The sequence below is a fragment of the Microcaecilia unicolor genome, chromosome 9 (assembly GCF_901765095.1).
Source record: "Microcaecilia unicolor chromosome 9, aMicUni1.1, whole genome shotgun sequence".
In the NCBI taxonomy this organism is placed as follows: domain Eukaryota; kingdom Metazoa; phylum Chordata; class Amphibia; order Gymnophiona; family Siphonopidae; genus Microcaecilia; species Microcaecilia unicolor.
In genome coordinates this window covers 57089512-57333304 of record NC_044039.1, presented here as the reverse complement: position 1 = coordinate 57333304, position 243793 = coordinate 57089512, and the positions used below count along the sequence as shown (strand labels likewise).

The 243793-nt window shown below is 46.9% G+C and overlaps 1 protein-coding gene across 4 annotated transcripts; it reads left to right on the top strand.

Annotated features, from left to right (window-relative positions):
- The first annotated feature begins 208 nt into the window (after nt 1-208).
- On the top strand, nt 209-130966 carry RESF1 (retroelement silencing factor 1). Of its 4 annotated transcripts, none has more exons than XM_030215491.1 (5): nt 209-381; nt 1171-1209; nt 63683-69263; nt 103220-103297; nt 129678-130966. In XM_030215491.1, the coding sequence occupies exons 3-5, from the start codon at nt 63719-63721 to the stop codon at nt 129842-129844; spliced, it is 5790 nt and encodes a 1929-aa protein (XP_030071351.1). In that variant the 5' UTR covers nt 209-381; nt 1171-1209; nt 63683-63718; the 3' UTR covers nt 129845-130966. The 4 variants fall into 4 exon arrangements, with proteins under 4 accessions (XP_030071351.1, XP_030071350.1, XP_030071352.1 ...); XM_030215492.1 differs by lacking the exon at nt 209-381 and adding an exon at nt 447-945; XM_030215490.1 differs by lacking the exon at nt 1171-1209.
- The last annotated feature ends 112827 nt before the right edge of the window (nt 130967-243793 follow it).

The window sequence follows — 243793 nt, the reverse complement described above, 5'->3', positions numbered from 1 at the left end:
ACAAATTCGTCTTTTATCCGATTGTGACTACCAGTACCATCCCTATAATCCAGTCATTTTAGAGATTCCAACCGTTAGAAAGACTGGTCGAACTCGAAGGCGGATTTAGACGGCACCCCGCCTACTCTGAACGATCGCCAATCTGAGAGAACTTCTGCATCCTCTTCGGCTAGCCTCGCCTTCTTGTTGAAGGGCTTCCTGCCGGCCGGAGCAGGGGAGAGGGAGTGGTCTCTGACTCTGTGTTGTTGTTGGAACTGTGTTTAGGTTCTCTTATCATAAGAATCTATGTCCTCTGGTCGTTATTTTTCAAGCTGGAGGTAATGGATGTTTGCGTTTACAGCTTCGCTCGCTGGTGGATTGGTGTTAGGTTTTCCTCAGTAGGTAAGTTCCAGTTACTTCCGGTTTATTTGAGAAAAACAACTTTTTGACGAACTTAACTTTGATGCGACAGAACTGTTGGGTTTTAAAACCTTTCCGGTGGCTGCCTCGAGTGCCGTATGTCGCTACTGCACGGAAAGGGTGGAGGAATGGTGTATCGGTTCTTCCTCGTCCCTGAGGGGTATACTTTCTTCTCTTTTACAGGGCGGAAATTTGGCGACCGCGGTTGGATTTTTTTTTGTTTTGTTTGCAAAGGACTGATAATAAAACATCCTTGCTAAAAATCGAATGGAAAGGAAAGCGAGTGCGTGCGTACTTTTTCAGCCGATAAGCCTTGTGCATTAATCTGTGCGGGTGGGGGGTTGGGATGCGGAATGCTGTGTACCTCTAGGTTCTGAAGAGCACCACTACCGGTTAGGTTCAAAGCCCCTTGCTTTCTTTTTCTCCTTTTTGCTGAGTTTATTTGCGTAATAGGTTTGTTGCTAATTCGGCCAGAGGGTTGATGCCAGATTTTTGAGGTTTCGGCACCCTTTTTTCTCGACGTTTGAGCTTCGGGCCTCTAGAGAGGTAAGTTCATAGCTTTATATTTAATGAAATAAAACTATGCAGGACCATTTCCTTCACTCTTCGACTAGGTTAATATGCGCTTTAAATTGAAACCTCGATGCCTGATAGATTTTTGTTAAACGGTCCTTAATTCTAAGAAATTTTAAAAACAATTTTTATAAACTGTTTTATCATTTTTTTCTCAGATGTTTAACGTGTTTTTTTTTTTAATCTCTGCCATTACAGGGTCACACTGTCGTTTCGGTTGAAATTCAACATTTTCAGGTGTGTTTGAGGCAGTCCTGGAAATAGGAGATAGTTTAGATTTTAAATAAATTCTTGATAATTTAGATTCTGTCTTATAAGGAATTCTGATCTCAGCTTATTTTAAAATATGTTTTATTCTGTTTAATTTTTAATACTTTCTTTTAATTAATAAGTTCTATTTCTCCCTGTAAAATATCTTTTCAATTCAGTTTACATCTTTGTCTGATTTTTCAAGTGATATTTTCTGCAGTTTAAGAGGTCATCTGGTTTCAATTATCCACATTCCTAGCTAGTTCTGTGTATGAAGCTAAAGGTGAAAGAGGTCAGGAAAAGTCAACTCTTTTTCTCCAAGGACAAGCAGGCTGCTTGTTCTCACGACTGGGTGACGTCCGCGGCAGCCCCCACCAACCAGAAAAAGCTTTGCAGGCGGTCCGCACGCAGGGCACGCCCACCGCGCATGCGCGGCCGTCTTTGCGCCCGTGCGCGACCGTTCCCGCCAGTCTTTTCTTTTCCGCGCTGGAGAGAGTCGTGCGTCGCCGCTCTCTCTTAGTCAGCCCCGGAAAACTGTCGCGTTGTCCGCGAATTCGCTAATTTTCTGTTTTTTTGTTGCCGCGCGCTTCAAACCTTTTTTTATTTTCTCAAAAAAAAAAAAAAAAGGAAGAGAACGCGCTGAATTTTCCCTCATTTTCTAGCGAGGGCGTCACGATGCGGCCTTGTGGCCGCGCGGTCGCTTTATTTTTCGAGGTGTGATTTACCGCCACCATCGACGACTTTAACTTCGCCGACGCGATTTTTCCGTCGATGTCCTCGAAGGTCCCGAGTGGATTTAAGAAGTGTGGTTGGTGCGGCCGGCCTATCTCGCAGACCGACACCCACGCTTGGTGCCTCTAGTGCCTCGGGCCGGAGCACAATATCAAGTCGTGTTCTTTGTGTCTTGGTCTCCGGAAACGGACTCAGGTTGCGAGGCAAGTTCTTTGGGACCGACTTTTTGGAACTTGCGCCGGCCCCTCGACGGCCGGTTCTTCGGTACCGGTATCTGTGCCCGCGAAATCGACACCGGTGGCATTGACCCCAGGAGTACAGGGCCCGCCGGTACTCCGGTGACGGTAGGGGTGAGAGGCCGCGTGGGCAATCGGCCCCGGTCACTCCCTCTGCTCATGGCCCTCGGGACCGAACCCTACCCGGCCTCTCGAGACCGAGGGGGATCGACCACCTCCTCCGTTCCACCTGGCGCCGATGACGGGCACCGCAAAAAACAGAAGAAGCACCGTCATCGGTCCCCATCGGTCGGTGCGCCCGGCCCTCGGTGCCGGAGAGGAGTCGACGCCGAAGCGTCCACGTCGAGAGGAAAGTTCCCCCTCGGTAGTGGAGGTACCAACACGTCAGGGTCCCAGCACTTCGGTGCAGTCTCCTGGACCCGAACAGCTTCCGGCACCGACGCCTCTACCGGCCCCCCCGTCTTTTTCGACAGCGGGCCTGGACGAGTGCCTCCGAGCCATCCTTCCGGGGATCCTTGAACGGCTGATGCGCCAGGCTGTGCCCCCCTGGCGCCGTTGACTGTGGCGCCGGCGAGCTCTAGCCCGGTGCCGAGGCCTTCGCCACCGCTTGCGGCGCCGGTCTCGACCGCCACGCAGGTGGAGTCGACGTCGATGGAGGGAGCTTCGTCCCCGCCGGCGCGGGAGTCCACCGCTCGACGACACCGAGACCTCGGTGCCTCGACGTCGAGCCGGGCCCGGTTGAGGACTCAGCTGCATGAGCTTATGTCCGATACCGAGGAAGAGACCTCGTGGGGGGAAGAGGAGGACCCCAGATATTTCTCCTCAGAGGAGTCTGTGGGCCTTCCCTCTGACCCCACGCCTTCACCAGAGAGGAAGCTCTCGCCTCCTGAGAGCCTCTCCTTTGCCTCCTTTGTTAGGGACATGTCTATATGCATTCCCTTCCCCGTGGTCTCTGTGGATGAGCCGAGGGCTGAGATGCTCGAGGTCCTCGACTATCCATCACCATCTAGAGAGTCCTCCACGGTACCGTTGCACTATGTCCTTAAGGAGACACTGCTTCGGAACTGGATGCGACCATTATCTAATCCCACCATCCCCAAGAAAGCAGAGTCCCAGTATAGAATCCACTCGGACCCAGAGTTAATGCGGCCCCAATTGCCTCATGACTTGGTGGTCGTGGATTCTGCTCTCAAGAGGGCACGGAGTTCGAGGGATACCGCCTCGGCGCCCCCGGGGCGGGAGTCTCGCACTCTGGACTCGTTTGGGAGGAAGGCCTACCAATCCTCCATGCTCGTGACCCGCATCCAATCTTACCAGCTCTACACGAGCATCCACATGCGGAACAATGTGAAGCAACTGGCGGACCTGGTTGACAAGCTCCCGCCGGAGCAGTCCAGGCCTTATCAGGAGGTGGTCAGGCAGCTGAAGGCGTGCAGAAAGTTCCTGTCCAGGGGTATCTATGACACCTGTGACGTGGCATCTTGTGCTGCGGCCCAAGGTATAGTGATGCGCAGGCTCTCATGGCTGCGTGCTTCTGACCTGGACAACCGCACCCAGCAGAGAATGGCCGACGTCCCTTGCCGGGGGGATAATATTTTTGGTGAGAAGGTCGAGCAGCTGGTGGACCAACTGCATCAGTGGGAAACCGCCTTCGACAAACTCTCCCACCGGGCGCCTTCAGCACCCACCTCAGCAGGTGGACGTTTTTCCCGGGCCTGGCAGGCTGTACCCTATTCTTTTGCCAAGCGTAGGTACACCCAGCCGGCCCGAAGGCCTCGTCAGGCACAGGGACAGCCCCAGCGCGCTCGTTCTCGTCAACAGCGTGAGCCTAAGCAGCCCCCTGCGCCTCCACAGCAAAAGCCAGGGACGGGCTTTTGACTGGATCCACGGGAACATAGCCGCCCTCAAAGTGTCCGTACCGGACGATCTGCTGGTCGGAGGGAGGTTAAAATTTTTTCACCAAAGGTGGCCTCTCATAACCTCCGACCAGTGGGTTCTCCAAATAGTGCGGTGCGGATACGCCCTGAATTTGACCTCCCTGCCACCAAATTGTCCTCCGGGAGCTCAATCCTTCAGCTCCGATCACAAGCAGGTACTTGCAGAGGAACTCTCCGCCCTCCTCAGCGCCAATGCGGTCGAGCCCGTACCACCCGGGCAGGAAGGGCAGGGATTCTATTCCAGGTACTTCCTTGTGGAAAAGAAAACAGGGGGGATGCGTCCCATCCTAGACCTGAGAGGCCTGAACAAATTCCTGGTCAAAGAAAAGTTCAGGATGCTTTCCTTGGGCACCCTTCTGCCAATGATTCAGAAAAACGATTGGCTATGTTCCCTGGATTTAAAGGATGCATACACTCACATCCCGATACTGCCAGCTCACAGACAGTATCTCAGATTCCGCCTGGGCGCACGGCACTTTCAGTATTGTGTGCTGCCCTTTGGGCTCGCCTCTGCCCCATAAGTGTTTACAAAGTGCCTCGTGGTGGTAGCGGCGTATCTACGCAAGCTGGGAGTGCACGTGTTCCCATATCTCGACGATTGGCTGGTCAAGAACACCTCGGAGGCGGAAGCCCTCCGGTCTATGCAGTGCACTATTCACCTTCTGGAGCTGCTGGGGTTTGTGATAAATTACCCAAAGTCCCATCTCCAGCCAACACAGTCTCTGGAATTCATAGGAGCTCTGCTGAATACCCAGACGGCTCGGGCCTTCCTTCCCGAAGCGAGGGCCAACAACCTCCTGTCCCTGGCTTCGCAGACCAGAGCGTCCCAGCAGGTCACAGCTCGGCAGATGTTGAGACTTCTGGGTCATATGGCCTCCACAGTTCATGTGACTCCCTTGGCTCGTCTTCACATGAGATCTGCTCAATGGACCCTAGCTTCCCAGTGGTTCCAAGCCACCGGGAATCTGGAAGATGTCATCCGCCTCTCCACCAGTTGCCGCACTTCACTGCTCTGGTGGACCATTCGGACCAATTTGACCCTGGGACGTCCATTCCAAATTCCTCAGCCCACGAAAGTGCTGACGACGGATGCATCTCACCTGGGGTGGGGAGCTCATGTCGATGGGCTTCACACCCAGGGTCTGTGGTCCCTCCAGGAAAAGGATTTGCAGATCAACCTCCTGGAGCTCCGAACGATCTGGAACGCACTGAAGGCTTTCAGAGATCGGCTGTCCTACCAAATTATTCAAATTCGGACAGACAATCAGGTTGCAATGTATTACACCAACAAGCAGGGGGGCACCGGATCTCGCCCCTTGTGTCAGGAAGCCGTCGGAATGTGGCGTTGGGCTTGCCAGTTCGGCATGCTCCTCCAAGCCACATACCTGGCAGGTGTAAACAACAGTCTAGCCGACAGACTGAGCAGAGTCATGCAACCGCACGAGTGGTCGCTCCATTCCAGAGTGGTACGCAAGATCTTCCGAGAGTGGGGCACCCCCTCGGTGGACCTTTTCGCCTCTCAGATCAACCACAAGCTGCCTCTGTTCTGTTCCAGACTTCAGGCACACGGCAGGCTAGCGTCAGATGCCTTTCTCCTTCATTGGGGGACCGGCCTCCTGTATGCTTATCCTCCCATACCTTTGGTGGGGAAGACCTTACTGAAGCTCAAGCAAGACCGCGGCACCATGATTCTGATTGCGCCCTTTTGGCCCCGTCAGATCTGGTTCCCTCTTCTTCTGGAGTTGTCCTCAGAAGAACCGTGGAGATTGGAGTGTTTTCCGACTCTCATTCCGCAGAACGACGGAGCGTTGCTGCACCCCAACCTTCAGTGTCTAGCTCTCACAGCCTGGATGTTGAGGGCGAAGACTTCGCTGCGTTGGGTCTGTCTGAGGGTGTCTCCCGTGTCTTGCTTGCCTCTAGGAAGGATTCCACTAAAAAGAGTTACTTTTTCAAGTGGAAGAGGTTTGTCGTTTGGTGTGAGAGCAGGGCCCTAGAACCTCGTTCTTGCCCTGCACAGAACCTGCTTGAATACCTTCTGCACTTATCAGAGTCTGGCCTCAAGACCAACTCAGTAAGGAATCACCTTAGTGCGATTAATGCTTACCATTATCGTGTGGAAGGTAAAGCCATCTCTGGAGAGCCTTTAGTCGTTCGATTCATGAGAGGCTTGCTTTTGTCAAAGCCCCCTATCAAGCCTCCTGCAGTGTCATGGGATCTCAACGTTGTCCTCACCCAGCTGATGAAACCTCCTTTTGAGCCACTGAATACCTGCCATCTGAAGTACTTGACCTGGAAGGTCATTTTCTTGGTGGCAGTTACTTCAGCTCGTAGGGTCAGTGAGCTTCAAGCCCTGGTAGCTCATGCTCCATATACCAAATTTCATCACAACAGAGTAGTGCTCCGCACCCACCCAAAGTTCCTGCCGAAGGTGGTGTCGGAGTTCCATCTTAACCAGTCAATTGTCTTGCCAACATTCTTCCCCAGGCCTCATACCCGCCCTGCTGAACGTCAGTTGCACACATTGGACTGCAAGAGAGCATTGGCCTTCTACTTGGAGCGGACACAGCCCCACAGACAGTCCGCCCAATTGTTTGTTTCTTTCGACCCTAACAGGCTAGGGGTCGCTGTCGGGAAACGCACCATCTCCAATTGGCTAGCAGATTGCATTTCCTTCACTTACGCCCAGGCTGGGCTGACTCTTGAAGGTCATGTCACGGCTCATAGTGTTAGAGCCATGACAGCGTCAGTGGCCCACTTGAAGTCAGCCACTATTGAAGAGATTTGCAAGGCTGCGACGTGGTCATCTGTCCACACATTCACATCACATTACTGCCTCCAGCAGGATACCCGACGCGACAGTCGGTTCGGGCAGTCGGTGCTGCAGAATCTGTTTGGGGTGTAAATCCAACTCCACCCTCCAGGACCCGAATTTATTCTGGTCAGGCTGCACTCTCAGTTCTTCGTAGGTCAATTTCTGTTATACCCTCGCCGTTGCGAGGTTCCATTGACCTGGGTTCTTGTTTTGAGTGAGCCTGAGAGCTAGGGATACCCCAGTCGTGAGAACAAGCAGCCTGCTTGTCCTCGGAGAAAGTGAATGATACATACCTGTAGCAGGTGTTCTCCGAGGACAGCAGGCTGATTGTTCTCACCTACCCTCCCTCCTCCCCTTTGGAGTTGCGTTTTCATCTTTTTTGCTTGCCATTCAACTGGCGGGAACGGTCGCGCACGGGCGGGAAGACGGCCGCGCATGCGCGGTGGGCATGCCCTGCGTGCGGACCGCCTGCAAAGCTTTTTCCAGTTGGTGGGGGCTGCCGCGGACATCACCCAGTCGTGAGAACAATCAGCCTGCTGTCCTCGGAGAACACCTGCTACAGGTATGTATCATTCACTTTCTTGATTGATTATAGCTAAGTGTAGGACTGGCCCCTTAATGAATGCCCCAAGGGGTTACAATTTCTGATGTCCATAAGTGTGAATTAGAATCAGGGATTGCTAAATAATAGAATCTGAGAATTTAATAATAATAAAATGCAGGAGATAGGTGCCGCATTGTCTAGTTTGAGAGGCCCCAGGTCGTAGGTCAGTTTAGGAAATATTTGAAACCTGTGTAACTGATATTGTAAGTAATGTGTAGAGATAATTAGTTCAAGACAGGGTAATCAATCTATTCCTTACCATCTGGTGAGAAGGTGGGGGCTAGAGGGGTTTAGAACCATATATAAATGAGAACAGAAGCAGCTTACGAAAGAGACAAGATACAGAGAGCCAAGAGAAGGAGAGGGTTAGCGCTGATGTTCTACTTTGTTTGCTGGCAAATAAAGAAGACTTTTCTCTTATTCTGGTGTGTGGTATTTGACTCCTGAAGTACCACAGATTCTGCTAACAATATTGGTAATTCCTGCATCATGTTGTGAGGCGAGGGTTGGAAATAAGTGGTTGGAAAGCAGGTTGTATCAATTTTTCCCCAAATATGCCTTTTATTTGAAACGTGAAAAATGGCTATGGCTATGTATAAGTGACGTTTTGAGGTCTAGCAATTTAGATTGGTAACAGTGCCCCTAATGGATTATTGTCCATGCTCCTGACCGGTATAGTTTTCTCAACCTGTAAAAAAGCTATTTGGCCTGCATAAGGTTGTTTTGTTGTGGTTTTGTTCATGTTAATTTTGTGAAACGGGGTACTGGAAGAAGCTGTTAAGTGTACTGTATCATACAATAAGTAGCGAATCCAGAGACAGTGAACCATGGTCATTAGGATCATATCTATATATATAAAACTCACCCTCAACGTTCTATTGGCTGCTGACGTCACTGAAGCCAAGGTTCGTATGTTCGAAGCTCCGAAGCCTCGAAAATCACAGTCTCTGGGCCCCGCCCTCGCGTCAAACGTTATGATGTTGAGGGCAGAGGCGGAGCAATTCACTCACATCGACGACGGGTGGGGGGGGGGGCCCCACAGGAAAGCCTTGCTAGCGCCCGTTTCATTGGCTCCAGAAATGGGCCTTTTTTTTTACTAGTGATTGAAAATATTAGTATAGTCTAATAAGTTATAGCCACTTGTTGATCATTAGCCCACTTGCATATGTGGAAAATAACACAGCAAGCACATTTCTCTACTCGCGTTATCAGCCCATCATGATGCCTTCAGCCTACTACTATTACTACTATTTAACATTTCTAAAGCGCTACTAGGGTTACGCAGCGCTGTACAATTTAACAAAGGACGACAGTCCGTGCTCAAAGAGCTTACAATCTAATGGACAAATGTACAGTCAGTCAAGTAGGGGCAATCAAATTGGGGCAGTCTAGATTTCCTGAGAAGGTATAAAGTTAGGTGCTGAAAGCAACATTGAAGAGGTGGGTTTTGAGTAAGGATTTGAAGATGGGTAGGGAGGGGGCTTGGCGTAGGGGCTCAGGAAGTTTATTCCACGCATAGGGAGAGGCGAGGCAGAATGGGCGGAGCCTGGAGTTGGCGGTGGTGGAGAAGGGTACTGAGAGGAGGGATTTGTCCTGTGAGCGGAGATTTCGGGCGGGAACGTAAGGGGAGATGAGAGTAGAGAGGTAATGAGGGGCTGCAGACTGAGTGCATTTGTAGGTAAGAAGGAGAAGCTTGAACTGTATGCGGTATCTGATCGGAAGCCAGTGAAGCGACCTGAGGAGAGGGGTGATATATCGGTTCAGGCGGAATATAAGACGTGCAGCAGAGTTCTGAACAGATTGAAGGGGGGATAGATGGCTAAGTGGGAGGCCAGTGAGGAGTAGGTTGCAGTAGTCAAGGCGAGAGGTAATGAGACCCTGGATGAGAGTTCGGGTGGTGTGCTCAGAGAGGAAAGGGCGAATTTTGCTGATGTTAAAGAGGAAGAAGCGACAGGTCTTGGCTGTCTGCTGGATATGCGCAGAGGAGAGGGAGGAGTCGAAGATGACTCCGAGGTTGTGGGCAGATGAGACGGGGACGATGAGGGTGTTATCAACTGAGATCGAGAGTGGAGGAAGAGGAGAAGTGGGTTTTGGTGGAAAGACGATAAGCTCGGTCTTGGCCATGTTCAGTTTCAGGTGGCGGTTGGACATCCATGCAACAATGTCGGATAAGCAGGCCGATACCTTGGCCTGGGTCTCTACGGTGATGTCTGGTGTGGAGAGATACAGCTGGGTGTCATCAGGATAAAGATGATACTGGAAACCATGAGATGAGATCAGTGAGCCCAGGGAAGAGGTGTAGATTGAAAAAAGAAGGGATCCAAGGACAGATCCCTGGGGAACTCCAACAGAGAGCGGGATGGGGGTGGAGGAAGATCCATGAGAGTGTACTCTGAAGGGTGCGATGGGAGAGAGAGGAGGAGAACCAGGAGAGGACAGAGCCCTGGAACCCAAATGAGGCCAGTGTGGCAAGAAGTAAATCATGATTGACAGTGTCAAAAGCGGCAGATAGATCCACTATTTGGATTCTGTTTTCTTACAGATGGTGTATAAAAACTCCGAACAAACAAGAAAACAGCCAACGGTTACTGGCTTCCTATTTACAGATCACACTTTTAATCAAGTGTTAGCAACAAAATAATTGTAAAGCAAATCTTTAATCCAGTCCTTTTATTTGACTCTTGTTTGTTAGTACTGTTTTATTTGAGACACACTTTTGTTTTTTTTTATTAACAAAAAAGGCAGTAGGGTTGTTTCTTTATAACTCAGTTGATTACTTGAGACATATTTTCAAAGCACTTAGATTTACAAAGTTCCATAGGTTACTGTGGAACTTTGTAAGTGCTTTGAAAATGAGGCCCAAAGGGTCTTAATTTAAAAAAGCTTTTCTAATTGACATACGTTCAATTTAAAAAGATTTCTGCAGGCAAAATCTAATTGGCCAAGGATTTTTTCCAGTGGTATGTTACTTCTTTCTAAACATTTGTTGAAATTCAGTTTTAACCACCCAAGCAACATCAATACATTATGCAAATATGGCATGGTGACCTTGAGATGGGAGTAAGTAGTGAGGTAATTAAATTCGCAGATGACACAAAGTTATCTAGGGTCGTCTCGTCGCGGGAGGAGTGTGAAAGATTACAAGAGGACCTCGTGAGACTGGGGGGATTGGGTGTCCAGATGGCAGATGAAGTTCAACATTGACAAGTGCAAAGTGATTCACATGGGAAGGAGGAACCCGAATTACGGCTATGTCATGCAAGGTTCCGCTTTAGGAGTTAAGGACCATGAAAGGGATCTGGGCGTCATCGTGGATAGGACGTTGAAATCTTCCGCTCAGTGTGCTGCGGCGGCTAAGAAGGTGAACAGAAAAGGGATGGAAATCAAAAATGAGGATGTTATAATGCTGTTGTATCGCTCCATGGTGCGACCGCACCTGGAGTATTGTGTTCAGTTCTGGTCACCTCATCTCAAAAAAGATATAAAGGAATTGGAGAAGGTGCAGAGAAGGGTGACGAAAATGATAAAAGGGATGGGACGACTACCTTATGAGGAGAGGTTAAGAAGGCTAGGACTCTTTAGCCTGGAGAAAAGGCGGCTGAGGGGTGATATGATAGAGGTCTACAAAATAATGAGAGGGGTAGAGCGGATGGATGTGAAGCGTTTGTTTACGCTTTCTAACAATAATAGAACCAGTGGACACAAAATGAAATTAGAATGTGGTAGGTTTAAAACAAATCGGAGAAAGTTTTTCTTCACTCAGCACGTGGTTAGACTCTGGAACTCATTGCTGGAGAAGGTAGTGACGGCAGCTGGCCTTGCTGAGTTTAAAGGGGGTGTGGACAGATTCCTGAAGGAAAAGTCCATTGATCGTTATTAAATTTGGGGGTTTTGCCAGGTTCTTGGGGCCTGGATTGGCCGCTGTCAGAGACGGAGTGCTGGGCTTGATGGACCTTTGGTCTTTTCCCAGCGTGGCAGTGCTTATGTACTTATGTAGAAATGTCCTATGCTATTATTAAGGTACATTTTAGTTACTAAATGCTTCTATTATAAAGTTCTGAATGACTGATGTATATTTATTCTATTGAGGGGGGGGCGTGTCAAGATGGCGCCGTGAGCGGATGTGTTTGAAGCGGTCTCCTGCCTTCCCTGCTGATTAAAATAGATATTCCTGTTAGAATGCCGCACACAAAACGTAAAGGGACGATCCGGGGAGTTCCCCTACCTTCCGGGACATCCACTCCGGCGAGGACAGGCTTGGAGCACTTCTTCCCCACAGTTTCCCGCGTTAGCGGAGCGGAGTCCTTAGCGGGGGGAACCGGTGAAGCGGCTCTCCCGCTGGACATAGAAACATCTCTTTCCCCGCTATGCTCTATAACTCCTCCTTGCCCGGCAACTCTCGCTAGTCGAACGGGGTTTTCTCCAGGACTCGGAAAGGGTGATTCTGAAGAGCCCAGAGGGGAGCTCGACCTGACGGGGAGATCAGAAGTTGCAGGAGAGACGGAGGTGAATCTAAGTCGGATCTGGCTGAAGTTACTAGAAATTGAAAAAACCCTGAAACAATCTTCTGATGAGGTAAAGACATTAAATTTATCGGTACAGGAAGTGAAGAACTCTATGGAAGTAGCTAATCAGGATTTTTCAAAGAAAATTGAGGCCTTACAGACAGACTCTAAGCAAACGGAAGAATTCAAAGTGGCTGTGATTAAAGATAGTATTGAGATTAGAAGAAAAATGGAACAAATGGAGAACTATAACAGGAGGTTAAACCTTCGACTATTAAATTTTCCTAGAATGTTGGGAGTCTCTCCAAATGATATGTTTTGCAGATTTTTGAAAGAAAATTCGAATTTTCCCCAATAAATATTTCCTCCTCTGAATAAAATTTATTACATTTCAAACACAATGAACAAAGTAGAGGGAGAAGACTCAGTGGATTTACAAAACGTCACAGCCATTTTGGAACAATCAAATACAAACGTGATGGAAAGAGGAACGTTGATAGTCTCTTTTGTTTTCCAGCAGGACTTAAATGCAGTAATGAGACTTTATTTTAAATCAACTAACCGCATGTTTATAGGCCAGAAGATCTGGCTCTATCCTGATGTGACTAAAATAACACAGGAAAAAAGGAAAAAGTTTCTGTCAATGAGGTCAAAAATTTTGGAAATGGGAGGTTCTTTCCTTCTTGCGTACCCTTGTAAATGTGTTATCAGGATAAATCAAACAAAATATATATATTATATGCCTGATCAGCTTCAGAACTTCTTAGATACCAAACAAGCTTAGAGATAAGAAGTATGGGAATAACGGTGTCACTATTTTTCTTATTTAAAGTGTGATATTGTGTAATATACTTCACTAATTCCTACCCCCCCCCTAATCTTTACATTGTGGTCTAAGGAAGCCAATGTTATATTAATAATTGAACAAAAGTTTTTCTTTTTTCCTAAGTTTGTAAAGTTATTACAATTGTGGCTGTATTACACTTTGCAGTTTGTATTTATCTGTATAAGTATATATAAAATAATAAAAAAATTATAATATATTTATTCTATTGAATCGGCATAAAACTGATCACTATAACTAGCCATATGAAGTATTTTGTATCACCAGGCAGCAGAAAATATTTTCAGAAATAAGTTTGACTTTGCCCATAGTCATAGGCTGCCAGGCATTATGATCCTTAATTATTCGATTCTTATTATTCGATTCTTTAGGTAACATAAGTTAGAGAGTGCTGTCTGCTGGTTGTATTTATTTGAGCATCAGAATTTTTATAGCCCTGATTAATTTTACTGCTGCTACCCTAATGCAGCTATAATTGCAGTTTAGAAAAACTTCTCTCTAAAATATTATACATATAAAAATGAATTGTACTTTGATTTTCATCAGAAATCTCAGATACTCATTTTCTGAAAAATACTGACAAAGGGCTCAATTACAAAAGTATCTATATGAAAAATCAGTTAACTTTTAATTATTTCAATTCAATTTTGAAGTCTCTGAATTACGTGACAAGCAAAGATCAAACCGGTTAACCATTAGTAACCTTATTTCAAAAGAATTTAAGACCAGATTGACATATTCCAAGTTCACATTCCATCCATCCTAAGTTAAAATGCGTTGCCCTGGGGTTGAGGGCTCTTCATGAGCACGTGAAACCTGGTGGTTCCAGGTCCCTCCTTTTCTCTCCCCCCCCACCCCGGCTCCGTTAAAAAAAAAAAAGCGATTTTGAAGCAAACAGCTTTCTTTGAGCTGCTCACTGGGCACCAATTTGTTGCAGCTCGGAGCAAGAAACAAGTAATTTTTACCTTTTTCTAGCGGGCAGCGGGGTCCCCGAACATTCTCCATGTGGCTATGGCGTCGGACGGCAAGGGCGCGAAAAAGCGCTCCCCGGACCGCGTTCGCGTGTCTAGTGGGGAAGCGCGGGGATCGGAGGCAGAGAAAAAGCCCTTTTTGGGCGCCTTTCTGGAGTTTGGCGAGTTAGCCGGTTTTTCCTCTGCTGGGGCGTCGGTGGTTTTTCCTGCCTTAGGCGCCCATCCCCCGATGTCCGCTCTTCCAGTTTTGGCCGGCCACGCTGCTCGGACGGCTTCTTCTTTGGCCGCCCTTAAGGTGGGAGACAGTAAAAAGATGGCCGCCCTTGACTTGGGCAGCGGTAAGAAGTTGGCGAAATTCAAGCGCCATTCTTCCCGCACGGCTCCTTCGCAGAGTGATGCGACAGACGCCATTTTGGATGCGCAGCGCGCCTCTCCCCCACTCTTTGGAGCGGAGGTTGAGAGTTCCTCTAGGGCCCTGGCCCAGGCTGCAGAGGTGCACAAATGGGGGTTTCTCTCCTGAGTTTATTTTACTGCTGTATCTGGCCTTTCTTCTGCAAAACGATGCTCCAGCTCCGGTCAGACTTGGGTGAAGAGGCCTCCCTGATCAAACGCCCTCGGGTGGATCACCGGGCCTTAGGGGACTCTGTCTCCTCTGATGTAGATGAGGGCAGCGTTTCTGGGTTCTCCCAAAGGTCCGGGGATTCTTTGGAGGAGGCTGATTGTCGCCCTGATGGGGCAGCTGACTCCTCTGCAGCACGGCTTTTTCGCTCAGAGGATTTGCCCAACCTGGTCAGGCCATGAGCATTTTAAACATTTCCTCTCCGGAGGGAGGCTCTCTCTCAGCCTCGGCAGGTTCCGCTATTATGCTGGGAACAAAGCGCCTGCCCAGAACCTTCCACGTTCATGAAGCCATGCAGGCTTTAATTTTGGCTCAATGGGATTCTCCTGAAGCGAGCCTTAAAGTAGCCAGGGCCATGTCTCGTCTGTACCCTCTGCCTGAGGGTGAACAGGAGGCCTTTCACTGGCCCACAGTAGACTAATCACTGCGTTGACGAAGAAGACGGCTCTGCCGGTGGAAGGTGGCACTGCCCTGAAGGACGCTCGGGACAGGAGATTGGAGGTGGCCTTAAAGTTGGCCTTTGAGACGGCCGCCCTGAGTTTGCAGGCCTCGGTTTGCGGCTCTTATGTAGCCAGAGCATGCCTGATCGTTTTGCAGCGGGCCTCCCCCTCGGATCCTTTCTTAAGGGTGGATTGGCCGGTCCTGAAGTCGGGCTTGGCCTACTTGGCAGACTTGCTGTATGATGTCTTGAGAGCCTCGGCTAAAGGTATGGCTCAGACAGTCTCTACCCGTCCGTAGCTATGGCTTAAGCTTTGGTCTGCTGACCATGCCTCAAAATCTCGCCTAGCGAAGTTGCCTTTTAAGGGCAAGCTGCTCTTTGGGGACGAGCTGGACAAGATCATGACGGATCTCGGCAGTTCTAAAGGCAAGAGGTTGCCGGAGGTCAGGGCACGGGCTGGCAGTGCTCGCCCTGGTTCCTCTAAGGGCCGGTTTCAGGAAGCCCGTCGGTATCGCCCGGGCAAGTCGGGCTCCTTTTCCTCCTCCTCCTCCTCCTTCAAGCGGAAATTCTCCCCCAAGCAGCATTCCTTTCGCAGAGACCGCCGTCTCGGAGGTTCGTCCTCTGGCCCTCCCCCAGGGTCTCGTACCCAATGACGGAGCCCTGGTCCATGGCCCAGAGCAGATAGGAGGAAAGTTGTCCTCATTTCTGGGTGAGTGGACCAGGATAACTTCAGACGCTTGGGTTCTGAAAGTCATCAGAGACGGCTACAAGTTGGAGTTCTGCCGGTCCCTGAGAGACGGGTTCGTGAACTCTCCCTGCAAGTCTCCCCTCAAAGCGGTGGCAGTTCAGCAGACTCTGGACAACTTGATCCGCCTTGGGGCGGTGGTCCCAGTGCCAGTAGATCAACTGGGCATGGGACGCTACTCCATTTATTTTGTGGTGCCAAAGAAAGGAGGTTCTTCTTGGCCTATTCGCGACCTCAAGGGAGTCAATCAGGCCTTGAGAAAACGGCATTTCAGAATGGAGACTCTCCGCTCTGTGATAGCTGTGGTACATTTTCGACTCTTCCCTCTCCTTCTCTGCCCATATCCAGCAGACAGCTAAGACCTGTCACTTCTTCCTCTATAATATTAGCAAAATCCGCCCATTCCTCTCTGAACAGACCACCCGAACCCTCGTCCACTCACTCGTTACCTCTCGTCTTGACTATTGCAACCTTCTCCTTGCTGGTCTCCTGCTTAGCCACCTATCCCCCCTTCAATCTGTCCAAAATTCCGCTGCACGTCTTATCTACCGCATGAACCGATACTCTCATATCACCCCTCTCCTCAAGTCGCTTCACTGGCTCCCAATTCGCTACCGTATTCAGTTCAAGTTTCTCCTAATGACCTTCAAATGCACTCAATCTGCAGCCCCCCATTACCTCTCTACCCTCCTCTCCCCCTATGTCCCCACCCGTAACCTCCGCTCTCAGGACAAATCACTCCTATCTGTACCCTTCTCCGCCAGACTCCGTCCCTTCTGCCTCGCATCACCTTATGCCTGGAACAGACTCCCCGAGCCCATATGCCATACGCCCTCCCTGCCCATCTTTAAGTCCTTACTTAAAACCCATCTCTTCTCCCTTGCTTTTGGCGCCTAACCACCTTCCCCATTCATGATACACTGACTACATAGTTTGTTACCTTTAGATTGTAAGCTCTCTTGAGCAGGGACTGTCCTTCCCCATGTTTTAACTTGTACAGCGCTGCGTAACCCTAGTAGCGCTATAGAAATGCTAAGTAGTAGTAGTACAAGCAGGAGAATTCCTGGCATCCTTGGACATCAAGGAAGCTTATTTGCACATTCCCATCTGGCCTCCTCCTCAGCGCTTCCTGCGCTTTGCGGTGCTGGGCCGGCACTTCCAGTTCAGAACCCTCCCGTTCGGGTTGGCTACGGCTCCGCGGACCTTCTCCAAAATGATGGTGGTCATTGTGGCTTATCTCCGCAAGGAAGGAGTGCAAGTCCATCCCTATCTGGACGACTGGGTGATTCGAGCTCCCTCATTTGCAGAGTGTGGGAGAGGAACGGACAGGGTCATTGCTCTTCTGAGCTCCCTGGGATGGATCATCAACCGGGAGTAGAGTCAGCTATGCCCGACTCAGTCCCTGGAGTATCTGGGTGTTCGGTTCAACACCCAAGTGGGTAGAGTGTTCCTGCCGGACAGCCATAGCCTCAAGTTTCAGGCCCAGGTGGGCTGGTTTCTAGCCTCCACTACTCCTTGGGCTTGGATTATGTGCAACTGTTGCGCTCCATGACGGCCACGATGGAGGTAGTGCTCTGGGCCAGGGCCCCTATGAGACCATTACAGCACTCTCTCCTGCGGTGTTGGTCTCCGGTTTCGGAGGATTACGCTATACGCCTTCCCTTGGATCCAGTGGTGCGCAAGGCACTGAATTGGTGGCTGATGCCAGACAAAGTTGGCCACCGGAATGTCTCTTACGACCCCGGACTGGATTGCCGTCATGACGGACGCCTGCTTGACGGGCTGGGGAGCCCACTGGGAAGGACAGCGCAAGTGATATGGTCACCTGCGGAGGCGAAGTGGTCTATCAACCTCTTGGAACGTCAAGCCATTCGGTTGGCGCCGCAAGCGTTCCTCCAGGTTCTGGTACTGAGGCCAGTTCGGGTCTTGTCAGACAGTGCCACGGCTGTGGCCTATGTCAACCGCCAGGGAGTACCAGGAGCGCCCCTCTAGTCGGGGAGGCCATGAAGTTATGCCTGTGGGCAGAAGCGAACCTGGAACAGCTGTTGGTGGCTCACATTGCAGGAGTCCTGAATGTCAAGGTGGACTTTCTCAGTCGCCATACCTTGGATCCCGGAGAGTGGCAGCTGTCGGCTCAGGCGTTCTTGGAGATCACTAAGCGCTGGGGAATGCCGACCTTGGATCTGATGGCAACCTCAGTCAATTGCCAAGTACCGCGGTTCTTCAGCAGAGGTCGGGACTCTCGTTCTCTGGGGGGGGGTCGATGCTCTTCTCCAGCAGTGGCTAGTATAAGAGCTTCTCTATGTGTTCCCGTCCTGGCCAATGATGGGCCAGGGCGGGAATCCTCGGCCGGGTGGTCCTGGTGGGTCCAGATTGGCCCAGGCGTCCTTGGTATGCGGACCTAATCCGGCTCTCCGTGGACGGTCCTCTGCGGCTTCCAGCGGAGCGGGGCCTCTTGCATCAGGGTCCCGTGGTGATGGAGGATCCCTCCCCCTTTGGTCTTACGGCCTGGCTCTTGAGCGGAAGCGGCTGAGGAAGAATGGCTTCTTGGACAAGGTCATCGCCACTATGCTGAGAGCACGAAAGCGCTCTACTTCTACTACTTACGCCAGGGTTTGGCGTACCTTTGCATCGTGGTGCGAGGCAGGCTCCCTTTCGCCCTTCACTGCTCCAGTTACTTCAGTGTTGGCGTTCCTGCAGGAAGGTCTGGAAAAAGGCCTGTCGCTCAGTTCGCTTAAAGTCCAGGTAGCGGCTCTAGCTTACTTCAGGAGTCGACTGAAGGGTGCTTCCCTGGCTTCGTAGCCAGATGTGGTGCGCTTTCTTAAAGGAGTTAATTACCTGCGCCCTTCTCTGATCTCGATAGTGCCTATGTGGAATCTCAATCTGGTGCTACGGGCCTTGCAGAAGCCGCCCTTTGAGCCTTTGTCAAGGGTGTCGCTGAAGGACCTGACGTTGAAAGCGGTCTTTTTGGTGGCTATCACTTCAGCCAGAAGAGTTTCCGAGCTCCAGGCGCTCTCGTGTAGAGAGCCGTTCTTGCGGTTCACTGAGGCAGGAGTGTCGATTCGCCCAGTGCCTGCCTTCTTGCCCAAGATTGTTTCTTGCTTCCATGTGAATCAGCAGCTTTGTCTACCCTCCTTTCATAGGGAGGATTACCCAGAGGAGTACCCTGCTCTCAAATGTCTGGATGTTAGACGAGTCATCATCAGATACTTGGAAGTGACCAACGATTTCCGGAAATCGGATCACCTGTTCGTGCTGTTCGCAGGCCCTCGTAGGGGTCTGCAGGCATCTAAGCCTACTGTGGCACGTTGGGTCAAGGAGACGATTGCGGCGGCTTGTGTGGCTGCAGGGCAGGTGCCGCCTATCCAGCTGAAGGCTCACTCTACTAGAGCACAGGCGGCCTCGATGGCAGAGTCCAGATCTGTCGTCTTGGAAGAGATTTGTAGACCGGCAACTTGGGCGTCGGCTCATACCTTCTCATGACATTACTGCTTGGATGTGGCGGCTCGGGCCGAGGCCAGTTTGGGGCTTCGGTGTTGCGTTCTGGGATTTCCATGTCCCGCCCTGGGTGAGTACTGCTTCGGTACATCCCACCAGTCTATGGATTGATCTGCTTGATGATATGGAAGGTAAAATTATGTATCATACCTGATAATTTTCTTTCCATTAATCATAGCCAATCAATCCATAGCCCCTCCCAGATATCTGTACTGTTTGTGTTCTGGTTATATTTCAGATTCAAGTTTAGTCTTCAGTTCCTGTTCAGGAGGACTTCATGTTCAAGTTCTTCCAATTGAGTTGAGACGATTTTGTGTTACAGTGAGCTGCTGCTTCCTCTCACCCTGTTTCGACGGTGGCTGGATTGATAACTAAATTATGCCGGCGCTCCCTCCCTCTTCGTGTGGTAGTAGGGTAGCTTTGTATCCCTCCCGCTTTGGCGGTGTTAGGGTAAGCCAGCTCCTCCCGCGGTTGCGGTAGTAGGGTAAGCCAGTTCCCCCGCTTCGGCTGGTGTGGTCCCTCTACCCCCCCCCCCCCCCCCCCCCCCCCCCCCCGGCTTCGGCGGTGGTGGGCTGGAAAGTGTCACTTTGTGAGTATAATTCTCTGTGCTGAGTCCTGCGGATGGAGCTTTGATATCGACTATACTGAGGATTTCCTGGTAGCACATAACCACATATAGAGAGGCAAAAGATTGCTCTCTATCTCCACCTGCTGGTAGATGGACACAACCCACCAGTGTATGGATTGATCTGCTATGATTAATGGAAAGAAAATTATCAGGTATGATACATAATTTTACCATACTGCCTTCTGTGTGTGACAGACTGTGCACTGTTATGTATATTAAAATTTGATAAATATTTTTTTTATATCACTTGTTTTAGTAACACAATTAACAAAAAACATTAAATGAAAAGAGAAGAAATAACAAGGAAAAAAACATAAGGCTTCCATAGACCACAAACATGGGGAAGTGGATCCTAAAACAGGATAAGGAATAACAAATAACCCCACAAAATTCCCGAGTGGAGGGGTAGCCTAGTGGTTAGTGCAGTGGACTTTGATCCTGGGTAACTGAGTTCGATTCCCACTGCAGCTCCTTGTGACTCTGGGCAAGTCACTTAACTCTCCATTGCCCCTGGTACAATATAAGTGCCTGAATATATGTAAACAGCTTTGAATGTAGTTGCAAAAACCTCAGAAAGGCGGTATATCAAGTCCCATTTCCCTTTCCCTTAAAACCCAATCATAAAGGATCATCTTCATCTCATTGAAAGCCTTAAGTTGTTCAGGACTAAAGAAAACATATTTAGTTCCACCAAGTCTAACCAGACACTTGAAAGGATAAGCCAGAAGAAAAGTAGCTCCAAGATTTTTAGTTTCTTGTTGCAGCGTTAAGAAGGCCTTCCTCCTTCCCTGTGTTGCTTTAGTAACATCGGTATATATCCACAACTTCTGACCAAAAAATAAATCTTGTACATTATGAAAATGTCTCATTACCACATTGAGATCTTATGCAGATACAACGCTCACTAAAAAGTGGTCCTTTGAGATATATAAGTACATAAGTAGTGCCATACTGGGAAAGACCAAAGGTCCATCTAGCCCAGCATCCTGTCACCGACAGTGGCCAATCCAGGTCAAGGGCACCTGGCACACTCCCCAAACGTAAAAACATTCCAGACAAGTTATACCTAAAAATGCGGAATTTTTCCAAGTCCATTTAATAGCGGTCTATGGACTTGTCCTTTAGGAATCTATCTAACCCCTTTTTAAACTCCGTCAAGCTAACCGCCCGTACCACGTTCTCCGGAAACGAATTCCAGAGTCTAATTACACGTTGGGTGAAGAAAAATTTTCTCCGATTCGTTTTAAATTTACCACACTGTAGCTTCAACTCATGCCCTCTAGTCCTAGTATTTTTGGATAGCGTGAACAGTCGCTTCACATCCACCCGATCCATTCCACTCATTATTTTATACACTTCTATCATATCTCCCCTCAGCCGTCTCTTCTCCAAGCTAAAAAGCCCTAGCCTTCTCAGCCTCTCTTCATAGGAAAGTCGTCCCATCCCCACTATCATTTTCGTCGCCCTTCGCTGTACCTTTTCCAATTCTACTATATCTTTTTTGAGATACGGAGACCAGTACTGAACACAATACTCCAGGTGCGGTCGCACCATGGAGCGATACAACGGCATTATAACATCCGCACACCTGGACTCCATACCCTTCCTAATAACACCCAACATTCTATTCGCTTTCCTAGCCGCAGCAGCACACTGAGCAGAAGGTTTCAGCGTATCATCGACGACGACACCCAGATCCCTTTCTTGATCCGTAACTCCTAACGCGGAACCTTGCAAGACGTAGCTATAATTCGGGTTCCTCTTACCCACATGCATCACTTTGCACTTGTCAACATTGAACTTCATCTGCCACTTGCACGCCCAATCTCCCAGTCTCGCAAGGTCCTCCTGTAATCGTTCACATTCCTCCTGCGTTGATTCTTCTAGAATTGCAGAAATGTTATTTAAACCCACCTGTGTATTCCAAACTCCTTGCTCTACCCCCTCCCCTTGGGAACTTTTTGAAGAAACAGGTAAATACAACTTACTTGCGGAACAGAATGTTGAGGAAACTTCAATACTTCCAAAAACCAATCGGAAGGAGTCTTAGTAGGCTACACCAGAAAATTCAACAAACTAAGATGGTCTATTAAAATTCTCAAGCTGCTCAATCTTCCTTTGTGTTTGTATTTTATCCTTAATCACAGCTGTTTGAAAATCCTGGAGTCCTTTAACATTATCATGTATCTGCTGGATTCTACACAAGAACAAACGAGTAGGCATACTGGTCACACCAATGGTCCATCTAGCGTAGCTGTTTTCCAAACAATGGCCAAGCCAGGTCACAAGTACTTGGCAGAAACCCAAATCGTGGCAACGCTCCATACGACAAATCCCAGGGCAAGCAATTGCTTCCCATGTCTGTCTCAATAGCAGACTATGGACTTTTCCTCCAGGAATTTGTCCAAACCTTTTCTAAACCCACATACACCAACTACTGCTACCACATCCTCTGGCAAAGAGTTCCAGAGCTTAACTATTGTTGAGTGAAAAAAATATTTCCTCTTATTTGTTTTAAAAGTATTTCCATGTAACTTCCTCGAGTGTTCCCTTGTCTTTGTACTTTTGGAACGAGTGAAAAATCGATCTACTTCTACTCGTTCTACACCACTCAGGATCTTGTAGACCTCAATCATTTCTCTCCCATCCGTCTCTTTTCCAAGCAGAAGAGCCCTAACCTCTTTAGCCTTTCCTTATACGAGAGGAGTTTCATTCCCTTTATCATTTTGGTCACTCTTCTTTGAACCTTTTCTAATTTCGCTGTAATCTTTTTTGAGATATGGTGACCAGAACTGAACGCAATACTCAAGGTGCGGACGCACCATGGAGCATTATATTATATTCAGTCTTATTCACCATCCCTTTTCTAATAATTCCTAGCATCCTATTTGCTTTTTTGGCTGCTGTCACACACTGAGCAGAAGATTTCACAATGACAGCCAGATCTTTTTCTTGAGTGCTGACCCCCAAGGTGGACCCTGCATCAGGTAACTATGATTCGGTTTATTTTTTCTAATGTGCATCACCTTGCTTTGTCCATATTAAATTTCATCTGCCATTTGGATGCCCAGCCTTCCAATTTTCTAAGGTCTTCCTGCAATATTTCAGTCTGCACGTGTTTTAACCCTGAATAGTTTTGTATCTGCAAAGTTGATCACCTCACTCATCGTTCTGATTTCCACATCATTTATAAATATGTTAAATAGCACCGGTCCCAATACAGATCCCTGCTGCACTCCATTGTTCACACTCCTCTGTTGAGAGAAATGACCATTTAACCCTACCTCTGTTTCCTAATCCACACAGAACCTTTCCCATGACTCTCATAAGGAACTTTATCTAAAGCTTTCTGAAAATCTGGGTACACTACATCAACTGGCTTACCTTTATCCACATGTTTATTCAAGCCTTCTAAGAAATGAAGCAAATTGGTGAGGCAAGACTTCCCTCAGCTGAACCTATGTGGACTCTGACCCTTTAAACCATTTATAAATATATTAAAAAGCAGCGGTCCTAGCACAGACCCCTGAGGAACCCCACTAACTACCCTTCTCCATTGTGAATACTGCCCATTTAACCCCACTCTGTTTCCTATCCTTCAACCAGTTTTTAATCCACAATAGGACATTTCCTCCTATCCCATGGCCCTCCAATTTCCTCGGTAGCCTTTCATGAGGTACCTTGTCAAACGCCTTTTGAAAATCCAGATACACAATATCAACTGGCTCCCCTTTGTTTACTCCTTCAAAGAATTGAAGCAAATTGGTCAGGCAAGATTTCCCCACACTAAAGCCGTACTGACTTGGTCTCAGTAATCCATGTCCTTGGATGTGCTCTAATTTTGTTTTCAATAATACTCTCTACCATTTTCCCCGGCACCGGCGGCCTTGGCGCGTTTTAGGGGTCGTTTACGAGGGTCTTCCTTAGCCTCTCACCCGGATATTTGGATTTTGAGGGGTGTCAATCATTTGCGCCTGCCGCGGACCTCGGTTTCCCCTACCTGGAATTTGAGTTTGGTTCTGAAGGCATTGCAGCAGCCTCCATTTGAACCACTGTCTAGGTTGTCGGTTAAGGATTTGACATTGAAGACAGTATTTTTGGTTGCTATTTCTTCAGCAAGGAGGGTTTCTGAGATACAGGCCTTATCCTGTAGAGATCCGTTTCTTCGTTTTACGAAGGCAGGGCTGTCTCTGCAGACAGTTCCGTCCTTTTTGCCCAAGATTGTTTCGCGTTTCCATATGAATCAGAAGATTTGTCTTCCCTCTTTTCATACAGAATCATCCGACGGAGTTTTGCGCTCTCTGGTGCCTGGATGTTAAGCGGGCTATTATCAAGTATTTGGAAGTGACGAATGACTTTCGATGTTCGGATCATCTGTTTGTCCTTTTTGCAGGTCAGAGGAAGGAGCAGCAAAGCTTCTAAGGTGATGGTGGCTCGCTGGTTGAAGGAAGCTATTGCCTTGGCGTATATCGCGTTCGGTAAGCAGCTGCCGGCTCAGATCCGAGCTCATTCCACTAGGGCGCAGGCGACTTCTGTGGCAGAGTCTAGGTCGATTTTCATTGGAGGAGATTTGTAGATCGGCCACCTGGTCCTCGGTGCATACTTTTTTGAAGCACTATCGATTGGATGTAGCAGCAAGGGCTAAGGCTGCGTTGGCAACTTCAGTGCTGCAAACTGGGGTTTCTGGGTCCCACCGTATTTAAGAACTGCTTGGGTACATCCTACCAGTCGCTGTATTGATCTGTGTTACGCTATGGAAGGGAAAATTTAGTTATTACCTGTTCATTTTCTTTCCATTAGTGCCGACAGATCAATCCAGAGGCCCTCCTTGGAAGTTTCTGCTTATGTTTTGTTGATTTTCCAATTTCAGGTTTATAGTTCCAGTTTTTGGATTGTTTATTGTTGTTACAGGTGCATTGGAGAAAGTTCTTTACTTGTGAGCTGCACGAGTTCCTACCGTGTTTGCGGTTGCAGGGTGTCATTGAGTTCTCGAAAAACAGGAGAATAGTTCTCTATTGGGAGTTGGAAGCTTATATGGCTTTGATATGGATAATACTGAGGTTTGGCTGGCTACACATGACCACATATAGAGCCTCAGAAGTTCTCTCTGTCTCCACCTGCTGGCAGAGGGACATTACCCACCAGTCTCTGGATTGATCTGTATGGACTAATGGAAAGAAAATTAACAGGTAATAACTAATTTTCCCTTGCTTCACCTCTGTACACCGAATACCATAGAGATTTTCTTCAGACCATCCCTTTGTCTTGTTTGCTATTAACCATTTATCTATCCAGCACATGGTTGCCCACAGCTGACCAGACACACCAGGGGAACTTACAAGCCATCTATTTTTATTCAATACTTCAGATTCTTAGACCTGCTCATGCTGGACCTTACCGGGCATAAATTACAGTACCTTTCTACACCTTGAAGGTTCAGGTGATGGTCCTGGCATGCTTCCGGGGTCACTTAAGACATTCGTCCCTGGGAGGAAGTGACTTCACCCAGTAGCATGGTTGCTTGAATCCAGAGCTCCTGCTTTCCCCTGGACAAAAATCAGCGAAAACATTAAATCTAAAGCTCCAAAGAGCATTAATAGTGAGCGGATGTCAGCGGGATCCCGGGGGACCGCTACAGATCGAAGTGCGAGGCTGATGGCGGTAGATTTGTCCCACTTTGCTTTCCCCAAAGATCAAGCGGCGGGAGACCGCAAAATGGCGGTGACCCGCGGAGCCTGCGGACATCGAGCGATCCCAACAGGGAGCGAGCGAAAGTGCATCTCAGGCCTCGGGGAGTGTGGGGGAGATGACCCCTAAGAACCTGCAATCCTGACTGAAGGAAATAAGTGCAGACTTAAAGGCTCTTCACTCCAAGGTGGCTACGCTTGGCTCAGACTTGCGGGGAGAGATTAGGGAACTAGGAGGCCGCATAGAGGACGTCGAGCTACACGTTGAGGAACACGGAGCGGAATTGGGGGCCCTGCACAAAAAATTACAAAAATGCATGATGAACAATTGGTGTTAACGGATAAACTCGAGGATTTGGAAAATCGGGGCTGTCGAAACAATTTGCGATTTCGGGGTCTCCCCGAAACTCCAAATTACCAGGACTGTGAACAAGTTTTCAAACAGCTGACCAGCGAGCTGCTATCGGCGGATGGTGCTGCAATCTCCGGTGAGAATATCCACTTAGAGAGAGCACATAGGGCGCTGGGCCCCGCACACAATAACAAGCCCAAAGATATAATAGCCTTGAAAATGGCACGCCAAAAACCTGATTTCAAATGGGACTCTTACTCTGTAGAAATTTATCAAGATTTGGCTGCAGCGACCTTAAAGCGAAGAGGAGAACTAAGACCATTCACGAGGCATTTGATAGAACTTAAAATCCAATATAGGTGGAGGCATCCTTTCGCACTGGCATTTTACAGAGACGGGAAGCTACCGCAGGTGAAATCCATGGCGGAGGCATGTGAGATTTGCCCGGAGGCCCAGGCGGCGCAAGATCAGGTGGAGAATGAGCCCAAGAAGAAGAATACCACGTGTGCCCTGCTGCCAAAGTGGCAAAGAGTGAGCAAGGGTGCGCGGCAGCTCTGACGACAGCAATCAGGAGCTCTCATCCCCTGAAAATCACTGAGAATGGATGAAGAAAGGGCAGAGACCTCTCTAACAGAGTTGAGGTTTGACTGTTGAATAGAGACTGGGTCTTTATTATAAAGTTGTGGGTATGTTTGCAGTATTACTTATAAGTTCCGAGGGGTGAGCACTAAGTGGGTGGCTTTATCTTGCCTCAAACATAGGCACTCAATGTTAAAACACGGGGTGTCAAATGTTTTGGGGGGGAGGGGACGGGGGCAAGGGGGACAAAGCAATTATGAAATGGTGTTCTGGGTAAGGGTGACAGCTAATGTGCGGGAAAAGGGAGCTCAGAAGCAGGGACAACAAACACATTGGTTAAGTGATGTCTGAAAAAAAAGTGTTAATTTTGAATGTTAGAGGGCTGAATATCCCAGAAAGAGAGAGCTACTATTTAGAGAGCTGCTGCGCCTTCAAATAGATATCGCTCTAATACAGGAAACACACCTGCAACGGCGACATGAACAATTATGCCACCATAAGCACTACCCCACTATTCCTTTTGCTTCTAATGCTAATAATATTAAAAGCAGGGGAGTCCTGATTGCCCTTAGCGGCTCTAAGACATGGGACATTAAGAAAGTTATAAGGGACAAAGGTAGGAGATACATACTACTAGTTGTGGCACTGTCAGACAAGATTTACACTATAGTGAATATATATGGGCCAAACACCAACCATGGGGACTTTTTGCAGGACCTGGATCACCTGTTGTCCAGACATCTTGAAGGCTCTCTCTTACTAGGGGGAGATTTTAACCTTACTATCAACCCACATTTAGACAACTCGTCATCTCGCACTAGCTACTCGAAGCAAGATCGACGTATGTTACAGGAGTTCATAATACGTTAAAATTTGGTGGATTTCTGGCGCAAAGATAACCCCCATATGCGAGGATATACTTACTTTTCCTCGGTTCATAACTCTTTGTCAAGAATAGATATGTGGTTGGGAGATAACTCATTGCTGGGCATGATCAAAGACCACCAGATACTTCCCTGCACGTGGTCTGATCACTCACCGGTGGTGTTTAGTTTACGGGGTTCTAAGCTGAATAAGACAACTCAGGCGTGGAGATTAGATGATGCGTTATTAGCAGAACCTGCCCGTGTATCCGCTCTAGAACAGCATATTAAAGAGTATATCAACTTTAATGATACTGATGAGACATCCCCGGTCATAGTGTGGGAGGGGTTTAAAGCAGTGTTGAGGGGTCACTTAATAGCCCTTAGATCATATGTCAGGAAAACGCGCTCCGCACAGGAACGTAAGCTGAGGGGACAGCTAGCAGAAATAGAACAGAGGCTTCATCAGGGAACTGGATTGGAGATATCTGGCCTACAAGCCAGGGCGCAGAGGTTGCGGGCAGAATTGCAGGATCTGGAATTAACAGACCTTTCGGAAAAACTGGAGAGGGTGCATCAAGCCCACTTTGAGTTTGGCAATAAGCCCAGCAGACTGCTAGCACATAAATTAAAACAGCAGACATTCAAAAATGAGATTCGGGGACGTAGGAGGGGACTTACAGTCTGACCCGACTTACTTGGAATCAGCCTTTAGGGACTATTATGAAAAGCTTTACACACCAAAAGCTGATTGCAGTCCTGAGACTATAGCAGAATATTTAGCTGAGATAGAGCTCCCTGAGCTGACCAAGGAGGCTGAGCAGGAGTTATCAGATCCTATCAAACTAGAAGAAGTAGAGCAGGCTATAAAGGAGCTCCCTCCTCATAAAGCTCCGAAACCAGACGGTTTCACCAATAGGTTTTACAAAACCTTTGGAAAATCTTTGGCTCCGCTCCTGCTAAAAGTTTTTAATGCGTTGGAAGTGGAGACGGGATTTCCGCCAACCTGGAATTTAGCAACTATTACTGTCATCCCTAAGCCTGGTAAAGATCCGCAGGTTTGTGGTTCCTATAGGCCCATTTCTCTTCTGGGAGTTGACTACAAAATCTTTACTAAAATCTTAGCCAGACTGCACCAGACTGCAGAGTTATTTGCCCCAACTGGTAGAGGAAGATCAAGCAGGGATTGTTAAAGATCGCCAGATGTTTGACAATATTAGAAGAACCCTACAAATGATCCAGGGGGCACAGATTACAGACACCCCGCTGTGTGTGCTGTCCCTGGACGCCGAAAAAGCATTTGATCTGGTCAGCTGGCAGTTCCTTTCTGCTGTCCTGGAGAGGATAGGCGTTCGGGGACGGTATGCAGAGTGGATACAATTAATTTACCAGAGTCCCGAGGCCTCGATAAGGATCAACTGCACCCTGACTCAACCATTTAAACTCCATAGAGGCACAAGACAGGGCTGTGTGCTGTCTCCGCTGCTATTCGCATTAGTTATGGAACCATTGGCAATTAAAATCAGATCATTGCATGAGATCAGAGGGCCGAGAGGGGGGGGGGGGGTATGGAGACAAAAATTATTTTCTTCGCGGATGACATCTTACTTACATTTAAAGACCCGGTGCGGGCCTTCCCAGTAGCAGAAGAGGTGCTGCGGGCATACGGGGTGGTATCTGGGTTCAAAATTAACTTTGACAAATCAGAGGCTCTGGACGTAAATATACCTAAAGATCAGGTAGATCAGCTGAAATCTCAATTCTCGTACAGATGGGCAAATAAAAGCCTTCAATATCTAGGGGTTAATATACCCCGGAGGCTGGAGGATGTCTTCTCCAGCAATTTTCCTCATAAGGTGCGAGAACTATTTGGGGAGTTAAGTAGATGGGAGGGTTTGACACTTTCTTGGATGGGAAGGATTAGTGCTGTAAAAATGATAATTCTTCCAAAAATGCTGTATCTTTTTATGGCACTACCAATATCCTTACCAGACAAATTCCTGCGGGGATTGCAGCGGAAAGTATTTTCTTTTATCTGGAAAAAGAGACCGCCCCGAGTGTGCAGAGAGGTGCTGTATCAAGCAAGAGACAAGGGAGGAATGGGGGTTCCGTGCTTTCGAACCTATCACACAGCTCACTTGTAGATCTTAGCGACCTGGTTGCAGGACTCGAGGAAAGTGTGGGTTCGATTCGAGCAGAAGTGGTTAGACCCCCTCCCCCTCAGAGCAATACCATGGCTATCAAACCAACAACTAGCAGACGTTATCATGCACAGTCCACCTTTAACTAAGTGGCCCTTAAATATCTGGAGCCAGCTTAGGGAGCGATTTTTCCCAGGACGCACATATTTTAAACACATGTATCTCTGGTTTGCCCCACGATTTAGGCCTGGGTCCTTGGACTCAGGTTATCAGGATTAGGAAAATAAGGGTCTCTATCAGCTGGGCCAGATGTGTGAGGAGGGACGAGTGCCTACATTTCAGGAATTAGGTCGGGAACACGGGCTCACCCCTGTCCAGGCCTTTCAGTATTATCAAGTTAGAGATTTTATTACACGCTGAACAGGGGGGGAGCTTAGACTGAGGGAGACACAGCTAGAGAAGGGGATGCATGGGGGAAGAGGAAGGGGAGGTATCTCTAGGATTTACCTAGCTTTACAGTCATATCACAACCCAGTGGAATATTATCTGCAAAAGTGGGAAACAGTAATGGAAGTTCAGCCTAACCAGGCACAGTGGACACAAGCTATTAGATCTCTGCTAAGACTGTCCGTTTCCAGTGCCTTGGTGGAAAACGGGCACAAACTTTTATACAGTTGGTATTATACCCCCAAACGCTTAGTGAAAATGTACAAGAGGGGTTCAGATCTTTGCTGGAGACAATGTGGAGGGGTGGGAGACATGACACATATATGGTGGACATGTCTACATGCGCAAACTTATTGGACGACAGTCCTGAATTTTTTGCAAAGAGTAGTATCAATCGACTATCCTCTGCAGCTGGACTATTGTCTCTTACATTTTCGACCACCTGGAGTTAATCAAATAATCCACCAATTTGCCACTCAGGTGTTTGTGGCAAGTAAATTGATACTTGCTGCAGCCTGGAAAAGACCAGTGCTCCCGGGTCTGCAGCCTGTGTCTTGCAGCCCAGCGGCCTGCAAAGCAGCAATTTCAGCTCACCTCATTTACCCGCTAGGATTATCCTTTCTCTGTCGGCTGTGCATGGTCACTATCCACCCCTGCATGAACGGGAAAAGAAGATAGGGAGCATGGAAGCAGTTTGCACAAGTGCCCTGAAGAGCATTGGAAGGACTCAGCCACTGCTATCCTGCCCATGAAAGAGGTAGCTGTAGCAGCGAAGAAGGAAAACCTGGGATAAATTTTCCACTGTCTGAGGGTCCAATGATGATGTCCTGCCTGGTAACACGGTGGGTTCTAAATGCAGTCACTCTCCCTCTGCTACTGGAAACAACCCTCTCTTTAAATCCAGACAATCCCAACGTTTGCAGTCACTGGGAAAGCTATGCTGTCACCATACAAGAATCATATGCACATCCTTTTGATCAGATTTACTATACACGATGTACTGACATTTTGAACTGGTTCAAGTGCACAAGACGCAGCTTATTCCAGTCCGCCTGAACAAGCGTGTTCCAGCCCGCCTGATCCAGCTTCTCCCTGCTTGCTCCAGTCCTTCTAGTCCAGCTTGTTGAAGTCTGTCTGATCCGGCTTCTCCCAGCTTGCTCCAGCCCTGCCTGCTCCAGCTTGCTCCAGCCCCGCCTGCTCCAGCTTGCTCCAGCCCGCCTGAGCCAGCTCTGCTCTCTTCTGCTCCAAACCACTCCAGATTGTTCCAGTCCTGCTACGGTACCGAACTGCTAGCCAATCGACCTGCCTGCCCGCTACCCAATCACCTGTTCCTGCCTGCCCCAGTCCATCTCCCTACCAGCTCATCACTCTCCTGCCCAACTGCTCACCTGCCTGCCTATCTCCATCTTCCTGCCAGTTTATCACTCTCCTCCCTGACTGCTCACCTCAACCTGCCTGTCTCCCAGTCCAGCTACCTGCCCGTAAACACCTGTTATCACTTATGGCCCCCACTCACATTCTATTCCTTGCCCTATCCCTCCCTAATCTTTTCCCCACACGAACTCACTGCCCAGCCCTGTCCTCTCCCGTCCCACTCACCACTGCAATACCCTACCTACCCCTGTCCCCCACCACCTCACCATCCCTACTGACCTCCTCCTCCTTCCTAGCTCTCAACCTTCAACACTTCCTTCCCGCCATGAACCCTTCCCCATTCCTCTTATGCACATCCTGTCTTCGTCGCCTTTGTCGCCCTACCTCCCCCATCCTTCTCCGCTCTCTCTCACTCCTCCTGCTATCCGCGGGAGACATCAATCCCAACCCAGGTCCCCCACACCTGTCCTCGCCTCATCTATGCAAACGTTCCCGCAATATCTCCAATCTCATCTCCATTCCCCTCCTCCCCCCTTCCTCCCTCCCCTTTTCGTGTGCCCAGTGGAACGCCCACTCAGTCTGCAACAAACTTCCCTTCACCCTTGATCTCTTCATCTCCCATTCCCTTCATCTGCTCGCCCTAACTGAAACCTGGCTCACCCCTGACGACTCTGCCTCAATCGCTGCCCTATGCCACGGAGGCTATCTCTTCTCCCATTCGCCCCGCCCAGCTGGCCGCGGTGGCGGTGTCGGGCTACTACTTTCGCCCTCCTGCAGTTTTCAACCTCTCCACCTACCTCCGTCTCACTGCTTCTCATCCTTTGAAGTTCACTCCATCCGTCTATTCCACCCGCTGCCACTAAGAGTTGCAGTCATTTACCGCCCCCCTGATAAGTCCCTCCCTTCTTTCCTTACCGACTTTGATGCCTGGCTCTCCGTTTTTCTTGAGCCCTCATACCCATCCCTCATTCTTGGTGACTTCAACATACACACTGATAACCCATCCAACTCATACGCTTCTCAATTCCTCACTCTGACCACCTCCTTCAACCTCCAGGTGAGCTCCACCACCCCTACTCACTAATCTGGTCACTGTCTTGATCTCTTTCTCTCTTCTACCTGCTCACCCTCAAATTTCTGTACATCAGTTCTTCCTATCTCTGACCATCACCTGATCACATTCACACTTCATCACCCTCCCCCTCAGTCCCGCCCAACTCTAACCACCACTTCCAGGAATCTCCTGGCTGTTGATCCCCCCCCCCCCCCCACCTTATCCTCTATTATCTCTGATCGCCTCCCTTCCATCATGTCCTCAGAGTCTGTCGACAAGGCTGTCTCCACTTACAATGCCACTCTCTCCTCTGCTCTTGACACCCTTGCACCATCTGTCTCCCGCCCCACAAGGCGTACTAATCCCCAGCCCTGGCTGACCCCTGGCACCCGATACCTTCGCTCCTGCACCCTATCGGCTGAACGCCTATGGAGGAAATCTCGCACCCATACTGATTTCATTCACTACAAATTCATGTTATCCTCCTTCCAGGCCTCCCTATTGCTCGCCAAACAGGACTATTACACCCAATTGACCAATTCCCTCAGCTCTAACCCTCGTCGTCTCTTCGCCACCCTCAATTCCCTCCTCAAAGTGCCCTCCGCTCCCACCCCCCCCCCCCCCCCCACTCTCTCCTCAATCACTGGCTGACTACTTCCGTGACAAGGTCCAGAAGATCAACCTTGAATTCACCACCAAACCCTCCCCTCCTCTTCATCCCATTACCCACTCCCTCAACCAACCAACCCAGGCCGCCGCCTCCTCTTTTCCTGATATCACCGAAGAGGAAACCGCCCATCTCCTCTCCTCCTCGAAATGCACCACCTGTTCCTCAGACCCCATCCCCACCAGCTTACTCAACACCATCTCTCCTACTATCACCCCCCCCCTATCTGTCATATCCTTAACCTCTCTCTTTCCACTGCAACTGTCCCGGACACCTTCAAGCATGCTGTAGTCACACCCCTCCTCAGAAAGCCATCACTTTGACCCTACCTGTCCCTCCAACTACCGCCCCATTTCCCTCCTACCTTTCCTCTCCAAGATACTTGAACGCGCCGTCCACAGCCGTTGCCTCGATTTTCTCTCCTCTCATGCCATTCTCGATCTGCTTCAATCCGGCTTTCGCCCCCTGCACTCGACAGAAATGGCACTATCTAAAGTCTGCAATGACATACTCCTCGCCAAATCCAAAGGTCACTACTCCATCCTCATCCTCCTCGACCTATCCGCCGCCTTTGACACTGTCAATCATAACTTACTTCTTGACACTCTGTCCTCCTTTGGATTCCAGGGCTCTGTCCTCTCCTGGTTCTCCTCTTATCTCTCCCATCGTACCTTCAGAGTACACTCTCATGGTTAGTCCTCCTCCCCTATCCCACTCTCTCTGTCGGAGTCCCCCAGGGATCTGTCCTTGGACCCCTCCTTTTTTCAATCTACACCTCTTCCCTGGGCTCCCTGATTTCATCTCATGGCTTCCACTACCATCTCTATGCCGACGACACCCAGCTTTATCTCTCCACACCAGACATCACTGCGGAAACCCAGGCCAAAGTATCGGCCTGCTTATCCGACATTGCTGCATGGATGTCCAATTGCCACCTGAAACTGAACATGGCCAAGACCGAACTTCTTGTCTTCCCACCCAAACCCACTTCTCCTCTCCCTCCACTCTCTATTTCAGTTGATAACACCCTCATCGTCCTCGTCTCATCTGCCCGCAACCTCGGTGTCATCTTTGACGCCTCCCTCTCCTCTGCACATATCCAGCAGATAGTCAAGACCTGTCGCTTCTTCCTCTATAACATTAGCAAAATTTGCCCTTTCCTCTCTGAGCACACCACCCGTACTCTCATCCATTCTCTCATTACCTCTCGCCTTGACTACTGCAACTTACTCCTCACTGGCCTCCCACTTAGCCATCTATCCCCCCTTTAGTCCATTCAGAACTCAGCTGCACGTCTTATCTTCCGCCTGGACCGATATACTCGTATCACCCCTCTTCTCAAGTCACTTTACTGGCTTCCGATCAGGTACCGCATACAGTTCAAGCTTCTCCTACTAACCTACAAATGCACTCGATCTGCAGCCCCTCCTTATCTCTCTACCCTCATCTCCCCTTACGTTCCTACCCGTAACCTCCGCTCTCAAGACAAATCCCTCCTGTCAGTACCCTTCTCCACCACCGCCAACTCCAGGCTCCGCCCTTTCTGCCTCACCTCACCTCAAGCGTGGAACAAATTCCCTGAGCCCATACGCCAAGCCCCCTCTCCCTGCCCATCTTCAAATCACTGCTCAAAGCCCACCTCTTCAATGTCGCCTTCGGCACCTAAGCACCACACCTATACTCAGAAATCTAGACTACACCAACTTGACATTTTGTCCTTTAGATTGTATGCTCATCTGAGCAGGGACCGTCCTTCTTTGTTAAATTGTACAGCGCTGCGTAACCCTAGTAGCGCTCTAGAAATGTTAAGTAGTAGTAGTAGTAAACTCAACACTATACAGTTGATGTCCAAACTTACAGCTATAAGGAAAAGGCGATTAGCTCAGCACCATAAAATATGGGATTTGTATAACACATGGTCTGCCACTCAGAGTCCCTGGTGAATCACAAACAGAAGCAGATGGGAAAGGGGGGACAGGGGAAGGGGGATTTTGATGTCTTGGAAGTATGATAAAATCTGTTGTACAGCTTTATCTTTATGTGGGGATTTTGTCTTTGAAAATTAATAGGTTACAGTCAGTTGTATAACACAGAAATGTAACGCAGACAAGTTATTGTAATTTACTGAAAAAAATTTATAAATACTTAAAAAAAAAAAAAAGAAATTCGTCCCTTGCTACGCACCCCAACGTGGTTCACTTTCTGAAAGGGTTAAATCGACTGTGATCGCCCTTTCAGGCACCCTTTCCTGGGACCTTAATTTGGTTCTGCAGGCCTTTCAGCGCTCCCTTTGAGCCTCTCCAGAGGGCGACGGTGAAAGTCCATACACTGAAGACGGTTTTTCTGTTGGCCTTTGCTTTGGTGCGTCATGTTTCGGAGCTGCAGGTGCCTTCTTGTAGGGTTCCCTGTCTTCGATTTTCGGAGGCCGGGGTCTTTCTCAGGATGGTTCCTTCCTTTTTGCCTTAGGTGGTTTTGACCTTTTGTGTTAATCAGTCTGTGGATCTCCCTTCCTTTCAATGGGAGGAGGTTGGGGTCCAGTATGTCATCTGGAAGTTGCTGGATGTCAGTAGAGCACTCCTGTGCTACTGGAGGTCATCAATGACTTTCTTCGATCAGACAGGCTTTTTGTCCTGCTTGGTGATTTGAAGCAGGGTTTTGTGGCTAACGCTTCTATCGCCTGTTGGTTTGAAGGACTGTGGCCACAGCCTTATAGCCTGGATGGGAAGTCTCCCCCCACGGATTTTGAAGCTGCAGTCTACCAGGCTCACGGGCACATTCTAGTCGGAGGCCTCGTCCTCTCTGGGGAATATTTGCAGGGCAGCGATTTGGGCTTCACTGCATACTGTCCGCGAGCATTCTTAGGGTGGATATTGCTTCACACTCAGAGGTGGCGTTTGTCCTGCAGTCGGCAGGTTTGACTTCCCACCCTCATAGGGATAGCTTTTGAACATCCCAGTTGTCCTGGAATAGTGGGAATGAACGTAATGGAAGGAGAAATTAGGTGTTGGGCTTCCTGGGCCTGAGTCTTCTGGGGCTTTTCCTATGGGGATTATCCTTTTGGGCCTTTTGGTGGGGCTCTGCTGAACTTGTGCTTGTCTTTATTTCTGTTTGCTGTTTTCTTTCCTTCGGAACGGTATTGAGGAGCTGAGCAGATAGCACTATGTACTGGTGCTTAGTTCTATATGCTCTTATCTCCACCTGCTGGTTGATGGGCATAACTACGTACTCATCCTGGAATAGTGTGAAGAACTAAATTATCAGGTAAGTCCTAATTTCTCCTTAATGCATCCCAGGAATGTGCTGTGGCTTTTTCCAAGTCTATCTTTAGTAATGGCTTATGGAGTTTTCTTTTAAGAACTTGTCCAAACCTCTTTTTTTTTTTTTTTAAGCCCTGCTAAATAGTCCAGCCTGGTATTGATAAGAGTAGAATGGCTGTGTGGCATACTTACCACAGTCGGCTCTGCCATAGAGACAGTGAGTACAGCATAGATTCTGCTGACAGCTTTGTGGTATAGATTCAGTACATAGCTGTATAGAACTCGTACAACAGCCCAGTTGTATGGCGTATCTCCTAGCTGGCAGCTGTACAGGGCATCTCCAGCAGCCAAATATCTTGCACAACTGCAGCAGATGTCTTTATGGCCTGGCTGCAGCAGCTGGCTGTTTTCTTCAGTTTCAGCATCTGGCTGTGTGACTCTCCTGCAACAGTGGGATGTACATTCTCCGAGGACAAGCAGGCCATTAATTCTCACAATTGGGTAATGTGATCCCATGTTGCCCATTCTGGAGCTTGTAACTAGCTAAAAACAGAGCATTGTGGAGTGCGAAAACCGCTCCACCGCACATGCGAGTGCGCCTTCCTGCCCGCCACAAGAGCACGGTTACTGCAGTTATTTTTCTATCACAGTGAGGATGTTGTTTTTCTGTTATCTCCTCACATTGCTTGCTTCTTTAGTGCCTTTTGGCATTTTTTTGCTTTATTTTTCGGTGTTCCCATTCCTCTCCCTCTCTTCCCCCCCCCCCCCCCCCCCCCCCCCCCCCCAATATTCTTAGTTTCTTTTTTCTAAGTTTTTTTAAGTTGTTTTTTTTTTTGTTTTTTTTCCTGTCCTGCCGCATTTAGGCCTTGACTTCAGTCGGGTTTATCCCTTTCTTTTTCTGGTGCCTTGCCCTTTTTTCAGGCACCATCAATTCGTTTGATTTGGCTGCGGAAGTTTTCCATCCATGTCCATGAAAGTTCCCAGTGACTTCAAGCGCTGTCAGACCATCTCTGGCAAGGACACCCATTCTTGGTGCCTTCAGTGTTTAGGGCCTGACCATAGTCATGCTAACTGTGTTCTTTGTCTTCAGCTGAAGAAATAAATCCAGATATCCAGAGAGGCTCAACGCAAGACGGGTTTTGGAGCCAGGTCCAGTGCATCGGCATCAACGTTGAGGGCTGCACCGGCATTGGGAGTATCGATCCGCATGACTGCTTCGAGACCTATGGACACTGGGGGCAGTGGAGCATCGAATAGGTCTCACACTGAATGCTAGACAGCACCCCTGGGACCGGCCAGAGTTGAACCCAACTCTGAGGCGACCTGAAGATCTGAGAGCACCAAGGAACCTTGATGCCGAGGTTCAAGCAAAGGTCAAGAAACATGGGTTGTCCTCGATGCACGGTGCCGAGAGCTCCGTGATGTTGAGGGATTCGGCACCCAATAAGGGTCGGCACCGGGAGGACCACTCCCCTCTATCCAGGAGGTGCCGATCACTCCCCTAACAGTCAAGATCGACCTCCCGTCTTGACCCCATCAGTTCTGCAGTCTTTCTTGGAGCTGGCACCCAGCCTTTCCCAGTGTCGGCCCTCGAGCATATCCGGGCCTTTCTTCCTGAGCTGCTGGATGGACTCTTGCAACAGTGTGCATCGGGGTTGCTTGTAACTATCTTGCCACCCGTTGCAGCCCCGCTTGGCCCTCAGCCTGAACTGCAGGCTTTGACACTGGTGTCACGTGTGACTCTGGCATCTATTGCCACCCAAGCCAGTATCCCCTGGTGAAGAGCACATCAGAGGATGGTGCTCGGGGGGGGGGCGTGTAGAGGACTTCGGGTGCTAGAACTACTAGGGATCATTTTTAAACTACCCCAAGTCCCATCTTCATCCTGAAATTCATTGGAGCCCTGCTCGATACGCAGTAGGTTCGAGCCTTTCTCCTGGAGCAAATCGCAGGCACTCTAGTCGCACTGACTTCTCAGGTGTGAGACTCTCAGCAGGTCACGTCTCGGCAGCTGTTAAGATTGTTGGGTCACATGGCGTCTACAGTATACGTAACACCCCTGACATGCCTTTCACGTAAGATCAGCCCAATTGACCCTGGCTTCTCAATGGTGGCACCTGGAAGATGTCATCAGTGTCCCCAGAGCTTGTTTGCTCTTTTCTGTGGTGGACCATTTGAACTAATTTAACTCTGGGACTTCCATTCCAAATTCTTCAGCCGCAAAAGATGCTGACGACAGATGCATATCTCTTAGGTTGGAGAGCTCATGTGGATGGTCCGCTTAGGAAACAGATCTCCAGATCAATCTCCTGGAGCTCCGGGCGATCTGCAACACTCTAAAGGCTTTAATTGATCAGCTGTCTCACCAAATTGTACTCATTCAAGCAGACAATCTGATTGCTATGTATTACATCAACAAGCATGGGGGCACCAGATCACGCTCTATGTGTCAAGATGCCGTCCGGATGTGGTGCTGGGCTCACTGGCATGGCATGTTTCTTTAGAGCCATTTATCTGGTGGGCAATACCAGTCTGGCCGACAGTCTGAGTAGGGTTATGCAATTGCATGAGTGATCTCTCAACATGGGCGTCGCCCGTGAGATATTCCAAGCATGGAGCTCCCCCTCAGTGGAAACGTTTGCCACTGATATGAATCGCAGAGTCCCCCAGTTCTGTTCCCGGCTTCAGTCCCACGTCAGACTAGCATCAGATGCCTTCCTCCTTCATTGGCTGACAGGTTTTCTGTATCCGTATCCTACTACTACTACTACTACTATTTATCATTTATCCTCCCATTCCTCTTTTGGGGAAGACTTGGCTGAAACTCAAGCAAGACCATGGGTCCATGATTTTGATTGTGCCTTACTGGGCTCAGCACGTCTGGTTCTCGCTTCTTGAGTTATCCTCTGAAGAACCATGGAGATTGGAGTGTGTTCTGACCCTCATCACGAGGGATCGCTTCTACATCCCAACCTTCAGTTTCTGACCCTTACATCCTGGATGTTGAGAGCCTAGAATTTGCTTCCTTGGGTCTGTTGGAAGCTGTCTCCTGGGTCATGATGGCTTTCAGGAAAGATTCCGTTAAGAGCTGTTACTCTTTCAAATGGAGGCGGTCTATTATCTGGTGTGAGGGCAAGGCCCTAGACCCCCTTTCTTGCCCTACACAGAGCCTGCTTGAATACCTTCTACACCTTTCTGAGTCTGGCCTTAAGACCAACTCTGTAAGAGTTCGACTCTGTACAATTAGTGCTCATCAACATGTAGAAGGTAAGCCCATTTCTGGACAGCCTCTAGTTCACTTCATGAGAGTTTTGCTTTTGTCAAAGCCCCCTTTCAAATCTCTGCCTGTGTAATGGGACCTCAGCATTGTTCTCACCCAGCTGATGAAAGCTCCTTTTGAGCCACTGAAGTACTTAACCTGGAAGGTCACTTTCTTGGTGGCTGTTAGTTCAGCTCGTAGGGTCAGTGAGCTTCAGGTCTTAGTAGTAGATTACAGCTTCATCACAACAGAATAGTCATCCACACGCAGCTTAAGTTCTTGCCAAAGGTTGTGTCGGAGTTCCATCTGATCCAGTCAGTTGTCATGTCAACATTCTTTCCCCGACCTCACTCCCATCCTGGTGAGAGTACCTTACACACCTTGGACTGCAAGCGAGCATTGGTCTACTACATGGAGTGGACTAGGCCCCACTGCCCAACTTTTTGTTTCTTTTGATCCCAATAGGATGGGGGTTGCCATCTGAGAAAACAGCATCTCTAATTGGTTGGCAGATTGCATTTCCTTCACTTATGCCCAGGCTGAGCTTACCCTGGAGGGTCATGTCAAGACTCATGATGTCGGAGCCACGGCAGCTTCAGTAGCCCACTTGCGGTCAGCTTCCATTGAAGAAATTTGCAAGGCTGCGATCTGGTTTTCAGTTTACACGTTCACATCTCATTACTAAAGATTCCTAAAGATGGCGGCTGACTAAAAGGGTCACGAAGCTACTGCCACTCTGGAGACCCTGCTGAAATCGGACAGATCGGGACCATTTGACGTCAGATTTGAATCTGAAATTCCACCGCTGGGATCAGGGCACTGCTAGTGCACAAATGGGTTCCCACTTTAAGCCAATTCGGCACCAGAGGCGCTTGAGGCTTCTTCCTGCCTTGTGGCTCTAACGCTGCCCGACCGGCCCTGCCTCGTGGCTGCAACATTGTCTGACCGGCCCGGACTTCCACCATATCCATATGCTGCCCAACCAGACAGGTGGACGATCTCACCTGAATACGGGACTGCGAGTTGATCATTTAACCGTCTGATCCGATTTTGAATATTGACGCTGAAATCAGGGCTTTACTAGCTACCAGCGGGCCCCCCCGGAGCAAATCAGTAATTCACCATCAAAATAACCGAGGTTCCCTTTTACCTCGTAGTTACGCGGCTAAACCGACCCAACTTCCTGAATATAGCCGCTGGGATCAGGATACCACCAGCGAACTCCCTTGGAGCAAATCGGCATCAGAAACCGGCCGAGGACTCGTGGATCCAGTGCTGCACAGCAACCCTGACTCTTGTCACACCTGACGCCACCAGACCGGACCAGGCTCCCACCGTGTTCGGGTGGTCGACCTCATCTGTGGACGAGAGTTGAGCGACCAGGGCCCAGGAGTGACCTGATCTCCCAAACGAACCGACGTAAAGTTGTCCAGTGAATCAGCTGTTAGCGAAGGTCGGGGAGACCCGAGAGGCCGAGAGCTGGTGGAGGGCAGACTCCCAGTTTGCAGGGAGGAAACTCTTGTCCAGCATATCTGAACTGCTGTGTCGGCGAGGTGTAGGACTGACACAGACTCAGGTGAACGACACTTCACCATCTCCATATGACTGATCGTTTGTGGTGTGCTTCCACCATCCTGCCTTTGATGGCATATCAGGAAGGAGCACATAAGGAAGGAAGATCTACACAGGTTCCCTCACCTGATCTATTCAACTATTATTGTGCTCAACCTTGCCTTTGCTTCTGTTTATTTTGTTCTTCCCTGCTTTTCTCAAAACAAATCTATAATATCTTGATTGTATATATTGCAATATACTGCAGTACTGTGAACGTGTGCTATTCACCGCCGTTGCCTTGACTTTCTTTCATCTCAAGCTATTCTTGATCCACTTCAATCTGGCTTTTGCCCCCTTCATTCAACTGAAACAGCGCTTGCTAAAGTATCCAATGATCAGTTCCTGGACAGATCCAAAGGTCTCTATTCTATCCTCATCCTTCTTGATCTATCTGCTGCTTTTGACACTTGATCACAGCCTACTCCTTGATACGCTGTCCTCACTTGGATTTCATGGCTCTGTTCTTTCCTGGTTTTCTTCGTATCTATCCCAGTGTACCTTTAGCGTATACTGTAGTGGATCCTCCTCTACTTCTATCCCACTGTCAGTTGGTGTACCTCAGGGATCTGTCCTGGGACCTCTTCTTTTCTCCATTTATACTTCTTCCCTTGGTACTCTCTCATCCCATGGTTTTCAATATCATCTTTACGCTGATGACTCCCAGATCTACCTCTCCACACCAGAAATCTCAGCAGGAATCCAGGCCAAAGTATCAGCATGCCTGTCTGACATTGCTACCTGGATGTCTCAGCACCATCTGAAACTAAACATGACCAAGACTGAGCTTCTTATCTTTCCCCCTAAACCAGCCTCTCCTCCCCCATTCTCTATTTCTGTGGATAACACTCCCATCCTTCCTGGCTCATCAGCTCGTAACCTTGGAGTCAACTTCGACTCCTCCCTCTCCTTCTCTGCACATGTTCAGCAGACTGCTAAAACCTGTCATTTTTCTCTATAATATCAGCAAAATTTGCCCTTTCCTTTCTGAGCACACTACCAGAACCCTCATCCACACTCTTATCACCTCTCGCTTAGACTATTGCAACTTGCTTCTTACAGGTCTCCCACTTAGCCATCTCTCTCCTCTTCAATCTGTTCAAAATTCTGCTGCACGACTAATATTCCGCCAGTGTCGTCATGCTCATATTAGCCCTCTCCTCAAGTCACTTCACTGGCTTCCTATCCATTTCCGCATACAGTTCAAACTCCTGTTATTGACCTATAAGTGCATTCACTCTGCAGCTCCTCAGTACCTCTCCACTCTCATCTCTCCCTACGTTCCTCCCCGGGAACTCCTTTCACTGGGTAAATCTCTCTTATCTGCACCCTTCTCCTTCACTGCTAACTCCAGACTCCGTTCCTTTTATCTTACTGCACCATACAGTGGGGGAAATAAGTATTTGATCCCTTGCTGATTTTGTAAGTGTGCCCACTGACAAAGACATGAGCAGCCCATAATTGAAGGGTAGGTTATTGGTAACAGTGAGAGATAGCACATCACAAATTAAATCCGGAAAATCACATTGTGGAAAGTATATGAATTTATTTGCATTCTGCAGAGGGAAATAAGTATTTGATCCCTCTGGCAAACAAGACCTAATACTTGGTGGCAAAACCCTTGTTGGCAAGCACAGCGGTCAGACGTCTTCTGTAGTTGATGATGAGGTTTGCACACATGTCAGGAGGAATTTTGGTCCACTCCTCTTTGCAGATCATCTCTAAATCATTAAGAGTTCTGGGCTGTCGCTTGGCAACTCGCAGCTTCAGCTCCCTCCATAAGTTTTCAATGGGATTAAGGTCTGGTGACTGGCTAGGCCACTCCATGACCCTAATGTGCTTCTTCCTGAGCCACTCCTTTGTTGCCTTGGCTGTATGTTTTGGGTCATTGTCGTGCTGGAAGACCCAGCCACGACCCATTTTTAAGGCCCTGGCGGAGGGAAGGAGGTTGTCACTCAGAATTGTACGGTACATGGCCCCATCCATTCTCCCATTGATGCGGTGAAGTAGTCCTGTGCCCTTAGCAGAGAAACACCCCCAAAACATAACATTTCCACCTCCATGCTTGACAGTGGGGACGGTGTTCTTTGGGTCATAGGCAGCATTTCTCTTCCTCCAAACACGGCGAGTTGAGTTCATGCCAAAGAGCTCAATTTTTGTCTCATCTGACCACAGCACCTTCTCCCAATCACTCTCGGCATCATCCAGGTGTTCACTGGCAAACTTCAGACGGGCCGTCACATGTGCCTTCCGGAGCAGGGGGACCTTGCGGGCACTGCAGGATTGCAATCCGTTATGTCGTAATGTGTTACCAATGGTTTTCGTGGTGACAGTGGTCCCAGCTGCCTTGAGATCATTGACAAGTTCCCCCCTTGTAGTTGTAGGCTGATTTCTAACCTTCCTCATGATCAAGGATACCCCACGAGGTGAGATTTTGCGTGGAGCCCCAGATCTTTGTCGATTGACAGTCATTTTGTACTTCTTCCATTTTCTTACTATGGCACCAACAGTTGTCTCCTTCTCGCCCAGCGTCTTACTGATGGTTTTGTAGCCCATTCCAGCCTTGTGCAGGTGTATGATCTTGTCCCTGACATCCTTAGACAGCTCCTTGCTCTTGGCCATTTTGTAGAGGTTAGAGTCTGACTGATTCACTGAGTCTGTGGACAGGTGTCTTTCATACAGGTGACCATTGCCGACAGCTGTCTGTCATGCAGGTAACGAGTTGATTTGGAGCATCTACCTGGTCTGTAGGGGCCAGATCTCTTACTGGTTGGTGGGGGATCAAATACTTATTTCCCTCTGCAGAATGCAAATAAATTCATATACTTTCCACAATGTGATTTTCCGGATTTAATTTGTGATGTGCTATCTCTCACTGTTACCAATAACCTACCCTTCAATTATGGGCTGCTCATGTCTTTGTCAGTGGGCACACTTACAAAATCAGCAAGGGATCAAATACTTATTTCCCCCACTGTATGCCTGGAATAGACTTCCTGAGCCGGTACGTCAAGCTCCATCTCTGGTTGTCTTCAAATCTAAGCTAAAAGCCCACCTTTTTGATGCTGCTTTTAACTCCTAGCCCTTATTCACTTTGTTCAGAACCCTTATTTTATCATCCTCACTTTAATATTCTCTTATCTCTTGTTTGTTCTGTCTGTCCTAATTAGATTGTAAGCTCTGTCGAGCAGGGACTGTCTCTTCATGTTCAAGTATACAGCGCTGCGTTCGTCTAGTAGCGCTTTAGAAATAAGTAGTAGTAGTATAAACATATATGTATATTTTGATGCATTATTATACTGCTAAATGTTTCTATATTCTATACATGCTTTAATGTGTATGTTCTGATGCTATATTGCTACACATATCTGATATGTATGCTGTTGAATGTTTATATCTGGACATGGTTTCCAACTCAGATGATTATACTGAATTGATGCTATATATTGTACTATTTTGTGACACGGTCCCTAGTTCCGTGTTCCTCCAACTCTGAATATATACATTTCTCCGAGGACAAGCAGGCTGCTTGTTCTCACTGATGGGTTGACGTCCTCGGCAGCCCCCTCCATCGGAAAGTTTACTAGCAAAGGCCTTTGCTAGTCCTCGCGCGCCCATGCGCACTGCGCATGCGCAGCCGTCTTCCCGCCCGAAACCGGCTCGAGCCGGCCAGTCTTCTTTCGTCCGCGCTCGGTACGGTCGTGTTACGCCGTTCGTGCCCCAGAGAGTCGACCTCGCGCGTCCTTTTCGACGTGTTTTCTCTTGTTTTTCTTCTAAAAAGTTCGGGGAAGTGCTCCGGAAGACCCTTTCGGGTTTTCTGCCCTTCCCGTATTTTTCTCAGCTTTTGCCCCGTAAGTTTTCTTTCGTTGTCGGGGTAGGCCTAGTTTGGCCTCGGTCGAGATTTTTCTCCCTCTAAATTTTGGTGCTTCAATTTTCGCCATTTCGGCTTTTGATTTCGCCGGCGTGATTTTTCCGCCCATGACATCGAAGCCTTCCAGCGGCTTCAAGAAGTGCACCCAGTGCGCCCGGGTAATCTCGCTCACTGATAGGCACTCTGCGTGTCTTCAGTGTCTAGGGGCCCAGCACCGCCCTCAGAACTGCAGTCTGTGTTCCCTGTTACAAAGGCGGACTCAGGTAGCGAGATTAGCCCAGTGGAACGTTTTGTTCTCGGGCTCTTCGTCGACATCGGCACCGGAGGCATCGAGTGCATCGACGACGTCAGCGTCCGGACCGTCTTCCTTGGCTGCCGCTCCATCGACTGCATCGAGGCATCGGACCTCTGCATCGGCGCCGAGGCATCGGGCGACTGCATCGACGTCGGTGGTACCGAGACTTCGTCTGCTGATGTCGTCGGACGGAGGTGCATCGTCAGGAGTGCAGGTGAGGGCTGTCCATTCCCCTGCTGGTGGCGGTGAGCCTTCGGGTGGGTCTCCTCCTACCCTGAGGGCTCCTGCGGTACAGCCCCCCCGGGATCGACCCTCTTCGGTCTCGGCCCCGAGGAAGCGACGGATGGATTCTACGTCCTCCTCGTCGGTGCCGGGGAGCTCTGGTGACATGCTTCGGAAGAAGTCGAAGAAGCATCGACACCGGTCTCCTCCCCGTGTCGGCACCGAGAGCTCTGGGTCGCCGAGGGATTCGGCACCCAGCAGGCATCGGCACCGAGAGGACCGCTCACCCTCTGTTCAGGAGGTGTCGATGCGCTCCACTCTGGACAGCCCGGAACAGCCTCCTCGCCCGGAACAGGTTCTGACGTCGACGCCTGCATCGACCTCTCAGCCTTTCTCTGCAGCCACTCTAAACGAGAGCCTCCGGGCCGTTCTCCCAGAGATTCTGGGAGAGCTGTTGCGCCCTACCCCTCCGGTACCGGCGGTGCTTGCGCCTCCGGTACCGTCGAGCGTGTCGCCGGCTGGCCCATCGCCCAGGTTGAGGTCCCCGACGTCGGTACCGCGTGCGGTGCCGACCGCGGCCACCTCCCAGGAAGGCTCCCCGACTACGTCGGCGGAGGGAGCTTCGCCGATGCGGGCGAGGGAGTCTACCTCTCGACGCCCCCACCGTGGACGGGGTTCCACCGAGTCGAGCAGGGCGAGGTTGCAGACACAGGTTCGTGAACTTGTGTCTGACACCGAGGGTGAGGCCTCGTGGGAGGAAGAGGAAGATCCCAGATATTTCTCTGACGAGGAGTCTGAGGGTCTTCCTTCTGATCCCACTCCCTCTCCTGAGAGACAGCTTTCTCCTCCCGAGAGTCTGTCTTTTGCTTCCTTTGTCCGGGAGATGTCTACGGCCATCCCCTTCCCGGTGGTTGTGGAGGACGAGCCCAGGGCTGAAATGTTTGAGCTCCTGGACTATCCTTCTCCACCTAAGGAAGCGTCCACTGTTCCCTTGCACCATGTCCTAAAGAAGACATTGCTTGCGAACTGGACAAAACCTCTAACTAATCCCCACATCCCCAAGAAGATCGAGTCCCAGTACCGGATCCATGGGGACCCAGAGCTGATGCGCACCCAGTTGCCTCACGACTCTGGAGTTGTGGATCTGGCCCTAAAGAAGGCTAAGAGTTCTAGGGAACATGCTTCGGCGCCCCCGGGCAAGGACGCTAGAACCTTAGACTCCTTTGGGAGGAAGGCCTACCATTCCTCTATGCTCGTGTCCAAGATCCAGTCTTACCAGCTCTACACGAGCATACACATGCGGAACAATGTGCGGCAGTTGGCGGGCTTGGTTGATGCTCTTCCCCCTGAGCAAGCCAAGCCTTTTCAGGAGGTGGTCAGGCAGCTGAAGGCGTGCAGAAAATTCCTGGCCAGAGGAGTTTATGACACTTTTGATGTTGCGTCCAGGGCCGCTGCTCAAGGTGTGGTGATGCGCAGGCTCTCATGGCTGCGTGCCGCCGACCTGGAGAATAGAATCCAGCAGCGGATTGCGGACTCGCCTTGCCGTGCGGACAACATTTTTGGTGAAAAAGTCGAACAGGTGGTAGAGTCTCTCCACCAGCGGGACACCGCATTCGACAAATTCGCCCGCCGGCAGCCTTCAGCCTCTACCTCTACAGGTAGAAGATTTTTCGGGGGAAGGAAGACTGCTCCCTATGCTTCTGGTAAGCGTAGGTACAATCCTCCTTCCCGACAGCCTGCGGCCCAGGCTAAGCCCCAGCGCGCTCGCTCTCGTCAGCAGCGCGCGCCTCAGCAAGGCCCCGCGGCTCCCCAGCAAAAGCAAGGGGCGAGCTTTTGACTGGCTCCAGCAGAGCATAGCCGACATCCAAGTGTCAGTGCCGGGCGACCTACCGGTCGGAGGGAGGTTGAAAGCTTTTCACCAAAGGTGGCCTCTCATAACCTCCGATCAGTGGGTTCTGCAAATAGTCCGGCAAGGATACACCCTCAATTTGGCCTCAAAACCTCCAAATTGTCCACCGGGAGCTCAGTCTTACAGCTTCCAGCACAAGCAGGTACTTGCAGAGGAACTCTCCGCCCTTCTCAGCGCCAATGCGGTCGAGCCCGTGCCATCCGGGCAAGAAGGGCTGGGATTCTATTCCAGGTACTTCCTTGTGGAAAAGAAAACAGGGGGGATGCGTCCCATCCTAGACCTAAGGGCCCTGAACAAATATCTCGTAAAAGAAAAGTTCAGGATGCTTTCCCTGGGCACCCTTCTCCCCATGATTCAGCAAAACGATTGGCTATGCTCTCTGGACTTGAAGGATGCCTACACTCACATCCCGATACTGCCAGCTCACAGACAGTATCTGCGATTTCAGTTGGGCACACGCCACTTCCAGTACTGTGTGCTACCCTTTGGGCTCGCCTCTGCGCCCAGGGTGTTCACAAAGTGCCTAGCTGTGGTAGCAGCGGCACTTCGCAGGCTGGGGGTGCACGTGTTCCCATACCTCGACGACTGGCTGGTGAAGAACACATCCGAGGCAGGAGCCCTGCAGTCCATGCAGATGACTATTCGCCTACTGGAGCTACTGGGGTTTGTGATAAATTATCCAAAGTCCCATCTTCTCCCAGTGCAGAAACTCGAATTCATAGGAGCTCTGCTGGATTCTCGGACGGCTCGCGCCTATCTCCCAGAGACGAGGGCCAACAACTTGTTGTCCCTCGTCTCGCGGGTGCGAGCGTCCCAGCAGATCACAGCTCGGCAGATGTTGAGATTGCTGGGCCACATGGCCTCCACAGTCCATGTGACTCCCATGGCCCGCCTTCACATGAGATCTGCTCAATGGACCCTAGCCTCCCAGTGGTATCAGGCCGCGGGGGGTCTAGAGGACGTGATCCACCTGTCCACGAGTTTTCTCAAATCCCTGTATTGGTGGACGATTTGCTCCAATTTGACTCTGGGACGTGCCTTCCAAATTCCTCAGCCACAAAAAGTGCTGACCACGGATGCGTCCCTCCTGGGATGGGGAGCTCATGTCGATGGGCTTCACACCCAAGGAAGCTGGTCCCTCCAGGAACGCGATCTGCAGATCAATCTTCTGGAGTTACGAGCGATCTGGAACGCTCTGAAGGCTTTCAGAGATCGGCTGTCCCACCAAATTATCCAAATTCAGACAGACAACCAGGTTGCCATGTACTATGTCAACAAGCAGGGGGGCACCGGATCTCGCCCCCTGTGTCAGGAAGCCGTCAGCATGTGGCTCTGGGCTCGCCGTCACGGCATGGTGCTCCAAGCCACATATCTGGCAGGCGTAAACAACAGTCTGGCCGACAGGTTGAGCAGGATTATGCAACCTCACGAGTGGTCGCTCAATTCCCGTGTGGTACGACAGATCTTCCAGGTGTGGGGCACCCCCTTGGTAGATCTCTTCGCATCTCGAGTGAACCACAAAGTCCCTCAGTTCTGTTCCAGGCTTCAGGCCCACGGCAGACTGGCATCGGATGCCTTCCTCCTGGATTGGGGGGAGGGCCTGCTGTATGCTTATCCTCCCATACCCCTGGTGGGGAAGACTTTGTTGAAACTCAAGCAAGACCGAGGCACCATGATTCTGATTGCTCCTTTTTGGCCGCGTCAGATCTGGTTCCCTCTTCTTCTGGAGTTATCCTCCGAAGAACCGTGGAGATTGGAGTGTTTTCCGACCCTCATCACGCAGGACGAAGGGGCTCTTCTGCATCCCAACCTCCAGTCTCTGGCTCTCACGGCCTGGATGTTGAGGGCGTAGACTTTGCCTCTTTGGGTCTGCCAGAGGGTGTCTCCCGCATCTTGCTTGCTTCCAGGAAAGACTCCACTAAGAGAAGTTACTTCTTTCATTGGAGGAAGTTTGCCGTCTGGTGTGACAGCAAGGCCCTAGATCCTCGCTCTTGTCCTACACAGACCCTGCTTGAATACCTTCTGCACTTGTCTGAGTCTGGTCTTAAGACCAACTCCGTAAGGGTTCACCTTAGTGCAATCAGTGCATACCATTACCAAGTGGAAGGTAAGCCGATCTCAGGACAGCCTTTAGTTGTTCGCTTCATGAGAGGTTTGCTTTTGTCAAAGCCCCCTGTCAAGCCTCCTACAGTGTCATGGGATCTCAATGTCGTTCTCACCCAGCTGATGAAACCTCCTTTTGAGCCACTGAATTCCTGCCATCCGAAGTACTTGACCTGGAAGGTCATTTTCTTGGTGGCAGTTACTTCGGCTCGTAGAGTCAGTGAGCTTCAGGCCCTGGTAGCCCAGGCCCCTGACACCAAATTTCATCACAACAGAGTAGTCCTCCGCACTCACCCTAAGTTTCTGCCAAAGGTCGTGTCGGAGTTCCATCTGAACCAGTCAATTGTCTTGCCAACATTCTTTCCCCGTCCTCATTCCTGCCCTGCTGAACGTCAGCTGCACACATTGGACTGCAAGAGAGCATTGGCCTTCTACCTGGAGCGGACGCAGCCCCACAGACAGTCCGCCCAATTGTTTGTTTCTTTTGATCCCAATAGGAGGGGAGTGGCTGTAGGGAAACGCACCATATCCAATTGGCTAGCAGATTGCATTTCCTTCACTTACGCCCAGGCGGGGCTGGCTCTTGAGGGTCATGTCACGGCTCATAATGTTAGAGCCATGGCTGCGTCAGTAGCCCACCTGAAGTCAGCCTCCATTGAAGAAATTTGCAAAGCTGCGACGTGGTCATCTGTCCACACATTCACATCTCATTACTGCCTGCAGCAGGATACCCGACGCGACAGTCGGTTCGGGCAGTCAGTTCTTCAGAACCTGTTTGGGCTTTAGGATCCAACTCCACCCCCCGAGGGCCCTGTTTGTTCTGTTCCAGGCTACACTCTCAGTTAGTTGGTAAATTTTTTAGGTCAATCTCAGTTATGTCCTCGCCGTTGCGAGGCCCAATTGACCATGGTTGTTGTTTTGAGTGAGCCTGGGGGCTAGGGATACCCCATCAGTGAGAACAAGCAGCCTGCTTGTCCTCGGAGAAAGCGAATGCTACATACCTGTAGAAGGTATTCTCCGAGGACAGCAGGCTGATTGTTCTCACAAACCCGCCCGTCTCCCCTTTGGAGTTGAGTCTTCCCTTGAAGTGTATTGTTTTGCTACATACTGGACTGGCCGGCTCGAGCCGGTTTCGGGCGGGAAGACGGCTGCGCATGGGCGCGCGAGGACTAGCAAAGGCCTTTGCTAGTAAACTTTCCGATGGAGGGGGCTGCCGAGGACGTCAACCCATCAGTGAGAACAATCAGCCTGCTGTCCTCGGAGAATACCTTCTACAGGTATGTAGCATTCGCTTTAGTGCGATTCTTGGCAGTTCTACCGCTTATCTATTGCTTCTATTACCCTCCTGTCTTCCTATCTCACACATCCCCAAACAACCATAACATCTTACCAACATGATAACTCCTAAAAATACTCATCATCCATTCATTCACGATCATCCACGCAACATACACCGCTTCCCCCTCAGAATTCAATGTTATACCAGTTCTCCATCACCACAAAAAAACAACCAAACCAACCACATCCCCCCATGCACTATCAACAACCAAAGAAACCAATCTCCACGCAGACAGACATCGCTTAAAACAGAAACCATCCCAACTAAACCCAAATCATCTATAACAAGGACAACTCATCAATACCCACCCATCAACCCCAACTGATCAGCCATACCTAACCATCCACGTAGGATACATCAGTGCAAGGTCAGCAGTTAATAAAACTGAAATCCTCACTAACTGGATTAAATCAGACAATCTTGATCTGGATCTGTGATCCAAAAGACCCCATCGTACTCGATCTATGCCCCCCTGGCTATAAAATCTTACACTGGGCCAGAAAGGAGAAGAGAGGCGGTGGCATAGCGCTCATCTACAAATCAAGTTTTTCTGTTGAACCCACTTCTGAAACCATTGCAACACATCTTGAGATCGCCTCAATCAAACTTCAAAGTCCCGCATTATGTGACCATCTAACCTGCATCCTATTTTACAGACCTCCCTCCAACTGGAACAACAACCAATCCACCTTCATGGATTTTATATCAAACGCCTGCATCAATAATTCCAATGGGACTACTAATTGGAGACTTAAACCTACATTTAGAGGATTCCAACTCTACCTTCACTCTCGAATGTAAGGATCTCCTTCATCTTTGTAACTTTGACCTCCCTCCTCTACAGCCTACCCACAACAAAGGTCACTTCCTTGACATCATCTCTTACAAATTCTCTATGGACCAAAACATCTACATTTCTGATATCAACTGGTCTGCCACCCCCTGGTCAGATCATCATAAAGTGACACTATCCCTGCACTGGTGAAAAAAGGGTCAGCTTAAAACGCAAGACCCTGCAACAATCATCACTTAGAGGACGGATTGACAAAGAGGTTTTGGCAACAAATGTACAACTGGCCTATACAACCAAATTCATATTACTTCCTCACTGAATGGGGCAACAGATATAAACTTATACTGGACGAAATAGCCCTTTTACGTAATAAAATTATACGCAGGCGCAACACATCACCATGGTTTAATGACCTACTAAAAACCCTAAAATCTCAAACCAGGAAACTAGAAAAAGCATGGAGTAAATCAAGAGAGAGCCTCACCTATGACGCATGGAAGCAGTCACATAGGAAATACAAAAATGCCATCAAACGAGCCAAAAGATCCTACTACACACAAACAGTTATGACCAGCGGCACAGACATGAAAAAACAAAATCATTTCATAAAGAATCTTCTTAACACCAACCCAGTTACATCATCTTCCTCAGACTGCCCATCTGCTAACCAGTTTGTCAAACACTTTAACGACAAAATTACCAACCTTTGCAGTACGATTCCCCAGGACTGTACAAATATTGATTCCTTTCTTGACGAATTGGACCCCCACAGTAATGAAATTCCAGTCGACCGTTCATAGACAAACTTCACCCTCCTCACCACTAAAGAAGTTTCTATGGCAATCACCAAACTCTCCAAATCTCACTGCCATCTTGACCCATGTCCCAACTACCTAATGAAAGATGCCCCAGAACGCTTTATTATAGATCTCACCTCCCACCTAAACTTCCTGCTACAGCAAGGTTCACTCCCTACAGAACATGGTAACATACTACTTACACCTATACCTAAAAACCCCAAGAAACCAGCAAGTGATGTCACCAACTACCGCCCTGTAGCCTCCATTCCCCTACTAATTAAACTGACGGAAAACAGGGTGACCTCTCAATTCAACGATTATATACAAAAATTCTCCATTCTACATGAATCGCAATCAGGCTACCGTCCTGCTTACTCTAATATCCAAATTCAAACAGGAAATCTCATTTGGAAATAACATCCTCCTTCTACAATTCGGTTTGTCCAGAACCATAATATTCTATCCAAACTACTGAATAAACTTGGAATCGGCGGAAATATCATGAACTGGATAAAAGGCTTCATCACCTCAAGATCTTACCAAGTTAAATCAACCTCGACCTTCTCATCTCCCTGGTCACCAAACTGCGGTGTACCTCAAGGATCACCTCTATCCCCGATACTCTTCAATCTCATGATAAACCCCCTAGCCAAAGCTCTATTCAAACGGTTTGTACGGACCAAAATGCCATGGATTTAGTTGTTTCCGAGCTGGGCGTTTTTTTTTTTTTTTAGCGATAATGGAAACTAAAAATGCCCAGCTCAAAAAATCCTTTCATTTACGCCGATGACGTCACCATATTCATTCCCTTCAAGTCTGGTTTAACAGAAATCTCCGACAAAATATCCAAGGGCATGAACATCTTATCCTCTTGGCCAACGCCTTTATGATGAAATTGAATAAAGAGAAAACAATGCCTAATCCTCTCATCTCAATACGCCATGCTCCTCCCAACTAATCTTAACACCTCCGACATCACAATCCCTATTTCCGACAGGCTGAAAATCCTTGGAGTGACATTAGACCTCTCGTTCGAAAATCACGCTAAATCCACTGCAAAGAAAACGTTCAACATGATATGGATACTCAAACAAGCAAAACCTTATCTCCCCATGATTACATTCCGGAACTTGGTGCAATCCACGGTACTTACCCATGTCGACTACTGTAATAGTATTTTCTTAGGCTGCAAGACCCATATCCTAAAGAAACTTCAGACTGCCCAAAATACGGCAGCAAGACTCCTCTTCGTAAAAAAACTTCATTGGCTTCCTATCAAAGAACGAATCAACTTTAAAGTCCACACATTAATACACAAGAATATCCATGGTGAATCTCTGGACTATATGCTTAATCTGATTGACCTTCCAGCCAGGAACATGTCTGAAGTTTCGCAAACTTCCCTCAATCTGCATTACCCCAATTGCAAAGGACTCAAGTACAAAACCTATTATGGATCCAATTTCTCCATCCTAGGCAGTCAACTCTGGAATGCCTTCCCCAGATCTATCCGATCAATCTGCAAATATCTACCCGTCCGGAAAGCACTGAAACCCATCTGTTTAAGCAAACCTATCCAAATGACCCAGACTAATTCTTACAAACCCATCTACTCAACACATACCTAGACGACAACGACATTGACCCAGACTATATCTCCCATCTTTCTCACTTCTCCTTTACCTCTCTCTACTTACTTGTCCCTTTTATTATTCTACTATTCTTAATTTATACTTTCTCTAACAATATGCTGTATTCCCTATTAATATGTAAGCCGCATTGAACCTGCTTTAAGTGGGAAAGCGCTGGATACAAATGTAATAAATAAATTACTGCCTTGAGCAGGATACCCGATGCAGCAGTTGTTGCAAAATCTGTTTAGGGTCTAGAATCCAACTCCACCCTCCCTAGACCCATTTTATTCTGTTCCAGGCTACACTCTTGCTCAAGTTTGTATATAATTTCAAGTTAACCTTGAGATATGCCCTCGCATTGCAAGGCCCAATTGACCATTGTTGTTGTCGGTGAGCTTGGATGCTAGGGATAACCCCAATTTTGAGAATTAATGGTCTGCTTGTCCTTGGAGAAAGTGAAGATACTTGCCTGGGACCCTGCCCAGAACAGGATCCTACTTGGCCCTTTATTTTCAACTCTAGGAGACCAAGGGGAAGAAATCCACACACACACCAGTAATAATAAATATAGATCAAAGGCCTTTGGGAGAGAGAAGAAGGTCCCACCTACAATCAGGCTGTGCACTAGAGAGTTGCACGGGGACAGAAATCTTACCCATCCCCGCCCGTCCCCGCTGGAATCTTACCCGTCCCCACCCATCCCCACTGGAATCTCACCCATCCCCACCCATCCCCGCAAAAATTTAAACCATCCCAACCCGTCCCCACTGGAATCTTACCCATCCCCACCTATCCCCGCAAAAATTTAAACCATCCCAACCCGTCCCCACCCGTCCCCGCAAGAATTTAACCCATCCCCACCCATCCCCGTAAGAATTTAATAGTACATAAAAGAAAGTTCCAGTCAGCTCCCTCAGTCTCTCTCTGGATTTGAGCCACAGCACTGTAGGCAAGGAAGGAACGGAAGTTGGAACTTGGAACACGCTGGTGCGCACATGTAAGATTTGTCTCTGATTTACTGGCAGTGTGTGCTGAGAGGTCGCCACATGCACGCGCCAGTAGGTCAGGTGACATCTGATTCTCGTGCCTGTGTCAGAGCTGAGGTCTGTGCACCAGCCTGGGAGCAAAGAGGATTAATAGTAACATAGTAAGTGACAGCAAATAGACCATCCACTCTGCCCAATAGTCACACTCATGATCAATTCATCATTAAATCAACGAGTGTGATATTATATACTTGATTATGGTCTTTCTTTCGTGTTTCTGGAACAAAGACCACAGAAGTCTATCTGGCCCCATCCTTATGTTCCAACTGCTGGAGTTGCCATCGAAGCCCACTCCAGCCTATTCATGTTCTCATTTGTGGGACACAGACCATAAAAGTCTGTCCAGCACTGTCCTCATGTTCCAGCCACTGAAGTTGCTGTCTAAGCCCTTTCCAGCCCATCCTACACCAGATTGCCATGTATGAGACACAGACCATACAAGTCTGCCAGGTATCAGCTCTAGTTCATCACAGCCAGAGTCCCCATCTAAGCGTCACTTGACACATCCACACACATGCAGCCATTTAAGGTTAGGTTTTTTATAACTTCCATTTTCTAATTAGAGATCCTCTGTGTTCATCCCATGCCTTTTTGAATTCCGTCATCATTTGTGACTCTACCACCTCCTTAATGGAAGACTTTCCACATTTATGCTGTTAAAGCAAGGAGGAAGAGGAGGAGGAGACAGCACTCAAAGAAATTGGTATTCGGTAGATGAGAGGCTGGTGCAGGTGGAGCTTACAATTCCACGGGAAGCCCACAGAACTGGTTCCATCCCCGCGGGAACCCCGCAGAAACTGACTCCGTCCCCGCAGAACAGCTTCCATCCCCGCGGGAACCCCGCAGGAACTGCCTCCGTCCCTGCGGGAATCCCGCGGGTTCCGCGGGATTCCCGCGGGGACGGAAGCCGTGCAGCTCTCTACTGTGCACCCACAACTGTCTCAAAATTCCTCAGGTCCTCTGCTCCTTTATTAAGAATGTGCATCCACAACTGTCTCAAAATCCCTCAGGTCCTCTGCTCTTTTATTAAGAATGCACTAAGTCATAAATTAACTGATTATATTACAAATCATAGGACACAAACTTTGTCATCTCTGATACCTTGTCTCTTGCATTGTATAAATTCTGTGATACTTTGTACCACACCCTATGTAACTATGTCATCTCTGATACTTTGTTCCATACTTTGTATTAACTCTGTACTACTTTGTGCCATACCATGTAAGCCGCACTGAACCTGCTATCGAGCGGGAAAGAGCGGGGTATAAATGCTACAAATAAAAATCATTGGTAGATTATATTCTGCTTACATATGCAAGTTCAGGAGATTCAGGGTACTTTCCTAAACTGCTAGTGGTTCCAGTAAAAATCTAACATTTATAGGAATGCTGTAGTATCATGTATTATTCCATACATCATCTGTATGCTCAGACGTCTGCATGCATCACATTCACTTCCCTGTTCTCTTCCAAACATGTATATGTCTAATAAGTTTCCTTCATCTGGTAAAGACAGCATTTAGTCATTTTCCATCTTATTTACTATGCTAACATTTAACCTCTGTTATTCCTCTCTATGAATGGGGGACCATTATTTTTCAAACTAGTAAAAAAGACCCGTTTCTGATACAAATGAAACAGGTGCTAGCAAGGTTTTCCTCGAAGTGTGTGTGTTTGAGTGAGAGAGAGTGTGTGTGGGGCTCCGAGTTCCATGACCCCCTCCTCCCCTCCCTCCCTCCCTCTCTTCTCCTTCGTGGCCCCCCTCCGCCCCTCTCCTCCCCTCCCCTGCGAGTTCCATGCCTACCTCCCCTGTGAGTTCCACACCCCACGTCTCTCTCATGCGCTCTCTCTCTCTAAGTGGCAACCCGACCTGCGTTGACCACTCCCCGTCCCTCCCTCCCTCTGTGGCAGCCCGACCTGCATTGGCCCTTCCCCTGCGACTTCCATGCCCCCCTGTCTTCGAAGTTCCACACCTCCGTGCCTCCCTCTGTGGCAGCCAGACCTGCGTTGGTCCCTCCCCTGTGAGTTCCATGCCCCCCCTGTCTTTGGAGTTCCGCGCCTCTCTCTCTCAGTGGCAGCCTGACGTGTTGGCCGCTCCCTTCCCCTCCCCTGCGACTTAAATGCCCCCCTGTCTTTGGAGTTCCACACCCCCGCGCTTCCTTCCCGCCCTCTTTCTCAGTGGCAGCCCGACCTGTATTGGCCGCCCTCTTCTCGCAGTCATGCGCCTGCTCCTCGCCTTCCTGCGTGCCGGCTGTAATTTAAAAGTTGTTACCTTGTGGTCCGGCGGCAGCAGTGTAATTGGAGCAGGCACGGCGCTTCAGCCTGCCTTCCCTTCTGTCTCAACTGTGCCTGGTCCCGCCCTCATTTCCTGTTTCCGGAAGGGTGGGACCAGAGGCAGAGCTGAGACAGAAGGGAAGGCAGGCTGAAGCTTGTGTACATCTCTGCAACCTGTATTTAAAACTTTGCATGCTTTATATATATACTAGTAAAAGAGGCCCGTTTCAGAGCAAATGAAACGGGTGCTAAAGGTGTTCGTCGCCAACACCCCTCCCTCCCTGGCCAACTCCTTCGTTATTCTTCCATTGCTCCGCCCCCAACGTCATGATGTTTGACGCGAGGGCGGGGCCCGGAGCGATTTTGGTGGCTTCACCACCACGAACCTTCGAACCTTTTTGAAGGAAGTCAGGGCTTGGCTTCACTGACGTCAGTGTCCTCAGAACGTTGAGGGTGAGTTTTATTATAGTAGATATATGTGTGTGTATGTATGTGTGTATATATATATATATATATATATATGGATAGGGAGAGGCTGCTGTAGTTTCTAAACTAGTTGGCCTTTCAGGTCGATTTTTGGTAGGTGTACTAAATGCACGGCTGTAATGAGGCATTCCAATTTGCAGCACTTTCCTTCAAGTTGAAAAAGTATAAGCGTTCAAAGTTGGTATAAAAAGCATTTTTGCCCATTTTGGGCTATCTTTGATGCCCTTGATCTCCAGTGGGACAGCTTCAATATTCTTTCTTTTAGCACCATTAGAAAGAGCAGATTTCCTTCTATCAGAATATGTAGTTTTCAATTTGGAGTCTCTCCATATAAGGATTGTAAAAAAAGTGTTTTTTGGCCAGTATTGTTGAATGATAGATGAAACGGATATAGGGCCCATCGATGTTTCTAAGTCACTCAGTTGCTTTAAGCATGCGTTGGTCCATGGTGGCTACGCCACTACCAATTCAATAGGAAGTGGCAACCTCATCGCCAAGAGGTCACACCCGATAGCCAGGCAAGTCCAGCCACTTGGCACAGGTTCCCAAGCCTGAAGGTGGGCATCTTACTTGAGGTTCCCAAGCCTCATTTGGTTGTCTCTGCCTAGTTTCTCAAGCCTAATGGGGGTGTCTTAATGGTTCCCAAGTAAAACCTCAGTGCTGAAGTGAAAAGAATTTTTCACTGATAAGTTTCACTGCTGTTTCTGGAAATGTATACTGTCGTCCAACTGCTGTAGTTGCTGGTACTGGAAGAACTGCTAGAATATGCTGTTCAGAAATCCAACAAGAATCTCTTCTGCTAGGCCAATGAAATGATCGTGCAGGCCCGCATGGATGCATTAAGTTGACCAAGGCATCATGTTCTTCAAATGATATGTCACAGACATTGCCAATCCACCATTTGTTGTCATAAACACAGGCAACATACTGCCCAGGCTGAAGTTGAGAGACATTTATGCCAGGTACACTCACAGGGTCATCTGACTGACAAAGTTTGACAACAAATGAGGAGGAATCATTTGACACTCTACTGACTGAAATTTGGTTCAAGTCAATGGGAATAAACTGGTGATTTTTACGAGTTCCAGCAACTGTGGAAGCTTTACTGAATCTTTCCTCTTGTGCAGATCTTGAAGATTCAATTTCATCCTTGGAAACAAAAATGAACTTGATTTTATTTATTTTTTGATCACAAAATTCAAACAAGCCTTGTGCTGTGAGAATTTGGCTATTTTTAGGTCGTTGCAAACTAGCCTGAGCAGCTAGTCGCTTTGTTGTACCACCTATGGCATCACATGGTGACTTGCCATGGCTTGTGCCAAAGAAATTCCACTGTGCACTTATTCCAAATTCTGTTTGATGATAGCACAAGTTGGCAAAGTTTTTGAAGTTCTTGTATTGTGCAGCTGAGCCATCACTAAATTATGTTACATATTTTATTTCTCCAATTTTGCTTTTCAAGAACGCGATTAATTTTTCCAAGAATGCATGTACAGCAACTGCATCATGCCGCAAGCTGTCACTTATTATGCAAACACTTATGCACTGAATTTCACTTGAAGCATCACGGAAGTACACAACAAATGGATGCAGTGTAGCTTGACTGTTTTCCCAGTGGAAACCTTGAACAGCATCTTGGACAATAAAGGAGTAGTTTTCAGCAAAGTCCAAGAGAACAACAATTTCACAAGGATTTAGGTTTTCTTTAATAGTTTTTAAGTATTGTGTCTGATGTTTGGAAATGTAATGGTGAATTGACAGGTTTGAAACTTTCAATGCAAGCTCAGATACAAAATCATCAACATACATCTGTTTGGTCTCCAGTGTGGTGCGATCTGTATGAACCCACTGCTTTAAACTCGATTGTTTCACCTGGGTCAGCATCACTGAACACTTCTGTCAGGTAATTTTCAAGCACATCTTTACCTGGACATATTTCACACCTGTGAAGCATGCATTCTTTGCATTCCAAATTGCACACAGTTTTAGCCATCAGTGCTTTGTAATCTTCGTTCAGCAGATGGCTTCCAGCAAGCATAAGCTTCACATTTTGATGAATGAAACAAACACACACTGAATGCATACCAGATGAGCCAACAGTGACATACCATTTTGGCCTTAGCTCACAAAATTTGGAAAAACCCACTTCTGGCCCATTTCGAGTACGATATGCAACATACATTTCTTTTAGATTGCTAAGCAGCAAGCGCTTTTGCATTTGAATTTTTTCAGTGCCAGTTCTGACAGAGACAAAATCTTTTTTCCCTGGGCACAGTCTACTGAATTCATCATCTTCAAAAAAAGCCAAGAATTTTTTTTTCTGTTTCTTCTGGTAAAACTTTACCTTTCTTCTTGTCTGGTTTTGCCAGAATTCCACAAACTGATTTCAGATTTCTTGCTTTTTTAACCATTCTAGTTGAAACCATGAATTCTGAGGCAGTTCTTTCAATAGACCAGCTGTTTGGTGCTAAAGTTAGTATTTGCAGTTTTTCTGCATGATTTGCTGAAACTTGGACTTTGTTTTTTCACTCGTTTAGCAGGTCATCATAATCAGAACATTTGTCACATTTCTGACTGGTAGAAGGTTGAGTTTCAAACTCATGTCTAAGCCACCAGCAACTGCAAGATGATGACTCAAAGCATTTTGCACTCGCCTGATTTTGCGCTTGGTGTAGCCTCGTACATCATGCTTGCTGACTTTTTTGAACTTTAATGGAGAAATACCAAGAGATGTCAAACTTGTGTTCAACTTGTCAGAAATGTCACTGTGTTCATCATCTGCTGTTGATGATGATGATAATCAGCAGCTCTGTTACTGACGTCTTTTCGACAAGATGGACATAGTTTCTGACCCGGCACAAATATTTTGCTTGTTAAGGCCTTTAGCTGGGCTGCTAGTGTGTCATCCAGCACTCTTAAGCCCCTTTTTACATTATGACCACCTTTGGAAAATGGGTTACAGCAGGTTCTTTGCAAAAATTCAAACTTTTTCAACAGTAAGGATTCATGATAAAGGCAAATAGTTGATCCAGCATCGAAAAGTTGACCAGAACACTCTTGTAACAACTTCTGTTGATCAGGCAGAAGCTCTTCAATTAATTTCAAACCTTTATTTTTATTGTATGTCAGTAAATGACACTCTGATGTACTTGAACAGCCAACTGGTAGTGGTATTTATGTGGGTTGCCAGGCCTCCTTATTGAAAACTTTCCAAACGGCTCAGAACACTGCGGCGAGGCTCATCCTAAATGAAAGGCGTTTTGCACACGCCGACCCCCTGCGTTTTAAACTTCATTGGCTGCCAGTACAGGAGCGAATTGCTTTTAAGATCTGCTCCCTAACACATAAAATCATCTATGGGGCTGCCCCGGAATACATGCTCCCCTTGATCGACCTTCCGCCTAGAAATGCCAACCCTGCTGCTCGGTCCTATCTCCACCTTCATTTTCCGAATTGTAAGGGAGTCAAGTATAAGAAAATCTTCGCCTCGTCTTTCCGTTATTGGAGTCCCAAACACTGGAACACGTTACCTCGTCACCTTAAAACTCAAGTGGACCATGCCCTTTTTAAGAAGTTGTTAAAGACATTCCTCTTTGCTAAGACTTATCCCTCAAGTTACCATGTCGATTAAAGCATCCCTTGTCCCTTACCCTACCTAGTTCACTTTGTTAGTTTCTTACCTCCTACTTACTTCTTAATGCTTGCCTAAGCTGTTAAGTTTGTACACTTATTTAATACTCTGTAAGCCACATTGCGCCTGCATGAGTGGGAAAATGTGGGATATAAGTATCAAATAAATAAATAAATAAATAAACTGAGCAAAGTGGAAATTCATCTGATCTTTCTGGATCCATTGATGACCATTAGCATCAGTTCAACAAATGCATTTATTCTTGCAATCAGGTTTTCAATGGGTAAAATTTTACTTCAGTCTAAAGTGATTAATATCTTCATTTGTGGCATTTAATTCAATATAAATGAGCCTGTCGGTACAGGTGCGAGTTTCTTCAACAAGAAGTATGTATACAATGGTTTCCACCCTGTTTTTTAGTTTACTTGAACACAGTTTTATAACATAATGTTTAAAGAAAACTTCTTTAGCCAGTTAGACTTGGCCAATTATGATTGGTGAACCCTGTTGCAAGGCAGAATTGTTTGTTTCATTGCCCAATTGTATGCTTCTGGTACCTCCTGGCTCCTGAGTGTCTGTTGCTAGGCTTACTTTGATGCCTATAGTTCACTAAGAGGTCAAACTGTAGCAAGGGTGAAGAAACACCAGCAACAGACACTCAGACGCCTTGCAACAGGGTCCACCAATCATAATTGGCCAAGTCGGTCATCCTAACTGACTGCAGTTTTCTTTAAACCTGTTATGAAACCTGGCCTCATCCTTCCACATCCTAAAAAACATTCCTGTTTTTTAGTTTTCTTGAATACAGTTTTATAACATAATGTGTTCTTTATTTTAAAAAATTGGTGCTTTTTGAAAGAAGAATCACTTTTACTACACTTGTATCAAGGGTGTAGTGAAGAAATCACAGGCTGCTGCCCGCAAACATTTGAGGGCATTTTTGCAATCCTTATATGAAGAGACTCCAAAATGAAAACTACATATTCTGATAGAAGGAAATCTGCTCTTTCTAATGGTGCTCAAAGAAGGAATATTGAAGCTGTCCCACTGGAGATCAAGGGCATCAAAGATAGCTCAAAATGGGCAAAAATGCTTTTTATACCAACTTTGAACGCTTATAATTTTTCAACTTGAAGTAAAGTGCTGCAAATTGGAATGCCTCATTACAGCCGTGCATTTAGTACACCTACCAAAAATCAACCTGAAAGGCCAACTAGTTTAGAAACTACAGCAGCCTCAACATCGCTGTAAATTGATTTTTGCCGTTTTTTTGGGAAAGTTTGAGCCTAAACCATTCAAAAAGTAAGAGGACTAGGAACATGGGGTTTTGCCAGTTCATTAAGCCCTAAAAGTAGTGCAGGTTCTCCAAATATCCCCCTTGTACTACTAAAACTTCCAGTTTTACAGCTTCTGGAAGTTGGCCCAAAATGTCATTTTTGCTCAGGCGACATTTTGCAGCCCTTTACTTGAGGTCCCCTAGAACTTTCAGTTTTTAGTCTTTTGAACTAAAATTTTGCACAGCTTAGTTTTTTATCATAAAGAAACTATGTACCAAATTTCATCAAAATCTGAGATGGTGAGGTGGGGATGACTTTTAAAATTGGTCCACTTGACACGGAATGACTCTCTCTCTCTCTCTCTCTCTCTCTCTCTCTCTCTCTCTATACTTTCCATTGTGAATGCTTCAGACTTTATGAAACCATGCTGTTTTAGTTTCATGTCTAGTATACATAAATTTGGTGCCCGGGCAGAGGCTCTAAGGATGAAAGAAGGCACTAGTCAGAAATAGCATCAGACAGGAGCATGAACTTGACAGCCTCAGTGCAACATCTGTCAGGCTACAGAAGAGAAGGATGCTGAGAGAGAAAGGGGAGAATAATAATTGTCACAGGAGAAAACAATCTATGGAAAATTTTGACTAGTCTGTGTTCTTTAAAAGTTTTCACTCTTTAGTTGATTTTGATTCCTTACTGTCTTTAAGTAGGCATGCAATCAGTTTATGTATCAATTTATCAAATCTTATCCCTATTTTAGATTTATGTAGGTAATGACTGTTCTTAGTATATAACTGATATTTTTTAGGTATGACCAGGTGCACAATTTTTCTGTCCTTTTGTAAGACATCCTTAAAATATGTATATTTTATGGAAAAGTGCATGCATTAATTTTAATTGTGCTTTCTGCATTTAATATTTCAGAATTTCAAGTAGAGCTATAAAACAGAAGCTTACAATATGGATTGGAATAGAAGACCAGAACAGAATGGCAGCAGTATGAACTTTTCTGGGGCACAGCAACGCTATTTGTCACAAAACGTTTCCAGTTCATTTGCTTTTTCTCAAAACAAACCATTGCCACATTTGTCTCAGGATCCTCCTCCTTACTGTCCAAGAAACTGTGAGGAGTTTTCATACCCTAACAATAGCAATGAAGTTGCCAAGTCATCACATCTTATTAATATTCTAATTAATAGCCATTCAGAACCAATACCATCTGCTGTGTCATCAAGTGACATTAACTTTCAGTATTCAGAAAGAAATAAATGTTTGCAAGGGAATATTCCAACACATTCAGTGGAACAGATTAAGAATTTGAAAGGAGCTGCACAAAGGTATGTGCCAGTCTTACCATCTAGTGCAAAAAGCACAGGAAATACTGTAAAACCCAACTTTCAGCTTGCACCATCACATCAGTATAGAATACCATATAGTTATGTGCTACAACATAGTTCTTCCACAGGAAGCTTTACACCTAATCAGAGTGATCAGGAATACATGTCTCCTAAGACAGCTCAGTTAATTTGGGGACAGCAACAAAACTGCCATAGACCTGTACCTGCTGAAGAATGTTCTAAAGTTCCTCTCTATCAATCAATAAATCAACTTGAAAATTTTCAGCAGCAAAATGTTTCCATGCCATCTGCTGTAAAGAATGTCCAGAAACAAGTACATCCTGCATCCTTGGTAAGTTCAAATTCAGTTATGTCATCTCAGTCGCAGCAATTTGTGCCACCTCAGAATGTAGATATACAAAAAACACTACCTCCACCACATGCAATACCTTCTGTATATGACAGATGTGCAATGCAACCAGTACAAAATGTTCAAGAACAATTTACGTATGCTTCCAATGAAAATGCCCAGAATCAGCAACAGTTTTTTGTATTTGATGCAAATAATGATTACTTTAGAAAAGTCTGTCCACAAAATAATAATCCTAATGGCAATCAGAGCAGTATGAATGGATCTTCAAAACTATGTTTTTATAATAAATCAAATGAATCTTCAAACACAGCCTCATCTGTAAATCACAAAAATGCAGAATCAAATGTGAGCCACAATGGAGTAGAACTGCAAAACGTGGCCAACAGTAAGCAAGAATTTGAACACAGCTACACTGGTGGTGGGCCATTTGGAATTGCAAGCTGTAGTGATTTGTCAAATCAGCCACCTTTTGCAGATGCCCAGAGTTCAAGTATAATGAAAAAAGACTTGGCTAAAGACATTAGAAAACTGATCAAAATGAGAGAAAACTATATAAGCTTTCTGGAAAACGTCAGATTTAAAAGGGAGATTTTCTTGAAGTCTACAAATTATGAAACTAATATTTCTCATGTACAACCTGAATTGACAGCCAACCAAATTACTCCAGACAAAAGCAGCCAGCAGTCAAACAAACCGAGAACACATCATACAGCTGCAAAACAGAAAATTTCTGCAATAGTAAATAAAGCTAGACAAAAACAACTGCCAGTGCTTCAAAGTAAATCTGAAGAAAGAAGTGGCAATACTCGGACAAAGAATTCTAGCCCTCAAGGAATAAATGGTACTGAGAGTGACCAACAGATTGATCAAGGAGCTCCTACATTATTTCAGACTAATTGGACCGGATTGAAATTCCAAACAGAGTTGAATACATCTGGCAGCCAACAGAATGATTCCGAGAAGAGTTATGGTAAAAGCAACTTTGAACAGAGGGTGGCCTCTTCAATTTTGAATCAAGCTGATACAAAACACTTAATTAGAAAAGAAGTTTCATATATCTCTGGGAGTGAGTTGCAGTCTAACCACCATCAGAATGAAGGAAACAATTTAATTTCTAAAGTAAATCTTTCCAATACATGTTCAGCAGTGACAGAAAGTAAAAGAGAGAGTAATCAGAATGTCAGTTTAGCGAATTTTGATGTATTTCTGCAGACTGAAAATCTTGAATCTTGGTCATCTGACAAAAACACTAAAAATCTAAGCAATGGTTCTGATACAAACTATTTAGTAGTAAACCAAGATATGTTGAGAACTGTTAAAGATGTATCTTCAGAAACCAAAAATTCATTCAGCAAAATAGAGAACAATAGTTGTACTATGGAAGTGTTAACATCATGCCTTGCATTGTGGGAAAATCCTTCCAGAGAATGTGAACCCCAAAACAGGCTCGATACAAATGGAGCATCAAATCAAACTTCAGCTGAGAAACATACAGTTTCTTTGTTCGAAAGTACAACAAATCCAGTATATGTGGATGACCAAAAAACTACTGTGAATAATATAAACACATCTGTGGGTGATACTGTTGTACAAAAACGTGAAACTTCAGGTACTAATTTGACAAAAGGTTTTGAACCTCAAGTTGCCATAGTTTCTCCTTTAATACTTTCAAAGGCAAAAAGTCCTATTAAAGAACAAGAAAACCTAGTATCTTTAAATTTAGAAAAGTATCCAGGCCTTCAAGAAAGCAATATATGTACCTTGCCTGCAGACACTAAGCAAAAAATAATGGTAGATGTTTCAACTATGGCTGACATTGATGTGTTGGAAACACCAGCTACTTCTCCATCTAAAATTAATGTGCAGCTTTCAAAAACTGCAGGTGTACAGCCAACATCTGAGAAAAAGACTGAAGTGACAGAAATTTCAGATTGTTTTAGTAATGTGAATCAAAGTGAGAATGGACAATCAGTTTTGAACATGACTACAACGAACCTAAATTTAGAAGGCTTTAAGTCTCCTGTATCTCAAACCCATATGAAAACTTCAAATCTGGAGTGTCAAGAAGAGTGTTGGCTTGGCAAGCAGGACTTGAACTCTGGTAGAGCTGTAATTTCCACAGATGACGAACCATTCCAAATTTCTGATATTTGTTCATTAGTTGAAGGAAATTCATTTTATAATTCACAAATTTCTAAAATTTTTAATACTATTTGTTTAGAACAGCCAGAAAGAATTTCTAAGGTTGTATCAGAAGAAATGATTTCATATAAAAAACATGAGCAAGACTCAAATATAATTAGAAAGGTATGTGAACCAGAAGTCTCTCTTTCTGAAGGAAAAAGGTCTAAACTGTTGTCTAGTGTTCCAGTAGGAAAAGATACCACTACCGAAAAATCAAACTCGTCACTGGATATTGCTTCTGGATGTCCTGTGAACAAACATGGAAATGGTACTGATTTGGAAAATACAAGTATTCTGTCTTCCTCAGAACACAATAGTGAACCAGACTTAAGCCAATCAGACATGTGTAGAGAAAAGGTGACCTTTGATCAGGAATTGATTGATTCAGAAAGCCAGTCTGAAATTACTAGTGAAGGAGAGAATAGCAGTTCTGACAGTAAAGGTGTGAACCCCAAAGGATTGGCAGTTGATGTTCTTACTCAAACAAAAAAAGAAAATACTTGTTCTGATGGAACAATCTCAGCACAATGTTCGGATGATCAACTTTCTGATCTTGTAAGAGAGTTTCCTTTTGGTATCCAAATTTTACCAGCTGTAATTAAAAAGTGTATGACCAAAAAACAGAACTCTGTAAAAAGCTGTTCTCTTGATGAGAGTATGAAAGAACCAGATGAAGGAGCTGTCATCGGTACTCCCAGTCTTGACGATCTTGAGAGAGAGGATTCTGAAACTCAAATACAAATTACACTATTGAATTCCGAACAAATGAGTAAATTTTTTCCTGATTTGGCAGCTCAGCCTTCCAGCACAGCAGAGAATTATAGTCAAAAGGAATCTTTAACTGCCGACCCAAAAGTCATAGTAAGCCCTCACAAGAACAGTATGTTGGTAACAGAGAGCGAAGGTAAAAATACCAGTTCTAATAAAAAATTTTGTTGTTTGTTTAGTTGGATTTCCTCTATTTATAGAGGAGGGCCAAAATGTGAATGTTCTGAAGCAAGAAGTGTACGTATCCTCAAGGAATCGCATCCTAAAGTGGCAAACATTGATGCTGGTAGAACATCTGTTCTAACAAAGGCTGATAGTTTGTTGGAAAATAAGGTTATGAAACCTGAAAGCATTTCCTCACTTGATAAAGAAATGAACATGTGTAGCATAACTCTTAAAGAAAAGGAGCCTGATAAAGTTAAACATAACCAGGATTTAAATTCAAGCAAAAGTAACACTATGAAAGAAGAAAAATGTATAGAGCAGGATAGTTTCAAACATCATGTAAAAGATTTAGAAGATTCACAGAAATTCATATGTAATAAAAATACTCATGAAAATAGAACCCTAACCAAAAAACTGCCTATAGAAGCTGATTTTCCAGTAAAAGAGCAGAAATCTGCATTGGATAAATTATCAGTAAAGAGAAAACGTCATGCCACCACCATATCTTCAGAAAAGAAAAGAGAAAAACTGATTGTTCAAACATCTTTCTTAAAGTCCAGAAGTGTGAAACCTGAAGTTAAATCATCAAAAACGTCTCATTCTCACAAAGAAAGAACGACGAAAGCTAAGGAACTGGATTTCAATATAAGTAGTACAAATGGAGTTAACTTGGCCACCAAACTAGCACAGGATTCCTTTCAAGAATGTTCTACATCTGTGACAGGAAAAGGTACTGCAAATAAAGAAAAGGATTCCCCAAAAACGGAACAGATGCTTGCAGCAGGTGAAATATGTGCAAATAAAGAAAAGCAATGTCTAGTGGAAAAAAATGCTGTTACCAAAGAAAACAGTCATGTAAGTAAAGAAAAGGACCCTTGCTGTAATGCAATCATAACTCAAGTAAACAATGTTAATTTAAATTTCCCAAATCAGAATGAAAATTTGCAGCCGAAACCAAAGAGAGTCTTGAGTATAGGTGAATACCTGGAAAGACGAAAGCAGAGAGAAAATGCTAAGCAAAACATAACACAGGTGACTGAAGAAACTATACTGAATAAAATCAATCAACCTCAACATTCAGGGCAAAATGAGAAGACACAAGTTAATTCAGAAAAATGTCACCAATGCAACGGCAATAATACCCCAGGAGAAAATTTGTTGACATGCCAAAATGTGTTGGACAATAACACCTATAACCCAACAAAACAGCCTCCCTGTTCTGATCAGTTTACAACTTATAATTTAAATAAAATTGAGACAAGCATTCCACGAAACAATGAAAATTGGTCAAAGCATAAGAGTTTGGATAAACATAGGCATGTGTCTCATCCGAATAAAAGAGAGACATTCAAGAAGATTTCAATTAAAGAAAGAGCTCAAAGAGAAACGGATAAGAGTTACCTGAATAGAGTATCATTCAAGTGTACAGCACAGGAAAGCATAAGCCTTACAAAACTTGACTTGAAATTTTCATCTGGGTATTCTGAATGTAGGAAGAAGGCAGACCATGCTTTTAAGTTGAAAAAAAACAAAATTCCCTTTTTAGAGCATCCCAGAAGTGATAAACAAAACATGTTGGAATTTAAATTGTGCCCGGAGTCTTTGTTTCAGCAAAAGAATGTGGATGATAGATCAAGTTTCAAAACATTTGAAGAGAAACAGAAATGTCCAGTTGAAGGTACAGTTCCCAGTTTTTTTTTCTTCCACTATTCTTTGTTTAAAGCAATACTAGTCAGCCTCTATTAATGCTGTTTACTTGCTACATACTGATACGAGTTGTTCAACAAAATCTTGGTTGTAATTTAAAATGTAATTCCATATCATCATGCTGATCAATCCATAGACTGGTGGGTTGTGTCCATCTACCAGCAGGTGGAGATAGAAAGCAATCCTTTTGCCTCCCTATATGTGGTCATGTGCTGCCGGAAACTCCTCAGTATGTTCTCTATCTCAGCAGGTGGTGGTCACACACAGCAGCAGCTCTGGCTAGGCCTCCAAGCCTAATTTTTAGGTTTTGTTGAGTGCCTGGGGTTGAGGGCTCTTCTTGAGCAAGTGCAAACCTGGTGGCGCCAGGTCCCTCCTTTTCTACCCCCTCCCGCTGGCTCCGTTAAAAAAAAAAAAAAAAAAATTTTTGGACGTCTTTAAGGGCGTTTATTTCAACGTTTATTTAAACGTTTATTGCAGCTACTCACTGGGACACCAGGTCGTTACAGCTCGGAGCGAGAAGCAGGTAATTTTTACCTTTTTATAGCGGGCAGGGGGTTCCCCGATTGATCTCCACGTGGCCTATGGCGTCGGAGGGCGAAGGCGCGAAGAATCGCTCCCCGGACCGCGTGTGCGCTTCTAGCGGGGATGCGGGGGTTTTAAAGTCTGATTCGCCCTTGGTGGGTGTCAGTTTGGAGGCTGGTCAGTGTCCCGGGTCTTCCTCCGGCGCGGCGGTTTTTCCCGCCATAAACGCCCATCCCCCGCTGCTCGCCTCCGCCATCTTGGCCGGCCACTCTGCTTGGACGGCTTCTTCTTGGGCCGCCCTTGAGCTGGGAGACGTTCATGCCATGGCCGCCCTTGATTTGGGCGATGGCAAAAAAGCGGCTAAAGTTACGCGCCGTTCTTCCCGCGCGGCTCCTTCGCGGAGTGTCGCGCCGGACGCCATCTTGGATGTGCAGCATGTTGCTCCCCCGCTCTTGCGAGCGCCGGTTGAGGGTGCGTCTAGGGCTGTGGCCCAGGCTGCTGAAATTCACAGTCTGGGGGGTTTCTCCCCCGAGTTTATTTTGCTGCTGCATCAGGCCTTCCTTATGCAAAATGCTGCCCCTTCTCCCTTGTCCGATAATGGGGTTGAGGCCCCCGGAAGTAAACGCCCTCGGGTGGATTCCCAGGCTTTAGAGGACGCTGTTTCCTCTGATGTAGATGAGGGCAGCGTATCTGAGTTCTCCCAACGGTCCTTTGGGGATTCCTTGGAGGAGACGGATTCCCGCTCGGATGGAGCGGATGACCCCTCTGCAGCGCGGATCTTTCGCTCAGAGGATTTGCCCAACCTGTTACTGCAGGCCATGAGCATTTTGAAGATTTCCTCGCCAGAGGACCTCTCTCCCTCAGCCCCTGTTGGCTCTGCCATTATGCTGGGGACGAAGCGCCCGCCTAGAACCTTCCACGTGCATGATGCCATGCACACCTTAATTTCGGCTCAATGGGATGTCCCGGAAGCGAGCCTCAAAGTGGCTAGGGCTATGTCCCGCCTCTATCCTTTGCCTGAAAGTGAACGTGAGGCCTTTATTTGGCCTACCGTGGATTCTTTAATCACTGCGGTGACTAAGAAAACGGCGTTGCCGGTGGAAGGTGGCACGGCACTAAAGGACGCCCAAGACAGAAGATTGGAAGCGGCTTTAAGGTCGTTCTTCGAGGCGGCTGCCTTAAGTTTGCAGGCCTCAGTTTGCGGCTCCTATGTGGCCAGGGCGTGCCTGACGATGGTGCAGCGGGCTTCCCACTCGGATCCTTCCTTGAGGGCTGACTGGCCGGCCCTGGAATCGGGCTTGGCTTATTTGGCAGACTTACTGTAATGATGTCTTGAGAGCCTCGGTTAAAGGCATGGCTCAGACAGTCTCTGTGCAGCGCTGGCTTTGGCTGAAACATTGGTCTGCGGACCACGCCTCTAAGTCCCGCCTCGCTAAGTTGCCTTTTAAAGGCAAGCTGCTCTTTGGGGTCGAGCTGGACAAAATCGTGACCGATCTCGGCACGTCTAAGGGCAAGAGGTTACCAGAGGTCAGGGCTCGGGCCAGTGCTCGCCCCGGTATCTCCAGAGGACGGTTTCAGGAAGCCCGTCGGTACCGCCCGGGCAAGTCGGGCTCCTCTGCCCCCTCTTCCTTCAAAAGGAACTCCCCCAAGCAGCATTCCTTTCGCGGAGACCGCCGTCCCGGAGGTACGCCCTCCGGTCCTCCCCCAGGGTCTCGTACCCAATGACGGGGTCCTGGTCCAGGGCCCAGTGCAGGTTGGAGGACGCCTGTCCTCGTTTCTGGGCGAGTGGACCAGAGTAACTTCAGACGCTTGGGTGCTGGAAGTCATCAGAGACGGCTACAAGTTAGAGTTCTGCCGACCCTTAAGAGACGGGTTTGTACTCTCTCCCTGCAAGTCTCCGGTCAAAGCTGTGGCAGTGCAGCAGACCTTGGACAACCTGATACGCCTGGGTGCGGTCGTTCCGGTGCCAGAAAATCAGATTGGCAAGGGACGTTACTCCATTTACTTTGTGGTACCAAAGAAAGGAGGTTCTGTCCGGCCTATCCTCGACCTCAAAGGGGTCAATCGGGCCTTGAAAGTGCGGCACTTTCGCATGGAGACTCTCCGCTCTGTGATAGCGGCAGTGAAGGCAGGAGAGTTCTTGGCTTCCTTGGACATCAAGGAAGCGTACCTGCATATTCCCATCTGGCCTCCTCATCAACGCTTTCTGCGTTTTGCAGTCCTGGGCCGACACTTCCAGTTCAGAGCCCTCCCTTTCGGGTTGGCTACTGCTCCGTGGACCTTCTCCAAAGTAATGGTGGTCATCGCGGCCTTCCTGCGAAAGGAAGGAGTACAAGTCCATCCTTATCTGGACGACTGGTTGATCCGAGCCCCCTCTTATGCAGAGTGCGGCAAAGCTATGGACCGGGTGGTTGCTCTTTTGAGCTCCCTGGGGTGGATCATCAACTGGGAGAAGAGCCAGCTGCGCCTGACTCAGTCCCTGGAGTATCTGGGAGTTTGATTCGACACCCAAGTGGGCAGAGTGTTCCTGCCAGACAATCGGATTGTCAAACTTCAGGCTCAGGTGGACCAGTTCCTAGTAGCCTCTCCTCTTCGGGCTTGGGACTATGTGCAGCTGTTGGGCTCTATGACGGCCACGATGGAAGTAGTGCCCTGGGCCAGGGCTCATATGAGACCACTACAACTCTCTCTGCTGCAGCGCTGGACTCCGATGTCGGAGGATTATGCTGTGCGCCTTCCCTTGGACCCAGCAGTGCGCAAGGCGCTGAGCTGGTGGATGCAGACAGACAAGTTGTCTGCAGGAATGCCTCTGGTGACCCCGGAGTGGATTGTCGTCACGACGGACGGCTCTTTGTCGGGCTGGGGAGCCCACTGCTTGGGAAGGACAGCGCAGGGGCTCTGGTCTCCTGCAGAGGCAAAGTGGTCTATCAACCTCCTGGAACTCAGAGCCATTCGGTTGGCGCTTTTGGAGTTTCTCCCGGTACTGGTGTTGAAGCCAGTACGGGTCCTGTCGGACAATGCCACGGCTGTGGCCTATGTCAACCGCCAGGGAGGTACCAAGAGCGCCCCTCTAGCCAAGGAGGCCATGAATCTATGCCAGTGGGCGGAAGCGAACCTGGAACAGCTGTCAGCGGCCCACATTGCCGGAGGCATGAATGTCAAGGCGGACTTTCTCAGTCGCCATACCTTGGAGCCCGGAGAGTGGCAGCTATCTGCTCAGGCGTTCTTGGACATCACGAAGTGCTAGGGCCAGCCGAGCCTAGATCTGATGGCGTCATCGGCCAATTGCCAAGTGCCGCGCTTTTTCAGCAGAGGACGGGACCCTCGATCCCTGGGAGTAGATGCTCTTCTCCAACAGTGGCCGACACAAGAGCTTCTCTATGTGTTCCCGCCCTGGCCCATGTTGGGCAGGGTGCTAGACCGGGTGGCAAAGCATCCGGGCCGGGTAATCCTGGTGGGTCCGGACTGGCCCAGACGTCCCTGGTATGCGGACTTGATCAGGCTCTCAGTCGACGATCCTCTGCGGCTGCCAGTGGAGCAGGGCCTGTTACATCAGGGTCCCGTGGTGATGGAGGATCCCTCCCCCTTTGGTCTTACGGCCTGGCTATTGAGCGGCAGCGTCTGAGGAAGAAGGGCTACTCAGACAAGGTCATCGCCACTATGCTGAGAGCGAGGAAGCGCTCTACTTCTACTGCTTACGCCAGGGTTTGGCATACCTTAACAGCGTGGTGTGAAGCAGGCTCACTTTCTCCCTTCACTGCTCCAATTTCTTCAGTGTTGGCGTTCCTGCAAAAAGGTCTGGAGAAAGGCCTGTCGCTCAGTTCCCTTAAAGTCCAGGTAGCGGCTCTGGCTTGCTTCAGGGGCCGCCTGAAGGGTGCTTCCCTGGCTTCGCAGCCAGATGTGGTGCACTTTCTCAAGGGAGTTAATCACCTGCGCCCTCCTCTGCACTCAGTGGTGCCTGCGTGGAATCTCAACCTGGTGCTAAGAGCCTTGCAGAAGCTGCCTTTTGAGCCCTTGTCTAGGGCATCTCTGAAAGACCTGACGTTGAAAGCAGTCTTTTTGGTGGCTATCACTTCAGCCAGAAGAGTTTCCGAGCTCCAGGCACTCTCATGTCGAGAGCCTTTTCTGCAGTTCACTGAGGCAGGAGTGACTATTCGCACAGTGCCTTCCTTCCTGCCCAAGATTGTTTCTCGCTTCCATGTGAATCAGCAGCTCTGTCTCCCTTCCTTTCGTAGGGAGGACTACCCAGAGGAATACTCTGCTCTCAAATATCTGGATGTGAGACGAGTCATCATCAGATACTTGGAAGTGACCAATGATTTCCGGAAATCGGATCATCTGTTTGTCCTGTTTGCAGGTCCTCGTAAGGGTCTGCAGGCTTCTAAGCCTACAGTGGCAAGATGGGTCAAGGAAGCCATTGCAGCGGCTTATGTGGCCGCGGGGAAGGTGCCGCCTATCCAGCTGAAGGCTCACTCCACTAGAGCTCAGGATGCCTCGATGGCAGATGCCGGGTCCGTCTCCTTGGAAGAGATTTGCAAGGCGGCAACTTGGGCATCGGCCCATACCTTCTCCAGGCATTACCGCTTGGCTGTGGCTGCTCGGGCGGAGGCCCGGTTTGGAGCTTCAGTGTTGCGGTCAGGGATTTCAATGTCCCGCCCTGGGTGAGTACTGCTTCGGTACATCCCACCAGTCTATGGATTGATCAGCATGATGATATGGAAGGTAAAATTATGTATCATACCTGATAATTTTCTTTCCATTAATCATAGCTGATCAATCCATAGCCCCTCCCAGATATCTGTATTGTTTATATTCTGGTTACATTTCAGGTTCAAGTTTAGTCTTCAGTTCCTGTTCAGGAGGACTTCGTGTTCAAGTTTTTCAATGGATTCTTCAAGAGTTGAGACGAATTTGTGTTACAGTGAGCTGCTGCATTCCTCTCCCCTCCGTTTTACGGGGCTGGATTGAGACATAAATTCTGCCGGCGCTCCCTCCCGCTTCGTGTGGCAGTAGGGCAGCTTTGTACCCCTCCCACTTCGGCGGTGTTAGGGTCAGTCAGCTCCTCCCATGGTTGCGGTTGCAGGATAAGCCAGATCCCCCCGCATCAGCGGGTGTGGTGTCCCTCCCCCGCTCCGCGGGGATGAGCTGGACGTATTCCCCTCCCCCACTTGTGTGGGGATGAGCTGGGTTAATTCCCCTCCCCCGTTTCGGCGGTGGTGAGCTGGGCAGAGTGTCCCTTTGTGGGTGTAATTCTCTAAGTGCTGAGTCCTGCGGATGGAGCTTGGATATCGACATACTGAGGAGTTTCCGGCAGCACATGACCACATATAGGGAGGCAAAAGGATTGCTCTCTATCTCCACCTGCTGGTAGATGGACACAACCCACCAGTCTATGGATTGATCAGCTATGATTAATGGAAAGAAAATTATCAGGTATGATACATAATTTTACCTTCTCTTAAAAGGTACTAGGATCTTTCAGAAGCTTTATTTTATCCCAAGATTTTTTTAGGGCAATTTTCAAAGCCATTTATGCAAATATATTGTAACTTAACATATACAAATTAGGTATTTGAAAAGTACTTCCATAGGCGTGTTTCATATATATTTTTAAACTCATTTAGAGGAGGCATTCCTGGGGGCATGTTTAGTTTGATGAAGAAAAATTAAAGCAAGGTGTGAATAACCTTGTGAATAAAAGTGAGCCAGTTGATATTCTGTGCATGGATTTGCAGATGACATTTGACAAAGTACCTCATAAACGACTCCTGAGGGAATTAAAACGTAATGGTTTAGGAGGCAATGTCCTGTTTTGGCTTAACCTGTTACTATAAAAAACAATAGTGTTCTCAATGGAGAAGGATAAATAGGGTGCCATAGACATCTGTGTCGGGACCATTGCTTTTTATCATATTTATAAATGATCTGTAAACACATGAGTAAGGTGATCAAATTTGCTGATGAGTTATCCAGAGTTTTATTTATTGATATTTATTTTAACATTACAAGATTAACTTGCATATTGCAATACAGAGAATAGTATACAGTAAGAATTTATACATTACTAAGTTGTTATGCTCTCTTAGACCACGAAAAGGGGGAAGGAGTATATTAGATGAGGAGATCAATATTTAAAGAGAGAAGAAAAAGAAAGTACTTCAATAATGAAAAATGTCTAGCCTGAGTTTTCCATCTTTATCAATTACTTAATCAGTTAACATTCATACATAAAGACTATTTAGTCACTTTTTTCATTTCCAGAAAAGTTCGAAGTTGTTCTGGTTCAAAAAAATACATATTTGTTGCCCAAGAATCTTATAAGGCATTTGCACGGATATGCTAATAGGAATGAGGCTCCTAATGCCTTAGTCTCTTCCCTGAGAGCCAGAACCTTTTTTCCTTCATTCTTGTGTTGTTTTAGTAACATCCGGAAATACCCATATCTTAGAACCACAAAAAGTCAACGAATTCCTAAAGTGTAACTTCAATACTGCGTTTGAGTCCTGTTCAAATACAAACGATACGATTAAAGTTCACCGTTTCTTCACTTCTGATATTGATTCTTCAAGTAAAGCCAAAATATCTTATATTCCGAGTTCAGGAACCTTAATTAAAGGTAAACATTCAGTACCCTCGGATCCCTTTTCCGGTTGTAAAGGTAATGGAAGGTAATAAACTTTGTTTAATGGAGGAATTGCTGCGGAGGTATATTGAAGATTCTCTACTAAGTATTTTTTTTTTAAAAATCAGTTGCATTAATTCCTTCCGTCATCGGAAAGTTCAAGATTCTTAGGTTTAAACGTGTATTAAAGTTTTCTATTTGCTCAACTTTTCAAGAGGTAATAATTTTGTCTTTAACCAATGCTTCAGAAGTAGATTTTAATTTTGAAACCTCTGTAGTTAATTTGGTTAGATGATTCTTATTTAACATTATCTATAGACAGAGTTAAAGCTTCAATTTTACTCACAAGGAGAGATGTATCTTGGGCTGCTTTGGTAACTGTTGTAGTCAATTTTTGTATCTTTGCCCAAATAGTCTCTAATGTTGCCACCATGGGAGTGTTTAGCTCCATGGTCACATCCTTTGCGGCCTGGGGTAGAAATCTGCCGACCAAGGCTTCGAAGACACCGACTTCCGATTCCTCTAGGCCTTCCTCTAAACCTTTCAGGTTCTCTGCAGGGCATGGTGGTGGATTAAGATCCGGTGGCGATAATGATAATTCTGTCCCTAGTTGAGCCGTCACTCCTCCGTTGGCTCTAACAGCAGGGCTCAACAATCCGGTCTCTGATGGAAAACTTGTTGCATATCGATGGAGGGTTTGTTGCATCGGGGACGAAGTTGTGGTCAGCGGCAGTTGACCTTTCACCGTCCTTTTCCGCTTAGTATGGGGCATATGGTAAAGTGTAGAATAAAAGTAAAAGAAATGATCCTCAATTCTTCTCCAAACGAGAGCCGCACAAGTCAGGCCACCATCTTGACTCCTCCCCCCATAGTCATCCAAAGTTTAAATCAGAAGATTCTAAAAAAAAAAAAAAAAATTGCAAGAGAACCTTCTATGACTAGGAGACTGGGCATCCAAATGGCAGATGACATTTAATGTAACTGCAAAGTGATGTATGAAGGTCAGAAGAATCCAAACTATATGCAAAATTGCACGTTAGGAGTCACCACCCAGGAGAAGGATTTCAGTGTTCTCCAAGGATAAGCAGGCCATTAATTCTCACAATTAGGTAATGCGATCCCGCGTTGCCCAGTCCGGAGCTTGTAACAGACTTTTAAAAAAGAGCTTTGTGGAGTACAGGAGCCACTCCACCATGCGAGAAACATTTTGGAGCCAAGTCCTATTCCTCAGCATTAATCTTGGCAGTGTTGGCATCGATGTTGGAGGCTGCACTGGAATTGGGAGTGTCTGTCCGCATAGCTGCTGCAAGACCCATGGACACTGGGAACAGTGGTGCGTTGAGTGCTCCACCTGACTTGATGCCGACTGCTGGGCAGACTCCCGAGACCGTCCAGTGTCAGACCCAACCCTGAAGCTACATTTGACGTCCTTGTCAGCACCAAGGATCCTCTATGCCGAGCTTCAGGCAAAGGCCAAGAAGCATCAGTTATCCTCGACACATGGTGCAACATCAAGGGAAGAGTTGGCGCCGGAAGGATTGCACCCCCTCTAGCCAGGAGGTACTGATGTGCCAGACTCCTACTAGCCAGGACCAGCCTCTTGTCTCAGCCCCGTCAGTTCTGCAACCTGTCTCGGAGCCAGCACCCCAGCCTTTCCCGGTGTTGGCCCTTGATGATCTTATCTGGGCCTGCTTCCTGAGCTGCTGGTTGGCCTCTTGCAATGGTGTGCATCTGTATTGGGGATGCTTGCGCCTACTTCTCGTGGCCCCGCTTGGCCCCCATCCTGCGGTGCGGTCTCTGATTTCCGAGTCGCATGCAGCTCCGGTGTCGACTGCCACAGGAGCGGACTTCTCAGTGCCCCTCTCAAGGGCATGGCGCTTCTAGGTTGAGGCAGGCTTGGTCTCAGGCCCATGAGGAGTTGCTTTCTGACACCAATGAGGAACGCTTATGGGAGTTGGATCCAAGGTACTTTTCGTGGGATGAGTCTTATAGCATCCCCTCTGAACCCTCCCCTCCACTTGAAAGGAGAAAATCTTCGGAGAACCTTTCATTTCCCTCTTTTGTGAAGGAAATGGCTGATGCCATTCCATTTTGTTTGGAGGTTGAGGACGAGCCCAGGGCCAAGATACTTGAGGTCCTGGACTACAAGTCTCCTTCTAGGGAAGCTGTGACTGTCCCTCTCCACGAGGTACGACAGGAAGTCCTCAACCGAAATTGAGAGCCTCCTCTGTTGGTCCCTGTCCTGCCCAACATCGACATGATGTACCTGGATTTGATAAGCCCCAGTTACCTCATGGTGGTGGAATCTGCTCTCCAAAGGGCCAGGAGTTCCAGAGACTATGCCTTAATGCCCCCAGTCAGAGAAGCTAGGACCTTAGACTCTTTTGGGATGAAGATGTTCTATGCCTCAATGCTCATGTCCTGTATACAGTCTTACCGGCTCTTCATGAGCGTGTACGTGCGGGATTCTGTGTGCAAGTTGCTAAACTTGGATGACTCTCTCCCATCGGAGCAGGCCAAGTCGGTGCACCAGTTGGCCAAGCAGCAGAAGGTGTGTTGTAGGTTCTTGGTTAGGGGCACCTACAACACATTTGACATGGCATCCAGGATCTCTGCCTAGAGTATAGCAATGCACAGACATGGCTGCGTGTTTCTGACTTGGAACCTTTAGCTCAGCAGACGGCAGATGCCCCAACCTTTTTAGAGAGAAGGTTGAGGATGTCGCTGACCAAATCAAGAAGCACACTGATACAATCTGTTCTCTCTCCTGCCAGATGCCTTCTGCATATGCCTCCTCATCTAGGAGGTATTTTTGCAAGCTGAGGAGGGATGTCTACTACTCCCAGAGACATAGGTACGCCACCTCCACTTGCCAGCCTGCTCAGACTCGGTCCCAGCGCACTTGCTCTCGTCAACAGCATGCACCTAAGGCCCCTGCTGCTCCCCAGTCAAAGCAAGGGACCAACTTTTGACTGGCTCAAGCAGAGCATAGCTGCTGTCAGTGTCCATACTGGACGACTTGCTGGTCAGGGGAGGCTGAAGTTTTTCTATGAAAGGTGGCCCCTTATAACCTTCGACAGGTGGGTTCTCCAAATAGTCCGGCTTAGGTATGCCCTAAATTGGTATCTGAAACCTCCAAATTGCCCACCGAGAGCTCATTACTTCAGCTCTTAGCATGAACAGGTACTTGCAAAGGAGCTCGGCCCTTCTGAAGGTCCATGCGGTCAAGCCCATTCCATCAGGGTAAGAAGGGTAGGGATTCTATTCCAGGTACTTCCCCGTAGAAAAGAAGACAGGAGGGATGCGTCCCATTAAGGGCCCTGAACAAATTCCTGGTCAAAGAAAAGTTCAGGATGATTCAGGAAAACGATTGGCTATGCTCTCTGGACTCAAAGGATGCATATACTCACATCCTGATACTTCCAGCACACTGAAGTATCTCTGGTTTGGTGGGGAACACATCACTAGCAGCACCGTGTGTTGCCTTTTGACCTTGCAGCATGTCACAACTTGGCAGATGTTGAGGTTGTTGGGCAACATGGCGTCCACTGTATATGTAATGCCCAATGGACTCTGGCCTCTCAATGCTGTCAAACCACGGAAAGTCTAGAAGATGTCATCCTAGTGTCCCCAGATCTTGTTCGCTCTCTTCTGTGGTGGACCATTCGATCCAATTTTACTCTGCAACTCCCATTCCAAATTCCTCAGCCGCAAAAGGGTCTGACAACAGATGCATCTCTTCTAGGTTGGGGAGCTCTTGTTGATGGGCTTCACACTCAAGGAGCTTGGTCCGCCCAGGAAACAGATCTGCATATCGATCTTCTGCAGCTCCATGCTTTGTGGAACGCTCTGAAGGCTTTCAGAGAGCGTCTGTTTCACCAAATTGTGCTCATTCAAACAGACAATCAGGTTGCCATGTATTATACCAAAATGCAGTGGCGCACTAGATCATGCTTTCTGTGTCAGGTGGCTGTGCCACTGGGCTCATTGGCATGACATGTTCCTCTGAGCCACTTATCTGACAGGCAGAAGCAACAGTCTGGCCGACAGGCTGAGCAGATTTATGTAACCACACAAGATCTTCCTAGAGTTGGGCACCCCTTTGATTGATCTCTTTGCCATGCAAATAAATCACAAAGTCTTTAGTTCTGCTCCAGGCCTACGACAGACTGGCGTTGGATGTCCTCCTCATTCATTGGGGGACAGGTCTTCTGTATCCTCTTATTCCTCTTGTGGGGAGGACTTTGCTGAAACTCAAGCAAGACCACAGGACCATAATTTTGATCACACTTTACTGACCTTGGCATATCTGGTTCTTTCTAATTCTGGAGTTATCATCCAAAGAGCTGTGGAGATTGGACTGTTTTCCAACCCTCATCACGCAGAAAGAGGGATCTCTTCTGCATCCCAACCTTCAGTCTGTGTCCCCCACAGTCTGGATGTTGAGATCCTAGAACTTGCTTCTTTGGGTTTGTCAGAGGGTGTCTCCTGGATCTTGCTGGCTTCCTGGAAAAATTTCACCAAGAGATTGTTCTTTCAGATGGAGGAGATTTTTCTGTCTGGTGTGAGGGCAAGACCCTAGATCATCTTTCTTGCCCTGCACAGACCCTACTTGAATACGAATACCTTCCACATCTTTCCACGTTTGGTCTTAAGACCAACTCTGTAAGCTTTCACCTCAGTACAATTACTGCTTATCAGCGGTAAGCCCATCTCTAGGCAGCCTCTAGTTTGCTTTATCCAAGGTTTGCTTTTGTCAAAGCCCCCTGTCAAACCTCTGCCTGTGTCATGGGACCTCAACATTGTTCTCAGCTAGCTGATGAAAGATCCTTTCAAACCACTGGATTCCTGCCATCTGAAGTACTAAACCTGGAAGATCATTTTCTTGGTGGCTGTTACTTCAGCTCGTAGTGTCAATGAGCTTCAGGCTCTTAATAGTGGATGCACCTTACACTAAGTTTCATCACAACATAGTCCTCCACATATAGCTTAAGTTTCCGTTGAAGGTTGTGTTGAAGTTCCATCTGAACCAGTCGATTGTCTTGCCAACATTTTTCTGTCGCGTTCTCGAGGACCTTGGCATTCTGTCAGGCTTCTTCCCCGGGAGCACTGGGTTCGTGAGTCCTTGGACCACTACCGTGGAGCGGCAGTGGCAGGCAAGGTCACCTTCAAGGTAGAGACGAGGCAAGACTGGACTGGAACCCCGGACTGGAGTTCTGCACAGGAATACACAGGACTGGAACGCACTGGACGGGTGCGCACTGGAGTGGAGCCCGCTGGACTGAAACACGCTGGAGTGGAGCCCACTGGACTGGAACCCACGGGACCGGAACCTGCTGTACAGGACACACTGGACCTAGGCTTCACCTACGCTTAGCCACCATTCCCCGAGGGTTGAGCCCTCAGATTCGGGCAGCCGGCAGGGCTTACAGGAAAATCGGAACTGGAACTAGCAGGCACGAACAACAGGAGTCAGGATACAGAAGTGCCCCCAGGCACCTAGACGAAAGCAAGGCAGACAGGCAGGGAATGTCCGGGTTCTGGCAATAGTCAGGACTGACCGCAGGCAGAGAATATCCGGGTCCAGGCAGTAGGCAGGTCAGACAGCGGGCAGAGAGTAGACAGATACAGGCAATGGTCAGGTCAAGGAGCAAGCAGAGAATATCTGGGTACGGGCAGTGGTCAGGTCAAGGAGCAAGCAGAGAATATCTGGGTACAGGCAGTGGTCAGGTCAAGGAGCAAGACTATGGTTGGAGCTCCAGTAACAAGGAGTACTGGCAATAGACAGAACTAGGGCTGAAGCTCCAGAAGCAAAAGAAAACACACAGGGGGAAACCAGAAAGCTAAACACAAGAAGACTAGTAAAGCTGTACACAAGCTAACAGGAAAGCTATGCCCAAGCTTAACTAGTCATACGCTAGGAACTCACACTAAGCAAACACAGGAGAACTAGTAAAGCTGTACACAGGCTAACAAGCAAAGCTGTGCCCAAGCTAACTAGTAACAAGCTAGAACTCACACTGAACTGGACAATGTAGCAGTGCACAGAGCACTCTAACATACCATGGACCTTAGACGATGCAAAGGCCAAGGCTGCAGACTCTTAAGTGCTTAATAAAGCCCTTCAACACCAGAGGCGCAGCTGCAGCAATCTCTAAGTAACTACGGAGGCTGTTCAGGCACAAACCAAGGAGCAGGCAGAAAGCACAGTGAAACACAGAGAGGCTTCCCACACCCAGGTGTAGTGAAGTGAAGCAATTAGAGTCATGCTGGAAGCAGCCAGCACACAGAGAGAGAGCTAACCCAGGCAACACCCACAGGTGCAGTATAGTGAAGCAATTAGTGTCATGCTGCTGGATGCAGCCAGCACAAGGAGCCTGAGCTAGCTCAGAAAGGACAGACAGAAGAAACAGGAGCCAGCTAGGAAGCTGACCCCCAGGAATAAGGTAAGTCTGAGGGTGGTCACGACCACAGACGTGACACTTTCCTTGACCTCACACCCATCCTGGGTAGAGCACCTTGCACATCTTGGAATGCAAGCGAACATTGGCCTACTACATGGAGCGGACTAGGCCCCACAGACAGTCCGCCCAACTTCTTTGTTTTGATCCCTACAGCATGGGGGTCGCCATCGGGAAACACACCATCTCTAATTGGCTGGCAAATTGCATTTCTTTCACTTATACGCAGGCTGGGCTGTCCCTAGAGGATCATGTCAAGGCTCACATTGGCAGAGCTATGGCTTCATCGGTAGCCCACTTGTGGTCAACCTCAATTGAAGAAATTTGCAAGGCTGCGGCATGGTCTTCAGTCTACATGTTCACATCTCATTAGTGCCTTGAGCAGGATACCCGACGCATCAGTCATTTTGGGCAGACAGTGTTGCAGAATCTGTTTGGGATCCACACCCCAGGCCTGTTTTATTCTGTTCCAGTCTGCACTCAGTTTGAATATAGTTTCAGGTTAATCTGATTTATGTCCTCACCCTTGCGAGTCCCAATTGACCAATGCTTTTTTTTCTGTGAGCCTTGATGCTAGGGATACCCCAGTTGTGAGAATTAATGGCGTGCTTGTCCTCAGAGAAAGCAAAGATACTTACCTATAACAGGTGTTCTCCGAGGACATCAGATCTTATATACTTAAAAGCCCTCCTGCCCCCCCCCCCCCCCCAATTTGGAGTTGGGGCACTGTTCTGCATGTCCAGAGGCTCAGGAGTCAGTGGTTACATTGGTAGGGCCCTTGCTCTCCCGCATGGGAAATGGCGCGTTGCCTTCCTCAAAGGTACCTGACTCTGACCTATCTCCTGCGGAGACGCCAGTGATCATTTTAAAATCTCGCAGCTCCACTTCCTTCTGCTCAAGATTCCTCTTCTGCGGCTCAGGGGAATATGCCTTGCTTGGTTTCAGCATTGGGATCTTGGGCTGCTGCTGTTGTCTTTCATGACTTGAGCTCTTAAGCCCCGTTCACTCCTGAATTTGTGCTGTGGATGCATCAGGCTTATTTGTGGAAGAGGGCTGAATCTGTTTCAGGTACTATTCATCTCAGTCAGATCCTGCCGAAAGGATGCACTTGGACTCTGACGGATCTCGACTCTGCGCCTCCCCCGTCCCCTCAGAGGGGGGCATCTTTTGCTTTTTTTATACTCTTTCATTCCAGAGGTTCTGGAAGAAGGGGAGAGTGTTCCAGATGAGGCAAATGATCCTACTACAGTGCAGATGTTTCATGAGGAGGAGCTCCCTAATTTTATTACTGAAGCTCTGGAAGTCCTAAATTTTATCCTTATGCTCAACCTGCATTCTCTGCTATTCCTACAGTGGCTAGCACCAAGAAAACTCATAGGTCCTTTTCTGTGCATGAGGCCACGCAGGACTGTGTCTTGCTTATATCCAGTTTCCCAGGAGGAATTTGAGATGTTCAAGCTGCCTAAGGTAGATGCTTTAGTTTCAAAGGTAACGCAGAAGACGACCTTGCCTGTTGAGGGCGGTATAGCTCTCAAGGATTTGCAGGATAGAAAGCTGGAATCTGCTTGGAAGCTTTCCTTTGAGGTCTCTGCATTATCACTTCAAGCCTCAGTGTGTAGCTAAAGCTTGCCTGTCTTGACTACAACAAGTAGCTGATTCTCTTTCTGCTTCTGATGCCCTGACATCTATGGAGTGTCCAGCTATGGAATCTGGCCTGGCTTGTCTGCGGGATGCTTTGTATGATCTCATCAGAGCTTTTGCTAAATACATAGCCTTAGTTACAGCCAGATGTTTGCTGTGGCTTTGTGATTGGGCTGCGGATGCTGCTTCCAAGCAGCGCTTCACTAAGCTTCCATTTCAAGGGAAGGTTTTATTTGGGAGGACTTGGAGAAACTGGTCAGGGATTTAGGGGAAAGCGTTTGCCTGAGAATAAGCCAAGAGGGTCCTTTTTGCTCCTCACAATTTTACCCTCGTCTGAAGGATTCTAGAAGATATAGGCCTGGGAGGGCACCTTCGTTCCAAAGGCCCATTATCAGCGGAAACTGTCCTTTCGCTCAGAAAGGTCTATCCCTTGCAATGATAGGAAGCTGTCGGGAGGCTGTCTCTCCAAATTTTACGAGAAGTATGCCAAGGATACATTGGATCAGTGGGTCTTAGACATTATCAAAGATGGTTACAGATTAGAATTCTGCTCTCCAATAGCATATTTTTTTTTCTTGGCATCCCCGTGCAAAACCTTGCAGAGAGCGGTACAGTCCACTCTGCAAAACCTATTTGCCCTTGGAGCGGTCCTTCCAGTTCCCTCTCATGAATGGGGACAGGGTCATTGTATTTATTTCATAGGTCCCAAGAAAGGAGGCTCCTTTCAGTCAGTCCTCAGCTGACCTCAAGTGAGTAAACAAGTCTCTCCAGGTCTAGCATTTCCTCATGGTGATCTTTCGCCCTATGAGAGCGGCCTGAAGTATGGAGGAATTTCTTACTTCATGTATCTCACTTCATGTATCTCAAAGAAGCCTACTTTCATATTCTAATTTGGCCGCCTCACCAGCACTTCATAAGGTTTGGGGTGCTCAGGCAGCATTTTCAGTTTCAAGTGCTGCCCTTCTGGCTTTCAACAGCTTCCATAACATTCTCCAAAGTCATAAGTACATAAGTAATACCACACTGGGAAAAGACCAAGGGTCCATCGAGCCCAGCATCCTGTCCACGACAGCGGCCAATCCAGGCCAAGGGCACCTGGCAAGCTTCCCAAACGTACAAACATTCTATACATGTTATTCCCAGAATTGTGGCTTTTTCAAAGTCCATTTAATAGTGGTTTATGGACTTGCCCTTTAGGAAACCGTCTAACCCCTTTTTAAACTCTGCTAAGCTAACCACCTTCACCACGTTCTCGGCAACGAATTCCAGAGTTTAATTATGCGTTGGGTGAAGAAAACTTTTCTCCGATTTGTTTTAAATTTACTACACTGTAGTTTCATCGCATGCCCCCTAGTCCTAGTATTTTTGGAAAGTGTGAACAGACGCTTCACATCCACCTGTTCCACTCATTTTATATACCTCTATCATGTCTCCCCTCCGCCGTCTCTTCTCCAAGCTGAAAAGCCCTAGCCTCCTTAGTCTTTCCACCTTTTCCAATTCTACTATATCTTTCTTGAGATGCGGCAACCAGAATTGAACACAATACTCAAGGTGCGGTCGCACCATGGAGCGATACAACGGCATTATAACATCCTCACACCTGTTCTCCATACCTTTCCTAATAATACCCAACATTCTATTCGCTTTCCTAGCCGCAGCAGCAGCACACTGAGCAGAAGGTTTCAGTGTATTATCGACGATGACACTCAGATCCCTTTCTTGGTCCGTAACTCCTAACGTGGAACCTTGCATGACGTAGCTATAAATCGGGTTCTTTTTTCCCCACATGCATCACCTTGCACTTGCTCACATTAAACGTCATCTGCCATTTAGCCGCCCAGTCTCGTAAGATCCTTCTGTAATTTTTCACAATCCTGACGTGAGTTAACGACTTTGAATAACTTTGTGTCATCAGCAAATTTAATTACCTCGCTAGTTACTCCCATCTCTAAATCATTTATAAATATATTAAAAAGCAATGGTCCTAGCACAGACCCCTAAGGAACCCCACTAACTACCCATCTCCATTGTGAATTCTGCCCATTTAACCCCACTCTCTGTTTCCTATCCTTCAACCAGTTTTTAATCCACAATAGGACATTTCCTCCTATCCCATGACCCTCCAATTTCATCTGTAGCCTTTCATGCGGTACCTTGTCAAAGGCCTTTTGAAAATCCAGATACACAGTATCAACCGGCTCCCCTTTGTCCACATGTTTGTTTACGCCTTCAAAGAATTTGAAGTAAATTGGTCAGGCAAGATTTCCCCACACAAAAGCCGTGCTGACTTGGTCTCAGTAATCCACGTCCTCGGATGTGCTCTGTAATTTTTTTTTTGATAATAGCCTCAACCATTTTCCCTGGCACAGACGTCATACTCGCCAGTGTATAATTTTCCGGATCTCCCCTGGAACCTTTTTAAAAAATCAGCGTTACATTGGCCACCCTCCAATCTTCCGGTACCACACTCGATTTTAAGGCTAAATTGCATATCACTAACAGTAGCTCCGCAAGCTCATTTTTCAGTTCTATCAGTACTCTAGGATGAATACCATCCGGTCCAGGAGATTTGCTACTTTCAGTTTGCTGAACGGCCCCATTACGTCCTCCAGGTTTACCGTGAAGTCAGTAAGTTTCTCCGACTCGTCCGCTTGAAATACCATTTCCGACACCGGTATCCCACCCAAATCTTCCTCGGTGAAGACCGAAGCAAAGAATTCATTCAATCTTTCCGCTACGTCTTTATTTTCCTTGATCGCCCCTGTACCCCTCGGTCATCCAGCGGCCCAACTGATTCTTTTACCGGCTTCCTGCTTTTAATATACCGAAAATTTTTTTTTTGCTATGTTGGTTTGCCTCTAATGCTATCTTTTTTTCGTAATCCCTCTTGGCCTTCTTTATCTGTGCCTTGCATTTGCTTTGACACTCCTTAAGCTGCTTCTTGTTGTTTTCAGATGGTTCCTCCTTCCATTTCCTGAAGGAGTTTCTTTTAGCCCTAATAGCTTCCTTCACCTCACTTTTCAACCAGACCGGCTGTCTTTTGGCGTTCCGTCTTTCTTTTCTAATTCGTGGAATATGTTTGGCCTGGGCCTCCAGGATGATATTTTTGAACAGCGTCCATGCCTGTTGTATAGTTTTTACCCTCTCAGTTGCCCCCCCTAAGTTTTTTTTTTGTTTTTTTTTCTCATTTTATCATAGTCTCCTTTTTTAAAGTTAAACGCTAACGTATTTGACTTCCTGAGTACAGTTACTTCAAGGTTGATATCAAAACTGATCCATTCAAGGATGATCGTTGTTCTTGTGCAACTCTCTCTTTCTGTGGAATATAGTAAGACTGAGTAAGTGGAGGAAAATTAGATTCCGGTATTTCCAAAATCTCTTTCATATATCTTTTGAGCATATCTAGTGGACTAATCAGATTCACCATTGGAAAGTTCACAAATCTTAAGTTGTCTACGCATATAATTATCATATATCTCTTGAAACATCAATTACAGAGTAGACGGCAGCAACTTTGGTTGCAGTTGTAGCTCTGCTACCAGACAAGCAGTGGTTATTTAGACTTTTCTTCCGACATAAAGCAAAATTATTTTTGGGACATAAAGTACTACTGTTTCCTGATGTTGCAAGGGACACCCAAAGAAAGAGGAAGCAATTCCTTTTATTAAAACCAGCCGTTTTACGTCTTGGACCCGAGCCAATTGTCAGCATTTGTGGCTTCAAAAAATGCTATTGGAGTTCAATGAGGATAGCTTTGAAATAGCTTTGCTATATGCTAATTTTCCTGATGTTTTTTTTTCTTTTCCTTTTTCTCCTATTTCTTGGAATCCTAGTAATGAGGACTTATGTCTTATCACTTATTAACGATGATTACCTATTTATTATTTTTCTTTCTTTTAGAGATTGTGAAGTTATAACACTTTCCTATTCAAGTGTATTCTTGGAAAAAAAAAAAGATATCAAAACTGATCATATTATGATCACTGTTATCAAGCGGCCCCAGTACCATAACGTCCCTCACCAGATCATGCACTCCACTAAGGACCAAGTCTAGAATTTTTCCTTCTCTCGTCGGCTCCTGCACCAGCTGCTCCATGAAGCTGTCCTTGATTTCATCAAGGAATTGTACCTCTCTAGCGTGTCCCGATGTTACATTTACCCAGTCTATATTTGGATAATTGAAGTCACCCATTATTATCACATTGCCCATTTTGTTTGCATCTCTGATTTCTTTTATCATTTCTGCGTCTACCTGCTCATCCTGGTGAGGTGGACGGTAGTATGCTCCTATCACTGTCCTTTTCCCTTTTATACATGGAATTTCAACCCACAATGATTCAAAGGTGTGATTTGTGTCCTGCTGAATTTGTAATCTATCTGAGTCAAGGCTCTAGTTAATATACCATGCTACCCCTCCACCAGTCCAGTCCACCCTATCACTATGATATACTTTGTACCCCGGTATGACATGATAGTCTTAACAGCGTTCTTCAGAAGAGAATTCATCAGGGTTCATCCCTATCTGGACGACTGGCTGATTAGGGTCACCTCTCGGTGATAACCCTCCTTCAGCCCTTGGGTTGGGTGATCAACTTTGCCAAGAGCCAGTTGCTCCCCTCCGAAACATTGGAATATCTAAGGTTTTGTTTTGACACTCGCCATGGCAAGGTGTTTCTTCCAGACTACAAGAGGCTGAAGCTTCTGGAGCAGATTCGTCTTTTACAGATCCACATTCCTCACATGTGGGTTTATGTGCTGGTCCTGGGGTACATGGCAGCAGCCCTAGATATGGTCCCATGGGCCAGAGCTCAAATGCATCTCCTCCAACATTGTCTCGCTGGTCCCCCAGGACCCAGGATTACAATGTTCATCTGTTTTGGACCCCACCAGCAAAGCACAGCATGTCATTGTGGTTTCAATCCAAAGATCTGCAGAGGGGGAATCTGTGTTGGCACGATTTAATGGAGTGTTGCCACAATTTGGGTTTCTGGCAGGTACTTGTGACCTGGCTTAGCCACGGTTTGGAAAACAGGATACTTGGTCTGACCTAGTATGGCTACTCTTATGTTGTTACGTTTGCGACACCCCAGTAGAAGGTGGTGGTAACAGATGCGAGCTTAACAGGTTGGGGAGCATATTGCCTCCGTGACTATGCGCAAGGCTTCTGGAGCAAGACATAAGGTCTCTGGGATATAAATCGCCTGGATCTCAGAGCTGTTTGAAGAGCCCAGATGGCATTTTGGTCCATTCTTGGCCACCCAGGCCAGCTTCTGTTAGACAGTGTAATGGCAGTAGCCTATATCAACAGTCAAGGAGGTGCTCGAAGTGTCCGTCTATTTGGGAAGCTGGACTATTTTTCTGGGCATAGAAACTTGTGCTTCCTTGTCATCAAGCAGATGAAGCCATTACGTATGGGTTATGTCCATCAACCAGCAGGGGAGATAGAGAGCACTCAAACTTTCACAGTGCCCTCTTGGTCAGCTAGCTCCACTGCCTCCCCAGTATTCTCTATCTCCCCTAGCAGGGTGGCTGCAGCTTGTTCGAGCTCCAGAAAAATCTGCCGGGAGGTGGTTCCTGGCTTGCCAGTTGTTAACCGGGGTGTTGGAGGCTATAGCAGCTTCACTTTAAAGGCACATAGGTTAGCCCTTTCCCTGCCTTACCCATACCTCTGTGGATGTGGACATATTGCCTTGCTTTCCCTGTCCTTTCCCACCAACAGTGGATGCAGGCATATAGGTTCGCCCTTTCCCTGCCTTTCCCACTCATCTGAGCCTCTGGAGTCTTCAATACCTCTGCTTTCCTCACAGCTTAAAAAAAAAAAAAAAAAAAAGTCGCGTCGCGTTTTTAAACGTAGAGACGCTGGAACAGAGGTTTTTGACCTGATTTTCTGCAGGATCGTAGTTGTACACTAGATCCTTTGAGGTAAGAGTGTTTTCCAACTCCGGGGTGGGCCCGCGATCGGGGCGATTTTGGTGTGAAACTGCCATTTTGGATTTTACCGCCGTTTTTCGGCGATGGCTGCGGACAATGTAAAGCGCTGTTCCACTTGTGGCAAGCGCAAATCAGCAGCAGGGCTCTGTAAATCGTGCTGTACTGGCGTAGGAGCCGGCCCGAGCATGGCGAGAGATGTTTCTTCCTGCTCTGAGCTGGCAGCGGGCGCCATTTTGCTTACACCGCATGGCGCGGCCTCCGTGGTCACGGAGAGACCTGAGCCGGGTGGGGCACCTCAAGATGAGGTTATTTCAGGAGTGGCTGGCACCGGACAGGATTTGGGTGCCCAGGGTGAGATTTTCTCCCCGGATTTTGTGCTTTTGCTGCATAAAGCATACATGATGAAAAGAGCCCTTCCTCAGGGGTCGCCTGAGGCTCCTCTGATTGCCCCCCCAATGGATTCTGGCCTGGGACTGCCCAGTGAGGCTTTTTTCCCGGATGCTTGGCCTAAAGATAAGCGCAGAAGGGTTAATTCCCCTTCAGATTGTGGTGCACCTTCCCCCCCCCCCCCCCCCCCCCCCGTGGTCGGGGTGTGAGGATTCGGAGAACTCTGACAGACGTTCTTGGTCTGAGGAACCAGAGTCAGGTGCGGATTTACCACAGGATCTGGATGATCCCTCCGCGGTGAGGATTTTCCACCGTGATGAGCTGCCAGCGCTTATTTCAGATACCCTGCAGGCCCTCTCGATTGAAGATCCTGACAGTGGCATGGCCTCCTCGGGTAATCCCAGGATGGCTAGTACCAAGAAAGCTGCTCGGGCCTTCCCTTTGCAGGACTCCATCCTAGAGCTTGTTTCGGCTCAGTGGGCTGACCCCGAGGGACCTTTGAGAGTTTCCAGGGCTATGGGGCAGTTATACCCTCTGCGTGAGGGGCATTTGGCTCGTTTTCAAATGCCTTCAGTGGATGCCCTAGTCACTGCGGTGACAAAGAGAACTACCCTCCCTGTTGAAGGAGGTGTTGCCCTGAAGGATGTTCAAGACCGTAGGCTGGAAACAGCATTGAAACGGTCCTTTGAAATTGCAGGTCTCACTGTTCGGGCGTCTGCATGCAGCTGTTATGCTGTTAGAGCCTGCCTAGCTTGGCTGCAACAGGCAGTGGCTCAGCCCGGAGATGGAGCGGAGCCCTTCTTGGATGTGGCTCCGCGGATGGAGGTGGCCTTGTCCTTTCTGGCTGATGCCCTTTAAGACCTTGTCAGAGCTTCGGCTAAACAAATGGCAGTAGCAGTGGCGGCTCGCCGTCGTCTGTGGCTACGACACTGGGCAGCGGAAATGGCCTCTAAGCAAAGGTTGAAGTTGCCTTTTCAAGGACTTCTCCTATTTGGTGAGGAGTTGGAGAAAATTGTGAAAGGCCTGGGTGATCCTAAACCCCAGCGCTTGCCCGAAGATAGGCAGAGGCCTTCCTCTAAGGGCCAGGCGGTCCACTCCTCGTACAGACCTCGCTTCCGTGAAGCTAGAAGGTACCGCCCGGGGCGTTCTGCTGGGTTCACTTCACGTGCCCGTGGTCAGCAGAGGAACTCCTTTCGCTCGGACAAGCGTTCCGCAGCCGGTGGCTCAAGACCAAGAGTTCAGGGGCGACCCTCTCAATGATGGTGCGCCGGCCCTCTCCTCGATGCCTGTCATCGGAGGACGGCTTTCCCTCTTTGCCGAGGAGTGGGCCAAGATTTCCTCAGATCAGTGGGTTCTGGACCTGATCAGAGATGGATACAGAATAGAATTCAACGCCCCAGTAAGAGACGTGTTTGTGGAGTCCCGATGCGGTTCTGCCGTCAAACGGGCGGCGGTGGAGGAGACTTTGCAAGGTCTGATTCTGTTAGGGGCTGTGACCCCGGTGCCTCCCGCCGAGCAAGGCTGCGGCCGATACTCCATCTACTTTGTGGTGCCGCGAAAAGGTGGGTCCTTTCGCCCTATTCTGGACTTAAAAGAAGTGAACAAGTCCCTGAGAGTGTGGTATTTCCACATGGAATCCCTGCGCTCCGTCATTGCGGCGGTACAGCCAGGAGAGTTTCTCACGTCTCTAGACCTGAAAGAAGCTTACTTGCACATACCGATTTGGCCCCCGCACCAGAAGTTTCTGAGGTTTGCGGTGTTGGGAAAGCATTTCCAGTTCAGGGCCTTGCCTTTTGGCCTCGCCACAGCTCCCCGAAACTTTTCGAAGGTAATGGTGGTAGTAGCTGCTTTTCTCAGGCGAGAGGGTATCAGGGTTCACCCGTACCTAGACGACTGGCTCATCAGAGCAGACTCTGCAACAGAGAGCTTACAAGCTACAGTCAGAGTGGTCTCAGTACTGCAATTTCTAGGCTGGGTCGTCAATATGGCCAAAAGTCACCTGACCCCTTCTCAATCTCTAGAATTTTTGGGGGCCAGGTTTGACACAGTCTCGGGCTATGTGTTCCTACCCGAGCTAAGGCGGTGCAAGCTTCAGAATCAGGTCCGTCTGCTCCTGAGGATGCCCCGCCCGCGAGCTTGGGACATTGTCCAGCTGCTGGGATCGATGACAGCCACGATGGAAGTGGTACCCTGGGCGAGAGCGCACCTGAGACCTCTACAGTATTCCCTACTCCGGAGATGGTCTCCTATTTCTCAGGATTACCAATGCAGACTTACTTGGCTCCCTGCGGCCCGACTCAGCATGGAGTGGTGGCTCTCGGACAGCATGCTGCGGCGAGGAATGCTGCTGACGCTCACCGTTTGGTGCCTAGTGGTAACAGATGCCAGCCTGAAGGGCTGGGGCGCACATTGCAAGGGGAAGCATGCCCAGGGTCTATGGACACCCGAGGAGTCGGAGTGGTCCATCATCCGCCTAGAGTTGAAAGCGGTGTTTCAGGCGCTTCTGGCCTTTCAAGTGACCCTGGAAGGATTGGCTGTCAGAGTGATGTCGGACAACACAACAACGGTGGCCTATATAAATCGACAAGGCGGAACACGGTGCAGAGCACTAGCCGCGCAGGCCGAACTGATTTGCCACTGGGCCGAGCTGCATCTTCAGTGTCTGTCGGCAGCTCATATTGCAGGTCAGAGCAATGTGCAGGCCGATTATCTGAGCAGGCATCAGATCGATCCAGCAGAATGGAATCTGGCAGACGAAGTATTCCTGCAGATCTGTGCCAAATGGGGCAAGCCCGTGATGGATCTAATGGCGACAAGTGCCAATACCAAAGTCTCGTGCTTCTTCAGCAGACGGAGAGATCCTCGCTCGGCGGGGTTGGATGCCTTTACTCAACCCTGGCCTCCGGGTCTACTTTATGTGTTTCCCCCATGGCCCTTGATAGGGCGCCTGCTCTTGCGGATTCGGCTGCACCCAGGAGAAGTGGTCCTCATCGCCCCGGATTGGCCAAGGAGACCTTGGTATGCAGACCTCCGACAGATGTTCCTGGAGGCTCCTCTGCTGTTTCCTCTGGTACCGAACCTGTTGACTCAGAGACCGGTAGCCATGGAGGACGCCGGCCGCTTTGGTCTTACGGCATGGCTATTGAGAGGGCACAATTGAGGGATAAAGGTTATTCCAATAAAGTTATTTCCACTCTCCTGCAAGCCCGCAAGCGGTCCACTTCCGTGGCTTATGCCAGGATTTGGTGCCTGTTTGAGTCTTGGTGTGCTTCCAGAGCCATTGCTCCAATGCGGGCTCCTGTCTCGCCGATTCTGGACTTTTTGCAGGAAGGTGTACAAAAAGGCTTGGCCTATAATTCCCTGCGGGTGCAGGTGGCAGCGTTGGCCTCCCTTCGTGGTAAGGTGGAAGGCGTGTCTTTGGCTGCTCACCCAGATGTGGCACGGTTTCTTAGAGGGGTGCTTTGGCTCCGACCTCCAGTGCAAGCACCCTGTCCAGCTTGGAACCTGGGGCTAGTTTTGAAAACCCTGCAGGCATCTCCTTTTGAGCCGCTTCGGCGAGCATCGGAGAAAGATTTGACACTGAAGGCTGTTTTTCTGGTGGCCATTACCTCGGCGAGACGGGTGTCAGAGCTCCAGGCGCTGTCCTGTAGAGACCCATTTCTGCAATTTTCAGAGTCCGGAGTCACGGTTCGGACCGTGCCTTCCTTTATGCCTAAGGTGGTTTCAGCCTTTCACCTAAACCAGCCCATTCTCTTGCCCTCTTTTTCAGAGGAAGAGTTTCCAGAATCTTTTGGGCAGCTGCACCTTTTGGATGTGCGCAGGACTCTGCTGCAGTATCTGCGAGTTACTAACTCTTTCAGGACTTCTGATTATCTGTTTGTTTTGCTATCCGGTTCTCGCAGAGGGTCTCCAGCGTCTAAAGCCACTATTGCCCGCTGGCTCAAAGAAACTATCTTTTCAGCTTATCTGCTGGCCAGCAGGGGCCTGTAGCCTTTAAGGCGCATTCTACTAGAGCGATTTCTTCCTCTTGGGCTGAAACTGGAGCACTGTCTCTTCAAGAGATATGCAGTGCAGCAACATGGGCTTCTAAGCTCTTCTTTGCCCGACATTACAGGCTGGATGTGGCTGCCAGGAGGGATGCGCATTTTGGTGCACAAGTGCTAGCGCGTGGTGTGGCTTGTTCCCACCCTATCTAGGGATTGCTTTGTTACATCCCATACGTAATGGCTTCATCTGCTTGATGACAAGGAAGGGAAAATTAGGTTCTTACCTTGGTAATTTTCTTTCCTTTAGTCATAGCAGATGAAGTCATGAGCCCTCCCTGTATGATTGTCTGTATGCTGTGAATCTGTTTTTCAGGTTCTGTTCTAATTTCCTGAAGTTCCTTCTTTGGGAGAAAGTTGGAAAACAATCTTCAGGATTCATGTTCAGTTTAAATTTAGGAGGATGTGTTCATTCCCTCCAGTGTGTTGGGAGGATGTGTGATTCCCTCCAGGAGGCGCGCGTGTTCCCCTCCAGTTCTATACATAGGAGGATGAGTTCATTCCCTCCAGTGTGTTGGGAGGATGTGTGATTCCCTCCAGGAGGCACGTGTGTTCCCCTCCAGTTCTATAAATAGGAGGATGAGTTCATTCCCTCCAGTGTGTTGGGAGGATGTGTGATTCCCTCCAGGAGGCGCGTGTGTTCCCCTCCACTTATACAATAAGGAGGATGAGTTTATTCCCTCCAGGAGGATGTGCATTCCCTCCTTTATGAGTTCATGCCCTTGTGATGGGCCATCATTCGCTATGAGGAAAGCTCTTGTGATCCCCATTGCGGTTTGCCATACTGCTTTGGAAGCTTCAAATACTGAAGAGGCAGTGGAGCTAGCTGACCAAGAGGGCACTGTGAAAGTTTGAGTGCTCTCTATCTCCCCTGCTGGTTGATGGACATAACCCATACGTAATGGCTTCATCTGCTATGACTAAAGGAAAGAAAATTACCAAGGTAAGAACCTAATTTTCCCATATGATATCGGCTGCTCACATAGCAGGATCCTTGAATGTTCAAGCAGATTTTCTCAGTCGCCACTCCCTGAACCCCGGGGGAATGGGAGTTATCACCCAAGGTCTTCCTGATGATTGCCCAGCTCTAGGGGATGTCATTGGTGGACCTGATGGCATCTGCAGCAATGCAGAGGTGCCTCGAATTTTCTCAAGAAAGTTTGGCTGCAAGGGGATCGCCTTACTCCAACCGTGACAGTGGGTGTAGTTGCTATTCAATACCTGAAAGGGGTCATCCATTTTAAGGTTGGAGTCTTAACCTGATCCTTGTGGCTCTCTAGAAATCTCCTTTCGAGCCTCTTGGGGAAAGCTTCAGTGAAAGAAATTTGAAATCTGATTTTCTCTGGTTGCCATTTTATCAGCTAGTTGAATTTCTGTGCTTCAGGCGCATCATGTAGAATTCCCTGCCTTAGGTTCTCTAAGGCTGGAGTCACAATTCAAACAGTAGTAAATTTAAAATGAATTGGAGAAAAAGTTTTCTTCACTCAACGTGTAATTAAAGTCTGGAATTCGTTGCCAGAAAATGTGGTAAAGGCGGTTAGCTTAGCAGAGTTTTAAAAAGGTTTGGACGTTGTCTTATTTATTTTGTTTGTTACATTTGTATCCCACATTTTCCCACCTATTTGCAGGCTCAATGTGGCTTACATAGTACCGTAACAGCATTAGCCAGTTCCGGTATGAACAAATACAAGGTGATATTGTGGTAGAATAAGGTTCATGTATGGTAAATACATTAGGGGAACTTAGAGAGGAAGAGGTAGGATATGTCCATTACGGTCTTTGGTTATGTTGTGTCACAGGTAGCCAGGTTTCTTATGTTGGGTCGATGGGGTAAGCCTTTCTGAACAGGTTTGTTTTTAGTGCTTTCCGGAAATTTAGGTGGTCGAGCATAGTTTTTACTACTTTTGGCAGTGTGTTCCATAGTTGTCCACTTCAGTAGGAAAAGCTGGATGCATAAGTAGATTTGTATTTGAGTCCTTTGCTGCTTGGGTAGTGGAGGTTTAGGTATGATCGTGCTGATTTTGTAGTGTTTCTGGTTGGCAGGTCTATGAGGTCTGTCATGTATCCCGGGGCTTTGCCGTAGATAGTTCTTATCGTGCAGATTTTGAAAGCAGTATGTTCTTTGATTGGAAGCCAGTGCAGTTTTTCTCGGATGGATTTGGCGCTGCCAAAAAGCGTTTTTCCAAATATAAGCCTAGCTGCTGTGTTTTGGGGGCGGTTTGAAGCTTTTTTTTTTTTTTATGATGTGTTCTTTGCATCCCGCATAAATTCCATTGCAATAGTCTGCTTGGCTTAGTACCATTGATTGTATCAGGCTGCGAAATATTTCCCTCGGGAAGAATGGTTTCACGCGTTTGTTTCCACATTGCGAAGAACATTTTCTTTATGGTGGATTTCGCTTGGGTCTCGAATGAGAGGTTCCAGTCGATTGTTACTCCGAGAATTTTCAGGCGGTCTGAGATAGGGAGGGTGTAATCTGGGGTGTTAATGTTTGTGGGTTTGTATTTATTGTATTGGGATGAGATGATGAGACAGTGTGTTTTTTCTGTGTTGAGTTTTAGTTGGAATGCATTTGCCCATGATTTCATGATGCTTAAGCTGCAAGGTGATGATATGTTTGTGCTCAATTTCACTTGATATGTTCTGGTGATTTGGAAACCCTTGATCCATTTGAGAGTGTTTCCACTGATTCCGAAGTAATCTAGGAGTCTTAGTAGTATATTATGGTTGACCATGTCGAACGCACTGGACATGTCAAATTAGAGGAGAAGAATGCTTTTACCTATTGTTGTTTCCTGCTTGAAGTTAGTTAGGAGAGTAAGTAGTACTGTTTCAGTGCTGTGTAAGGGGCAAAATCCTGATTGTGAATCGTGTACTATTGTGAATTTGTTTCCTAAAGGAAAAGTCCATAGACCATTATTAAATGGACTTGGGGAAAATCCACTATTTCTGGGATAAGCAGTACAAAATGTTTTGTACTTTTGTGGGATTTTGCGAGGTATTTGTGACCTGGATTGGCCACTGTTGGAAACAGGAAGCTGGGCTTGATGGACTTTTGGTATGTCCCAGTATGGCAATACTTATGTACGTATGAATTCCAGAGCTTAATTATACGTTAAGTGAAGAAAACTTTTCTCAGATTTGTTTTAAATTTACTACTTTGTAGCTTCATTTTGTGTCCCCTAGTCCTAGTATTTTTGGAAAAAGTAAACAATTGATTTACTTCTACTCGTTCCACTTCACTCATTTTAAACACCTCTATCATATCTCCCCTCAGCAGTCTTTTCTCCAAGCTGAAGAGCCCTAGCTTCTTTAGCCTTTCCTTACAGGGAACTTGATTGTAGCACACATTACGTCTTTACCCCACCCATAAAATACTTGTTTTACTTGGGTTCGTTTTCAAATTATTAAGCGTCCACTGAGAAATTCAAACACTTGTCATCAAATCAAGTCTTCTGAAAATCTTCCACCATTGGTGATAAAGCAATATCGGCATAAGAGAAATAGGTGTATCTTAAATGATGTGAGTAAATGGTGTAGATCACTCAAATAGACTTTGAAAAGAATGGGTGATAAACGTGGAGCTTTGAGATCCATTCCAAGTGACCTGTGCAGGGTGTTAGAAATCCTGAAAACCAACTAACAACTGTCTGAAACACCCAAGCTGGCCAGTTTTTCCAAGAGAATATCATGATTGACCAAATCAAAGGCTGTCGAAAGCTCTAATTGCAATTACCATCGTCGGCAAGTCTTTATCCAGATTACCTCTCAGTTCTGACAGTGCCAAAAGTAATGTCTGTACTAAATCTGGGATGAAAACCTGATTGTCTACTATCCATTCTCCGAGGACAAGCAGGCTGCTTGTTCTCACGACTGGGTGACGTCCGCGGCAGCCCCCACCAACCGGAAGAAGCTTCGCGGGCGGTCCGCACGCAGGGCACGCCCACCGCGCATGCGCGGCCGTCTTCCCGCCCGTGCGCGACCGTTCCCGCCAGTCCTTTCTTTTCCGCGCCTGGAGAGAGTCGTGCTGTTGCCGCTCTCTCTTCGTCAGCCCCGGAAAACCGATCGCGTTCGCGCAAATCGTTTAATTTTCATTTATTTTGTTTCTGTTGCCGCGCGCTCCAGTTTTCTTTTCTTTAAAAAAAAAAAAAGAGCACGCGCTTTATTTTTCCCTCGTTTCTAGCGGGGGCGTCGCGTTGCGGCCTTGTGGCCGCGCGGTCGATTATTTTTCGAGGTGTGATTTACCGCCACCATCGACGACTTTAACTTCGCCGACGCAATTTTTCCGTCGATGTCCTCGAAGGTCCCGAGTGGATTTAAGAAGTGTGGTCGGTGCGGCCGGCCTATCTCGCAGACCGACACCCACGCTTGGTGCCTCCAGTGCCTCGGGCCGGAGCACAATATCAAGTCGTGTTCGCTGTGTCTTGGTCTCCGGAAACAGACTCAAGTTGCGAGGCAAGTTCTTCGGGACCGTCTTTTTGGAACTTGCGCCGGCCCCTCGACGTCGACCTCGACGGCATCGGTATCGACGGCCGGTTCTTCGGTACTGGTATCGAGGCCCGAGAAATCGGCACCGATGGCATCGACCCCAGGAGCACAGGGCCCGCCGGTCCTCCGGTGAGGGCAGGGGTGAGAGGCCGCGTGGGCAATCGGCCCCAGTCACTCCCTCGGCCCATGGCCCTCGGGACCGAACCCTGTCTGACCCTGTTCCTCGGGACCGAGGGGGATCGACCTCCTCCTCCTCTATTCCACCTGGCACCGATGATGGGCACCGCAAGAAGTCCAAAAAGCACCGCCATCGGTCGCCTTCGGTGCTCGGTACCGCTGAGGAGTCGACGCCGAAGCGTCCACGTCGGGAGGAGAGATCCCCTTCTGTTGTGGATGTACCGACGCGTCAGGGTCCCAGCACTTCGGTGCAGTCTCCTGGACCCGAGCAGCTTCCGGCACCGACACCTCTACCGGGCCCCCCCCCCCCCCCCCCCGTCTTTCCCGGCAGCGGGCCTGGACGAGTGCCTCCGAGCCATCCTTCCGGGGATCCTGGAAGGGCTGATGCGCCAGGCTGTGCCGGCGCCGGGGGTGCTTGCGCCCTCGGCGCCGTTGACTGTGGCGCCGGCGAGCTCTAGCCCGGTGCCGAGGCCGTCGACACCGCCGCCGCTTGCGGCGCCGGTCTCGACCGCCACGCAGGTGGAGTCCCCGTCGATGGAGGGAGCTTCGTCCCCGCCGGCGCGGGAGTCCACCGCTCGACGACACCGAGGCCTCGGTGCCTCGACGTCGAGCCGGGCCCGGTTAAGGACTCAGCTACATGAGCTTATGTCCGATACCGAGGAAGAGGCCTCGTGGGGGGAAGAGGAGGACCCCAGATATTTCTCCTCAGAGGAGTCTGCGGGTCTTCCCTCGGACCCCACGCCTTTACCAGAGAGGAAGCTCTCGCCTCCTGAGAGTCTCTCTTTTGCCTCCTTTGTAAGGGATATGTCTATTTGCATTCCCTTCCCCGTGGTCTCTGTGGATGAGCCGAGGGCTGAGATGCTCGAGGTCCTCGACTATCCATCACCACCTAGAGAGTCCTCCACGGTGCCGTTGCACAATGTCCTCAAGGAGACACTGCTTTGGAACTGGATGAGACTGCTATCTAATCCCATCATTCCCAAGAAAGCAGAGTCCCAGTACAGAATCCACTCGGACCCAGAGTTAATGCGGCCCCAATTGCCCCATGACTCGGCGGTCGTGGATTCTGCTCTCAAGAAGGCACGGAGTTCGAGGGATACCGCCTCGGCGCCCCCGGGGCGGGAGTCTCGCACTCTGGACTCGTTTGGGAGGAAGGCCTACCAATCCTCCATGCTCGTGACCCGCATCCAGTCATACCAGCTCTATACGAGCATCCACATGCGGAACAATGTGAAGCAACTGGCGGACCTGGTCGATAAGCTCCCGCCGGAGCAGTCCAGGCCTTATCAGGAGGTGGTCAGGCGGCTGAAGGCGTGTAGAAAGTTCCTGTCCAGGGGTATCTATGACACCTGTGACGTGGCATCTCGTGGTATGCGGACTTAATCAGACTCTCAGTGGACGACCCTCTGCGGCTGCCAGCGGAGCGGGGCCTCTTGCATCAGGGCCCCGTGATGATGGAGGATCCCTACCCTTTGGTCTTACGGCCTGGCTCTTGAGTGGAAGCAGCTGAGGAAGAAGGGCTTCTCAGACAAGGTCATCGCCTCTATGCTGAGAGCGAGGAAGCGCTCTACTTCTACCACTTACGCTAGGGTTTGGCGTACCTTTGCGTCGTGGTGCGAGGCAGGCTCTGTATCGCCCTTCACTGCTCCAATATCTTCAGTGTTGGCGTTCCAGCAAGAGGGACTGGAGAAAGGCCTGTCGCTCAGTTCGCTGAAAGTCCAGGTGGCGGCTCTAGCTTGTTTTGGGAGTCGTCTGAAGGGGGCTTCCCTGGCTTCACAGCCAGATGTGGTGCGCTTTCTCAAAGGAGTTAATCACCTGCGCCCTCCGCTGTACTCGATAGTGCCTACATGGCGTCTCAATCTGGTGCTACGGACCTTGCAGAAGCCGCCCTTAGAGCCCTTGCCAAGGGCATCGCTGAAGGACTTGACGTTGAAAGCGGTCTTCCTGGTGGCTATCACCTCAGCCAGAAGAGTTTCCGCGCTCCAGGCGCTCTCGTGTAGAGAGCCGTTCCTGCGATTCACTGAGGCAGGAGTGTCGATTCGCCCAGTGCCTTCCTTCCTGCCCAAGATTGTTTCTCGATTCCATGTGAATCAACAGCTTTGCCTGCCCTCCTTTCGTAGGGAGGATTACCCAGAGGAGTACCCTGCGCTCAAATACCTGGATGTTAGACGGGTCATCCGCAGATACTTGGAAGTGACCAATGATTTCCGGAAGTCGGATCACCTGTTCGTGCTGTTCGCAGGCCCTCGTAAGGGTCTGCAGGCATCTAAGCCTACGGTGGCACGTTGGGTCAAGGAGACGATCGCGGCAGCTTATGTGGCGGCAGGGAAGATTCCGCCTATTCAGCTGAAGGCACATTCTACTAGAGCACAAGCAGCCTCAATGGCGGAGTCCAGATCTGTTTCCTTGGAAGAGATGTGCAGAGCGGCTACTTGGTCGTCGGCTCATACCTTCTCACGACATTACCACTTGGATGTGGCTGCTCGGGCCGAGGCCCAGTTTGGGGCTTCAGTGTTGCGTTCAGGGATTTCCATGTCCCGCCCTGGGTGAGTACTGCTTCGGTACATCCCACCAGTCTATGGATTGATCGGCTTGATAGGGAAGGTAAAATTATGTATCATACCTGATAATTTTCTTTCCCTTAACCATAGCCGATCAATCCATAGCCCCTCCCAGATATCTGTATTTGTGTTCTGGTTATATTTCAGGTTCATGTTCAGTCTTCAGCTCCTGTTCACCAGGACTTCGTGTTCAAGTTCTTCCCATTGAAGTTTCTTCGAGTTGAGACGATTTTGTGTTACAGTGAGCTGCTGCTTCCTCTCCCCCTGTTTCAGCGGTGGCTGGATTGATAACTAAATTATGCCGGCGCTCCTTCCCGCTTTGTGCGGCTGTAGGGTAGCTTTGTATCCCTCCCGCTTCGGCGGTGTTAGGGTAAGCCAGCTCCTCCTGCGGTTGCGGTAGCAGGATAAGCCAGTTCCCCCCGTGTCGGCGGGTGTGGTTTCCCACCCACCGCCCCAGCGGTGGTGCGCTGGAATATTTCCCCTCCCCCGCTTCGGCGGTGGTGAGCTGGGCAGAGTGTCCCTTTGTGGGTGTAATTCTCTAAGTGCTGAGTCCTGCGGATGGAGCTTTCATATCGACATACTGGGGAATTTCCGGCAGCACATGACCACATATAGGGAGTCAAAAGATTGCTCTCTATCTCCACCTGCTGGTAGATGGACACAACCCACCAGTCTATGGATTGATCGGCTATGATTAAGGGAAAGAAAATTATCAGGTATGATACATAATTTTACCTTGGTTAAGCAGCACAGATGTATACTGGGACAACTACTTAACATTTCATATCTTGATGACACATTGAAATGTCTTGTGCCCACTTTGACCCTGGTGAATGTATTTGTCGTTTGTGATAACATTTATTGAATCAACATAACAAAGATTTTGCATCTGACAGGCCCTAAAGCTATCAAATCAAGTAGTACAGAGGTCTACAACATACAAAAAAAAATCTTAATTATAAACCAAGTTGAATTTGTACTGCACGAGAGAGCTTTCCAATTTGGTTTTCCTTCTGAAGTTTTAAGACTATTAAAAGAGCAAAATGGAACTCGTGTAGACAATACAAGTAACATCTTATTGATGTCCTTTCTAGGAATTAAGAGCAAAAAAGAAGATTGGTATAAGAACATTCCTGTAAAAAAGAGAAAAATTGAGATGCCTTTAAATCAGGGTGAGCTAGCATGTTTTTAAAATTTTCTGTAATGAATTACAAGAAATTGTTTTGTCATACTATATTTAAACACCATTTTAAAGAGTAAATTGATAAAGGAAAAGTGTTACGCTTAACCTTTGTTAATGAGAAAGGTCATGCATTCCCTATCTTTTATAACCACAACTGCATAAGTATTTCAATTTGTTGCTGAGCAAGTTCTCTGACCTGGGAGTGAATCCTGGAGGAATTTTTCTAATCTGTTTGAAAAAAAAATAATATTCAATTGAACTACCAGCCATTGATCTATCCTATATAATTGCACCTCCGTCTGGATGCCTGGGTTTGTAATGCACTTCACATTGGTCCGCCCTGGCGATGACATCAGAGGGCGGATCAGTGAGAGGGAAGGGAACCCAGCACCAGCCAGCGGAGGTGAGTAGAGAATCTCCCCCCTCTCTTCCTCCCCCTCTCCGAGTTCCAGCCCCCTCCGAGTTCCATGCCCCCCTACCTCCCTCCCTCTCCTCCCCTTTCAGTTGCAGGACCTCCCTCCCTCCCTCCCTCCCTCCCTCCCTCTCCTCCTCTTCGAGTTGCAGGACGTCCTCCCCCTCCGAGTTCCACACTCCCCCTCTCCTCCGAGTTCCATGGCCCCGCGCCTCCCTCCCTCTCTTTTCCGAGTGCAAGTACAACCTGTCCTCAGGCAGCCCCTCGCCTTCCTGAATGCCGGCTGTAATTTAAAAATTCTTACCTTGTGGTCCGGCGTCTGCAGTGAAGGCGAGCGGCGCTTCTGACTGCCTTCCCATGTGTCTCAGCTCTGCCTCTGGTCCTGCCCTTCCGGAAACAGGAAATGAGGGCGGGACCAGAGGCAGAGCTGAGACACATGGGAAGGCAGTCTGAAGCGCCGCTCGCCTTCACTGCAGACGCCGGACCACGAGGTAAGAATTTTTAAATTACAGCCGGCACACAGGAAGGCGAGGGGCTGCCGGAAGACAGGTTGTGTTTGCACTCGGAGGGGAAAGAGAGGGAGTGAGACGCGGGGTCTGGAACTCGAAGGGGAGGGGCGTCATGGAACTCGGAGGGAGGTAGGGGGCATAGAATTCGGAGGAGAGAGAGGGAAGTAGGGAGGGGGCGTGGAACCTTGCTAGCGCCTGTTTCATTGTTCAGAAACAGGCCTCTTTTACTAGTTACTATATATTAGAGGTTTTCAACCCAGGGCTCACCCAGCCAGTCGATGTTATCAGATATCCTGAAAACCCCGACTGGCTGGGTATGCCCTGAGGACTGGGTTGAAAACTTCTGATTATACATGACAGAAAAAAAATGTTGCAATATGAAGAAATTTGGGCCCACTATTCAAAAGCATTTATGCAATCACCAGTGGCTGCAATGCAGAAATGGCCAAAGCTATACATACAATAAAGGTGTGGTTGTGGAAACATGAAGATTATCTGCAAAATTATGTTCAGGACTAAAATTCAATAACTGCGAATAAGGGTTATATGTTTTTAAGTACTAGTACACAATTAGCCTGCATCAGGGATCAGTTGTTTCTCCGAGGACCAGCTTGTTCTCACGACTGGGTGACGTCCACGGCAGCCCCCTCCAACCGGGAAAAACTTCTTGCAGGAGGTCCCACGCGCGGGGTACACCCACTGCGCATACGCGTCCGTCTTCCCGCCCGTGCGCTCCCGCTCAGTTTTTCGTTTTCCGCGCTTGGAGAGAGACTGCTTTGCATCCCTCTCTGTTGTCAGCCTCGGAAACCGGTTTGTGGCCTAGTCCACTTATTTCTTTGTTTTGTGGCGCCGTTCATGCCTTCTTTCTCATTAAAAAAAAAAAAAGTCCCCCTTATTCTTTTTCGTTCCTTTCCTTTCGTTCCTTGTGGCCGCGCGTTCGTGTTTTTTCCTCCTCGTGGCCCTGTTTGCCGCCACCATCGACAATTTTTCCGTCTGACATCGAGGATACCCAGCGGCTTCAAAACATGTGGTCGTGCGGCCGGCAGATCTCTCTCTCTGACACCCACGCTTGGTGCCTTCAGTGCCTCGGGCCTGAACGTAATCCCAAAGCATGTAACTTGTGTCTCAGCTTGAAGAAGCGGACACAAATAGCGAGGCAAGCTCAACAGGACTGTATTTTTGGAGCTTGCGCCAGCCCGTCGACTTTGGCAGCATCGGCGTCGGACATGGCATCGACCTCAGGAGCTCAGGCACCACCGGCCCAACGACCATCTTTCGCTGGGAGCAGCGAGCAGCCGAGTGGGCCTCCGCCTGCCTCAGCAGCTCCTGCTGGGCAGGCCCATTGGGACCGACCCCTTTCGGACCCGTCCTCGAGGAGGCGTGTGGATTCCACGTCCTCGTCGACGCTGCGGAGTGCCGATGACATGCATCGAAGGAAGTTGGCTAAGAAGCATCGTCATCGGTCACCCCCTTCCCACTGTACCGGGAGCTCCGGGGCGTCGAGAGAGTCTGCGAGAAGCATCGACGCCGGGAGGACCGCTCCCCCTCCATTCAGGAGGTGTCCATGCGTCAGTCGTCGGGCAGTCCGGTACCGTCTCCTGGCCTCGTGCAGATTCGAACACCAACTCCTGCACCGGCCCCTCAGCCTTCCCCGACAGAGACTTTGGACGAGCGCCTCCGAGCCATCCTTCCCAGTATACTGGAAGGGCTCCTGCGCCAGTCTCTTCCGGTGCCGGGGGTACTTGCGCCCTCGGCACTGTTGATGGAAGCACCAACTGGCTCTGGCCCTGTGATGCGGCACCAGTCTCAGCCGCCACTCAGGTGGAATCCCCGTCGATGGAGGGAGCTTCGTCCCCGCCGGTGCGGGAGTTCACCTCTCGACGCCGTCATCGAGGACGTGGCTCTTCTGAGTTGAGACGGGCCCGGTTCAGGACAGAAGTCAGAGAACTCGTGTCAGACACCGAGGAGGAGGTCTCGTGGGAGGAGGAGGACCCCAGGTATTTCTCGTCCGAGAAGTCCTATGGTCTCCCCTCTGACCCCACTCCTTCGCCAGAGAAGAAGCTCTCGCCATCTGAGAGCCTCTCCTTTGCCTCTTTTTTGTTAGGGACATGTCTGTGAGCATTCCCTTTCCCGTGGTCACGGTGGACGAGCCAAGGGCTGAGATGCTCGAGGTCCTCGACTATCCATCTCCACCTAGAGTCTTCCACGGTACCGTTGCACAATGTCCTGAAGGAGACGCTGCTTCCAAACTGGGTGAGGCCTTTATCTAATCCCACTATCCCGAAGAAGGCGGAGTCCCAGTATAGAGTCCACACTGACCCGGAGCTGATGAGGACTCAGTTGCTTCATGACTCGGCGGTTGTGGATTCTGCTCTGAAGAGAGCCAAGAGTTTGAGGGATACCGCCTCGGCGCCCCTGGGGCGTGAGTCTTGCACTCTGGACTCTTTTGGGAGGAAGGCCTGTCATTCCTCCATGCTTGTGACCAAGATCCAGTCCTTCCAGCTCTACACGAGCATCCACATGCGGAACAATGTGTGGCAACTGGCGGACCTAGTTGACAAGCTCCCGCCGGAGCAGGCCAGGCCTTTTCAGAAGGTGGTCAGGCAGCTGAAGGCGTGTCGCAAGTTCCTGTCCAGGGGTGTTTATGACAATTGTGATGTTGCATCCAGAGCCGCTGCCCAAGGTATAGTGATGCGCAGACTCTCATGGCTGCGCGCCTCTGACCTGGACCATCAGCAGCGGTTGGTGGATGTCCCTTGCTGGGGGGATAATATTTTTGGTGAGAAGGTCGAGCAGTTGGTCGAACAGCTTCACCAGCAGGAAACCGCCCTCGACAACCTCTCCCACCGCGCGCCTTCAGCACCTGCCTCTTCAGGTAGGCGATTTTTCAGGGAAAAGGAGACTGCTTCTTACGCTTACACCAAGCGTAGGTACAATCCTCCTTCCAGCGCGCTCGTTCGCGTCAACAGCGTGTGACCAAGCAGGCCCCGGCGGCTCCCCAGCAAAAGCAGGGGATGGGCTTTTGACTGGATCCAGGGGAGCATAGCCGCCATACAAGTGCCCGTGCTGGACGATCTACCGGTTGGGGGGAGGTTAACCTGGTCATAACCTCCGACCAGTGGGTTCTCCAAATAGTGCGGTGCGGGTATGCCCTCAATTTGATCTCCATTCCACCAAATTGCCTGCTGGTAGCTCAGTCCTTCAGCTCCCACCACAGGCAGGTACTTGCAGAGGAACTCTCCTCCCTTCTCAGCGCCAGTGCGGTCGAGCCTGTACCACCAGGGCAAGAAGGGCTGGGATTCTATTCCAGGTACTTCCTTGTGGAAAAGAAAACAGGGGGGGATGCGTCCCATCCTAGACCTGAGAGGCCTGAACAAATATCTGGTTCGAGAAAAGTTCAGGATGCTTTCCTTGGGCACCCTTCTCCCCTTGATTCAGAAGGACGATTGGCTATGCTCCTTGGATTTAAAGGATGCTTATACCCACATCCCGATACTGCCAGCTCACAGGCAGTATCTGCGATTCCGTCTGGGGACACAGCATTTCCAGTATTGTGTGCTGCCCTTTGGGCTCGCCTCCGCGCCACGGGTGTTCACGAAGTGCCTAGTGGTGGTGGCGGCGGCAGAGTTACACAAGCTGGGGGTGCATGTGTTCCCTTAGCTCGACGAATGGCTGGTGAAGAGCACCTCAGAGGCAGGAGCCCTACAGTCCATGCAGAGGACTATTCAACTTCTGGAGCTACTGGGGTTTGTGATAAATTACCCAAAGTCCCACCTACGCCCAGTCCAGTCTTTCGAATTCATTGGAGCCCTGCTGAATTCACAGACGGCTCATGCCTATCATCCCGAGGAGAGGGCACGGACACTTCTATCCCTCGCCTCCCGGGCCAGAGCGTCCCAGCAGATCACAGCTCGGCAGATGTTGAGACTCCTGGGCCATATGGCCTCTACAGTCCATGTGACTCCCATGGCACGTCTTCACATGAGGCCAGCTCAATGGACCCTAGCTTCCCAGTGGTACCAGGCTACAGGGAATCTAGAAGATGCAATTCGCCTACCCGCCAGCTTTCGCATTTCACTCCGCTGGCGGACGATTCGCTCCAATTTGATCTTGGGACGCCCATTCCAAATTCCTCAGCCACAAAAGGTGCTGATGACGGATGCATCTCGCCTAGGGTGGGGAGCCCATGTCGATGGGCTTCACACTCAAGGACTGTGGTCCCTCCAGGAATCTGGTCTGCAGATCAACCTCCTGGAGTTGAGAGCGGTCTGGAACGCGCTCAAGGCTTTCAGAGATTGGCTGTCCTTCCAAATTATCCAAATTCGGACAAACCAGGTTGCGATGTACTACATCAACAAGCAGGGGGGCACAGGATCTTGCCCCCTGTGTCAGGAAGCTGTCAGGATGTGGCGCTGGGCTCGCCAGCATGGCATGCTTCTCCAAGCCACGTACCTGGCCGGCGTAAACAACTGTCTGGCCGACAGACTGAGCAAACTCATGCAACCGTACGAATGGTCGCTCAATTCGCCTGTGGTACGCAAGATCTTCCGGGAGTGGGGCACCCCCTCGGTGGATCTTTTCGCCACGCAGACCAATCACAAGCTGCCTCAGTTCTGCTCCAGGCTTCAGGCCCATGACAGGCTAGCGTCGGATGCCTTCCCTCCATTGGGGGAGCAGGCTCCTGTACGTGTATCTTCCCATACCTTTGGTGGAGAAGACTTTGCTGAAGCTCAAGCATGACCGTGGCACCATGATTCTCATTGCACCCTTCTGGCTCTGTCAGATCTGGTTCCCTCTTCTTCTGGAGTTGTCGTCCGAAGAACCGTGGACATTGGGAGTGTTTCCCAACCCTCATCATGCAGAACGAGGGGGCGCTTCTGCATCCCAACCTCCAGTTCCTGGCTCTCACGGCCTGGATGTTGAGGGCGTAGATTTCGCTGCCTTAGGTCTGCCTGAGGGTGTCTCCCGAGTCTTGCTTGCCTCCAGAAAAGATTCCACTAAGAAAAGTTACTTTTTCAAGTGGAGGAGGTTTGCCGTCTGGTGTGACAGCAAGGCCTTAGAACCTCGCTCTTGTCCAGCACAGACCCTGCTTTGAATACCTTCTACACTTATTGGAGTCTGGCCTCAAGACCAACTCAGTAAGGAATCATCTTAGTGCGATTAGTGCTTACCATTATCGTGTAGAGGGTAAGCCTATCTCTGGACAGCCTTTGGTAGTTCGGTTCATGAGAGGTTTGCTTTTGTCAAAGCCCCCTGTCAAACCTCAAACAGTGTCATGGGATCTCAACGTCGTCCTCACCCAGCTGATGAAACCTCCTTTCGAGCCACTAGCTTCTTGCCATCTGAAGTACTTGACTTGGAAGGTCATTTTCTTGGTGGCAGTCACTTCAGCTCGGAGGGTCAGTGAGCTTCAAGCCTTGGTAGCCCATGCTCCCTAAACCAAATTTCATCATAACAGAGTAGTCCTCCGCACTCACCCTAAGTTCCTGCCAAAGGTGGTGTCGGAGTTCCACCTGAACCAGTCAATTGTCTTGCCAACATTCTTTTCCCCCTCTGCATACCCGCCCTGCTGAACGTCAGTTGCACACATTGGACTGCAAGAAAGCATTGGCCTTCTACCTGGAGCGGACAAGCCCACACAGACAGTCCGCCCAATTGTTTGTATCTTTTGACCCCAACAGGAAGGGGGTTGCTGTCGGGAAACGCACCATCTCCAATTGGCTAGCAGATTGCATTTCCTTCACTTATGCCCAGGCTGGGCTGTCTCTTGAGGGTCATGTCACAGCTCATAATGTTAGGGTCATGGCAGCGTCAGTGGCCCACTTGAAGTCAGCCACTATTGAAGAGATTTGCAAGGCTGCGACGTGGTCTGTCCACACATTCATATCTCACTACTGCCTCCAGCAGGATACCCGACGTGATAGTCGGTTCGGGTAGTCGGTGCTGCAGAATCTGTTCGGGGTTTGAATCCAACTCCACCCCCCTAGGCCCATTTTTATTCTGTTCAGGCTGCACTCTGTTAGTTGTTCTTCGTAGGTCAATTTTTGTTATGGCCTTGCCATTGCGAGGGTTGCGAGGCCCAATTGACCCTCTTAGTTGTTTTGAGTGAGCCTGGGAGCTAGGGATACCCCAGTTGTGAGAACAAGCATCCTGCTTGTCCTCGGAGAAAGCTAATGATACATACCTGTAGCAGGTATTCTCCGAGTACAGCAGGCTGATTTGTTCTCGCCTTCCCTCCCTCCTCCCCTTTGGAGTTGTTTTATCTTATCCTTATTTCTTTTGCTTTTTACTTAACTGAGCGGTCGCGGTCGCGCACGGGCGGGAAGACGGCCGCGCATGCGTGGTGGGCGTACCCCGCGCGCAAGAGACCTCCCGCGAGAAGTTTTTTCCGGTTGGAGGGGGCTGCCGTGGATGTCACCCAGTCGTGAGAACAAGCAGCCTGCTGTCCTCTGAGAATACCTGCTTACAGGTATGTATCATTCGCTATCCCTTATTGAAATAAGCAAAATAAATAGGATAGCAGCTCTCATGCACTTTTGCTTGATTTCATTGCTTACAGGTATGTATCATTCGCTATCCATTATTGAAATAAGCAAAATAAATAGGATAGCAGCTCTCATGCACTTTTGCTTGATTTCATTAAGGGATACAACTGATTGCTGATGCAGTCTCTAGTCAAAACACTTCCACTATCGGCTCTATTCTCAAAATGGGAAAAAAAAAAGTATTTTTTAATTGTTGCTGGTTAGCTTTTTTTTTTTAACTCCCTATCTTTGCTCCCGGATCTTCCATTACCTTGTAGTGGAGTTACATACTCCTTTTTTTTTTTTTTTTTCTTCCCTTCAGCTATGAAGTTATCTAGGCACAAGTAGACGACCCCCCCCCCCCCCCCCCCCCAAAAAAAAAAAAAAAAGTAGAGAGAGGGTTTATAACTTTCCCAAATACTAGGGTTTAGAGAGCAAAATAACATGACCATTTTTTAAAATATTTCTCCACTTCAACTTTTTTTTTCCTAATATTTAGTTCCCAAATTGATGATCAGTTCCTCCTTCCCTATCATCAAGCCGATCAATCCATAGACTGGTGGGTTGTGTCCATCTACCAGCAGGTGGAGATAGAGAGCAATCTTTTGCCTCCCTATATGTGGTCATGTGCTGCCGGAAATTCCCCAGTATGTTCTCTATCTCAGCAGGTGTGTGGTCACACAGCAGCAGCTCTGGCAAGGTCTCCAAGCCTAATTGTTTAGGTTTTGTTGAGTACCTGGGGTTGAGGGCTCTTCGTGAGCAAGTGCAAACCTGGTGGTGCCAGGTCCCTCCTTTTCTCCCCCCTCCCGCTGGCTCCGTTAAACAAAAAAAACAACAAAAAAATTTTAAAGCGTTCAAAAAGGACGTCCATTTGCAGCTGCTCACTGGAACAAGTCATCGCTGCTTGGAGCAAGAAGCAGGTAATTTTTACCTTTTACTAGCGGGCAGGGGGTTCCCCGAACGGTCTCCACGTGGCTATGGCCTCGGATGGCAAGGGCGCGAAAAGACGCTCCCCGGAACGCGTTCGCGTGCCTAGCGGGGAAGCGGGGGATCGAAGGTAAAGTCACCCTTTTTGGGCGCCCTTTCGGAACCGGGAGAGTTCACCGGTTTTTCCTCCGGCGCAGCGGCCTTTCCCGCCTTAGGCGCTCATCCCCCGCTGGGCGTCCTCCCGGTCGGCTTCTTCTTGGGCCGCTCTCGAGATGGGAGACGTTAACAGCTTGGTCGCCCTTGAATCGGGCTCCTTCTTGGAGTTTCGCGCCGGACGCCTCTCCCCCGCTACTGGGAGCACAGATGGAGGGCGCCTCTAGGGCCGCGGCACAGCCTGCAGAAATGCACAGACTGGGGGGTTTCTCCCCTGAGTTCATTTTGCTGCTGCATCAAGCCTTTCTTATGCAGAACACTGCCCCTGCCCACCTCTCTGATCGGTGTGATGAGGCCTCTATGCTTAAGCGGGGGACTCGGTCTCCTCTAATGTGGATGACAGCAGCGTGTCTGAGTTCTCCCAGAGATCCTTAGCGGAATCGATGGAAGAGACTGATCCTCGCTCGGATGGAGCGGACGACTCCTCTGCAGCAGGGCTTTTTCGCTCAGAGGATTTGCCCAACCTACTTGTGCAGGCCATGAGCATTTTGAAGATTGCCTCTCCGGAAGAAGGCTCTCTCTCAACCTCTACTGGCTCCGCCATTATGCTGGGAACGAAGCGCCCGCCTAGAACCTTCCACGTTCATGAAGCCATGCAAACCTTAATTTCAGCGCAATGGGATGCCCCTGAGGCGAGCTTGAAAGTAGCCAGGGCTATGTCCCGTCTGTACCCCTTTCCTGAGGGGGAACGGGAAGCCTTTGTCTGGCCCACGGTAGATTCCTTAATCACTGCCGTGACTAAGAAAACGGCACTGCCGGTGGAAGGTGGCACTGCCCTGAATGACGCCCAAGACAGGAGAATGGAGGCGGCCGCTCTGAGTTTGCAGGCCTCGGTTTGCGGCTCCTACGTGGCTAGGGCGTGCCTGACTGTTTTGCAGTGGGCTTCCCCCTCGGACCCTTCCTGGAGGGCGGAATGGCCGACCCTGGAGTCGGGTTTGGCCTACCTGGCAGACTTGCTGTATGATATTTTGAGAGCCTCGGCCAAGGGCATGGCTCAGACAGTCTCTGCGCTGCGGTGGCTCTGGCTTAAGCACTGGTCTGCTGACCATGCCTCTAAATCTCGCCTAGCCAAGTTGCCTTTTAAAGGCAAGCTGCTCTTTGGGGACGAGCTGGACAAGATCGTGACGGAGCTCGGCACGTCCAAGGGCAAGAGGTTGCTGGAGGTCAGGACTTGGGCCGGCAGTGCCCGTCCTGGTTCCTCTAAGGGCCGATTCCAGGAAGCCCGTCGGTATCGCCTGGGCAAGTTGGCCTCCTCTGCCTCCGCGTCCTTCAAACGGAACTTCTCCCCCAAGCAGCATTCCTTTCATAGGGAACGCTGTCCCAGAGGTTTGTCCTCCGGCCCGCCCCCCAGGGTCGCGTACCCAATGACGGGGACCTGGTCCATGGCCCAGTGCAGATAGGAGGAAGGTTGTCCTCGTTTCTGGGCGAGTGGACCAGGGTAACTTCAGACGCTTGGGTTCTGGAAGTCATCAGAGACGGCTACAAGCTAGAGTTCTACCGACCCCTAAGAGATGGGTGTGTAAACTCTCCTTGGAAGTCTCAGGTCAAAGCAGCTGCCGTGCAGCAGACTTTGAGCAACCTGATCCGCCTGGGCGCGGTGGTCCCGGTGCCAGTAGATCAGCTTGGCAAGGGGCGCTACTCCATTTACTTTGTGGTGCCAAAGAAAGAAGGATCTGCTTGGCCTATTCTCGACCTCAAGGGAGTCAATCAGGCCTTGAAAGTTCGGCACTTCCGGATGGAGACCCTCCGCTCCGTAATAGCTGCGGTGAAAAAGGGAGAATTCCTGGCCTCCCTGGACATCAAGGAAGCTTACCTACATATTCCCATCTGGCCGCCTCATCAGCACTTTCTGCGCTTTGCAGTGCTGGGCCGACACTTCCAGTTCAGAGCCCTCCCGTTTGGGTTGGCTACGGCTCCGCGGGCCTTCTCCAAAGTAATGGTGGTCATCGCGGCCTTCCTCCGCAAGGAGGGAGTGCAAGTCCATCCCTATCTGGACGACTGGCTGATCCGAGCCCCTTCCTATGCGGAGTGCGGGAGAGCTACAGACAGGGTCATTGCTCTTTTGAGCTCCCTGGGATGGATCATCAATTGGGAAAAAAGCCTGCTGCGCCGACTCAGTTCCTGGAGTATCTGGGAGTTCGATTCGACACCCAAGTGGGCAGAGTGTTCCTGCCGGACAACCGGAGCGTCAAGCTTCGGACCCAGGTGGGCCAGTTCCTAGCCTCCTCTACTCTTCGGACTTGGGACTATGTGCAGCTGTTGGGCTCCATGATGGCCACGATGGAGGTAGTGCCCTGGGCCAGGGCTCATATGAGACCGCTACAGCACTCTCTTCTGCGGCGGTGGACTCCAGTCTCGGAGGATTACGCTGTACGCCTTCCTTTGGATCCAGCGGTGCGAAAGGCGCTGAGTTGGTGGCTGAGGCCAGGCAAGCTGTCCGCAGGAATGCCTCTTACGACCCCGGAGTGGGTTGTCGCCACGACGGACGCCTGCTTGACGGGCTGGGGAGCCCACTGCCTGGGACGGACAGCGCAGGGGCTCTGGTCTCCTGCAGAGACGAAATGGTCCATCAACCTCCTGGAGCTCCGAGCCATTCGGTTGGCGCTTCTAGAGTTTCTCCCGGTACTGGTGCTGAGGCCTGTACGGGTCCTGTCGGACAATGCCACGGTTGTGGCCTATGTCAATCGCCAGGGAGGTACCAGGAGCGCCCCTCTAGCCAAGGAGGCCATGAAGCTATGCCTGTGGGCGGAAGCGAATCTGGAACAGGAGTCGGCGGCCCACATTGCGGGAGTCATGAATGTCAAGGCGGACTTTCTCAGTCGCCATACCTTGGATCCTGGAGAGTGGCAACTGTGTGCTTGGGCGTTCTTGGACATCACGAAACGCTGGGGCCAGCCGAGCCTGGACCTGATGACATCCTCGGCCAATTGCCAAGTGTCGCTTTTTTTCAGCAGAGGACGGGACCCTCGATATCTGGGAGTCGATGCTCTTCTCCAGCAGTGGCTGGCACAGGAGCTTCTCTACGTGTTCCCGCCCATGATGGGCAGGGTGCTAGGCCGGGTGGTAAAGCATCCGGGCCAGGTGATCCTGGTGGGTCCGAATTGGCCCAGACGTCCCTGGTATGCGGACTTAGTCAGACTCTCGGTGGACGGCCCTCTGCGGCTGCCAGGGTCCCGTGGTGATGGAGGATTCCTCCCCCTTTGGTCTTACGGCCTGGCTCTTGATCGGAAGCGGCTGAGGAACAAGGGCTTCTCAGATAAGGTCATCGCCACTATGCTGAGAGCGAGGAAGCGCTCTACTTCCACCACTTACGCCAGGGTTTGGCATACCTTTGCGTCGTGGTGCGAGGCAGGCTCTATATCGCCCTTCACTGCTCCAATATCTTCAGTGTTGGCGTTCCTGCAAGAGGGGCTGGAGAAAGGCCTGTCGCTCAGTTCGCTGAAAGTCCAGGTGGCGGCTCTAGCTTGCTTCAGGAGTCGTCTGAAGGGGGCTTCCCTGGCTTCACATCCGGATGTGGTACGCTTGCTCAAAGGAGTTAATTACCTGCGCCCTCCTCTGCACTCGATAGTGCCTATGTGGAATCTCAATCTGGTACTACAGACCTTGCAGAAGCCGCCCTTCGAGCCCTTGCCTAGGGCATCGCTGAAGGACCTGACATTGAAAGCAGTCTTCCTAGTGGCTATCACATCAGCCAGAAGAGTTCCCGAGCTCCAGGCGCTCCCGTGTAGAGAACCGTTCCTGCGATTCACTGAGGCAGGAGTATCGGTTCACCCAGTGCCTACCTTCCTGCCCAAGATTGTTTCTCGATTCCATGTGAATCAGCAGCTTTACCTACCCTCTTTTCGTAGGAAGGATTACCCAGAGGAGTACCCTGCGCTCAAATACCTGGATGTTAGACGGGTCATCATCAGATACTTGGAAGTGACCAATAATTTCCGGAAGTCGGATCATCTGTTCGTGCTGTTCGCAGGCCCTCGTAAGGGTCTGCAGGCATCTAAGCCTACAGTAGCACGTTGGGTCGAGACGATCGCGTCAGCTTATGAGGCGGCGGGAAAGATTCCGCCTATTCAGCTGAAGGCACACTCTACTAGAGCACAAGCAGCCTCGATGGCGGAGTCCAGATCTGTCTCCTTGGAAGAGATTTGCAGAGCGGCTACTTGGTCGTCGGCTCATACCTTCTCACGACATTACCGCTTGGATGTGGCTGCTCGGGCCGAGGCCCAGTTTGGGGCTTCAGTGTTGCGTTCAGGGATTTCCATGTCCCGCCCTGGGTGAGTACTACTTCGGTACATCCCACCAGTCTATGGATTGATCGGCTTGATGATAGGGAAGGTAAAATTATGTATCATACCTGATAATTTTCTTTCCCTTAATCATAGTCGATCAATCCATAGCCCCTCCCAGATATCTGTATTGTTTGTGTTCTGGTTATATTTCAGGTTCTAGTTCAGTCTTCATTTCCTGTTCACGAGGACTTCGTGTTCAAGTTCTTCCCATTGAAGTTTCTTCGAGTTGAGACGATTTTGTGTTACAGTGAGCTGCTGCTTCCTCTCCCCCCGTTTCGGCGGTGGCTGGATTGATAACTAAATTATGCCAGCGCTCCCTCCCGCTTCATGCGGCTGTAGGGTAGCTTTGTATCCCTCCCGCTTCGGCGGTGTTAGGGTAAGCCAGCTCCTCCCGCGGTTGCGGTAGCAGGATAAGCCAGTTCCCCCCCGTGTCGGCGGGTGTGGTTTCCCGCCCACCGCCCCAGCGGTGGTGCGCTGGAATATTTCCCCTCCCCCGCTTCGGTGGTGGTGAACTGGGCAGAGTGTCCCTTTGTGGGTGTAATTCTCTAAGTGCTGAGTCCTGCGGATGGAGCTTTCATATCGACATACTGGGGAATTTCCGGCAGCACATGACCACATATAGGGAGTCAAAAGATTGCTCTCTATCTCCACCTGCTGGTAGATGGACACAACCCACCAGTCTATGGATTGATCAGCTATGATTAAGGGAAAGAGAATTATCAGGTATGATACATAATTTTACCTTGACACAGAATTTAGTTTCATTGAAGACAAGCAGGCCTTATATTCTCACATATGGGTAATGTGATCAGCATTGCTCAGTTCAGTGCTTATATCAAGCTGAAAAGAGCTTTGTGAGGAGAGAGATGCCTTCTCTTTCTCCACAAGAGCATGGGACTGCCAGTTCTTTTTTTACCATGGTGGGGCGTGGACGCCATTTTTCCTCCTCTCCTCACAGCCCGGTTTGGAAGAGGTTGATTGCTTTTTGCCAGCATTCGTGCTTGGTTTTTTTTTTTGTTGTTGTTTCCTGGTTTTTCCCTTCTCTTAATTTTTATTTCCCCCCCCCCCCCCCCCCCCCCCCCCCCCCCCCGCTTTTATGTTTCCTTTCTTTCTCAGTGGCAGTAGGCCGCATTTAGGCCTTGACTTTGATGGTTAGCTCTGGTGCTTTGCCCCTTTTTCAGCACCATCGATTTGTTTGATTCGGCCACGGAAATTTTTTCTTTCCATGTCCACGAATATTCCCAGTGGTGCTGTCCCCTCTCTCTCTTTCTCTGCAAATATCCAACAGACTGCTAAACCCTGTCATTTCTTTCTCTGTAATATCACCAAAATTTCTCCTTTTCTGAGCACACTACCAAAGCCTTTATCCACACTTTGATAAGACTACTGCAACTTGCTTCTCAGAGGTCTCCCACTAAGACTTCTCTCTCCCCTTCAAAATTCTGCTACACGACTTGTATGCCGCCAGTGTCGCAATGCTCATATTAGCCCTCTCCTCAAGTCACTTCATTGGCTCCCTGTCTGTTTCCACATACAGTTCAAACTCCTCTTACTGACTGCATTCACTGCAGCTCCTCAGTACCTCTCCACTCTTATCTCTCCCTACACTCCTCTGTGGGAACTCTCGTTCTTTGGGTAAATCTCTCTTATCTGTGCCCTTCTCCTCCACTGTCAACTCCTGACTCAATTTCTTTTATCTTGCTGCACCATATGCCTGAAATAGACTTCCTGAGCCGGTATGTGAAGCTCCATCTCTGGTCGCCTTCAAACCTAGGCTAAAAGCCTACATTTTTGATGCTGCTTTCAACTCCTAACCCCTATTCACTTGTTCAGTATTCATGTCTGTTTTATCTTTCCCACCTTAGTATTTCCCTTATCCCTTGTTTGTCTGTCCTGATTAGATTGTAAGCTCTGTCGAACAGGGACTGTCTTCATGTTCAAGTGTTAGAGCACTGCGTACGTCTAGTAGCGCGATAAAAATGATTAGTAGTACCAATAGACCTTCACTGGTACAGACACCCATTCTTGGTTTCTTCAATGTTTAAGGCTTGATCATAGCCCTTCCAACTGTGCCCTGTGCCTTCGTACGAAGAAAAGGAATCAGTTGGCCAGAGAGGGAGAGGCTCAACAAGAGAAGATTTTTGGAGCCTGGTCCGAATCCTCTGCGTTGGGAGCATCTGTCCATGTGGCTGCTAGACCTATCGACACTGAGCCGTTGTGTGAATTGAGTGGGTCTCCACCTACCTTGATGCCGACTGTTGTGCAGAGCCCCCGGGACCAACCTGCATTGGACCCAATCCCGCAGCAACAGGAGGATTCAACATCGCCCTCATTGGCACAGAGGAGTCTCGATGACCAACTTCATGTGAAGGCCAAGAAGCATTAGCATTGCTCCCCCTCAACACACAGTTCTGGGAGCTCCGTGGCACAGAGGAATTCGGCACCTGAGAAGCGTCGGTGCTTTGAGGACAGCTCCTCCATACAAGAGGTGCTGGTGCAGCAGTCTCCATGTAGCCAGGACCAGCCTCTGTTCTTGACTCTAGCAGTCTCAGACTGTCTCAGAGCAGACACCCCAGCTTTTCCTGGTGTCTGCCCTCAATGAGCTCATCCAGGCCTTGCTCCCTGAGCTGCATTGGCATTAAGGGTGCTTGCATCTGCCATGCCTCAAGTTGCAGCTCATATTGGCCCTCAGCCTGCAGCGAGGCCTCTTGACACCGGTGTTGCGTGCTGCCCCGGCGTCAACTGCCATCCAAGCCAGCACTCCCTCAACATTAACCCCGAGGCGATGGAAGGATTCAACATCAACACTGAGGAGCCTTGATGACCAGCTTCAGGCGAAGGCCAAGAAGCATTGGCATTGATTCCCCTCAACACACGGTGCTGGGAGCTTCGGGACACTGAGGAATTTGCAACTCGAGAAGCGTCAGTGCTGGGGGGACCGCTCCCCTCCATACAAGAGGTGTTGGTGTGGTGTTCTCCATGCAGACAGGACCAGCATCCCTTCTTGACCCCAGCAGTTCTACAGACTTTCTGAGCAGACACCCAGCCTTCCAGGTATTGGCCCTCAGCCTGCAGTGAGGCCTCTGACACCGGTGTTGCATGCGACCCAGGCGTCGACTGCCACCCAAGCTGGCAGTCCCTCGACATTAGTGGAGGAAGCTTCACCGGAGTCAATGCAGGTGCTTGACTCCTCAGCACCCCTCTCAGGGCCATGGCTTCTCTAGGTCGAGGCTGGCTTGGTCTCAGCCTTTTCCAGAGGAGTATTTTGGCTGATCAGGCGACCCTCAGGGGGAGGAATGCTGGCTTCAGCCTAACCCCTGGTAAGCCTTTCCTCAGCTGAAAGGTGCCCAGCTCTACCACCGGCTGCCTTTCAGGTGCTGTGGAGACTTGCAGCTCATCTGCATGTCCTTACAGCCTTCTCCGGGGTGACACCCAGGTCCACTCCAATCCACTCGGCCTCCGCTCTAAGTGCCGCGCCCCTAACGGCACGCGGGGCATTTTTCTCTTTACATCAGACCAACACAATCTTGGCCTTTTTTGGATCTAAAATGTTTCAGGACTATGCTCATCTCCCGTATTCAGTCTACCAGCTCTTTCTCCGAGGACAAGCAGGCTGCTTGTTCTCACTGATGGGTGACGTCCGACGGCAGCCCCACGCTCGGAAGATCTTCCTAGCATCAAAGTTTGTTAGCCCTCGCATGCACATGCACGCACCACGCATGCACAACTGTCTTCCCGCCCGTAGCGCAAGCGTGCTCCTCAGTCTTTTTTTCGGTGGCTCAGGATGGCTTTTTTTTTTTTTTTTGTTCTGTGCCCCAGAGAGGCCCTCGCAGCGTTTTCGCCAATTTTCGGCATGTTTCTGCACGAGTTCGCTCGTGTTTTTCCGTTTTTAAAAAAAAGGGGTTTTTTCCTCCATTTTTTTTAGTTTTGTCCCGTAAGTTTCCTTTTTGTCGTGAGTGGCCATTTTGGCCGCCCATACGGGGTTTTCCTTGTTTTGGTGCCTTTCTTTTCGGCACCATCGCGAATTTTGACCTCGTCAGCGCGATTTTTCCGCCCATGTCCTCGAAGCCTGCCAGCGGCTTCAAGAAGTGCACGCGGTGCAACCAGACAATCTCGCTCACTGATAGGCACGTCTCGTGTCTTCATTGTTTGGGAGCTGGTCATCGTCCCAACGCCTGCATGTTGTGTCTTCAGCTTAAAAAGACGACCCAGGCGGCGAGATTGGCTCAGTGGAACCTTTTGTTTGGAGCCCCGTCCGGTCCTTTTGCGTTGACGGAGCCAGTGGTACAGAGGTCATCGACGGTATCTATGTCTGCATTGGAGGGTGCATCGACGTCCAGAGCGCAGGTGATGGCTGTCCAGATATCTCACGCTGGTAGCAGTGAGCCATTGAGTGGGTCTCCACCTGCCTCGAGGGCTCCTGTTGTACAGGCACCCCCGGGACCGACAAAGACCACCAAATTGCCCACCAAGAGCTCATCACTTCAGCACGTGCAGGTACTTGCCAGCTCTCAGCCCTTCTGAAAGCCCATGCGGTCGAACCCATTCTACCAGGGGAGGAAGGGTGGGAATTCTATTCTGGGTACTTGTGGAAAAAAGAAGACAGGAGGGATGCATCCCATCCTAGATCAAAGGGCCTGAATAAATTCCTGGTCAAAGAAACGTTCAGGCTGGTTTCCCTAGGCACTCTTCTCCCTATGATTCAGGAAAACAATTGGCTATGCTCTCTGGACTGAAAGGATTCTTACACACACATCCCAATACTTCCAGCTCACGTGAAGTATCTGCGATTTTGGCAGGTATCACAGCACTTCCAGTACTACATGTTGCCTTTTGGTCTCACGTCGGCTCCTGGGGTTTTTACCAAATACCTAGTAGTAGTCACAGCATTGCTACACACACTGGGAATGTGTTCCCTTATCTGGACGATTGTCTGGTGAAGAGCACATCAAAGGACTGTGCTGAGAGTCCATGCAGAGAACTGTTCGGGTGCTTGAGCTACTAGGGTTCATTTTAAACTAACCCAAGGCCCATCTACACCTTGTCCAGCAATTGGAATTCATTGGAGCCCTGCTCGATATGCAGAAGGTTTGAGCCTTTCTCCCGGGGCTGAGAGCGGACGCTGTGGTCGCGCTGGCTTCTCGGCTTCATACCTGTCAGCAGGTAACACCTTGTCAGATGTTGAGGTTATTGGGCCACATGGTGTCCAGTTTGTGATGCCCATGACATGCCTTCACATGAGAATTGCCCAATGGGCCCTAGCTTCTTAGTGGAGGATGTCATCAGTGTGTCCCTGGAGCTAGCTCGCTCCCTTTTGTGGTGGAGCATTTGATCCAATTTGACTTTGGGACTTCCATTCCAAATTCCACAGCCGCAAAAAGTGCTGACGACAGTGGATACATCTCTCCTGGGGTGGGGAGCTCGTGTAAATGGGCTCCACACTCAAGGTGCTTGGTCCTCCCAGGAAACAGATCTCCAGATCGATCTCCTAGAGCTTCGGGCTATTTGGAATGCTCTAAACACTTTCAGAGATTGGCTGTCTCACTAAATTGTACTCATTCAAACAGACAATCAGGTTGCGATGTATTACATCAACAAGCGTTGGGGGGCACCAGATCACACCCTCTGTCGGGAGGCCATTCAGACGTGGCGTTGGGCTGTCCAGCAGAGTATGCTCCTTTTGTACCACCTAATGTGGCGGTTAAAAACAATGGCCTGGTCAACAGACTGAGCAGGGTCATGTCATGCAACCGCATGAGTGGTATCTCAACATGGGCATTGCCTGGCAGATCTTCCGAGCATGGGGCACCCCCTCGGTGGATCTCTTTGCTACTTGGATCAATCAGAAAGGTCCTCAGTTCTGTTCCAGGTTTCCAAGCCACGGCAGACTAGTGTCTGATGCTTTTCCCCTGCATTGGGGGATTATTGTTCTGTATGAGTATTCTACTATACCTCTCGTGGGGAAGACTGCTGAAACTCGAGCAAGACCCACAGGACCATGATTCTGATGGCTCCGACAGATCATGCTCCCTCTTTTTGAGTTATCCTCCGAAGAACCATGGAAATTGAAGTGTTTTCCGACAGTCATCACACAGAACTAGGCATCTCTTCTACATCCCAGTTTCCAGTTTCTGGCCCTCACTGGATGTTGAAAGCCTAGAATTTGCTTCTTTTGTTTCTTCCTGAGGGTGTCTCCCGGGTCTTGTTGGCTTCCAGGAAAGGTTAAGAGGTGTTACTCTTTTTTTTTTTTTTAAATGGAGGAAATGAGAGAGTCACGTGATGCGCTAAGAGAGTAGGACGTGTGTCCCTGCTGTCCGAGGCCAACGCCCAAAATCGTCAAAATTTCGCGTTTAAACGTCACCTGTGGTCAACGAACAGCTTTGTCCATTCCGCTGAATTGTCGATGGACAAATTCCTTGACATGCCTCCAAAAACAACAAGAAAAATCGCGAGTGGCAGACGCTGGCATGGAACAACCGGTACAGAGGAGCGGGCCGCCCTTCTCGGAGGAGCAGCTCTCGCAGCTGACCGCAGCAGTAGCACAAGCTCTAGAGCCGCGTTTGGAGCGCATATCGACCCAGATAGATAACTTTGATGCAAAGTTGGCGGAAGCATCTCAGCGGGCCGGGGAGTTGGAACATCGGGTTTCAGAACTAGAAGATGAACGGTCCCCGATGCAACATCAACTCTACCAGCTCCAAACCACAGCGACATCGTTGTCCGACGAATTGGAAAACAGAGTCAGGCGCAGTAACTTGCGTCTGATAGGCCTACCGGAATTGATCAGCGATGCTGCGCTTCCAACAGTAGTGGAAAACTGGCTGAAGGCAGAGTTCGCCTTATCAGACCACGCAGGGGCCTTATGCCTGGAAAGAGTACATCGCATAGCGCGCTCAAGATGGCCGCCAGGCCCCACATGCTGTCATCTTGAAAGTCCATAATTATTTGCATAAACAGGAGATACTGAGGGGCTATCGCATGAAACGAGATGAAATGAAATATGACTGACACCTTATCAGAATATTTCAAGACTATTCTGCCCTGCTTCAGGAACAACGAAGAAAATTTACCCCGTTATGCCGTCAGATTCAAGAATTGCATGCAAAATTCATGTTAGTTTACCCGCGGTGCTGAAAATCCGTCATGAGGGCCACTGGAAGTCCTTTGAAACCGAAGCTGCAGCGAAGGACTACATCGCAGAGCTGGAACAGAATGCGGCAGATTTGACCGGGCAGCTGGAGGGGGAGTGACAAGATCGAACATTGAATCCTTTTTGCAGTAAAACAATTTAGTAAGATTTGGGGTTTAAAGGTTTTGTAAAACACGAGGGCGGGGAAGCCTCGAGCATAGAAGGGGCTCTTCACTTTTTGGTAGAAATTGATGTATAAGGGAGGGGATTTAGATCAGTTTAATGGGGGGGAAGTAGATAGTGGGGGGCATTGGGAAGGGGATCAGATAGGGATGGGGAGAGCGCAGGATGAACACACACATATTAGAGCACTTGGCAGGGAGGGGCACAAAAGGAACACGCACACGATAAATAAGTTCGGGGAAGACTCTGGGGAGAGGAGCGTGGCGGCCAATGTAGGTTTCCGGGGTGAGGCTGGGCGCCCTGGGAACATTGATCAACAGTTCACCTTGGGATTTACTCTCTTAAGGGTACAGCCCTGCATCAAATAAAGTGCGCTTGATCTCCTGGAATGTGGGTGGCATTTCCTTCCCAATTAAGCGAACTAAGATTTTGACAGCTTTAAAACGACATGGGGTGGGGATAGCCTGCCTACAGGAGACAAGACTTTCCCAGGAGGAACATAAGTTGAACATTCTTGGGTGAGGGAGATGTTTTGCTTGCCGGCCACTGGTCGGAAAGGAGGGGTAGCAATATTAATCCACAAATCGATCATGTGTCAGGCAAAACTAGAGTTCAAAGATGGAGAGGGGAAGTTGGTAGGGATACATCTCAATCTACAGGGGCGGGAGATGCTCTTAGTATCAGCTTACGGTCCTAACACAGCAGCGCCAACCTTCTATGCTCAATTACTTGCCCGATACCAGAAATACACATCACTTCCACTGATCTTAGCAGGAGACACGAACCAGGTGATGGATGTGGATCTAGATCGATCCAGACAACCCTCAGTGGGACCATCATATATTCCCTCAGTTCTAGATACATTCTGTCAGGAAATGGGACTGGTGGACCCATGGAGAATTTTACATGGGGAAGAGCGAGATTATACCCACACATCCAGGGCCCACCGGACTCAATCCAGAATAGATTATATTTTTACATCACAGATTCTGTTCCCCAGGATTGTAGAAGCTGTTATCGGTCCTGAAGAAATCTCAGATCACTCCTTAGTCTGGGTGGATCTAGCGCCAGCACCATTTTTTCAGCAGTCACCAAGGTGGAGGTTCCCTGCCTACCTGTTTCCCTCCAAAGACTTTATGTCTTTCTTACAAAAGAAATGGGAGGAGTTTGCTTCACATAACCAGGAGCATCTAGAGGACATAGCCCTGTTTTGGTCCACGGCAAAGGCCGTGCTCCGAGGCTTCATCACTTTCAAGCGAAACCGGCAGATTGCTCAAGGGGTGATAGATCTGGAGAAAAAGCTCAGAGCGGCGAGGAGAGCATACACAAGGGCTCCGACCCAGGCACATTACAGAACCCTTATGTCTACCAAGGTAGTACTCAATAGTTTACTACATGAAAGAGTGACGAGGTCCCTCCTACACAGGAAATATAAGTTACATAAATATGGAGACAAGGCGGGAGGGATGGTAGCTAGGCTCGTAAAAGGTGCAAAGAAGGCTCACTTCATCACAGCGCTCAGAAAGCCCACAGGGGGAATAACAAATTACCTCCATGAAATTGCACATACCTTCCACCAACATTTCACCACCTTGTATAGGGAAGAACGGGAGAACAAAGAAACACGTAAAGCTATACAGGAATATCTGAAATTGGTGGGCTTAACAAAATTACCCGCAGCCCACCTTGCTCCCCTTAATGCTCCAGTGACGGCCAAAGAGCTACAAAAAGCTATTGGAGCGCAGAAGCTTTATTCAGCGCCAGGGCCTGATGGCCTCTCTGGAGAATTTTATAAAATACGGCGCAGATTATAGGGGCCACTGACTGAATACCTTAATACGGTAGTGGAGGCCGGCTGTTTTCCACCACACGCCAACACTGCTCTAATAAGCCTGATTCCCAAAAAAGATAGAGACCCGTTGCAACCCAGCTCCTACAGACCCATTTCGTTGATAAATGTTGAAATTAAACTTTTATCCCGCATCTTGGCAAACAGATTAGCGCCCCTGATGCCACACATCATCAAAGAGGAGCAAGTGGGCTTTGTTCGGGGCCGCCAGTCGGTGCTGAACGTCCGTAAGTTGCTCCTAGCCATGTTGTCTAATCCACACCCTGAGGTTCATCGATTGGTGGTGAGCCTGGATGTGGAACGCGCATTCGATCAGGTGGAGTGGCCGTTTATGTTTGAAACCTTGAGAGATATGGGATTCAGTGGGTGGTTCCTCAAAGCCATAACGACCCTATAATACACATCCACAAGCCATGATACGAGTTAATGGAGTCAAAACAACAGGATTTGACATCAGCAAAGGTACACGACAGGGTTGCCCGTTATCCCCACTACTTTTTTTGCTGACACTGGAACCATTGTTAACGGAGATCTGTGCACAAGATAGCATAAAAGGGATTAGAGCTGGTGGGAGAGAGCTTAAGGTGTTAGCTTAAGCCAACGATGTGATGATGCTATTGAGTGACCCACAGACCTCATTGGGGTGCCTTCTCCACACGATAACAGAATATGGTAAGCTTTCGGGATATAAGCTCAATCAGTCAAAATCATTGGCACTGGCCTTAGATGAAACAATGAGACAAAAATGGACAGGCCACTTTCCCCTACAGTGGGCAAAGCAACAGATTCGATATCTAGGGGTAACTATCCCAACGGCCATGGAGACACTGTATGAAGTAAACGTGAGACCCTTATTGGCCACTACCAGCCGACTGTTGAGGCTGCGGGGTGCCTGCCCTCTTTCCCTCTCGAGCCGCATAGGTCTCTTTAACATCATGATAGCCCCTAAGTGACTATACACATTTCAGATGTTGCCATTATATCTGAGGGGGGAGGAGCGGGCACTCCATCACATAACACAACAATTGGGATGGGGTTGCTTAACATACCTCACAATAGCGTGCTCCATGCGACACATCAGGGATTGGCTGGTGGAGGCAGCTGATTTTATGGTGATAGACCTGGAGAGAGCTTTAGTTCCCAATATATACTTAGGATGGAGGTTGCATGCACCGGGAGGGGGGCTAGGAACAGGGAAGGGGCAGAACCTGTTAATTGCATCAGCGAGGGCAGCTTGGAAGTGGCTTTGCAAACGACACAGATTTGACTGGAAGGCTACCCCTTTTCTGCCGCTGTGTCATAACCCTGACTTTCCTGAAGGATCATCCTCAGCGGCGTTCCATTGCTGGAGGAAGCTTGGAATACAGTATGTTTTCCAGCTGGTGTCAGAGGAAGGCAAGACGAGGCCATTTGCAGATCTGCAAAGGGAATTTGGACTTGCTGAGACTGATCATTTTGCATATCTTCAGGTGCGCCATTATATCACAGCTCTGGGATGGGTCAACCTGAGTGAGGATGTTCAAGATATATTGAACACGGCACTGACACTGGGGGCCCAGAACTCGATACCTCTCAAATTTCATCATAGATTTTTACAAGACTCGACAGAGGACATAGACTTCATCACTAGGGCACAGCACTGGGCCAAAGATCTAATGGCAGAGGTAACAGGAGAGATCCTGTGCAGATTTCTGACTGACATACAAAGAACGTCCATATTTACTCGTTATTGGGAGATGCAGTATAAATTTGCTCTCAGACTGTACATTTCGCCGGTGCGAGCCTTCCAAGCGGGCTTTGGAGACTCAGATGCTTGCCCGTGGTGCAGCCGGGTATCAGCCACATTAGGACATATGTTTTGGTTTTGCCAACATGTAAACCAGTTCTGGACTCGAGTCCTTGGTGAGATACGGCAATACTGGGGCCGCACAATCCGGAGGCACCCACTGATGCTTTTTTGAGACTACAAATATGCAACACCAACCCCCCCAGGCTTCCGGGCATTTTTGCGGAGGGCCACCCTAATGGGGAAGAGAACCATATTGCTGTACTGGAGAGAAAACACTGCACCATCTGTGGGAGCGTGGAGAACACAAATGATTGAACTACTGAAGTTGGAAAGACGTGGAATCTCTATGTCCTCCAATGAGGGGGAGCAGCTACAGAAAACGTGGGCGAACTTCTGGAACACACTTCAACCCATGGCCAGGAGTAGAATTCTTAATTGAGTGGCCACTGGACATTGTCTCAACCTGTAGCTCGAGACACCTGTGCCTCTTGGGGGGGGGGGGGGGGAAGGGAGGGAGAGGAAGGAGGGAGGAGGGGTTGATAAGTGAGCACTCTTATGTTAGAAAATATGGTTGTCTGCTTTGTATTTTGCTGGTAGATCTATTGAACAATAAAAAGATTTAAACATAAATGGAGGAGATTTGCCATTTGGTGTGAAGTCAAGGCCCTAGATCTGTTTTCTGCCCTACACAGACGCTTCTTGAATATCTTCTATACCTTTCCGAGTCTGGCCTTAAGACCAACTCCGTAAGGGTTCACCTTGGTGCGATTGGGCTTGATAAGCCCCTTTCTGGACAGCCTCTAGTTTGCTTCATGAGAGGTTTGCTTTTTTCAAAGCACCCTGTCAAACCTCCACTTGTGTCATAGGACCACAACATTGTTCTCACACAGCAGATGAAAGCTGCTTTCAAGCCACTGGATTCATGTCATCTGAAGTACTTGATCTGGAAGGTCATTTTCTTGGTGGCTGTTACTTCAGCTAGTAAGGTTAGTGATCTTCAGGCCTTGGTGGTGGATGCACCTTATACTAGGTTTCATCACAACAGAGTAGTCTTCTGCACGCACCCCAAGTTCCCATCTAAAATTGTGTCGGAAGTCCATCTGAATCAGTCGACTGTCTTGCCAACATTCTTTTTTTTTACCTCATGCCCGCCCTAGCTAGAGCGCCTTTCACACCTTGGACTGCAAGTACTTAAACTTGGAGCGGACTAGGTCCCATAGTCCACCCAACTTTTTGTTTCTTTTGATCCCAGCGGGATGGGGGTCGCAGTCGGGGGAAATGCACAATCTAATTAGCTTGCAGATTTCATTTTTTTTTCCTTATGCCCAGGCTGGGCTGATCCTAACTAGTCATGTCAAGGCTCATAATGTCAGAGTCATGGCTGCGTCAGTAGCCCACTTGCAGTTGGCCTCCATTGAAGAAATTTGTAAGGCTGGAACATGGTCTTCAGTCCACACATTCACATCTCACTACTGCTTTGAGCAGGATACCCAACTTGACAGTCGGTTTGGACAGACAATACTGCAGACTGTGGTCTAGAATCCAACTCCACCTTCCTAAGTTCATTTTGTTCTGTTCCAGGCTGCACTCTCTGCTTGTATATAGTTTCAGGTTGATCTGTGTTTTGTTCTCACCATTGCAATGCCCAATTGACCATTGGTTATTGTTTTCGGTGAGGCTGGTTGCTAGGTATTCCCCATATGTGAGAATAATAGACCTTGTCCTCAGAGAAAGCAAAGATACTTACCTGTAGCAGGTATTCTCAAAGGACAGCAGTTCTTACATTCTCACAAACCCTCCCACGTCCCCTAGGAGTTGTCTCCTCTTTTTTTCATATGCTATAGTATTGGACTGGCGGTCCTGTGCTCTTGCATTGAGTGGGAAGGCACTTGTTCATGTGCAGTGGAGTGAGTCTGTAGCTCCACAAAGCTCTTTTCAGCTTGATATAACCTCCAAACTGGGCAGCACGGATCACATTACCCATGTATGAGAATATAAGGCCTGTTGTCGTCTGAGAATACCTGCTACAGGTAAGTATCTTCGCTTTTACTGTTTGAAATTTCCTGGTATACATCCGTTTGTTAATAGAATAGACATTTATAGAATCATTAATGTCTCATATTTACTCATGCCCATAAGGAAAATATGTGGAGTACAAACATTGTAGTCATGAGTTCTTCCCTTTTTCGGTTGATGGAATAAAGATGCTTTTTTAAAAAGTTTCACATTTTTCTTTGGCATAAAAATCTGCCAGTATGTTATTGAAGTCTATAAAGGTTTAGTTTAGATGCAAAGGTGTGGAAGTGAAACGTATCACAAGGCAATATCTTTTGTCTGGGTTTCCATGTAACAATGTGTTGACAGTTTGTTTAAAACATTATGTTGTTAAGATTGAAAACTAAATAAAGACTTCTTACAAAAAAAAAAATCTGCCAGTAAACTACTTGATGGCTTTCATTTTGGTCCCAGTATTCTCATATTTTTTTTCAAAAATATTTAGTCACCGTAAATGCATTGTTGATTTGATCCGTTTCATGATTTATCTCAGAAACTGCTACTGCTCTGCTGGATTCAGAAACACGGGACTCCAGCTTATCTCCAGTGGACACAGAAAGTGTGCGTCCAGTGGTTCAAGATTCTAAAGCTACATTCCAGACTTTCCAGAAATTGTACTTTGAGAAAAGAAGCAAAAGCCTCGATAGTCTTCCAGAATGATACCTCCCATAAGTTGAAGTCCCATTTAGATACTTCTTAAAGGTTTTCTTATCACTGCTGGAAAAGACGTGTGTGCCCATACAGGTTGAAAAGTTGAAGCAAAAAGGGTTTGTAGTAATCTTTGGGGGAATGCAATAAGCTGAATACCTGGGTGAAAGCACATGCCTTTCATAGTGGAGTTAAGCGATCAAGCCCTTGCTGGACAAAACTATGCAATTTGTATCTACTACAATAAAAGCATCAAATAATGGCAGCAAATGTGGTATTTCAAAAGACTGGAAAAATGTTGTACAAACTTCTTTGTGCATGGAAGCTTTAATAGTGTAGCTTTAAGTTCCATAAGTGAATCCCTTCCCCTAGTCTTTAAATTGCATCAGTATTTTAAACAAAAAATAAGATCTCAAGAGCTTGTAGATTAATTTCTTAATCGTCAGTGAGAAGTTCTTGGTGAGTGTCTCATTTTGCTTTAGGTGTTTGTCCAACACTTTTGGATTGTCTAAAGAAGCATCTGGGTTGCTGAAATGCCACTTAACAGTACAGACAAGACATGTATCCTTGTACATTAATGTGATTACATTCTGCATAATGAGAGCTTTGTTTTACTTTTCAAGAACTAAATGAAGCTGCTTTTTTTTTCAAATTGCTTACTAGTTTTGAACTAGCATTAAATTTCTGAGTAGGCTTTTTCACTTATTAAACTGCACGTCAGTGTTTTGTAGTTTTGTAATGTCTGTTACATAAGTTTTGTTGATAAAAGCTGCTGATTTTGAGGGGCATATCCTCATTTTTCTATAGTGCCAGGAACAGTGCTTGAGCCTCAGAGTTCATCTTGTTTCTAAAACATACATAAACCTGAAACTGTGAATACATCCTGTATGTTATGAGCTACATTAGCTGACTGAACTCGTTTGTTTACTGTTATTTCTAGATATGTTAATTTTTGTTGTTCATCATTTACAAACTATATTTGAATTTTTTTGTACTGAAAGTATATATTGTACATTTCAGAAAAGTTACTGACTTTTTTTCTATTGCATGCTTTATATTTAAAAGTAAATTAAAGTTGAAGGATCATGCTTAAATATGATGCCTTTCATACCTTAAATAAACTTTTATTTTAAATACTTTGTCTTTTGCTTTGCCCTTAAAAACTATACAACATAGTTTGATAGACTTTGAATCAGCAATTGTAAAGTGAATGACTGTTTTAATTACCAATGAGCTTTCATTTGTTAAAAATGCTGTGTGTCAAAGGGCATCATAAAAATGAGGGGATTTTTATACTTCTGAAAAATCTGAGTTCGTCTGTCCAAATAGTTCCTGTCCAGTGATTTCCTTTGATTCCCAATGCAGGAAAATTTGGATATGGCCTGTTATAAAGGTTTGACTCATTTAAAAGGTGAGCATCAGCATGTTAGAAAAAATGTTATTTTCTCTTAGGGCCCTGTTTACTAAGCACGCTGTAGGTACACTTAACGTTTTTAGCATGCGCTAACACTAGAGACACCCATAGGAATATGAGTGTCTCTAGCATGCGCGCACCATAGTAAAAAGGGCCCTAGGTATTTTGCTTACAGTGTGTTTTTTAACTGGCCTGCCTTTGTGTGTTAGGTTGCAAGTATGCTACTTAGATGGGTGCAAACATAATTATAATTAAACCCATGTTTGAACACTGGCAACAATTGCTGCTGTCATTTAAGATTCTATTTCATTGTTTGTGTCGGTTGTAAACGGCCTCTTTCTAGCAAGCGAGGTTAGTGCAGAAGGTCCTACACAAAGGAGATTTATTGCTTTGACTAGTGGGGGGGGGGGGGGGGATAGAAAGAGTAATATAATAAATCATCCTGGTGGTGGATATGGGGAGACTAAGCTCAAGTCTCGAACTAGTGGGAACTCCAAAGAGAACAAAAGGGACATGGGCCTAATACATATATTTAAAATCCTTTTTTTTTTTTTTTTTTTAATTTGGTGATCCCCATAAACAAAGAAGATATGAGACCATATTGCCTATCCAGTCTGCCCATCCATACCAACTATCAATCAATATTGTATTTTTCTCCCTTAGAGATCCTCTGTGCTTGTTCCATGCTTTCTTGAATTCACATACAGTCCACCACCACCTTCACAGAGAGGCTTGTTCCCATGCATCCACCAATCTTTTCATAAATATTTCCTTGGATTACACCCTTCCACCTTCATCCTGTGCCTCCTGGTTCCAGAGCTTCATTTGAATTGAAAGACTCCTGCCTCCTATGCATTTATGCCATGGAGGTAAATATCCTGTCTCCCCTCTTGCCTTTTCTTTCAAAGTGTGCATATTGAGATCTTTCTGTCTGCATAAGCTTTATGATGACCACTGAAGATACAGTCAATTTATTTTAAACAGTATTCTAAATGAGGGTTAACCAGTGACTTAGTCTCTCCTTTTTCTTGCTGACTATTCCTCTCCCTATGTTGCCAGGCATCCTTCTGGCTTTTGCTGTTGCCTTTTTTACTTCTTTTCTATCTTAAGATAATCAGATACAAATCACTCCCAAGTTCTGCTCTTCTTTCATGTACAAAAATACTTCACCCTATATTTATTGATTTATTAGAATTTATTTACCGCCTTTTTGAAGGAATTCACTCAAGGCGGTGTACAGTAAGAGTAGATCAAGCATGAGCAATAGACAATTACAGCAGTAAAAATATTCAAAAACAATACAAAGTATGGCATGGTATACTATTTACAATGTCAACACAATACGTAATAGAACATTATAAGTGATAGCGAAGGGTAAAACAAAGATGTAACATATAGAAGGGTTAGAAAGTAAGGTGATTGATTTAAAGAAAGTTGCACATGAGGTTAGAGAAATGGTTAAATGTTATCTCAGCTAGAGTAGGAGTGGTTAAACATGTCCTGCTGCAGTACTCCTTGTGTGAGTGAGACTAACGAGTTAGTTACTTCTTCCAGTAAAGGCCTGGTTGAAGAGACTGCTTCCTGAAGTAGAGATAGTCTTGTGTTAAGCGCAGCCTTTCAGGCAGTGCATTCCAGAGTGTGGGGGCTACTCCGGAGAAGGCTTGCTTGCGGGTATCACATCGTGTAATGTCTTTTGGAGAGGGTATGGTTAGTGAAAGTCCTTGGGAGGGCCTTAGGGCCATTTCCTTTCAAGGCCTTGAAGATCAGGCATAGAGGTTTTTTTGTTTTTTTTTAATCTTAAGTTTCCATATCATCAAGCTGATCAATCCATAGACTGGTGGGTTGTGTCCATCTACCAGCAGGTGGAGATAGAGAGCAAACTTTTGCCTCCCTATATGTGGTCATGTGCTGCCGGAAACTCCCCAGTATGTTCTCTATCTCAGCAGGTGGTGGTCACACACAGCAGCAGCTCTGGCTAGGCCTCCAAGCCTAATCCTTAGGTTTTGTTGAGGCCTGGGGTTGAGGGCTCTTTTGAGCAAGTGCAAACCTGGTGGTGCCAGGTCCCTCCTTTTCTCCCCCCTCCCGCTGGCTCCGTTAAAAAAAAAAAATTTTAAACGTCCTTAAAGGCGTTTATTTCGACGTTTATTTAAACGTTCATTGCAGCTACTCACTGGGACACCAGTTCGTTACAGCTCGGAGCGGCAAGCAGGTAATTTTACCTTTTTATAGCGGGCAGGGGGTTCCCCGATTCTTCTCCTCGTGGCATATGGCGTCGGAGGGCGAGGGCGCAAAGGGTCGCTCCCCGGATCGCTTGAGCGCTTCTAGAGGGGATGTGGGGGTCTTACAGCCTGATTCGCCCTTGTTGGGTGACAGTTTCGTGACCGATGAATGTCCCGGTCCTTCCTCCGGCGTGGCGGTTTTTCCCGCCATAAACGCCCATCCCCCGCTCCTCGCCTCCGCCATCTTGGCCGGCCACGCGGCTCGGACGGCTTCTTCTTGGGCCGCCCTTGAGGTTGGAGACATTAATGCCATGAACGCCCTTAATTTGGGCGACGGCACAAAAGCGGCTAAAGTTAAGCGCCGTTCTTCCCGCGCGGCTCCTTCGTGGAGTGTCGCGCCGGACGCCATTTTGGATGCGCAGCATGTCTCTCCCCCGCTCTTGCGAGCGCCGGTTGAGAGTGCGTCTAGGGCTGTTGCCCAGGCTGCGGAAGTGCACAGTCTGGGGGGTTTCTCCCCCGAGTTTGTTTTGCTGCTGCATCAGGCTTTCCTCATGCAAAACGCTGCCCCTGCTCCCTCTTCTGGTAAAGAGGTTGAGGTTCCCAGAGGTAAACGCCCTCGGGTTGATTTCCAGGCCTTGGAGGACTTTGTCTCCTCCGATGTAGATGAGGGCAGCGTGTCTGAGGTCTCCCAACGGTCCTTTGCGGATTCCTTGGAGGAGACGGATCCCCGCTCGGATGGAGCGGATGACCCCTCTGCAGCGCGGCTTTTTAGCCCAGAGGATTTGCCCAACCTGTTGTTACAGGCCATGGACACTTTGAAGATTTCCTCTCCGGAGGACGTCTCTCCCTCAGCCCCTGTTGGCTCTGCCATTATGCTGGGGACGAAGCGCCCGCCTAGAACCTTCCACGTGCATGAGGCCATGCACACCTTAATTTCGGCTCAATGGGACGTCCCGGAAGCGAGCCTTAAAGTGGCTAGGGCTATGTCCCGCCTCTATCCTTTGGCTGTGAGTGAACGTGAGGCCTATCTGTGGCCTACCGTGGATTCTTTAATCACTGCGGTGACTAAGAAAACGGCGTTGCCGGTGGAAGGTGGCACGGCCCTAAAGGACGCCCAAGATAGAAGATTGGAGGCGGCCTTAATGTCGTCCTTTGAGGCAGCTGCTTTAAGTTTGCAGGCCTCAGTTTGCGGCTCCTATGTGGCCAGGGCGTGCCTGACTATGGTGCAGCGGGCTTCCCCCTCGGATCATTCCTTGAGGGCTGATTGGCCGGCCCTGGAATCGGGCTTAGCCTATTTGGCAGACTTGCTGTATGATGTCTTGAGAGCCTCAGCTAAAGGCATGGCTCAGACAGTCTCTGCGCGGCGGTGGCTTTGGCTGAAACATTGGTCTGCTGACCACGCCTCTAAATCCCGCCTGGCTAGATTGCCTTTTAAAGGCAAGCTGCTCTTTGGGGTCGAGCTGGACAAAATCGTGACCGATCTCGGCACGTCTAAGGGCAAGAAATTACCAGAGGTCAGGGCTCGGGCTAGTACTCGTCCCGGTACCTCCAGAGGACGGTTGCAGGAAGCCCGTCGGTACCGCCCGGGCAAGTCGGGTTCCTTTGCCCCCTCTTCCTTCAAGAGGAATTTCTCCCCCAAGCAGCATTCCTTTCGCAGAGACCGCCGTCCCGGAGGTGCTCCCTCCGGTCCTCCCCCAGGGTCTCGTACCCAATGACGGGGCCTTGGTCCACGCCCCAGTGCAGATTGGAGGACGGCTGTCCTCGTTTCTGGGCGAGTGGACCACAATAACTTCAGACGCGTGGGTGCTGGAAGTCATCAGAGACGGCTACAAGCTAGAGTTCTGCCGACCCTTAAGAGACGGGTTCGTACTCTCTCCCTGCAAGTCTCCGGTCAAAGCTGTGGCAGTGCAGCAGACCTTGGACAATCTGATCCGCCTGGGCGCGGTCGTTCCGGTGCCAGAAAGTCAGCTTGGCAAGGGACGTTACTCCATTTACTTTGTGGTACCAAAGAAAGGAGGTTCTGTCCGGCCTATCCTCGACCTAAAAGGGGTCAATCGGGCCTTGAAAGTGCGGCACTTTCGCATGGAGACTCTCCGCTCTGTTATAGCGGCAGTGAAGGCAGGAGAGTTCTTGGCCTCCTTGGACATCAAGGAAGCGTACCTGCATATTCCCATCTGGCCTCCTCATCAACGCTTTCTGCGTTTTGCAGTTCTGGGACGACACTTCCAGTTCAGAGCCCTCCCATTCGGGTTGGCTACTGCTCCGCGGACCTTTTCCAAAGTAATGGTGGTCATCGCGGCCTTCCTACGAAAGGAAGGGGTACAAGTCCATCCTTATCTGGACGACTGGTTGATCCGAGCCCCCTCTTATGCAGAGTGCGGCAAAGCTGTGGACCGGGTAGTTGCTCTTTTGAGCTCCCTGGGGTGGATCATCAACTGGGAGAAGAGCCAGCTGCGCCCGACTCAGTCCCTGGAGTACCTGGGAGTTCGATTCGACACCCAAGTGGGCAGAGTGTTCCTGCCAGACAATCGGATTGTCAAACTTCAGGCTCAGGTGGACCAGTTCCTAGTAGCCTCTCCTCTTTGGGCTTGGGACTATGTGCAGCTGTTGGGCTCTATGACGGCCACGATGGAAGTAGTGCCCTGGGCCAGGGCTCATATGAGACCACTTCAACACTCTTTGCTACAGCGCTGGACTCCGATGTCGGAGGATTATGCTGTGCGCCTTCCCTTGGACCCAGCGGTGCGCAAGGCGCTGAGCTGGTGGATGCAGACAGACAAGTTGTCTGCGGGAATGCCTCTGGTGACCCCAGAGTGGATTGTCGTCACGACGGACGCCTCTTTGTTGGGCTGGGGAGCCCACTGCTTGGGAAGGACAGCGCAGGGGCTCTGGTCTCCTGCAGAGGCAAGTGGTCTATCAACCTCCTGGAACTCAGAGCCATTCGGTTGGCGCTTTTGGAGTTCATCCCGGTACTGGTGTTGAAGCCTGTACGGGTCCTGTCGGACAATGCCACGGCTGTGGCCTATGTCAACCGCCAGGGAGGTACCAAGAGCGCCCCTCTAGCCAAGGAGGCTATGAGTCTTTGCCAGTGGGCGGAAGCGAACCTGGAGCAGCTTTCAGCGGCCCACATTGCCGGAGTCATGAATGTCAAGGCGGACTTTCTCAGTCGCCATACCTTGGAGCCCGGAGAATGGCAACTATCTGCTCAGGCGTTCTTGGACATCACGAAGCGCTGGGGCCAGCCGAGCCTAGATCTGATGGCGTCATCGGCCAATTGCCAAGTGCCGCGCTTTTTTCAGCAGAGGACGGGACCCTCGATCCCTGGGAGTAGATGCTCTTCTCCAACAGTGGCCGACACAAGAGCTCCTCTATGTGTTCCCGCCCTGGCCCATGTTGGGCAGGGTGCTAGACCGGGTGGCAAAGCATCCCGGCAGGGTAATCCTGGTGGGTACGGATTGGCCCAGACGTCCCTGGTATGCGGACTTGATCAGGCTCTCAGTCGACATTCCTCTGCGGCTGTCAGTGGAGCAGGGCCTGTTACATCAGGGTCCCGTGGTGATGGAGGATCCCTCTCCCTTTGGTCTTACGGCCTGGCTATTGAGCGGCAGCGTCTGAGGAAGAACGGCTTCTCAGACAAGGTCATCGCCACTATGCTGAGAGCGAGGAAGCGCTCTACTTCTACTGCTTACGCCAGGGTTTGGCGTATCTTTGCAGCATGGTGTGAAGCAGGCTCACTTTCTCCCTTCACTGCTCCAATTTCTTCAGTGTTGGCGTTCCTGCAAGAAGGTCTGGAGAAAGGCCTGTCGCTCAGTTCCCTTAAAGTCCAGGTAGCGGCTCTGGCTTGCTTCAGGGGCCGCCTGAAGGGTGCTTCCCTGGCTTCGCAGCCAGATGTGGTGCGCTTTCTCAAAGGAGTTAATCACCTGCGCCCTCCTCTGCACTCAGTGGTGCCTGCGTGGAATCTCAACCTGGTGCTAAGAGCATTGCAGAAGCCGCCTTTTGAACCCTTGTCGAGGGCATCTCTGAAAGACCTGACGTTGAAAGCAGTCTTTTTGGTGGCTATCACTTCAGCCAGAAGAGTTTCCGAGCTCCAGGCGCTCTCATGTCGAGAGCCTTTTCTGCAGTTCACTGAGGCAGGAGTGACTATTCGCACAGTGCCTTCCTTCCTGCCCAAGATTGTTTCTCGCTTCCATGTGAATCAGCAGCTCTGTCTCCCTTCCTTTCGTAGGGAGGACTACCCAGAGGAGTACTCCGCTCTTAAATATCTGGATGTGAGACGAGTCATCATCAGATACTTGGAAGTGACCAATGATTTCCGGAAATCGGATCATCTGTTTGTCCTGTTTGCAGGTCCTCGTAAGGGTCTGCAGGCTGCTAAGCCTACAGTGGCAAGATGGGTCAAGGAAGCCATTGCAGCGGCTTATGTGGCCGCGGGGAAGGTGCCGCCTATCCAGCTGAAGGCTCACTCCACGAGAGCTCAGGCGGCCTCGATGGCAGAGGCCGGATCCGTCTCCTTGGAAGAGATATGCAAGGCGGCAACTTGGGCTTCGGCTCATACATTCTCCAAGCATTACCGTTTGACTGTGGCTGCACGGGCGGAGGCCCGGTTTGGAGCTTCAGTGTTGAGGTCAGGGATTTCTATGTCCCGCCCTGGGTGAGTACTGCTTCGGTACATCCCACCAGTCTATGGATTGATCAGCTTGATGATATGGAAGGTAAAATTATGTATAATCATACCTGATAATTTTCTTTCCATTAATCATAGCTGATCAATCCATAGCCCCTCCCAGATATCTGTACTGTTTATATTCTGGTTGAATTTTAGGTTCAAGTTTAGCCTTCAGTTACTTCAGGAGGACTTCGTGTTCAAGTTCTTCTTTCACTTGGATTCTTCAAGAGTTGAGACGAGTTTGTGTTACAGTGAGCTGCTGCATTCCTCTCCCCTCCGTTTTACGGGGCTGGATTGAGATTTAAATTCTGCCGGCACTCCCTCCCGCTTCGTGCGGCTGTAGGGCAGCTTTGTACCCCTCCCGCTTCGGCGGTGTTAGGGTTGTCAGCTCCTCCCGCGGTTGCGGTTGCAGGATAAGCCAGATCCCCCCGCATCGGCGGGTGTGGTGTCCCTCCCCCGCTCCGCGGGGATGAGCTGGACGGATTCCCCTCCCCCACTTGTGTGGGGATGAGCTGGGTTAATTCCCCTCCCCCGTTTCGGCGGTGGTGAGCTGGGCAGAGTGTCCCTTCGTGGGTGTAATTCTCTTAAGTGCTGAGTCCTGCGGATGGAGCTTTGATATCGACATACTGAGGAGTTTCCGGCAGCACATGACCACATATAGGGAGGCAAAAGTTTGCTCTCTATCTCCACCTGCTGGTAGATGGACACAACCCACCAGTCTATGGATTGATCAGCTATGATTAATGGAAAGAAAATTATCAGGTATGATTATACATAATTTTACCTTTTACCAAACATAACATTTATGAGTGATATTACACTAATTGAATTAAATTCCATTCAATACAAGAAAAAAAAATGTTTTTTCATGAAATGATACTCTTACTAATGACCACAATAATGTGAAATCGATCCAAGAAAGAAATAGAAAAGGAATTCTCTGCTTAAATAAGCAGTTTCACATTGAATTATATCAAACGAGTAGCTACATTCCCAAGTGGGTTACTCAATGCCTGCATACAGCATTGCATAGGTGACTTAGACTTGTACATTGACCTCTTCCCTGCTTTTTAGAAAATCTTCCAATTGATTTGGGTCAAAGAATTGATATTGCTTAGACTGCAAGATTAATCTACATACACATGGATATGTCAAAAGAAAATTTGCCCTAATTGCCAAAGCTTTCGGGCGCAGCAACAAAAACATCTTGCGTCTCTTTTGAGTTTTCCAAAAATAAAGAATCCAAGTGTCTAAAGGAAAGTCTGAGACCTGCGTCTCTGTCCATTTCCAACGCAAAGATTACAAGCAATGTAATTCTTTGTGTTATCACTTCAAGAGACGACTCCAGGAATGCCGTAAGACCCATTGCTCCTTGTTCTGGTAAATGTACTGATGTTTTAACATCAGTCTGTAAATAGAAAGCTCTACTTATTGGGGGCAGTGAGTTTTCGGGCATACCCAGGGTCTCCATCAAGTATTTTTTAACAATTTGCGTCGGAGTAATCAATGGTGACCTAGGAAAATTTATAAAACGCAAAGTTAATCTCTTAGATTGATTTTTCTAAATATTCCACGCGTCTTAAGGTAAAATTCTTGTCTTTTAGTAAAGTTTGCTCCACAAGTTCAATCTTTCCAACTTTTTCAGACAGTCTTTTAACTTCAGAGGCATGGCTTTCACTAGTCTTTAGATGAATTAGCGCAGTCTCTGATAAAACTTTTATTGTCCCCATATTTTTAAGAATTACAGTTTGTAAAGCAGATTGGGTCTTGGAAGTCAAGTCCCAAAGTGACTCCAATGTCACTACAGCAGGTTTCACTACCTCTCCCATTATACAATCCGGTAGAGGGGCTTTTGAAACTTGTTCCAATATACTCACTGTCCTTAGTGAAACAACAGGAGTAGTTGTTAATTCTGGTTCCTCCAAGTTTCCAGCTCCAGCTGTCTTCTGCAAACTCCCTCCCTGCTCAGCCTGGTCTCTCTCCATAGGCGGCAGGGCTTACCTGAAGATTCTCTCTTCCGGGTTGTGGGGGCGCTGCACGCTCGACAGGGCTGAGGGAAGCCCCGTCTACGCTGTTGTCCTGCTCCACAAGGCAGGCTCCTGCAGTTGGAGTAGACGCCATCTCGGGACCGGGCAGCACCGCAAAACGGTCCATCGTCGTCTGCTGCTGCTGAGGCTTTCCACTCGGGACGGAGGGAACCTCCCGAACCTTGCCTCTCCGCTTGCCCATCTTCCAAAGGGTAAGGTGCTAACAGCGACGTACGTTAGGGCGAATCTGAGCGCGTCTGTTAACGCTACTCAATCCGTCGCCATCTTGGATCTCCAGGCATAGAGTTTTAAATTTAGCCCTGTATTGTACTGGTAGCCAATGAAGTTTTTGTAAAAATGGTGTGATATGGTCACGTTGCTTGCAACCTCCTATGAGTCTTGCTGCTGCATTCTGAATCAACTGGAGCTGGTGCAGGCCCTTTGTAGTCAGTCCATTGTATAGTGAATTGCAGTAATCCAGTCTTGATGTTATCATGTCGCAAATAGTAGAAGCAGCTGTTGAAGGTTGCTTGGATTTGGGGAATCAGAGTAAGTATTGAATCTAACTGTATTCCAAGGTTTCTGACTTGTGATTTGAGGGGGAGTTCATACTTCCCAAAAGGGAGTTTGATATCAGGTATGTATCCACTTGTGTTAGGGACCCAGAGAAGCTCGGTTTTACTTGGGTTCAGGCAAAGTTTATTGTATTTAGCCCTGTTTGAATTGATGTTAGGCAAGCAGTTTATTCAAGGCTATAGGTAAGTCAGGTTCAATGGGTATGAGTAGCTGCACATCATCCGCATAGCTGTAGAACTGAGTGTCCATTGACTGAATCAGCTCAGCTAGTGGTTTGAGGGAGATATTGAACAGAATAGGTGACAGTATCAATCCTTGTGGTACCCTGCAGGTCAGTGTCCATGGTGGTGATGAGTTGCTGCCAAACATTATGGATTGTTGCCTGTCTGATAGGTAGGTTCTGAACCAAGCAAGTACGGTTTCATTGATACCTGTTTCTGTCAGTTGTGCTAGCGTGATATGATCCACGTTGTCAAAAGCTGCAGAGAAATCAAGCAATACTAACATCGAAGCAAATCCCTTGTCTCGGTTTCTGTGAAGATCTAAAGGATACAAGGACTGTTTCTGTACCATAACCAGGTCTGAATCCAGATTGATATGGATCTAAACAGTCATTTAAGTTGAACACAGACTGTTTGTTCTATGAGTTTCCCTAGAAACGGGATGTTGGATACTGGCCTGTAATTTTCAAGTTTGTCCTGATCAAGTTGTTTTTCTTCAGCAGAGGGTGGACCATTGTCCTTTTTAATGCTGTTGGTAGCTGCCCATTAGAAAGAGAGGTGTTCACAATTTTTGTGGCACCTTCTATGAGGCCCATATTTGCCTGCTGCACAATCTTTGATGGGCAGGGATCGAGGGAGGGTAGTAGGTCGAAGGTCTCTTAGGATTTTGTCAAGGCTCTCCTCTGTCATTGGGTTAAAAGAGTCCCATCTGTCTCTATCAGGAGGGGGCAAGTTTGTGCACCCCTGGTTGACTGGTTGGGGACTGGGTGAGATTGCCAGTGAATCATGGCGGAGACTTTTAATTTTGTTGGCAAAGTATGCAGCAAAATCATTGCAATTCAGTTTAGACTGGGCCGGCTGGTTCTGTTGTGGGAGCTGCAGTACGCTGTTTACTATACTGAATAACTGCTTGGTTGCATTGGCAGCCTGTGCAATGCATTGCGAGAAATACTGTTTTTTGGTTGCTGTTAATGCTTGGCGGTACTTTGCCATATGCTTCCTACAGTTTAGTCTGTCTTCATCCAGGTGAGATTTGCGCTATCTCCTTTCCAGTTTTCGTCCTTCGCGTTTAAGGATCCGAAGTTCTGTAGAAAACCAAGGTGAGCGTTTGTGAGTGGGGCATAAGACCCTTTTTTAGTGGTGCTGATTTCTCTATGGTCTTGGCTGCGTGTATTCCAGATGTCAACTTGTTCTGACACTGTTGTCTTTTCATCCACATGTGGATAGTCCAAGGCCTCTAGGAAATTCTCAGCAGTCTGCTTTTTTTTATCTTCCAAACTCTGGGAGGTTTGTTTTAGGTGGCCACTTATGGAGAATTTAATTAGAAAATGGTCTGACCATGATAGGGGTGTTATTTCAATACTATTATCTCAGAATTCTGGGATATCCACCCCTTTGTAAAATACCAAGTCTAGTATGTGACCCTTTTCGTTGGTTGGAGAATTGATCACTTGTGTAAATCCTAATGCTGTCATCGTGCCCAAGAAGGCAGCTGTGGCGATATCGGGTTTTGATGTGTAGATTGAAGTCTCCCATGATCACCAGCCTAGGGTAATTCAGGGTCACTTGAGTAATCAGGCCTAGGAGTTCTTGCACAGATAAATGTGTTACGAGGTGCTCTGTAAACCATGAGCAGCCAGATTGGTTTCTCCTCTTCCATGACAGCAGAATGTGTTCTATCCTCTGACAGCCTTTCCCTGGTTCTGATGTGGCTCTCGGGTGAGTGTGACGCCTTTTCTGTTTTGCGCACTGCAGTCACATCAGCAATGCATTGTAGTGGGTGCAGGGTATTGGTCTCCATGATTCCACTAGCTTGTGTTAAATGCTCACATAGTAACATAGTAGATGACGGCAGAAAAAAGACCTGCACGGTCCATCCAGTCTGCCCAAGAAGATAAATTCATATGTGCTACTTTTTTATTTGTACTGTCCTCTTCAGTGCACAGACCGTATAAGTCTGGCCAGCACTATCCCCGCCTCCCAACCACCAGCTCTGGCACAGACCGTATAAGTCTGCCCAGCACTATCCCTGCCTCCCACCACCGGCTCTGGCACAGACTGTATAAGTCTGCCCAGCACTATCCCCGCCGCCCAACTACCAGCCCCGGCACAGACCGTATAAGTCTGCCCAGCACTAGTCCCACCTCCCAACCACCTGCACCAGCACAGACCGTATATGTCTGCCCAGCACTAGCCCCGCCTCCCAACCACCAGCTCTGCCACCCATTCTAGGCTAAGCTCCTGAGGATCCCTTCCTTCTGCACAGGATTCCTTTGTTTATCCCACGCATGTTTGAATTCCGTTACCGTTTTCATCACCACCTCCCACGGGAGGGCATTCCAAGCATCCACCACCCTCTCCGTGAAAAAATACTTCCTGACATTCTTCTTGAGTCTGCCCCCCTTCAATCTCATTTCATGCCCTCTCGTTCTACCGCCTTCCCATCTCCGGAAAAGGTTCGTTTGCGGATTAATACCTCTCAAATATTTGAACGTCTGTATCATATCACCCCTGTGCCTCCTTTCCTCCAGAGTATACATGTTCAGGTCCGCAAGTCTCTCCTCATACGTCTTGTAACGCAAATCCCATACCATCCTTGTAGCTTTTCTTTGCACCGCTTCAATTCTTTTTACATCCTTAGCAAGATACGGCCTCCAAAACTGAACACAATACTCCAGGTGGGGCCTCACCAATGACTTGTAAAGGGGCATCAACACCTCTTTTATTCAGCTGGTCACACCTCTCTCTATACAGCCTAGTAACCTTCTAGCTACGGCCACCGCCTTGTCACACTGTTTCATCGCCTTCAGATCCTCAGATACTATCACCCCAAGATCCCTCTCCCCATCCGTACCTAGCAGACTCTCACCGCCTAACACATACGCCTCTCTTGGATTTCTACTCCCTAAGTGCATCACTTTGCATTTCTTCGCATTGAATTTTAATTGCCAAACCTTAGACCATTCTTCTAGCTTTTTCAGATCCTTTTTCATGTTTTCCACTCCCTCCGGGGTGTCCACTGTGTTACAAATCTTAGTATCATCCGCAAATAGCCAAACTTTACCTTCTAACCCTTCGGCAATGTCACTCACAAATATATTAAACAGAATCGGCCCCAGCACCGATCCCTGAGGCACTCCACTACTCATCTTTCCCTCCTCCGAGCGAACTCCATTCACCACCACCCCTCTGGCGCCTGTCCGTCAACCAGTTCCTAATCCAGTGCACCACTTTGGGTCCTATCTTCAGCCCATCCAGTTTATTTAAGAGCTTCCTGTGGGGAACCATGTCAAAAGCCTTGCTGAAATCTAAGTGGATTACGTCTATAGCACGTCCACGGTTCAATTCTCCGGTCACCCAATCAAAGAATTCAATGAGATTCGTTTGGCACGATTTCCCTTTGGTAAAACCATGTTGTCTCGGATCTTGCAACTCATTTTCTTCCAGGAAATTCACTATCCTTTCCTTCAGCATCGCTTCCATTACTTTTCCAATAATCGAAGTGAGGCTTACCGTCCTATAGTTTCCAGCTTCTTCCCTATCACCACTTTTGTGAAAGTGGGCATTGTACAGCATTCTGCTAGCTCTGACCTACTGCTAATCTCAGTACCAGGGAGACTCTTTGCCAGTGGGGCACAACCTCTGATCTGCAGTTAACTGTGAGTAAATGTGCTTATTCCAATAAAGGACGTTTTCGGAGACATTAGTCTTCAGGTGTCAACTGGTGTGCCAAGGTTCTACAGTAGCAACAAGTCCTAGAGGCCTGGAGTACTTTTAGTGGGTATTGCAGTGCACTTCAGGCAGGCGGACCCAGGCCCATCCTCCCTACCTGTAACACTTGTGCTGGAGGCCTCCAAAACCCACTGTACCCACATGTAGGTGCCGCCTTCACCCCTAAGAGCTATGGTAGTGTTGTACATTTGGGGGAGGGGGTTGGGGGCTCAGCACCCGTGGTAAGGGAGCTATGCATGTGGGAGCTGTTTCGGAAGTCCACCGCACTGACCTCTAGCGTGCCCAGTTGGTGTCCTGGCATGTCAGGGGGGCCAGTGTACTACAAATCCTGGCCCCTGACACGACCAAATGGCTCGGATTAGGACATTTTTGAGCTGGCCGGTTTTAGTTTCCATTATCGCTAAAAAAAAAAAAAAATGCCCAGCTCAGAAACTAACAAATCCATGGCATTTGGTCCGTACAAACCGTATTTTCGAAACAAAACAAAGACGTCCATTTTTTCGAAAATACGGTCTGTCCCTCCTCTTCACGTACCCGTTTTCGGACATAGACGCCCATGGAGATAGGCGTTTGATTATGCCCCTCTATATATGTATACTAGTATAAAAGGCCCGTTTCTGACACAAATGAAATGGGCGCTAGCAAGGTTTTCCTCAGAGTGTGTATGTGTGTGAGAGTGACTGTGTGAGAGAAAGTGAATGTGTGTGTGTGTGACGGAGAGAGAGTGAGACTGTGCGATTGTGTGAGAGAGTGTGTGTGTGTGAGAATGAGAGTGTGTGCCAGGGTGCCCTCCCCCTCCCTCTCTCCCAGTTCCAGGGTCCCCCTTCCCTACCTCCCTGCGAGTTCCAGGGTTCCCCTCTCGGCCGTGAAGCCCATTAAAACGGGCAAGATTTTTTATTTCTGAAATGTAAAGTGAGTGTGTGTGTGTGAGACAGAGAGAGAGAGTGTGTGTGTGTGTGTGAGAGAGAGAGTGTGTGTGTGTGCGCGTTCGTGTGAAAGACAATGTGAGAGTGAGTTAAGAGAAAGTGAGAGTGTGTATATGTATGTATGTGTGTGTGTGTGTGTGTGTGTGTGACAGAGAAAGTGTGTGTGCGTCTGTGTGAAAGAGAGTGAGATGGTATTCATCCTAGAGTACTGATAGAACTGAAAAATAAGCTTGCGGAGCTACTGTTAGTGATATTTAATTTATCCTTAAAATCGAGCGTGGTACCGGAAGATTGGAGGGTGGCCAATGTAACGCCGATTTTTAAAAAAAAGGTTCCAGGTGAGTCTGACGTCGGTGCCAGGGAAAATGGTAGAGGCTATTATCAAAAACAAAATTACAGAGCACATCCGAGGACATGGATTACTAACGCCGCGTCAGCACGGCTTTTGTGTGGGGAAATCTTGCCTGACCAATTCTTTGAAGGAGTAAACAAACATGTGGACAAAGGGGAGCCGGTTGATATCGTGTATCTGGATTTTCAAAAGGCGTTTGACAAGGTACCTCATGAAAGGCTACAGAGGAAATTGGAGGGTCATGGGATAGGAGAAAATGTCCTATTGTGGATTAAAAACTGGTTGAAGGATAGGAAACAGAGTGGGGTTAAATGGGCAGTATTCACAATGGAGAAGGGTAGCTAGTGGGGTTCCTCAGGGGTCTGTGCTAGGACCGCTGCTTTTTAATATATTTATAAATGATTTAGAGAGAGGAGTAACTAGCGAGGTAATTAAATTTGCTGATGACACAAAGTTATTCAAAGTCGTTAACTCGCGACTAGATTGTGAAAAATTACAGAAGGACCTTACGAGACTGGGAGACTGGGCGGCTAAATGGCAGATGACGTTTAATGTGAGCAAGTGCAAGGTGATGCATATGGGAAAAAAGAACTCGAATTATAGCTACGTCATGCAAGGTTCCATGTTAGGAGTTACAGACCAAGAACGGGATCTGGGTGTCGTCGTCGATAATACTCTGAAACTTTCTGCTCAGTGTGCTGCTGCGGCTAGGAAAGCGAATAGAATGTTGGGGGGTATTATTAGGAAAGGTATGGAAAACAGGTGTGACGATGTTATAATGCCATTGTATCGCTCCATGGTGTGACCGCACCTTGAGTATTGTGTTCAATTCTGGTCGCCGCACCTCAAGAAAGATATAGTAGAATTGGAAAAGGTGCAACGAAGGGCGACGAAAATGTTAGCGGGGATGGAACGACTTCCCTATGAAGAAAGACTAAGGAGGCTAGGGCTTTTCAGCTTGGAGAAGAGACGACTGAGGGGAGACATGATAGAGGTATATAAAATAATGAGTGGAGTGGAACAGGTGGATGTGAAGTGTCCACGCTTTCCAAAAATACTAGGACTAGGGGGCATGCGATGAAACTACAGTGTAGTAAATTTAAAACAAATCGGAGAAAACTTTTCTTCACCCAATGGGTAATTAAACTCTGGAATTAGTTGCCGGAGAATGTGGTGAAGGCAGTTAGCTTGGCAGAGTTTAAAAAGGGGTTAGACGGTTTCCTAAAGAACAAGTCCATATACCACTAGTAAATGGACTTGGGAAAAATCCACAATTCCAGGAATAACATGTATAGAATGTTTGTATGTTTGGGAAGCTCGCCGCCAGGTGCCCTTGGCCTGGATTGGCCACTGTCGTGGACAGGATGCTGGGCTCGATGGACCCTTGGTCTTTTCCCAGTCTGACATTACTTATGTACTTGTTCTTGTACATGCTATTCTCCGAGGACAAGCAGGCTGCTTGTTCTCACTGATGGGTGACGTCCACGGCAGCCCCTCCAATCGGAATCTTCACTAGCAAAGGCCTTTGCTAGTCCTCGCGCGCCCGTCTTCCCGCCCGAAACCGGCTCGTGCCGGCCAGTCTTCTTTTGTCCGCGCTCGGTACGGTCGTGTTTACGCCGTTCGCGCCCCAAAAGTCAACATCGCGCGTCTTTTTTAGGACTTCGCTATTAAAAAAAAAAAAAACATTCGGAAGGAGACCTTTTCGGTCTGTTCCCCTTCCTATATTTCTAGTTTTGCCCCGTTAAGTTTTCTTTCGTCGTCGGGGTAGGCCCCTTGGAGGCCTCGGTTTGAAGTTTTTCTTCCCCTCTTTTGTGGTGCCATCTTCGCCATTACGAGTTTTGATATCGCCGGCGCGATTTTTCCGCCCATGACATCGAAGTCTCCCAGCGGCTTCAAGAAGTGCACCCAGTGCGCCCGGGTAATCTCGCTCACTGATAGGCACGCGTCGTGTCTTCAGTGTCTGGGGGCTGGGCACCGCCTGCAGGCCTGTAGTCTGTGCTCTCTTTTACAAAAGCGGACTCAGGTAGCGAGATTGGCCCAGTGGAACGTTTTGTTCTCGGGCTCTTCGTCGGCATCAGCACCGGGAGTATCGAGTGCATCGAGGTCGCCAGCGTCCAGACCTTCATCCTCGGCTGCGATTGCATCAAGTGCATCGAGGCATCGACCCTCTGCATCGGGGCTGAGACATCGGAAGGCTGCGTCGGCGTCGGTGGTACCGGGACCTCCTCGTCTGCTGATGTCGTCGGACGGTGGTGCTTCGTCTGGAGTGCAGGTGAGGGCTGTCCATTCCCATGCTGGTGGCGGTGAGCCTTCGGGTGGGTCTCCCCCTACCCTGAGGGCTCCTGCGGTACAGCCCCCCCGAGACCGACCTCCTTCGGCCTCGGCCCCGAGGAAGCGACGGTTGGATTCTACGTCCTCCTCGTCGGTGCCGGGAAGCTCCGGTGACATGCTTTGTCCCAAGAAGTCGAAGAAGCATCGACACCGGTCCCCTTCCCATGTCAGCACCGAGAGCTCTGGGTCGCCGAGGGAGTCGGCACCCAGTAGGCATCGGCACCGAGAGGACCGCTCACCCTCTGTTCAAGAGGTGTCGATGCGCTCCACTATGGACAGCCCGGAACAGCCTCCACGCCCGGAACAGACTCTGACATCGACACCTGCATCGGCTTCCATGCATGTCTTTCTCCACAGCCGCTCTGCACAAGAGTCTCCGGGCCGTTCTCCCAGAGATCCTGGGAGAGCTGTTGCGCCCTTCCCCTCCAGTACCGGGGGTGCTTGCGCCACCGGTACCGTCGAGTGAGGCGCCAGCTGGCCCCTTGCCCGGGGTGAGGTCTCCGACATTGGTGCCGCTTGCGGTACCGACTGCGGTAGCCTCCCAGGAAGGCTCCCCTACGGAGTCAAGCCGGGCACGGCTTCAGACACAGGTCCGCGAACTTGTGTCTGATACCGACGGTGAGGCCTCGTGGGAGGAGGAGGAGGACATCAGATATTTCTCTGACGAGGAGTCTGATGGCCTACCTTCTGATCCCACTCCCTCTCCTGAAAGGCAGCTTTCTCCTCCCGAGAGTCTGTCTTTCGCTTCCTTTGTCCAAGAGATGTCTACGGCCATCCCCTTTCCGGTGGTTGTGGAGGACGAGCCCAGGGCTGAAATGTTTGAGCTCCTGGACTATCCTTCTCCACCTAAGGAAGCGTCCACAGTACCCATGCATCATGTCCTAAAAAAGACATTGCTGGCGAACTGGACCAAGCCACTAAGTAATCCCCACATTCCCAAGAAGATCGAGTCCCAGTACCAGATCCATGGGGACCCAGAGCTGATGCGCACTCAGTTGCCTCACGACTCTGGAGTTGTGGATTTGGCCCTAAAGAAGGCTAAGAGTTCTAGGGAGCATGCTTTGGCGCCCCCGGGCAAGGACTCTAGAACCTTAGACTCCTTTGGGAGGAAGGCCTACCATTCCTCTATGCTCGTGGCCAAAATTCAGTCTTACCAGCTCTACACGAGCATACACATGCGGAACAATGTGCGGCAGTTGGTGGACAAGCTCCCCCCTGAGCAAGCCAAGCCATTTCAGGAGGTGGTCAGGCAGCTGAAGGCGTGCAGAAAATTCCTGGCCAGAGGGGTGTATGACACTTGTCAAGCCTCCTACAGTGTCATGGGATCTCAATGTCGTTCTCACCCAGCTGATGAAACCTCCTTTTGAGCCACTGAACTCCTGCCATCTGAAGTACTTGACCTGGAAGGTCATTTTCTTGGTGGCAGTTACTTCAGCTCGTAGGGTCAGTGAGCTTCAGGCCCTGGTAGCCCAGGCTCCTTACACAAAATTTCATCATAACAGAGTAGTCCTCCGCACTCATCCTAAGTTCTTGCCGAAGGTTGTGTCGGAGTTCCATCTGAACCAGTCAATTGTCTTGCCAACATTCTTTCCCCGTCCTCATTCCTGCCCTGCTGAACGTCAGCTGCACACATTGGACTGCAAGAGAGCATTGGCCTTCTATCTGGAGCGGACACAGCCCAACAGACAGTCCGCCCAATTGTTTGTTTCTTTTGATCCCAACAGGAGGGGAGTGGCTGTGGGGAAACGCACCATATCCAATTGGCTAGCAGATTGCATTTCCTTCACTTACGCCCAGGCTGGGCTGGCTCTTGAGGGTCATGTCACGGCTCATAATGTTAGAGCCATGGCAGCGTCGGTAGCCCACTTGAAGTCAGCCACTATTGAAGAGATTTGCAAAGCTGCGACGTGGTCATCTGTCCACACATTCACATCTCATTACTGCCTGCAGCAGGATACCCGACGCGACAGTCGGTTCGGGCAGTCAGTGCTTCAGAATCTGTTCGGGGTTTAGAATCCAACTCCACCCCCCTAGGCCCATGTTTTTTCTGTTCCAGGCTACACTCTCAGTTAGTTGGAAAAATTGTTAGGTCAATCTCAGTTATGTCCTTGCCGTTGCGAGGTCCAATTGACCATGTTTGTTGTTTTGAGTCAGCCTGGGGGCTAGGGATACCCCATCAGTGAGAACAAGCAGCCTGCTTGTCCTCGGAGAAAGCGAATGCTACATACCTGTAGAATGTATTCTCCGAGGACAGCAGGCTGATTGTTCTCACAAACCCGCCCGCCTCCCCTTTTGGAGTTGTGTCTTCCCTTCTCTTTGTCTTGCTACATATGAGACTGGCCGGCACGAGCCGGTTTCGGGCGGGAAGACGGCCGCGCATGCGCGGTGTGCATCGGCACGTGAGGGCTAGCAAAGGCTTTTGCTAGTGAAGATTCCGATTGGAGGGGCTGCCGTGGACGTCACCCATCAGTGAGAACAATCAGCCTGCTGTCCTCGGAGAATACCTTCTACAGGTATGTAGCATTCGCTTTCTGGTGAGATTTTATTGCCCTCGTTCATAGAAGTCACCATTCATTTTTTTTACTATATGAGTGTCCTTTGTTGCTACTTATTCTTGTACATGTTTTGGTGAGATTTTACTGCATTCATATTCTTATTGGAAAGCCTTTCTTCATAGAACTTATCATTAACTTTTTTTGTTAGGCTGGACACACTGTTCTTTTTCATTTTTCTTTTCCTTCGATTTCACACTTCACATAATTTTTTTGACAACCATATGTATCTGATTCTAGTCACCAAATGGTAGTGTGATCAACACGACACTTCCAAGACACTGTGGAGGCGAATAATAGTTGATAATATTTTATTTAAAAAAACAACGTTAAACTCACATTCAAGCATGTTCTATAAAGATAAATAATAGACATCCAAGAAGACTGTTAATTACATAAGGCTAGTTAAATAAGCCCAACTTTACATTGTTTTACTACTGTTTTTTTACAATTCTATTAACTTTGTATTTCAAATTACTATGTAAGCCGCATTGAGCTTGCATTATGTGGGAAAGTGCGGGGTACAAATGTAATAATAATAGATGGGACAGTAAATTAAACTGTAATACATATAGCAATATAAAATTGCATGAGTAATTATAGCCTAAAGGAATACAATTATTTAAGAAATTAAACCATAGTTTTGTCCACCCGAAACAGAATTTAAAGTAGTAAAACGTGTATATCGAGAATGAGTAGGATTTTAATGCTAACCTGTTTGTTGTGTAAGCCAATGAATGGAGCAACATAAGCGAGGAAACCAAATCAAGCCTAAAATAGTGGACAATGCGAAACATGAAAAAATGCATGTAGAAAGAAGAAAACAACAAAAAGTAAAGGGAAAAAATGAAGGTTGGTACATACCTTTAAAAAGATTTGTGATAAGTGAAGGCGCCAAGCATAAGCTTAAAATGACAATAGAGACTGTGGAGACAAATGGGGAAAAAAAGGTATATATAAATACGGGATACTAGAAAACTCAGCTTGAACGTGAGTAACAGGAAATGTCAAGGACTTGACCTAGACAACAATGTAAATAAATGGTGCTGAGAGGGCTGTGAAATGTATGGGGAAGAGATGTGCTGCAGTCTTGGAGGTAAGGTGTGATAATGAATAGTAAAAGATATCTGCTAAAGGGAGCTAGAACCAAGGGGCTAGTGTAGAGTGACAGAGGAGCACAACTAGTGCTAAAAGACTGAATAGAAACCTTGGTGCAGAGAAAGGGTGCCCCTAAGAAATATAAAAAATGCAGTGTGACGACCTGAAAAAAACCTATGAAGAAAGATAAAGCTAACTGATGAGTACACGGATGGTCAAAACGTGGATTATAGAACATCGCAGTAACATCAAACGCAACAATACTAAAATAACACATGTTCAGCATTGGCAAGAGACTGGCCATACCATAGAAGACTTGAAATTTTTCGTTTTCAAAGCAAAAACTTCTGACACTGTTAGTAATATGGGTTTCATGTAATTAGTTAACTCTTCCATAAAAAGAATAAATAACCAACCTAGTGTGCTGTTTCCTTATACTGTAGATATACCTCTTAACTGCATTGTGTTTTTTGATAAGTGACTAAACATTTAAAAGGAGATTTGAGAAAAAATGTTGCACCTATAGCCAAAACCTTAGCATTTAACTGGAGGAATGCTCTCCTTTTTGACTGGGTCAGTCTAGCAACATCAGGTAACTTATACACAGCTTGCACACAAGAGGGAAGTTGGTTTTTTTTTAAGGAAAATATGCTTATAAGATTTCTGTTTTAAACTGCTGATTGCAATGTAACTGTCAAAGTATTTCTTTTCCTAATTGTATTGAGAAAACTGCAAAAATTGAGAAAGGTCTAAACTATCAGGAGAGTTAAAAGAATCTAGGGCACTTCCTCTTTTTCTATTTTAGAACTTCTAGAAAGATAATATGCGTTAACAATTACCACCTTCTCCCACGTAGGAAGCTGTAACACATTCTTAAGATACATTATAAAAAGTTCATGTGGGGATACATATAGTGAGTAACAGGAAAATTTAACAGTCTCAGATTAGAATCCCTGGAAATATTTTCAAGCTTCTCAAGTTGCAAATGGATAGGTAAATTATCTTTATCTTTAACAACTTGTGTTTCAAGTTTATTTAAATGTTCTCCTACCTCTGACAGTTTTCTATCCTGTTAAGATAATTTTGCGGACACATCAGAATATTTTTAAATTTTTACAAGATTAGCATGTAAAGTATTTTCCATCAGAGCCACAACTGTCCAAAGATCTTTGAGTCGCTTCTGAAGCTGACAACATAGAAGAAGAGCATGCAGATGTACCTGAAAACAGTAAATCCACTGAAACAGCCACACGAGATGAACATAACTGTGGAGAAACCTTTAGTGTCCTTACCATCACTAAGAACCAAAAAGTCCTCAGGCAATAAGGACTTGGCTACTTCAAATTTCATTTCAGGTTTAGAGGGTGATGATGCCCCTGTGTAAGTCTCTGAGACCTCATTTAGAATATTGTATACAATTCTGGAGCCTCCCCTTCAAAAATATATAAACAGGATGGAGTCAGTCCAGAGGGCGGCTACTAAAATTGTCAGTTGTGTATGGGGACAGATTTAAAGATATTCAATATGTATACTGTGGGAGAGTGGAAATATGATAGACATCTATATATCTATGTGGCATAAATGCACAGGAAGTGAGTCTTTCAATTGAAAGGAAGCTCTGGAATGAGGGGGCATAGGATGAATGTGAAAGGGGATTGACACAAGTAACCTGAGGACATACTCCTTCATGGAAAGGGTGGTGAACTCATGGAATTGCAACCCGGTGGAAGTGGTGGAAATGAACATATCTGAATGCAAGAGGGCTTATGAAGCCAAATCAATGTTAGAAGTTTCTATAAGGTAAATGGCAATTTATATTAATGTCTTAATAGGGAGGAGGTACAGTGATGGCATTAAGCTTCTGTGTTATTTTATTTTTTGTTTAGTTAAACCCCTGATGATGCATTTGGTGAAACACAGCAGCTGCATCGGGTTTGATGCAAGCTTTAATCTTGATTGAAAACGGAAGCTGAAAAGAGTGCTCTAATGCCGTATTCCCTATCAAGCCGATCAATCCATAGACTGGTGGGTTGTGTCCATCTACCAGCAGGTGGAGATAGAGAGCAATCTTTTGCCTCCCTATATATGTGGTCATGTGCTGCCGGAAATTCCCCAGTATGTTCTCTATCTAGCAGTTGTGTGGTCGCACAGCAGCAGCTCTGGCTAGGTCTCCAAGCCTAATTGTTTAGGTTTTGTTGAGTACCTGGGGTTGAGGGCTGTTCGTAAGCAAGTGCAAACCTGGTGGTGCCAGGTCCCTCCTTTTCTCCCCCCCTCCCGCTGGCTCTGTTTAAAAAAAAAAAAAACCCCAGAAAAATAGACGTCCTTGAGAGAAAGACGTCCTTGGTTGCAGCTACTCACTGGGACTCCAAATCGTTGCAGCTCAGAGCGAGAAGCAGGTAACTTTACCTTTTCCTAGCGGGCAGGGGGTTCCCCGAACGATCTCCACGTGGCTATGGCGCAAAAAGATGCTCCCTGGACTGTGTGCGCGCATCTAGCGGGGAAGTGGGGGGGTTCAAAGGCAGAGACGCCTTTCTTGGGCGCCTTTTCGGAATTGGGAGAGTTCTCCGGGTTTTCCTCCAGTGCGGCGGTTTTTCCCGCCTTAGGCGCCCATCCCCCGCTGGCCGCCCTCCCAGTTGTGGCCGGCCACACTGCTCGGTCGGCTCCTTCTTGGGCCGCCCTTGAGTGGGAGACGTTAATGGTATGGTCGCCCTTGACTCTGGCGATGAAATTAAAGCGCCATTCTTCCCGCGCGGCTCCTTCGCGGAGTGTCACGGTGGACGCCTCGTAAGGGCCTGCAGGCATCTAAGCCTACAGTGGCACGTTGGGTCAAGGAGACGATCGCGGCAGCTTATGTGGCGGCAGGGAAGATTCCGCCTATTCAGCTGAAGGCACACTACTAGAGCACAAGCAGCCTCGATGGCGGAGTCCAGATCTGTCTCCTTGGAAGAGATTTGCAGAGCGGCTACTTGGTCGTCGGCTCATACCTTCTCACGACATTACCGCTTGGATGTGGCTGCTCGGGCCGAGGCCCAGTTTGGGGCTTCAGTGTTACGTTCAGGGATTTCCATGTCCCGCCCTGGGTGAGTACTGCTTCGGTACATCCCACCAGTCTATGGATTGATTGGCTTGATGACAGGGAAGGTAAAATTATGTATCATACCTGATAATTTTCTTTCCCTTAATCATAGCCGATCAATCCATAGCCCCTCCCAGATATCTGTATTGTTTGTGTTCTGGTTATATTTCAGGTTCATGTTCAGTCTTCAGTTTGTGTTCACGAGGACTTAGTGTTTAAGTTCTTCCAACTGAAGTTTCTTTGAGTTGAGACGATTTTGTGTTACAGTGAGCTGCTGCTTCCTCTCCCCCCGTTTCGGCGGTGGCTGGATTGATAACTAAATTATGCCAGCACTCCCTCCCGCTTCGTGCAGCTGTAGGGTAGCTTTGTATCCCTCCCGCTTCGGCGGTGTTAGGGTAAGCCAGCTCCTCCCGCGGTTGCGGTAGCAGGATAAGCCAGTTCCCCCCGCGTCGGCGGGCGTGGTTTCCCGCCCACCTCCCCGGCGGTGGTGCACTGGAATATTTCCCCTTCCCCGCTTCGGCGGTGGTGAACTGGGCAGAGTGTCCCTTTGTGGGTGTAATTCTCTAAGTGCTGAGACCTGCGGATGGAGCTTTGATATTGACATACTGGGGAATTTCCGGCAGCACATGACCACATATAGGGAGGCAAAAGATTGCTCTCTGTCTCCACCTGCTCAACCCACCAGTCTATGGATTGATCGGCTATGAATAAGGGAAAGAAAATTATCAGGTATGATACATAATTTTACCTTATGATACAGTGGACACAAACTTATGGATATAAGTCTGTCACTCCTACTGAAGGAACTGATGAGTATTGGACTCTTATATGGACAAGCATGTTATAAGAAACTTGATATTTGGCTATTCTAGTCATCATTGATGTTTATATTGTTTGCTGTTTTTGTCTACAATCTATGTTCATGCAAATCTCGGATGGTTTACAAATGCGGTTCATCTATGAGAAAGTAGAAATTAAGGTGTGAAGCTGCAGAAGACAATCTTTTAGTGATATATTGAATGCAGTTTGCATTTGTATACACATTACTTCAGGAGAATGAGGGTGATATTTTAGTAATAGTATGGAGTGTGAATGATAGTGTGAGTATGTATGAGTTTATATGGTATAATTAGCTAGGGGAAGTATAATTTGATCAATCACTTAGAGGAATTTTCAAAAATTTTGTAAATGAATAAAGTTGAATAAAAAAATAGTTTATGTAGTTACGTTTTGGGGTAGGTATTAATTTATGTAACTAGAGTGAAATCAATTTACTCATGATGTGGCCATCTTTCTGCCAGTACATAAACACTTTTGTTTACATACTGGCAGGAAGATGGCTATGTCATTGTGGTCCTCTAAAACGGTATGACGGGAACAAATTTCTCAATTGTTAGGCGGTAGTAGATTGGTTGGAGTTAATATGGAAGGCCCACATTTAGAATGGGCAGATACTCAAAAAATTAACAAATATTCTCTGAGGACAAGCAGGCTGCTTGTTCTCACTGATGGGTGACGTCCACGGCAGCCCCTCCAATCGGAATCTTCACTAGCAAAAGCCTTTGCTAGCCCTCGCGCGCCGATTCGCACCGCGCATGCGCGGCCGTCTTCCCGCCCGAAACCGGCTCGTGCCGGCCAGTCTTCTTTTGTCCGCGCTCGGTACGGTCGTGTTACGCCGTTCGTGCCCCTTAAGTCGACCTCGCGCGTCTCTTTTTGACTTTCGCTAATAAAAAAAAAAAAAAAGGATTTCAGAAGAGGACCTTTTCGGTCTTTTTCCCTTTCCTCTATCCGTTTTTGCCCCGGTAAGTTTTCTTTCGTCTTCGGGGTAGGCCCTTTTGAGGCCTCGGGTCGAATTTTTTTCTTCCCCTATTTTTTGGTGCCTTACCGCATTTACGAGTTTTGATTTCGCCGGCGTGATTTTTCCGCCCATGTCATCGAAGTCTCCCAGCGGCTTCAAGAAGTGCACCCAGTGCGCCCGGGTAATCTCGCTCACTGACAGGCACGCGTCGTGTCTTCAGTGTCTGGGGGCTGGGCACCGCCCGCAGGCCTGTAGTCTTTGTGCCCTTTTACAGAAAAGGACTCAGGTAGCGAGATTGGCCCAGTGGAACGTTTTGTTCTCGGGCTCTTCGTCGGCATCGGCACCGGGAGTATTGATTGCATCGACGTCGGCGGCGTCAAGACCTCCGTCCTCGGCCACGACTGCATCGAGTGCATCGAGGCATCGACCCTCTGCATCGGGGCCGAGACATCGGAAGGCTGCGTCGGCGTCGGTGGTACCGGAACCTCCACTTCTGCTGATGTCGTCGGACGGTGGTGCTTCAACTGGAGTGCAGGTGAGGGCTGTCCATTCCCCTGCTGGTGGCGGTGAGCCTTCGGGTGGGTCTCCCCTTACCCTGAGTGCTCCTGCGGTACAGCCCCCCCTGAGACCGACCTTCTTCGGCCTCGGCCCCGAGGAAGCGACGGCTGGATTCTACGTCCTCCTCGTCGGTGCCGGGAAGCTCAGGTGACATGCTTTGTTTGAAAAAGTCAAAGAAGCATCGACACCGGTCCCCTTCCCGTGTCGGTACCGAGAGCTCTGGGTCGCCGGGGGAGTCGGCCCCCGGTAGGCATCGGCACCGAGAGGACCGCTCACCCTCTGTTCAGGAGGTGTCGATGCGCTCCACTTTGGACAGCCCGGAACAGCCTCCACGCCCGGAACAGACTCTGACATCGACACTGCATCGGCTTCCATGTCTTTCTCTACAGCCGCTCTGCACGAGAGTCTCCGGGCCGTTCTCCCAGAGATCCTGGGAGAGCTGTTGCGCCCTTCCCCTCCGGTACCATTGAGTGAGGCGCCGGCTGGCCCCTTGCCCGGGGTGAGGTCTCTGACATCGATGCCGCTTGCGGTACCGACTGCGGTCGCCTCCCAGGAAGGCTCCCCGACAACGTCGGCGGAGGAAGCTTCGCCGGTGCGGGCGAGGGAGTCTACCTCTCGACGCTCACACCGTGGCCGTGGTTCCACGGAGTCGAGCCGGGCACGGCTTCAGACACAGGTCCGTGAACTTGTGTCTGATACCGATGGTGAGGCCTCGTGGGAGGAGGAGGAGGAAATCAGATATTTCTCTGACGAGGAGTCTGATGGCCTTCCTTCGGATCCCACCCCCTCCCCTGAAAGGCAGCTTTCTCCTCCTGAGAGTCTGTCTTTTGCGGCCTTTGTCCGGGAGATGTCTACGGTTATCCCCTTCCCGGTGGTTGTGGAGGACGAGCCCAGGGCTGAAATGTTTGAGCTCCTGGACTATCCTTCTCCACCTAAGGAAGCGTCCACAGTACCCATGCATCATGTCCTCAAAAAGACATTGCTGGCGAACTGAACCAAGCCATTAAGTAATCCCCACATTCCCAAGAAGATCGAGTCCCAGTACCGGATCCATGGGGACTGTTTTAATTTCCCCCTCTTGGACCTCTTTCTGACTCCAGATCACACGGGGGACTAAAGATACCTATTTCACATAACAGGTTCTGTCTGATTTCTCCCACCTTCATTGTCACCCAATCACAAGGAGGTCTGCTCTGGGTTTGCATTAGGGGCTGTAATCGAATTCTAATTCCCATGACTACTGCTTTCTGTCTTCCTGGATCTAGGTATACTCTGGGCCATTTATGTTCCCAGATAATGCCTAATAAAAATCTGTCTAAGTTTCTCCAGAGACTGAGTGTATGTGATCTGCCTTGTAAACGAAATGTAAGGTAAAGAGAAGACAGAATAAAGACAGAAATAGGTTTAAATAGATAGATACATTTTATTTCTTACCCAAAGACAAGTCTTCAAGTTGGTACGAATACAGACATCAGACTTTAATCAGGTACATTCAGCAGATAGATTCTGGGTACAACCGGACAGAGCCCTGCCGTCTGACAGAAGCGTTGGGGAAAATTCCAAAGCTATGGCAATTTGTCCCCTCTTTTATACACAAACCTCTCCATAGAAGTCTATGGTGAGATACCTAGCTCTCAGTTTCTGAGATGATACTTTCCCACACAGTCTTATCAGCATGTTTTGGGAAGCGTTGAGATAACAGTTCCACATCTGTCTGTGTCGCAATACTTTTCACACCATCTTAAGAACTCTGTATAACCTCTGTAGCCTTTTATACAAAACTAATAGACTCCATTTTGTTCATCTGATTTAAAGTGACAGTTGTACCAGTTTGTGTCAGGACTCATTGTTCAGACCTGCTTTTTGCAGATTCTCAAATATTAAATCACTTTCTTGTTGTTTGGCCTAGTCAGTACTCTTTCAGTTGTTCTAGGCTGCATAGCTTTACCTATCACTATTCCAGTGGCAGATCTAAAGCCAGGCCATATATTAACTTACAGGAAAAGCAAGTCCTTGCGCAGCCAGTCATAGATTTTTAAACCTAGCTGGTATTTTTACAGCCTGAGTCCTAAAATCTGGCCTTCCACCCTTCCGGTGGATCCAGTGAGGGCCTCTTGCTGTAGTATAATTATACATTCCCCACTTGTCACCCCCTCTGGAGAGGGGTGACACAAAGCTCGTCAAGCTCGTCATCATCCATTCCAGAAGGTGGCAAGCTATCAAACGAGAGGAGGAGTTTTGGTCTTATGGGTTGCTAGCAGATATTATGCCAGACAGAAAAATTCATTTTTAGGTGGTATATTTCTGGGCATATGGAATTCCCTTTATATTACCCAACCCCTTGGGCTTAATCTTGATGTTACCCCTCTTGAGGCGTACTCAAACCTGTAGTGAGAGAGGTTTTATGAATGGGACTAATCCATGAGCTCATTTACAAAATCCCATGTATAGGTATGCGGGTAATAGCAATTTCAGGTGGATCATACTAATAAATACTTTCAGGTCTTTCTATGGCTTCTATTGTATCTGTAGCATAGTGCATGGGGAGATAATCTAATGTATCTGTCTCAGTGGTCCTTGGAAGGAATAATGGTTTTGATTAAGCATTGTTATGTGCTCAACAAATATATGGCTAGTATTCAGATTGCAGGCTGTTTAAGGTTGTAGGTATTCAGAATCCTTAAACAGGTCGGAATTCTTGGATCTTATTATTACTCATCATTGGCATCCAATCATGAGCACTAATAAGTGAATAGCAAGAATGAGGTTGCCTTATACAGCAAAAATGGTCAATTTATATTAAAAAAGGTCATGCATGGATCTTGACCTATGCATAATGACTTGGAAGTATGGGAAGCAATTTATATATCCATTACCCCACTTGGAGCTTAGTCAAACCTACAGAAAGACATGCAACGTAAGTAAGCCTACACCAGAGTTAAACAATTGCATAACTGATTGATACTGACAGAGTTTACATCTACATTATGATATCTTAGCCAGTATTAGGGTTTGATGTTACCCTTGTATTTGAGCAATATCAATTTCAATTTTAAATTACCTAAACAGAAATAATAGGGAAACTCTTAGAAAAACAATTAAAACAATAAAGAACAATAAAGGAAATAATAGGAAAATAAAAATAAAACCTTTTCAATATCTAGACAGGATTACTGCTAAACTAAAAATAAAACAAAATATGAATTTATAATGTCCATAAACAGCAACAGTAATTCTCAAATTAAGTATTAGTTCTAAATTCTCTTTCATCGATCATGGTTGAGGCGGTGGAAGCGCTGAAGAATCGGGACGGAGATCTGGAAGATCTAACAGGGCTGGGTTTTCAGGCTGGCTTGCTGAAGGAAGTTGTCGGTCTTGAGATGGTTAGGCTTGTAACATCTGGTTCTGCGGCTGAGTAAATCTGTATATCTTTCACATGGACCCAAGACTTGTGGTCCAGCAGTTTGCAAGGTGTAAAGATTATTGCCACAACCTTGGGGGATCTAACATCATTTGGGCCTGGATAGATCTTGAAGACGTATTTGTGGTGTACAAAGTTGAATCTTTCCATGTCTTTATTCTAGGCATACACCATCATAATCAGTCCATCAAGAGCCAGAGGCGGGCAAAGGAATAAGCAAAATAATAACTGTATATCTTAGTGGGCATAATCAGTGTGAATTGAATAGACATGAAAGACAATGTCAACATGGAGAAAACAGTGCTAATTAAGTGCAAAAGCAAAAGGGAAACCAGAAGGGTTCAATAATGAAAAGCCAATTTACATAAATAGCAATAGTATATATGAAATTATATCTACAAAAAAACAATTAGAATTTAGAGATGATGGTAAATGTTCAATTATTGATGTATGGAGGGCAATGCGTCGCAATCTATCGCCAATAGATATGGAATCTTCACCTATGATGACTACCATTCACCAAGGGTTGAGCCCTCAGCTGCAGGAGGCCAGCAGGACTTACGAGTGAGATGATTCAGAGGGAAGGGTAGAGGCCAAAGCTTCTTGCAACTCCAGTAAGTGGAGAGCCTGTCTCTTTTGTTCATGGACCAATTGATGCATCTGTTGAAACTCACGCTGAATAATGTCTCGTTTCTCACAGCAGGTAATGTTGGGGTCTGTGCATCTGTCTTTGGATTTAGCGATTCTTTGTTGCAACATAGCCTTCAGATCAGATACATTATCGGGTAGTTCTTCTTTGCTAGCAGTCGTCTCCTCGGTGAGGGACGTCAACGGAATTCCTGTATTCATCTGGGGAAAGGCAAAACTTAGTGCAATTTATGTGGTTGAAAGAAGTCAGAATGCTAGGGGCCAGGAAAGAGGCTTGGTAAGAAACAAAGCATTGAAAATGAAAAATTATAAAAATCCAAAAAAAAAATAATAAAATATATAAAAATAAAAGAAATTGAAAATAAAAATAAAACAAAATATTATACATCTGAATTGCAGCAAGGCATATTCAGACTGCAATGCAAGAAAAAGGTTCCTCGAAAAAGACAAATGGAAGAAAAAACATTAAAAAGTGCAGCCACTTGATTGACCTTCACATAGAGTTTAAGTAACCCTTTTCAGTCAGTTAAAGAAGTAGGGAGAAGCATATCGCTTTAAGACAAAGCCACCACGTGGTAAGAGTTAGTTGAAGCAAGGTGTTAGTTAAATACACAAAGCATAAATTCCAGTACCGCTGCACACAAATAATGTACACCAGTCAGTTCTTTTTACAATCACTCACAGTGAAAGACAGAGAGATAAAAAGAGTAATAGTTGCTGTTTTGAATAGAAAGGAATCAGAAAGTGGAGTGTATATGTCTGAAAGCTTCACCAATTCTCAGTCCAAGAATACTATAAAATCTATGATCAGCGCAAAATGCTCCCCTAAATGGCCAGTTCAAGGGAATATTTTTCGCATTCATTCCATATAACGGATAATGGTTATTAAATATTTCTTCTTTCTTAGACAAGGAAATAATGAAAATCACACATATCATAGAGAGACTTCAAAAATGAAGGCTTTATATTCATGAAAAAACTAAAGAAGTGAATGTCACATCAATTTAAACAGCGTAACAGTTAAAGCAGAAAACATTTTAACAATCAGCAATACATAGCTTTTATGTAAAAGGGATCCGTTTAAATAAAATGGCATAAATAAGTCAGTTCGGGTATATAAAAAAACATAAACATAAAATGAACACCCTCTGGGGATCGCTCATCCCTGCAGTTGATAAGAACTCCCCAGGGAAGGTATGCATAAAAACAAATAAATAACTTGCTGACTTAGTTAGGTCATTGGTATGGTACCAAAAATATACACTTGCATTTAAACCTAGAAAAATATAAGATAAAAATATATCACCTGTAATAGAAACAGAAACGTCACACCAGATAAATGCTTTGTGGATACTAAATGAGGAGCTGGGTAGTATGAGTAACTGAGAGCAAGAAAATCAGATCGGGTTCGGATCACACCTAGTTATTATGGGGTAGTTAATATTGATCCCTAGGTCTGTGGTCACCGCGGTCTACGTTGATCCGGGTTCCAAAAGGGAATGACTGTCGTTCTTGTCGTTCTTGCCGGACTATATGTCTGGGTCTGTTTTGTAATGGTTGTGGACATTCACGTGCATAATGGCCATATTGCTGACAACGGAAGCACAGGACATCTGGAAAGCGATCAGGACTAGGTCGGGAACGGGAGTCTCTAGGGTGTCTATTATCACCAGGAGGTTGCCAGCGACGACCTCTTTCTTCTGGGTAATCATTTCTACGGTCTGAGCGGTAGGGCCGTGGGCCCTGATTTCGGCCGTTAGTGTCATAGCGTTGGTCAGCATACATAACAATAACAGGGGGAGAAGTGTCAGGAGTATTGGTATCAGTGTTAGAGCTCTTAGAGGCTCTTTTCTCTTTTAGATCTTCAGTCTGTAACACTTCTAAGTTAGTGTGTACTGTCTTACGATGTTGGGCTTCATCTTGCTTGCTTTTAATAAGCCGTCTGCAATGATGAAGGATGTGTTCACGAATTTTAGGCCATTTTTCCAATTGGAGACCTACGGTGTTCTCCAACTTCAGTTTAATTTCTGAAGGTAAGGTTCCCTTCAGTAAATGGTAGAATACTGGAAGAGCATTATCAGAGTCAAATTTTTCCTCTGTCTGTTCTTTATATAGGTCTTGGAGTCTGAGTAAATAAGCCTCAATAGGCTCTGAATCCATTTCCCATCTTTGGGAAGTGATAACAGAAAAGTCTTTAAGGGTCGGATACATGGTCCGGATTTCCTGAAATACTTTTGTCTGAATTTCAGTCAAAGGGTTACCATCATATTGGGTATCTGTAACAAATTTTGCATAGCCCGATTGAGTGAATATGTCAGTGACACTAGCGTGTGGGGTTCTGCCAAGGAGCGCTTTCATATCACCTACTGATAGAGTAGTCCCCAGGGTAATGTCCTGTAATTTCTTTAACCAACGGTTGCCTCCCTGTGCAATGTCCGGGAGCTGTAGTATGAGGCTATTTAATTCAACGGCTGAAAGTGGGGTGTATTCCGTATGAGGAACACCTCCTGACATTTTATTCAGCAGGGGAAAAAGTTTCACTGATTTAAGGAGATCAATTGAGGCGGTTGGGGGAAACTGATTCTCATACTTTTTCCAAACCTGAAGACCTTGGATTAGATAGAGGGTTGTTTTCTGATCCCAATGGGGGTCGGGGTGGTCATAAATAAGATCTCTTACAAGTGAAAGCTTGTCAGACCGTAAGGATCCTTCACGCGGGAAGAGGGCGGACTGGGGTTGGAGTGCCTCAGACCATCCTGCGAGATTATCAACCCATGGTTGAACATAATGCCATGAATTCTCATGTAATGCCACATATTGGGCAGGTGTGCTAGGCGGACCAGATAGGATAGGTCCTGTACTGGTATTTAGGGCGGGCAAAACTGTAGGATGATGGGGACTATCAATGACTGTAAGGCAGCGGCTAGATCCCTCATTAGTAAGATAACTTTGAGGGTGGCGTTGTCTGGTATGATGAGAAATAAGATCATGTTGTTGAGGAAAATCAGATTTTGGTGCAACAGATACCACGGTGTCCGGGGTATCAGGGCGCGGTTGTGTTGTCAGGGACTTGCGTAAGGAACGAAGTCCTTCTGAAACAAACGCGAGGCCATCTCCCATACTAGCCAATGCCTGACCGTATTGTTCTTCCGAGGGGACTGGGGTATTAGGTAACGTGAAACGAGGTGAATCGTCTGCAAGGGAAGGGATTACTTCACTATCTGAAAAAGGGGAGAAATGGAACATCGGAGGAGGCTCATTTCGAATATCCTCTATGTCCGATTTTGTGGGGAGTTGTTGTTTTAAAACTTCCCATGCTTCGTCTAATGGGGAGAGTCTAACCTTCGGTCGCTCCTCATTAGCTGGTTTGGCTGGGAGTACCAAGGGACGCATTGGCCGTGCACCTAACGTGTCCCATCTAGGAAGAGTAGAACACTGAGGTTCCAGAGTGGGCATTGAAGGGGGCGGTTTAATGAAACCCCGATCATAGAGTTCCTGACAAATAGTCCGGGTCTGTGTAGCAGGACTACATGGAATGAAACCCATCTGTCGTAGTTGGGACAGAATAGACTGTAGGGATTCAGCGGGCAAGGGACCAGTTTGGACATGGGAGTCAAAATGTAGTGGTGGAGGTAATGTTTGAGTTGTGTGCTCCATATGTGGGTAGGTAGTCGTTTGGGTGGTCATGTGCGAGGTCAATCCTGATTCTGGCCCAGGATACGTGGAGGTCTGGGCAGCCACATCAATTTGACTGATAACAGGGTGCTGGACGGTGACCGGAACCGATGGGTCCAGGACACAAGGATATTGCTCAATAATGGGAGGGGGTATTTCAATCTCATAGCCTCCAATAGTACGATATACATGAGGCGGTGGTGGGGTTAGCGTCTGGGTTGTTGCTTGCATCGTTGGAGCAGTAGTAATAGTAGGCAATTGGGCGGTGGTCGTGACTACTGGGGTTGTTGAAGGGGTTAAGGGCGTCTGGGTTTGTACTGACCCCTGAGATATTGGAATTGGGTTATTTTGTGATGAGGGAAGAGATAGATCAACTACACCAGCAATGTGTACGGTAGTAGGTGGGTCAAATCTTATAGGAGCGGGAGATATCGCAGGCAGCGAGGGTATCACTGTCTGAGATCCTTGAGATAAGGAGGTCTGTGTCTGAGATCCCTGAGAAATCTGTAGCTGAGGTTTATCACAATATCCTGGGGGTATTGGTGTATATCCCACTGCACATGGTAGGAGTTTGGTAGTACCTACAGCGGTAGCAGCATCATAGGGTGGAGGGGCCGTAGGTGTTATTGCCTCTTGGCAAGGGGCTTGATCGCAATTAGACCTCGCTAGGGCTCTGTCATGCTGGTTTTGTGCAATAAGTATGAATTTATTAATAGCAGCTAAATGCTTATCCCTAGATTTTCCTGTTTTGTTGGATTCATTGTAGCAGACCAAGGCTTGGAGCTTGCCCTGATCAAAGGAGCCCTTTGATGGCCATTCCAGTCCTTGATCCTTAGCGGACCAAGCGGTATGCCAGGTTTGACATAAACGGGTAAGCTCTTTTTTATCAGCGGGAAAGAAATTAAGGACTCTTTCCAGGGGAGTAGGGGATGAGGAGGACATAGTGGGATCAGAAATAGGGGGAAGACAATCCACATAGGAACTCATGGAAAGATGTGTGCAATATAATGCAATATCTATGAGTAAGATGATTCAAATCAAAAATTCAGAGATCTGTAACCAGGGCAACTAAACAAAAACATGCAAGGAAAAAGCATTTAAACAAAAACATGCATCATGCGTATAGAAAACACCTTTATACTCACGCGCCTTCAAGAGCGTCCCAGTAACGGAACCTAGAATATAAATTACTAATTGGCGGAAAGCCCTATGCTTTTGCCGCAGGTTAAATAAACAGACAATTGAAAGTCACAAAGGTGAAAAGTGTAAGAAAATAGAGCAGAAGGTGATTAGTGTCAGCTATTATATATTTATACTACTCTATCCCAAATTGATAAATACTACTCCCCAGAGTGTGCTTCTAAAGACAGGAATAAATCTCGGTTTCTACTGCCTGCCAAGAATTATCTCGGTTACAATCAGCCATGAGCTCCAGCCCATGATAGAGCCCCCAAGAAGGGACATTGCAAACACTCCCAAAATGAACTCAAAAAACCAGCGAATAAGGTGTCATGAGTCGAAGAGCAGCGGTCCAATGAGTTTCCGCTGATTAGAGAACTTCTCGTGTACAATTGAACTTCTCGTGTGCGACTAATCACCCCAAAGGACCTATAGTTTGAGAACTTCTCGTGTACAACAACCCACTCAGAAATTTGTGGTTAGGGAACATCGCGTATACAACTAACCATGCTAAAAATTTGAAAAGTTAGGGAACATCCCGTATACGACTAACTATCCAATAATATTGAATGCCCAAGTCAACCTGTATACAATCTCAACTAATGTCTTAGGCGTCCCTGTATTGCCACAGCGATCATCTATACAGGTAACCCATAGGTGGGCAATAATGCCGAAACCGCAGGCCACTCCGAAAAATGGAATGGAAGTCTGCTCAAAATCTAATAAATGAGATACCGTCATCCATTGAAGGGGCACCTTCGATGGATGTGAGTCTCAGACATCAGTATCAAAGTTATAGCATGACACTAGTAGAAGGAAATTAAATAAATAAAAATTAAGAAATAAAGAGAAAAAGGAAAAAGAAATGAGAAATATAGCCTGTTCCTAAAGAGAATCTCTGAAGCCTAATCCAGAAGTAGCAAGCCAAGAAATTATTTTAAAGGAAAAAAACATGTAAGCTCTTCTGGTAAGGCACCTTAACTTTACCGTGTATACTAAGGCTGCCACACAGCAAACTATGAAAGGAAAGCTTGGAGGTGGTAGAGCGGAACAGGGAGGAAGCTAGGGCAAGCAGTACAAACTCAGTCATGCAAGACGAACAAAGCTGAAAAAGACTGTGAAATACTTAACCTTGTAGAACAGTTTTGACATACGTAGCTTAGTGTTAAAGATTGTAGATGGGCAGCGGACCAGCACTGCCATCATAGAAGTAAAAGTTATGAAAGTTTGAGCACAAATATTTGTACAAGAAAGAGTCTGTAGCTAGCATGCTCTAGAAATCACGCTATACCCCTGTGTTATAGAACACAAGCACAATATGATAGCATTTAGATATAACAAAAACAGTTGCTTAACCAAAATATGCAACAGTCTTCCTAAAATACTACCAGTTAAGCATTCAGCAAGAAATACATGCGTACTAATCATACTAAGGTAAATGTGACATTATAGTGGAACATTAAGACATATATCTGTACAGGGCAAAAGAAAGTAACATCTATAGGAATTGAGTAATACCATTTAAAGTGCGAAAACCAGGATCATGAAGCATAAATCATGGGGGGCCACGTAAATGATTTGTCAGCATAATACCAAAAACAGATTAAAGAAGCATTGTAACGTAATTACAGAAAGCCACACTAGGACAAAGAAGGAGAAAGCCGGTTTTCAAAGGGGTAAATTATGTATGTTTGAAGGAAAGATAAGTGTACATATTATATGATACAAACTGGGCCTATCTAATTTGTAATGTAAGGCAAAAATAAGCTGTAAGGGTAGGTTGGAAGCTGTATATGGAAACAAAATATAGACTTTAAACAAGACATGAAACTACTACATACTATAATAAGAATAACAGGAGAGAACCATATATGTAATTGGAACACTGATTTCAACAAAAGGCAAGAAAATGTATATTAACAAAGACATTATAACATGTGTAGTCCGGAGCAATACCCCTAGAATAAATGAAATAAAGGTAAATACATATTAAATGCTTTTGGGGCGGGTACCGGATAGGTTGGAAGTAGCATCTAAACAGGAAAATATAAGAGAAGCATATAAATCAATAAATTTTGAAACAGGACACTAGAATCGTGGTGCAAATATGACAAGTTAAATACCCATAAATATGACAAATTAATACTCATACATTCAGAAAAGGAACATAGTAAATAAAATAAACCCCAATGCGATGGCACGAAGCTTTTGTGGCTAAACAGGTAAAAGGGGAAAAAGAACAAATTAAAACATTTGATTCTTACAAGAACTTCCAATGATACGGCATAGAACATACATACTAGTCAGTGACTGAAATGATATGTCTAAATGATGACAAACAGAACAGCTGCAGCATTAGAAGGAAAGAGAAGGTTGGGTTATAAAGGACCAACAGGAAATAACTGAAGTGAAACAACGCTGTATTCTCATGGCACGTAGCCATCATCTTCTCAACCGGAAAGGTAAAACATATTTTATATGCATATCTATTAAGGTAAAAGCAGAGAAATGCTTCTATATAGTACAGAATATTTATACTATCATATAAGTTATACAAAGGATTATCTAGCTCTTAATGTAACAATAAACCATTGTAATTTTATGTGACTTTCTGTGTTGGATAAAAGTGATTGTCATTCTCAGGACGTGGAAATATTCATCAGGAAATATTATAACCTAGCTCATTATTACAAATGTTTAAAATAAGCCAGTCCAGGCTGTATGCAGTCGGAGGACGAAACCACAATGCAAGCGAGGAAGTGCAGTATTTCCTGTAGATAACGTTATAATATAGTCAGGCTCACCGATGATTAAAAAGTATTAAAAAGCATCCTGAAAAAAACTAACACGATAGTACGGTGCAGGGGCAGGGGCTGTAACTTCTATTTCTTTTAAACGAGCACACCATTAAAACAGAACACCCCTGTGTAAATGACTGTTTAACTTGTACCACTTCAACATAGAACAGGGACAAAAAACGAACGGAACAGGGGGAAAGAAAAAAAAAATCACTTTCTTAGCATTTAAAAATGAACTGTAGAGTCTCCTCTGCCGAAGCAGTGTTGGACTGATAAGGCAGCTAAAGTGGGCAAGCTTCCCAGATTCTCATGTCCTTGAGATAGTGAACTACAGCACTTGTTAGAGAAAACCTTTTAAAAGCTACAGAAAGAAATGGCAGTTTCAGAAGCCTGAATAAGGATATTAACAAAAATGTGAGAAAAAAGGGTTTAGAACTTACAGCTCTTCGGGCAAGTTTATTCGAAGCCCAAGAGGGAGTATATAATCAAGACTCACACCACATGGGACTGAGAAGGAAAAGGGATAGTTTTATAGGGAATCAAAAAAAAAATGATTTCTAGTTTGCACAGGAAGCCAAAAAGGTGTATGTAAGGTGTTAAGTTACCCCAATTGGTATCGTGCGGGCCACACCCTTATAAATTTTACACGGACCACGAACAGTCGGTAGAGCATCAGAGAGGAGGGCAGGGAGGATTATTGTGGCAGGAAGGAACTCAGATTAGACTTAAGGGAAAAAAAATGGCTATGGGGGTGGGGTGAGAGCACAGAACTGAGCAGCAGTGAAAAAGGACAATTAGGTGAACTACGCAGTAAATAATAACGGGCAGGAAATGCGCTTCAAAGTGAAAAAGCCAAGCCAGATGTAGACAACGGCATACAGAGATAAGAAGTAAGAAAAACAGAGACGGTACAGTATAGTGCACTCAAGTCAGACGGAGTGCAAAAACACACACAAAGATGTAAAAGAAAAAAGAGCGGACCCGCAGACCACAAGACAGCCATATACTACTACGGAAGTTAAAAAGGGGAGATAAGAGATAAAAACGGAAATCAAAGGTTCTAATGCTGCACTATGAAAAAGAGCCGAGAAAAGTACAGGAAGAAGGGCTGTTAGAGGGAAAGCATAGTTCAGAGAACTAAAAGAACTGAATAGGGTCTTATGGGAAGTGTAGTGCACAAAGATTTGGCAAAGTCATGGGAGGCAGAGAAGTTTAGAGATAAGGGGAAAACAGCAGTTGAACGGCGGTAAGCAGCTACAAAGCTGAGCCCCGTAATTAATTAGTGTTTACAGCTGAAAAGAGAAGAAAGTTATAGGAAGTAGGAGGGACAGTCCCGAGGCAATAAAAAAAAATCTCGAGGATAACTGTGTCAGCACAAGCAAAAGTATGTGCCGCACACACAGAGTAAAGGCAATAGCAGATGTGGAAAGGTGGGGGCTGTCAGTTTTGAAGAGTAGTTACTAGGAGCAGAGAAACCAGAAGGCGAGCAATCTGAAAGCGTGCTGTTCTCCTAGGGTAAAGGAAATTCCCCCGATACGAGAACATACAGAAAAGAAAAGAGCAGGATTAGACCCAGGGGACTAATAGGAAGAGGTAGATAGAGAAAGTTAGGATGGAGGAGAGCAGGGAAAGGGATTGGGGGGGGGGGCGACAGAAGAAGAAGGAACAGAATACATAGTAAGAACAGGGGGACAGGGATTTGAAAAGGGGGGGTTAAGACAGAACACAAGATGGAATGGGAAACAGAGAATGCGCAATCTCTAAGGATTGTTAAGCGAGAATGCTAGCATAAAGACCAATCCAAAGATTTTGAACATTGAAATAAACTTACGGCAAACCCCAAATCGCAGTCGCCTGGATTCGGTGTTATGCACCATTCACACAACAAGCACAGTCTTGCGCACATCTCGCAAATCAAAGAGGTGGACAGAATAGGAGAAAGAGAAAGGGTGAGAAAGAACAGAACAGAATATAGAAGTGAAAGTTAGAACTCAAAGAATCATCCCCAGTAGATTAAAAATTAGGGAAGGAGATCAGCATAGAAAAGGGCAGAGAAGCAGGCGTGTTAGTGCAGCGCAGGGCATGAAAACATTCAGGGAAGAAAGTAAAAAGACAGAAGAATAAAGGAGTATTTAAAGTGGGGGTGAGAATGGACAGGACATTAATGCCCCTGAAATGGGCAGTGTCCATGATAGGGATAACAGCAGAACAGCAGGGAAACAAAAAAAAGGTGATAGAAAGATAACATAAAACATTTGAACGCACAATACAAGTATCCCCTCTTGCGTGCAAATGCGGGTCAAGAAGGGAAGCGAGTACGGACAGCGCTCGGGGTCCACCACTGTTTTAATTTCCCCCTCTTGGACCTCTTTCTGACTCCAGATCACACGGGGGACTAAAGATACCTATTTCACATAACAGGTTCTGTCTGATTTCTCCCACCTTCATTGTCACCCAATCACAAGGAGGTCTGCTCTGGGTTTGCATTAGGGGCTGTAATCGAATTCTAATTCCCATGACTACTGCTTTCTGTCTTCCTGGATCTAGGTATACTCTGGGCCATTTATGTTCCCAGATAATGCCTAATAAAAATCTGTCTAAGTTTCTCCAGAGACTGAGTGTATGTGATCTGCCTTGTAAACGAAATGTAAGGTAAAGAGAAGACAGAATAAAGACAGAAATAGGTTTAAATAGATAGATACATTTTATTTCTTACCCAAAGACAAGTCTTCAAGTTGGTACGAATACAGACATCAGACTTTAATCAGGTACATTCAGCAGATAGATTCTGGGTACAACCGGACAGAGCCCTGCCGTCTGACAGAAGCGTTGGGGAAAATTCCAAAGCTATGGCAATTTGTCCCCTCTTTTATACACAAACCTCTCCATAGAAGTCTATGGTGAGATACCTAGCTCTCAGTTTCTGAGATGATACTTTCCCACACAGTCTTATCAGCATGTTTTGGGAAGCGTTGAGATAACAGTTCCACATCTGTCTGTGTCGCAATACTTTTCACACCATCTTAAGAACTCTGTATAACCTCTGTAGCCTTTTATACAAAACTAATAGACTCCATTTTGTTCATCTGATTTAAAGTGACAGTTGTACCAGTTTGTGTCAGGACTCATTGTTCAGACCTGCTTTTTGCAGATTCTCAAATATTAAATCACTTTCTTGTTGTTTGGCCTAGTCAGTACTCTTTCAGTTGTTCTAGGCTGCATAGCTTTACCTATCACTATTCCAGTGGCAGATCTAAAGCCAGGCCATATATTAACTTACAGGAAAAGCAAGTCCTTGCGCAGCCAGTCATAGATTTTTAAACCTAGCTGGTATTTTTACAGCCTGAGTCCTAAAATCTGGCCTTCCACCCTTCCGGTGGATCCAGTGAGGGCCTCTTGCTGTAGTATAATTATACAGGACCCAGAGCTGATACGCACTCAGTTGCCTCATGACTCTGGAGTTGTGGATTTGGCCCTAAAGAAGGCTAAGAGTTCTAGGGAGCATGCTTCGGCGCCCCCGGGCATGGACTCTAGAACCTTAGACTCCTTTGGGAGGAAGGCCTACCATTCTTCTATGCTCGTGGCCAAAATCCAGTCTTACCAGCTCTACACGAGCATACACATGCGGAACAATGTGCGGCAGTTGGCGGGCTTGGTGGACAAGCTCCCTCCTGAGCAAGCCAAGCCATTTCAGGAGGTGGTCAGGCAGCTGAAGGCGTGCAGAAAATTCCTGGCCAGAGGGGTATATGACACCTTCAATGTTGCGTCCAGGGCCGCTGCTCAAGGTGTGGTGATGCGCAGACTCTCATGGCTGCGTGCCTCCGACCTGGAGAATAGGATCCAGCAGCGGATTGTGGACTCGCCTTGCAGTGCGGATAATATTTTTGGAGAGAAAGTCAAACAGGTGGTAGAGCAGCTCCACCAGCGGGATACCACTTTCGACAAGTTCTCCCGCCGGCAGCCTTCAGCTTCTACCTCTACAGGTAGACAATTTTTCGGGGGGAAAGAAGACTGTTCCCTACTCTTCTGGTAAGCGTAGGTACAATCCTCCTTCTCGACAGCCTGCGGCCCAGGCTAAGCCCCAGCGCGCGCGCTCTCGTCAGCAGCGTGCGCCTCAGCAAGGCCCCTCGGCTCCCCAGCAAAAGCAAGGGACGAGCTTTTGACTGGCTCCAGCAGAGCATAGCCAACATCCAAGTGTCAGTGCCGGGCGACCTGCCGGTCGGAGGGAGGTTGAAAGTTTTTCACCAAAGGTGGCCTCTCATAACCTCCGATCAGTGGGTTCTCCAAATAGTCCGGCAAGGATACACCCTCAATTTGGCCTCAAAGCCTCCAAATTGTCCACCGGGAGCTCAGTCTTACAGCTTCCAACACAAGCAGGTACTTGCAGAGGAACTCTCCGCCCTTCTCAGCGCCAATGCGGTCGAGCCCGTGCCATCCGGGCAGGAAGGACTGGGATTCTATTCCAGGTACTTCCTTGTGGAAAAGAAAACAGGGGGGATGCGTCCCATCCTAGACCTAAGGGCCCTGAACAAATATCTGGTCAAAGAAAAGTTCAGGATGCTTTCCCTGGGCACCCTTCTTCCCATGATTCAGGAAAACGATTGGCTATGCTCTCTGGACTTGAAGGACGCCTACACTCACATCCCGATACTGCCAGCTCACAGACAGTATCTGCGATTTCAGCTGGGCACACGTCACTTCCAGTACTGTGTGCTACCCTTTGGGCTTGCCTCTGCGCCCAGAGTGTTCACGAAGTGCTTGGCTGTAGTAGCAGCGGCACTTCGCAGAGTGGGGGTACACGTGTTCCCATATCTCGACGATTGGCTGGTGAAGAACACATCCGAGGCAGGAGCTCTACAGTCCATGCAGATGACTATTCGCCTCCTGGAGCTACTGGGGTTTGCAGAAACTCGAATTCATAGGAGCTCTGCTGGATTCTCGGACGGCTCGTGCCTATCTCCCAGAGGCGAGAGCCAACAACTTGTTGTCCCTCGTCTCGCGGGTGCGAGCGTCCCAGCAGGTCACAGCTCGGCAGATGTTGAGATTGCTGGGCCACATGGCCTCCACAGTTCATGTGACTCCCATGGCCCGCCTTCACATGAGATCTGCTCAATGGACCCTAGCTTCCCAGTAGTTTCAGGCTGCTGGGGATCTAGAAGACGTGATCTACCTGTCCACGAGTTTTCTCAAATCCCTGTATTGGTGGACGATTTGGTCCAATTTGACTCTGGGACGTCCTTTCCAAATTCCTCAGCCACAAAAAGTGCTGACTACGGATGCGTCTCTCCTGGGGTGGGGAGCTCATGTCGATGGGCTTCACACCCAGGGAAGCTGGTCCCTCCAGGAACGCGATCTGCAGATCAATCTTCTGGAGTTACGAGCGATCTGGAACGCTCTGAAGGCTTTCAGAGATCGGCTGTCCCACCAAATTATCCAAATTCAGACAGACAACCAGGTTGCCATGTATTACATCAACAAGCAGGGGGGCTCCGGATCTCGCCCCCTGTGTCAGGAGGCCGTCAGCATGTGGCTCTGGGCTCGCCGCCACGGCATGGTGCTCCAAGCCACATATCTGGCAGGCGTAAACAACAGTCTGGCCGACAGGTTGAGCAGGATTATGCAACCTCACAAGTGATCGCTCAATTCCCGTGTAGTGCGTCAGATCTTCCAGGTGTGGGGCACCCCCTTGGTAGATCTTTTCGCATCTCAAGCCAACCACAAAGTCCCTCAGTTCTGTTCCAGGCTTCAGGCCCACGGCAGACTGGCATCGGATGCCTTCCTCCTGGACTGGGGGGAGGGTCTGCTGTATGCTTATCCTCCCATACCTCTAGTGGGGAAGACTTTGTTGAAACTCAAGCAAGACCGAGGCACCATGATTCTAATTGCTCCTTTTTGGCCGCGTCAGATCTGGTTCCCTCTTCTTCTGGAGTTGTCCTCCGAAGAACCGTGGAGATTGGAGTGTTTTCCGACCCTCATCACAGAGGACGAAGGGGCGCTTCTGCATCCCAACCTCCAGTCTCTGGCTCTCACGGCCTGGATGTTGAGAGCGTAGACTTTGCCTCTTTGGGTCTGTCAGAGGGTGTCTCCCGCATCTTGCTTGCTTCCAGGAAAGATTCCACTAAGAGGAGTTACTTCTTTCTATGGAGGAGGTTTGCCGTCTGGTGTGACAGCAAAGCCCGAGATCCTCGCTCTTGTCCTACACAGACCCTGCTTGAATACCTTCTGCACTTGTCTGAGTCTGGTCTCAAGACCAACTCTGTAAGGGTTCACCTTAGTGCAATCAGTGCATACCATTACCGTGTGGAAGGTAAGCCGATCTCAGGACAGCCTTTAATTGTTCGCTTCATGAGAGGTTTGCTTTTGTCAAAGCCCCCTGTCAAGCCTCCTACAGTGTCATGGGATCTCAATGTCGTTCTCACCCAGCTGATGAAACCTCCTTTTGAGCCACTGAACTCCTGCCATCTGAAGTACTTGACCTGGAAGGTCATTTTCTTGGTGGCAGTTACTTCAGCTCGTAGAGTCAGTGAGCTTCAGGCCCTGGTAGCCCAGGCCCCTTACACCAAATTTCATCATAACAGAGTAGTCCTCTGCACCCACCCTAAGTTCTTGCCAAAGGTTGTGTCGGAGTTCCATCTGAACCAGTCAATTGTCTTGCCAACATTCTTTCCCCGTCCTCATTCCTGCCCTGCTGAACGTCAGCTGCACACATTGGACTACAAGAGAGCATTGGCCTTCTATCTGGAGCGGACACAGCCCAACAGACAGTCCGCCCAATTGTTTGTTTCTTTTGATCCCAACAGGAGGGGAGTGGCTGTAGGGAAATGCACCATATCCAATTGGCTAGCAGATTGCATTTCCTTCACTTACGCCCAGGCTGGGCTGGCTCTTGAGGGTCATGTCACGGCTCATAATGTTAGAGCCATGGCAGCGTCGGTAGCCCACTTGAAGTCAGCCACTATTGAAGAGATTTGCAAAGCTGCGACGTGGTCATCTGTCCACACATTCACATCTTATTACTGCCTGCAGCAGGATACCCGACGCGACAGTCGGTTCGGGCAGTCAGTGCTTCAGAATCTGTTCGGGGTTTAGAATCCAACTCCACCCCCCTAGGCCCATGTTTTTTCTGTTCCAGGCTACACTCTCAGTTAGTTGGAAAAATTGTTAGGTCAATCTCAGTTATGTCCTCGCCGTTGCGAGGTCCAATTGACCATGTTTGTTGTTTTGAGTGAGCCTGGGGGCTAGGGATACCCCATCAGTGAGAACAAGCAGCCTGCTTGTCCTCGGAGAAAGCAAATGCTACATACCTGTAGAAGGTATTCTCCGAGGACAGCAGGCTGATTGTTCTCACAAACCCGCCAGCCTCCCCTTTTGGAGTTGTGTCTTCCCTTCTCTTTGTCTTGCTACATATGAGACTGGGTGGCACGAGCCGGTTTCGGGCGGGAAGACGGCCGTGCATGCGCGGTGCGCGAGGGCTAGCAAAGGCTTTTGCTAGTGAAGATTCCGATTGGAGGGGCTGCCGTGGACGTCACCCATCAGTGAGAACAATCAGCCTGCTGTCCTCGGAGAATACCTTCTACAGGTGTGTAGCATTCGCTTTTAATACAAACAGAATATTATTCTAGAACATTAGTTGAGTATTGTCATGTGAAGCGTATTCCTAGGGGATTAAGACTGTATAAAAAACCTAGATTCTTGGATGATGATGATGAGTATGTCAAACAGTGGAACTAATTTCCCAATGCTCTCTAGATTTAATGTTGATAACCGTACAGAAATTGAATAAAATCATTAAGGTTACTCAGGATGATTTAGATAGTAAAGTACAAGAACTAAAATGTAGGAGCACGGAGGTAGAGTTTGAGAAAAGATATGAAGTACATAAACAAAATATGGAAAAATATAGGTTGGAGATAAGGGGACAAAATATCTCTAAAGTTAAGCGGGATAAACAAGATTATACTCGTGGATATGTCTGCCCTTGGATTGCAATATAAAATCTCAGAGAAATAGCAAGAGTGAAAAAGTTGGTTTTATTAACTCTTTGTGCGATTCTTCATGGGAGGATGATATCCAGGGGAATAAAATGGAGGTAGGAGACAAACCCCATATAGGAGGGGCTTGGTCCAAGATTCAAATAAGAAAACAGCATTTAAGTTTAACATCTTATCTAAATCTTTGACTAAAGATCAGCAGCAAGTATCTCTGGGATTGTCCTATGTGCCCACTAGATTTCATGATTCATTTGATACGTGTAGTTTTTATATAAATTTTTTAGAAAGATACATTTATGAAAATATTTTGGTAAGGGTATTTTAGAAGGGAAAATGGGCATGGGAACGAAATCTTTTTCAGAAGAATATCATTTACCCTCTACTTGGGTTCTGCCAGGCCCAATGGATGCGGTTATAAATACATTCCAACAATGGGTTCTTAAAGAGATGGAAAGAAAGAATGCAGTAAGTTATGGGAATTTGTCTTAAGGACTTAATCAGGGCTTTAAAAGGAAGATGTCCCTAGTAATTTCCCATGCTGATAAAGGGGGAGGGATAGTAGTTCAAGATAAAATACAATATGTTGAAGAAGCAGAGAGACAGCTGGGAGATAGTTATTTTTATGTAGAATTGGATAAGGATCCCACAGTGGAATATCAATTCAATATACAGGAGGTGTTAAAACAAGGCTAATCAAGAAGGAATTATTACTAGCAAAGAATTCAAATATTTGTACAGACAGTTCCCCTCCACTACATTTATCTACTTTATTCCCAAACTACATTAGAACATTAGAGCTCCTCCAGGGCGACCTATAGTGAGTGGCAGAGGTTCCCTATTGGAACCCTTATCACAAGTATTTGGATTTCCATTTGAGATCTGAAATGGAGAAGTTCCATATCATCATGCTGATCAATCCATAGACTGGTGGTTGTGTCCATCTACCAGCAGGTGGAGATAGAGAGCAAAGCTTTTGCCTCCCTATATGTGGTCATGTGCTGCCGGAAACTCCCCAGTATGTTTTCTATCTCAGCAGGTGGTGGTCACACACAGCAGCAGCTCTGGCTAGGTCTCCAAGCCTAATTTTTAGGTTTTGTTGAGTACCTGGGGTTGAGGGCTCTTCTTGAGCAAGTGCAAACCTGGTGGTGCCAGGTCCCTCCTTTTCTCCCCCCTCCCCTTCGGGCTTGGGACTATGTGCAGCTGTTGGGCTCTATGACGGCCACGATGGAAGTAGTGCCCTGGGCCAGGGCTCATATGAGACCACTACAACACTCTCTGCTGCAGCGCTGGACTCTGCTGTGCGCCTTCCCTTGGACCCAGCAGTGCGCAAGGCGCTGAGCTGGTGGCTGAAGACAGACAAGTTGTGTGCAGGAATGACTCTTGTGACCCCGGAGTGGATTGTCGTCACGACGGACGCCTCTTTGACGGGCTGGGGAGCCCACTGCTTGGGAAGGACAGCGCAGGGGCTTTGGTCTCCTGCAGAGGCAAAGTGGTCTATCAACCTCCTGGAACTCATAGCCATTCGGTTGGTGCTTTTGGAGTTCCTCCCGGTATTGGCGTTGAAGCCAGTACAGGTCCTGTCGGACAATGCCACGGCTGTGGCCTATGTCAACCGCCAGGGAGGTACCAAGAGCGCCCCTCTAGCCAAGGAGGCCATGAATCTATGCCAGTGGGCAGAAGCGAACCTGGAACAGCTGTCAGCGGCCCACATTGCCGGAGTCATGAATGTCAAGGCGGACTTTCTCAGTCGCCATACCTTGGATCCCGGAGAGTGGCAGTTATTGGCTCAGGCGTTCTTGGACATCACGAAGCGCTGGGGCCAGCCGAGCCTAGATCTGATGGCGTCATCGGCCAATTGCCAAGTGCCGCGCTTTTTCAGCAGAGGACGGGACCCTCGATCTCTGGGAGTAGATGCTCTTCTCCAACAGTGGCCGACACAAGAGCTTCTCTATGTGTTCCCGCCCTGGCCCATGTTGGGCAGGGTGCTAGACCGGGTGGCAAAGCATCCGGGCCGGATAATCCTGGTGGGTCCGGACTGGCCCAGACGTCCCTGGTATGCGGACTTGATCAGGCTCTCAGTGGACGACCCTCTGCGACTGCCAGTGGAGCAGGGCCTGTTGCATCAGGGTCCCGTGGTGATGGAGGATCCCTCCCCCTTTGGTCTTATGGCCTGGCTATTGAGCGGCAGCGTCTGAGGAAGAAGGGCTACTCAGACAAGGTCATCGCCACTATGCTGAGAGCGAGGAAGCGCTCTACTTTTACTGCTTACGCCAGGGTTTGGCGTACCTTTGCAGCGTGGTGTGAAGCAGGATCACTTTCTCCCTTCACTGCTCCAATCTCGTCAGTGTTGGCGTTCCTGCAAGAAGGTCTGGAGAAAGGCTTGTCGCTCAGTTCCCTTAAAGTCCAGGTAGCGGCTCTGGCTTGCTTCAGGGGCCGCCTGAAGGGTGCTTCCCTGGCTTCGCAGCCAGATGTGGTACATTTTCTCAAGGGAGTTAATCACCTGCGCCCTCCTCTGCACTCAGTGGTGCCTGCGTGGAATCTCAACCTGGTGCTAAGAGCCTTGCAGAAGCCGCCTTTTGAACCCTTGTCGAGGGCATCTCTGAAAGACCTGAGGTTGAAAGCAGTCTTTTTGGTGGCTATCACTTCAGCCAGAAGAGTTTCCGAGCTCCAGGCCCTATCATGTCGAGAGCCTTTTCTGCAGTTCACTGAGGCAGGAGTGTCTATTCGCACAGTGCCTTCCTTCCTGCCCAAGATTGTTTCTCGCTTCCATGTGAATCAGCAGCTCTGTCTCCCATCCTTTCGTAGGGAGGACTACCCAGAGGAGTACTCTGCTCTCAAATATCTAGATGTGAGACGAGTCATCATCAGATACTTGGAAGTGACCAATGATTTCCGGAAGTCGGATCATCTGTTTGTCCTGTTTGCAGGTCCTCGTAAGGGTCTGCAGGCTGCTAAGCCTACAGTGGCAAGATGGGTCAAGGAAGCCATTGCAGCGGCTTATGTGGCTGCGGGGAAGGTGCCACCTATCCAGCTGAAGGCTCACTCCACTAGAGCTCAGGCGGCCTCGATGGCAGAGGCCGGGTCCGTCTCCTTGGAAGAGATTTGCAAGGCGGCAACTTGGGCATCGGCCCATACCTTCTCCAGGCATTACCGCTTGACTGTGGCTGCTCGGGTGGAGGCCCGGTTTGGAGCTTCAGTGTTGCGGTCAGGGATTTCAATGTCCCGCCCTGGGTGAGTACTGCTTCGGTACATCCCACCAGTCTATGGATTGATCAGCATGATGATATGGAAGGTAAAATTATGTATCATACCTGATAATTTTCTTTCCATTAATCATAGCTGATCAATCCATAGCCCCTCCCAGATATCTGTACTGTTTATATTCTGGTTGCATTTCAGGTTCAAGTTTAGTCTTCAGTTCCTGTTCAGGAGGACTTCGTGTTCAAGTTTTTTCAATTGGATTCTTCAAGAGTTGAGACGAGTTTGTGTTACAGTGAGCTGCTGCATTCCTCTCCCCTCCGTTTTACGGGGCTGGATTGAGACCTAAATTCTGCCGGCGCTCCCTCCCGCTTTGTGTGGCTGTAGGGCAGCTTTGTACCCCTCCCGCTTCGGCGGTGTTAGGGTCAGTCAGCTCCTCCCGCGGTTGCGGTTGCAGGATAAGCCAGATCCCCCCGCATCGGCGGGGTGGTGTCCCTCCCCCGCTCCGCGGGGATGAGCTGGACAGATTCCCCTCCCCCATTTCGGCGGTGGTGAGCTGGGCAGAGTGTGGGTGTAATTCTCTAAGTGCTGAGTCCTGCGGATGGAGCTTTGATATCAACATACTGAGGAGTTTCCGGCAGCACATGACCACATATAGGGAGGCAAAAGCTTTGCTCTCTATCTCCACCTGCTGGTAGATGGACACAACCACCAGTCTATGGATTGATCAGCTATGATTAATGGAAAGAAAATTATCAGGTATGATACATAATTTTACAATATCTTCCTATGTGAAAGACTCTTCATATGTGTCTGTTATAAAAAGTAGACCGATACACACATATATAAAAACAAAGAATAAATTATTTCTTTGTTTTTATATATCTTGGTTTGAATAAATTATTTCTTTGTTTTTATATATGTGTATCGGTCTACTTTTTATAACAGACTTTTATGTAGCAAGTAGACTGTTGCCTTTTTTGTTTTTCTTTTTAGACTCTTCATATGTTACAACTATTGAATCAAATTCAAGTTCCAGAAGCTCAGACTATCACATTAATTACATTAGATATAAATGCATTGTACACTTATATTCCACAACAAGCCACATTGAAAATGGTAGATCAAATATTGAATAAATTAGAATTATTGGCATCATGAATTACATTTTTTAATTATCTTTTCAACAAAGATATTTTCTGCAAGTTAGAGGAGTGGGCGTCTAAATGGCAGATGACGTTTAATGTGAGCAAGTGCAAAGTGATGCATGTGGGAAAGAGGAATCTGAATTATAGCTACGTCATGCAAGGTTCCATGTTAGGAATCACGGACCAAGAAAGGGATCTAGGTGTCGTCGATGATACTTTGAAACCTTCTGCTCAGTGTGCTGCTGCGGCTAAGAAAGCAAATAGAATGTTAGGTATTAGGAAAGGAATGGAAAACAAAAATGAGGATGTTATAATGCCTTTGTATCGCTCCATGGTGTGACCGCACCTCGAATATTGTGTTCAATTCTGGTCGCCGCATCTCAAAAAAGATATAGTGGAATTAGAAAAGGTGCAGAGAAGGGCGATGAAAATGATAAAGGGGATGGGATGACTTCCCTATGAGGAAAGGCTAAAGCGGCTAGGGCTCTTCAGCTTGGAGAAAAGGCGGCTGAGGGGGGAGATATGATAGAGGTCTATAATATAATGAGTGGAGTTGAACAGGTAGAAGTGAAGCATATGTTTACGCTTTCCAAAAATACTAGGACTAGGGGGCATGCGATGAAGCTACAATATAGTAAATTTAAAACGAATCAAAGAAAATCTTTCTTCACTCAATGTGTAATTAAACTCTGGAATTCATTGCCAGAGAATGTGGTAAAGGCGGTTAGCTTGGCGGAGTTTAAAAAAGGTTTGGATGGCTTCCTAAAGGAAAAGTCCATAGACCATTATTAAATGGACTTGAGGAAGATCTACTATTTCTGGGATAAGCAGTACAAAATGTTTTGTACTTTTGTGGGATCTTGTCATGTATTTGTGACCTGGATTGGCCACTGTTGGAAACAGGATGCTGGGCTTGATGGACCTTTGGTCTTTCCCAGTATGGCAATACTTATGTACTTATGATTGACTATATAGGGGCCACGGTAGCCCCTACAATTGCTTGTCTCTACATGGCATTATTTGAAGAGCTGTTTGTTTATATGGGTGCGTACAATCAGTTCATTATATCGTGGAAGAGATATGTAGATATTTTGTTAATTTTGAATGGTAGTAAAGAACAGTTGGTGAAATTTATACGTCATCTTGAAAATATTAAGTTTACAACTCATATAAGAGGTCAGGAGGTGGAATTTCTGGATGTAAAATAAATTATGATAGGGGGAGATTTACAACAAAGGCATATAGAAAATTCACAGATAGAAATACTCTGCTCCATTATAATATTCACCACCAATTTACATTGAAAAATAGTATTCCAATAGGGCAATTTTTACGAATACATCGGCTGTGCTCAGATAAGCAAGATTTTATTTCTCAAACGCAGGATATGAAAAGATGTTTTGAGGAAAGGGGAAATCCAAGGAAGATTATCAATAAAGCATATAAACAGGCTTATATTTCTCATAGAACATGGTTGATGCGACCCATTGAGAAATTCACCATGGAGGATAGCTTGACTTGTGTTTTACCATATGGACTACGGTCCATTATGGTAAAAAATTTTATCTGCAAATATTGGCCCATATTGGGTATCAAGGTTTTGAGGTTGTGCCACACTTTGCTTACACAAGGGGGAAGAATATTGGGGAGCAACTATCAGTAAACAGAATTAAAAATTATGAACAAGGGTTTCATGTCTAGTGTGAGGGATGTACTTATTGCCAGTATGCTTTGGAAACCAGCTGGATCGACATTCCAAATCAAACAAAAAATAAAAAGTTAGATAAAATTCAGATATGGTGTTATATGCAATTGTTTGCCCATGTGGATTATGGTATATTGGCCAGACAGTTAAGAAAAAATTAAGCATAGATTAGCACAACATTTAAACAACATCAGATAGAAACTCCTCTAGTAGAGCATTGGGTTATTCATAAACATGAAATCAAAGATTTAAGATTTGTGGTTTTGATTCAATTTGAGACTAGTAGTGGGGGTAAAATTTTGCAGAAAATGTTTTCTAAGGAACAACGATTGATTTATGAATGGAAAACAGTGAGCCCATTGGGTTTAAATAAGGAAAGAGAAGTGGTTAGGGATATGCACCTGACATGCTCAATGTGCCTTTAAAAGAGTGTAGGATGTATTCACAGCATATGCTCCAGCGTTTGGAGAGCAGAGCGCCATTGGTACTGGTTTGCGGCCCACTTTGTTTATGAAGCCAAAGCAATATTAGAATTTTCTATAAGGTAAAGTGGCAATTATATTAATGTTTTAGTAGGTAGGTAGGAGGTACAGTGATGGCATTAGGCTTCTTTTATGCTATTTTTTGTTTAGTTAAACCCCTGATGATGCCAGCTTTAATCAGTGAGAGATTTAAAACAGAAGCCAAAAAGAGTGCTGTAACACTGTACATAAGAGCAGTCATACTGGGCCAAGACCAATGGTCCATCTAGCCCAGCATCCTGTTTCCCAAACAGTGGCCAAACCAGGTCACAAGTACCTGGAAGATACTCAGATCGTGGCAGCACTCCATACTACAAATCCCATGGCAAGCAGTTGCTTCCCATGTCTTTCTCAATAGCAGACTATGGACTTTTTCTCCAGGAATTTGTTCAAAGCCTTTTTTAAACCCATCTACACTAACTGCTGTTACCACATCCTCCAGAAAAGAGTTCCAGAGCTTAACTATTCATTGAGTGAAAAAATATTTCTCATACAAGAGGAGTTCCATCCCCTTTATCCTATATAATAATTCTCACCTCCAACGTTCTAATGTGCCTGGTACTGTGGCTCCCTCGGAGGTGGTCTGCTAGGCAGTTTAGAATGCACTGAAGTCAGTGATGTCACTGACAGCTGATTCCAAGGCAAGGGGAGGAGTAGGGAAACACGTTCCGCGTGTTTCCCTACTCCTCCCCCTGCCTACCAATCAGCTCTCAGTGCCCCCCCCTCGGCACAACACCCAAGCCCCTCTGCCCCAGCGCAGCACCCAAGCCCCTACCCCCCCTCAATGCATCACCCAAGACCCTCCCCCCGGCGCATCACCAAAGCCCCTACCCCCCCTTCTCGGGCACATCAACTCCCTCGCCACCCGCAGCTGCCAATACTAACACTGTCCGGCCGCTGCTGCTTCTCCTGTGGAGCAGCAGCGGCCGGTAAAAAAAGAAAAAAGCCAAAAAAAGATTTTAACCTGAAACGCGGCTCTGTAGACAGCCATCTGGCATTGGCTGTCGTCACTGCAGCCGCTTCTCCTCTCCCCTCCACGTCACTGCCCCTGCAGGAAGACCCCGGAGAAGCACGCGCAGCGACATCAGAGGGGAGAGGATGAGCGGCTGCAGAGATGACAGCCAATGCCAGATGGCTGTCTACGGAGCCGTGTTTCAGGTTTAAAATCTTTTTTTGGCTTTTTTCTTTTTGTACCGGCCGCTGCTGCTCAACAGGAGACGCAGCAGCGGCCGGACAGCGTTAGTATTGGCGGCTGCGGGTGGCGAGGGGGTTGATGTGCCCGTGGGGGGGTAGGGGCTTGGGTGATGCGCTGGGGGGGTAGGGGTTTGGGTGATGCACTGGGGGGGTAGGGGTTTGGGTGATGCACCGAGGGGGGAGGGGAGGGTCGCTGGACATGGGTGGCTGCAGGGGGGAGAGGAGGGTCGCTGGACATGGATGGCTGCAGGGGGGGCAGAGAAGAGGGAGGTGGGGAGGGGGTCCTGAGACCAGATGGGTGGCTGAAGGGGAGGGCAGGGGAGACAGAAGGGACGCTGCAGGGGGGCAGGGGGAAAGGAGGGTCACTGGACATGGGTGGCTGCAGGGGGCGCAGGGGAGAGAGGTGGGTCGCTGGACATGGGTGGCTACAGGGGGGTCAAGGGGAAAGGAGAGGAGGGTCGTTGGACATGGGTGGCTGCAGGGGGGCAGGGGAGAGGAGGGTCGCTCCCATTACTTTATTTCCTTATATCTCCCTTGACTATATTTCCCCATATCACCTCTAACCATATCTCCCCTGACCATATTTCCCTATATCTTCCCTAGCCATATCCCCAAATCTCCCCTGACCATATACCAATATTTCCCCACCCCCTGACTGTATTTCCCCACACCTTACCATATCTACCCGACCATATTTCCCATATCTTTTCCTGACCATATCTTTTTCATATTTTCCCATACCTTCCCCTGATCATATCTCCCCTGACTTTATTTTCCCATATCTCCCCTGACTTTTATTTATTTATTTATTTATTGCATTTGTATCCCACATTTTCCCACCTCTTTGCAGGCTCAATGTGGCTTACAATATGTCGTTATTGGTAGATAGTAGATTAGGAGATAACAGTTAGTGTTGCATAAAGAATAGCTTAATCGAAATTTAAACAAGTAAATATAAGTAGTAAACAGTACTGATAATAGGTAAGGTGGAGATGCCATAGAAAATAACGTAATCAAAATTTAAGCAAGCAGATCTAAGCAAAAACATTGTTGATAATAGGTAAGGTTGCGATGTATTACATTTATAGTTGCTGCTTTTATTGGTATGCTTTGTTGAATAGGTGGGTCTTCAGGGTTTTGCGAAAGCTAGTTAGTTCCATAACTGGACTCAGGTAAGAGAAGTTTGACGCATGCATTAGTTTGTATTTTAGGCCTTTACAACTGGGGAAGTGAAGGTTAAGGAATGTGCGGGATGACCTTTTAGCGTTCCTGGGTGGCAGGTCTACCAGATCTGACATGTAGGCTGGGGCATTTCCGTGGATGATTTTATGAACTAGAGAGCATACCTTGAATGTGATGCATTCTTTAAGTGTAAGCCAGTGTAATTTCTCCCTCAGGGGCTTAGCACTTTCATATTCTGTTTTTCCGTATAGGAGTCTAGCTGCGGTGTTCTGGGCGGTTTGCAGTCTCTTGATGATTTGCTCTTTACAGCCAGCGTAGAGTGCATTTCAGTAATCTAAGTGACTAAGCACTAATGATTGTACCAGGTTACGAAAGATGGTCCTTGGGAAGAAAGGTCTTATCCTTTTTAGTTTCCACATTGAATAGAACATCTTTTTAGTTGTATTTTTCACATGATTTTCAAGTGTAAGATGTCGATTGATGGTAACTCCAAGAATTTTCAGTGTGTCCGATACGGGAAGGGATAATTTTGGTGTGTTTATGGTGGTGAATTTGCTCGTGTTACGTTGTGAGGTGCATTGCATTTTTTCTGCATTGTTTCAGCTGAAATGCATCCGCCCATGAATGCATGATATGGAAACCTTGATTGATGTCGTTGGTAATTTCCATTAAATCGTGTTTAAACGGGATGTAGATCATTATGTCATCTGTGTATATGTATGGATTGAGATTTTGGATAATAGTTTGGCCAAGGGTGTCATCATTAGGTTGAAGAGAGTCGGCGAGAGGGGGGATCCTTGGGGAACTCCACATTCAGGTGTCCATGAGTCTGAGGTGGTCGAGTTAGATATCACTTGATAAGATCGTGTGGTTAGGAAGCCTTTGAACCACTTGAGGACGTTGCCTCCAATTCCGAAGTATTCAAGGATGTGTAGTAATATTCCATGATCAACCATATCGAAAGCGCTGGACATATCGAATTGTAGAAGTATGTTGTAACCAGTTGCGATCAATTGTTTAAATTTAGTCATGAGAGTAACTAATACTGTTTCGATGCTGTGGTTAGACCGGAATCCTGATTGGGAGTTGTGCAGTATGGAGAATTTATTTAAGTAGTCGGTGAGTTTGATTGGTCACCATTCCTTCCGTTAATTTGGCTATCAGAGGAATAGATGCTACTGGGCGGTAGTTGGTTAAGTCGCTTCTGCTTTTTTTTGCATCTTTGGGTATAGGGGTGAGTAAAATATTTCCTTTATCCTTTGGGAAGAGTCCGTTTTGTAGCATAAGTTCAGGTGCTCCGTGAGGTCTGCTATGAATTTTTGAGGGTCAGACTTTATTAGGTTGTTAGGGCATATGTCTAGTTTGCAGTGAGACTTGGCGAACCTTTTGAGCTTTTGGGAGATGATGTCCTCTGATAGTGTCTCAAAGTTGGTCCAGGTTCTGTCCGCTGGGTATTCACCAGGGTTTGGGTCTAGACAATCAAGGAGTTCTGTGTAGTTTATTATTATTATTATTTATTGCATTTGTACCCCACATTTTCCCACCTTTTTGCAGGCTCAATGTGGTTTACAGAGTGTTATCATGATGTAGTCATTACATGATCTTAAATACAATCGATAATAGGCTGAAGGTATATGAGGATTTAGATGGGAAGGTGTTAGGTAAGGTCGTGTGAGAGGTGTTTTTTGATGGTTTAAGGAATGATTTGTTTCATTAAGGATGTCTTTTGTAGGCTTTGTTGAAGAGATGTGTCTTCAACGATTTGCGAAAATTGGTTAGATTGTCCATGGTTTTATGGTATTGACAGGTATCAAGAGACGTAGTTTTGTGATTTTCTCATTGAAGTATTTCGCAAGATTGTCTGCTGCTGGTTTGTCTGTGCTGTTAGAAGTTACCGGTGTAGTATCTAGTAATTTGTTTACGAGTTGGAAGAGTTTGTGTGTGTCCTTGTAGTCTGGTCCAATTTTAGTTTTATAATATAGTCTTTTAGTTTGTCTTGTGGTGTATTTATATTTTCTTTGTAGTTGCTTCTAGGCGGTGAATGTGGAGTCGTCTTTCTTTTTAATCCATGCTCGTTCTAACCTTCTAACTTGCGTTTTTAGCTTTTTCAGTTCTTCGTTGAACCATGGTATTGAGTCCTTTCTGTGTGAGGTTCTGGTTTGAAGTGGTGCTATGTTATCTAATATGTTTCTACATCTGTTGTCCCATTCTTCGAGAAATTGGTTTGTATCTGTCTTTATAGACCATCCGTTATCATAGAACTGTTGCCAGAATGTTAGCGGATCTATTTTTCCTCTCGTGGTGTAGGTAGTTCGTTCTTGTTTGTGGGTTAATTCTTTCATTCGCCATATGAGGAAGAAGTTTGCTATATAGTGGTCGGACCACGGTATGGGTGTCCATTTTATATCCATTAGTGCCAAATTTAAGTCAGCGAATTTGTGTGTGATGATATCTAGTGCATGTCCTTTAATATGGGTTTGCTGTGTAGTTGGCCTATGAAAATCCCATAGTTGAAGGAATTCTATGCATTCTTGGGCGTTTGTTGAGGTAGGATCTTCAAGGTGTAGGTTAATATCTCCTACTATAAGTAAGTTTGAGGTAGAGACACATATGTTCAATATGAAGTCCATAAAGTGTGTTTGGCAATTTTGCCAATTACCTGGCGGTCTGTAGAGCAGGACTATGTTAAGGTGTTCCATTAGGTTTGGGTGACTGATTCTAACTGAGGCAATTTCGAGTTGGGGCAGAATGGATTCGGCTATAGTTGTAATGGTGAACTGGAATCTGTAGATTATGGCTATTCCTCCTCCTCTTTTTCCATTTCTTGTCCAGTGGGTAATTTTGTATCCCGGGGGGCATAAATCTAAAATTATGGGGTCTTTAAGGTCATAAATCCAAATTTCAGTAATGAGTAAGAGATCAAGCTTAACTGTTGTGATCCAGTCTGTTATTGATGTTGTTTTATTAACTACTGATCTAGCGTTTACATATCCTAGCTGGATTGCTTGGTAGGGGTCGGTTTGGGACGGGGATGTGTTGATTTTTATTAGTTGTCTGTTTTCTTGGTATCTGGTTTTGTTGTGTCCTTTCTTCCCTTTCTGTTGGTTGTTTCCGTGCATAGTTGCTTTTCCTTTTAATTGGTTGTTATTCTTTTGTCCTGTTGTACTGTAGTTGAGTTGTCTGTAGGGTTTGAGTGCTGTGGGTAGATTACTGTCTGTTGGGGGGGGGGGTTGTCCATGTGTAGTAGATTAGGGGAAGAAAATAGATTATTAAAAGCAGCTTGTTAATGTTCATATTGGTGTTGATTAGCATAGTCCAGTAATCTAATTAAAAGTGTTGATCGGTGGTGTACGGCAGTGTTAGCTGACGAAGTTTTATGGTCAGCGGTGTAGTGTGATAGGGTGTCTTTAGAGTGGTTGTTGGTTAGAAGAGATCAGTATAAGTTATTGTAACAGTTCAGGATAATTCAATATTACAATTACAGTTAATAATACAATTCAAGTAACAGAATAATTCATTGCTACAATACAGCAAAAAACTTATGAGATACAATACGGGAATTAGAGGTTCGAGAGTTTGCAACATAAGCTTTTCAAGCGTTAGAGGTCTTAAGTCGGCCTGTACGGCTTACACTATGGCTAGACTTTGTTTACAGTCTCCTAAGTTGTCCTCAAGCCTCTTGGAGCAGTTCCTTGGAGAAGTTTTTTTTTTTTTTTTACGCAGGTGGTTTACTCACAGTTTGGTGTGCTGCAGTGTTGTTATTCTGGTTAAGAAGACGGCATCTTTATCCTCTAGTCTCTCCGCGCGCTGTCCCTCTTATTTCATATAGATATTCCTCCAGGTTGTGAGCTGGATGCTGCTGATCTGTGCATCTGCTGTAATTAGGCTAGGGTGAGGAGCTTTTTTCTGAAAACTGCGGTGCTGGCGGTCTCTCGATGTCCTGATTTGGGTCTCTCGCTGCACGGCCGCTAAGTGTAGTGCCGGACCGCGATGGTCGGCCACGAAGTCGGGTCGGGGATGCCGTCGGGGTTGTTCCTAGGGCTGTCTTCTTTCTTATCCCTTCTTGCGCGCTGCTCCTCTTTCCCAAGCGCTCCTTGCTGCTTCGGTGGACGGTAGTCTTACGGCGCTCCTTTCGTTGCACCACGTGTGGCGGAATGTTACCTCAGGTTTGTGATTCCGGGGGTATTGGAGGCTGCAATCGTTCCAGTCTCAGGGTGGGCTTCACGTTAGTATGGAGCCTAACCTTATTTTATGGCGGATTGGTTTTTCATCTTCCGCGCTGGCTTATCAAGGGAGGGCTTCAAGGGATCCCGTCTTTGGGTCTCTCGCCTCGCTCAGGTGAGTTCGTTCGTCTGGGTGCAGATGAACTTCGGGTCCGGCTGGGCTGTTGCGGCCACGAGGCGGGTGAGGAGTCGTGGTCGGTCCTTGGCGCCGGCCCGTTCATGCTGGAAATCCACAGGTGCTCGGAGATGGCCCGAGATCAACAATAACCTCCGTGTGTGGGACTAGTCGGACCGTACCGTTCCGATCGCGACCGTATTCCTGCTGGGGTCTCTGGAGCAGCGACTCCGTGACCCTCACAGAGCCCCTTCTTAGCCCTTGTTTTCCCATATCTCCCCTGACCTTATTTCCCCTGACCATATCTCCCCGCCACTTACCATATCTACCCTGCCTATATTTCCCCATATCTTCCTCTGACCATATTTCCTTATCATATCTCCCCTGACCATATCTTTTCCCAACCATATTTCTTTACCATATCTCCCCTGACCATATCTCCCCATGTATCTCATCTGACCATATCTCCCCATATTTATATTTCCCCTGAACATATCTCCCCATATTTATATTTCCCCTGAACATATTTCCCTATATCTCTCCTAACCATATCTCCCCATCCCTTACCATATCTACCCTGACTAATTCTCCCCATATCTCCACTGACTATATCTCCCTATTTTCCATTACCATATTTCCCCATATCTCCCCTGACCATATCTCCCCACCACTTACCATATCTACCCTGACTATATTTCCCCATATCTTCCTCTGACCATATTTCCTTACCATATCTCCTCCCGACCATGTCTTCCCATGACCATATCTCCTCCTGACCCTGTATTCCCCTGACCATCTCTCCTCCCGACCATATCTTCCCTGACCATGTCACCCTGACTATATCTCCCCATATCCTCCCTGACCATGTCACCCTAACTATATCTCCTCCCGACCATATCTTCCCTGACCGTGTCACCCTGATTATATCTCCCCATATTTCCCCATATCTTCATATCTCCCCTGTCTATATTTTCCAACATCTCCCATGACCATATCTCCCCACATCTCCTGTGACTATATTCCCCATTTCTCCAAGAACAAGCAGGCTGCTTGGTCTCACATGTGGATCGACGTCCGTGTCAGCCCGGGAAAACGGCAATTTTGCCAGCAAAATATAAAAAAACTTTTCCAGAGTCTTCTGGCGCGCATATAGCTCACACCGCGCATGCTGGGCCATCTTCCCGCCCGTTGCGTGAGCGTTTCCGCTCAGTTATTTTTTTCTCCATGGTGAGGTGTGATCGAGTTTTCCCCGCTCCTCTCAGGCCTGGGAAAGAGTTTTCTGCCATTATCTTTTGTCTTTTTTTCTTTATTTTTGTTATAATTTACAGTTTAAAAAAAAACTCCCGTAGTTTTTCTTTACTTTTTTTGCCCCTTTTTAAGTTTCCTTTCTTTTTCTACGCGGCCGGATTGCTCCCTTCTTTTCTTGTCCTTTTTTCTTTTAACAGGCATGATCGCATCTTTTGATTTCGCCAAAGCCATTTTTTCTTCCATGTCATCGAAGACACCCAGCAGCTTCAAACGTTGTACTCGGTGCAACCGGACTATCTCGGGTACTGATACCCACGCTTGGCGTATCTAGTGCCTTGGGCCCGACCATAGCCCAGCCACTTGTAGTCTGTGTCTTCGCATGAAGAAACGGACCCAAGTGTCTCGAGAGGCCCAACGAGAGAAGCTTTTTGGGGCTGTCTGGTCCTTCGACGTCAACATCGGTACCGAGGTTGGCGGCATCGACATCAAGGGACGCATCAACGTCGGGAGTGAAGGTAATGGCTGCGGAACGACCAGCTCGTGCTGGGAGCCGTGAGGCATTGAGTGGGGCTCCACCTGTCTTGAGGCTTCCTGTTATGCAGGTCCCCGGCCCCGAGGAGACGTGAGGATTCTATGTCTTCCTCTTCGGTACCGAGGACTCTCGATGACGGGCGTCGAGCGAAGGTGAAGAAGCACTGTCATCGTTCTCCTTCGACACAAGGTGCTGGGAGCTCCAGGGCGTCGAGGGATTCTGCACCCGAGAAGTGTCGGCGCCGAGAGGATCGCTCCCCCTCTATTCAGTTGGTGCCGAAGCGTCGGTCTAGCAGCCTGGTACCTGCTCCTGAGCCTCGACAGATTCTGCCACCGGCTCCTATCCCAACCCCACAGCCTTGTTCGACGACGGCTCTCGAAGAGCGCATCAGGGCCCTGCTTCCAGAGCTCCTGGAAGGATTACTGCAGCAGTCTACTTGGGTGTCGGGGTGCTTGCACCTTCCATACCGTCGGCTACAACGGTCTCTGGCCCCTTCGCCTGCCACCCAGGTTGACTCTCCGACGTCGGTGGAGGAAGCTTCACCGGAGTCCAGGCGGGCGTCAATTTCTCGGCACCGCCATCAAGGACATCGCTTCTCGGCATTGAGACAGGCTCACTTTTGGACTGCTCTGAGAGGTGTCTTGTCCGATACTGAAGATGAGCGCTCGTGGGAGGAGGAGAAGGATTCCAGGTACTTTTCTTCTGACGAGTCCTTTGGGATTCCTTCTGAACCTTCCCCTCCACCAGAAAGGAGACTGTCTCCACCGGAGAGTCTATCCTTTACCTCCTTTGTCCGGGAAATGGCTGCAGCTATTCCCTTCCCTATGGAGGTTGAGGATGAACCCAGGGTTGAGATGCTCGAGGTCCTGGATTATCCTTCTCCACCTAGAGAGGCTGCAACGGCTCCTTTGCATAATGTACTGAAGGGAGTCCTTATGCAAAACTGGTCGTTCCCTCTGTCTAACCCCGTGATCCCGAAAAGAACTGAATCCCAATATCGGATCCATGGGGAACCTGGAGTGATGAAGTCTCAGCTACCTCACAATTCCATGGTGGTGGACTCCGCTCTCAAAAGGTCCAAGAGTACTAGGGACTATGCCTCGGCGCCCCCAGGCAGAGAATCTAGAACCTTGGACTCTTTTGGGAGGAAGGCGTATCAGGCCACTATGCTCGCTGCCAAGATCCAAACATACCAGCTCTTCACGAGCATCCACTTGCGGAACTCAGTGAGGCAACTGTCTAGCTTGGTTGATGCGCTCCCTCTGGAGCAGGTCGAGCCTTTTCGCCAGGTGGTCAGGCAGCAGAAGGCGTATCAAATTCCTGGCCAGGGGTACGTTCGACACTTTTGATGTAACATCCAGAATCGCTGCCCAAGGTATAGTGATGCACATACTCTCATAGCTGCGTGTCTCTGACCTGGATCATTCGGTCCAGCAGCAGATGGCGGATGTTCCTTGCCGGGGGGATAACCTTTTTGGTGAGAAAGTAAAGGAAATGGTTGACCAGCTCAAAAAGCACAATGATGCTAAGGATTCACTCTCCCGCCGGGCGTCTTCTTCTGCTACTACCTCCTCAGCTAGGAGGGTTTTTTTTTTTTGGGGGGGGGGGGGAAGAGGAGTGCTCCCTATTCCTATAATAGGCGTAGGTACACTCCTGCTTCTCGGCAGCCTGCCCAGGCTCAGTCCCAGTGCACTCATTCTCATCAACAGCGTGTGCCTGAGACCACTGCGGCTCCCCAGCAAAAAGCAAGGGACGGGCTTTAGACTGGCTCCAGTTCAGCATACTGTATCCTCAGAAAAAGTGTCTGTGCGGACGACTTACTGGTCGGGGGGAGGTTGATATTTTTTCACCAAAGGTGGCCTCTCATAATCTCCGATCGGTGGGTTCTTCAAATAGTCCGGTCAGGATACACCCTCAATCTGGAATCCAAACCTCTAAATTGTCCACCAGGAGCTCATTCTTACAGTTCCCAGCACAAACAGGTACTTGCAGAGGAACTCTCCGCCCTTCTACAGGCCCAAGTGGTCGAACCACCAGGGGAAGAAGGGCTGGGATTTTATTCCAGGTACTTCCTTGTGTAAAACAAAATGGGGGATGCGTCCCATCCTAGGGCCCTGAACAAATTTCTAGTCCGAGAAAAATTCAGGATGGTTTCCCTGGGCACCCTTCTTCTCATGATTCAGGAAAGCGATTGGCTATGCTCTCTGGACTTAAAGGATGCTTACACCCACATCTCGATACTCCCAGCTCACAGGCAGTATCTTTGATTTCGACTAGGAACACAGCACTTTCAGTACCGTGTACTGCCTTGTGGCCTGGCATCTGCACCCAGAGTGTTTACCAAATGCCTAGTTGTAGTCGCAGCATCGCTACGCAAACTGGGAGTGCATGTGTTTCCTTATCTCGACGATTGGCTGGTGAAGAGCACCTCGGAGGCAGGGGCTCTACAGTCCATGTGGATGACTATTTGACTGCTGGAGCTACTGGAGTTTGTAATCAATTATCCCAGGTCCCACCTTGTCCCGGTACAAAATTGGAGTTCACTGGAGCTCTGTTGGACACACGGACATCTCGAGCTTATCTTCCCCAGGCAAGGGCAGACAATCTCCTGGCCCTCGTGTCTATGGCGCGAGCGTCTCAACAGATCACAGCTCGGCAGATGTTGAGACTCTTAGGACACATGGCCTCCACAGTTCATGTAACACCCATGGCACGTCTACATATGAGATCAGCTCAATGGACCCTAGCTTTTCAGTGGTGTCAAGCCACAGGGGATCTAGAGGATGTAACCCATCTCTCCACCGACTTTTGCAGATCCCTTCAGTGGTGGACCATTTGATCCAATTTGACCTTGGGACATCCATTCCAAATTCCTCAGCCACAAAAAGTGCTGACGACAGATGCATCCCTCCTGGGGTGGGGAGCTCATGTAGATGGACTTCACACTCAAGGAGCTTGGTCCTATCAGGAAAAAGATCTTCAGATCAACCTCCTGGAATTACAAGCGATCTGGAACGCTCTCAAGGCTTTCAGAGATAGGCTGTCCAATCAAATCATTTCAATTCAGACAGACAACCAGGTTGCGATGTATTACACCAACAAGCATGGGGGCACCGTGTCAGGAGGCCGTCAAGATGTGGCTTTGGGCGCACCATCACGGCATGCTTCTCCAAGCCACATATCTGGCAGGCATCAAAAACAGTCTGGCCGACAGGTTAAGCAGGATCATGCAACCTCACGAGTGGTCATTGAACATGGAAGTTGTCCACAAGATCTTCTGAGCGTGGGGCACCCCCTCGGTGGATCTTTTTGCCACTCAGACCAATCACAAAGTCCCTCAGTTCTGTTCCAGACTTCAGGCCCATGACAGACTAGCGTCAGATGCTTTTCTCCTTCATTGGGGGACAGGCCTTCTGTACACGTATCCTCCCATACCTCTAGTAGGGAAGACTTTGCTGAAACTCAAGCAAGACCGTGGAACCATGATTCTGACTGCACCCTTTTGGCCCCATCAAATCTGGTTCCCTCTTCTTCTGGAGTTGTCCTCCGAAGAACCGTGGAGATTGGAGTGTTTTCCAACCCTCATCACACAGAACGAGGGGTCGCTTCTTCATCCCAACCTCTAGTCTCTGGCTCTCACGGCCTGGATGTTGAGAGTTTAGAGGTTGCCTCTTTAGGTCTGTTGGAGGGTGTCTCCCGAGTCTTGCTTGCTTCCAGGAAAGATTCCACGAAAAAGTATTATTCTTTCAAATGGAGGAGGTTTGCCATCTGGTGTGACAGTAGAGCCTTAGATCCCTTTTTTTGTCCTACATTGACCCTGCTTGAATACCTTCTACACTTATCAGAGTCTGGTCTCAAGACCAACTTCGTAAGGGTTCAGCTTAGTGCAATCAGTGCTTATCATCAACCTGTAGAAGGTCAGCCTATCTCTGGACAGCCTGTAGTTGTTTGTTTCTTGAGAGGTTTGCTTTTGTCAAAGCCCCCAGTCAGACCTCCACCAGTGTCATGGGATCTCAACGTCGTTCTCACCCAGCTGATGAAAGCTCCTTTTGAGCCACTGACTTCCTGCCATCTGAAGTACTTGACCTGGAAGGTCGTTTTCTTGGTGGCTGTTAGTGCTTTTTTTTGTAAAAAAAAAAAAAAAAAAGGTTCTGGTACTCATTGTGGGTGGAGTCATCACACATGACTCCACCCCTATTAGCCACACCCACATTAGCCACACCCCTTATACCAGCCATAGCGCATATAAACAGACATCATTGAAAATATTATACTAGTATAGGAGAATAAAATAATGTGATTTTTTTTTCATTATAAATAATTTCTGTAAGCTGTTACACAGCTCCAGTATACCCAGTGCAAAATAAGACAGCAGATGTAAATTCTCAAATTGGACATATTCCAGACACTAAAATGAAAATAAAAAGATTTTTTCTACCTTTGTTGTCTGGTGACTTTGTTTTTCTGATCGTGCTGGCCAGTATCCGATTCTGCTGCTATCTGTCCTCTTAACTCCGTTTTCAGGGCTTCCTTTCCATTTATTTCTTTACTTTCCACCTTTCTTCTTCATTTCTTGCCCTACATCCGTAAGTAAAAGCTGGGTCCTCTGCAGACTTGACTCTCCAGTGGATCCAGCTTCTGCCTATTTTCTACATCCATGTGTAGTTTTTCTTCTCTCTTCCTTTTTCCTCACCTCATCTCCTTCCTCACTCTTCCCTCGCCTCCATCCACCCACCCACCCATGTCCAGCATTTATTCTCTGTCTCTCTCCCTGCCCTCCCCTCCATCCACCCATTTCCAGCGACCCTCCTGCCCCCCTGCCATCCACCTATGTCCAGAAACCCCCTCCCCTCCATCCACCCATGTCCAGTGACCCTCCTGTCCCCCCTGCCCTCCCCTGCCATCCACCCATGTCCAACAACCCCCTCCCCTCTATCCACCCATGTCCAGCGACCCTCATGTCCCCCCTGCCCTCCCCTGCCATCCCAGATGCCAAGCAATTCTCTCTTCCCTTCCCTGCCCTCTCCCCTCCCATCGATGTCCAGCAATTGTCTCTGCCCTGCCCCTGCCCTCCCATCGATGTCCAGCAATTCTTTCTTCCCTGTCCTCCCCTCCCATGATTTCCAGCGATTTCCCTCTCTTCCCCTGCTCTCCCGTCTCCCATGTCCAGCGCAGCGATTCTTCCCACAGCCCATCCTCCTCCCAGCCCATCCTCATTCTCCACAGGCTGTCAGTGTCAGACTGAGCGAGCAGCCAGACAGCAGCGCGAACGCCATTTCAGGTAGCGAATCAGCGAGTGAGAGAGGCTGTCAGCGTCGGAGCTTCCCTCTGCGAGTCCCGCCTATGTTGTTACAACTTCCTCTTTCCACATAGGCGGGACTGGCAGAGGGAAGCTCCGACACTGACAGCCTCTCTCACTCGCTGATTCGCTACCTGCAACGGCGTTCGCGCTGCTGCTCGGTCAGTCCGACACTGACACTACAGAGCCGTCAAAGTAAGTAGGGGGGGAGAAAAAGGTGCCGGTACGCCGTACCGTTGCGTACCGGCACAAAAAAAGCACTGCTGTTACTTCAGCTTATAGAGTCAGTAAGCTCCAAGCCCTGGTAGTACATGCAGCTTACATCAAATTTCATCATAACAGAGTAGTCCTCCGCTCTCACCCTAAGTTCTTGCCGAAGGTGGTGTCGGAGTTCCATCTGAACCAGTCAATTGTCTTGCCAACATTTTTTCCCCGTCCACATACCCGCCCTGGTGAGGACAAGTTGCACACCTTGGACTGTAAGAGAGCATTGGCCTTTTACGTGGAGCGGACAAAGCCCTATCGACAGTCCGCCCAGCTGTTTGTTTATTTTAATCCCAATAGGATGGGAGTTGCCATCGGAAAACGCACCATCTCCAATTGGCTAGCAGATTGCATTTCCTTCACTTATGCCCAAGCTGGGCTGACTTTAGAGGGCCATGTCACGGCTCACAATGTTAGAGCCATGGCTGCGTGAGTGGCTCACTTAAAGTCAGCCTCCATTGAAGAGATTTGCAAGGCTGCAACTTGGTCATCAGTCCACACATTCACATCTCACTGCTGCCTTCAGCAGGATACCCGATGCGACAGTCGGTTTGGGCAGTCGGTGCTGCAGAATCTGTTCGGGGTTTAGAATCCAGCTCCACCCTCTTAGGCCCATTTATGTTCTGTTCCAGGCTGCACTCTCACTTAGTTGTGTTTCTTTTCAGGTCAATCTATGTTATGTCCTCGCCGTTGCAAGGCCCAATTGACCAATGTTTATTATTTTGAGTGAGCCTGGGGGCTAGGGATACCCCATACATAAGAATATTGAGCCTGCTTTTCCTCGGAGAAAATGAAGATACATACCTGTAGCAAGTATTCTCCGAGGACAGCAGGCTCAATATTCTTACAACCCTCCCTCCTCCCCGTAGGAGTTGTGACAGTCCTCTCCTTTGCTTTTTACTAACTAATTAAGTCATGTTCGCGTCGCGGGTGGGAAGCCATTCACACATGGGGAGTGTGTTCGGTCCGCGCGACAGCGCGTTCTGGAAAGTTCCAGACTCCTGGGCCGTCGTGGACGATGACCCATACGTAAGAATATTGAGTTTGTTTTCTCGGAGAATACCTGCTACAGGTATGTATCTTCATTTTATTGGAAGATATATCTGAGATAACATTGGAAGTACATATTGATATAAGTAAGGGTTCTAGAGCAATATTGAAAAGAAGAGGGGAAAGTGGACAACCCTGCTGGGTGCCTCTTTGTAAACAAATGGGAGCTGAAATAGAATCATTGATTTTTAGTCTAGAACAAGGGCAGGTATAAAGAAACTAAACTCATTGTAAAAAAGTAGTACCACAACCAAACTACTTGAGTGTGTTAAAAAGATTATTCTACCATATCAAAGGCTTTTTCTGCATCAAGGGAGATGGCTATGGGCAGGCTGATTATACATTTGTGCCAAATCCATAATCAGGTGAAAAGTACAAGCATTATCACCAATATATCGCCCTTTCATAAAACCAACTTGATCTGGGTGGATAAGGTGACCCAGTACTTTTTCAAATGAGAAGTCAGTATCTTAGCAAGAACTTTACAATCTAGATTCAGAAGAGTGATGGGCCTATAGTTGGAAACCTTAGATGGGTTCCTACTGGGTTTAGATAACACAGTTATTTGTGCTTCTGTGAATCTACCTTGGTCAGTGGGATGAGAACGAAGATAAGTAAATAAATCACCTGGAGGGGCATAATTGAACGAAAACGTCTATCTCCATGGGCGTTTATCTCCGAGAACGGGTCCGTGAAGGGGCGGACCGAACCGTATTTTCGAAAAAAATAGACGTCCATGTTTTATTCGACAATTTGTGAGCTGGGCGTTTTTGTTTTTCAGTGATAATGGAAAATGAAAGCGCCCAGCTCAAAAACAAATAAATCCAAGGCATTTGTTCGTGGGAGGGGCCAGGAGTCGTAGTGCACTGGTCCCCCTCACATGCCAGGACACCAACCGGGCACCCTAGGGGGCACTTTTACAAAAACAAAAAAAAAGGTAAAAGAGCTCCCAGGTGCATAGCACCCTTCCCTTGTGTGTTGAGCCCCCCCAAATCCCCCTCAAAACCCACTGCCCACAAGTCTACACCATTACTATAGCCCTAAGGGGTGAAGGGGGGCACCTACATGTGGGTACAGTGGGTTTGGGGGGGGGGGGTTGGACGACTAAGCATTAAGCAGCACAATTGTAACAGGTGGGGGGGGGGGGGATGGGCCTGGGTCCACCTGCCTAAAGTCCACTGCACCCCCTAACAACTGCTCCAGGGACCTGCATACTGCTGCCAGGGAGGTGGGTATGACATTTGAGGGTGAAAATAAAAAGTTGTGAAACATCATTTTTTGTGGTGGGAGGGGGTTAGTGACCATTGGGGGAGTCAGGGGAGGTCATCCCCGATTCCCTCTGGTGGTATCTGGTCATTTAGGGCACTTTTTGGGGCCTTATTAGTGAAAAAACAGGGTCCAGGAAAGGTGCCCTAAATTCTAGCTACAAACGCATACTTTTTTTCCATTATCAGCGAAAGGCGCCCATCTCTCCTCGGCTGATAACCACGCCCCAGTTCCACCTTCACCATGCCTCCGACACGTCCCCGTCAACTTTGTACGCTTCCGCGATGGAGTGCAGTTGAAAACGTCCAAAATCGGCTTTCCATTATACCGATTTATTCGTTTTTGTGAGATAAACGTCTATCTCCCGATTTGGGTCGAAATCTAGGCGTTTTTCTCTTTCAGTTATAAGGTGGATAGTATAGATGACAAAGATGTAGCAACTACTTTATAAAATTCAGCAGGTAAACCATCTGGACCTGGAGTTTATGTGTAGCAAGTGATTTGATTGCAGATTAAATCTCATGAATAGAAATGGGTGCATTCAGTATCCCATTTTGAGAGGAATCAGATGAGGAAGGTGTTGCAGAAATGTTTCAGCAACATCCAAAGGACCATGAGCATAGTAGCATAGTAACATAGTAGATGACGGCAGAAAAAGACCTGCACGGCCCATCCAGTCTGCCCAAAAAGATAAATTCATATGTGCTACTTTATGTGTACACCTTACCTTGATTTGTACCTGTCCCTTTCAGGGCACAGATCGTATAAGTCTGCCCAGCACTATCCCTGCCCCCCAACCACCAGCCCCGCCTCCCACTACCAGCTCTGCCACCCAATCTCGGCTAAGCTCTGAGGATCCATTCCTTCTGAACAGGATTCCTTATGTTTATCCCATGCATTTTTGAATTCCGTTACCGTTTTCATCTCCAAGCATCCACTACTCTCTCCGTGAAAAAATACTTCCTGACATTTTTCTTGAGTCTGCCCCCCTTCAATCTCATTTCATGTCCTCTCGTTCTACTGCCTTCACATCTCCGGAAAAGGTTCGTTTGCGGATTAACACCTTTCAAATATTTGAACGTCTGTATCATATCACCCCTGTTTCTCCTTTCCTCCAGGGTATACATGTTCAGGTCAGCAAGTCTCTCCTCATACGTCTTGTAACGCAAATTTCTTACCATTCTCGTAGCTTTTCTTTGCACCGCTTCAATTCTTTTTACATCCTTAGCAAGATACGGCCTCCAAAACTGAACACAATACTCCAGGTGGGGCCTCACCAACAACTTATACAGGGGCATCAACACCCCGTTTCTTCTGCTGGTCACACCTCTCTCTATACAGCCTAACAACCTTCTAGCTAGGTACCTATAGGGATATTGCAGGCACAATACATGGTTAACGAGCGTTAAAGATGTTAATGTGCCTATAACATAGCTTAGTAAACAGGGCTCTGAATTAGTGATTACTCTCCATAGGACTGTATATGTTTGCACACCAACAACTTGACCTGGGGGAGGGGGTGAATGGAAGGGGGGTTAGGGTATATTGTATCTTAGTCTCTGTGTTCTCATGATAGAGTCAGAAGAAACCCAGCTCTCTCCATGCTTTGCCACTGTTGTTCCTTATGATTTTCTTTTATTCTCCTGTTGGCTGTCCACTTTGTCATTATATACTAAAAATTAATAAAAACAGTTTAACTTAAAGAACAAAATTACAGAGCATATACGTAAGCATAGATTAATGAGACAAAGCTAACATGGATTAAATACTGATTAAAATATAGAAAACAGAGAGTAGGGTTAAATGGTCAGTAATCTCAATGGAGAGGAGTAGATAGTGGGGTTCCCCAGGGGTCTGTGCTGGGACTGCTGCTTTTTAACATATTTATAAATAATCCAGAGATGGGAATAACTAGTGAGGTAATTAAATTTGCTGACAACACAAAGTTATTCAAAGTTGTTAAATCCCTCACATAGCTCTGGTTCTGGACAGTGTCAGATTCCCTCCCCCCCCCCCCCCCCCCCCCCGATCACTCATGAAGAGAAGACGTGTGCAAAGATTGGTAAAAGGATTCAAATTCCTTAATGATTGCCTGGTCTTTAATTAAAGATGTGCCATCAGCTGTTATAATATTTGCGGTTCTAAATCTTTGTTTCCTGTTTGCTAGATATTGAGCGAGAGATCGTCCAGCTTTATTTACTGCAGTATAATGACAAGATCACTGAAGCATAATGTCATTTTGAGCTGCTACAGAGCTTGTTAAATGCAAATTTGAGGGCAACCAGGTTCATTGGATAGGAACAAAGACCAGAAGCAATATATTAAAAAAGGAGATTGGAAAAAGTCTTTAATGTAGACATTAATCCTGTCTATAAAAGTTAGGTCAGTGAGTAGAGAGGTATTTAGTCTCCAACAAGGACTTTTTTTTGGGTAATTTTGATATCCAAGCTTAAGGAGATTATAGCTAGGGTTACCAGAAAAAGAGGATTGATTGAGCCAGTCTGGATGTTACTTCCATTGAAAGCAATGGAAGTAAAACCCAGACTGGCTTAATCTGTTCTCCTTTTTCTGGAGCCATATGGTAACCCTAATTATAGCATGATCCAATAGAACAATTGGATGGATATAAGTATCTGTCGTCGTGTTCCAACAATGATTTGGAGATCAGAAACATATCAATCCTTGAGTATGATTGATGAGATGAGGAGGAGAAAGTAAATTCCTTGTTGTTGGTATGTAAAAGTTTCCATGGGTTGCATAATCCAAAATCCTGTATAGTTTGGTGAATATCTTGCCATAACATTTTTTGGACGAAATGCACATGTAGAGTGATGATCCAAAATGGCATCCAGTGGTAGATTGAAATCACCTCCTATTATAAGTGGATTAGAACTACATTCTAGGAGGATATCCCTGACAGAGTCCATAAAAGAGGAGGAATCTACTTTGGGAACATATAGATTTAGAATAGACACAGTTATGGGGCCATATTGAAGAGCAGCTACTACCTATCTATCCTCTGAATCAAGGGCTTGTTGACTAATATTAACATTTGTGTTTTTCTTAATAAAAGTCGAGACACCTCTCATTTTAGAGCATTCTGAAGAATATATGTACATACCGGACCATGGAAAATTAGTCTTAGAACAATCGTCTACAGCTTCAGAAGTGGCTCCAGTCTGTTCTTTTCCTTTGCATTGTTGCCCCTGCTGCCACTTCCTATGTGTTCCAAGCCTCACTCTGGCGTTCAGCGTGTTTCCTGCCTCTGTCCTGTAGTTGTGACATCATCAGTGAGAGCCTTCATAAGGAAGTTGAGGACAATCATTCAGGGCCTTTGCAAAACCAAAGGTCTCCAGGTTTGTCGGTGTGCTTGTTAGCACGTCTGTCCTGTTTCCTAGTTAGTGTGCCTGTGTGGCACTTCTGCTTAGTTCTTCTGTCTGAGTGCTGGGGTTGGCCCCTCTGCTTAGTTCTTCTGTCTGTATGTCTGTGTGCTAGGGTTAGCACTTCTGCCTGTGTTCGTCTGTTTGTCTGTGTGCAAGGCTTAGCACTTCAGCCTTAGTTATTCAGCTTGTCTGTGTGTTGGTGTTAGCACTTCTGTCTTGGTTTGCCTATTTGTTCTCTTGTATGTTTGTGTGGCCATGTGGACCAGCCTTGAGCTCTGCCTAATCTGTCTCATCTTAAACTCTACCTAGTCTGTCCAGCCTTGAACTTAGCCGAGTCTGCCTTGCCTAGAGCTGAGCCTAGTCTGCCTGCCTTCAGCTTCAGCTCCAGTCCTGTTGTTCCAGTCCTGCCTGCCTACAGCTTCAGCTCCAGTCCTGTTGTTCCAGTCCTGCCTGCCTACAGCTTCAGCTCCAGTCCTGTTGTTCCAGTCCTGCCTGCCTTCAGTTTCAGTTCCAGTCTTGCTTGTTTTAGTCCAGTCCTGGTTGGAGGGTTTTGCCTGCTGCTGCCGCTCATCGACAGCAGCCCAAGAGCTCACGTTGTTCCTGAGTGCGTGACTGTTTGCTTAGAGCCTGGGACTGTCACATTGGTCATAAAAACACTCCATTGTTTTTCCCTATTGCAAAGTGACACATTAAGACATTGACAAACACAGTGTTGTCGAGAGGATATATTACTATGTTGGAACTTCGATTTTTTAAATGTCACATATCCGGTGGTTCCAGTACTGTACACAGTACCAAAAATTCACAAATCTTTAGATCATCCTCCAAGATGACCTATTATGGCAGCTTCTGGTTCATTATTGGAACCTCTTTCTGTTTATGTAGACTGCTTTTAAAAACCCATGGTAGTCCAAAGTAATTGATACATATGAGATACCATACATTTTTTGACAATGTTACAAGAACTGAATCCACAAAATTTTCCACTTTTGATGGCAACTATGGATGTACTGTCACTGTATACGTCCATTCCACAAGAGGGTACCCTTCAGGTGCTGCAATCTGTTTTTGATTCTGGACAGGATACACAAAATGTACCTACAGATTTTTTAAAATATCTTTGGCTTCTATAGCAATGAAGAAAATATTTTTCCTGTTTGAAAATCAATTTTCTCCAAGGACAAGTAGGCTGCTTGTTCTCACAATTGGGTCGACGTCTGCGGCGGCCCAGGAACTGGCAAAAGTTTTGCATGCAAAATTAAAAAAAAGTCTTTCTGGAGAGTTCCCTCGCGCGAGCATGCCTCTCTAGTTTCTATTTCTCCATGGTGAGGTGCGGTTCGTTTCTCGCGTCACTTCTCTCTTAGGCCCAGGAAAAAGTTCTGTGAGACTCGTTTTGTTTCTTTTTGTTTTTTCTTTCAAATATTAAAAAAAAAAAAGAAAGTAGATTTAGTTCCCATACTTCTTTTATATATATATATATATATATATAAAATATTTTCCCTATTAAAGTTTCCTTTCTTTGTCAACATGGCTGGCCTTTTGGCCGTGCAGTCCGGTTTTTCCCCTTTTTTTTGTGCTTTTCTTTTTTGGCACAATCGCGTTGTTTGATTTCGCCGAGGCCGTGTTTTCTTCTATGTCATCGAAGACACCAAGCGGCTTCAAACGTACTCGGTGCAACCGGTCCTTCTCAGGTACCGATACCCATGCTTGGTGTATCCAGTGCCTCGGGCCCGACCATAGCTCAGCCACTTGTAGTCTGTGTCTTCGTATGAAGAAACGGACCCAAGCTTCTTGAGAAGCCCAACGGGAAAAGCTTTTTGGGGCTCAGTCCGGACCTTCGACATCGATAGGAGCATCAACGTCAGGGAGCAAGGTAATGGCTGCTGAGAGACCAACTCGCACTGGAAGCAGTGAGGCATCGAGTGGGTCTCCACCTGTCTCGAGGCCTCCTGTTATGCAGGCCCCCCGGGACCGACCTTTGTCCGACCTGGCCCTGAGGAGACGTGAGGATTCCACGTCTTCCTCTTCAGTACTAAGGAGTCTCGATGACGGGCGTCGAGTGAAGGCTAAGAAGCATCATCATCGTTCTCCTTTGACGCATGGTACCAGGAGCTCCAGGGCATTGAGACAAGTGTCGGCGCCAAGAGGACCGCTCCCCCTCGGTACAGGAGGTGCCGATGCGTCGGTCTCTTGGCAGTCCGGTACCTAGTCCCGAGCCTCTACGGATTGTGACACCGCCTGCTCCACCGGCCCCGCAGCCTTTGCCGATAGCGGCTCTTGACGTATCCGGGCCTTGTTTCCAGAACTTCTGAAGATGGAGTGGAGGATTCCAAGATGGCACATTGAACGCACGCACCTGTGTTTGTTCCGCGGAGTTGTTGCAGTGAGATGCTACTAGCGGGACCCTCGCCCCCTCGTTCACGATGGGAAAGCGGAGGGGGAAGGTAAAGGAGCTTCCCTCGGCTCCTGGACCCTCTTCGACGCTGAAGCAGTCGATTCTGCAATTTCCGACACTGCAACCGGGACCTCTGTGTACATCGACTCCTTCTACAGTTACTGACTCATTGTTGTCAGTTGGAAGCGGAGATGGGGCTTCCCTGAGCCCCGGGGAACACAGGGCTCCACCACAGCTGGGGAGTGAGGTTTTCGCAGCAGCCCTACCAGAAACGGACACCGAAGGGATGGATTCGCAGCTGTTAGAGGGGAGGACTGCAGCGAATTGGAGCGGGACCCAGGACCAAGCATTTTCGGCCGAATTGGCTTTAAAGGTATTGCCCCAGGACATTGTTTCTAAACTCTCTCGTTCAGGGCCCCCACCTCATTCCCCTTTACCAACAGGTGGAATAAGTAAACCCACTATTGTGACACTTGAGTCACTATGGGATATGGTATACAACACTCACTCCTCGATGCAAAGTATGCTAACAGAAAATTCAAATGATATTAAAACTCTTTCAGAAGCTGTTCTGATACAGGCACAAGTGACTGCACAGCAGTCTGTTAAGATTGAGAAAGTGGATACCAAAATTCAAGAAATGGGGACTTTGGAATCTGCTTTGATCAGAGATAATAACTTTTTGCATAAACGTCTGGAATATCTGGAGAACCAGGCTCGAAGACTTAACCTCCGATTCCTTAATTTCCCCAAATCTCCGTTAATTCCTCCGATTGAGATGGTGAAAAATATTTGATAGACATTCTAGGAATGGATAAAGACTCATTGCCCCCCATAACTCGGGCATATTACATCTGGAATACTGTGGGGACCTCGGGAGATCCCCCAAGGCGAGAGATGGGTGAAGAAATGAATCTTACTTCCTTCCTGGAAAGTTCGTTGGAAGTTATTACTCATAGGACGACTATGCTGGTCACTTTTGTGCTTGAGCCAGATCGGAACGCTGTATTAAGACTTTCTTTACGACACTTAGGCTTTTTATGGGTTCCAAGGTTAGAATTTTTCCTGACCTCTCTAGACCAACACAAATGAGGCGCAAGTCCTTTTTGGAACTGCGCCCCAGAGTCGAGGCCTTGAGAGCAAACTTTGTATTACGTTTTCCTTGTATATGTCAAGTAATGCTTGAGGGTAAACAATTTCAATTTATGGACCCTAAACAGCTTAAAGATTTTTTGGAAGCTAGAGTTAAAGTGACAGTTGTATGCCCTCCCACATAGTAGGCTGGAGTTTGAGCACAGAGATGGCAAATGTGTGTTAATTTCTAACTTTGTTTTATATTTCTTTTTCCTTTTCTTGGAATCACTTTTTCTTTAATTGTGGACAGAAAATATTGTTTGTATCATTTCCTTACGCTTTTTGCGTTAATAAGTTTTTTCTTTTGAATTGATGATGGATTGCTAAGTCACATTGGTTTGTGAGTTATTGAAAATATTAATAAAGATTATTAAAAAAAAACTTCTGGAAGACTTACTGCGACAATCAGGTTAGGTGTCGGGGGTGCTTGTGCCTTCTGTGCCATCTGTTGTAGCGGTGCCTGGCCCTTCACCTGTGGTGAGGTCTCCAACTGCTGTGCTGCCTGCGGCATCTGCGTCAGCTGCCCCCCAGGTTGACTCCCCTTCGACGTCGGTGGAGGGAGCTTCACTGCAGTCAGATCGGGCGTTGACCTCTCGACATCACCACAGAGGACATCGTACCTCGGCGTTGAGACAGGTCCAGTGTCAGAGTACTTTGACACAGGTAGTGTCTGACACTGAGCAGGAGTGCTCATGGGAATCAGAGGAAGATCCCAGGTACTTCTCTTCCAATGAGTCTTTTGGGATTCCCTCTGACCCTTCTCCTCCACTGGAAAAAAGACTGTCTCTACCGGAGAGTCTGTCTTTTTCCTCTTTTGTCCGGGAAATGGCTACGGCTATTCCTTTCCCTGTGGAGGTTGAGGATGAGCCCAGATCTGACATGCTGGAAGTCTTGGATTATTCTTCTCCACCTAAAGAGGCTGTCACAGTCCCTCTCCATAAGGTACTGAAGGAAGTCCTTATGAGAAACTGGTCTGCCCCTCTGTCTGGCCCTATGGTTCCCAGGAAAGCTGAGTCCCAATACCAGATCCACAGTGGACCTGGATTGATGAGGTCCCAATTACTCCATAATTCCATGGTGGTGGATTCTGCTCTCAAGCGAGCTAGGAGTACTAGAGACTATGCTTTGGCGCCCCCAGGCAGAGAAGCTAGGACTCTTAACTCATTTGGAAGAAAGACGTATCAGGCCGCTATGCTCGCTGCCAAGATCCAGTCATACCAGCTCTTCATGAGCATACACTTGTGGGACTCGATAAGTCAACTGTCCAGCTGTCACGGTTGTGCCCAGGTCCCTGGCTCGCAGTCACCTCAGTCCCCGGGGTTTAGACCTGGGGAATGCTGCGAAGTGATGGTTTACCGTTTTCCGTGTTCCAGAAGATATGCTGGTCTGGTCCGGATCTTCCAGCTCTCCAGATTGTTTTGGGAGTTTTTTTGGAACCAAGCAGCACCCATACCTGGTGAACTCTCTTGTGACCTGCCTTTATTAACCACCTGGTAAGGTTCTTAGTTGCCTTGCAACAGTGTTCTTCAGAGGCGTTCCTTTGGTGTGAAGTGTTGCAGTGCCTTTGTGCGTTTCGTGTTGGTGACTTTTACTCTGCTTGTTTGTTGGACTATTCTTCTGCCTGCCGCCTGCCCAGACCCGGATTGTTTATTGGACTATTCTTCTGTCTACAGCCTGCCCTGACCCGGCTGGTTTATGGATTGTTTGTTTGCCTGCTGTTTTTCCTGGAACCCAGCATGTGTCTAGTGTTCCTGTTATTTTCAGCCTGCTGCTGTGTCCTGCCAGTCCTACCGGCCGCCTGAAGCCCAGAGCTCAACTCTTGGTGAAAGGTGGCCAAGTGTAGGTGAAGTCTTACTCCAGTCCACTGTGTTCCAGTTCCGGTCTGCCTTCTCTGGTGTTGGGGTGATTCTCCTGCCGCTGCTGCTCCTCGGCAGTGGCCCAAGGGCTCACAAACCCAGGTTCCTGCTGTGTATACGTGACCGTTTGCAAGGCCATGAGCTCGGAGGTATCATCCCTCACGCAGGCGCTGCAGGAGCATGCCAGAATACTTCATACGTTGGAAGCACGTATGGAGCAGCTAGAGCGACTGATGGCGGCCTCTATGGGGGCCGCAGCGGACGCCTCTGGTTTAGCACCAGCGAGAGCTCCGGCCACATCAGGAATCCGTCTAAAGTCACCTCCTAGATATGACGGTAATCCCAAGGGCTGTAGAGGGTTTCTTAACCAGTGCGAAATAATTTTTGAGCTCCAGGCCCAAGATTTTCCTACGGAGAGAACCCAGATAGCTTATATAATGTCCCTGCTGTCCGGCCAAGCCTTAGATTGGGCGTCCCCGCTTTGGGAAAAGAACGATCCGGTACTTCAGGATTTCCGGGGCTTTGTGGAGCACTTCAAACGAGTGTTTGAAGAACCAGGGAAGGTTACTTCAGCTACTTCTGCACTCCTGAGACTCAAACAGGGAACCCAGACCTTAGGGGACTATGCGACTAGGTTCCGCACCTTGGCCTCTGAATTGTACTGGAATAATGAAAGTCTGCTCGCAACCTTCTGGCAGGGGCTGGCACCGCAGATTAAGGATGAGCTGGCCGGACGCGAACTTCCCACCAGGCTGGATGACCTGATTAAACTATGTACTAGCATTGATATTCGATTTCAGGAGCGGGGCAAAGAACGGCGTTCCATGGAAAGGATAGGTATGAAGACGCCGAGTCAACCAGGGCTACCACCGGCTTCTCGTACACAGGAGATTCCCCCGCAACCACCGGCAGAACCCATGCAATTAGGTCATACCCCTCTCACAAGTCAAGAAAGACAGCGACGTCGGACCCTCAACCTCTGCTTGTACTGTGGTGACGGGACACTACGCGGTCAACTACCCACAGAAACCCGGCACTTTAGGGCCAGGATTAACTGCAGGAACTGTAGTAAGCCAATCCTCTAACCTTCTGCGCACTCAGTTTCTCATGTCAGCGGTTCTTGACCTAGGTCATAAACAGGAGCATACTGAGGTCTTTTTGGATTCTGGGGCAGGTGGAAGCTTTATAACCGCATCTCTAGTCCAGCAACTGAACATTCCTACACAAGAACTACCAAAGACCATCCCGCTTTTTTCGGTGTATGGTAGTATCCAAGGCTATGTAAATACTCAAACGGTGCCTGTGGGCCTACAGATTGGCGATCACCGGGAGGATATCTCTCTATATGTCCTTCCTTCAGCAGTTTGTATAATTATGGTACAGCCAGAGACCCCCCCACTGGAATGGTGGTGGGCCCAGTCATAGAGCTCAGGCCATTACAGACCTTGGCTGAGTCAGAAATCTGATGGCTGACATAACTGGGAGCTTACTGGAAAAGTATGGCCTAGTTTGTAGCCCAGATTGAGGCCTAAAAGTTAAGTTAATAGATATGGAAACAAAATGGAGGATTTCAGCACAAAATGGAAGCCCGTATCTGTTACAAAGTGGAATTTTCTCTAATGTAAGTTAGAAAAACAAGTTGAGCAATGAGTGAGTCATGCCAGGTGCAGAGAAAATAGGGAACTAGCTGTCCAAGAGAGGAGGGACACTTTCCTGTGAGCAGGGTCTTGCTTAAGAAGTGAGCTAAAGATAAAACCATGTTAGCAAGATAGAAGCTACTCATTAGCATGAGCCAATCAGTGACAACCATGACATTAGCATAGATCCAATCAGGTATATCTACTGTCATATTACCCATATCCTGAGGGCACCTATAAAAATCAGGGTATTTCCTGGTTTGAGTTAGAGAGAAAAGGGTTGGCACTCTCTCTCCAAGGGAAACCAATGTGTCCAGCAGAATTAACAAATTACCTAATTGCTTTCCCTTGTAAAACCTCTAATTGGTAAAAGAAATTATAAAAGATTAGCAAATAATTAACACCTGTTTGCAGCTTATTATATTCCTATAATGAATTGATTGTACATGCCTGTTGTCAATCACTTATTTGACTTATACCTTAGCAAATAAACTCCTCATTCCAAATGATGATTTGTGGGCTTCACTTAATGATCAAAGGCTGTAAGTATAAATGCATTGTATAACTTGTAATCTAAATCCAGTTTGTCATAAGGCTGGTATCTTTTCCTTAGACCTAACGTCTCCCTTAGAGGCAATAACTCCTTGATTACCCCAGTTCTAGTGCTATTTAGAGATGGAGTCAGATTAAGGTCACTCTAGCCTTCTTGGGGGGGCTCGGGACCCCTCAATTCTCAACATTGGTGACCCTCCGTTCGATTTAAACACGCAACCGGAATTTTGTTAAAGTGGGTGTTGATTCTAGCTCTTGACTAAAATTCTGTTGTTTTATCTTCCAATTGATTACTGTTCCTCATAGAGATCTGGGCTCATTTCCTCTGTGCTGTACTTAAACCTCTGAGAGGTACTTAACCTCTACCTTTCATGCTCTCTGATTCTGTTTCTGGCCAATATTGATTTCTCCCCATCCCTGTTAGAAACTTTCCTGATGTGTTTTTGTGAAAGATTTACAATTCTTTGCCAGCTTCTTAGCTGCACGTTGCCATTTCCTGCTTCGCATTTAAAACTGCGTAGTAAGTCTTGCTTCCTTATTTTTCTGTTACTGCCAGGATCTATGGGCACTCTTTCTCCGCCCCCCCCTTCCTTCCTGTCATACAGCTTTATACTTGATAAACCACACTTATTTCTATGCCTGCCTGCTTTGGAAACCCCCGTCTGAAACTTTCATGATATTATAAATCTCCGCTTGAGAAGTCCCGGTCTGTATTCCGTCTCTGTTCCCCGTAGCCACTTTAGCTGCACTTCCGGGTTTAATTTTCGCTGCATAGCATAATTTTTGGCTGAATTTATAAACTGCTGTTTTATTTTTGTTTTTTTAGTCTCTTTCTAAAACTGTTCTGAGACTTTCAGAATTAGGATGCTATATTTTGCTATCTAATCTGTTGCCCGGTTTTGTTAAAACTCAGAAACAGATTTTTTCTTATGCTGCAAGAGACAGCTTGGTAGATCTTATCGTGTTCCACAATGTAGTTATAAAGTTTTAAAAGTTTGCTTCTTTTCCCTCTCTATACCCCCTCCCCTCCTGTTGGAGACTGTAAGTTCCTCTGTTTTCAGTACTAACTTTACTTTTAAACTTTTTTTTACAAAGCTGCCTCCAACATTCACTTATTGTACTTTCCTGTACTGCCAGTTATGTTTCTTTTTTGTTTAAACATTATTTGGGTATATTAAACTTGCTGCGACATTTCTTTTTTCACTTCCCTTTTCTCTGTAGAAACTGTTTCTAAGATGTTCATTATTGCTTGGCAACAGTTTCCGCTGCTTGTTTCCTGTTTCACTGACTCAGAATCTATTGGCAGTCTGTCAATTTTTCTTTGAGACTTCAATGCTAGTTTTTTCTTTCCTTATCTTTCCTAAATAGTTTTCTTCTTTTACTACAGGTATAACTGCATGAAAGAATTTATTTGTACTGTTTGCCCTTGTATTGCAGGCTTTCTTATTGTCATTGTACTGCTCTAATGCTTTTGAGTTTCCTTCTCCTGGTTTGTTGAGTGGAAAATATATTGTCTAGTGAATGATGAACGTGGAATTTTTCACATTTTTGGTTCTGGCTAATGTGTTCCAACTAGTGGCTCTTTTATGGTTGTACCTTTCCTGATGAGCTTACATTTTTTTGTTTTACTTTAAAATATTTATTTCCTCTTTATTTCTTTTATTTTACCACCACTAAAGTAGGTTTTAGGGGCTCTTCCCTGGAATATGCTATACTTTTATTATTTCCTCAGGTACCAGTGTTACGCTATAACCATTGGCTTTGATATCGATGCCTGGGGTTTACACCCATTTGAGGGTCACAGACCCTTCAATGGATGATGGTATCTCAATTAGTAGAGTTTGAGCAGACTTCCATTCCATTTTCGGAGTGGCCTGCGGATTCGGCATTATTGCCCATGTAGGAGTTGCTTGTACATATGACCGCGGGGGCAATAAAGAGACGTCTAGCGCCTTTCGTTGCGATTGTGTACAGGGTGACTCAGGCATTCAATATTCTTGGATGGTTAGTTTTAAACGAGAGGTTTCCTAACTTTTCAACGTTCTAGCATGGTTAGTCGTATACGAGATGTTCCCTAACCACAAATTTTTGAGTGGGTTGTTGTACACGAGAGGTTCTCAAACCACTGCAGGTCCCTTGGGGGGGTTAGCCGTATACGAGATGTTCCCTAACCTGCGGAAACCCTTTGGACCGCTGCTCTCCAACTCAGGAGACCTTATTCGCTGGTCTTTTGAGTTCTTTTTTTTGGGAGTGTTTGCAATGTCCCTTTTTGGGGGCTCTATCATGGGCTGGAGCTCATGGCCAAGTATCTGGGATAGTTCTTGGCAGGCAGGGAAACCGGGTTTCTTTATGCTTTTAGAAGCACATTCTGGAGAGCAGTATTTATTAATCTGGGATAGAGTAGTATAGATATATAATAGCTGACACTACGTACTTATTCGTTTTTATACTGTCCCTCTCGGCATACTTCTGTTTGCTGTTTTTGTCTCTCTCCCTTTTAATGTCACTTGTGGTCAAAGCGTGGAGCTTTCCGCCTATTACTACTTTTTATTTTGGGTCCCTATGTTGGAGTACATTAGCAGATGCGTGAGTATGATTGTGTTATGTCTCTGCATGTTCTACTATCAGGATAATCATCGCATGTTTTTGTAAACTGTTAGCACATTTCTAGATCTCCCTGCTATCTCTGAAGCTGCCTTTTGAACCACTGACCTTGTACCAGGTTCTAGGTCTGGTCAATATATATATTATTACTCTAGTTCATTTTTCTATAGCAAATTACAGGTCTGAAGCTTATTTGTAGACCACTTGCTCACTAGGTCCCGTTATTATACATATTGGGCGATGTTGTTCACTACCCATTATATCATATCTTCCTCTCCGCACCCAACACCAGATACTGGTGATCTGACATCTATTCAGATCTCTGGTAAGGACTTTCTGAAACAGACCTTTCTATTTTGCGGTTGACCTCCCTATGCCACCGAGAGTTCGGAAGGGCATAGTGATCCCGCCTACTGTTCTCTTTCTCAATTGATTTTTTGCACTGGAGATTACATTGCACTAATCGTGAGTATATTTTCATTTATTGTATGTATTGCTATTGAGCTTGCCTTTGTATACTTTCATGGCCTATTGGATTAGCTCTAATTTAAATGTTTTATTTTACCAAATTTAGGATTAAGATTTTGTCCTCAATACACAGGGACACCTCTGTATGTGGGACAATAACTGTGTCTGTGTATGAGTGTGGTTTTCCTTTTCTGTCTGTGTGCTATGACTTGTGATTGGCTACTGGAATATTTATTTTCATATTTTTTGTTTTGATACCCTAAACAATTCCTTAACCGTGCACAATTCCAATGATTGGTTTTGAACTACATTTAGAAATATCTTGCTTCCTCTTCTGAGCTTCAAGTTTTCTACTTATCAGGATTAGGTTACTGTTTTAATTTTATGTCTATATGTTCCTCTGTGTCATGTGGTAAATAGCATAAATTAAACCAGCTAGTTATTAAGGAATCATTTCTTTAGTTTTAAATTAGTGCTTTAAGGTTACTCTGCGAGATTGCCTATCAACTGCAGTGGTAGTAAATCTCAAAGGAGTGTTTTTTCCAGGATTGTATATTATTTCATTTAAGCAATGTTTGTTTGATTTGTGACGTGATGTTAAATACCTGATTGTTTTTGACTGCTGGTAAATTGCTTTCACTAGAAATGCAAGCACTTTTATAGTTTTAATTTTATAGGTGTGCGTCCTTGTATGTGTTCTTAGAAAACTGCATAATTGTTCCAGATATTTACTATGAAAGGTTCTATATTATGTGCCATCTAAAACACTGTTTATTTGTGACGTTGTTTAGAATAACTAGTGCTGATGTTCACTTCCTGGCTCTTTCTTGGGGATGTGTTCCGTAATAATGAATTAACTGTTTTAATTTTCCCTTTCACGTCTTATCTACTACTTTCAAACTTCCTTCCCTGCCTCTTACAGATTTATAGTTTTAAGATATATTATTGTATAGAATTCCAGCATTTTTGGTTCTCAAACCCCAAATGACGCAGTTAAATTTCATTTCCAGATTCCATTATACTACAGTGCCTGCCTTATTATCTATACGATAGGGTTTGGAGATTAACCCTTGCATACCATAACTAACTGGTAAATCAGAACTAAAGAAATTTAGGTTGCTATTATTTCAGAGCTATGTTCAGATAAGACTAGCTACAATTGCCAACTTCCTTTTTATTGAGAACCGTACCTCTGGAAACAGATAAAGTAATAACCTTCTTTTCCTCCTTCTCCTCTCCTGAAGTATTAATTCTATGAAGACTAATTACACCAGCATGAAGTATTAATATAAAAACTTCAACTTACAGTTTTTGTCTGATGTATAGACCTATTTTCAGTCACCATAATGTCCAATGCTTGCAGTGAGCTGTAAACTCAAATTAGACACAGGAAGCACCGTTATTTCGTGATTACCTTAAGACCGAATGACAGAGATTAACCCTTGTAGTTCTTATTTTCTCTAAAGTTCATTTTTGCAAAAGCTTTGAACTCAGTAATTCATTACGTGTTTCAGATTTTTAATAACTACATGGGTTTTTCTGTGATTCGGTGTTATCCTTGCTACTTTGTTTAGAATTCAATTTACAATGTAGGCTTACAAGCTGTTCCATTTATCATATGAACATAGCCTCCTGGTCAATTTGTGCATTTATTGCATTAATAAAAATTGTTATTATATCCTTGATTTTTGAATTTTACTATAATGTTTTAAGAAATGCTCCTACTTGTCTCCTGCTTATGAGGCGGCTCCTCCTCTGTAATTTAAAATATACTCTAAATTGTAAATTGATTCCTGGGAATATATAAGCTTATCTTTAGCTATCCCTCTGAATGTGGATCTTGATATGCTGTCATAATTTAGGGCCCAAATTGTGAAAGCATAGAAATGATCAATTTCGAAATTAATATAATTTTCATTTTCCAAATTGGTTCTGAACTATTACAGAGGACTATAGGTTATTGTCCTTCTCATTTGACCTATTTAAACCTTGTAAAGGTCACGTGAGGAGGCCTCATAGAAATATATAGTTTTTACATCTTTCTTTTCTGGTATTGGCTTTTCTCTATCTCTCTAAATATCATATTAAAGGCTGTTGTATTTTCCTGAAGCAGACTCTGACCACAATGTTTCCTCAGACTCTGCTGACTTCCTGTGCCAGCAACATCTAATTTACAGAGAAAATTTTTTTTTTTATTCCTACTGGTAATTTGTGATATTATATATTGAGACTATGCTCCACCTACTGGTGCACCAAGGAACTAACAATGCATTCTTTGCTTTTTTCTTTCTAATGGTCCTGTACTGAGATTTGACTACTAGATAATACTACTTATGTCAGCTCTATTTATTAAGTTCTGTAGGTTGAATGAAGACTGAAACTCCAATTCCTGATCTACCGCCTCTATTCCAGTTTGGTACTTGTGCTACAACTGACCTCTGGCAAGAAACAAAAAAGCGCCAACTTCTCCAATGAGAATTTTCTTTAGTCCAAATGATGTCATTAATTTAGACCTTCTTGGTTATGCACTTAAATATTCTACTGGAATAAATATTTTTGCAGGCTCATCTTTTTCAGAACGTACATGGCACTTTACATATGAGCTCTCTGTTACAACAGACAGTGACCGTGATTTCAGAAGATACTTCCATCACCTGGACTACTTATGAGTTTTCAATTTCTTCACATTAGTCTTCTGTTTTGACTATGACTATTTCCTAAGCTACCCTTCTTTCTGAATCATCTAACTTATGTCCTGCTGGCCTCCTGCAGCTAAGGGCCCAACCCTTGGTGAATGTTAGTCATCGCAGGTGAAGATTCCATACCTATTGGCGATAGATTGCAACGCATTATCCGTTCCTTTTGCCTATTTTTGTTCACCATATTCCTGACCCTCCATACATCAATAACTCGAACAATCAATTTTTATTGTTAGTTTTTTTGTACTCTTTTCCTTTGTTCCATATACTCAACCATTGTTATTTGATCATGTCTTTGTAATAATTACCAATCTGTCTTGCATATTATGCCAGCCAGAAGTGGGGATACATTCTGCAAATCCTAATTCCTAGTATTAAGACTGTCACTTCTACTGTTTCCTTGCCCAAGTTGCTGTGAAAATCCAGCCCTGTTAGATCTTCCAGATCTCCGTCCAGATTCTTCTGCACTTCCACCGCCTCAACCATGATCGATGAAAGATACTTCATTTGAGATTTACAGTTGCTGTTTATGGACATTATAGACTCATATTTTGTTTTATTTTCAGTTTAGCAGTAATCCTGTCTATATTGTGATAAGGAAGAGGCTGTCCTACCCGGGTTAGGCCCCTAGAGGGAGCTGTTTTCCTAAAAATGTCCAGGGAGAAGGGCTAGGTGAGTCACAAAAGGGAGCCAGTAAGGGGAGGTATAGCTGGAGGTCGCTAGGACCGGGGAGAGTCCTGGGGATAGAAACAGGTGCAGCAGGTTATGGGCTGGGTCCTGTTTGGCTATTATCCATTTATCAACCCACCTGAGTTGGGAGGAGAGAGAGAGAGGAGCCAGCAGCTGCAGAGGAAAGCGGGTAGCTGAGGCAGAAGGATCTCCATATGAAGTACTGGCTGAGCCATATGACCTGGTGGGGAAAAGACTGTGTGTCTAGAACATCCGAGAGGTACTGTGTATGTCCCAGATAAAAAGACTGTGGGTCTAGAGCTGGGAGCTACAAGGAGGGACTGTGTGTCCGTAGTACAAAAGAGAAGCAGGCTGCAAGGCCTGGGGTTGAGAGTCCCCAGAGTATTGGAAAAAGAAAGAGAAGCAGGCTGCAAGGCCTGGGGTTGAGAGTCCCCAAAGTATTGGAGAAATGAAATGGTTAAGCTGGAAGAACTGTTTAAGCTTGTGAAAGTGTTTTAAGCTAAAAGAAGTGTGCCCCAGGGGCTGGAATAAAGATTTGTATGGAAAAAATCCTGTTGATAAGACCTGACTCTGTTTGCCTTTTTGAGAACCAGGTCACCCCGAGTAGAAAGGGGTAGGATATTGATTTGCATAAAATCTGCATACTGAGAACCAGCTCACCCTGAGGGAAAGAGGGACCTGGGATCCTGAGGTGGGAGCTTCATCATCACACAAGTCACAAGCCTCATCCTTTTTACAAATGGTGGCAGTGGTGGGATCTGCACTGAACTTCCACGTGGGAGCAGTTGGAGTCCAGATCAGACCAGATGAGGGGTCGGCGTGAGATGGAGGTTCCAGAGGCGGTGGTTCCAGAAGCCCGTTGAGGGGGCCAACACTAGCAAAAGCGCTTTGCTCACCTACCCCAGGTAAAGGGTATTTAGGGGGGAGGTGAGAGTGGATACGTAAGTGATAACTGGAGGTTTGGGAGTGGCTGTAGGGGATGGAGGAGGCCACAAGTCCCCTCCCAGGAGGGGGAGGAGGACACACAGGGAGGTGCAGCACAAGTGAGGGGGCCAGGAGAGTAAACAGGCCACACTTGGATGTTGTTTTGTGTGATTGCAGGCTGCACCCCATCGGACGGCCAGGAAGGATGGAGGCCTGAGAGACCGGAGAAAAGTTCAAGCCGGAGAGGAGAAGACAAGAACACTCACCTGAGTCAAGTATCGCTGGAGAGGATCTATTAAAGCTGGACATGAAGAACCAGGTTTTGGGACTTGCAGGGGGAGGGTCAAAAGGGACCTACTGCAGGGGCCCAGCCTGGGGGAGCATGGTAGCGGCGGGCACCCTAGTAAGAGGAAAGGGCCCGGGCCATGGGTGGTGCTAAGAGAAGAGTCGTCAGGGGACCCCTTTCTCGGAGGGATCGTGGTGAGGTCGGAAGCCCCAGGCGGTAGGAGGTGGCTGCAGTTGGAGGGTCAGATAGGACCTGCTGCGGTTAGGCACCTCAGGTCCCCGGGAATGGGGGGATGGGCCAAGCCATGTGAGGTGCTAAGAGAAAGATAAGGGACCTAGGCGAGCTAGGTGACCCCCCCTCAGAGGGATCATGGTATGGCGGGCGCCCCAGGAGGTAGGAGGGGGCTGCAGGAGAAGAGGGTCAGGTAGCACCCGCTGCAGTCAGAGCCCCTCAAGGCCTAGTAAAGGGGAAGGGCCCGGGCCATGTGGTGTGCTAGGAGGGGGATGAGGAGCCTAGGCGAGCTAGGTGACCCCTCCCTCAGAGGGATCATGGTATGGCGGGCGCCCCAGGAGGTGGGGAAGGGCCCGGGCCATGTGATGTGCTAAAAGGGGGATGAGGAGCCTAGATGGGGGGTTGGTGAGGCCCAGGGATAGAACAGGGATAGCCTGGAAAAGTGTATGCCCTCTTGGAGGAATTGCTGCACCTCAGTGGAAAAGGCTTAGAAGAGTTGCTGAGGTTGAGCAGCAATTATCTTAAGGGTGGGGGTATGTGATAAGGAAGAGGCTGTCCTACCCGGGTTAGGCCCCTAGAGGGAGCTGTTTTCCTAAAAATGTCCAGGGAGAAGGGCTAGGTGAGTCACAAAAGGGAGCCAGTAAGGGGAGGTATAGCTGGAGGTCGCTAGGACCGGGGAGAGTCCTGGGGATAGAAACAGGTGCAGCAGGTTATGGGCTGGGTCCTGTTTGGCTATTATCCATTTATCAACCCACCTGAGTTGGGAGGAGAGAGAGAGAGGAGCCAGCAGCTGCAGAGGAAAGCGGGTAGCTGAGGCAGAAGGATCTCCATATGAAGTACTGGCTGAGCCATATGACCTGGTGGGGAAAAGACTGTGTGTCTAGAACATCCGAGAGGTACTGTGTATGTCCCAGATAAAAAGACTGTGGGTCTAGAGCTGGGAGCTACAAGGAGGGACTGTGTGTCCGTAGTACAAAAGAGAAGCAGGCTGCAAGGCCTGGGGTTGAGAGTCCCCAGAGTATTGGAGAAATGAAATGGTTAAGCTGGAAGAACTGTTTAAGCTTGTGAAAGTGTTTTAAGCTAAAAGAAGTGTGCCCCAGGGGCTGGAATAAAGATTTGTATGGAAAAAAATCCTGTTGATAAGACCTGACTCTGTTTGCCTTTTTGAGAACCAGGTCACCCCGAGTAGAAAGGGGTAGGATATTGATTTGCATAAAATCTGCATACTAAGAACCAGCTCACCCTGAGGGAAAGAGGGACCTGGGATCCTGAGGTGGGAGCTTCATCATCACACAAGTCACAAGCCTCATCCTTTTTACAATATATTGAAAAGGTTTTATTTTTATTTTCCTATTATTTCCTTTATTGTTCTAATTGTTTTTCTAAGAGTTTCCCCGTTATTTCTGTTTATGTAATTTAGATTGAAGTTTGCTCAGACACAGGGGTAACATCAAACCCTAATACTGGCTAAGATATCATTTTGAGGTCTCCGTATCTCAAAAAAGATATAGTAGAATTGGAAAAGGTACAGCGAAGGGCGACGAAAATGATAGTGGGGATGGGACGACTTTCCTATGAAGAGAGGCTGAGAAGGCTAGGGCTTTTTAGCTTGGAGAAGAGACGGCTGAGGGGAGATATGATAGAAGTGTATAAAATAATGAGTGGAATGGATCGGGCGGATGTGAAGCGACTGTTCACGCTATCCAAAAATACTAGGACTAGAGGGCATGAGTTGAAGCTACAGTGTGGTAAATTTAAAACGAATCGGAGAAAATTTTTCTTCACCCAACGTGTAATTAGACTCTGGAATTCGTTGCCGGAGAACGTGGTACGGGCGGTTAGCTTGACGGAGTTTAAAAAGGGGTTAGATAGATTCCTAAAGGACAAGTCCATAGACCGCTATTAAATGGACTTGGAAAAATTCCGCATTTTTAGGTATAACTTGTCTGGAATGTTTTTACGTTGGGGGAGCGTGCCAGGTGCCCTTGACCTGGATTGGCCACTGTCGGTGACAGGATGCTGGGCTAGATGGACCTTTGGTCTTTCCCAGTATGGCACTACTTATGTACTTATGTAGGTGTAAACCCTGTTAGAATCAACCAGTTATGCATTTGTTTAACTTTGGTGTAGGCTTACTTAAGCTGCATGTCTTTCTGTAGGTTTGACTAAGCTCCAAGTGGGGTAACGGATATATAAAGTGCTTCCCATACTTCCAGGTCGTTATGCATATGTCAAGATCCATGCATGACCTTTGTTAATATAAATTTTCTTAGGATTGACCATTTTTTGCAGTATTAGGCAACCTCATACTTGCTATCCACTTTTTAGTGCTCATGATTGGATGCTAATGATGAGTAATAGTAAGGTCCAGGCATTCCGACCTGTTTAAGGATTCTGAATGCCTACAACCTAAAACAGCCTGCAATCTGAGTACTAACCATATATTTGTTGAACCACCATAACAATGCTTAATCAAAACCACTATTCCTTCCGAGGACCACTGAGATAGATACATTAGATTATCTCCCCATGCACTAGGCAGCAGATACAATAGAAGCCATAGAAAGACCTGAAATTGTTTATTAGTATGATCCACCTGAAATTGCTATTACCCACATACCAATACTTCATGAGATTTTATAGATGAACTCATGGATTTGTCCCATTCATAAAACCTCTCTCACTAAAGGTTTGAGTAAGTCTCAAGAGAGATGACATCAGGATTAAGGCCCAAGGGATTGGGTAATATAAAGGGAATTCCATATGCCCAAATAATATATCACCTGAGAATGAAGTTTCCTATCTTGCACCATACCTTCTAGCAATTTGTAAGACCAAAACTCCCCCTCTCGTTTGATAGCTTGCCACCTTCTGGAATGGATGATGACGAGCTTGACGAGCTTTGTGTCACCCCTCTCCAGAGGGGGTGACAAGTGGGGAATGTATAATTATGGTACAGCCAGAGACCCCCCCCCACTGGAATGGTGGTGGGCCCAGTCATAGAGCTCAGGCCATTACAGACCTTGGCTGAGTCAGAAATCTGATGGCTGACATAACTGGGAGCTTACTGGAAAAGTATGGCCTAGTTTGTAGCCCAGATTGAGGCCTAAAAGTTAAGTTAATAGATATGGAAACAAAATGGAGGATTTCAGCACAAAATGGAAGCCCGTATCTGTTACAAAGTGGAATTTTCTCTAATGTAAGTTAGAAAAACAAGTTGAGCAATGAGTGAGTCATGCCAGGTGCAGAGAAAATAGGGAACTAGCTGTCCAAGAGAGGAGGGACACTTTCCTGTGAGCAGGGTCTTGCTTAAGAAGCGAGCTAAAGATAAAAAAAACCATGTTAGCAAGATAGAAGCTACTCATTAGCATGAGCCAATCAGTGACAACCATGACATTAGCATAGATCCAATCAGGTATATCTACTGTCATATTACCCATATCCTGAGGGCACCTATATATTTCAACATTTTTATTGATGATTGACAAGATTAACCATTTTGTATCTGGCATAAACATAAATGCCACCATCAAACTCGCAACATAAATACAGCGGTAAAGTCCATCATCAAAATTTTTCATTTTCTCCCAACTCCCTTAACCCACCCACTTCTATACCATGATCTCTAACTAATAGAGACGTTGCACAGACAGAAAACAAAGCAATCTTTACCAGTAGGTACAACAAATTTCGGTGACGTCGTCTTAATCTAAGTTACATTACACTGTTGTCCCTTTTCCTTTGACTTGAATAATCTCTACCGACCCCCGCCGGTCGATAACCGATTATAGTTGCCTGAGCCTGTGAGTGCAACCTAACTTAAATTCCCAACTGAGTACCCTACTATTCTTGTGGGTATCTTCCCCCCCCCCCCCTCCCCGTCCCCTGTGAGCTGTTCAGGTATTCAGATATTCAGAATATAGCTGCGACCTCTGGAAGGCATGGTTAACCACAAAGGCTCCCATTGTGTACGGAATTTCTCCCCTGTCACAGAATCTAATGAGTAGACACCACATCTTTCAAGTTTCATTTGGTAAATTAGCTGTGTTCTCCAGTATATCAGTGGTGGTTTCAAGTCAGACAGCCAAAACTTTAAGATAGTGGAGATCCCGTATAGTGTTGCCAGATACATGAAATGTTTAAACCCCGGAGGTGGCGTTCCCGTAAATTTGTACTTATAGAACAGTAAGAGGGGGTCCCGAACCACAGTGCATCCCCACATTTGCAGCAATGTTTGAGTAATCTCCCCCCAGAACTCCTCAATCAAGGGGCACCGCCAAAACATGTGACCTAATCCCGCCTCTCCTCCTCCACATCTAGGACAGGTCCCATCACAAGTTTCCATCACGTGTGCAGCCCTCCTAGGTGGCATATATGTTCTTAATAAAAATCTATATAGTCTCTCACACTGTGTAACTGATAACTGCAACCTATACAATTTTTTAATAAACTCTTTACAAATATCCGTCGTAATTTCAACTTCTAAATCCTTTGACCACTCTCGGGCTAATCTCCCATAATCTATTTCAGAGGTGGAGTCTTTTAATTGTTGGTGATGAAACCTGAGAGGAACTGATAACTGAGCCCCCAGCGTGTATGTCTCTTTTAGAGTATCTATTACATCCTCTGTTAGGTCAGTCCACAACAAGGATGTTATATAATGTTTCAACTGTAAATATTCGAAATAATGCCTTTCCTGTATGCCGAATTCCTTCACCAATATCGGGAAAGGTTTCATTTTCCCCTCTTCATCTACCACATGTGATATGTAAAGGATGCCCTTCGTGGCCCATTGGCTAAAGATGCTGTTGCCCTGTCCCGGGGGAAAGTCGGGATTATCCACAATGGATAATAGGGGGGTAGTTTTTGCCGCAAAATGGTGCTTCCTACACACCCACCGCCATGTGTTCCTAAGTGATTTCAACAAGGGGTGCTTTTTGAACGCAAGTGTAGGTAATCGGTTACCCGAATATAACAAGTAACTAAAATGTGTTTGAGGAAAAATGGAAGTCTCAACCCCAGTAACAGAGAATTCTTGGGTACCCCGATACCAGTCGTTTATATGGCGCATTGCACTAGCAATTGATAGGTTCCGTATGCTCAGAAGTCCCATTCCCCCCTGTTCTCGTGGAGTTGTGATCACGGTCATCGGCAATCTGGGACGTTTCCCCCTCCATAAAAAACTCTGTATCTGTCTATTTAAGGCCTTCTCATCTTTCCCTCTCAGGTATAGAGGTAATTGTTGGAAGAGGTACAACCATCTCGGGGCTATTATCATGTTGAAGAGAGCAATTCTGCCCCATAATGATAAAGGTAAACTCTGCCACAAAGATAGTCTATGCCTTGTGTTTTCCATCATTGGACCCACATTAATGCTGTACAATGAGGACTCATCTCGAGGAATCATTGTTCCTAGGTATTTTAAGGCCTTATCTGCCCACTGCAATGGGAAAGTCCCTTGCCATCTCTCCCGTGTCTCATTATCTACTGCCAATGCCCCGGACTTCTGTAAGTTTAAAGCAAATCCCGAGAGCGTGCCGTATTCTTTCACTATTTTAAGGGTATACTGCAGTGACATCCGGGGTTCACGAAGAGCCAGGAAAATATCATCCGCATAAGCTAGTGCTTTGACCTCCTCTCCTCTCATCTGTACCCCTTTGATCTCCCGAGATCCATTCAGAAGTCTCATTAGGGGTTCTAATGCGAGATCGAAGAGGAACGGGGACAGGGGACACCCCTGCCTCGTTCCTCGCTTGACCGGGAACCATTCTGATTGGCTACCATTAGCTATAATCCGTGCGCCCAGACCTGTATACAATACTCGAACTATTTGTATGGCCTCTTCCGGTAGTCCTACCCATTCCAATAGCTGTAATAAATACCCCCAATTTACATGATCGAAGGCCTTGGAAGCATCTAGACTCACTAGCATCAGGGGTTCATCATTGCTTTTACATTGAGCCATAGCAAGGAGGATTTTCCGGACGTGTAAAACCGAGTGTCGTTTGGGTATGAATCCTACCTGTGCTGTATCCACCAGGGCTCCTGAGGGCACCTATAAAAATCAGGGTATTTCCTGGTTTGAGTTAGAGAGAAAAGGGTTGGCACTCTCTCTCCAAGGGAAACCAATGTGTCCAGCAGAATTAACAAATTACCTAATTGCTTTCCCTTGTAAAACCTCTAATTGGTAAAAGAAATTATAAAAGATTAGCAAATAATTAACACCTGTTTGCAGCTTATTATATTCCTATAATGAATTGATTGTACATGCCTGTTGTCAATCACTTATTTGACTTATACCTTAGCAAATAAACTCCTCATTCCAAATGATGATTTGTGGGCTTCACTTAATGATCAAAGGCTGTAAGTATAAATGCATTGTATAACTTGTAATCTAAATCCAGTTTGTCATAAGGCTGGTATCTTTTCCTTAGACCTAACGTCTCCCTTAGAGGCAATAACTCCTTTATTACCCCAGTTCTAGTGCTATTTAGAGATGGAGTCAGATTAAGGTCACTCTAGCCTTCTTGGGGGGGCTCGGGACCCCTCAATTCTCAACAAGTTCAACCCATCATTTTAGGTCTTCCCTGGCTACAGAGACACAACCTGGTCCTAGACTGGGGTAAAGGTGAGATCGTGGACTGGGGCAAGTCGTGCCGAAAACTTTGTTTCATCCCTGACACCGATAGTGTGGTCGGCGAACAGTTGGACCAGGATTCAGATGCATGGACGGACATTAGTGACTCTCAGGACTTAAGACTTTTACAAGGGGGATGACCAGTGCATGTGCCTTACCCCCGATCAGCCAGCGCCAAATGGAATCCGGTAACAGGCCCAAGTCTCCAGATCTGGCCAACAGGACTGCTGAGACGCCTCCTTGGGGCCAGGGATCCCGCACTTTACGTAAGAAGTTGACCCCAGGACCTAAGCTTCAGGAGAATCCGGAGCGCCAGATATCTAAGAATCAAAAGACTAGTTCGCAGCAAATAATGGCCTGTAGCTCCACTTTAGGGCCAGGCACTCAACACCGCTTGGTAAACAAAGCCCAGTCTCACCCTCAACTGGCCAGCTCCCAGCCGGCGCCTAAGGATATGGACATTGGAAGACTACCTTATCGTGCCAGCCGATTTCACCCAGAAGATCCAGGGAAACCCAGACCTCCCGAGAAGCCAGGGGAGGCCTTAAGGGAGGGATACTGTCATGGTTGTGCCCAGGTCCCTGGCTCGCAGTCACCTCAGTCCCCGGAGTTTAGACCTTGGGAATGCTGCGAAGTGATGGTTTACCGTTTACCGTGTTCCAGAAGATATGCTACTACTACTACTATTTAGCATTTCTATAGCGCTACAAGGCATACGCAGCGCTGTACAAACATAGAAGAAAGACAGTCCCTGCTCAAAGAGCTTACAATCTGTGTGTTGGTGACTTTTACTCTGCTTGTTTGTTGGACTATTCTTCTGCCTGCCGCCTGCCCAGACCCGGATTGTTTATTGGACTATTCTTCTGTCTACAGCCTGCCCTGACCCGGCTGGTTTCTGGATTGTTTGTTTGCCTGCTGTTTTTCCTGGAACCCAGCATGTGTCTAGTGTTCCTGTTATTTGTCAGCCTGCTGCTGTGTCCTGCCTTGTCCTGCAAGTCCTACCGGCTGCCTGAAGCCCAGAGCTCAACTCTTGGTGAAAGGTGGCCAAGTGTAGGTGAAGTCTTACTCCAGTCCACTGTGTTCCAGTTCCGGTCTGCCTTCTCTGGTGTTGGGGTGATTCTCCTGCCGCTGCTGCTCCTCGGCAGTGGCCCAAGGGCTCACAAACCCAGGTTCCTGCTGTGTATACGTGACACCAGCTTGGTTGATGCACTCCCTGTGGAGTTGGCCGAGCCTTTTCGCCAGGTGGTCAGGCAACAAGTTCCTGGCCAGGGGTACTGTTGACACTTTTGACATGACATCCAGGATTGCTGCTCAGGGTATAGTGACGCGCAGATTCTTATGACTGCGTGTCTCTGACCTGGATCATTCGGTCCAGCAGCGGATGGCGGATGTTCCTTGCCGGGGGGGGGGGGGGGGGGACAATCTTTTTGGAGAAAAAGTAGAGGATCTTGTTAATCAGATTACGAAGCATAATGATGCTATGGATTCTCTCTCCCACCGGGCGCCTTCTGCTACAGCCTCCTCGAGGTTTTTTTGGAGGGAAGAGAAGTGCTCCCTATTCCTATTCTAGACGTAGGTACACTCCTGCTTCTCGGCAGCCTGCCCAGGCTCAGCCCCAGCTCGCTCGTTCTCGTCAACAGTGTGTGTCTAAGGCCCATTCTGCTCCCCAGCAAAAGCAAGGGACGGGCTTTTGACTGGCTCCAGTTCAGCATAGCCTCTGTAAAAGTGTCCATACCGGATGACTTGCCGGTAGGGAGGAGGTTGATGTTTTTTCACCAAAGGTGGCCTCTCATAATCTCCGACCAGTGAGTTCTTCAAATAGTCCGGTTAGGATACACCCTCAATCTGGAATCCAAACCTCCAAATTGCTCATTCTTACAGCTCCCAGCACAGGCAGGTACTTGCAGAGGAACTCTCTGCCCTTCTGAAGGCCAATGCGGTCGAACCCGTTCCACCAGGGGAAGAAGGGCTGGGATTCTATTCCAGGTACTTTCTTGTGCAAAAGAAAACAGGGGGGGGGGGGAGGGGGGATGCGTCCCATCCTGGACCTAAGGGCCCTGAACAAATTTCTAGTCTGAGAGAAGGAAACTGTACAAAGCAGATCGTAGATAAACCAAAAAATATTTATTGATATAGTAAAAATCAAAATAAAATATGCATACAGTAGATAGCCCGACACAGGCCGTGTTTCGCCCGACTGGGCTGCTTCAGGGGCTAAGAAATAATAATAAATAAATAAATATATAAATAAAAATCATATGACAATAATATTGTAAGAAGATATCATACAAATCATATAACTTCTTAAAGACAACAAAATTAATATAACTTCTAAAAACACCAAAATTAATAATAAAATAATAATAAAATCCCACAATATTCAAATTATGATAAAATCCCACAGTACTAGAATTGTAAGAAAATATATATATATGTGATAAAACAATAATAACTACTAATATATCTGCGACATATATATACATACATATTACAGAAATGCAAAAATATATTTTGTACCAACATCTAAAAAGGACACATAGAAAAACAAAGATAATTTCTAATTATGAACTCAAGAATACCATATGCACCAGACAGCCATCTTTTACAATATACTATACAAAACACCCACCTAAAAAAATGATTCCTCACTACCAAGCAAAGGATATGCTTTGGAAAAAGCAACTATAAATACAAAGGGAAAGAGAAAGAAAAAATGATGAAAGAAATAACATATAATTGAAAAAATCTCTTAAAAAATGTATATATATAAAAAAGACTCACGTGTATGAACAGAATCTTAAAAAAACGGCTCATTCAGAGATATAAAAGCAAAGGATTTGTAAACCTGCATGAAATAAAACTTAAATATAAAAAGAACTGTTTGAAGCAGACGGACAGCAACTGCATCGGGGGACAACTACATCGGGGGAATACTATGGAAGGCTATATTATTAAGCGTAGGTCTTCTTACTTAAATGAAAGGAGTTAAATCCCAAGCCGTGAACCTCCGTGGTAGTATAACAGCGTCTGCTATCGGGAGTATAGTGACTATATTAACCTGTTTTAAAGCGATGACCCGGTGACGCATTATTTTATTTAAACCGGGCTTAGTGTCGAAAGGTATAGATCCCGTGTTATAATCATGAAAAAGTAGAAGTAGTAGTCAAGGAAAAGTAAATAACACTTACCTAGAATCGTATGAACAGTCTCTAAACTCTGAGTTTGCCGAAAAAGCTACGTCGAAGAACCGGAAGTGTATTTAAAGGGAAGTGGAGGTCAAAAGTCAAATGTTATGTTCTAAAATTATTCATTATTCCGAATGCAAGTCATGAATAATGATCACCCATGAATAGGAATATTAATAAGTACTTATATTAAAAAATTACTAACGTTAAAAGGACATAGAAGTATAAACAAATAGGCAGGCTTAAAAAATAGCCAATCAGAATGGCCGCAATGACTCAAACAAACGGGTCATAATTTGAACCGAAAAAAAATGTATACATGTGTAAACTAAAAGAGACAACTTATGTGGTGGAAAATTTAATAAAAAAGTCAATGGACACCACGGAAAAAAGGGGGGGGCCACGAAAAAAAGGGGGGTCATCTCATTTTAAAAAAAAATTTTTTTTGGCAGCCACGGAGGTAGGGGTTAAAGGTCATCTTGTTTACTTGCACATGTCCATTTAATTAATGGGAAGGCACAAATCGTCACTATGTTAGCAGACAAATAGAATGGGGGACAATACAATGAATAAATAAATGGATAAGGAATAAGAAAATAAAAAGAAAAATAAAATAATAATAATGATAATAATAATAATGAACAACCAAGGGGCACTGGAAATTAAATAAAAAATTGAAAATAATATGGTATAATATATTGTATATTATAAAGATGGGTGTCTAATGTACCTACTTATACTTAAAATCATAAAAATACAGAATAATCCGTTTCACCATTTAGACCATATGGATGGAGGGTATTTAACATGAAAATAAATTCTTGTTCTTTCCGTAATAGATACATATCAGTCGGTCCACCTCTCCATTTGCTTTTATATACAAAAATTGCACAGAACCTATAGTCATCAAATTTATGACCTAATGATATTGAGTGTTGTACTAGTGGTTTGTCTATTTGTTTTCGTTTAATTGCACTTCTGTGTTCGATAATTCTAGTATTAAGTTTCCTTTTTGTTTTTCCCACGTACACCAATTTGCAAGGACACATAGCAATATATACAACGTTGCTAGTTTGGCAATTTGAAAAATGTCGAAGATGAATGTCTCTATTTGCTGATGGTATATAGAGATTCTTGGTCTTAGTATTAACTTTACAAACTGAACATTTCCCACAAGGGAAATGGCCAGTTGGCAATTTATTTAGTGTATTGGGAACATCAGGTAATGCAGAGGGAACTAAAAGGTCCCTCAAATTACGTTCTCGTTTGTATGCAACTATTACTCTCTTCTGATGAAATGGTTCTAGACCTTCTAACAGGTGCCAATGTTTTTTAATAATATTGACTATAGAGCTAGACATACTGGTAAATGGTAAGGTACAAACTATCTTATTCTCATTTGTTCTCTGGATTGGGTTGAGCAGTGATTCTCTCGAATTATTGGATGCTTTATAGAATCCTTTTTTAATGCATTTTGATGGGTACCCTTTTTCTTTAAACCGTCTGGACATATCCTGGGAGCGAAGTGTATATGTTCTTTGTTCTGAACATAGCCGTCTTAGGCGTAGGAATTGGCTGTATGGTAAATTAGCTTTCAAACTTCTACTATGACAACTTTCATAATGCAGAAATTTGTTCACATCCGTAGGTTTACGGTATATGTCAGTAGTGAACTTGTCTCCCATTATGTTTATGTTAATGTCTAGGAAAGGGATTTTTCTTCCATCAAATTGCATTTTAAATTTTAGATTGATATCCAGAGTATTTAGCCAATTATAAAAATCTTTGAGCTCCTCTTCTGTACCTTTCCATATCATAAAGATATCATCAATATATCTTTTCCAAGTGTGTATATGATCTATATATTCATTCCTTACAATGAATTTCTCTTCAAATTGGGCTACATACAGATTAGCAATTGATGGTGCGAATGTGGCACCCATCGCTGTACCTTTAGTCTGTTGATAATATTTGCCATCAAATGCAAAAAAGTTTTTTGTAAGTGCTATTGTTGCAAGTTCAACAATAAGTTGAGTTGGTATTCTAGGTCTTAGATTCTGATTTGCCAATTTTTCTTTGATAATTTCTATTGATTCTTTCTGTGGGATATTAGTGTACAAACTCTCTACATCAAAGGTTACTAATAACATATCTTTACTAGGTGTAATCTTATTCAACATATTAATAATATCAGAAGAATCACGTGTATAAGAAGGGATGCTATGAACCAGAGGACGTAAAAACTTATCGATAAAAATTGATAACGGTTCTAATAAGGAGCCACAGGCAGATATGATTGGTCTACCTGGAGGTTTAGACAGAGATTTATGTATCTTTGGGAGAATATATATAGTAGGTATAGTGGGTTCTTTAACCACTAGAAAACTGGCTTCTTTTTCAGTTAAATACTGTGCTTTTCTACCTATTTCAACAAGAGAGGAAATTTCATTTTGAATATTAGTTGTGGGGTCTTTATTCAATACCTTATAAAAGGACTGATCATTGAGTTGTCTATAAATTTCATCTATATAGTCTTTCCTATTCATGACTACAACGGCTCCACCTTTATCTGCCGGTTTTATAATAATACTATGGTCTTTCTGTAATGTTTTGATAGCAGTATTTTCTTCCCTTGTTAAATTATAGAAAGTCCTCTTATTACCTTGTTTCTCTAACGTTGCTATATCTTTAAGTACAACTGTTTCGTAGGCTTGTATTAGATGATGGGTGTTGGCAGGCGGGAGCCATTTGCTATTATTTTTGACAATTGATTGGTCATTATACTTGAATGATTTTTTTGAAAAAAATTCCATGATTTTTAGTTTGCGTATAAACTTAAAAAATTCAATTCTTGTTTTAAAAGCATTATATTTTGGCGTGGGTATAAATGACAAGCCCTTACTTAAAACGTTCTTCTCTATATCTGTTAATTCTCTATCTGTAAGATTATATACTGTATCTAATACCCATTTATGTTTCCCTGTCCATATCTTTGTTGAAAAATACCACCTCTTCCTCTACCTCTACCACGTCCCCTACCTCTATATGATGAGTATCCCCGTGGGTATTCTGAAGTGGAGTTGCCTATGTCAGATTTTTTCCTCCAAAGTTGACCCAAATGATGTACCTGTTTGTCAGCATTCATTCTCGGGGGTGTGGTATAGAGGGAGGCTGATGGATCAAATACATCGTCTTGGTCGCTCCTGGGTCGTTTTCTTTCTCTTACGGTTTGTGGACTAGTATAAGTAGGTACATTAGACACCCATCTTTATAATATACAATATATTATACCATATTATTTTCGATTTTTTATTTAATTTCCAGTGCCCCTTGGTTGTTCATTATTATTATTATCATTATTATTATTTTATTTTTCTTTTTATTTTCTTATTCCTTATCCATTTATTTATTCATTGTATTGTCCCCCATTCTATTTGTCTGCTAACATAGTGACGATTTGTGCCTTCCCATTAATTAAATGGACATGTGCAAGTAAACAAGATGACCTTTAACCCCTACCTCCGTGGCTGCCAAAAAAAATTTTTTTTTAAAATGAGATGACCCCCCTTTTTTTCGTGGCCCCCCCCTTTTTTCCGTGGTGTCCATTGACTTTTTTATTAAATTTTCCACCACATAAGTTGTCTCTTTTAGTTTACACATGTATACATTTTTTTTCGGTTCAAATTATGACCCGTTTGTTTGAGTCATTGCGGCCATTCTGATTGGCTATTTTTTAAGCCTGCCTATTTGTTTATACTTCTATGTCCTTTTAACGTTAGTAATTTTTTAATATAAGTACTTATTAATATTCCTATTCATGGGTGATCATTATTCATGACTTGCATTCGGAATAATGAATAATTTTAGAACATAACATTTGACTTTTGACCTCCACTTCCCTTTAAATACACTTCCGGTTCTTCGACGTAGCTTTTTCGGCAAACTCAGAGTTTAGAGACTGTTCATACGATTCTAGGTAAGTGTTATTTACTTTTCCTTGACTACTACTTCTACTTTTTCATGATTATAACACGGGATCTATACCTTTCGACACTAAGCCCGGTTTAAATAAAATAATGCGTCACCGGGTCATCGCTTTAAAACAGGTTAATATAGTCACTATACTCCCGATAGCAGACGCTGTTATACTACCACGGAGGTTCATGGCTTGGGATTTAACTCCTTTCATTTAAGTAAGAAGACCTACGCTTAATAATATAGCCTTCCATAGTATTCCCCCGATGTAGTTGTCCCCCGATGCAGTTGCTGTCCGTCTGCTTCAAACAGTTCTTTTTATATTTAAGTTTTATTTCATGCAGGTTTACAAATCCTTTGCTTTTATATCTCTGAATGAGCCGTTTTTTTAAGATTCTGTTCATACACGTGAGTCTTTTTTATATATATACATTTTTTAAGAGATTTTTTCAATTATATGTTATTTCTTTCATCATTTTTTCTTTCTCTTTCCCTTTGTATTTATAGTTGCTTTTTCCAAAGCATATCCTTTGCTTGGTAGTGAGGAATCATTTTTTTAGGTGGGTGTTTTGTATAGTATATTGTAAAAGATGGCTGTCTGGTGCATATGGTATTCTTGAGTTCATAATTAGAAATTATCTTTGTTTTTCTATGTGTCCTTTTTAGATGTTGGTACAAAATATATTTTTGCATTTCTGTAATATGTATGTATATATATGTCGCAGATATATTAGTAGTTATTATTGTTTTATCACATATATATATATTTTTTTACAATTCTAGTACTGTGGGATTTTATCATAATTTGAATATTGTGGGATTTTATTATTATTTTATTATTAATTTTGGTGTTTTTAGAAGTTATATTAATTTTGTTGTCTTTAAGAAGTTATATGATTTGTATGATATCTTCTTACAATATTATTGTCATATGATTTTTATTTATATATTTATTTATTTATTATTATTTCTTAGCCCCTGAAGCAGCCCAGTCGGGCGAAACACGGCCTGTGTCGGGCTATCTACTGTATGCATATTTTATTTTGATTTTTACTATATCAATAAATATTTTTTGGTTTATCTACGATCTGCTTTGTACAGTTTCCATCTTGGAGTTTGCAGATCGTCTGCCCCTTTGTTTTCTTAGTCTGAGAGAAGTTCAGGATGGTTTCCCTGGGCACCCTTCTTCCCATGATTCAGGAAAACAATTGGCTATGCTCTTTGGATTTAAAGGATGCTTACACCCATATCTCGATACTCCCAGCTCACAGGAAGTATCTTCGGTTTCGGCTAGGAACATAGCACTTTCAGTACTGTGTACTGCCCTTTGGTTTGGCGTCTGCACCCAGGGTGTTCACAAAGTGCCTGGCTGTAGTCGCAGCATCACTACGCAGACTGGGAGTGCATGTCTTCCCTTATCTCTACGATTGGCTGGTGAAGAGCACATCGGAGGTGGGTGCTCTACAGTCCATGCGAATGACTATTCAGGTACTAGAACTACTGGGGTTCGTGGTCAATTATACCAAGTCCCATCTCACCCCAGTTCAAAAATTGGAGTTCATTGGAGCATTGTTGAACACAAAGACAACTCGAGCTTTTCTCCCCGAGGCGAGGGCAGACAATCTCCTGTCCCTAGTGTCTATGGTTCTAATGTCTCAACAGATCACGGCTCGACAGATGTTGAGACTTCTGGGGCACATGGCCTCTACCGTTCGCGTGACTCCCATGGGACTTCTACACATGAGATCAGCTCAATGGACCCTAGCTTCCGAGTGGTATCAAGCTGTGGGAAGTCTAGAAGATGTGATCCAACTGTCCACCAACTTTCGGAATTCCTTGCAGTGGTAGACGATTCTATCAAATTTGACTTTGGGACGTCCATTCCAAATCCCTCAGCCGCAAAAAGTGCTGACGACGGATGCATCCCTCCTGGAGTGGGGAACTCATGTAGATGGACTTCACACTCAAGGAGCTTGGTCCTTTCAGGAAAAAGGTCTTCAGATCAACCTCCTGGAATTGCGAGCGATCTGGAACGCTCTAAAAGCTTTCAGAGACCGGCTGTCCAACAAAATCATATTGATTCAGACAATCAGGTTGCCATGTATTATACCAACAAGCAGGGGGGCACCGGATCTCGCCCTCTGTGTCAGGAAGCCATCCAGATATGGCTTTGGGCATGCCACCATGGCATGTTTCTCAAGCCCCTTATCTGGCAGGCGTAAACAACAGTCTGTCCGACAGATTGAGCAGGATAATGCAACCTCATGAGTGGTCACTGAACATGGGCGTAGTCCACAAGATCTTCCGAGCATGGGGCACCCCCTCCGTGCATCTTTTTGCCACTCAGATCAATCACAAGGTCCCTCAGTTCTGTTCCAGGCTTCAGGCCCAAGATAGACTAGCGTCAGATGCTTTTCTCCTGCATTGGGGAACATGTCTTCTGTATGCCTATCCTCCCATACCTCTAATAGGGAAGACTTTGCTGAAACTCAAACAGGACTGCGGAACCATGATTCTGAGAGCTCCTTTCTGGCTGCGTCAGATTTGGTTCCCTCTTCTTCTGGCATTGTCCTCTGAGGAACCGTGGAGATTGGAATGTTTTCCAACCCTTATCACTCAGAACAAGGAGTCGCTTCTACATCCCAACCTCCAGTCTCTGGCTCTCATGGCTTGGATGTTGAGAGCTTAGAATTCACCTCCTTGGGTCTCTCGAGTCTTGCTTGCTTCCAGGAAAGATTCCACCAAGAGGTGTTACTCTTTCAAATGGAGGAGGTTTGCCATCTGGTGTGACAGCAAGGCCCTAGATCCTCTTTCTTGTCATGCACAGACCTTGCTTGAATACTTTCTACACTTGTCAGAGTCTAGTCTTAAGACCAACTCCGTAAGAGTTCACCTTAGTGCGATTAGTGTTTATCATCGCCGTGTAGAAGGTAAGCCTATCTCTGGACAGCCTTTAGTTGTTCGCTTCATGAGAGGTTTGTTTTTGTCAAAGCCCCCAGTCAAACCTCCACCAGTGTCATGGGATCTCAGTGTCGTTCTCACCCAGCTGATGAATGCTCCTTTTGAGTCACTGACTTCCTGCCATCTGAAGTACTTGACCTGGAAGGTCATTTTCTTGGTGGCTGTTACTTCAGCTCATAGGGTCAGTGAGCTTCAGGCCTTGGTAGTGCATGCACCTTATATCAAATTTCATCACAACAGAGTAGTCCTCCGCATGCACCCTAGGTTCCTGCCAAAGGTGGTATTGGAGTTCCATCTGAACCAGTCAATTGTCTTGCCAACATACTTTCCCCGTCCTCATACCCATACTGGTGAAAGCAGTTTGCACACCTCGGACTGCAAGAGAGCATTGGCCTTTTACGTGGAGCGGACGAAGCCCTTTAGACAGTCCGCCCAGTTGTTTGTCTCTTTTGATCCCAACAGGAGGGGAGTCGCCATCGGAAAACACACAATCTCCAATTGGTGAATTTTATAGGGGGTTAAATGTCCCCCCCCCCCCCCCCCCCAAGGTTCTGTCTGGTAATGCCTTTCGGTTTTCCATTTACCAGAGAGAACCTCTAGAAGGCTAACCAGGTAATCATCTGACTCCATATTTGTGTGGGAGTATAGAAGTACTTCCTAATACCCATTTGAACCCAAAATGATAGTTACACAGAATGTAATCAGGGCCGGTCTTAGCAAGTGCGGGGCCCTGTGCAGACCAAGTTGGTGGGGCCCCATCCTGGCCCCGCCCCCACCCTAGCTCCACCCCATTGATAAGATTATTCAATTTTTAGAAAATTTTTATTTATGAAATTTCAAATAAAGACAAATGAAGCTAAACTTGTACAGAAAAACTGATTGAAATAATGAGCACAATGCTATCATGAAACCCCCCCCCCCTCCCCAGAAATTATTCAGTTCAAGTCCACTACAATTAGTAGTTCCAATTCCCATAACAAAGGAGAATAAAGGAAAAATATTAAGAAAAGATTCAGTACTTTCAAATTCCCCTATTACTCTGTAACCCATCAAACTAGAGAGGCAACACAGAGATCCCCAACCCCAAGTAGCCAAAAAAGATGTAAGTGCATAGGTTCCCATTTAAAAAAAAACCCACAACACATTTACAGTACCAAATGTTTCCATAAATCAGCTATATTAGAGATAGACTTTTAATTAAATTTAGATATTAGATATGTATCATATGACAAAGAATAAAGTGGTTGCTCAAAGCATATACTAACCACAATCGCTCAACTGCAAAACACTATGCACAAATTTGTGCAAAAACACACTCAGAACCTTATTGTACCATAAATATTACACTGGGCAGACCCTAATACACCAATATACCACCCATACGGAAAATGCAGACCGTCAACAATATGAAACAAGGGATCATAATATCACAATCCTCATGTAGAGCCACAAAACACCCTTTTAGGGTGGATAGTGTTCACAATGAGTTCCTTTTATTAACGACCATATGTAGATCCTTCAAGAGGTAGTGTGTCATGATTTAGGCTCTACACCCTTTCTGATGTTTCGGTGCCACCTCAGTAAGGCCAACACACAATCTCTCCACTGCAAAACACTATACACAAACTTGTGCAAAAACACACTCATAACCTTACCAAGCCATAACAGAACTAATTCCAAGGACAGGACGAGCTACAACCTTATGCGTGGAAAGGCAGCACTGTAATTACACCAGGCTCTAAAACACCAGTACACAACCTAGTGAAGAAAACCAAAAACGGCTGCAAAAACTACACACTAGCAGAATACTGCACCTTGATCACACATGAAAAACACATGACACAACACATACGAAGGCAAAATACTGAACTGTGGAAAGTTACCTCAAGAAGTCAGACTCAGCATGCAGCAATACTAGAAAAATTGAAACTTACATGCAAAATATCATAGATGCACATTTCCAAAAGCTGACATATTCCAATTAATAAATTCTGAATAAAATACTTTTTTCTACCTTTGTTGTCTGATCATTTAGTTTTTCTATTCACTTTGGTCCCAGTGTCTTCTGTTTTATGCAGTCTTCTTTCCATTTGATATTTTTTCTCTCAACACGTCCCCATCCTCCTGTGTCCTTATGTGTCCTGTCTACCATCTGTAGCCCTGTCCCTATCCTTTCTCCAGTTTCAGCATCTGCCTTGAAAGTGTTCTGATCCAGCCCTTAAATTCAGCAATTTGCCCTCCATCCATATCCAGCATTTCTCCTCATCCCCTCCATCCATGTGCATCTACTTTCCTCCCCTCCCCTCCATCCATGTCCAGCATTTCTCCTCTCTCCCTTCCCCTCCATCCATGTGCATCTCCTTCCAGTCTTCCCTCCCCTCCATCCGCCCATGTCCAGCAACCCTCCTCTCCCCTCTGCCCTCCCCTCCATCCACCCATGTCCAGCAACCCTCCCTCCTCTTCATCCACCCATGTCCAGCAACCCTCCTCTCCCCCTGCCCTCCTCTCCATCCACCCATGTCCAGCAACCCTCCCCTCCTCTTCATCCACCCATGTCCAGCAACCCTCCCCTCCCCTACCCTTCATCCACCCATGTACAGCAACCCTCCTACCCTCCCCCCTGCCCACCCCACCATCCATCCATACCCAGCAGCGACTCTCTTCTCCCCTGCCCACCCCCTCTAGCTATCCATACCTAGCTCTTGGGCAGCCTTCTCCCCCTCCGGGTCCTGTCTCTTCCGCCCGCTCTCGCCCATCCGCGTGGTCATCGTTTTTAAAGTCCTGAGGCTTCTCATTTCGATGCCGGCGATTCACATAGCCTGCCTTCTTCCAGCGTCGGAGCCTCTCCTCAGACACGTCCCGTCTCCTCAATGCAACTTCCTGTCTTGCGCAGAGGTGGGACGCGTCTGAGGGAGAGGCCCCGACGCTGGCAGAAGGCAGGCTATGGGAATCGCCAGTGTCGGACTCAGAGGGAGAACGCCTCAGGGCTTTAAAAACGAGTGACAACGTGGATGGGCACGAGCGGGGGAAGGTGCAAGTCTCGCGCGGGAGGGGAGGAGGCAGAGGCAGACTTTAGGCGCGCCACGCGGGGCCCCCTTAAGCGTGAGGCCCTATGCGGTCGCCTTGGTCGCCTCTGCCTAAGACCGGCCCTGAATGTAATAAAGGAGAGAGAGAAGATTAGTTTTAAAGATATATAGTTTTATTTGTCAACTTACCAAAGTAATACAAGATGAGAAGGTACACAAATATTTCAAGGTACGGAGGTCCGCAGGGCGGCATGCCTTCAGAGTTATCCCCCTTGCTTACATTTTTGCTGTCAGTTTTTATACCCTTTGGCTTGCATTCAAATCAATAGGCTCTGTCTCCAACCGCAAACTTTCCAAATTTCCCTGTCCTGTTACTTATCTCTGGACTTCCCTGTTCTCTTCTCAACACCTGATGAACATGGGTGCCTTCCAATTTTCATTTTTTAGTTTGGGGCATTTCACAACTCATCAACTGTAACTGTGACAGCCAGAAATTTCTTTTAATTTCTCTGATATAGACAGGCTATTTGATTTTCAGCTTGACCAAACTTTCCAACAGGCCTGTCCTTCAGGCTTGGCCTTTCCAGTAGTGGCCCTTGGCTAGCAGATTGCATATCCTTCACTTATGCCCAAGCTGGGCTGACTCTGGAGGGCCATGTCATGGCTCATAATGTTAGAGCCATGGCTGTGTCAGTGGCTCACTTAAAGTCAGCCTCCATTGAGGAGATTTGCAAGGCTGCAACGTGGTCATCAGTCCACACATTCACATCTCACTACTGCCTTCAGCATACTCGACACGACAGTTGGTTTGGGCAGTCGGTGCTGCCGAATCTGTCGGGAGTTTAGAATCCAACTCCACCCCCCTAGACCCATTTTTGTTCTGTTCTAGGCTACACTCTTAGTTGTTTATTTTTTCAGGTCAATCTATGTTATGTCCTCGCCGTTGCAAGGCCCAATTGACCGATGTTCATTGTTTTGAGTGAGCCTGGTTGCTAGGGATACCCCACATGTGAGAACAACTAGCCTGCTTGTCCTTGGAGAAAGCGAAGATACGTACCTGTAGCAGGTATTCTCCGAGGAGAGCAGGCTGATAGTTCTCACAAACCCACCCACCTCCCCTTTGGAGTTTTGTTGTTTATTTGCTTTTTTACTAAACTGAGCGGGAACGCTCATGTGACGGGAAGACAGCTGCGCATGCGCGTTGCATGCTGCACGCATGCCAGAAGACTCTGGAAAAATGTTTAAATATTTTGCTGGCAAAATTGCCGGTTTCCCAGACCGACACAGACGTCTACCCACATGTGAGAACTATCAGCCTGCTGTCCTCAAAGAATACCTGCTACAGGTATGTATCTTCACTATATCCCCTGACCATATCTCCCCATAAAGCAGATCGGTAGAAAAAATAATTTATTAAATGACAACAAAATATTCAAAACAGCCCGACACTGGCCATGTTTTGCCCAACAGGGCTGCGTCAGGGGCTACACAATATTCCTTTAATGTCAAGGTAAAATTTGTATTGATGTAAAAAATTTACAGAAGTTTGAAATCATAAATCTTCAAAAATATTGTAAAAAAACAGCATAACCGAATAATCATAAAGGTTGAGACGTGAGATCTGTCCTACACCCTCACAACTCTAAAATGCATTTTGAATATTTTGTTGTTATTTAATAAATTATTTTTTCTACCGATCTGCTTTGTTTTTCCATCTTGGAGCTTGCAGATCATTTGCCTTGTTGTTTTCTTGGACCCTCATATCTCCCCATATCCTTACTAATCTCCCCTCACCATATATCTCCCTACCATATCCCTTGACCATATCTCCCTATTTCTCTCCTGACCATATATCCCTATATCTCCTGTGACTATATTTCCCCATATCTCCCTTAACCATATCTCCTGTGACAATATTTTCCCATATCTCCCCATATCCTTACTAATCTCCCTGTATCTCCCCTCACCATATATCTCCCTACCATATCCCTTGACCATCTCCCCTGACCATATATCCCCCCCCCTGTCTTATCTCCCAATATTTCCCCTGACCATATCTCCCCATTTCTCCCCTGACCATATCTCCCCCTATCTTATCTTCCCTGACCATATCTCCCTTGATCTTTTCTCCTCTGACCATGTTTCCCCATATCTCACCTTATGATTTCTCTATATCTCTCCAGATCATATTTCCCCTTACTATATCTCCCCTGACCATATCACCCCATATTTCTACTGACCATATCTCCCCTCCCTGACCATTTCACCCGTGATCATATCTCTCCTCCCCATATATTCCCTGACTATATATCCCCTAACCCATATCTATGCAAGACCATATCTCACCATACCTCCCCAGACCATATTTCCCCATATCTTTCCTGACCATGTCTTCCCCTGACTATATCTCCCCTTACTATATTTCCCTATATCTTCCCTGACCATATTTCCCCATATCTCCCCCTGACTATCCTGACCATGTCTCCCATGACAATATTTGCTAATATCTCTCTGACCATATTTTTCCATATCTCCCCTGCCCTGACCAAATCCCCTAACCATACCTCCTCAGACCATATTTCCCCACCCCTTACCATATCTACTCTGACTATATTTCCCTGTATCAACCGACTATTATTATTATTTGGTCCCAGGCCTGACTTTGGTTCAGGATCCAAAATAAGAGAAAAACTTACAGGCCTGTGACTCTGACTTGAACTCCAGTGTTGCTCAAAGGCTCATGAGCTATTGAGACACTACAGAGCAAGCAGACATCTGCAAGAATAAGGAAGGGTGAGGGTCTAACTTGCAGAGTTGCATGAATGTGGCAATATGGTGGTAACAGATGTTCAGAAATACAGAACTGGATAATTCCACAGGAAGATGACCAGGTGCCACAGAAAGTGTTTTGAGGAAGATATGGTCAAAAATGTAGAACTGAGTGGTCTTGCAAGAAGATGACTTAGATTTCCAGTAAAAGCTAGTCTATATTAAGTTTTTCCAGTAAACTCATTACCATAACCAATCAGTGTTAACCATTATATTAGCATAGATCCAATAAGGTGTGCTCACTGTCATATTATCCGTATCCTGACATATAAAAATGAGTGTACTTCCTACTTCAAGCCAGAGAGACAGCCACAGAGCTGCTCTCTCATGAGAAACCAATTAATTGTATCCATGAATTGGCAAGTAATCCAATTGCTTTCTCATAAGTAACTTTGAGTCTTTTATATCCACCAATTGGCATTGGCATCAGAGACTCAGACCCAGAAAACACCTATGTGTAGCTGTGGTATTATATTCCCATAATTGACTATACATGGTGTTTGTATATTCTTTGGAGTCTTAGATATAGAGGTAATTTTATGTAGCAATATTCTGTACCCCCAGTGAGATATCACTGATCTGTTAATTGTACAAATACTTGATGAGGTATCTAATAAAGAACAAACTGATGCAGCCTTGGGTGGTTTATTTCTTCCTAAGTATTAGTGGGTGGTCCACTATATTGGGAGGGGTAAATACACCCAAAATATTTACATTTTTGGCGACTTCCCGACCGTTGATAGAGGAGAATTCAGCTCTGTGGTTTTAAAACCTAGAGATTGCCCCTGTGTTTACACACCGTCTCTCTACACTTTTATTCCCCTTTCTAACAATTTTTTATTACCGTTTCTTGTTCTTGCAACTTTAGAGTTACAGCTGTTCTTTTGCTGCAAGCACAAGCCTGCTAGGCCTTTTCTGTTTCAAAACTATTACTTCAGTTTTAAAAGTTAGGTAATATTCCCTTCACATAGAAGTTCTCAAATTTTACCTTGAGTTCTTCATTGCTCTTTAGCCTAATAATTTGGCCTCCAGGACATCTCGTTTTAGAACTGGTCCTTGTTTTAAATTGCCCAAAATCCTTTTTTCACATATATATAAGGGTATTATCTGTTGTACTTCAAGTTTCTTGTAATGGATCCAAGGGAGGAAATTTTTTGGAGATGTCCATCTAAATTGACTTTGGTTTTGAACTGGAGTACAACTGTGCCACTTGAAGTTATAGTGTTATTGGTTATTGTCACCAGCGGGCATGTAGGCCCTCTGCAAGCCCCGTGGAAACACGTTTTTCTATTCAGGCTCTCTCACAGGACGTCTGAAGACTTGAAGGGATATCTGAGCACTCCCTTTGCGAGCTCCACCGGTTGATGTGTGTATGACTCCCGGCTTTGGAGGATCACCCCTGAAGAGTTGTGATTTGGCAGTTGAGTGAGTCCCGCCCGAACACTTGGTGGGTGAATGATCCCCGTCCGAACGCCCCTCCTGTGAGTATATACCGATCGAGGGATTTCCGCATAGAGGATCTCCCCTGAAGACTTGTGAGTATATATTTTATTCCAAATTTATATTGTGTATTTATGCTTATTTAGTTATTACCGAAGTATTGTTACACCTCATTTCCCTACTTGTTACTCTGCCACATTACACACACCCTGTGCCCTCTTTTCTTTCACTGTCATGACCTCACCCTTAGATACCATTTTTTTAAATTCTTCCCTTCTGAAAAAAAAACAAACAAACCTCACATGCATCTGTGAAAAATGGTTTAAGAAATGGAATTTAAAAAAAAAGACAAGGACCTAAAGTGGCCTGTCTCCGGCTCCTTTGAGCCTGATAAGTTACGTGCATTAATTACCTATAATGAGTCCCATAAAACTGGGAAATCCAGATCCAAGCACCTGGATGCATATGTTGCACAATAAGAATGTTCCTAGTATTTTGCCCAACCATGGGCTACTAACGTTGCAGAATGGTCTGAGACTCTTCTACTTCATTCTGAACTTTTTCCCAGGCGTGGCTCTTTTGCTACTGACAAATTTATGTTAGCCCACAGATGGATCTTTTATTCCAAATATTCTATGCAAATTGCTTATATATGCTGATACTCTAAAAATACATTAAGCATTTGCAAATTCTTAACAAATGGTTATTATCTAGAATTACAGTATATATTTTCAATGTAATAGTTCTTTGTTGTCTGGTTTAAAATCTTATGTGAAATTTCTTCCTCCCAATGCTTCCTCTTTCTGCTAGAGGGAATTTTTGCTCTATGTCTGTAAATAGCTTTGT

Bases quoted from the DNA above. Each gene is read 5' to 3' on its own strand.
- RESF1 (XM_030215490.1), top strand. From the start codon at position 63,719: ATGGATTGGAATAGAAGACCAGAACAGAATGGCAGCAGTATGAACTTT. The intron at 69,264-103,219 runs GTACAGTTCCCA...TGTCCTTTCTAG, and splicing joins ACAGAAATGTCCAGTTGAAG to GAATTAAGAGCAAAAAAGAA. The intron at 103,298-129,677 runs GTGAGCTAGCAT...GATTTATCTCAG, and splicing joins TGAGATGCCTTTAAATCAGG to AAACTGCTACTGCTCTGCTG.